Source organism: Buteo buteo, chromosome 15, assembly GCF_964188355.1.
Source record: "Buteo buteo chromosome 15, bButBut1.hap1.1, whole genome shotgun sequence".
Classification (NCBI taxonomy): domain Eukaryota; kingdom Metazoa; phylum Chordata; class Aves; order Accipitriformes; family Accipitridae; genus Buteo; species Buteo buteo.
In genome coordinates this window covers 13,899,880-14,188,237 of record NC_134185.1, presented here as the reverse complement: position 1 = coordinate 14,188,237, position 288,358 = coordinate 13,899,880, and the positions used below count along the sequence as shown (strand labels likewise).

Here is a 288,358-nt window from a genome sequence, read left to right as displayed (position 1 = left end):
CAGATTGCTAGTTACTGTGCTCCAAAATGATTGGTGATGAGAACTACATGTGAAAATTAAGAAGGATGAGAAAAAGAAATTTAGCCATTCAAATGCTACAGTAGCAATTTCTATTTTATGTAATGCCCTTAATGGGATAATTGAGACATATACCAACATAATACATTTGATATTGCAAATCCTCAGAAGAAATAGTGTTCCTCACACTATGAAGATTCATTGTACAGAAGAATAGCATGGTGTTTTGGGACTTGTGTCTTTTCCAATGCCACTTTATAGAGTGTAGTCACAAACGTTCTCTGGCGCACTTCACCCTGAAACAATAGGTAGAAAATGTACTTTTGAGAATAAACAGGAACATTTATCCAGCCACCTTCAACTAACTGAATGCCATTAACAGGTTCTCCACACTCAGGCTTCCTTTCTTGAACCTTGATTACCCAGAGAGCTTGAAAAATTTAATAGCTAGACTAAGGAGTCTTTCCAGGTGTGTTCTTACCTACAAGGTGCTGTGCATCTCCTTTCTATTCGCACTTGCCAAAGCTGGTTTTAATCTCCTGGCATTTGTGACATTTTGCATTTTTATAACTCCACTGAAAGATTCTATTTACTACACTAGAATTATTCTGGCTACTTTGAATTTACCTTGCTAACTAGGGTTCTGCATATTTGTTACTCACTCACTTATTTCTCTGAGGCTCAAGGCTGATAGCAATGTCCGTGGGTGATTGTTCCCAGCAGAGCCACAGTCACAGGGGATTCGCACAGGATGGACTGACATGCTACAATTTATGCTCTCTGGAGGAAGCCCCTCTTATTTCAGTTGCTGAATCAACACATACTGATGTTTGGTCATCAGCCACACACATTTTTTTTTACAGGAACTTCTTTTTTTGCAAGGGGAACTTCATCTCCAGCCCACCATAGGACACTGAATTTTTTTTCATTCTAAATGTATCTTATCTATAAAACAAAATTCATTTGAGACATAGCTGATGAAATCCAACATACACCTTGGTTTAATCTTGGCAGCCATCTTATAGACACTGTGTTTAGCTGATGATGCTTATTACCACTGTTACACCTTTTATCTAGCAGTAGGGGTGGTGGCATGTGTGTTGCAGGTTTCTTCCCTGACATCATCTGCATTCATGTATAATTCTTACCTTATCTTGCAGGTCGCTGCCTATATGCCATGTCTTGGGGTCTGACCATTGCTCAGTTCTCAGCAGTAGATACCAGCATGCTACCTGTGCCCTGACTTTTCTTGCCCCCTAAAGATGGCCATATCTTTACTTGGCTGCAGTAAATAGAGGCAAGGAGGGAAAAATCCACGTGGAAGGCTTTACGAGAGGCCAGTCAGAGAAGTACCTCAGCACACTGGAAGGCAGGCAGTCCTGCCTTACAGCTCCCACTGAGATCTGAAATCAGTCAATGCTGCCAGAAGTTGATATTGAGGGAAGCAACAGTTCTCCTCCCTGAGAGGCTGAATGGCAGAGCCTCCCCTCCCCTGAGCTCAGCAGCAACTACCTCTTGCAATAATGAGCTGTTTCTCTGAATCCTGAACTCGGCAAGACCCGTTAACCTCTGCCTTGCACTAAACCTGGGTGTCTGCCGAGTGGGAGCCACACCACCACCTCATGTATCTGTGGGGTGGGGGGACAGGGGCAGGAGTGGGCAGGCATGGTGACAGAGCCTACAGCAGCCTGAAGGGCATGGTCAGGAGCAAAAACAGAGGCACAGAATGCATGGCCACGCAGCCAAAATCAAGAAGCAGGTGAAGGAAAGATTAGGTGGGAGACAATACTTCTAAGAATTACTATGATAGAGAGGAACAACAAATTTGGAAAATATCTGGATCGCATCAGCTTCCTATAACAGAAAAGCTTTCTAGAAAGTTTGTGTTTTGGGTTTGTGCGGCGGGGTTTTGGTAGTGGGGAGGGGCTGCAGGGCCGGCTCCTGTGAGAAGCTGCTTGAAGCTTCCCCGGCTCCAAGTGGGACCCGCCGCTGGCCCAGGCCGAGCCCGTCAGCGACGGCGGTAGCGCCTCTGGGAGAACGGATTTAAGAAGGGGAACCTGCGGCAGGGCAGGAGGTTGGAATGTGAGAGAAACCCCTCTGCAGACAGTGAAGAAGGAGGAGGAGGAGGTGTGCCGGAGGAGGTGGATGCCCCCACAGCCCGCGGTGAGGCAGCAGGCTGTCCCCCCCCAGCCCAGGGAGGGGAGCGGGGGAGCAGATGCCCCCCTGCAGCCCGGGGAGAGAGGAGCCTGCGCCGGAGCAGGGGGATGGATGCCCCCAAGATGGCCGCCGCTCTGTGGGAAAGCCCGCGCTGGAGCAGCCTGAGCCTAAAAATCAGACCACTGAAAGGACCCACGCTGGAACAGTTTGTGGAGGACTGTCTCCCATGGGATGGACCCCACGCTGGACCAGGAGAAGAGTGTGAGGAGTCCTGCCCCTGAGGAGGAAGGAGCAGCAGAGACAACGTGTGATGGACTGACCCCAACCCCCATTCCCCGTCCCCCTGCGCTGCTGGTGGGGAGGAGGTAGAGAAAATCAGGAGTAAAGTTGTGCCCAGAAAGGAGGGAGGGGTAGGGGGAAGGTATTTTAAGTTTTGGGTTTACTTCTCATTATCCTTGTTGTGATTTGATTGGTAACAAATTCAACTGATTTTGGTTTTTTCCCCAAGTTGACTCTGTCTTTTGCCCATGACCATAACTGGTGAGTGATCCCTCCTTGTCCTTGTCTCAACCCATGAGCATTTCTTTGTATTTTCTCCTCCTCATCCCACCGGGACCAGGGCAGCAGGAGTGACCAGCAGCTTCATGGTGCTTCATTACCATCTGGGCTTAACCCATGACAGTTTGTCAACCCCATTATTCTGAAAGAGCATGGCTTATTCAGGAGATCACAGATCACTAACATTTTCTGAAACATTTCATTTGACTTCCCTTTAACAGCAGTCATAGTCCATCATCAACATTTACTCACTCTACCTGTTCATAACCAGATAATCTTCATTAGAAGCAACAAAGTCAAAGCATAAAGATAACACCTAAAAGGGACCATCAGGTGCTCTGAAGAACCATTGAGCTGCTGCATGTAATAGCCATCATATTGTTTCAACTTTTTTCCAAAAATTATATGTTGTTTCACAGTTTTAAAAAGATCAGAAGAATGAAAAGATATGATTACAAAGTTGCAGTGTCAAAATGGTATTTTCAGATCTGCATAAGGGATGTGCATTCAAAGAGTGTAATCACCAGCAATCCCTTTATCTACAAGTGGGTGTTCATATTTCCTACATACCTCTCAAACCCCAGCTCAAATATTTAAAGTGCTACTTTATTCTGAATTTGAAGCACTTGGATAAAGCATATCAATAAACAAGATTTGCCTCCCAAGTCATTCAGCACTCTTAGTTGAGCTCCACACTTAACCAGTCTGTTCCTCTGTGTTAGTTTTCCTTAAAAATAACCAGTTTATTGGCATGATAGAGAAAATCAAGAGAGGGGGAAAAAAGGCCCACAAAGCAAGGCAGATTAAACAAAATGATACTGATTTAGCATTTCATTATGGAACATGCTGTTAAGTAGGCCCCAAAGCATTAATAGTCTCTGAGGTTTTGTTTTCTCCCTGTCTGGCTTGAAGAGATTTAATGATCCCATCACAACATGTTTTTAAATGATCTTTCTCTCCCAGATAAACATCTTCAAGAAAAGATGTTGGCAAGGCAAAATATTGTGAGCTGTTTTCCCTAAAATTCAGTAGTACATGTTGAAATATGTAATACAGCAATTGCGTTAAGGATTACAGCCCCCAGAATAGCTAAAACAGTAGTTAGCTGCGATTACCGATTACCACGCAACATTTTTTTTTTTACAATTTCAGTATGTTCCTCCTGCCCCCAACGAGCACAGTTGTCCTTCTTTCCTGGTATTTGTCTGTTGTCACAAATCTGGAACACGACCTTCAGTTTTTTAATTTTTTTTTAATCCAGAATCTGCCACAATAGGCTTTGATCCTTCCGAGGGATCCTAACTTGGGAACGTAACTGCAATACAGCAAGAAACTTATAAATCTGATTTTCAGATCAGGTAAAATAGAGAAATTGCCCCTGTGTTAATAAAGCACTAGTCTGGAAATGGCTTAAAGCTTAGCTGTGCTAAAGATGTACTGTGTATTTTAGGCAGAATCATTTTCCTCAGTGTCCCGCTTCCCCATAGATAAATAGACTTCTTGGCAGTTGCTACCTTGTGATTTCAGATGGCTTCCATCTAAAAAATGAGACACACCTGGAATTATTTAGCTGTCAAAGTGAAATATGTCTGGACTGGCCAGGACACTATTCTACAATTATGCCTTTATTTAAATAAATAGATAACTCTGGTAAATGCAGCTGGAGGCTTGTGAGTGGCTGCAACCAGCTATATACTTAAGTGTCTCTGCAAGAAAGCTACTTTTTCCTCTTTTCTTTGTCCAAATACCTACAAGATGATCCTGAAGCTTAGTGGGTGCCATAGTCTTAATGAAGAATAATGATAAACCTATCTGGAATAAGAAACATATCCCTGTTAAGCTCATATACATAGTAGTCTGCACAGGCTAGGCTGATTTTCTGTAGATGAGAGAAGGAAGAGGAAGGAACTGCCTCATCTCATAGCTAACCCTCACAAGTTGTTTGCTATCATAAGTTAAATGAAGTCTTCAGTCTTGTTTTCACTGTCCTTCCCTGTTCCAAAGCCTTCTCTGCCTTCCCTAGAGCTGCCTTGTGTCCCTTCTCTTTGCTCTTTCACCTTAACAAGAAAACTCTCCGCAAGCATCAACAGCAGATGCGAAGAACTGAAGCACACTTCAAGGAACAGGAACAGCATTTGAACTATTGCTGACCCCTTATTCTTGCCTCTCCCAGATAAATGCTTCTGGCTCTGAAAAAAAAAAAAAAAAAAAAAAAGGCAGGGTTTACTGAACTGCCAGTTAGTTAGCTGTGGAGCTACAGCACAAAAATCACACAATCCTTTCTCAACCAATTGAAATAGATTTGACAAATTCCGTATGCAAGTGTGTATTATGCTTATTCAATGCAAGCACATACTTATTGCATATTTTAACATGAACACTCGTTGCATGTTAAAGAACAGAAAATAGTGAGAGAAAACTCAGTGCTATAAAAAGCTTTAATGATAAGGTTGTTGAACCTATGTTGGGTCAGGTGCCAGTAGACAGAGGAGACAGGACAACCACAGAACACCTTGATTTGGGAGAACTGACAGAAAGAGGCATGGTGAGGTGGGTAGTTTTGAATTTGGGTTTTTCTAAACCCTGATATCTGTGTGTCTGATTCCATCCTCCGTCTACATAGAGTTCGACTCATATTCATTGATTCCTCTTCTTTTATGTGTATTGGGTCTGATCCAAAACTGAAAGAAATCTAAGGAAATGCTACTTGATCCTATGGAATAAAATGTATTCTGATATGAATAGCACAGGGAAATATATATATATATAACAGAGCTGCTTTCGCTTCCACATAGGTATCTGACAAGATAAGTCCTGAGGATACAATAAGCCTGAACAAGCTCCCTGCAGTCTCCAGTGCCACTTTGGAACCTCTGTATCAGTTGTGAAGGAGAGCTATTTCCTCCTTTTACTACTTTAGATGCTTTATGTCCCATTTTACTCTCTGTTTTTCTCCTACTTCTTCAACATCACTAGTTTCCTTTATTAAAAATTTGAAAGCAGTGTTCATAAATATGTTTATCATTTGAGTAATAAACCTAATGATAAATACAGGTGGTTGATCAGATTAGTTTTTAGTTATGCTGGTGACTTTCTGACTTTTTTCAGAGAAAAATAAGACAGCTGATGTCTTTAATGTTCTGTTTTAAGTTCATACTTGTTATGAAGTTTTATAGTTATCTTAAAAGCCAGTAAATTGCTCTTACAACAGAACTATATTACAAAGAGAATTATATGACATAAAAGAGGATATACTTATGCTTAGCAAAATAAGTAATGTGTTCTCAATGGTTTATGAATAGCTTACAAAATACTAGGAAAGTATATTTAGAGAACTGATGTGCAACAAATTCTTTACACATAAGCTCTTTATACTTTCTTAATTACAGTTTCTTAAAAATACTTTCTTACTTCTTGGGCTGAAATGAGATGGAAAATAAAAGTAATGAAAAAAAGTCTGTCTTCACTAGAAGGATAAAAATGTCATCATGGTGTGGGAGTCAAATGTATATTTTAATGTGTTAGACTTAGACAGTATATAATGACAGGTATTGCTAAGAAAAAAGTCATGTTTTGTAGAATAATTGCATATATCCTTCTACAAGATATTTACATTAGTTCTACAAAGCATTCTTACTAAAAAACCCACATATGTTATGTATAAAATCAATAAAAAATATCTGAGGACTGTAAAATGGTCTACTGTGAAACACTCAGAGAGTTCCATCTCTTTTGCTCACAAACAAATAAGTTAAAAAATGATAAGGAGATAATTTGATTGTAATGAATAAGTAGCTGGATGGTAAGAAAAGACTAGATATCAAAAGCTATAGAGATCAAATCTGCATACTGGAATGAAAAACATCTTTATACAAGTTAATATTGTTGAACTCACTAGAGAACATCAGATAGCTAGGCAAAATTCTGTGTATAGAGTCATACAACAGGTGAATGTTAAGTGATCTAATATGCTACAAAATTATAACTATTCAGGTTTGTTTTCTTATTGTGTCAAAGTATGTAAATAGGCCTTCTTTTTCAGGAGATTTAAGAATGCAGTTGGTCTTCACTCAATTCCAAGGAGAAATCATGGAAGATACCACATCAGTTCTATTTACTGCTTGCAGAAGCGCTTTAAAATTAAGGGAAATAATGTTTTTTCTTTTTCTATTTTCCCATGGTATGAAACTACAGAAGAATTTGATTAAGATTGTCAGGATTTATTTGTGTACTTGTTTCCAATGTGCCTCTTTATAGAATAGTTAACTTATCACTCAAAACCAAAACAAATCAATGAACAAATCAGGCAACACATTAAAAGTTATTACTGGCTAGTTAAAAATAACAAAATCTATATGTTGATTATCAGGTAACAAATGAGGAGGTTACATAATACCAAGGGAAAACTTTAAAAAAAAAAAACCCAAACAACTGAAAATAAGTTATTGCAAGCCGTAAATAAAATGGGCATGTGAGAAATCAGCTTATGTTACTCTCTGAAATAGGATAAATGTCTTGCCAGGTCCAGATGTTTCAGAGCTTTAGGGTTTTCACCAAAAACCACAATCAAAGCCAGCAGCAAGACGGGCTAAAGGCTGGAACTGAGGTGTTAGAAATTCTCACTGGCTCAACCTTTAGAAGACAATTTTCAACATCTTGATGTGTGCCTGTGTTGCAATAATTTTGCTTGATAGTGACACCAATTAACGTGGTGCATTGTCTTTCAGAGAGAAATACTCCTATACTCCCTAGCCATGGTCCTGGCTAGCCACAGAAATGGAACATTGCTGTCATTGGGGGTACAAAGGACAAGGAAAAATACACTGTATGCCAATTCAGACATATATCCATAACCAGTAGACAGTCTCTTTTTCCCAACACTTCTAAAGCTTCGTGGCTACCTTTCTTCTAGGCTTTGCTTTAATACATAGTTAGCTGTCAAAAAATTCCTTAGAAATTTGACTAATGCAAGCAAACTAACAGCTTTTGTAGAATTTGAATGAAATGAGGACAGGTATAGCACTAAGAGATACTTGCATGTTGGTAACTTTTTATCTAAAACTGTTTTTCTGCTCCTGTACTGGCTGTATAATCATATTTGACTGGAAACATGGAGGAGGGGAGAACTCTGCCTTTGAGAAAGCTATTAGGACCTTTCTGAATAAAAAGAATAACTAAAAAGGGATTATACTATTGCTCAGCTGAGAACCTGAGACAAGATACATTCCCTCAGCAAATTCAGTTTCAACTGGAAAAGCAAATTAAGTGGACAGGACATTTCCCCATTCTGTCTCAAACTCTGTTCCTGAGTCCAAAAAGGTCATCTGCTTCTACAGACTAAGCTGACAAAATGGGATGTCCTTGCTACGAAAGTGGTATTCTCTGCCCAGTGTTTCCTCAGCCTGCAATAGCAACAGAGCAGCAGCTCAGGCAGACTGGCTTATGCTCATCACTTCTTGCACTAGAAAATGCAATCTCTTACTTCCATAAACTTCTACAAGACTGCATATTGGTTATAACAAGGAAGGAAAAAAAGGGAAAGACTTCTTATACAAGACAGAGTAACAAAAAGTAATAAACCCCAAAGGAAAGATTTTAATTCCTGTCACTTTTAATGCTAGCTCGGCATTAAAAGTAATAGCTAAGACTGGAATATAACAGGCCCTTACAAAGTTCTTTGGCAGAGACCATAAGAGCAGTCCCACTCACCTCTCCTTGCCTGGCTGGTTTCCCATTGCAGCATCCCCCTGGGGGGAGCGGGGCAGGCAGCAGCCACCACAGTCCTTCCCTGTACACACTGCCTATGACTTCCCCACAGAGTAGTGCAGATTTCCTAAGGCATAATGTGGCCCTGGAGTAGACAAACCTGAAAAAATCTGTATCTAGACCTCAGTTCAGGTATGGATATAAAAATCTGCTCAGACTCCTATAATATACAGGTTTTCTGTATCTACATTTCTGAGAAGAAGGTGCCCTGAGAACAAACCATCCCCTGATTTCTGGTATTTTGAAGGGGTTTTATTCACATGCATTGGCAATGAATGGTCGAATTCCTCCATCTAACATCAGAAGAAAAAAACTTTTCTTCTGGAAGTACAAAAGCCAAGATAGCAATCATTCTGCCCAACTCTTAAAGAAAAAGTGGGAATATTTCCTCTATTAACAGAAAATTGCTTTTTTTCCACTATCGTGAAGGCAGCAGCTGACTGTCAGGAGTGTTACTTTGTCTGTGCCTCAGCCCTAGAAAACTCGGCTTCTGTGACTACCAAGGTAGCATCAGTACCACTTGGGGAGTAGGAGGAATGCTGACCCATTTGAGAAGCAGCAGCTGGATCCCAGTCTCTTCCAGCCTCTCAGAATGAAAACCAGCCTTGTTCTGTAAAACTTGGGGACCCAACTCCCATCCTGACATTTTGGTTCCTCAACTGTGAACTGGCTCTGAGCAGGCTCTCTCCCCTCCCTCCTTCTCCCTGGCTTTGGACAACTCTGTTTTGTCTGTATTGCTGAGAAGCTTGAGCCAGGCCTTGTTTTATGCCATATGCAACCCAAGGACATTTTTCCATGGAAATCATAAACTTCAATGGTGTTTAGTTCAGCCTGAATATTTTAGATTCTGAAAATAGTTTCTGTTGGACTGTCCATGATATGAATTTGCAGAATGTTTTCTCAGTCAGTTCCATCTAATAGAAGTGCTACACAATGTAGCTACAAAACCAAGCTGCACTTTTCAGTTAATAATACAGAAAAAAACCCCAAACCAACCATAAGAGGCAAAACAGGTAAGCAGTCTGTATTGTATTTACACCAGCTCTAAGTGCAACTCTGGACAAGGTACCATTGCTAAAAATAATACCCTGCTTTGGTTTGTGTTGCTTTTATGCTTGAGCCCTGACCTTGACATTAAACATAGCTTTTTGGCATCCTGAGGAATTTTTTTTATTAATCCAGTCACACCAAAGTTTTCAATTTATAACTTCTACTGCTAGCTTCTATTCATTACAAAGGTTATTTTTATTGTTGATTCTATATAACAAGTGCTATTATTCCATACAATTGGTATTAGGATTTTAGCATGTCTTAAATTATAGTTTTCTGGAACCATAACTGCTGATGGAAAATTAGTATAAAATGCCACAGTCTTTAACAACACTCTCCCTTACAGGTCTCCATCTCTTGACATTAAAATATTTAGCAGATTGTGAATACTTCCTGCAGGTTTGGGAAAATTCAGGTTTTTGAATGTAGAAATTAAAAATCTGGTGAGAGACGAGAGACAGTAACTTAGCGAAATGTACCACAGAACATTCTAAGCAACAGCAAGAATGACGTGCAACATCAGCAATTAGAACAATTTCATAACATCAATGGCCTTTTTATGAGTAAATTGCTCCTCTGTGGATTTGTGTACTGACCAGGAAAAAGATATGACGAAAATGATCTTTTTATGTCCTTTTAAAATGATAAAAATAAGATAATCTCCAGGTGGTCTTTTTTTCATAAATCACTTTTAAGCTTAGTGGCTACCCTGTGTTGTGTTCTGACATCTTGACAATAAAACAGTGCTTATAATGCTCCTGCGGGGTTTGTTCTAAAGCCTTTCCCTACTGTTAAGCAGTAAATCAGTGACTGACAGGATTCCTAACCTGCCACCTCCTGCCAGGGTGACATTAAATTTACACTATGTACTGTGATCTCCTTCCAGCTACCTAATAAGGACAAGAGAAAAGTCACTTCTAGGTATCCCAGTTCCAAAGCCTTGGATAGTTTCTTCACAAAACTATGCAAGTGGTGTGTTAGAAGGCACCTCATCTCAAACTGTTGTGACAGTGTATTAAAATGGCCTTAAAGATGGAAAAGCGTTTAAAGTTATAAACATATAAATCACTGTACAACATAATATTCACTTTTGCGTACCTTTGGAGGAATACTCTATACCGCTGTGTCTATGCATCTATTCACCTAGCAATATAGAAAATGATGAGGGTTGCGTTGTCTCAGGACCAGTGTGGCTCACTACCCCTGCCTGGTGGGAGGGTTACCCCTAACTCTGTGGCAGTGATTGCCTTCTGAGCTTGGCTGGTTTCCTCCCCCAGCCAGCTGGCCTCTGATACAACTGAGGCATAAATAAAAGCCTGTGATAAGATGCTGACCCTCTTGCTATGCTGCTAAGCTTTTCATTAGCCTCTGGAAATCGCTGGTAAACACATTATTCACTGCAGTGCCCTTTCTGCAGCTGGGAGGGGAAGAGAAGGGGGGGTAGGGTTCAGTACCTACAGTAATGGCACTGTCATGCCACAGGAGGGGTGCAGGGAGGGCTTCCAGCAGGAGTTCCTGGACAGATGTTCATCTATTTCATAGTATCACAGGATCACAGAACAGCTGGGATGGGAAGGGACCTTTGGAGATCACCTAGTCCAAAGCCCCTTCTCAGACCAGGATCAGCCACAGCAGGTTAACCAAGACTGTGCCCATTTTCTTTACTTCCCCCCCAATCAGGTATTTATACACACTGCTAAGATCCCCCTGAGCCTCCTCTTCTCCAGGCCAAACAGTCCCAGATGTCTCCCCCTTTCCTGGTACGTCTCCTCATAACCATCCTAGTGGTCCTTCACCGGACTCGCTCCAATTTGCCGGTGTCTCTTGTACTGTGGAGCCCAGAACTGGACCCAGCACCCCAGCTGCGTCTCACCAGTGCCAGGTTAGCAGGGAGGGATCACCTCTCTTGACCTGCTCCTTCTCATGCATCCCGGGACGCCGTTGGCCTGCTTGGCTGCAGTGACACATTGTCACGGCTCACGTTCGACTTGCTGACCACCTGGACCCCAGGTCTTTTTCTGGAAAGTTGTTTTGCAGCCAGTCAGCCCCCAGCATTTAGTGCTGCGGGGGGTTATTCTCTGCAGTGGCAGGACTTTGCACTTCCCCTTGCTGAACTTCATGAGGTTCTTGTCAGCACTTCTCGTAAAATAGAACTTAGTTTATGGGTCTGTGGAAAGTTATGGGTCTAGGCTAAGTACCCCTTGCAGTTTTTGTGGGAAAACTGAAAGAATATTGCAAAGAGTGAAGCAGTCTCTGCTCTGTGCCTTTCTGTGTTATGTTACAGAACGTACTTTGGACTAGACTGGAGCAACGACAGCAGCTCCACCAATGATCAGCTTTTGTCAGGCCAGCACAGACAATTTTTTAACACATTGTAAGAACAGAGTCACAAACAGCAGTATTTTTTATTACTTTTGCTTAATGACACTGAATATAGATTCTTACACCTCAGCAGACTCCAACTGGCTCTACCCCAGCTCCACTTTGATAAATTTGTCCTCAGCCAAGTATCAAAGGTCAAAAGTCTATATCCTCATTAATAACTCATATAACAATTTTATGGTGTTATAAAAAAGAAGTGAAGAAGAATGAGGTGAATAACTACTGGTTTAGCAGCTATACAAATCCAGAAACTAAGTTACGAAAATTCATTACTTCTATTGCACAACTAAACACTATAAGAAACACAGAATTTTCTGTCATCTGTATCCAGTTTAGAATCAGCTCTTCCAAGTGTCAGTCAACACAGACATAAAGGCTTGGCCTTAAATCTAATGATCTTAATTTATTTCAACAGAATCCAACAGCAGTAACGTTAAAGTGAGAACTGGGCTTTGACTCTCCTTTTTCATGCCATGCTCAGCAGATTAATTTACAAGAACTATTTTACAAGCAGGAAGAACCTTACAGTTCTCAGTTGTGTCCAGGCTAGAGATTTCCTGGGATGAAGATGAAAGAACCTTAGATCTGTTGTGTTTTCAAGCAATTCTGTCCAAAGCCTGTCTAATCCTTTTGTTTGCCACTAGAAAAAGAAAAGAGGAAAAAACCTGATTTCACATCCAAGCCCATTTAAAAAATGATGCTGATGGCTATACTGGTTAATTACACTGGGTATGGATCCAACTTGAATTCCAAACCTTTCAAGGTTATTTGATTTATTTTTTTTTCCTTCTGGAAATGTTTCCAATTCTGATAGACATCTTCAATAAATTATAACATTGATCTATACTTTGCATTTGAACATTAAAACTGTGAATGTACAATGTGTTTATGTGTGCATACACGCATGAAGTTATTGCATGCAATCTCACTTTGGAATACAGCCAGCTCCTAAATAAGATTTTTCTTGACTTCAGTAGGGCTTAAGAAGAATGCACATACACACACACTCTCTTGTATCTACCTATACCTATTCACACATACATATATACACACTACATGTAGTGTATATATATATTTTTATAATTACACATATTTTCTACATTTATAGATATAAAGAGAGAGAGAGAGGAAAAGAAGGAGAGAGGCAGAGAACTGGGTTAGCAAGAGAATGTAGGAAGCCTTCCTGGGTCCCAAGTTTCCCAACCTTCTAAGCCTTTACAGGGTAACTTTGGTTTAGATGAGCAATATGTTGAACTATTTATTTTCCCACCAGGACAACAGCAGGCTTTTGATGGATGTTTAAATCCTATTCTTCAGCAGCAGCAGCAGCATCTGTGACACAAGATCTCTGGAGGAAGCGACTTTTGGAATTCACTCATACTTCTGTCGTCTGTTCTTGCAATCTGATACTATATTGCATTTTATCTTGAGCTGCAGTTCCCTCATGATTTTCTTCCATTTTTCCTTCATCTTCCAGCTTTCCTTCCTCCTTTGTCCTTCTGCAGTCTCCTTTCCCCCATAAACGTACAGACCACTTTTTTTTGGTCTTTTTTTTTCCACTAGGTTCTGTACTCAAGAGCTTCAAAGGGAACTAAGCTCAGCTATCAATTATGCTCATTTCCCCATTTGAAAACAGAGGGCAGAGAAAACATGAGTAGAGGTCTCCCTTGAGACAGAACTGTGAACCTGCATCATGAGACTAATGAGAATGTATGTATGTGGCCAGGAATAAAAAGTCATATCATTGAGTGAAAAACAGGGTTTTACAAGTTTAGAAAATAGAGCATAGCATAATCTCACTAGTATTTCAGGTGACTTTTTGTTAGTTTTTTCATCTTACTAAGGTGATTTTTTTTTTCTATAAACATGCAATCAGATCAAAGCAAGACAAAATGTTTCCTGATCTTTTTTTCCCATGTAATATAATTATCTGTTAACTTCGGAAATTTTTTGGAAGCTTTATCCTTTTTTTTTTTATTTTCTCAAAGAACTATACCTCAGGGGGTCATAACCTTGAATATTGATATTATTTTTTTTTTTTCTTGCGGAGTTCATGCCTCCACGATCCTGATTGATAGTAATTTAACATATTTTTATGTAGGTCTAGTGGGGCTTGTTCTCTAGAGTTCAAATCTTAGGCAACATCTTGCTGTGATCCTAATGAAAATCTGTATCTGTCACTCTGCAAAAATTACCTAAAATGGCACTTCAAAAGCTAATACTTCATCTTTCAGAAAATATGCAAATAGAGATCCTAAATATAATATGCCATAATTTTAATGGAATCAGCTGCTCAGCACTTACATTTATGGAAATAAATACATATTAAAAATGTGCACTGGGTCTCTATGCTAGTGTGTGATGTTCTTTCTGCTGCACTCCGTCACTGCAAATTCACGTCTCAGCTCTATGAGGTGGATCTGAACTTAATGAAATGAAGTGGCAGTTTTCTGCATCTTAGGTTATATAAACCTGACAGGAAAGTTTATTTGTTTACATATATGCCTGGATATTATATAAATAAAGTGAAAAGGAAAATACTAGATTAAGATAAGTATCCTCCTGACTATTGATGATAGAGACAATAACATTACATGCATACCTTTTTATTCAGTAGTATCTATCAGGAGTGGAATTATTCATGATACAGGTTAAAGAACAAAACAAAATAAATCCTTAAAAATATTAAATGCACTAAAAATGTCAACAGCAGTGTAATATCTTTCTTAGCTTATCTGACATTACACAGTGCCACTCATTTGATATTTTAAAAAAATTCAGTTTCACCTATACTTAATTAATTCAATGCAGAGCCTATGCAAATATGATACAAATCCAAAACAATACTACTATCTACCTTTATAGAAATTAAAGCTTACATAAACAAAGCAAATATATGACAGTCAAAGTATACAAACTGGGAACACTAGAGCTGACTGGGGAAAATAATATTTTTTTCTGTTATTTTTTGTCTCCTTGTGACCAAAAATATAACACATAATCCAGTCCTGTCACTCCTGAGTTATCTGGTAGGAATGCTCCTGAATTACTGTAAATAGCTTGCCATTCCCAATAGAGACAGGTGCAAAATTCAGTCTAAAATGCAGCCTTGTCCTTCTTACCCTACAAGAATTGAGTAACATATATGGCTATACTTACTGAACAATAATACTCTTTTCTCCCAGTGAAGCACTATAAAAATTATATTCATAGTGAATTTTCAAAGTACCAAAGAAAGGGTAGATTTTGTTCATTTGAGATTTAGAGATAATTAAAGCACCAAATGTTTTAGTTACAAAAATAGCTCATATTGTTATTATTATTTCTTTAAATTTTCCTAGCATTTAGAAGATCTAGTCATAGCCTAAGATGTCTTTGTGATAAGTACTGTGCAAACTGTATTGGGTTTGCATGGCAAGGTTTTGGTAGTGGGGGGGCTACAGGGGTGACTTCTGTGAGAAGCTGCTGGAAGTTTCCCCCATGTCCAACAGAGCCAATGCCAGCCGGCTCTAAGATGGACCCGCTGAGCCAATCAGTGATAGTGGTAGCACCTCTGTGATAACATATTTAAGAAGGAAAAAAAGTTGCAGGGCACACAGAAACAGCAGCTGGAGAGAGGAGCGAGTAGATGTGAGAGCACCAGCCCTGCAGCCCCCCAGGTCAGTGCAGAAGGAGGGCAGGAGGTGCTCCAGGCACCGGAGCAGAGATTCCCCTGCAGCCCGTGGTGATGAAGACCATGGTGAGGCAGGCTGTCCCCCTGCAGCCCAAGGAGGTCCACGGGGGAGCAGATCTCCACCTGCAGCCCGGGGAGAGAGGACCCCACGCCGGAGCAGGGGGATGCCCGAAGGAGGCTGTGACCCCGTGGGAAGTCCACGCTGGAGCAGGCTCCTGGCAGGACCTGTGGCCCCATGGAGAGAGGAGCCCACGCTGGAGCAGGTTTTCTGGCAGGACTTGTAACCCCACGGGGGACTCACGCTGGAGCAGTCTGTGCCTGAAGGACTGCAGCCCGGGGAAGGGACCCACGCTGGAGCAGTTCGTGAAGAACTGCAGCCTGTGGGAAGGACCCACGTTGGAGAAGTTTGTGGAGGACCATCTCCTATGGGAGGCACCCCACGTTTGAACAGGGGAAGAGCGTGAACAGTCCTCCCCTGAGGAGGAAGAAGCGGCAGAGACAACGTGTGATGAACTGACCCCAACCCCCATTCCCCATCCCCCTGTGCCACTGGGGGGAGGAGGTAGAGAAAATCAGGAGTAAAATTGTGCCCAGAAAGGAGGCAGGAGTGGAGGGAAGGTGTTTTAAGATTTGGTTTTATTTCTTATTACCCCACTCTGGTTTGATTGGCAATAAATTAAATTAATTTTCCCCAAGTTGAGTCTGTTTTGACCATGATGGTAACTGGTGAGTGATCTCTCCCTGTCCTTATCTCGACCCACGAGCCTTTCTTTATATTTTCTCTCCCCTGTCCAGCCGAGGAGGGGAGTGATAGAACAGCTTTGGTGGGCACCTGGCGTCCAGCCCGGGTCAACCCACCACACAAACAGAGATTGAAAACAGTCCTTGCTCAAAAATATTAATTTTTATGACAGAGTAAGATTAAGTGAGGAAGAAAAGAATTGTGGTTGAACATCCAGATCAGGGACCTCAGTGTGCCAGAAGCCAAGCACTTGACAAGCTTCTTATAAGCATCACAGAAAAGAGGATATTTGGTGGGGTTTTGTAAAAAGCATTGCAGATGTTTATGGGCATATTCCCTTTAAATGTGCAGGACAGCCTTGGAGGAACTATACATATGTTTGTTCAAAAATGTCTTAAGTGAACAATATGGAGTTACAGCCATGAGTAACTGTATGAGGCTGTCAGTCTGAACAGTAAATGAGAGATGAAAGGCTGTGAGCAAGATAAGTAGCATAAACTTGATTTCAGATGAAAGGTATAGCTAGTGAAGGGTTGTATAAGTCTGAACAATATAGTCAAAGTTACAGCCTGGGAAAATGAACCTGGATCACTGTTTTGAAGTGGACTCTAAGTGGGAATAATCTCCCTTTGGTAGGATCAAAAGGAAAGAAATTACCATGTTAAAGATAGAAAGGGAAAAGGAGACAAGATTGATTTCAACTAATTTTAGACATCTGCAGCATGAATATTTACATATGAGCTAGTCCTTCAAGACATACAGGAACTTTTTTTTGGGGGGGGGGGGATAAAAAATTGTTTGATTGGATGTCTATTTAAGTAAAAATTCCACTCTATAAGTAACTATTTTTCTACACTGACTAAGAAGGAATCCAAAAAAAGAACACAGATGCAGAAGTCTATACTGCATATAGGTACTTGAAATCAAATACCATCCAAGAAGATTATATTATAGGGAGTAGGGATGAATGGAAAAGCTCTGTCTTAAAGATATTGTACAAAAGGAAGACACATTATTTAAATGTATCTTATATCTGAGAACCCAGAGAGAATATCTGAGTCAGGTGTGTTGAATGAGAGACATAGGCGCTTCCCCCTGCATGGAGATTTAGGAAGCAAGAGCAAAAGCTTTTTCAATTTTCCTTAAAACATTTGTTTAGCTGTGTTGTGCTAGATGAGGTGACTAGATAATAGTGAGGAAATATTGGAGAAACAGTTCAAAATCTTGCTTTAGACAGAAAGAGATTGCTCTATTGTGAAGTGGCAGATTGGTGAATTGTGGTTGAATTAGTATTGGATAAGATTACCCACGTTTGGAAGAGGAAGACAGGACCATGGGCAGAGATACATGGGACACCCACAGAGAGGAGAAGGAATGAAGAGGAGTCTCTACAGGACATGGCAACAGAGACTTAGAACAGGGCAGAGTCACCATAGCAAAAGAGGACATTGTTTCAAGAAAGAATACATGGCAATTTTGAAGATGGATGACTGCTGACGACAGCCAGAGCAGGGAATGAGATGATTGGAACTTTGGTTCTGGTATTTGCTATTCGGAAATGAAAAAGGTAATAGGGCTTTTATAGACTGCAGCCCACAGCAGCCACACCTGAACAGGTTTTTGATGGAAATGAGAAATTAAATTGGCTTTGCACTAAAAAACCCAAAAGAAATGGTGAAGAAGACTGAAGCAAATGCAAGGCTGCATTTGAGCATTTTTGTTTCTGTTTTGGTTTTGAGGGGTTTTTTTCTAAGATTGAAAAAATATAGAGCATGTTCGTAATGTGAGACAAAAAACAGAGGTCAAAGAGGTCATAAGTGTCACACTGTGAGGTAAGGAGATAGGATAAGACTCTCTAGACCACTTTGTGGAGTTAGAGGAGAACAGAATGAAAAGCTTCCTCATCCTCGACATTGGAGAAAAATGAGAGGGTAAGAATGAAAAAAAAAAATCAAAGAAAGAGAACAGACATATTTTATCTCCTTTCTCTCAAAAGAAATTGGCAAGGTCCTCTGAGGAGAGAAAAATGGGGGCAGAAGGAGGTTGTGACGAATGAGTTGAAGAAAATAGAAGCTGTGATTTTAGATATGGAAATCAATTAATTTGAAGAAGTTGATTTATTTTAGCAAGAAAAATGTTAGTACTAACGGAAGAATGTAACAAATTTGTAAGGAAGTAAGCCTCCTCCAAGAATTCCCTAAAGCAACTTTCATTCTGAGAGTATCAGTGGAGGAACTGGTTGCTAATGGTTTTGCAGGGTGAGTAGTTCAGTAAGGCATTTGGGCAGGACACTGGGTCGTTCAGAATTTTGAGTCCATCTGGCTGTATACTCTTCACAAGTGAATACACCAAAACCATCTAATGTTCTGTGAATGCCCAAAGGAAGGTTGCATGGTTGGGGTTTTTTGTTTGGTTTTGGTTGTTTTTTTCCTTTGGTTATCTTAGAATTCAGTTGATCATGCAGCATTTTCTTTATTTGCTAAGTTTTTAATAACTTTTTTTTTTCCTCTCTCACTTTACACTCTAGAACCTCCCTGAGCTGAGCGCAGGCCTCTTCTCCAGGGGGGACTCACCTTCCTCCCCACTGGATTCAGTTTCACCTGACCCAGAGTGTAGTAGCCAGGGCAAGGAAAACAGTAGACCTTTTTGCCCAGTCACAAGCTTTTAACAAAAACCAATATGCTACACAGATTCTGCGAGCAAACAAATCAGGCAGTTATGCCATGCATTACACTGAAGAGTGGGAAAGAAAGGCAAAGAGCTGGTGTGGATGGAAGTGACAGATGGAACAATTTTGCTGAGGCAAGAGATCCTGGGGGGAGAATTCATCAACCTTTACAACAAACCAGAAGAAATCACTCATCAACTGAAAGTCACTAAAAAGTCCAAATACAGAGCACTGCAATAGATCCTGGCAGTGAAAACCAGATGATGGTCATACAAGAGGATATCAGCAACTCAAGAATCACAGATGTCCCGAATGAACACCAAGCTGATGTCCTTTTTTGCATATGAAGTGCAAAACCAAACTTGCCAGCAGAGTAGACGTCAGAGAAGAGAACCATGGAATTACAAATATCACTAGCAAGAAATCTGAATTGTTATTAATGAGAGTGAAGGGAACAGCATTAGGAGTTATGTGTAAAGGAAAGGAGACAAGTGAGAAAATCTCATTGGGTCCACTGTAAAAATGAGTAACAAAAGATAAAAAATAGGCAGATGTAAAGGAGGAGAAAGAGAGCAAAGGAAGAGGATGGAGGAGTTGAAAACATCAGTTTGGGGCATCCCAGTCCAGGAGAGATATGGGGGCTGCCAAGTGGGCCTGCCAAGCAGAGGCTGCCAAGCAGTTCACACATCACCTCTAAGGGTGGGCTGAGGGACCTATGCTTCATTATTCTGGTGGAGAGACAGACTAGGGGCAACCTAACAGCAGCCTACAACAGCTTGAAAGTCAGTTCTGAAGATGACAGAGCCAAAGTCTTTGTGGTAGTGGCAGAAGACATAACAAGGCCACAAACTCTGGCTAGGGACTTTCAGATTAGAGAGGACGAAAACTTCTCCAGAAAGCTAGTGCTGCACTGGGACATGTTACACAGCAAGGCATGAGGGTGAACTTTCTGTCTTCAGATTTTTCCAGGACTTAGCAAAAAGAAAGCCACCTGACTCGGTGGTGGTATAGTCCCTTTTCAAGTGGGAAGTCTGGACTGGACAACCTCCAGAGACTCCTTCCAATCAAAACTTCTATGATTCAATATTTCCATGAATGGAAGAAGTCCCCTGTACTTCAGTCTGCTGAGAAGAGCACGCAAGAAATGGATGGTAGAGGTATCATCAGCACTCTGTGAGAGGTAGCTGTAGGAGATGAAGTGTGAAGATGGCTGCAATCTCTTTTAGGATTGTTCCAGAAATAACAAAAGAAGGTGAAAAGGAGAGAGGTGTAAAACAGGTCATTCTGCTATTATGTAAGGTGTAGAGGTTGTGGAGTGTGTGGAAAGCATGGGATGCATGAAGAGTTGTGGTAGATGTCACTGGGTATGAGTGGCAGAAGAGAGGGAACTGTCCATTTGATTTTATTTCTTGGCCCTTTGATTCTTAAACTTGGCCATTATTGATTTTTTCTTTCCAAATTGAGGTTCAGAGTCTATCTTTTCCCTTTATATTTGTGCAGCTTAAACTACGTGGGAAACTTGATCTTCCATTTCCTCACCAGGGCTCCTTGACGTTAACATAATAACCATAACTGGCATTTAGCATAATAATAATAGCAGTAATTTCCTTTTCTGAATAATTAATAACACCTTGTTTCTTAGCTTTTAATATTTAAGACAAATACAGATAGCACATAACATTATTTTTATTTCAAGGAAGAAAGTCCTTGATAGGGAAATAGACAACAATGTGAGAAAGTCACTGAGGCTGAAAGGACGAAAAGAAGAAACCACACCGATCATGTAACTACTGCACAGTGAGGTATAATGTACTTATTCTTACAAAGGCAGTATTTTTAGGGGACTAGTTTTTCACCATCTGCTTATATAAGGGGATAAGAGTAAAGTGAAGTCCATATGACTACTGATTTGGGGAGAGGCCACAGAATCAACTGGTGCATGGACAAACAACCCAAAGGTGAGACAGATTGCTCTGGTGTTTAGGATTCCAGTTTCTCTGGAAGCATAATGCACTACTGCACAGGAATCAGATGCTAAGTTTCTATTTTGCACCTGTCCCACCATGTGCTGATTCTGCAAAACCTCACTCACAAATGTTTGTCCTGACTCTATAGGCAGCTTGTTAATGTCAGTGGAACTGTTTGAGTTACAATAATTTATACGAATAGGAGTTTGCGAGATCGATTCCAAATCACAAGGGGCAGCATCCCAAAACAGCCTCCACCTTCTCTGCAAAATACAGTAAAATTTAGGTTGGATTTAGTTGTTAGAACCAATAGGACTATATCTACACTAGCAAACTAAACAGAGCCTAGGGTTTTCTTTGACACTGAAGCCAACTGGCATATCCTTACTATTAAGTTCTCCTGCCATCAAAAACAAGCTAACAACATTCAAACTGCCTATTGGGAATGATTCCCACTCTGTTCTAATTTCCAATGCATGCCTGAGAATTATTTTAGAGCACACTAGTTGGAACAGAATGATATTGTGCCAGAGAGTGTACTAGCATTTTAACAATATGGATGATCATTTTTTCAGTGTCTGTGCCTGTGCTCTGACATGAATCTACCAGCGTAGATAAAAGGCTTGTAGGTATTTAGTAACAGGGCACAAGTGGATTTTAGGTTATCTAACTTCCAGCTCATTTCACAAGTGTTTTCCTGTTCCTCCCATCCCCTTCTTCCTAAACATCCCTGTAACAGGTAGCATCTGAATTTGTCATATGTCCATGTTTGACATTAAAGTTGTTAAATCTCTGATATTCTACACTGTAGTTATGTAAAATACTCCCCATCTGTTCTGCCTCCATCCCACTGGAATCCAGAAATGAGGGATTTCTCTATGAAAGTCATCTTCATGGACATTAGTAAGATAGAGGCTTCTAAAATCCACATCTTTCTAAAAGATCACCGAAGGAGGTGGTTGTGCTATAAACCCTTTTTCTTTAAGGGCTTGGAGAATGAACTGGATTCAGTTCTTGCTTCAGCTGGAGGGAATTCAAATCTAGTGCATCCACCTCCCAGAAGCTTTCCCTAGCTGCTGGGATACAATTTTCTGGAAGAGAAAGACACTTTCCATGTCTCCCATTGAACTTGTGCCACTTTGCAGCAAGAAATACAAGATTTAATAGGCTGGAGTCATACCACAAGAGGAAACCCACAGGTTAATTAGGACTGGAAGTACTGAGATCTCTCTCCGCTTCAGGAATTGTTTAGATGGTGTATCTAATGTAAAACGCATTTCATTACAGGGCTCAGATACTCTAAATTTTGTAAGAGGGAATGGATGAGAAGCCCATTTTTAAAATAAGCATCACTGTGTTATATTTTGAGAGAAACCAGAAGGGCTGGTTTGATCAGCTCCGTTCTGATCATCCCTCCCTACAGAATAACAATTTTACAAGTGTGGCAAAGGCCAGACTTATTTTCTTTCCCTCTTGGGAGAGCTGTGAAAAGACAGCTGAAGCAAAAGTCACTAGACAATACTAATTTGAAAAATCCCGCAGCAGTCAATCAGGCTTTGTTTCATAGGTTGATGGTGTTTTGTTGGGGGCTTTTATTATTAAAAAAAAAAAAAAGTTAATTTAGAGAGAGTATGTAACAGGGTAAAAATTATGTACAATATAATATGCAAATGTAGCTCATGCAGAGAACAAACATAGTATTCCTAATCGGTGATAATTACAAGATAGCAGTACATTGAACTCAGATTTTAAAATGAAATGCTGTCACGCTTTTATCAATTTCTGTTTATTAATGGGATAAATTCTGCTCTGTTACACTGATATCAAACCAAGAAACTTATTCGAGGTAAAACTTCTACTCATAAATAGTTTTAATTCATTTATACACACACAGTATTCACACAATCAATCCCTATGAAATATTCCTACAGAATTGAAATGGGACTATGAAACTCTATACCGCAGCTGTTTAATAGAATTCCATATCAGAAATACATTTCTACTAAATTCTCAAGAGCTGTATATGTAGGCTATATGTATACATATTGCACAAAAATTCTATGCAATATATTTTAGTAATCCAAATAAAGGATTTAATTAATTAAAAAATTGTGCATTATTTTCAAAATAATGTCTATTGAACCCCAGTATGTTGATCTCTAACACCTTTTAAATGTCATTAAAAAAAAAAAAAGGAAAGTTGTAGAATTAGGCTTTTTCAGAATTTATCAGTGAGCTAAAAGTGTGGTTTCATCTATAAATTTATTTTCACAAAGGCAACACTATTGTCCATGCTCTTTTTTTTTCTCTGAAACATATAAATAAAATAGACATTGATAATAATGTTCAGTGAGTTTTATTTTCCTATGTGCAACAGATGGGTATCAGTCATGAACTTTCAGAAGTTTCAAAAAATACAAAAATCAGGATTCTACATTTAAAAAGTGCGTATATAAGCACAGAGTAAGAATATGATCCAGCTCTATGAGAGAACAACTGAGTTTATTTTTACAAACCATGACAATATTGTATTTTTTGTATCATTGAGAACTGGCAGTTACAAAGGCCACATTTCCAGAGGTAGCTATGTGCTAACATCTTAAGTATTTATCTGCATCCATAGTCACAGTGCAGGTATTACTGCTGCATACATATGCCAGATGTGTAAAGAGATAAAGACAATGGAAGGAAAAGTGCCAATTACATGGAAAATAAGTTTTGGCAAAAAAATGCTGGTATAAAGTAACCAACACCATGAAGTAAGCTGGAAGCAAGAGATGAGCCCTGCTTGCTGGAACCCATTTGGATCCTAGAACAGCTTTTCGAGGCAATAGAGTCAAACAATCAGTTAATTCTTAGATGGTGTAAATTTAAAGTTCATTTATAGAAGAAAGTACCTGACGTAGGGTCTCTTTGTAACAGAAGAAAGGTCCTTGGTTGCTGTGTTTGCGCGTATAAGTTAGACATGGGCAGGAACACTCCTTAGCACTGCTGCTAACTGACATGAAATGCCCTGCGCCCATACTGTTAAATTCTCCTGCTCTCCAAAATACTGTAGCTGCCTCCAAATTCCCTACGGGCAGTAGCCAGTGGGCTGTCCTAATTTCCATACTGAGCCCAGGCGTTGCCTGGAAGAGTGATACCTGATGTGGGCCAAGGGCTATTGGGGGTAATTCTGGCAATCCAGCTCTGTAAGTGATCAAAATTCAGTGGTGGGGATGGCTTCCCGGCACTAAGTAATAAGTGGCTGTTCCATTAGCAAGGATGCAGATGTAGCCATTGATTCAAGCGGTCCCTTCTTCCCTTCTTTTCCTAGGGAAATCTCAGCCAACACTGTTGAGAACTGGCCCTGGCCCCACAGTGGGTTTTGAATGACTGGAAACCCACTCCCACAGGCAGCTGAATCCAACTCACTTAGAGACTCCTACAAAGTTGCAAAGGTCTCCCTGTGAGATCTTCCTCATTTAGGAATGGAGGACATAACTTCCAGTTATTCAAAGGGCACTACGAGGCATTATTTCTTAAATACTGCCTGAGGAAAATCTTGTTGCCCTGACTTGTCAACCAATATATGAATTCCAGATTGACGAAGCTGGGAATACTGGAACATAAAATTTGTTATATAGGACGCCAGTCCTTCAAGTCTATTACGCGGTATCCAGAGATCCAGAGGAAAGCACCCCCAAAAGCTCCCAGTAGGCATTCTGTACATTAAAAAGGGAATTTTTCTAACACTTCCATGCCACTGAAATATCTATGTCTGACTCCATATCTTACCACACCAGCCCCTTCAAGTACCATCAAAATCTTTACTTTTCTATTTCTCCCAATCCAATTTCTATCCTTTTTTTTTCTAGAGAACTGCTAGTAAGATACACTCTTCCACACACAGCCAGGACAAAATCTGTAGTTCATCAGAACTGTATGTATGGCTCCCCCTTTACTGTGTCTCGGGTGCTCCTGTGTTTCCCTTGGTCTGTGCAGATTGTCCTCCTGTTCCCTACAGCACCCGTTCACTGAACAGCTTGTCTCTGAGCCTTCTGTAGAAATGGAGCTTTGATCTTGCCACCTGAGACACCACTGCCTCGCACACTGTATTCTCCTTTCTCCAGGCATCCAAATAAGCTAAACAAACCTTTCCCAGAACTGCACCTTTATGACTATTCCATCTGAATACCCAAGGGCATACAACAGCCAAAATTCCTCATACAGAGATATCACACAAAAGTCTAAACCAATGTATTTTTACCTAAAACAAAAAATAATGCATTGGTAAAATACTAATTTCCACATAAATTTCCTGGACTCTTTTCTCAAAGTTCTGGGCTGCTCAGTTTAGCGTAAGGAGTCAGGTAGCCATAACTTATTATTTCTACATCTCCATATGTTGACTTCTCTTCACAGCATTACATGGTGTTAGAGCTGTTATGCAGCTTTACAGGACAGATGTGTTTTATCTTGGCTTATCTTGCAGCCAGACTGTTCTTTCAACAGCACAGTATGGCCATATCATCTTCGCTTCTGACAAAAACTTGCCATCGTTTCACTTAGCTCCATTCTCCTATGCCTATCTTTCCCCAAGAAAATTTCTCTTCTGCCAACAAATTTGTTCAAAATGGTCATCTTTCCTAGTGCAAATATTGTTCATGCAGTTGGATGATGGCTGTGATTAACCACTCCTTATCATCCTTGATCTGTGATACATGTGCCACAATACTGACAGTTGCAGCAGCTTCTATATGCACTGATGATTTTGTGCTATGAATACTCCCCCAAGAACTCATGAACTTTATGTAGATTCCCCAAACTGGCAAATACGGATGTCCCTCATTTCAATTCTTTTCTCGTACTAGAACATATTTCTTCATTTATAGAAATACCTTCCAAGAGGACCATAAAACATGAATGAGAACACTTAAAAAGAGTCACAGGAGTTCCCTTTGTGGGTAACTCTTACTCCGTTTCTGTTCTAAAGAATACCTTTTTATTTTTACAGATTAAAACACATGGTTGATAACGAAAGAGAAAATTAAGTGGAAAACAAATGTGATCTGACCACAGTCTCAAGTTTTTAAAGAGTAGATGAAATCATGTACCAAGTGAGTTTTGTGTAATGATTTCAATATGGGCAATTTACTCTGTAGTTCCACTAGTCTGGTGGCACGCTAGCAGCAAGCCACGAAAGTGCCCCACTATTCTTCGTGCTGCTTCCCATAAATTCTTTAAGGGAAGGATCATGGGAATTGGTGAAATCAAGTAAGGCAAACATTTAACTGAAAAAAGTGAGCTGTGTACAATTGACTGTATGCTCAATTATCAATATATTCAGAAACACAGAAAGAAAGCAAGCTGGGGATATCCAGCCCTGATCCCAGTGCTGCAGGTATTTTCACATGGTGTTATAAAGCCTGGGACACAGCTGGATAACGACTATCCCAGCTTTTCTTTACATTCCTTGTCAGCTTTTCACACTGAACTGCCCCGAATGAATAGGGTTGCCTGAGTGCCAAAGTAATTGGGTATCAAATGAACAACCTGAATTGTTGCTAATAACTGAAAGGATGGCTTTTGGCCCTTCTAGCAGTTTATAATAAAGGAAAAGGACACCTAAAACTCAGCATAATTCTTCAGCAATTTCTGAGTCAGACAGAATGCTTAAGAATGTGTATCAATCCCTTGCTCCATTATTCATTAGTGCCTATTTAGAGCACAGCATTTCTGCCTAAACATTTTCCTTTACTCTCACTGATGATCAAATTTGGAAGGTTTCAGAGGAAAGAACCTTTAGAAAAAACAACAGAATGAAAGCTTAGGAAGGCTTCCAAAGAGGAAATTACCTTTCATGTGTGTGCGACTGTTTAAGTGTATATGAGAGAGAAGTCTAAAAGAGGTTAGTAATGGTCAATAAGAGGCACTTATGGTTGATGGGCAGATAGGAAAGCAAGAGGATGTGCACTCATCAACGTCCAACAGCTTAGGGGAAAGAGAGGTCCTTTGCCAGTAGTAGATCTAACACTCGACTTGCTCTATGGCTAAACACAGTGCGATGATCACAGAATTAGGTGCAATCAGCATTTAATACCCTGCAGCAGTGGAAACAGTAAATTGATCCACCTGGCTCTTGTGGGATTGAGTGACATTGGTGTAACTGTTGTACCTCCAGTGGAGCTCAGCAATAACAAGGCAAGGGTGTTCAAGGGACTTTCTTGTCATCCAGCAGAACTAAGATGTTTTTCCTTCCCTTCCCTTCCCTTCCCTTCCCTTCCCTTCCCTTCCCTTCCCTTCCCTTCCCTTCCCTTCCCTTCTCTTCCCCTTTCTTTCTTTCTTTCTTTCTTTTTCTTTCTTTCTTTCTTTCTTTCTTTCTTTCTTTCTTTCTTTCTTTCTTTCTTTCTTTCTTTTCTTCAGCACCCTCTGCATTCATCATTATCAATATAACTTTTTTAAGGGTGCAATTGCATGCTTATCAATCATGCACCATACCCTGTTCTTATCAAATTTAAGAGGTATAAATCAAAGAAATGGTACATCCAACGTGTGTGCATGTGTGTGTGTTTACATGTAAGGTGTCTGAGTGGGCCAAATTTTATAGTGCGAATTAACTTTATAAGAAAATTGCTGTATGTTGTTCAGCTAGTAAATCTGCATTACCAATTAATATTTAACACACTTTTATAATATTGTTTCAATTAGTTTCAGATTCATTGAAAGTTTCATTTTTGTAAGATCAGCCTTTAGTTGCAATGTGGGGTTTTTTACATCATATAAGCTTAAAGAAAAGTTTTCTCAAAACAAAGGTAAAAAATGTTCTGCTCCAGAAATATTAAAGTGTATATTGTCTGTATTGAAATCTTTCTAAACTACTGAAAGTCATTCTCTAAAGTAGTCCTTCTCTAAAGGACTTTTAACTGTTTAGGTAAATATAAAAAAAATAGAATTAGGAATGGTGAATCAGGTCCAACTAATTTTCAGGGTTATTGTCCAGATCTTTATATAATATAGGTTCAACTCAGTGTTGTCCTGTACTAAATCAGTTATTTGCAACAGTGCAGAGAAAATATAAAGTGGCTGTAAAAGGCTGACATTTTCATGTGATAGGCTTTTATGTCCACTTTCCACCGTCTTCACATAAGTCTAAGACCCTCGGTGTTCCACCTTTATCCAGCTTTCTGCTTTCTATTATTTATTACCCAGTTTTGTGCCTTTTAACCTAAACTGTCCTTCCAGAAAACATAATTTCCATTTCAAAGACTTTATGAGCGCTTTTCAGGCAGCAGAGATATTTTTGTTCAATTTAAGGCAATTGATGCAAGGTTTTGAGATACAGGATACGGTAAAAGGGAAAATTATGTCATATTTTGAAAATTTTGTGTTGCTTTTATTTCAACATATTTTCTGTAAAACAGGTTTTTCCAGAAGCTTTGAATGAGGGTTACCTAAATTATCTTGAGTAGACTTAATACAAAGGACTAGATATGAAATACTGGGAGCTGTTCATTAGCAAATTTGTGAGTTGCTCTCCACACATTCAGCAGATTTTTTAAGACCTTTTATAAAGTCCTGGTCTAAACACTCATGATACAGGACTACTATGCTTTTCAGGATATTAAGGTGATTTTAGATAGTTATTTCAGATGAATTATGGGGGGTAGGATCTCACACACAGACATTCATTCCTTGCCTGTTGGTCACCATCAAAAACTTTAAAACATCCAGGCTTCCCTTCTTTTACTGGTTCATCAGGTCCCCCCGTATTTGAGGGAGGGATCGGTCCCTTTCCTTGGACAAAACTGGCATCATGGCCATGCTTTTTGGATGTATGCTCAACCTACACAGCCTTTGAGTATAGGCTATCCCTTAGTGCAGGCCAAAGCTTATTATTCCTAGTAGTACAGATGGGATGGTTGTCAACATCAAAAATCTTGTTTCCCTCTGGCAATGCCATATGACCAAAGTCAGGCAAACAAACTGGACACACGATCGTTCCTAGATCTCTGACCTCACATGGACTAGAGGAGTTCAAAGATCCTACAGTTTAATTTGCTCAGGTGCTAAACAGCATCTTACCACCATAAGCTGTGAGTGTTTGACAAGCCAAAGCATGGACAAAGTGAGAAAAGGGCAAAAACTTTGTAATTTATATTAAGTTTCCAGGAATATGGATTCTGAGAAAAGGTGTAGTCCATGCATGTTTCTGAAATACCTAAGCTAACTTCACCACTGCAAAAATGTGCAAAAAATAAAGTAGGTAAAAAGTAATTTGAAAAAGAAAAAAAAAACATTCCTTGGAGTCAAAACAGATCTTTTCTTTATTTCCTTGTTTTTCATCAGTAGTTACTACAAAAGTTATCAAAAGCCTTTTAATGAATAAAAATGACAGTAAAATGAGAGAGAGAGAGAGAGTATGCATGAGATCCTCAAAATATCAGCATTTTGATTTTGGAAAACGAATTTGGAAGAACATTTGATGCTTACTGATTTGTGGTGTGATTTTAAGATCTCTCTCTCTCTCTCTCTCTCTCTCTCTCACATTTCTGATATGTGTATTATAGAATAATTTTGTACTCTTTGACATAATGGGCAGTCAAATTTAGATTCTAAGCCTAATAAACACTTCTGCCTTCCTCCTTCTAAATGCCATCCTTTCTTTTCAACTTTCTTTCCAGTTTGACAGCTTATAATGGTTAATGGTAATACATCAGTGACTGGAAAATGCAGTGGCATTGGAAGTGGACATTTATACTTTTCACCATTTTCATAGACGATTCTTCAAATTTATCAATCAAAAATCCTAAAAATATGCAGATTTGCTTCACATTTCCAATAAATATAAATACATTTCATGATAATATTAATACTAGGAAAACCACACACACTCGTGTGCAAGTTTAGATTCCGAATCACATTGAACTTGGTGGATTTTAACTGCTTAAATCAGTTTGAACCTTTTTTCCCCTTTGAGTCTATATTTCCATGAACTTGCTCAGACAAACAAAATGCTTAATTTGTATTTTCAGAATTATCACGCATTTAAAAAGTGGCACTACTCTATCATAATTTATGTATTTTATAGGGGATCATTGAGAAAGTTCTTGTATGGGTACATTGCTTTAAGCACTGGGAGAGTTAGTGAGTGAAACCTGGGGATATACTACACAGAATCTGAAGAACTCTGAAATTGTGACACGCCTGAGCCATGCTTCTTAGGTTGATCTTTGGATTACTAATTCAAATCCTGATCCTCTATCCTTAATTGTATTTATTTTTTTTTCTAAAAGCTGTAGACTATTTGTTTAGTGACTTTACAGACTTATAGTAAGAAGTGTGGAAGGTAGGTCTGTTCTAGCAGTGCCTGTGTTGCACTAAGAGAACAAATTAGCAGGGGAAGTCACAGCTTCTGCTTTCTCTGATGTCTTTGAATGGATGTCTTCCTGAAAGCCAAACATAAGCTACTGGTTTCACTTGGAGCAAATAGATAATATTAATGGCCTTTTAATATGCAGGTGAATATAAAATGTGCAAACTGCGAACCCTAAGGGACAATGAATATATCTAAGCAGTCCACGAAAAAATAACTAAGAAAAAGAAGTTTATTGCCCAGAGGCTTAAATTTATTATGCAAAAAGTATCAAGGATCTGGAAACTGAAGCAGAAAGCTAGAGATATGTTTTATATCATAACAGCAAATAAAATGCAGATGTAGTTATACATTGGAAGTAGAAGAGAGACTGTGCTCTAAAGCCCATTCAAACCAACAGAAATAACACCAGCTTTAATGGGCTTTACGCTGAACACATAATGAGTAGGTACAATGAGGATAGAAAGAGATCTAAAAAGACAACAATTTTACATTTGCCTTTGACTAGAATTATCTTTTCCGGAGGAAGTGACTGTACCCTATGTAGTTTATTAAAGACTTCTTCAGTCCCTTAAGCCATGACTTCTCTGTTTAATTCTACTTTACTTAGTTAATAATTGTCTAATTTTTCATAATATATCCCAAACTGATACAATGTGATTGGAAGTAATACCTTGGAAAGCGCTATTCTTTGACTTATTGCCAATTCGCAATATCTATAAAATAGAATTGCTTGAAAGAGTTGTAAATTAAACTATTGCATAAATTGTAGCAGTGCCCGAGTTCGTAAGTGAATACTTTCTGCGTATTACAGCCCATCACAATTTTAAAAGAATGAAATCCTTGAACCAGGTCACACTGCATCTGATACGATAACCTTCTTCTAAATACACTTTGTAGACAATTTTTATATTCTTTTGCCTCTGTTTAGCTGGGGGGAAAAAAGAGCTGTAAGCCTGGCTGGTCAAATCTTGAAAATGCTCAACTGTATTTGATAACTAAAATACTAGCTATTAACCTGTAATGAACTGTTGGCCAGGAAGGATAAAATTTGGGATAAATCAAAGTCTGCACTTTTTGTCTTCTAAATGTCTCTAGGATATAGTTCTCAAAATTCTCTTGACTTAGGTAGTAAATATTTAAGTTATTTCAGTATCCAAACTGAGAGGGACACATCCGGAACATACTGCCTTGCTGTCATCTCTTGAGAGTGTGATAGTTCTGCAGGTATGGATTGCCAGCTTTGCAAGCTCTCCAAAGAAGTTAGAGGATTTGTGCAAAGCATCTAAGGGCAGAGCTCTGTGTGTTTCAGTTCTCCTGTTACTCTGAAAGCTATAGGACAATCTCTAAGGTGGAAACGTAGGAACTCAAAATGTTTTGGTCTTGGCACAAGTGATTCACTATTTGTTTTCTTGACTCCCATATTCTTAATCAGCACTTTGCCCTCAAAAACCCATTACTGGATTTCACCAAGGACTTAATTATAAGTGTATCTTTGCCCTCTTCTGTCTTCAAGCTCTTTTCTGTTTTCTTTCAGATTTAACGCACTTGTGCACATAAAACCACATAAATACACCTGCAGGTTAGTTTGTTCCTAACAACTGTGCATTTATACTGGCCTCCGGAGAAACTCAAATTAATAAAATGCCCTAGCAGCTATCTAAACTTGTAGTCCCTATTCATTATTTAAGCTATCAATAAACGAAAAGGCATGTATTTTTTCCTTACCTAGACTGAATGGAAAGCAGCCAGTTTGTTCTTTATTTTCAGACACCCACACTGAAAGCTATTAGAACAATGCAGGAAGTTACATTTTTAGGCCTGATTTACTTAAACGTGTGTCTAAGTTTAAACATATTTGTTTTCAAGAGGTTTTAAGATTATATTTAGTTGTCATTATTTTTTATTTCAAAAAATACTAATTATTAGTGATAGTGCTTGGTGACAGAAAAGGGTTAGAGCATCACCTGTGTTCTGATCAGATCCAATTCCGCCTCCACCTTGACCAAAAGTATCAAATCTATTTGTAAGAGAGCAACTCTGTCAGAATTTCCTCGCAAATGGACGTGCCTGTGCCTGTGCCTGCTGCAGCTCCCCCTCCTGGAGCCAGGTGTCCTTGCGGGAATTTCAGCTCCAGCCTGAGAACACGACCCACGCTGGCCCCACCGGCTCCAAAAGCAGCAAGTGAGGAGAATGGCCTTTTGTTTTAAACATCCGAACTTAAAAAATCACTTTCACTTCTTCTGTTACCCGACTGGCTCCCAAGTTTCACATGCTTATCGGCTTTGGCGGTATCAAAATACGATTATTTGTAGCAGGAGGTATAAATTCAGGGTACAGACTGTCTGCAGTGCAGGGGCCACAACACCCACTGATGACAGCAGAAAGTTGGCACAGAGATCCCAGGCAGACTTTTATTTAATTGTCCAAACGTTTTCTTGACACATCTGTTACTCTCTGACAAATTTCCCCCTCCTCTGCCCACTGCTGTTTTTATTCTTTGCTTCTTTTATTTTCTACCCTTTTATTACAATTTCCTCTGCTCTTTTCCACACTTTGAATCCTTAGTTTCCAAGCCAAAGTGGTTTAAATCCCATCTTTTGCCCTTATTTCATGAACAGTGACTAAATAGTAAATGTCAACAGCAACATGACATCACTGGGCTTCAAAGCTGATATTCCAATCAGCTAAATAGAAATAGGGGAATTCACTTCTCTCATTAATTGTGCCAGGATGCACACACGCTCAGGCAAATATTACTATTTAAAAATGCTTTCTAAATGGATCCTCATATTGGTGAGAATTTGCTTATGCCATTCGGGCCACATGAACGTGTTATCTCTGTGAAACACATATTTTTAAGATCTTTCAGTCTTTTCCTAAAGTGAAGAAAGAGGAATTAAGCATTTCCAGCCTTGCCACGTACAAGTCACGGTTGTTGCATGCCTTGGGGCCATTCCTGCCCCCAGCCCCCCCCATCCTGGCAGTGGCCAAGACACAACTCTCGATAGGCTGAGGTGCTTAATGAGAAAAGCTCAATACTGAGCTGGCAGCTGGGACAGTGAATTTGAGTAGCTGGGAGGTAGGATCACGTCCTAGGCTACAGGAAGGGGAGATTAGAGACCGCTGGGATGAGTGAGACATCTGCAAGTGTGTGAGACCACTGGCACAGGGCACTGGGAGAAATTGAAGAGCTGCCAGGAGTTCCTCCATAGCAGGAGAGAAGCAGTAGACATTTTGATTTTACACTCTCCATGTTGTAGTATCATTAGCAAACTAGGGGTGCATGCACTGTATGGAATTAAATTAAAATTTGTCTGGGTTACCCTGCTCAAAGAACAGCTATCAATTCATGTTGAAACAGAAGAATGTATTGAGCGAGATTGTGCAGGTTTTGTCCTCAGCCTAATGCCAATCGATGGTTTCCTTAATATTTGATTATATTTTCAGGTGACACAAACATGAGATTGCTTTGGAGGGCAAGACTAGAATTCAAAATGTTCATGATAAATAGAGGAAAAAATAAGGAGAAGTTAGTGAGGAACTGTATCGACAGGTGCAATAGACAGCAAATAGGGCAGTGGTAATCAGCTGCACAAATACGGGATAAAACAAACTTGAGGAAATAACGTAGAAAACAGTTAATCAGAAAAAAAAAGGGGGGGAGGGGGCAGTCTATAGGGGATCCTGACCTAAACATGTGCCAAAAGTATCAGTCTGTTGCAAAAAAGCAGACATCGTATGTGACTATGACGAGCAAGTAGAAGTACAAAACAGTCCTGTTTGGAGTTGGCAAGACTCCAGCTGGAATACTGAGCAGAGTATTGGGCGTTCATTTCAAGTAAAATGTTGGCCAGAGGAGACAAACAAAAACAATCATAAATCAAAAAATCACGACTACTGTGAAAGGAAATATTGCATGACTTATCTTACCTTAAGCCAAGCGTGAGGCTTAGGAAGTGAAGGAAGAAGGGAGGAGGGAAGCATATATGTTTATTTATATACAGTTATATATATTTACGTATGACCATACTTGTGTATGTGTGTGCAGATACAGGCTACTGCAAAGAGAAAGGAAAAATCAGTTTTCTGCCTCCACAGTAAAAAGGACCAAAAGTCATGCAGCAGGAAAAAATCAAGTGATACCTTAGTAAAGAAATTCTCATGTCATTAATTACAAAATAGACTGTCTGGTGATATTATTAAGCCTCCATTACTGGCCATCTTTAAAAAAAGGTAGGACAAACGTATGCCAGAATTGACATAGGCTTAATCATTTAAGTCTTGGGAAGGAAATGGAATAGTTTCTTGAGGCCCACACTTCTGTTGAGCATAGAAAACTTGTTACAACTGGAGTTAGATGTGCCTTCTATTTTTATATTGCCACCAGATATATGGTTGTTCCTAGGGAACTTTTGTCTGTAGCATTATTAATCACTTATTAGGATTAAATATTTTCAATGAAAATATGAAAAATGGTTTGCTGTTTTCTGATAATTAACAAAACAAAACCAACACAATACATATTGTTAGAGTGTCCTGTATGTCTTTCCATTAAATATATTACAAAATTTACTTGTAATAGAAAAATGAATAAAGTTCAGAAATAGAAGCAGGTTTATAGTATCTAAAGCTAAGGTTTGACCCTTAAAATATGCCTCGATACAAATTATGAAGTTAAGTAAGTTAACAATTTCTTAATAGACTGTATGTACTACAAAAAAGGGAGGGAAAACAAGGTACAAGGATACTACATTTCTACGAGTATGCTTATGTAGATGCCAAAAGCTGGAAAGTTGCAGAATTCTGGTTGTCATCTGCTACTCCAGGAGTCCTAATAAAATCAGACAAAGCTTTTTCCTTTTTCCTCAAAACCTGAATTCTGCCCCCTTTCACTCCATCCCCAACACAGTTTTTCTCCTTTCTGCTTCTTACTTTTGGCTGTAAAATTAATGTTTCTGAGATCTCTAGTTCTCTGTCAAATTCAGTTGACATTGCAATTGGTATTACAATAGTCAACTGACAGCTAGACTTTTCAGTAAAAAGTTGCTGGAAAGAGACACAAAGGTATGCAAAATGGAGCATGTTCCTCAAGTATCCTTCCATTGGGAAAGCCAGTTAAAAACATAACTGGGCTCTCAAGTTTTCAGTTTAAGAAATTCTTATGTCCCACCTACATTACTCTTGTGACATAAATAGTTAATAGCATGAAATTCAGACAGTCAGAAAATTAGATTGCAATTACTTATATTTATTTAAAGGATGAGTATAGAATACATCAGCTTTTGTGTATATCAGGTTTAATGAATCTTTGCAGCGAAGGATATTTGTACATACCACATTGTTTTTCATGCAATTCTTTGCACTGATTAAGAAGATATTACTCTTCCCTCTGTAGTGTGGTGTCTCAGTCATCCGATGAGGCTTAGCAAGGGCTTGCATTTTTTTCCATGGATGGATTCACATGAGTTAGTAGAGATTAGGCATTTTCTTTTATATGTCTTCTCCAGAAGAGAGCAAAGGGAAAGCTGTTGGGTGCATGCATCTAACTTTTGTTTCTCTAATTAGGGAACTATTACGTCACCTAAATGCTACATCTGTGACTCCTTTGAATTCCCAGTGGCTGTGTAGATCTTAAGGAGATGATCTCACTCCAGAAGCAAAGCTTTTTGCCATTTATTTGGGAGAAAGGTTCTGCTCACAAATACCACCAGCAGATGAAGCTATAAAACTTTTAACATGTAAATCACAGTGGAAGCATTTTCACAAATTTTTTCACTATTATGAAATGCTTTTCTTTAGTCATGGAAATACTGACAATGAAAACTTCAAAAATACATAAATGGATAATGGAAACCAGAAGATGATCTCCTGCCTTCACTGTTATTTATCAGATGCTCCTCTTCCCCATTTCAATCCAAAACCCACAGTTGTCACCTCTCACCCATTAAAATAAACAAAATAGTAATTGTAGAGGATACAATTTTAAATACAATTTTAAAATACAATATTAAATAGAATTTTAAAGTGAAGGTAAGCAGAGAAGACAAATTTTCCTTTGGTGCTATGAAGTAAAAATTTTCCCAGTCTCGTAAGTTATGATTTAAAATGAATCCACTCTTTATTTTTCTCTGTGATTAAAATCAGGAGATCTCAATGTGCCAGTATTGCTTACCAGTCTTAGGAAACCAGAAAGAGGGTTAAACAAGTGAACTCTTCTGTGCAAAGTCACCGAAGAGGCCAAACTCGAATACCGAAGTCAGCAATTTAGTTGCAACTGTATTAGTTAATAAAACGTCCAATGTCCATTACCTGTCCCTAAGTGCGAGTGGCATGGAACAGAGCACTTCTTCACAGCTAAGCTGTCTTATCAGCCAGTCTGTGTGACCTCCTGCGAAAGATCCATGGACCATGTTATTTCCCAGACAGCGCTCAAGCATCAGTGCTTGTTGGCGTGTAGCAGAAACTGAGCCGAGGAACATGGCCTGCTTTTAAGCAGAACTGATGATCACAGGATAGTGCTGAAGTGCCTGGGTCTGTTAATTTATTGGTGTAGTCATAGCCCTTGTGTCCCACCGCAAAGCATTAGGTACTAGGTTACCTTACCTCAAAAGTAATCCTATAAAGTAACATAAATACCTAGTTCATAGATGAGAGTTCTGGTCTGTAACTAGCATTTGCAGGTACAGAAGTATTACCTGAACTTAGATACTTCCCTGGCTTGAGGAAGTTTCTCTGAACCTGGCTTTTATGTTGGACGTAATGTAATAGGTGGAAATTTTCTTTTCACTGGAAGTTTTTCACTGGGAATTTCTTATGTGACATATGCATTCTATTCTCACAAATCAAAAGAAGTAACAATGGGGTTTTTTTTTATTTTTTTGTGGTTAAGGGAATACTTTGTATTGCTCCTGGTAAAAGAAACTAACAAATGAAGACACAACATAGTGCACCTTTATGCCAGCTTATCTTTTGAACATGTAGTAAATCTGGTGCACAATAATTACTATCAAGCTTGATTTTTATTTCAGTTCAGTGTTAGCTCAATTGTAGAAGACATTGTGAAAAAAAAATCCCAAAGATCAGATTGTGAAGCACATCTTCTAGCATCTTTTAAGACAAGTCTTCAAGCAAATTTGTCTTTGAAAGAAGAACGTGTCACTTACTGAACAAATTGACTGTTCTTCTTCACATTGCCCACTGATATTTACACTAAGGTGATCTTACTGTAGTGTTTCTTTGATGACCAATGCCCCTGTGATGATGGTCAGAGAAGCAGTGACCTTTTAACTTGAGGTTGGTTGCTGAACCTGTAAAGCCAACTTGACCTCCTCCACAGCGTTTGTCCCATTAATCTTTTGACTGTGATTCTTCTGTCTTGGCGTGTGCTTTCATTTTGTCTTGGTGTGATCTTAAGTTTGTATTTTATCTCAGACTAATTTTATACATGGCAGTCAGCAAGCAAAACAAGTCTTAAGAGATAGAGAGATCACACAGAGCATGGGTGGATGGAGGAACAGGAATGCTGCATTGGGTTGCTGGTTTGAGTTGAATCGACTATGTTATCAATCATAGCTTTCAGTGACACTGGTCCACGAAATAAATACTATCTATAACATTACTGAATTTAGTTCAACAGAAGCAAAATTCGAACAACGAAATTGAAAAAGAGCCACCATGGACAATTATAATTTTGCAGGGACCAATAGGAGAGAACTACATGGGAGATGATAGTCAGAACAAGAATTTTTGGAATGGGTGAACATAAAGTAAAATATCAGATTTAGAAATATTAACACAAAATGCACGATAGTACTGAATTTGCTGGTAAACATATAGCACTAGAGCTATTCTGGAAAGCGCTCCCAGCCAACACACAACAGAACTTTTCTTCAAAAAAAGTCAGGCATTCCTGAATAGAATGCATTAATTGGGCAAAATTATTTTTGGCTATTATATTTGCCTTATTTTACAAAAGTCTAGACTGTATAGTTTTGTGAGATGTGCAATTTTTTCCACATTTTTTAATTAAGATAGTTCAGCTGGCAAAACTTATGAGCATGGATCATGGTTAAGAGAGAGAAGGGAGACCAAACAGTCCTTCTGCTGTAGGTACCAGCTGCAGAGTGATAGTGTTGACGTCAATAAGAACAGGAAACGGCTAAACCAGAAGAACACAGATTTAGAAATTAAATCCATACGATTCAATCCATGCAGCCTTAAACAACGGGTGAGACACAGGAAGCCTTAAATATGAACTGAAAATCTTTGGGATGAAAATGGGAGGTCTTTTCTTAACATTATCGCTACCTGAGATCACCCTGCCCCCTGCGCCCCCCCCCCCCCCCCAAAAAAAAAGGCGATAAGGAAACAAGCTGGCAATGCGTAGGATGTTTGGAGAATGTAATGCATAATGAAGAAAGTAGTCCACAGAAACAAATAATAAAGAAATGCTTAGAGACAGTCAGCCAAAAGACAAATGAGTTAAAAATATCAAAAGGACAGCCAGTTTAAGGAAAGATTGAACAAGAATTTTGAAAGCCAGCAGGGAGGACAAGAAGAAAGAAAAAGTATGGGTTGCAAGATGCTGTTAGAGGCATTTCAGGCAGCAGCTTCAGTGCATGAAAATGACAGGAACTGCTTTGGAAGTAGTCCAGATCAACTTGGCAAAAAGAAATTTGAAACAACAGCTATAATCAGCATGTTAAGTGAGCTTAGAACTGAAGGGCAGGGCATTCCTAAGGTGCAGGGGTAAACCTAAAAGGGAAAAGCTCAGGGGAAAACTATTTGAATGTTAAAGGCCAAGAAACAGCAAGAAGGTCCAAATGAGCAGGAAGTGCTGTAAGACTGAACTCTGCAAGAGCAGAACTGAAGAGGTCTCAGGAAAAATTAAATATACCTTTCCGAATTAGTGTAAGCACAGAAGATTATGAACTGACTTTCATGAATTATTACTCTGTTATGTGAATGATTCATGAAGTAAAAAAGTCCTTTTTTAGCATACAGGCAGAAAAGAAGATCTGGCATAATGAAGCAACATGAGAGGAACTAAGCTGTTTTCAGGACAAAGCAGAGACTAACATAGCTGTCGTGCGAGTGTAAAACAACCTCTTCTGAGACTGAACTAACTGCTAATTTAAAGCACCCAACAGGTGGTTGCTTATTATTAAATGTATGTTCTTTTCTGTGCATCTGGGTAAATCTATTCTTTTTCTAATTGAATATCACCATTTTTTTCTATAAAAATACAGCAAGTCTACTAATAAAAAGAGCATACTCTCTTTAAGGGAGGAGAACCACTTTTACTGTGATTCGCCTACTTTTATTTGCATTTCTGTATGTTATTTCAATCGCTTTAATGGAATTAGTCAAAAGCTCTTTCTGCTGCATCGCTTGGAGGGAAATGTAGGAACACAGAGGGAAGTACTGAGGCCTTGAGAATGGCAGGAATAGGAACAGAGCTTACATAGCAGGTTACAAGGCCCCAGGAGTACCTCCCCATGAACGCAGCATGGCTGGTATTAAGCAGGTTGAGAGGCTGTCAGCTTGAAGAAGGAGTGAGCCTAGGGACAGTCACTTAAGTTAAATGCCGGAGAAGCCATTAGCAGCAAAGCTCTTGAGTTTGTGCTGCCAGGAGTAAAGGAAGGATGGGAACTAATCCTTGCACAGATACTCTACAATCAGAACTTGATTTCCCATAGATCTTCTATGCTTAGCAGGCACTGCTCCCTTGGCTTATCCATAAATATCCTCTCCCTCTTTATTTCCCCCTGCTCACTGGCATTCTTCTCTTGACCTTCACCCCATCACAAAACGTCTCTTTCAGAGCCATGTAAGATCACACTGCCTGAGGAGTATTTAGAGGAGAAAAAATACATTTGTTGCAATAGACTGTATTTCCCCCCAGAACACTAAAATATGTGTGCCGCTTCATGTTCCACAAATATCCTTGTGAATGGCATTAAAAGAGTATCTAAAGGAAGAAGGGGTTAACAGATATCTAGCTGAGATCATTGTTCTGAAATAGATTTTCCAATCAGTTAACCAGTGCAAAAAGATAAAACTGTTCATCTGCATGCACCGTTACAGAAAAAAATAGAACCCTTTTACTGTACTACACAGTGTTATGGGTCAGCTTCCAACTTTAAACACACACCTCCACGTTTCTTGAAAATTTCCAACACAACCACAAAGCCATATGTTTAGAGATTCACAGAAATACTCAGCTGGAATTAGAATGTGATCCTTAATACCTCAAGTACGTCAAACAAACTATGTTCATTGTGGCTAAATGCCATATGAAAATAAATCTGAACTGAGGTAAGACTGTATGAGTGGAGTATTTCCATATATTGTCATGTAACAAATCTCACGCTGAGAGTATGCTTATAGCATGTTTACCCTGTGTCCCTGTCTTCTGATTACAAAATAATGAGTTTTCACAAGCAGTTCTCTGATGCAGTGAGAGTGAAAACTCAGTGATCATTCACGCAAGTAATGGCTCACTTGCATGAGGGTGAGGTTTACGAACTGGCTTCTCTTCTCTCAGTTAATTTCTGATCTGTTAGCAAGAGCTATGTGTGCAAAGTATTACCAGCTTAAAATACTTTTAGTATTGGCTTAAATACATTTGCAATAAGTATAATTTCCTTCAAAAATAGTCTGAAGGCTGCATTGCATTCTAGGTATGTGCAAAATGTCATATTCTTAGAAGAAAATAAATAGGAATGCAATAATTGCTAAGCTGATCAGATGAAAAGGGTATATAACTCAAAAAGCTGTCTCAAGTAATGTCCGGTAATCCGTGTTCTGGGAAAGAGCATCAGAATTAGCCAGCCTGAGAGTGGCCATTTCCTGGTATAGCATTTTAGCTTCCATCTAGACACAATTACAGTCTCTTTTGTTTGTTCAATTACAAAACTAGAAGTCTTAATTAAAAACAATAAGAAGAAAAAACTTCCAATGTTTTTTTTAATGGAGTGTGTTTTCAGAACATAGAATTAACTAATTAGAGAAGTTTTACATCTGCTCTCCTGCAACAAAGGTGGAAATATTAATCTTTTAAAATTCTGTTTCATTTTCAAATAACTCTGACTCAAACAGACATATTGACAATGAAATGGAAGAGTGTTATTCACTGTGCTCTGCTTCCTGTCATTCAACTGGGAAAATGTATGCAGCCCAGCTAGGGTCTTCAACTTGGAGAAAATCTCAAGATGGGATACAGCAGGGAAATAGGGAGAAGTGATATTTCTAACATAAATATAAAGTCTTACCAAGAAGATGAAAACATGAGAAGATTGCCAATAATTTTTATTTTGTTTCTGTTAATTTAAATATTTAACTACTGTAAATTTGGCAGTGAAAAAAAAAAGAGCATATATTTTAAATGTTCCAATTCTATTTCCAGCATATTATACAAAAGATGTCAATCACTGCCATAAAAACAAATATTGTTCCAAAGGGCCTGGTCTTGTCAGATATGCTCTGATAGGATATCTTCACCACTCTTTTTAGTCTTTGGGCCCAGTGAGGCATAGGCAATGATAAGTACACATCTACAGGAATGAAGCATTCAGTCTGCTCAAAGAAACAGATGTCACAGAAATTTCAGATCAAATGGGGAGGCACCATGTATTAGAAAAGGATTCCTTGGCCCAGGAAAGGAGATGACCTCCAGGAACCTCCAGATCTCCTTTCCAGCCTCAACCATTCCTTGATTCTGAGGAAGGGACTGTGGGTAACAGTTACGGACTTTGGGGGTTTTTAGAAGTTTATGTTGTTTTCAATGCGTCAAGTAACTCATAGAGTCAAATTCTCTTTCAGACATCTGGCTACATATCCTTTGCTTTCCTAGCTTGGAGGTCTTTTCCATGTTCTGACGCACTCTTGAATATGCTATGACGTCACAAAAAGAGAAATAGACCTAACAACCAATACGGATGTTCTAAAGATGAATGTGGAAGCACCAGAGTCTTTAGATAATGACAGTGCTTTAAGTGAACTCCAGCACTCAAGTGTCAAATCAGAAGATCAGAAAAGGCATGCTGGATCAGAAGAAAAGTGATACAGTCCAGTAAAAGAAAAAGTCTACACTTAACTACCCTTCTGCTGGATTTAACCTGCCATATTCCCAGCTAGTGGGAATAATTTTCAGATATCAGGGAAAGAATTGTCAAGTTTAAATGTAAAGCTATGTCAATATTTTCAGCATCTACTAACAGATCTTTATTCAATTATAGTTCATCTTTTAGTGAAGGCACTACATTTCTACTTAATTATTTCAGGTTTTGGCAGACTTACAAGCAGAGGGTACTTGTTCCAAGAAAACTGTACCAGCTCTTTCAGCACTCAATATTCTCAGGGGGTTCAGGTTTTGGATGATTTTTCAGTCAATTGTTAATTATCAAAATACAGTAAAGGACAACAAGCACTACCTAAATGTAATGGTTTTTCATTTTAGAAAGGTCATCTAAGCAAAACATAATCCTGATTTCATATAGTGTAGACTTCACCTTTGTATCCCATTATGTTTGAGATTGAAGAAAGAATAAGCAGAAAATATCTATTTTGAATAAAAGGCTAATTTGCTAAAAGCAAAAAGGCAGGATATTCACACTGTCATTAATGCAGAAATAACATTCACAATGAATATTGATAACATATTTTGTTTACGAAACAGTTAAATACTAGAGTACAGAGAATTACCGTTTACATAACTTCAGACTGACATTTTAGAAGTGGATACAAAATTACTAATTAAATAACAGGATATGTTTGGAAAGCGAGAAATATAATTTGCAAAGTAAGGGCATAAGCATATAAATAGGATAGTATGGAGAAATCCCAGCTAATTTAAGAAACAGTTCTGGCTACATAATGAAGTCTACTGAGCTGAGGTAAATCTACCTTAAACCAAGAAACTTTACTTCATTTCCAGTCCAAGGGAATTCAGTCTTGAGGCAAGGTAATCTCTTCCCAGAGTAGTCCTTCATTTGCACGCTGTTGCCCTGAGGCAGTTATCTCCAGTCTTTTGTCTTGAGATTCCCTCTTTTGGGTTACTTCACTGGTGTATTCCTGCCCTCAGTCTCAATTTACAGAAATAACAATGTAAGAAATATCACTTAAAGGCACTTGATAGCAGTTGATGGAGTGTAAGTTTGGATGCCAACAAGCTGTAAAGTGTAATCTCAATTATCCCACAGATTTGACATTACATAAATCTTATGAGAAGTCCAGTGCTTCAAATTTCCCTTTTTACATGGAGCTAATGTCTCAGATAATTCCATGAAGAATAACTGGAGTGTTTGGTAGTAAGTGACTGCCAGACATCTGATTTCCTTACTGTATTACCCTGAATTCATTAAACATTACAGTTCCAATCTTTCCAAAGGTTTAAAGGAGAGGACAGAAAACTTACCAGGCTCCTCATGATTTTTCCTTTTGAAGTACCTTATTTTCATATTTGTTTGCAGTGTACCAGATAGCTGGAAAACTGACTGAGCCCCAGCTTTGTACTGCTGTACACACAGCTGAAAGGCATTTTTGAATTGTGAGATGGAGTGATGAAAGACAATTAAATAATTATGGCTTTTATGATACTACACTGATCACCTCACAACATGACAGTTGGCTGTAGAAATGGACATTGTGCATTCTGTCATGACAAAAAACATACTGGTTTCAGTGCGCTAGCTCTCTATGAGAAGGACACTTTTTCAGTGACAGTGAATGATGTGCAAATGTCTAAAAGTATAAAGCAATTTTTACATTTTCCATTACCTACAGCATTTGACAATTAACATTTTGTTAATCATCAAGTTCCTAGTTTTATCTGACTTCTAAAGCAAATAGGTTACTCATTACCTAAGTAAAATGATTTGTCAGCTGAATCCTTCGTCATTCTCCAATTTTCATATCTGGCTTACTAGTGTGGACTCCTGGCAGTTAATTCACTCACCTCAGCCAAATTACCTGACTTTTTCCTACATTGCTTGGCTTATTTGCAGACAAGGCCCCCAAGTGGTTCTGATTTCAAACATCCTTCTAATACATTTCTTTTTTTTTTTTTTTCTTTCCCATCTCAGAATTTATCTGACCTAATTTGGGCAGTTACATTGACTCTGTCCTCTTTGAATTACTTTTTTCCACTGTTACCTGCCCAGGTGCATTAGAAAGCGTTATATCCCAGTGTATCAAAGCACTGAAAATCGTGAGTTGAGTCAGCTCCTGAAATAGTAGGTATCAGGAGAAGAATTTTACAAACAAACTCCCATATCTTGTTTGACATTCACAGATCTTAGCAGAATGTTTATGCACTTCAAGCCAGATGTAGGCATCATTTTTCATAGCCATGTGGTCCACTGTAATACGAAGTCTACAGTCTCTGTTCCCTACCCAACATCTCTTGCTTCTGGAAAAGCCTAGAAATTACATTAACAGTAGCACAATCAGAAGCCTTCAGTGTTGGTAATATCCAAAAAAGCACCTTGTGGACAGTCTCCATCTTCCAGCACACCAGACCGTCTCACTCTGCTGTTCTTTAGAGTTTTCGGCACTATCCACCTACCTTCCCAACAGCTCTCTGCTCTGCCCACAGCTAACTGGCTGTCTTGTACTTAGCCCCAACCCAGAACGGGATGAATGTATGTGTAGGTGAGGAAACTGGTGACTTTCACCTGTGAGAATGATTCATCCAGGAGCTAGTTTTGTAGCCCAGACCTCATGGTTTTGTATTGCAACCAGAAGACTAATCTGCCAATTTTCACCTTCACAAAAAATGTTTATGCATTTCATAGCTGTCTGTGTGACAGATGCTGTGATTTCCCTGACTCCATCTGTTTCTGCCGCTGAGTTAGACGCCCACTAGTGATAAGAGGTGTCAGGTTTCTCATCAGAGAAGTTGTCCTTACCACAGTAGTATGCAGAAGTCAATTGGGATGAAATCATCTGAAAACTTTTTTACTCTGATGCACAGAGCAATTGTTCCAGCCATGTAACCACCGTTCCTGAAGGCAAACTTCACAATTCATTCCTTTCCTGCAGAACTGTCAGGTGGGTAGTTACGCATTTTTTCTCTCTGTAGCCTTACTATAGCAACTGGAACTGCAGGTAATACTATGTCATGTCAAGGTAACTGAGTTATTCATTGCAGATCAGGTTATCTGATGAATTTCACTATTTTTTGCAAAATAAATTATTCAAGGATGCATTAGATGAACAGATCTAATTTCAGGTACAAGTGTTCTATAAATTTTATTCTTTTCGCCCTTCTGAGAAGCTCACAGTCTAATAACTCCATACTTGAAAGATAAGAGTAAATCTACAACTCACCTTAAACATCACAATTTAAAGCACATGGGTATATACCCAAGTGAGGCAAAGGACTCCTATAAAAAGAGCAGAAGATAAACCACTTAAACTAGTATAAATATTTAACTACTTAAGCATTCTGCAGGCCTTCTGTATGCAAGACAATATATTATTTTATTAATCATTAACATTAATATGGGATTAGATACAGCAAAGGACTGAGGCACCAAATGTTGCCTAACTGCCCCTTCTTCCTCAGATGAAGTAAATTGAGTTCAAATAGGCAAGGTGCTACAACTAGCTGTGACCAGGACACAGACCACCATGCAGCCTAATCATTGTAAAAAGACAAATGTACAGAAATGAATGGAAGTTTTTCTGAAGGAGGTAGAAGTATGAGGCAAAGATAACGAGTGTGGAAATGATTTGCATTCTGAATTAACAGCACATGTTAACAGTATGTTTGCAGTTTCTTCAAGGAGGTTTAATCAGAAAAGCAAACTGTCAGCAACCTAACAAGGAATTTATTGCCATGTTTCCTCTACGATTCAAACCTTTGTGTTTGTGAAACAGGTTTTTAAAAAGAAAAAGGGGAAAATCTAATTATTAATGAAAAGAGGGACATCTGAAGTGTTGCGTGTTGAGGAACAACTAATTAAAGAGATGTAAAAAGGACCTCTGAATTGTTTTGAATTTACAAGGAAGATAACACAATCAAGTGGTCCTGGCCTAAAATTTCAGTTACGTTAATTTGTCTCTTAGTTTGGGAACATCTTAGGAATTCAAATATTTAATATTTCTCTTTCAGATTGGTTTCAGATACTCTTTGGCAAGACAAATGCTTAAATTGAATACTTTTTTATTCTACTGCCCCCATAGAAAAAACACATCACAAACATTTTAGTATTTAAAAAAATTAAGGTAATCAATATATTATAAAATTCATAAATTTTAAAGACTGTTAATTCATTACAAACAAGTTTCAATATTTATGTCATTTTTAATCAGATAAAAAATATCGTACATTTTAAGTTTTACACTTTCTGCTTCATTTTTAAGAAAGAATGAGAATGTAAACAGAAATAAGCATTTGTGCATGTGCTCACCTTTTACTTCAGTCTAAAAAGCAGCTCTTCTTATTGGACTTTTTGGTTGAACATTGTTTAAGAAGAAGGAAATAAAAACTTTATTATCAAGGGGAAAATAATGCACATTTCAAGAGTCTTTGTAGCTTAATATCTTATTTGACAATAAGATAAGGGTTATTTCATCATGTACAAAAGAATACCCTCCTTTGTTAGACTTTAAATTTGAGGTAAAGTTTTCATACACACAAATCAAAGGAATATTAAAATATAAATTTGCTACCAGTGAAAACTATTAAGCATTGGGCTCTCAATGACCTTAAATGGAAAGATGGGAGTAAAATATCACATAATACTTTTCAATTTACCTTGTGGAATAGGATTTCTGATAAATATTATGAAGTCATAAAGTTCTGTTGGTCTTCTGTCCTTGGTTGCTTTCCTGCAATGTCCTGGAAGTTAGAAATTTTGCATTTCCTTCAAACAAGTTTTAATTTATGGAGCAAAATATAGACTTAAATATCTGGTGAAAAGACTTTAACATCTAGGGGAAGGTCAAAGTGCACAAAGTGAAATACAGGAAATTCCACTTAAAAGAAAAAAAAAAAACAAAACCAAAACATTTTTATTGTAAAGGTGGTCAAACACTGGAACAGGCTGCCCAGAGATGAGGTTGTGGACTCTCCATCCTTGGAGATATATAAACTAAATTCCCCTTGCTACTCAAATCAGTTCTATACCTTTTAAGCCCTGTGGGCACAGACAACAGGCTATTTCCCTAAGCAATTTTATTACATATTTGTCTGTTGTCATTCCTCCTTTCATATCAAGACTTAATGGTTCCCTCATTTCAGATTTTTTTCCTGTATCTTATCTTTTCTAAACTTCTGATCATTTTCACAATCCTATGGATTGTGCCTAATTAAGACCATTTGTGGGCAGTGGAAGGTTTATTTTATTTCTTACATACAACTTTCCTATATATGTATCACAGAAGAATGTTGTTTTTCACAACTGTGTGACATTGATGACTGATGATCAGTTCAAGAATTAAAGTATCTCCTGGATTACATTCTGCAGAACTATCTAGACACTCAGTCCATGTGTTGCAGGTGCACATTATTCTTACTAAATGTAGTACCTTGCTCTCCTTACTAATTTTTTTTCCTATTTTTCAAGCATTTATGCAGCTTGTCATGGTCATTTTGAATTATATTCCTGCCCTCCAAAGTACTTGTAACTTTTCCAGTTTGTTATCATTAAATAAATGTACTCCCAATATTGTTAAAAAAAGAAATGGTATCAGACCCAGAACAGATATCTGCACAACCCAGCTTCATAAAGTCTTTGACAGAGAACAGCACACAACTATAGTTTCTTTTCTGGTGCTCTGTCCACCCACTTGGCAATAGTTTCATCTATACCATATTTAACCTACTTTGATTATCATGTCAACTATAACTGTATTAAAAACCTTAGAACGACCAAGAAAAAATACATATTTCACTTTTCTTTCTTCCACAAGGAATACTTGGAAATTGTATTGATTTAACATGATTGTTCTTAACAAATCTATGTTGGCTGTTACTTACTGCCTTATTATCTTCTAAATCTTTACAAATAGATTGTTTGATTTTATTCCAAAGCCTGAAATTCAGTATACACATTTCATCTTACCACCTGAGGTTAGGCACCACATATTTTTCCAGTTCTCTGATGTTTCAGTTGTCATTCTTCACTTCCCGAAGATGACTGTTAACTAGTCTGAAATTATTTCAGCCAATTCCCTAAAGGCAAAGTTGATTCAAACTCTAGTTTATCTAAGAAGACTTTAACGTAAATTTTTTCCAATTATAACTTGAATTTTCACCCTTATATTATTGGTGCCAATTGTTAGTCATATACCACAGTTAAACTTTGTAAGGGAGAAAAATGTACAAAAGACAATGGCACTTCTGGTGTTCTCAGTTCTCTTTCTTATTAGCTTTCAAACCTGCCAACTAATTGACTGATTCCTCTTACTGCTAATGTACTGACTCCAAGCTTTTTTATCTTCCTTTAAAATTCTGGTAAGCTGTAACTTGCAATTTCCAAGTGCATTTCCATTTTTTTATTTGAGCTTTTCCTCCTCTTGGATAAAAACTTTGGATTCCACAGTTCTGTGTTGCTCCATTAAATCAGTGAAAAGACGAAGATTTAGTCCATAACGTTATATTCATCTCACCTAACATTAGCTATTGAGAAGTCAGGCTACACTAGGATAGTTCCATATGTTCTTCCTATAACAAATGACTAGAAGTAGATTGAGGTGAGGAGATAATCTTGTGATACATCCTGTCCTAAATTTGGTCCCCGAGATACGGAGGATAAATTGTCCTTTGGAAATGCTCATTGCTGTTGCTAGTCACAAACTGTGCTCATCACACCCACAACATGGTTCTGAACTTCAGCAAATGGGAGGGATCCAGATCCAGTGTTTTATTTCTGTGCTAGCTGTGTAACATTCAAAATTATCTTAAACTGCCTTACAAATATTAGTTAACTTAGGTCACAATATCTCTGTGAAAGAAAGAAATAAAGCCTGAAGAGAAGAACCCATCTGTCCTCCATCATAAAACAATGCTACTCAGCACTTCAGGACAAGAGATATTTTGCATCTCACACAAAATGTAAACAGAATACAGAATCAGGAGAGATGGTCAGAAAATGACCTGAAATAAAACAAGAAAGGCCTAAAGTAAAATAGAATTATGATTTAAACCTTAAATACTTTGTTCTGAAGAAGGTAATCTGTGATTTCTAATGCAAAATATTTCACAGAAGAGGCCTCTGGCTATGTACTCAAGACATGTTCAAATTTCTTCTCCTCCAGCTACCTGCATCCAAGGACAACTGGTGGCAAGGTAGGGTAAGCATCTGATATTGTTGAGAGTACAACCCTGGCTGTAGGATGTCTTAGAAAAAGAGAGGCTTGAGGCATTATGAATGGCGACTCAGCTCAGTCCAAATCATCAAATCCACTGAAATTCGTATTGTCTTCAGGAAGATGGTGAGATTAAGGAAGAGGAAAATGGTCTTCATATAATCTCCTGGACTTCATCCTCAGTTAGGAGAAAGGGATAGAATTCTTCATACTGTCAGCCTGGGGCACGATTCAGTGGGGTGGGTATCTTTCATTATGTACAGAAGAGTCCTAGTCTTTCAATTATCCACACAAGGGGCCCTATTGGAGCTTACTTTAGCTTCCCTCACCCCTTGCCCATGTATGCCATGGTTTCTGTTGCTGCCATTTCACCCAGGCACCAGGCAGAAACAGACATAACCAATGGCCACTGGCATTCACTCTGCGCATTCACTTGTGTATTAGCACAAATCGCTGGTGAGTATCCTGAACTGCTGCAACTAAATGCGCTAGAACTCATGACTCAAAACTTTCCATTTCCACCTCTGTAAAATGAGATGATAAAACTTTAATGTTTCTGATATGTTCTACAAGGCTCAATTGGTGTTTGCAAAGTGCTTTGAGATACTATGATTTAAACAAAGATTCATATGCATTTCACTGCATGTTATTATCTCAGTGAATTTTCTTGAATTTTATGTATGGGAATATTTTCTTACAGTCCTGGCACAAAATACATAGAAAAACCCAGAGTAAATATCATAAACTTTTAAAAATATAAACTCTATTGGCTCTTCAGAACATCAAATGATGGCAGAATTTAGACTCTTCAGCCTGGAGCTGATAAACATATGTACAGATTTTTAGAAGGAGGCTTCATATTTCAGAAAGAAATGCTTAGATATCAAACCCAAACAAATGGAAAACACAGTTAACTGATCCACATGCTGCAATGGTGGATCTGAAATGGTATGTGTCTGTCCACCCACTATTGTACAGGCACTCAAGATACTAGTCATGAAACTATTTTTACCGTCATGAGCTTGGTCTTTTAACCACCTACATTTGTCTTTTAGGTTCTCACCTGTCAACGATGTAATTCACACCTTCACTTATAGCCCTGACCTAAAGCCAAGAATAATATGAAAGTAACAACATTTTTTTATTTCATTATTTCTCCTTAAGATTTATTTGCCTCTGTATTTTTTTGAGAATGTTTATGTGAAATTATTCCTGCAACAGCATTCTTAAGAAAACCAAGATTTCTGAGGAAAAAGAAAAAGTAATTTTGTTTAAAATATTCCTTAGGAAGTAAACCGAGTAAACTTTCTTTTGAGTTGCAGACTGAAAGAAAGCAGATATTTTTTTATTCCTTTTTACAGATTGGTTCCTACTTTGCACTGATTCTGTATGGGGACTCCAAGAATGAAAATAGCTGCTTCACCCTAAAGAATGTCCATCTACTTTTCAGTACATGATAACTGTCAGGATCCTTTGTTCACTTGTCCAAATTAATTTGCTTTCCAAATGATCCATTTTCCAAGTCTCTAGAGAACCTTTTATATTCTGTATGTTCAGACATCCTTTTCATAGCTGTTCATCTATCTTTCAAGTGGATCGAATCCATTAGCTCAGGGGTAGGAAATTTTGTTAACATTTACACAAAGGGATCATTAATTAGGACAGCGTTTTCTTGGAAAGAAGGTTACTTGACAACTGCCCCCTAATTATGCTCTTGAACTTTACCCTAGCCTTTCTGTCCTCAATACAGATATTCACATATTATGATATCATAAAGAACCACTGAGATTACCCAGTCTGGCCTTAAGGTAGGAGTCTTCCATGAATTAACTTTTTAACTAGGACAGCAGGTAGTAACTGTAGTCTGAAAAGTGCTAATGGTCAGCAAAGCTAAATCAGGCCATTTAAAGATGATTCTCAGACCATATATAGTATTTACAGAAAAATAAATTTCTATGTAGTAACATATTACAATAGACAAGAAACCTGTTACTTGGCTATAAAAGCTCAGTAACTTTTGAACCACAGTTTAAAAAAAAGGCCTTGCTTTTATAATTCAGTCATGCAGCATCTACCATAAAACTGAGAAAGTTAGTGTACTAGTCAGTTACTCCATTGATTATCCTGCCGCTGTCACTGTTAAAAAACTGTCTTGTTTCTAGTGTAAATGCACATAGTTTAAAGTTCTAACCATAGGCAAAAAGCCCTAGTGACTTCTAATTATGTTAAATGTAGCAATCAGCTATGAGCATGTTCTTATATCTCAAAGGAGTTAATTCAGGTGTTCCAACTGAGTATGTGCCATCTTCATTTCTGCTGAGTACATGGGTAGCTAGTGTAGAACTCTTACATTTATCTCATTAATTTCTCTTACTATAAAACATTTTTAAGAGACTCCAGATTCTTTCCAGCTACTATGAAGATACAGAATTGTGATTGCTACAAATTGCTTTAGAAAAGCACATTACAGAAGAAGTTGCTGTCTGGATTAATAGTGTGCACTGGGGGTTCACAGCCTTCACAGTAGGTTGGAGGCTCCATTGCTCAGTTAAATACATGCATAGCAGCCTTTGCATGTCTTTGCCCTCCCATCTAATGTGTGCTAGTTCTAAAGTGAATCCAAGCCATTATGACCACTTTCCACATTGTACAAGAGGTCCTGTTACCGCCCCTAGCCTGGGGTTGAGTGACATCTATGAGAAACAACTCTTAACTATATTACTTAGGGCAAAACCAACTCGGTTGCTATCCTGCAACTGCCAGGCACATCATAGCTTTAAGAGTGGACAGCAATATGTCATAATATTAATGTATTTCTGATAATGCCTGTGCAGCCGTTGAGGAGCTACATTTACTAATAGCAGCACAAGCACTTTGTCAATCACTGCACACAGAGTCATCCACAAATCTTGATGGTTCCATGTCAACAATGCTCCTTCAGAAAGAACACATAAAGATTTGCTGTCACCATAAAAACACTTTTGCATGAATTACAAGCTATATGCTTACTTACGAGTCATTCACTGTTGTCAGGTGATTTGAGAAGTCTGTCCTTTAAGGCTGACATGTGAAATATGAATACAGAAGGGAATAGCCCTAGAAAGAGTGTACAAATAGCAGGAATCTTACATGCTGCAAGTCCTCTGCACAAAGGCTTGTGGTATGGATCCGTGCATGCTTATGCATGAGAGATAATGTAGTGCAGATGAAATGCGCTATGTTGGATTCAGTGCCTCAGTGGTCTGATATTTGGGACTTTTAAAAGTAAGAAGAAAATTCAATATCCCATTGTAAAAATGAACATTTCCACCTTTTACAACCACACAACAATCCACTTCTAACACCGCAAAATGACAAGACACTGAAATGATGTGTTACTTTTTCAAAAGCCATACGTCACGTAGCACATAATCTTATTCATGTCTAAGGACAGTGCAAGTGAGCTGCAGTTAAAACTTCATGAAAACATGCCCAAATAGTATTTTAAATATGCCCACTTATGCTATAAATGGGAGCCCTAATAATATACAATTATCTAGACATACATAGTTACTTATTTTGATTTCCTCCAAGCCTATTAATTACCTCTCAGATTTCAAATGCCTCACAGCTTCCCACGAAACCTTGCAGTCTCTCTATAGCACATTGCAGCATGAATGCCTCCTTTGGCACTTTCCTCATCTTCATTCTGCAGCTCCTAGCCTGCCACTACTGAGATTTCTGCTGGAAAACACTCTTCCTTCATGGTCTGCCTCCATCAGGGACTCAGCCTAAGATTTAGTTCACTGAACTTTGACTAAAGTAACATCTACTCTAACTTAATCAGTAAGGATCCTTCTAAAGTCAATGGGTCGTCTAATCTTTCTAATTAAGACAGTGATATTAAGTCAGCTTGAACCACCTACTGGCAATACCTCTTTCTCTCTATTGAGATGAGAGAGACTCGATGAGGAGGCTAAGACTACATGTACATCAGTAAAAAAGAAAGGACATGAGCTCTTTTCTGGCCTGAGCCCAACTGGTATGGCACAGTTTTGAGTCCTCCATTCAATTACACAGAACCTCTTGCCTGCCAAAACAGGGGGGCTGCACCCCAAATGCTACTGGAATAGTACCTGGCCTGGCTGTCCCCCAGCAGTGCCTGGATATTGTCTGGGAAAGAAACAGTTGGCATGGGAAAAACTGTGCCAGGATCTGTGCTTACAGCTGGGCGCTATGGACGATTGCATGCCAGTGGTAATGCCCACATCCTAGTCTTCTGGGGTTTACCAGTACAGGTGTAACCTAAGTACACATAAGTATCTAACTGCTACACAGCTAAATATGAGTCAAGTGAATATACATTTTGGTCTTGAACATATTCTGTATTAAAAGGGTGAATTATGGTAAAGGAAACAATTTGGTTTTGACATGTAAGAAAAAGAATTATTGAAACCTCACTAACCAATTCACCCACTGCGCTAAAGACATCACTTATAGAGCATTTAGCCAAAAGCTATATATCTGAGTACTCTCTACACCAGAAGAGGCTCTGCCACTGTAATCGTGCCAGTTACAAAGGCTGGCTCTGTAATGATGCCAGATACCAAGGTTGGCACTGGTGCCACAGTAACTCCTTAATGTAGACCTGGCTTTACTGACAGGAAAGCACTAAAAATAAATTTCTATATCCCGGAAAAAAATAAGGAAGTTCCTCTTATAGATGCTTAAACAGAAGTAGACTGTTTGAAACTGCATAGGGATTCTTATTTGAAAAATAAAAATAAATTCTAATATAGATTTGCATGTGAAGGGCAATTGAAATACACCAGAAAATAAATGTTTTTATTATAAGATTGTAATTTTTCTCATACACACTTACTGTTTGAATCTTTTTTCTTTTCCTCTTGACACAGCTATAGATCCCTTTTCTGAATAACTATTATGAAAATGATAATGTCTGATTAACAGCTGTGTAGCTTCCCAATAACCTAAGAGCTCGTTCTGTAATCACAGAAATAGTCTTTCTGAGTGCAATGGGGCTATTTGCATGAATAAAGACTTGCAGCCTCAGTCCCTAAATTTGTATTTATAGTATCTTTAAGTATAATAAAATTAAATTACAAATGAGTCACTGATTAAGTGTCCTTTCAAGTGCTATAAAACCTTGCATTGAGCTAGAGCTCCCTACTGTTCCTGTGATAAATAAGTGTTGAGAAAGATAACACTGGAGGGTTTAGTAGGCATGCAGATCGTGGGATCTGCTTTATCCCAGTTTTTGATAGAAAATGGCTTTTTGGGTTTACTTATCATCTGAAAAGATATCTAGGGGGACCAAACCTTATTCTAGTTCCTCTTCAGACACTGCAACTACAGCTTTGGAAATGAGGTCTGGAAGGATTTGAGGAGATCAGTTCTACTCTGGCACAAAATAGGGGACAGCTGGCCAAGCCACAAGTCCCACAGAAACAACAGGCTCTTGTCAGGACACCTTAGTTACAACTAGTTACAAAGGAATCTGGTGAGAAAAGAAAACTCCCAGGAGATTTGGACGCTGTCGTGAAAACATCCCAACAGAAAAACGAGGTAGGCAGTGAGGACCAGGATGCTATGCTGGAAGGGCTGCTGCCAGTAGCAGACTTGGTTAAAGCACAGGTGCTCCTTAGTTTCCTCTTTCTCTCCTCTCAACTTTCTCCCTTCGAATATCTCTGTATTTCCAGCTCTGAAAACAGTCACCCATCCATCCCATGTCTGAGACACTGTGTGTCTCTCATTTCTTTTGTCCCACTCCAAAATACCTTTCTTTTCCCTCTCACCTAGTGGAAGGCACGGAGAGATGGTTATCCCAGCTACACCCTCCGTTACCACCCACCTTTTTTCCCTGGCCCCCAGCCGAAGCAGGCTTTGGGGAGGAAGCATGCTTGAAGAGAAGAAGGAATGAAGTGTGTTTCATTCTTCTTACCCCCTGCCTTCTGCTGGCTGAACGTCTGTCCCACACCCCCTAGACAGTTACCAGCTGAGAAAACACTGGTCAGTTGTTTAAGTGCTGCTTTTTTTCTGTATTTAACCAAAACCTGTAGAATTCCAATTTTTGTAACCTTAAACTATGGATCTGATTGGATCTTGTGTTCAAAATGTATCATGTTCTATATGAGCAAACAGAAAACAACCAGTTGCTGAGGGTCTCAGTTTGTCCATAATAAGAGGAAAAAAAATTACTTTTTTTCAGTGAATTATGAAAAAAAAAAATCAGAAAAGTGGTCCTATACTAACATTTCTCATATTAATTAAAAAAAAAACCCAACCTGTTTCAAAGGCTGAACGTTGAGAAAAATGTACAATATAGAAAGTATACACAATATATGTATAGGAAACATGCATAAATCAAGCTAGAATCTTCTTCCCCTTCTGCTTGGAATCTTACAGCTTAAAAAAACATACTACTAGCCTGAAATCTATAACCGGGATTTCTGTTTGGAGGGGGGCACTAGGCACAAAAATACTTATGAAGCTCTTTAGTAAGAATCTGATTCAAGGCCTGTCATTATCATTTCAGAGCCTGTCAGCAATTTTAGTGGTGTTTTGATCAAGCTACAAGAGCAGAAATTCTCTATTTACGTAGTTCACTTCAGGATGTTGTAGACAATCAGTCCTTGGATTGTACTAGCACTGCTAGACAAATATATATATAAACATCTTATCTCACAAAGGACTGTGCAAATGAATAGTCATTAGTTGCTGAAGAAGTCCCACTGCCTCAAAAATTATTTCTGTAGTAGCAGAGCCCTGAGAAGTGAAGGGGCTACTCCCTAAGGCTAGCAAGACTTAGCCCTTTGCCGTTTTTTAACTAGAAAAGGTAAGCAGGGCAGATTCAAAAAATGACTTTCCTGTGGCTGGTAAGTGCTTTGCACTCCCCAAACTCAAGCAAGGTAAAAGCTAGAGCGAAGGCTGCCCAACATCTCACGTTACATTTTACCTTGAATCTCACCTCACTCCATCTTGGGGTTGACATTTGAGCACAAGCAGATTAAAGTCGTCTGGCCGAAGCAGCTATTTCCTGCTGTTATTCACCTTGCCTCTTGCAGAGGTGGCCACTGGCAGCTGGGAAGGCTGGTCCAACTCGAATGCTATTTCTTGACCAGCTCACTGCTGGCACAGGAAGACAAAAGGCCAGTTGTAAAATGATGTTGTTGAGGAGCAGTTTCACATGGAGCCAGCTGTCCTAGCCATAGGGACAGCACCCACGGGGAAAAGGGCAAGGCAGAGCGCTCCCAGACACTCCAGTCACCTGAAGTTTAATCGTCCTGTGAGTCAACACCCTCGATCACCCTGAATATCCTTTGGACTTGTTGCTTTTATTACTTCATTTACACACTAAGCCATTTTCTACGTCCTGCTCTGAAACCCCTTGCACATGCAATTTCTCTGGTGTTTCCACTTTCAGGCTTAGCAGAGACCACAAAATTCACTCTCTGTTATTTAGCACCTCAAGCTAGACAGCAACTTGGCCATAGAAAGGAACAGTCAGTGTTTTATTCACCATTAAACACAGACACCTCTTAAACTGTTCACAGTGCATTTTTATTAAACAAAAGGCATATTATTGGCTTAGAGCCATTTCACATAAATATTTCTTGGTCAAGATCTAATAATGTAAAACATCCTGAAAAACATTAAAAGAATCATATAACAAGATCTGTATGTCAGATCACATAAAACTGAGAAATTTAAGGTTGATTAGTTGGAAATTATTGTACTGTATGAACTGAATGTTGCTGAAATCTATAAAAAATATAACATGAATATATAAGCAGAAGTTCTGATATCTATTCCAGATGTATCATTTTAGTCTGGTTTCTTGCTGTAGTAAGGCTTATGCTACCAAGCTGTCTGTCCTACGAATAACTTCTGAAGTCACTCACCAATTTCAACCAATTTAATAAAGAATTTAACTTTTCAAAGTTCATATGGTAATTGGAATCTGGATAGAGGAAAGAGCCCCAAATTATTGTCTCCCCTGAGGGAAAAGCAAATATAACTTATCCCTTTACCTCCTTTGAGAGGAATCAAACATCTGGCCATTCAGCATCTTAATATTGGCAAGAAATCGTCACAAACATAACATCAAACCACCTATAGCAAATAATAATAAAAAAAAAACACCTAAATGAAGTTGAAGAGGAGGAAAATACTGTCTTTGGGAAGAAGAAAGGATAACATTTACAGCAAATTCAAAGGAAAGAAGGCTTTGATACTTCCACTACCTGTTGAATAACCTTTTCCTTCATATTTTTTTCTTTTCTTTTTTTCGTTTGTTAAACCCATCAGCATCTCTCACATTTTTTGTAAGGAGAAGGAGTTTGCATTTACAAGCTAGTAAACAGCAACAATCAAATAAGATATACAATGTTAGGGGCTTTTTTGTGTGTGTGTGTCTTGCTGTGAGTTATGGGAAGATCTTAACATGCTAAATTGCACAATATTAGAGATGCAAACTAGAATGAGGTTCAGGATGTCATTCATGGATATACTGAAACAGGATTTTAACTTGGTTGAATCTGTCATGGTTTGTTGGATCAAAATATCAGATTGACCAAGTTAAAATATGGCATATTTTTCTCATGAAGATTAAGAATGGACCAGCCTTTTCAGTGTTTCGAGGACAGACACTGAAGGTGTTTGTTCCAGGTTTGGGATACTTCCATGAATCGCTCTTTGAAGTGACAACAGCAATCTCCATCTCCTCAGTGGCACAGATACCTAATTGCTTTCTAGGTTCACCAGAAAATATTGGGTACTTACTGGGTTTCTTATGCTTCCAGCAATAGCTGATCTCCTGCATCTCAAGTCCTAGTAAAAGACCTCAACAGAAAAGGCAGCGACATGGGCTGAAAAGCCGGGAATGAGTCATTGACCACCAAATGACCTGATTTTCCTCAAGAACTATGCTCCAAGGTAAAAATAATGCTGGAAGCTGTGCTAGAGAACAGAACCAAGTAGGTACTACATGTACCTACGCATAGACAGGGGAGTTAAGAGAAATAATTAACAGCATAGTAGGATGTGAATTTAAAACTCATCAGCAAACATTCAGTGTAGACCTTTATATCTATCATATTAAATTCAGTCATGTCTCGGAGTGGTTCCAGAAGCTGTAATACAATTGTATATATGAGTAAATGCTTAAATGTTCCTTGGTGCTAATTTGGCTCATGCCAACTAGCATGGTCCAGACCATGCCCAGAGATAGTTCATGAGCTTGTACTCATTTCCAATAAACAGTTTCCATGCAACACCTGTGCTGGAGCTAAGAGAGTTTCCTACCAGAGATGTGGGCAGCGTCACGCCAGTTGGCCTCAGCACCCAAAAGTGTTCTCATGCACAATTAATTTACTAGTATAGGCACAACATTAGTGAGAACTACGAATAATCTTGTCTGTAGTAGCTGCTACACCATCTCGAATAGTGAGTAGCTGGTCCCAGGTAGAGAAATCATTGTGTACATCCAGAGCAGGAATTAATGAAGAGCAGATATTAGTCCCATGCTTGATTCTTACTCTGTGAGCCTTCTGTGTATACAGGTCCTAAACAGTGACATCAATGTATGCAATTTAAAGCATACATTGACATGCAATTTCTCGTATTTCAGGAGAAAAGTGGTAATCAAAGATTTCTACAGGAGCTTTTAAATGAAAACTGGAATATTCATTTTAAACTTATCTTCTCACTAGCAATTAGTAAACATGAAAAAAATAAGGCTTATCCAGTAAATTAGTCAGTACAAATTTTTCTTCCACTCTGGTATTAATGACTCAACATCAGCTTGGCAGAAGATATTAAGCTGGGTCTCTCACAGATCTATTCTGGCTTCAATATCATTCAATATTTTCATTGATGACTTGGAGGCTAAAGTTGGGAATATGTTAATTGCATTTGTAGATAAATACAGTGGTGAAAGTAATCAAAACATCATGGTGGTACAAGACAGATGTAAATGGTAGAGCGTCTATCTACCTCATCAGTATAGAGTATGGCAGAAGCCTGATAACCATGGTCAGGGATTCTGGATATGACTGTCCGACCAATAATAAAAAATAACTATAATGATAAATAGTATATAATTCCCGAAAAAGAATACAGAATCCAATGAGATTACATGAAGTATTCCTGATAAGAAGAAATAACCAGATGCACACATATAAAATATGAGAATCAGTAACTTTGCAGTTAAAAAGAAGGATCTAGGTACTTTAGCAGATGATGAATTAAATGAGTCAACAACATGACATATTTCAAATACCGTGAATGCTATCTGGGTTGTATTATTAGGAGTGTCATGTTAAACAAGCTAGGCAATTATGCTGCATTGCTTAGCAGTACATCAGTGCACTTTAGAGTACTATTTTCAGTTCCAGTTACTCCTCAAAAAAGTGCAGGAGAAAAAGAGAAAAATTGGAGCAGTTTTCCTAAGCAACAATTTAATCAAATATGGAAGAATGTCTCAAATGGAGGAGTTTGAAAAACAGTAAAATATGCAGATTTAATAAAAGTTAAGTTAAATAAATTGATTCTGTAAATACTACATGGCTCAACTATCTTTGCATTAACCAGAACTAAACATAATGTTATAGGATTAAATTTAAGGATTAAGATAGAAATCTGAGCATAAATATTTTGTAAAGATTTGACTTCAAGTTGGCAATGACAACAACTGCCAGTTGAGTCAATGAAAGCAACAATCAGTATGAGAAAATGGGTGCATTACGTGGGGTTAATGGGAAAATCATTCCTTTGCTACAGACTTTGGGAATCCTGGGACCATAAGCCAGATATGTGTCTTTTGTGAAGAAGCCACAGCCGTTCCCGGCAGAAGGGCTAGAAACAGTATTACCCATGAATCTCATTGCTACTGGAAGTGTCCCTGGAGGAAGTGCATTAACTGGTATAGTGAAAGAGATTTCCAGCCAAAATGCGTAGAGAAAAGCTTTACATCACCAGCAAAGAAGGTGGAACCGGGGCAGAGCAATCCAGAAGGCTGCAAATTAAAAAAAAAAAAAAAGAATAGTTTCAGGAAATTTAATCCATAGTATAGAAGTAGATTAGTGCTTCATGTAGGATCAGAAGAAAGGGTAGATGATAAAGAGGGATAAGAGGCAGTTTGAGAGAGGTGGCTGAGTATACCAAGTCCTATGAGAAGTCTCACAGAGCTGGGTTTTGGGAGCAGGGGCTACGGGAAAGGGAAGCAACAGTGTAGCTGTGCAGGAGTGGAGATGATCACCAGTACAGGAAAAAGAGATTTTTACATAAGGAAGCATAGTTTAATGTTGTCATTTGACAAAGATACTTCAAGTCAGGATGTGGGGAAGGATTCAAACAGTGTGCCTGTGCATTATCTTCCTACAGGGTTATGTGGCCCATTGCAACTACGGATCTTTTTACCTTGCTATATAGAACAGGTTGCTCCAGAACAAATAATCATGTGGTCTATTGCAATGCAAAAGAATGGATGTAAGATCACTTCTTTTATCTTGCACCTATTTTGAACACTATTCCACTAAGACTGAAATTTATCTCATTTTTTTTAGCTGTCTACCGATTAGTTATCTATTGTTAGTCAATCGTTTGGATCCGTCTCTAGTCAGCAAAGGAAAATTACTCCCAAAGGACCTTCCCTTTCTCATTCTCTTTTTCTCTTTCTCTCTTTCCCTCCTCCCCTCTTTACCACTTTTCTCTCTTTCTTCCTTTCTACCTTTCTGTCTTTCTTATTTGGGCTAGTTTTCTGCAAACTTTTTGTGTTGAACTGGCTCCAGAGGGATCTGATGAACACCATAGCTGGGTGCAGTTGCTGAGTGAGAAGGGAAGAAAAATGGATATGTATCTGTCAGCGGTATGGAGCTGTCAAGAGTCCACTGATAGCTACCCAACAGAAAATAATGATACCACAAAGTAAAAGCTACTGTTTTTTTCTTTAAATACTTACTGAATACTTCCCCAAACCACAACATACTCCACTACGGTCTCTCCTCATTAACCAGAAAAGCCCATTCATTTTTTTTTCTAATAGCTTCATTATGTTTTCTCTTTTTTTTCCATGCTGTCCTCTGCATATAACATTCTCCCTAGACTGGAAACTTGCTATCATAGACAGTTCACTAGGTGGCACATGGGAAAGTCTTGCACACATAATTATATGTTTTAATTAGTACTAAAGGGAATTACATGTATAAATACTACATACTTTTGGAACTCTGTTTAATGCAAAGCTGGAAGGTTACTGAACTTCTCTATTAAAACAAATGAACTATTTCAAGAACAAAAGGAAGAGATATTTTCCTTTAATGTTAACAGTTTTTACCTCTTGGTTACAGTCCTTAATCCAATAGTCTGTACTAAAGTAATGGTTCTATGAGGAAGAAAGGGACTCAGCCTCTCTCAAGAACAGGTTATGGTTTTGCATTTCTTATCAAATGATGAATGATTTCATTATATCCATTTAAAAAGAGCCATGGAAAAGTCTGATTTACTAAGTGAATAAACACGTACTTGAAAAATCTTTATGGTCCTTTAGAATTTTTATGATTCTTATTTATTGCAATCAGAAACAATTTATTGCATATAGTATTTAGAGGTCATGATATGGGAGAAGGAGACAAAAGCATAGAAACATCAATATATTCCAAACACAATGGCAGTTTTGTGTACCACAGACTAACAGAAAGGATTGATTAGTTATACCATACCATTTGAAATCTTGTTCACTCTACATAGAAAAGCAAAATAATAATAGAAAGAAAAATATAATTGTAAGCAACATATGTGATGAACGATAGGGAGCAATTTAGTTCTTCAGTGATATGTGATCACTCATTTGGAAGGAAATGTTAAAATTCCCAAAGGAAAGAGAATTCTCCTATCTTTTACGGTTGTTTTTTTAAAGTTAGAAATTGAATATTAATCAGAAACATAAGTATGTTTAATAACTGTAAAGTCAGATGCTTAGCAGAGCTTTCATGAGTGATCTGAATAGAGGAAAATACTTCTATGATTTAGAAATAAAACTTACAAACCTCCTCTTACAAGTTTCTGAAAGAAAACAAGCCCTTTCATAACTGATTATACCTTGAGATCTCTTAACTAACAGCTACTGAAAGCAATTGATTTTACAATCTAACCTTTTTGTACGTATCCCATAATCTACAAAAGAAAATTCTTGGATATATCACAAAAAGATCCAATCTACCAAGCTGTAGATGCAGTGTTAACTTTAATCACAGTACTCACATACACAAATGTTTGCAAGATCAGCACTCAATTAAGTATTTAAAACAACAAGGACTGAAGCCACATGATTTTCAAATACTAATTACTTTTCCATTTACAACTGTGGAATCCACACGCAATATTTTCTCAATTAATGTGGATAGCTCATTACACTGGGAAAAAAAAAAAAAGAAGAAATTTATTTGAAATGTCTTTCTCTTGTTAAAAGAAATATGAAGGAATTCAGCCCTGGAATTTCACTGAGCTTAATAGATAAGTGACATGGTTAAATCACACCTGTCATTTTACAGATGAAAGGATTTGCCAGGATGTGAATTGCAACTATAAATCTTCTATATATGAATAGGATAGTAGACAGTCTCAGGTGCAGCTTTCTAAGCCATGATTTGTTGACAGTAATGGCCCTGATAATTAGCAGCAAGTTTTTACAATATTTAAGCAGCAAACTTCGAGGGTCACTGCTCTTAAATCAAACCTCAGGGTTATTTGAGTTACCTTGTGTTGTGGAATCAGAAGGCCGGCACCTCATAAATCCCCTTGTATTCTTAACTGGTATTGACAGGACTCTGTTGCAGCATTACATGACTTCTGATTTATTTTGTATGGGAAACGCAGTACTCACTGTGGAAGTATTGCAATACTGGAAATTCTCAGAGGGTGGCTTTATTGTATTAATAGAGCAATACAAATAGAGTTTAAATTGTCTATTGTTCCATAACCTGCAAAAGAGGAGCCTGAAACAGTACTAAATGTTTCTTTATACCAAATGTGGAAGAAAACTTATTTTTATGACTGCAGTCTGACAGCTAGGTCCTGCATTATGAAAGCTACCTTTATAGCAGACCAGCACCGGGTCAGGCAATAAGAACTTTTTTCCTTCAATGTTCGATATGCCAGGAACTGCTTCCTCCTACACGGTCTTCTCACAGGCTCATCCACCTTTGCATCAGAGAGAAAGCAGCCATTTCCAGAATTAAATAAATTGCTTTTTGAAGGTACCTCTCCCTACACTGGCTCTAAAGGGAGCCTGGACTTATTTTATAAAAGGGTAAAGTAGGGTGAGGGGACATCAAGCAAAAATATGAGGACTGCCAGGCTTAGACTGAAGCTTTATCTAACAACATCATTGTTCTCAACAGCATATGCCAATAGGACCTATAAGCTCTTTGGGGTAACCATGTTCCCTACTGCCACCAAAAAGGGGGATGCTGCTGAACTTCTGCTCCACTAACCTTACCTACGTGTGTAGGTGGCAGAGATCCTCTTGGCATACGGAAGAACGGTGGGAGACCTCCTGGACTAGTCAGCGGGTACGCGTGGGCCCATACTGCCTGCTGTCCGACACACAGCGTTTCCCACCCTCTGCTCCAGAAGATGAGGGCCGCCTTGAATCCCTCGACCCCCTCGTCCCTCAGGCAAGCCCTGTAGGAGGGTGACCTCCAGGCACGCGTGGCTCTTGCCTACGCAGGTCTCCTTATCAGGTTTCTGCCCTCATACACCTCTCCGGACAGCGCGAGCACACCACAGCCCCACACGAGCTGCCCTCAGGAGATGTAGTTGCTCAGTCTCTAAACTGCAATGTGAAAACACTTCCTCACGCACCTAATTCTTCCACTCTGTTTCCTCACTTTTGTGCCCCATCTAGACACTAATTGATAGGCTCTTCAGCTATCAGCTTGCTAAAATATGCCTGTGGGGCAGCATGCTCCACATTTCACTGTGAATGAACGGGAAATTGTCCACGCGTGGATATGTTCGTGGACATGGAACAGTTCTTGGTGTACCTTGCCTTTCCTGCAGCGAGAGGGAGACCCTGGTGCAAACATACACCACGTACACCAGCTGCAGCGTACAGCTCCTCAAGAACCCCTTCTCCATATTATCTTTTTCTCCTTTTCTTTATACCTGCAAGGCCTGAGGCCCTGCCATGCCCTGGCATCTCCTCATCCCCTTCCTGTAGGCGCTGGCCATTCCTGGCGCTGGGAAAAGGGAGTCACACAGGGAAAGGGGACAACCGCAGACTCTGTTTCCGTTGCCTTGTCCTGTCACATCTCCGCACAACACATCAGCGGGCAGTGCCCACCTGTCCTTGGATGATGCTTTCAAAGGATGACGAGTGCTTTTGGGGGACTCTGCTTGATGTCTCTGCTGTTTCCCTGCCCTTATATTTGTGACCTTTTAGTTGTTACCCTCTTCCCTTTTCTATTTGTCATTTCCCCCACACTCATTTTGCTCACTCCAGATGGTTTTTTTCCTCTATCTGTCTTCCCTTTGGGAACAGGATGTGGGTTTTGGGGGAAGACCTTTTGGCCAGGCACGAATCTGTCCATAAGAAAAAGAATGAAGAGGAGCACCAGCCGTTAATTTATGATAAGGGAAGAACATAAGAATAAGATATACTTAGTCTTTCTTCCTCTTTTCTCCATAAGTTGCCTCTTCTACCTGATACCTGGATTCTGGAACTCATCAAAATTAGAGATTTTCAGATTTAACATCTATGCTAACAGGATTAAAACTATCATTTTGACCAACCCTACACTTCAGCTCTACAACTGTATATAGCAAAAAATAATGCAGTGTAACAACATTTTGTGGGGAAAACAATTAGCCTTCCTTTTCTATGCTTTGTACTTGCTATTTGATAATTTCATTGCATTGTCCCTAACTGCTGCATTGTGAGACTTGGTGAATAACAGCTCCTGATTTACTTTTGCTATACGGTGTATGATTTTATAGGCCTCCTTTATGTACCTTTCTTTATATACCACCCTCAGTTCCTATAATTTGTCTTCCACATGACGAGTCAAAAAGTATTTAGTTTATTGCATGTTGTACTGATAGCTCAGATGAAACTTTTTTTTTTCCAGTTGGGATAATGTTAGAAATTGATGTGGTATTCATTTTGGAGTTTCATTATTCATTTTTGCAATAAATGATATTTCCTGTTTATTTTCTTCCCTTCTCTGAATAATTACCCCCTTCTCATTCTAGGATTTTCCTGAATCATCTCAATCATTGTTAACTCCTTGATTAATGTGAAGAGAGATGACCTTTGCATATAATCATTGTCCTATTGGTAGTGGTAGGCTAACTCTCCTGTGTAATTATGGTAAAATTATAAACAAAATAATTCTGTGCCAGTGTTATATACTTATTTGCCTCTCAATGCATTATCAGAAATCTTTTTTACCTTCTTGTTAGTATTTGCTCTTCTTCCATTCACTTCTTTATGTTCTTGTTTCATATATTATCTTATTTGTCTCTATTTGCTTATGGCCATATTTTGCCACATTTGTTCGTAGTGAGTACTCGTACCGAGTAAAATGTTACTTCTTAATCCTACTAATTTACCTAATTGGAGGACACACCTGAGCATTCAAATAATTATATGATTTTATCCCTACATTGTAAGTTCTTGGACTCAAAGAAAATATCTTGCTCTATTTCTGTTAAGTATTATATCAGTTTTCAGAACTGTGAGAAATAATAAACAGTATGTTTTTTTAAAAATTGCATCATTTTATAAATAGAAATAAAGACCACTAGAATCATTAGTCCTTATCCTGACAATCTAAAGAAAACAGCTTAAAACAAAACCATGATTTCTTTCTCTCACAAGCCTAAAATTCATGAAGCAGTATGCTGCACCTCCTGAAAGAGTTTAGGAAGGGTAGCTTTCCTCTGGGGCATTGCAACTTCATACCACTTTCTTCCTCTGAGCTGTGCCTAAGTGGGATAATTGAACCCATAATTTGCAGTTACACTAGTGGGAATACAATTATAAAGATTCTCACTCCTAAAACACGTCTTTTTTCATTTGATTTAGGCACTTAGGAGTCTAATTCCTATTGACTTTCAAATGTGATTTAGCCTCTTGTGCCAGATTTGTAAAGGTATTTAGGTTCCTAATTCCTGTAATCAATGGAAGATAGTAGCCTTTAAAAATCTGGCCCTGAGGTGCATAATTTCTATTGACTTTCCTAAGTGTCTAAGCCACTTTCAAACTTCTGAGTCACGCAGGTGTTTTTGAAAAGTCACTAAATAGTGTCTACCAGAACACCCTCTGCAGTCACCGGGTGAGTGGTAACTGCAGTTAGAGTGTGAATGCTCTTAGCCTTTTATGGAGGGAGCTGACACTGCCTGCAGTTGGAGACATGGCACAGAAATAAGTGATTCATTGATTGGATGCAATTACTATATAAGGCACGACTCCCAGACTTATCTTGCTCACATACCATGATCACCATTATTGCTATTGCAGCTAATGGCATTCATATAAGCAGCAACTTTCACCCTTGTCTATACGGGAAACAGAACTGGACTTTTAAGGCATCAGTCCTATTTTGCTCTGGTAAATGTAGTTCTTTGTCAGCAGTTTATTCTATGCAAAATGTTAGTTATTAGTCTCTCTGAATGCTCAGTTAAAACACGACTACATCTTTCTGGGTAGAGATCCAGATTAAAATAAAGAATATAAAAAAGATATTTGCTAATTACATTTATTACATTTTGCAGCTGGCAGAAGTACAAAGCATAAGCCTTTTGTGTGTGCGTCTTTTAAGAAAAGTGTGGGCAGAACACTTGTTTTCCACAAACTGTGGACCATATGCTAGTTTTAGTGCGTGTACTTCCACTGATGTCAAATAGGTTTTCTGATTCATATCTGAAGATGTCTGTGGCTCTTTATATGCAAATAAGAATAGACATTGTCCATTTTTTATATAAATTATGCCCAGATTGAGTCGGTATGCTTTGAAGCCATATGTGTCTTCAGGCATTGATGTACAGGCGCATATTCCATAGCAGTATGTTGTTAAGGGTCTATACAGAGAGGTGGTGTGAATGGAAGGTTAGACTATAAGACTTAATAGGCTTAAACTGATTCTGTGTTAAACATTTTAGAATAAACGTGGCTCTGAAAACTGAACAAAAATTTTGTTTCAGACACATATTTCTCTTTTCTCAAATGAATAAAAACCAACCAAATAAACAAAATCCCATGCACACATGCACCAGCAAACAGCTGTGATTTTTATACTGAAATTTTGCAGGCAATTAGCCTGGAATGTAGAATAATCAGTTTAAGTAATTTAAATTGGGCAAGATGTTGTGGTTTTAAAGCAACTACTGCGCATTCTCAGAAGCTACTTGCCATTGGGATATTTACTTTGTGTTGAGTACTGCAGGGTCATAATATGCAATCTGTACTATTATTACAACACAGTGTGTCCATGTTCAAAGGAGCCATTACCTTAATGCTACAAAGTAACAAAAGTAGTGATTGCTTTTCGTATATATAAAACATAAAAGATACTGATTTTGGAAAAGTGTTCAGTGAGCTTGCTTTGAAACTGCAGTAGGAGATGCAGTTCCCTATATCTATTTTAAACTATTGTGCATACACATTCATACTACATGCGATAATGACCTTTGGGAAGAGCATGAAAAATATAATTCCATGTTATAGAAAATACCGACACTGAAGAAGCCTGCAAAGCCAATGCATTGTAACAGAACATCCCTATGTCTTTTTTTTAATGTCCGTGATAAAAGAGATAAAATAAACAATAAAGAATTACCCTAAAATCACATTGACAGGTATGCTAAATTTCCAGCACAAGACAGAGAATACAAAATACACAATTTATTTTAATGGGCTGCTTTCATAGTTAGCTATTCTGATTGTACTAGGGCTGCCATATGTCCAGGTTTTTCCCGACATGTCCTCTTTTTCCTCCCGGAAATGGTGTCCAGGTGGAATTCAAGTATTTTGGACATTTTTTTGAGAATTCCAGATGCCTGGCAGCTCAGTTGGAGAAGCAGCACAGACATATCGGCTACATACGGGCAGGTCAATGCATCTGATTTTATGCGCACATGCAGGCCATCTGTATAGCTCAGGTGCAGCAAGCCCAGGGCTTTCTGGACATATGTCTTCTGGGAAATCCTGCAGAAAAAGAAGGTAAACTTATAAATTACTCAGACTGAAAGCATACCTCCACTTATACTAAGTTAGAGAACTTCACAATGAAGGACTCGGTCCCAAGCAATGCTCTGGACTACTGCCATACTATGGAGCTCTTCACCAAATAAAGTTGAAATTGTCATCTCCTGCAATGTTGTCTCTGCAGCCCTGTTGAGGTGCTTACAAAAAAGATGAAGAGTGTAGTGCAGGGCCAAAAAAGTTGACCTGTGTAAAGCAATGGATGGCCTTTTAAAGCCATCACATCACGAGGACACAGCTCAGATAGCACCGTACATCAGACACAACTAAGAGCGCACCCTTAACCTGTAATTCACTGTTTAGCTGCTTCACTGTACTAAGGTATTACAGCAAAGACTGATTACAATATCCTACTATTCAAGACCTCTTCCGTACTCAGTCACAACAGCGTGAGACAATTCTTTATGAAATACAGCATCTTCTGCCCCAAAGAAATCTCAGGCAGGTTGTATATAAGTTAGGAATCTATTCACCACCAACAACCTGTCCCAAATCTAGTCTGAACTTTAACATTCCTGACTGTAGTGGGTTAAGTTAACACCAGCTTAACACAACTTTTTTAGCTTAGTGATTTAATAATGCATGGGGTCTTCAGCTCCAAAATTAGTAACAGATGGTGAGGCGGGATTCATTCCCAGTCCTGAGGAGCACTTTGCTATACTTTCTTTGCTCCAAAAGTGATTGAGAATGCAGGCCAGAAATATAGGTGTGCAGATTGCTTCTCATGGGGAAAGCCTGGTTTGTGCAGAATCCCCTTAACCATTGCTGTGCCTTGCCGTTTTCTAATATGCAAATCTAAACTCGATAAATTTATGGTTAAAAATTAGGGAGATAATTTCAAGAAATGTTATATGGTCCAATATTTCTAGCTATTTCTGTGTCAGTAACATACATTCTCAGTGCATCCACAGCACTCTAACACATTGCTATGAATAAATTTTTTTTTAAGAATTACCTGGCTATGTGTTATATATAAATGAGTGGGAAGTAAAAGTTAGTAATTTTTTTTTTTCTTTTTGTAGAATTTCTCCAAAATATTTCATGGTACCATACAAGAAAATTGTTACAACTCAAGAGAATATTTTAAGGTAATCTGTGTTTGAAGAAAATAATAAACATGTATAGATAATTTTGAACCAGTACCCATACAGCATATCACCTGATAAAATACAACATGACTTCCTACCTAGCCTTCTTTCCATTATCCTGTCTCAGAAAAAGGCCCTTTATTCTGTTCACCTGAATCATAGGTACCCTCCAATCCCATAAGCCTATTGTTCATTTTTATTCCTTCCTGTTATCCACAAGCTCTCAGTTCCATTTTGTTTTTCTCCTAATGACACAAACATTAATCTTTCCACTAAAAAAAAAAATCTCACTTTCTTCTGCTTCTGAGTTAATTGATCACTGTTTATAAAATCTTTCTTAAATTTTCTCTAACCTAAAGTCTCTATTTTCCAGCTTTTCCTCTTATGTACAGTGAAACAACTCTTACTACAGTTTCTAATTACTCTTTTTTGCCCGACCCTGTTCTATCTTAATCCATCAGCTGTGTTTGATATTACTGACCTTTCCTTAAATCTTGTCTCACTTAGCTTCTCTGATGCTTTCCTGGATCCTCTCCTGCTTCTAAAAACTGCCCTTTCAGTATGTTTGTCGAAGGAGAAGCCTCATGTGGTGGATCCACATACCATGTTCTAGATTACCTTCTTCTCTTTCATTCTCTACAGGTAATTTTATCTTCAGATGCAAACTGATTTTATTCTTTCTCTGCTATGACAAATCACAGTTCTACTTTGGCCAAACCTGTCTTCTCCTGTACAAATTAAAATACTTTTTCAACTCTTATACTTTCTTGAAGATATCTGGTCATCAGCTCAGACTCCATACAGCTAAAATAGGATCTTGTTCTTCCTCTTAAAGACTTCCTCCGTTTTTTCCCTTCTGTCAAAAAAAAACAACCAAAGACCTATCTGTCAATCAGATCTATCACCTAGCCATCACAGACACTGGTATGAACAATTAAAGCTGAGCAGTCATTTAGAATTCCTTAATAGTTAATGAAGATTAATAGATACTTCTAGGCCAATTTAGACTTCTCTCTAGATCTTTGTTTCCAGGCTGTGTCTAAATCTTTTGAAATATCTCTTCGTTGCAGCCTTTTCTATCCTTTTAATCTATTTCAGCTGGTTCGTGTCATCTGGCATTTCAGTTAGCATAACATCCTTCTCCCAGGCCCTAAGACAGGTAATCTTTCTCTTTCAGTACATTCAAAATGGTTCTGTAAGGATCTTTTTGATAGCTTGGCACTTTGACCAACTCAGCCCATGCCTTTGCATCTTTCTCTTGGCTTTCTCTTCTTTCTTGCACTGAACTCTGGCTACCTGCTTTCACATTCAACAAAGGGCCTTTCATGGCTTATCTTAGCCATTTTCATTCTGTTAAATGAAGTTGTTTAATTTTTCTGTCAGGTCCTTTACAGTTTTTTCTCCCCTTTTTTTTTACTCACATTTGGAAAGGTATCCTTGTGAACATCTGCAATCCTAATTCACTATCTTCCTTTAAATCTTAAAACTCTCCTTTTCCCTGATGCCTTCAAAACAATTCCCAACTCTCCAGCTGCTAGTGCTGAGCCAGCTGCCTGCAATGCTGACCAATATGCCTTATTGTTTCCTTATTTTCCTATTGTAAAAATACAAGCTTGAACTTTTTCCCTAATGGTGAGTTCAGTTGCTTAAAGTGGTCAAAATTTCATAAAACAATATACTTACTGTTTGAGGGAAGCAGTATGAAAGTGGGGAAAAATAATTTATTCAAATGACAAGGTATTTTAATAAAGCTCAGCACCTATGTGAAGATTGGGCTTATAAATACAAAAAATTGTAAGACTGAAAAATCAATGAACCAAACCTAATATTATGAAAAAAGGGTCTAAATATTGAATAAAATAGTCTGGGATAGTAAATTCCATCTGTAACCTCACTTCTGAAAGCTTTGAGAAGAAAATCTTTTCCTGTCGAATGGACTCAGTAGTGACTCTGGGAAAAAAAAAAAAGTTACTATTACTGTTGTTGGTATTGGTATTGTTATCATCGTTGTCATCAAGACTCCTCCATTAAGCACTCATGATCAGCAGGATGTCCACACTAAGGAAACCTGACCAGTGGTCCACACAGTTACAAACACAGAAAAAAAAGAGATATTCATCCTCTTTCATTCCTTCAGCATAGCTCTGTGTTTTCTTCTGATTCTTCTTATTGCTGTCCTTCCTTCTCTCACTCTCTTCCTTTCTGCTTTTCAATACTGAGAGCAATCACAATGGCAGCAGAAGTGGAACAGCCCAGATGTTTCAGCCTTGCCTCAGCAAGAGCAATGGAGGAGATGGACGTGGCCAGATCAGTCACACAACATCCTGGAGTAGCTAATGAAAGTCTGGAGCAGAAACTGTGATACTAAAACTGACTGATCCTCTTGAAAACATGTTGTGAAGACAGACCTCTAAAAGATCTATTACACCCAACTTTTACTGTCCCATCTCTATTTTCATTTGTGTCTTTTTAAAACAGGAAAATAGGGACTATCACACTGATTAATTCAAAATTCACCAGCAGAGGTAGTACTGTGTTTTCCCCTATGAGAGAATGAGGCTACATCTAACTTGCTGAAGGTATTCACCCCAGAGAGCAATTTGTGATCTGGAGGTTGTAGCAATGTGGGCGTCGGTTTCTTCTCCCAAGTAACAAGCGATAGGACGAGAGGAAATGGCCTCAAGTTGTGCCAGGGGAGGTTTAGATTGGATATTAGGAAAAATTTCTTCACCAAAAGGGTTGTCAGGCATTGGAACAGGCTGCCCAGGGAAGTGGTGGAGTCACCATCCCTGGAGGTATTTAAAAGACGTGTAGGTGTGGTGCTCGGGGACATGGTTTAGTGGTGGACTTGGCAGTGCTAGGTTAATGGTTGGACTCAGTGATCTTACAGGTCTTTTCCAACCTAAACCATTCCATGATTCTGTGATCTGCAAGCCAAGTCGTGCAGAGTGCCTCATGTCTACCCAGCTTAAAGCTAGCTTCCTCTCGAGTAGACTAGTCTTGTTCACACAATGTAACACTTAGCCTGAATTTCCTGTGGGTCCTATTTGGTATACCTCAGAACACACAGTGAAAAAGGCCACTATTTTCTTCTTTTTTTTTGGTGTGGGGTTGGATTATTTTTTGCGGTTTGGAGGTTATAGTTTTGTTTTTGTTCTTTTCTGGCTCAAAGACCTTTAAATAATGTAAAGGCCTTATTGCACTGGTGATTTTTATAATATAAATCAAGACTGTGTTAGGTCTTTCCTAAACATTAACTGCTTGTTAGTGACCAGATTATGTTAACATACTTGATTTTTTGAGCCCATTCATTCCTTTAAAATTAAACCAGTGGGTATTCTTTGCTGTTCCTTGGTTCTAGACTATAGACTATAGGTCTTTGAGGCACAGACTTTCACTTATGTGCATGCAGTGCCTTACCGTTGAGGTCCTGCTCTACAATCATAATAATTGTTACAAATGGCAGTTAAAGCTAGTGTCTGGGCTTGTTTATTCTGCTACAGGATTAATGTTATTGGCATTGTGGGAACAACTTTCAATTACAATCAGAGCCTGTGTGTTTTGTTCTTTACAAACAGCCCCAAACCGCACCACGGAGAGCCAATGCCTTCTTCCCTGACGGAAAGGTCCCTCCATCTCTCCCCAACAGGCAGAGACATATATACAAAGCCAAGGCTACAAAGGAATGAGCTGAAATAACTCTCTTGAGCTAAGCAGCCCCAGGTTAAGGAACAGGTGTTTCCAGGAATTCGGAATTTGGGAATGGAGGAAGAGGTGAGCTCATTTCCATGAAGAGAGCTTGCCCCAGGCAGTCCTGTAACTCGCTGTTGAAGGCTTTCTCAGGGACCAGCCATCTGTCTACGGCTGACCTATACACTGAATAAGTCAGTCTGCCACAGAGCCCTGTCTGTAGCTGTTGAGGCCTTGCTCGTACAACCCAAAATATATTGCTGCATCTGACTCATCTGATTCCTTTTCCATACGAAAAGAGAAATTTGAGTTTCCAGATCACTTTGAGGCACTTTCCAGATCACTTTTCTACACAATAGTAGAAAAGACCATCATTATTTTATATGTTGCCAAAGGCAGATAAATCTATTAAGCAACTCTTGAACACATGATTATGTTGCTATGTTTATTATATAACCTTACTTTATAGCATTGGGGATAATGTTAGATAGTTTTTATAGTTAATTCAATGATAGTACAATCACATTTCAGAGACAAATAAACGCTTAGTTTGCTCTAGAAGCACAAATATTTCCTTTAGGGCACTTAGTAGTCTTCATTGTCCTAGAAAAATGTAAGTTCCTCAGTCACTTAGAGCTGTGTTTTTCTATGGCTTTTTTTTAAATTGTTGCTCATTATATAAATAATTAGCTATTCACTAGGCCACAGAGAAAAATGAAAGTAAGTCTAGGACCTGCTAGAAGAGGAGACACCCCAGCGGCGTTCATATCACCTGACCTTGGCCTACTTCCATAAAGACTAGTTTTAGGTAATAATCTAAACTTCCTTTACCATCAGCAGAGAAAGATTCACAGCTCACGCTAATCCTTAGATAGGTCTTAAGACTGCTTTTCTGACCTGACATTGACTATAGAAGGATCCTAGATGATGGTTTAAACAAAATGGCTACTGTTTAGCTGTCTAAAACTAAGCCACATAAAACTTGCTTTTAAATTTTAGCTTGTGCCTTGAGGATAATTTCAGTGCTGTACACGAAACAGAAAAGCTGTAATGTGGGAGACTGTAGGAAGAGCAATGGATTGCCAATATCTACAGGATTTGTGTTTCTGCTTGAATTCAGAGATAATACATCAAAACCTTGGCTTCCCAGGCCCCAGATTGGGCTTCAGCAGTAGGGTTACCAGAAGCAAGTATCACCACCTCTGCCATAAGGGGACTTTCTTGATTTTCTGAATGGAGGTCACACCAAAAAAATTTGTGTCAGGAGTGCTGAACTAGACTATTACAGTGTCTCTTTTTCTCCTTTTTTCTCTTTTTTTTTTTTCATTTTTTTCCTTCAGCAAAAAATATTTATTAAACTTAATCCAAGTTCAAATATTTTCCAATACCCTAAGGTTTTACTTTTTGTTAGAAAAATGATCCATTAAAATACTTTCACCTAGCTCTTAAAATAAGTTTGCCAAATATGTCTGAAAGAGGACCAAAAATACGTTCTGCCTTGGAGACTTTCCGCTGTCCAAGTGAAAAAGTGGAGATAATATCTAAGATTGTATCTCTCTTCCCCTCCCCTTAGCAAAAACTATTTCCCCTTAGTGGGATGCAAACTGGCAACATTTTGGTGGTTTGTATTCTTTCTTACCTTTTGAACCATAGGTGCTTTTAAAACCTTTTGATTCCCTTGTCTCTTGTCTGTGAAAGAGCTTGAATTACTATTCCTTATGACTTCTTCCTTGGGCAAAAGACTTACTGGTGGCATATCTGATAGATGGACTAAGACGCTGGACAGTGCTAACAGAAAGCAGAATCTGAACGCAAGTCAGTTTAATCATCCTCAGGAGAAGCAGACCATGCTTTGAGCCCTGCTCAGTGACCATTAGCTCAGCAATCCCAAGTCTGGAATACGTTCTAAACTGTAGGCCTCCGTCCTAATGTTCTCATGATCCCGCCATAATCCATCACAGCTAATTATATTAACTTTCTCTATTTCATGCCATATGCTTCACTATTTCTGTAAAAGAAGTCAAGACTTCCAAAGGACAGTCTATTATTTAAGGTTGAATGTACTCAAATAATTTTTTTATTTTTATTTTATCATGATACCCCACTTAGCTTATCCATTTAATGATATAGTCACATTACCATCAGCAGATAACAAGAAAACTATTTTTCTCTGGCTTTTTCTTTGTTCTCCTTTTGTAAAACTCAGTTAAGCAGTGTTTTCCCTTTCATAGCTGAGAACCCTGTCCAATGACACAGCTGAAGTTAAAACTAGTTGAAAGGGAGTGCAAGCTTTTGTTGGGATCTGGCTGGAAATCGTTGCTTAGTGGAAGGAAAAAGTGTTCCTACTTTTTCCACAAACACTTTACAAGGCAAGGAACTTTAAAGAGGAATGACAGCAAAAACTATTGGAAGATTAATGAGGATCCCTGCAGCCTGGTCTTTTATGGATCACCAGCTTTTCTTTCATCAGCTATATTTACTCAGCAAGTAAATCTACTGCTAAAAAATATGAAAAGCTCTTCCACAAGCCTGCTTAAAGGTAAGAGACCCTAAACAAAAGAGTTAACAGCATTCTACCAACAAAGAAAGCCCTGAGGGCGGGGAGGGGGAAAAAACCCCTTAGGGAAACCTTCATTTTGCCTGTCAATTAGCCATTTTGCTATTCACTGCCATGCAGCTCCTGAACTATCTTTTCTCACAAACGGAAAGAAAGCAACACAGGGTGGTTAATCATATTACTGCATTGATCTTTTATTAAGCAATACGCTGAACCTCTTGGATTGTTATTAAAACTAAAATGCATTTATGGCATACAGCATGTATATCTAGCCTTTTGGATCAAAGTGTCTCCTGGCACTGTCCCTGTCAACATTCCCCTCCCACGAGGGGAGTTGAGCCTAGCAAACTTCACATTTATCAGGGGAAACCAAACTGTGTGTATTATACATTTTTAATGACTTGTCTCAGTCCTGATGTTAACTTGTAATAAATAACACTTGTAACTTATTACAGCAAATGCAATTTGTAATGATACAAAATAGTCCATGGAAATAGCATTCTATTGACAGAATTTTCTCATGCGTTTTTGCTAGATTCTTGATGACATGGTGGTGATTCACACTCTATTAAAAATGATCATTCAAAACAGACCACTCCTATTCCAGGCCAAAAGCTCTTTCCTGTGCTCTGCTCATCAGCAGCGAGGCTCCCCAACACGAGAAGCTCTCTAATCACTGAGGATCGAGACCAGCAGGTAAACTAAGCTCCTAGTAAAATTTAGCAGGAAGCTAGTCCATCTGCTACACCTCTACTAAGAAGCTAAGCAGGGCCATGGCGTGGCTGTAAGGAGGAATAGGTGACCATTTCTCCCATCCACACTCCTCCTAAATGCCGGAGGGGTCAGCGATGGGGCTACCAGGGTAGCCAGAATCAGCTCAGGTGGGAGACTGGTTGCAGGACTCAGGAAGTCCACCCTCTTGTAGGAGGGAGGAGGTGCGAACCAGGTTGTGCCACTTGATTTCAGGAGTAAAGAATAGGCCATGGCCCATTTTATTTATCAGCGTGCATGTAGCTTTTGTTTGTTTTCTGCCATATCTCAAAGCTACATATGTATTTGGTCATGTTGCCTCGTGTTTTAAATGACCTTTATACCTTTTTAGCCATTCTTTTTGCAGTATTTTCCCCATAATAACGCTCAATATATAATTAGAGTTGGTTAGGGTTTGTTGTTTGGGGTTTTCTTTTGAAACAAACTTTCTTTATTAAAATTAATCAATAAGCAGATAAAGAATTTCTACCTAAGGTATTTCTCTGAAAAAAAAAAAAAAATCTGATTTTATTTTTCTCATTTCTCTTTGAAAGAAAACAAAATCCAACTGCCATAAAAACACTCAAATATAAAAATATTTTCATTTTTTCTTTTGAGTTTTCCTACAGAAAATATGAGAAAGCCAGAAATGTGGTATTTTCAGCACAAGATAAAGCTTCAATTTAATGCAGAATCATCAGCCAGGTGCCTTAGAAGACAGAAAAACCTGCAGAGTACCAGGTTCCCTGCAAATATACCACCATAAGATACAAAAGCTATGTTTGTGCTTAGGTCCCATGGTCTGTTACAGAGGACAGGCTATGATACTACCAGAAAATCAGACAATATGAGATAATCAAACCCGCAGGGTTTATATCGCAACATTTCCAGTTACATCGTGTGGCTGGTGAGACTCATGTAAAAGCTGTGGCAGTTTAAACATTTTTTGCTGCTCAAAACGTGCAACAGAAGGCACAATCAGGGAATCTTCTGTATTTTCTTCAAAGGCACATCAGAGCGTCTCTCTTCTCTAAACTGCCTTCAGCCTGCACCGTTCAGCACTGTATCCACAGACATGCACAAGTGTGCATATGGAGAAGAGTGGCAAATCGAACACAGCCTACTAGTTACGCATCAAAATCAGCTGAAACCAGACATTCTCACAAGTTGATATCATGCTTTCCTACCATCCCAAGCTACCCTATAGGGCTGGTTTCATTCTGGTTTTGCTCCTAACTTTAGCCCTATTCATAGGCAAGAAATCCTTTAACATATGTTCGTTGATGCTTTCAGTTTGAGGAAGCAAGCCTAAGAAATAATACAGGTAAAGATTCAAACAAACACAACTCAGCAGCTACTCATACAACCAGGCTGGGGGCAACACAGTTGAATGTGACCAAGTCTACTGAATTTCCAGGGTCTTGTAATTTTCTCTGTGTGTCTATAGGAAAGAAGCAATTTCTCCATCAATATTTTGGATGCGCTAATGTTTCCATCCCCAGAGACTTACTGTCACAGACACCAGGTACTGGGCCAGCCCTGACAACTCACATGCTACTACTATGTAATACACACCTTCAGTCAAGGGAGGCTAATCAAAAAAGAGTAATTCAAATGCATCATATTCAAATGAACTCTGCAGTGAAAGAATGAACTAAATGACCTTTTTGATAATGTCTGCGGTGTGAGTCATTAAGAGGCTGCTTGGGAGGAACATTGCTCAGTAATTCCTCTTCATTTCCACTGATTAGACTATTGGTTAATAATAGTCCACAAACATTTAGGTATGCTTTGACTAATGAATCCCTGACTGCTTTTGTTAAAGTTTGGATGGATCAATAGTTTTCAGGCCAGAAGTGATATGTGTGAACCTCACCCATGTTCTGAAGTTACTTCTATTAGTCAATATTGTCAGCAAGTGGCTGGTCACCTAAGTCCCACAGTATTGATTCTAGTCCATGACAGACACAGCCGAAGTAACAGAATAAAAGGAAATAATCCTCTCCTTAGGAATACTTACATGTGTTAAAATAAAATGTAACTTTTGAAATCAGTAAGGATCTGCACAAATGACCTTTACATTTTTCACATATCGTATCTTCCAGTCTTAGAAATCATCAGCAATCACAAGTTAGCATACATTTACCTGTGAATTTTTATGAAAATTTACTGTTTGACCACTCTACTTCTCGTTACCTCCCAAAAATACTGCAGACAGGCCTGTGTTCCAATTTTAACTTTTACAGATGTTCAGTAAGTTTATATTCTTATTAAAATACCACCGGTTTAATGCCTGGAAAAGAAGAGAATACTTGCTAAAGAAAATTCTATTGAATACTTACTGGACTGTTCACTCGTCCCACTTCCCCTTATTACCATTTTATTTGCTTTCACCCCTTTCCAATTTAGTTTTTATAGTCTTGAATGATAACATCCTATTTTAGATCATTTCTACTGTCTTCAGCATGGCCAATGTTGTATAAAGACAAACAGCAAATGAGAAAAAAATAACACAACATAATTACTCTCCACCTGCAGAGAAACTGAAATATTAAGTAACTTACTCCTGAATAAAATAGAAAGATATTTTTTCTGTTTGTCCACAATACCTTAAGCATCAACTGTTTAAATGAATGAAGCTATCAGCCTAGACTTTAGCTTTCACAAATGCTGTTTCCTAAATAAAGCAAAATACAAGATCATACATTTTGTTCTACACATCTTCTGCCTTCTACAAAAACAACGGGTTTGTAATTTTCAGCACGACAATAATAATAATGCCATCAATAATAATGCCATTGTATTTTTAGTATCTTCTTTCTGTGAGCATTCTTTTCTTTTCTACCTATTCAAATCTATTTTTTTTGTAATTCAGCTTGAATTTTGGCTCTAGGGTTCCTATTTCTCATCAGCCAGCCAAGCTTGCCATACAAGAGGAAATGAGGGGTGCGTTTAGTGGAAGCACGTGCCATATCATTGTACACATAAATCACACGGGCCAGCCTCTTAGTCACCGAGGGAAGCGCCAGGTTCACTTGCGGTAGTTGGTAGGTTCATTTGCAGGTTGATTTGCTAGGTAGCAGGCAGTGATCTTTAGCGTGTGCCTGTTCCAAGGCTACTATTGCGAAAAGAACACAATTTTTCAGCAGTAGTCAATGAAAGAGTATCTTATTCTTTTCTTATGAAAGCACAGCCAGGACAGCCAGACTGTATCTCTGCTGGAACACTGTCTTTGCCTGCTAATAGACCAGGAATTTGTTAGATACATGAAGTGCAGATACCAGCATATGTCTACCTACTGGTCTTTCAAGGCTACCAGCTCTAGAGGTTACATGACTTTTGTCAACTTGAAGGTCTGGGCCTTTGGAGCTGGATTCCCCCATTTGGTGCTGGCAAACTTCACCTTGATGGCAGATTTCAGTTCGGTCCAAACAACCTCTAACTGTCTTGTCAGTTTGAATGGCCTCAAAGTCTGTGCCTGTACTAGTAAATAAAACAGAACTGGGGAATGTTGCCAAACACTGATTGCTTGCGCTGTTAGAGCAGAATCTGGCCAGACCAGCTAGCACTTTCCTAAAGGATTCCTGGGCATGGGCAGGCGCAAATCCCCATGGGCAGCCTGGGTGTGGCTGCCTGATTTGGTGGTTCAGCCAGCTGAGGAGGGGGATACAGAAACTCCTCTGCCAGACAACCAGTGCCAGACAAGAATCACAGACATGGCTTACCAAGACAGACTTGGCCAAAGTGGCTAAAAACCACTGCCAGATCCCAGAAAACTGGGATCTCCTTATTGTGTTCTCCATATCATAGAATCATAGAATAGTTTGGGTCGGAAGGGACCTTTAAAGGTCTTCTAGTCCATCCCCTCTGCAATGAACAAGGACACCTTCAACTAGATCAGGCTGCTCAGCGTCCCATCCAACCTGGCCTTGACTGCTTCCAGGGATGGGGCATCTACCACCTCCCTGGGCAACCTGTCCCAGTGTTTCACCACCCTCATCGTAAAAAATGCCTTTCTTCTATCTAGTCTGAATCTACCCTTTCTTAGTTTAAAACCATTACCCCTTGTCCTATCAAAGGACACGTGTTGTGGGTAGTCCTGCCTCACAGGTAGGGAACAGTAGCAAAGAGCTACTGCATCACCTCTAACATCCCTGAGTAGTGAGTATGTACTCATGGGTCTCAAACCATGGTGCTGATCCTCTTCAAAATGCCCTTAAGGACTTCTCACCATCTCTGTCAGAGAATTCAAAAGCCTAACAGGTCGTCTACCTTCCTAAGCCGTAATACTGAAGAACCACAGCACTTCTGAGCTTTACACTGGCTGGACTTTCTAGCAATACTCATTTTGCACCCTACAGAATAGCTTCAACTTTCAAAGGGGACATAGATGAAAAAAGTTAATTTTATCAAACCATCAAGAACTGCTAACCTTAGTTCAGATCATCAGTTCTGCAGAAATAGTAGACTCTGTTTCAAAGCCCTATGCAATCCCAGTGACAGAACATGTTCTGGGCTAGCACAAATTTGGGTGAGCTGGAAAACAAGTGTCAAATCCCTAATTAGTAATGGAATTGGAAGAAATAACCCAAAGGAGTAACCCTATTAGAAGCTGAACTTACACTAAAATGGGTGATCCTTTCAAGGACAGAAGAAAAAAAAAAAAAAAGTGAGTTACTCTCTTTATGCCATTGAACCATAGTTCTCCTGATCTATTAAACTGTGTACTTTTTTAAAGTTATACAAACAAAGAAGTCATACAAAACTTCTCACTTGTCCCTTTGCAGCCATCCAACTCAAAAAGGTAAAACGGATTTTCTTAAAGTTTTGTGAGGAAAATATGATTCCATAGTGAACAGTGTGAACACCAAATTTCATCCCAGACTTCATTTTTATAGCCCATTTATAAATCTTTGAAATATAGGTTTGTAACGGAAATACTGACAGACCCTTAGCAATAGGGGTATTATAGCAATGCTATAATAAGATTTGTCACTTATGATTAATTGAGAGCAGTCTTAAAACATCTTTTCTAAAAGCATCTTCTTTCCATCTGCTTTATTTCCCATAGAGCCACATCATAAAAATAAATTCCCCAATTCCGTCAAGTGCCAGAGACATTCTGCTTATTTACCCTTAATGATAATCCAAGCTTCTGACATGTAATAATTTCCTGTGTGTCACCAATCAAACTGATTTTATTGAAAACCTACAAAAGCACGGTCTAGGAATCTGCAGTGTTTTTAATAATGTATTTCAAATTGCTATATTGTTTTTAAATCTGTGAAATACAAATGGATTTAAAATAGATGTGTGCCTAATTACAGGACTGAACTAAGAATACAAAACAAAAAAGAATGGTTAGCTGAAGACTATTTAAAAAAAATGTTTCATTCTAAATGTTTCACTTAGTGCATTAATACCACTTTGCGAATGCAGTTCGTTTACTCTAGTGTAATTGAATTTGCTTGTTAATCTGTTTCCAAAAGGTGTTTAGAGATACAGCTGTACAAGCAAATGGAATCTTACAAAAATGAATATTGATGAAGATCCAGATTTTCTTATTCCCAAAGGAATGTTAAAATTTTACTCTAAATCTTTAAAAAGATTTTTTATCTTGCTTCTTGCGTATATTAGTGATGTGGGCTGCTTATTAATCAATGTTTAACAATGTAATTACAGCTGGTTTTAGTCTTACCAGATAACGCAGATTAATAAATGACCTGCAACTAGTGAAGTGTGTAGAAAGGGTAATGAATTCCTTCCATCAGCACATTAATTTATTAGTAATAAACAAAGAGTATGATGAATTAGAAGAATTTGTTGAGTTTCTGAATATTGCAATGAAATTTCCAGATGAAAGCATTTAATCATGCAGTTTTCATTCATTTATTTCACTTTGCGTGCTATACTGTGCTGGGGTTTGCTTTTCTGAGTTGCATTAAGCAGTCCATTGAAAGCTAGGTTTCCTGAGTTTTATATCAGTTCACATTGATTCAGCTCATACTGCTACACACCAATTTTACCTGTCGCTGAAGGTGGTGTAACTTTGATGTGAACTAATTAAATTCTTTCCTTATAGCAAAACAACTTAATGCAGCTGAGCAAAGCAGTGCTGAATTAGCCCTGTCTCCACACTGGCCCTAACTGGGTGGAATTCCTTTGGAGAATGATATGCAGTTGCAGGTAGAAAGAAGCAGCTACAGAAATAGCCTGATTAATGTGACCTAACTGTCAGCTAAGGGGGGTTATCACACATATCTGCGTGCTAGAGAGACATAACAGTTAAAGCCATAAGCAAATGTCATTTAAAAATAATCTTGTTATTTTAGCCTCCTTATGAACTCTGCCAGCTTTCCAACATTGGGATACAGACAGACACCTTTTGAAATCAAAGTTCCACCTTTCTGAGAAATGGATAATTCCCTATGAAAAGCAAAACGGAAGGCGAGAAAAGAAGGTAAGGCAAGGATAATACACCATACCCAACGGCATCATCAGAAATTACATCAAACGGTAACAAAACTGTTTAGGTGACTATCACAGCATGCAGAGTGATAACCCGGTACATCCCTCTGCACAGCACAGCAGCCTCCCCTTTTTGTGGCTTTTACTCCTGCCACGCCACTTCCCTGAGCTGTCTCTCTCCTCAGTTCAGCAGGGAGGAGGTGGAGGCAAGCCGTACTCCTCGTCTTCCCTCACTCCTCTCGTTTTTCCAGCACGGTCGTGAACCAGAGCCGGAGCAGTGAGCAAGTGAAGTCACGTAGATCTGCCATGCCCTTAGGTGAGCGAGGGCGCTTCCCAGGGACCGGCAGTACTATATCTCAGTGAGGATGTGCAGAAGAAGGCAGTTCTAACATCTCCAATCCCACTGCAGGGCACATTTCCTCAGGAACAAGCCCCAGCCTCCTCGCAAAGTCAAACTGGTGGGAAGCTAATGGGAGAAGAGGCGGAGAGCGAGCTCTCCACTCCCACAAAAAACTGCAGAATTTTTGTTCCCCCCAAAATCTAATATTATCCACATACTTGATATTGTAGATTTTTTTTATAACTTTATAAAGACTGTTTGAAAGATTTAAATGGTATAACTTATCATAAGGTAGAAATCTTAGCAGGTGCATAAAGACACTAACTCCAGGGGCTCCCATCAGGTAAGGCCCCGGCTCACAGTGCTTAGTAATCAGAAGTGTGAGCAGAGGAGTATTAGAAGAGCTCAGAACCTACCGTGCTTTGACCAACATCCAGCCCTATTACCTATGTGCATCTAAATCCCCCACTGACTCCTGTGAGAACTGCATAGATGGAAGAACTGCGGCAGCGATTCTCCAAGCGACACCGTGACAGAAGCATATCCAGGGGGAACCTGAGGGCACCTCTAAAGGGAATTTGCAAGCAGAAATCACTGGGCCTGTACAAGCTATGCCTAAAAATATGCATAGATTTCAGTAGGTTAGAATATGCTGTAATGAATTACGTAACTGGCATGAATCCTTGCCAAAAAGCCCCAACTAGCATAACGTTGTTGCAATTATGTCAATTCACAGGAGATAAGGGACCAGCCCTCTGTACACAGTATTGCCTGCATGAAACTATACTATCTCTACATTCCATTTATCTATGACTCAAATTTATGAGGAAATTATGTATGTAGACACATACATATGCATATTTGACAAATAAATGTACTGAAAAGTCTCAGTCTGAACAGATACAGTACAGTACTTGTTTTGAAAGAAAAGTAACTTAAATTAATCTCTTAGTGAATCTGAATTCAGATTAAGCTCTTGCCAGCTGACAGCAGTTACTCACAGGTACAGTAGAGGCAGTGCAGACTTAAAGCTATGTACTGATTTCAGCTGGAAGGAATGTGACGAACTATGTTATTTTGCTGAGCCTGATTAAGCACCTAAAATCTAGCTTAATTATGCTACAGCTGGTTATATGCAAGGCACATTATATGGCAGGACAAAGAGGCTGGAATAGCATTAAAGCCCTACAATCACTGTTTCTGTCTGAGAGAGGAAAGCCTTTGCATAGGCATGCCAGAAAACAGCCTTCAAAGCCCTGTCTTGTAAATCATAGCAAGGGGCAAAGCTAGGGGCGAGCTGGGGGAAGGAAGAGTGGGTTGAGACAGAGCTGCAGAAATCAGACTGAAACTGGCCCTGCAGTGCGCCAGGCAGCCTTAGGAGTGTGCCATAATTTTACAGGCCCCCAGAGCACTTTTGGATACACTGAGGAGATTTTCAGCTTACCAAATCAGGACACAAAGGTGACTTAATGGTCTCTCCGCCTGCCATGCCCTTTGACTGTAAATTGTAAGAGGCACGCTATGGTTTTGTTGGGGGGGGCTGTTGTTGGTTTTGGGTTTTGGGTTTTTTTTTTTTTTTGATGTAGCAACATTCATTGAGAACTCTGTGCCCATTTTGGGGAAAAACAAACTCCCACTACCCATATGGGATGATGAGGAAGATGCATGTCAACACTGAAGGAGGAAAAAGTAGTGTGGAGTTTTTCTCCTAGAATTCAGGAAGCTGATTTCTGCTGAAATGTCCTTGGCAGATGCCCTGGTCTGGAAGACTAGCTTTTCTGGTTTTTTTCTTAACACTGGAAGTTCAATTAGGTAAGTTGATTTCTTACTGTGGGGCTTACTACTGTAATAAAGCAGTTACAGAAATTTGCCTGGTAGTTTGTGTACTAATAAAATACGTGAAGAAAACACAAACTCATGCTACCTCACAGACAGCATAAATCTGAATTCTTTGTTTTTAAGGTTCAGTCTGCCAGCTATACTAATTCTTTTCCTTTTATGTAATGTTGTTTGATTATTTGGTTATATCCGAAAATGGGATAAAGAACAAAATTAAAAAGCAAAGGGAAATATAAGATGTTGTTAATTCATTTATAACAGTTGCCTTTTATTTTAATGTTTTGGATCGCACTATTAAAAAGGGAAAAAATAAAATTTGAAATAAAATGATACAAGATAGTCTGTGGACTTTCCCCAAAGATGACTGTTAAGACCTAAATAATTACAGAGTGTGAGGTAGACATCTGTCAAGAATTACAGTCTGGCTATGAGAAGGAAAACAAAGTGCATTAACAAATAAATGGTTGATTTCATCATAAAACCAAGAAAATTATAGGATGCTCCAATATGTGCACTATGAGTAGCACAGTTTAATATATTTATTATCTATTGTAGAAGTCATAAACAGTGATGTGGCAAAAGATTTTTCAGGTTAGCCAGGATTAAGAAAGGTTATGCAGTGGATTAGAAACCCTACCTCTAAGCAACTGGGCAACGCAATGACAGATGAATTACTGCAGACAGCTGCCATGTTATTCACTAGAAAGAAGAAGAGAAGAAAAAAAAAAGAACTATTCAATCACATTGATGGGCTTTAAATTTATTGCAACCACTTAAGAAAAAAAACCTAGACAGCACTGGCAACACTACAGCTGAGTGACAACTGCTTATTGTGCCATCATTGGGAAAAAAAAACCCAAACAAACCACAAACCATAACAAACAAAACAATCCCAAACAGAAAAAAAAAACCAAACCCACACCAACAAAAAAATTGGAAAAAAAATCAAAGTTATGGTCTTAAAAAAAAAATTGATGTACAAAAAAGCACCTCCCACTGCATCAGTTAACTCTGCTTACTGCTTACATTTCAAATCACTTCCTCAAGAAAAACATGTACAAAAGGACAAATAAAAGATTTCTTGAAATGAAGTGTTTTCCATCTGAAGGAGCTTTAAAGATACTTAGTGTTTACCTAAGAGTGTCACTCTCATTCAGCTTGAGTAGCACCTAACTCTCACCTAAATCAATGGAACCGCTTACAAGAGGAAAACATTGTCTGAACAGAGGCTTTAGGCAGGAGGCAACTAAGAAATTACTTGGTAAATGTACATGAAATAATAATAATAATACTTAAAAGAAAAGAACCTACTCAGTGGTGACTGGGGTGAAATTATCCATTTTGTGGTGCACATTATCATGGGGACAGAGATAGCTAATCTGGTTGCATGAAGGACAGAAGGGGTTCAGAGGCAGTGTTGTAATATTGTGGTTTATTTCTCAGTCTGCATTTACTGATCCAGGCAGGTGTTAGCTTGCCCTTTAGGGTCGAATGTAGCAAAACCTTTTTTCTTCATTATACAGTCATGTAGCTTAATTTTACAGAGGATTTGCATCATCCCTGCATTTGTATTACAAGTTTATTACTCTAGATAAACCAGAGTTGACTGTATAAAGACAGTTTGTTAGGTACTTCTATTAACCTTTGTCACACTACAGTAAATACTAAAGAAATCACATCCTGAAACTACAGTTGGCAAATTCAAGCCAAAAGTAAATGCGTTCTGAATAAAGCATTACTTACCTGTGAAACTCACTATCACATGAACTTCTGCATCTGAAGGAGATAAAATAAAGTATGTAAGGTCTGGTGATTTAGCATATCTGCTAAGCATCAACTATCTTAGGATAAAACAAACTTCCACAAATTAGTATGTGTATTATTTGTCAGAAATCTGGTTTACTTGCAGTGGATAACAAGAGATCAGTTTTGGGGGGAGGTAAATCTACAGACCAGGATTGAAGTGGCAGTATGTGTGCATGGAAACTTGACAGAGTATGAGAATATGTGAAAGATGGCAAAGAGGGAAATCTGCAGAGGGTTATACTCCTGAGGGATGCAATTCTTAAATTATTCTACTTCAAGGAACACCTTCTCCCCTACACTTTGGCAGCTTTCCTGTCAGCAGTGATGCTCCACATCACTACGCTTCCTGGATCTAGAGGTGAAAGCACTGGAACTCCTGCCATTGCAATCTGTGGTTTATCTTTCAGAACTAAATAAGGGTTATTGCATCTGTTCTTTTACCCTTCCCCCTCCTACCACAGAAAGGAGACTGAGAGGAGAGATGCTTCCATGGTCTTTCACAGAACCATAAGGAAATTGAGAGATTGAGACTGACTGTAAGAGGAGGTAATATATGGAAACAGGAAATCTACTGGGTCTGATTTTTCACCTCAGCTGGGCTGAAAGAAGAATCCAGGACTGTCACAGATGGAAATGATCAGATGTCACTTGTGCTGAGGAAGAACAGGAAGATACTAACCTCACTGGAGCATATTGCTAGAGTTTATCTACTACTTGCAGCTAATTAACTAAAATAAGAATGAGCCACCCTTATGATCAGGCTCTTCTGTGCGCAATTTTTAGTATGACAAACATCCTAGGAAAATAGAAACTTTGCATCTTATAGAGTATTGAAGTCAGCAATGTGCTTATGTGTGCGGTTACTTCTTGTTGCACCTGGGCACAGAGGCATTCCTTTAATTCATAGGTGAGCAATGGGAATTATCTCCTTTCAGAATATATCCAGATGCTATTGCAGGATGATGGCACTGGCTTGCCTGGCTCGGGCTTCCCAGGGGAAGGTCCACAGCACAAAGAGATATACTAACGGACTCCGAGGAGTGATCAACACAGAGGCAGTATATTCTCCAAAGGCTCTTGTTCCTCAGTGAAACAGTTTTCAAATTCAGATTTGTCAGGGGAAGCAGTCTTACAGGACCCAGATGCAGCATATTTTTGGACCCCATACAACTCTGCTACCGTTCCTTGGGAAAGGCAGAGGCATTTCATGTTCACCTATATATTTAACGTGAATTTAATTTGTATTGTTCTATAGAACTTATTTAATTTCTGTTAAATGGCAAGATGACGTACCACCTTACCTCTATTTGTGGACAGTGTTTTTCAAGCGTATTGAAAATGCATAGATCTGGAAAACAGAATCTAAGTATCTATTTAGCACAGCGTATAACTTTAAATCCCCCGAGAGAAAATTTGTCAGTGAATTGTTATTACCATTCTGATGTACGTGAAGACTTTAAAATGTGAAGCTTTATAGCACTACTTTTGATTTGTGCTAACTAAAATAGTTTAGGAAAAAAACACCAAACAAAAACAAACTGAAATTTCAACTATAGGAAGGACTTTTTATATGAGCATGCTTTTCAAACAAGCCAGTCCCAATTCTCTATGATTTCTTTATGAACCAGTAATATTTATTTAATGCATTACCTTCTTTACTATAATAGAGCTACTCTGACTTATAAATCCACCAGAAGATCTGAAATTGACACTGTATGGAAACTTTATCTCTGGTCCAGATTAGGAATGTAGGTGCCATTACATCTAGAAGACTAAATGCAAAGTCTCATATAATGATTTCTTATACATCTATTACTTAAAAGTCAAATGTCATGAACTCACTGCATTGTTATATTAAAGATTCTACAAAAATGCGACAAAAATTGTACGAAAATGTGTACTGCATATTTCATAGAAAATCTTGTGTACACGTAAATGATTGCTTAGATTATGACCACAAATGATCAAATTCAGGGTTTAAAATATCTTCTGCTATTACTTAAGCCTAATTTCTACTTTTACTACTGTAAAACACAGTTCAAACGTTTTTGGTCAAAACCAGTTTTAAGGATCATTCTTGTATGGACAGAACCAAGACTCAGTATCATTTTCATTGACTATGTCTGAGGCTAACCTTCAAACTCTTCTTGTAGCTATTGGAATTTTGCTTAAGCCCTGCACAGAGTAGTCAAGAAAGAATATTTGAATCCTGCAAAAAGGGAATTTGAGAAAACAGAATTTTATAACTACTTTCAGACCATGCTATTTCCTTACATATGCTTGTATAGCCTTAGAATTCATCCCATATCCTTGTATCACAATTTCAGTTTGAGTTATGTGGTGAAAATAGACTTAGCCAATTTTAAGGAGAAAATTCTTTAAATATTTCTCCACAGTCTGCTTAGACTATTGCAATTCAGTATAGAGAAGCTCGGCTAGTATCAGTACAGGGAAGCTAGGTAATATCAAGAAAGCCATTCTAACTACGGACAACTTTAAATAAAAGGCAGAATCTGGCCTACAGATTTTGAGTAAGAAAAAAGGACAAAACAGAATAAAACAAAACAAAACAAAGCAATGTTAGTATCTTTGATAACATTGTTCTGTCGCAGTTAACCATTTACTTTGATGGTGTCTGAATTGTAATGCATTGAGTTGAATGAAGTTCCCAGTTGCTTTTTTTTCCTCTTTTTTTTTTCTTCTTCGCTCAGGGATTTTGATACCAAATCTGAGGGTTGTATTCCATGCAGCTTGAGTGTTTTGTTTCAGTTGTAATATTTCTCTTTTCTGTTTTTGTTCGAAGAAGATCCAACGCTCAGCTGGATGAGATGCAATACAGACTGTGCATCCTACAGAATATCATGAAGTGTTATAAACCACTACAAAGTAGCAGAGGAAAAGAAAAAAAATAAAATTCACTAAAAAGTATTTCAAATTCTGAATCAATTTCACAAAGATCTAATGTGTAAGAAGCACAATTAAAAAAAATACTATAATATACCCTCTCAATGTATATGGATTGTTTTGGTGTAACTGTGAATACCTCCACAACTGTTTTAAGGAAGCAGTACATATAATATGTCATCTTTAGCTACATTTACGATTATCAGGAAGACAGGCATTTAAAATGAGTTGATCAGGAAAAGAAATATACACCCTTTTTTTTCTCAAATCTCTGATTTATTTATACAGTCAGTCATGTGCACCTATATCCTTTGTGTGGTTAATACAGTTACATAATTTTAAGTATCCTTGGATGTGTACAGACCCCATACACATATTATACACATACAGTATTAGATAGTAAAATATAGCACAGTGCAGCCTGTATAAATATGAGTGATGATGAAAACAAGTGTCTGGCCTAATACTATATGCAGGACATGGATATATCTCATTACCATTTGAGCCTTTCTGTCAATTTGTTCATTTAGTAAGTTTCTGCGTTTTTATGAACATAGTAATTCAAAGTCTCAATGCAAATCACTTTTTTTCTTACACTACATTCTGTAGGTTAAAAATTGTTCTTTTGGGTTAACGATGTTGTAGTGAAATACCTGCGCTTTATGCTAGGAAATCGCAGAGGACTAACTATGTTAAGGACTTCCTACATCTGCTTTAATCACTGTTAGAACGTATGCCACAGGAAACCTCGCTTTATGAAAATTTGCAAGGAAGTTACAAAATACCTTCATGTAAGTATTTAAAACAAAATAGCCTTTTTAAAAGAAGATAAGCAAACTCACTGTTCTGTACAGCTCCCCTTTCTGCGTATGCACGTACGAGTATGGGAATGACAGATGAGAGAGGACGAGAGAATCAAGAGCGCGTACTTTGCCTACACTCACCAAGGTATCCAGAGTATCAGAAGAGCATTCTGAATAAAACGCAAATACTGACATATTTTATGCCGTATTAATTATTCAGCAAGTGAAAGGAATACAGTGCATTTTTGAGGCTACCTCCACACCGTTCTCAGAAGTCAGGAGGAGACCAGAGGGAAAGTGCTCTCAAAGCCCGGACTGTGGTGGCTGTTTACCCGACAGCGCTGAGCATATTCTCATCATTAATTCTAATTTTGCCTTACGTACCGAAAGGTCCCCCCCACGCGGCTCCCCCCCGTTTAAACTCCCGTTTATGGCACAACATTTTCTGTATCGGCGTCCCCGTTTACGCGAGGGTTGTTTCAGCTCCTCGCAGAATCTTGCCACCGAACCGCAACGACACCCCCCTGCGCTTCGCCGTCTTCTCCCGCTTCCAAGACGATCCTCCCTGAATTCCGCTCCCACCGCATTTCTAGCCCTCCGAAAGGACGCGGCGATGCACTTTTACCGGAGCTGGAAGAAGCAGCAGCCCCGGGAAGGTGCGCGGGGCAGAGTCAGAGGCAGGGACCGGGCCGGGGCGGGGGGGAGCTCCGCGGGGCAGGGCGGGGGCTGCGCGGCCCCGGCCCGGAGGGGAGCGGAGGGCAGCGCTCCCACCGAACCCGCCGGAGCAGCCCCCGCTCGGCAGCCTGCCGGAGGGAACGGTAAGTTGTTTTTTTTTTTTTTTTTGCGCCGCTCCGGTGTTTCACTCGTGGAAGGATGCGAGGGTGGGTTTGGGGAAGGGAAAACGGAGGGTTGGGGGCACAGCGGGAAAAGCCCTCCCGGCCCGCAGGCTGAGCGCTGACAAAAGAGATTTGGCAAGTTCCTCTCTCCCTCGGGTTTGGCTTTTTTTTTGTTTTTTTTTTCTTCTTCCTCCCCTTCCTATTTAAATTGCCTCATTGTTAGCGGATTACCCTCGCCTCAGGTTACACCCGACGGGGAGGGGGGAAGCAACCGCCTCCCCCCCCAGTAAGATGTGTGTTGTCATTAACCTGTTCTTCGCGCTGGGCGAAACGGGAGGCGCGGGACGGAGGACCCCGGTAACACAAAGGGAAGGGAGCCCGGGTGATGTCAGCCCCGAGGAACTTGACTTTTGGCCGAGGGCTCTCTCGGCCACCGTCCCGCAGCTCCTGCCGAAGTTTCCCCTTCGGTGGCAGCAGCCCAGGTGCGCTCTCGGCTCGGCCCGGCCTGGTGCGGTGCGGCCGCGGGCGGGCACCGCGCCGGGACGCACCGCGCCGGGACGCGCCGGATCGGTCCCCGGCCGGGACGCCCCTCGCTCCCGACCCCGGCAGCCGCAGCACGGGGAGAGCTCCTGAGCCCCGGCGGGCGACCGCTCCGCTGGCTCGGAGGAGAAGCCCTCCGGCCGCCCACCGGGCGTGCGGGGCAGCCCCCCGGCCGCCGTCCCGGCCCCGCCGCCGCGCTCGGCCCCTCCGTCCCGCCGCCGTCGCCCCGCGCACAGCCCGCGGCTCCCCGGCACGGCCGGCAACCCGACACCGCCGCACGCTCATTGGGTGGCACCGCCGACCCCGCCCCCCCGGCCGCGACGACTCAGGGGCCGGCTCGGCCCGCCGGGCGCCGAGAGTCGCTGCTGTTTGGCCGAGGGCGGCCGTCAGTCAGGTTGAGGGACGGGCCGCCCTGCCGCTGCGGTCCCGCCCCCTCGCCCTAATTGATATTATCGGAGCGCGGCGCGGGCGGCCGGGCTGCAGTCGGGGCTGGCGGGCGGCCGGCCCGGTGCGGGAGCAGGGAAGCGGCGCGGAGGAGGAGGAGGCGGAGGAGGAGAAGAAGGAGAAGAAGGAGGCGGAGGAGGAGGAGGAGGAGGAGAAGGAGAAGAAGAGGAAGAAGAAAGGCAGCCGTGAGGGAGGGAGCGCCGAGCCAGAGACTAGCAGAGCAAATTCTCCACCGTCCTCTAGCACCCACCAAGCGGCGGCAGCGGCAGTGTCTAGAAATATATAGCTAGAAATATAAAATCACCCCGCTCCTGCACCATGGTTTTCCAAAGTAGGCTCCCTTCTTGGATTATTTTGTGCTCCGTCTGGCTGTTCCGCTTTGCACACACGGGGGAAGCACAGGCTGCGAAAGAAGGTAAGGTGATGCGGAAAACAAAACTTTGGGCTTATTTATTGCTTTTGCACGCGAAGTCTGTGGGGTGGCTTAGCGGAGGACCTGCCTGCCGCTACGAGCCGCTTGTCAGCCCCCCTTAAGAAAAAAAACAAAAAAAGACTTTTTTTTTTTTTCAGTTGAGGTGGGAGGCAGGAAAGAGCAAGGCATTCACCGGGGGGGTGCGTGTGTACGTGCGAGAGACCGGGACAACTGCCTTTGCTGGCAGGAATGGGGTTGGCGAGGCATTTGCACGTGATGGAAAGGCGTGGGGCTGGGGAGGCAGCCCCCGGCCCGGGGATCCCTGCGGGAGAACCTCGCTCTCCGCTGGCAGCCTTCAGCCTCCCGGCGAGGTGCAGGGACGGCGGCTTCCCTCGCTGCTCCGCGGGCGGGGGGCTGCAGGGGCCGAGGGCCGAGTTTCGGGGCTCGGGACGGTCCGTGGGAGGCGCGGCGGGGCAGGGGCCGCGGGGCAGGTCCCCGCCGCTACCCACCGGGGGCCTTGCAGCGCTCCGTGCCCCGCGGGGCCGGGCACAGCCCGTGGGAAGGAGCCTCGGGGTGCAGTTTTGCACCTCCCGGCCACGCATATAGAGGGTACGTCCAGCCTGGCGTCGTGTGCCTGCAGCAACGTTATGTGCTCTCCCCCGGCATCGCTGGAGAGAGAGGTTTAGGGGTGGATGTTTCGTACCGTCTGCGTATCACAACGGGGCATCCCGCTTCCCATCCATCCGACACCGGTATCTGTGTGGGGCGAATCCCGGCCATTTGTTTCCCCCGCGCGAGGAGAGAAAACGGGCGGTTTTCTATCAGGGACTGATGGAGGTGTGTAAAATCAATTCACAAAGTCCGTCTGGGAATCTCTTTTCTCACGCTGAGAAAATGCGAAATGATTTAAAGGAGCGCCCATCTCGCGTTTGACAGCCAAAGGCGAAGGTCCGTCTCCATCTTCGGGCGGGGGGGGGACGGGACAGGGAAGGGGAGTCAGGGGCTTTTTCGCTGTCCCCGCATAGGTATGCGTTTGGGGGGTTTCCCCCCTCAGCTGGACACGTCCATATTTTTCATCAAACCGTTGGCATGCGGTGAAATACCATTTCGAGCTTGTAACTGGAGCTTAAAAAAAAAAAAAAAATCCCTCAATTAAAATGTCCTCTGCCCTTAAGAGAAGGCGGCGATGGCGAGGTTAGAGAGGGAAAGAGGTGAGAGCCTTCCCTTAGCTGCTGCTTTCGAAAGTTTAGGTGGAGGGGCTGTAAAGCACGGAGACCCCCACGCGGGGAGTACTAACGCGTGGCCGTGGGGAGAAGGGCCGGGCGGGGGGGGCGGGCTGCCTGCCCCGCTCTGCCCTGCGGGTTGCGCCGCGGTCGGGGCTGCGCCGGTGCCTCCCGGCGGTCGGCTGCCCCGAGTTTCTGTGTGTGATACGCGTATGGATGTGTGTGTGTATATATATATATGCATCTGTACATATAAGCGTGTGTGGGTAATGTGTGTGTGTTTGGGGAAAATGAGCCTAGCCAAAGGAGGGTCAGGAGGGGGCGAGCGGCAGACAGGGATTCATAGCGGCTACCTGCTGCAAGCGCAGAAAACTCCCGCGGAAGAAAGAGCCAAGGGAAAAAAAAAAAACAAAAACCAAAAAAACAAAAACCAAGTAACTTTGCAGCTTCACCCCCAGCCCCGCCGAAGGGCCGGTGGCGGCAGCAGCCCCGCGTGGTTTCCCCCCGCTGGGTACGGAACAGAGATGGGGGGGTGAGAGGCTGAAAAGTTTTCAGAGTTTCCTTTCGGTACCTAAATAAAAGCCGCCGTGAGATGCTGGAGAGCAGTGGGGCAGGGGCCGCCTGGCTCTCCGAGCTGGGGGCGGGGGGGGGAACCGCGTTACCTGCGGACCCCTCTGCCAGCGCCGCGGCCGGGACCCCCGGGGGGGGCAGGTCCTGTCCCTCCGCCCCGGGGCTGCGAGACCTCGGGGCTCCGTCCCGGGCGCTCCCCCGCCCCCCCCCCCCCTCAAAACAGGCGGCTGCCGGGCTGGGATGGGGGGGGTGTGTGGGGACGTGGCGGGGGGGCATCCGCGGTACCGCCGCTCGGCCGCCGAGCCCCGCGCAGCGCCCGGGCTGGGTGCGGGGCTGCGGAGCCCCTTCGCCCGCCGCTTTTCCGCCTCCTTTTCGCTCTCTGTGCCCCCCCCCCCCCCCGCCCCGCGCCGAAGCGCGGCCCGCTGCGCCCCCGCGGAGTCCCCGCGGAGGGCCGGCGGCTGGCTGTCCTCGGGGCGCGGAGAGGCTGCGCGGCTGGCGGCGGGGGGCGCGGAGCTGGCCGCCGTCCTCCCGCCTCGGGTCCCGGCGCCGCGCAGCCCCGGGGTGGGCGCCGCGCAGCAGCCGCGGAGCCGGGCGGGAGCGCTTCCCCGGCGAGTTTGGGTGCCGCGGGGGAACGGCGCCGTGTCCTCGCAGGGGGGGGGGTTGGCAGCGCGGGGTCTGGGGCCGGTTTGTTCGCTTGGTGTCTTTTTCTTCCTGGGGTGTTGCTACGGGATGGAGAACCGCTGCCAAGGAAAGAGTGTAATGAATTGCAGCCGCGGGAGCTTGCGCCGGTGCTGAAATGGTTAAGTTTCTCGTGGTACCTCTTTTTCCAGGACCATTATAAATGTTCTCGTTTAACAAACCGCCCCATACACCACCTGCTTTTCTATAGAAAGTGTTACAAAGTAAAGCCCCTTGAATCCACGCTTAACGAAATAAGCACATAATCTTTCGAGAGAGAGAGACTATCAAACTTCCTCAATGAGTAGTTCCACTTTATTACTGAAATACAGGCCTGGAAGCTACCGTTTTGTGTTCGGCTAACGTTCCAGATATTACTGTATGAACCCTTGAATAACTTTTCTAGTCACTTCATCTTTCTAGTAATTCACTGAAATTTTGTGTTACGTTCTAATAGGAGAAAAGGCTGAAGCCAGAATTATAACCGTTTCCAAAAGACCTGACAAAAAAAGTTGCTTCAAGTTACAGCCTGAAATCATGCATTGAAATATCAGTACTTAAATGCTGCGCAGAAAGTTATAAATAGCTTTATAGCTAAAAATATACTGAATAGATTTAAATCAGAAATGTTACTTTTTATTTAATCAAATACAAGTATGAAGTTAAATGTGCAGCTGCTTTGAAGAAAGAATCTTCAAAGTGTACCAAACCTAGATATATGGTTGATCACTCTACAGCTTTGGCAGTTTGAAAGAAGGTATTACAGTAAATTACTTCACTTTGGGGGTTTTTTTGGACATCTCAGGTTAACGTATGTACCGTTTGAAAGTCTTACAGAAACTTAGAATAATATGCTAAGAAAGAAGCTTATAGCTATAATTGAAATATAAGACACATATAGAAATGTATGTTTGGAGGTACCAGAACATCAGTAATATAACCTCCAATATGTACTGTAAAACATGTAAGAGTTGTTTTATTAGGTGGTGATTAACCACTTTTGGAGACGGGGTTACATTTAGCTGAAAATAATTGCAGTGCTACTAGAACTGATGTCTTTTTTGCATAGAAGTGTCACTGGGGTATAATGACATGAAGATTTTAGTAAGCCATTACCATAAAGCGAATTAGTCTGATTTTGTGTATGTAGTATTTTGTGTATGCAAAGTGTGAGGTAATTGCAGAGTCTTTATTTTCTGTATTCCTGGTTGTCATTTATTTATCAAATTACTGCTTTGTCACTGAAGGGACGTTATTTTTTTTTCAAACTCAAAAAGACCATTGCTTTTGCAGTGCAACTCCCGGTAGGGTATAGACTAGTCCTGTCTAAATCAGTTTGGAAAACTGTTGAAATGTTGGTGTGTATTTGTTTGTTTTAAAGTCATTGTAATAACCAGCATATGGGAAATGTCCTTCTTATGACAAAGGAGATGAAGGGAGCATGCATCTTAATGACTGATTAGTAACACTGTAGAACACTAAGAAAAACAGTGCACTTTGATTTAAGCAATGAAATTGTTGAGATTAATGTATATCTGCTTATATGCGGATGGTACATAACCATTTAATCATCTATTTACGAGTAAATGCATAGTTGTGGTTGCAGATAATTTTTTTTAATAATATGAAGAAAAAATATTAATTTGTACAAAAATTGTATTATTTTTATAACTTTTTTTTATTCAGACTTTGTTCTTTGGTTTTATGTTTCCACTTACCATATTTAACAAACAGTTGAAATTCTTTTTTTTTTTTTTTTTCTTTTTTAGTAATATTGCTGGACTCTAAAGCACAACAGACAGAGTTGGAATGGATTTCCTCTCCTCCCAATGGGGTAAGTACTCCAGGCAAAAATTAAGTTCCTAAAGATGAGTAGTTACTGTACCAAAGCAATTGAAAGACTTGCTTTAAACTAGCTCCCCCTCATACTCGTCTCAGTAATCGTACCAAGTGTTTACAGCTTTTTCATTTTTCGAATGGAAAGAAGAGTACCTCAGGTTACAGTGTACAAACGTACAAGCTAATTAAAAGGAAGAGTCTGTTTAGAAACTCACCTAAATGTTCTCGGTAGGTTTATGTTTTGTGGTGTAATCCTTTGTGCTGTACCAGAAAGCTCTGTATATTTATAACATGGCATTTTAAATCACTTTTTCCTTCTTCCTTTAGCAACAGCAGATTTACTTCTGTGTGGAAACTTTCTAAAAATATGTTTTTCATTTTCTGTATAATGGGTGATCATAAATTTGTTTACGATGTTTTCTTTGTAATTGAATGGAACAGATTGAAGTGCTCTAAAATAAAAACATTTATACTGCAGATGTGTTTGAAATGACATTCCAAACTTGAAACATCCCCAAGTCTTGAGGAGCTTGATATCTGGAACTAGGCATGAATTATGTGGTTAAGGCCACCTCTAGCTTGCTTACAAATTAATCCCATGGTACTCCATGAAATGTACCATTGTAAAGCACATCATTATAAAAATTGAGAAGTTTCGAAACATTGGTGTTATTGTCTTATTTATTATATATGTAACACTGAGAAATGCTGCTTTCAGTCTGAATTAAAAGTGGTGTAAACCCCCTTCGTCCTCAAGCCTCGAGGAAGATCATTTTCAGAAAGATAAAATGGGTATGTTGTCCTACCTTAGTTCAGTCCTACCTTGACTTAGTCTGACAAATCATACATTAAATGGACAGTTCTTACTCATGGAAGCAGTCTTGCTGAATCCATTGCGACTTCTTGCATGAGCAAGGACTTGGGGGATCAGGCCCTTAATCTTTAGCACATTAAGAAATCTGGAGCCAGAAGACCGTGAAATGTGAGTGGGGATATAAAAGTGTAACAAATCCTTTAAATAAGAAGAATGAAAATCTGAAAGTGTCTTTCTTTAAAAGCAAGATCGTAAAATCAATACAAGCATAAACTGGAAACGAATCTGAGGACTTCAGAAAGAATGTAATGTGAGCTCAATGCGTATGATGGCTAATAACCTCGGCATTAGCGTTTTGCACTGATTGAAGCCTTTACCAGAGGTGTTTGAAAGATTAGCTTGGTGGCAATTACATTAGGCTAACCTGTAGATAATGAAGGACGTGTCAACATGTTACACATGTCAGTATACTGAAAGATGCAAGTAGAGTCAAATTCAACAAATAGTAAAAGGCAACTTTCAGAGGCAGAAGCCACAAATAGTAAAAGGCAACTTTCAGAGGTAGAAGCCAATTTCAATGAGGATTTAAAAGTGAATCAAAACTAATGGCTAGATTCGTATGTGTGAAAATGTTCAGAAATAGTTGCCTGTAAATTAACATAAAAGTACAATTTTAATAATGTAATTTTGAAAAAAAATGTTTTTCTAGTTTTCATTACTGAATTTTCTACTATGCAATAAAGACTTCATGGGAGTAAACACAGAAAATCTTCTTCTTGAGAGAAATTACAGCATCATCACACTACGGAATATATCAGCCAGACACTCGTTAAATGCCTCATTCAACTGCAAATGTTACATCTAACAATGATCTCCAACAATGTTAAGATAACTAAGAAGTTAAACCACCATATATTGAAACCAATAGAACAGGGCGCATTGAAGTGGAATTGTATGTTTATCACCATATGTTGCAGCAGGACAAAGAAAAGTTGAATTTTCTTGCTGTAAAAGCTATCACAGAATTGATCACTTTAAAGAGACTTTAATGAAACATGACCTCAGATGGCATAGGTGAAGACATCCTGAAATACTGATGTATTTTTTTCCCTGCAGAGAAGCAGGTACACCTCCAGTGCACTACGTGAAATAATAGCTCTGTGATTACACAATTGAATCATGTCATATTTCCTTAATTTTTTAGGAAAACCATACTCCATGGCTTTGGGAAAATATGGAAAGATAGACTTCAGTGTTTAATGCTAGGGATAACATAAAGTAGGACTTCTTATATGAATTTAGTGTTTTGTATTGTTTTCCTGGACTATAGCATATGAATCTCTCTGATACTAGCTAGTCTCACGTAGTGGGCTTTTGACTCCAAGAAGGCTCATTTGTGTTGTATTATGAAAAATGGTTTGATTTTGTTAAATGTATTTTGTTTGTTTTTGTTTTTCTTTCTGTTTGGTTTTTTTGGGTGGGGAGGGGGCGGTGGGGATTTGTTTTGACAGAGCAGTCCACTTCAAAACCCGAGGAGTCAGATTCTGTTGCGTGGTGCATTAGAGTTACTTTCACTTCAAAGATACGATACGTTGTCTAACTGGAATATCTCATTGCAGAATCTGGCTTGGTGTTTTGAGGGAGGACTGCTTACGCAAGATAAAAAATAAAACAAACAAAACCACCAAACCAACTCAAAAAAACCCAAACCAACACTACCTGATGTGAAATGGAGAATATAAAAATCAGTAAAATTTTAGGCTTCATGCCTTTTTTTGTCATCCTTGTGGATTTTTTTAATTGTGTTTTCTTTTTTTTTTTTTTCTTTTTAAATGTGGCAGAGCCAAAAGCCTCAGTCCAGGGTCCTGTTTTTTTCTTTTCCTTGTTTGTACTAGTTCTTATAGAGGGGGAAAAGATCTTATTCAAATCTAATAAATCTATTATGAATATAGACTTCCTTCTGTTCTGACATTAATACAATTCCATATGCAATCAGTTCAGTTAACTCCATGAGCATTTAATAATATATTTCAATCATTTAATACCATATGCATATATAATACCATACGTACCACGTCTGTATTAACTGTAGGTCTTTGAAATGCACTTTGATATTTGCAACTTCTGTGCATTTTAGCATCTGCAGCTGTGATATATTTTGTGGTGATAACTTCTAGCATCAGTTCAGCCACATCTGCTTTTTCTTGGAGCAGTGCACCAACATTAAAATGATCTCATCTGCTGTCAAATAGGCTTGCAAAGTACTGGGTACTGCATGGCTGCTGGTCTGGGAAACCAATGCCTTCCACGCTTGGTTACCGGTGTCAGGAATGTCTGTGGGAGCTCCATCCTGCAGAGGTGCCGGGTGTGCTAGTCCCACAAAGCACTTAAGCACATGCTTACCATTAAGCTCATAAGTACTGTCATTGATCTTAAGCGTGATCTTAAGTGCATTATTGACATTGGGCCAGAGGGCGAAGCGCCATACGGAGAAGTTGTGGTTCCCTATGTCGTTGGGTGAGGATAGCTCAACCCCCTCCCCCACCTAATTTATTACAGCTGTGGTTTCTGCAGTGAATTAAATGTTACAAGAAACGTGAAAAAAGGTGAGAGGCAGATATTGTTTTGGTTACACCTGGGCGGATCTGCCTGGCTGATTTCAGTGGAAGGTTTGCCATTGCCGGAGGTGCAATTTCCCACGCCACTAAAGGCTGTTAAAGACCACGGGGCTGTTGGAGCCTTACCGGTTTGTTACATAGTTGGTATCCTAAAGAGGGAACAACAACAAAAACCAGGCTTTGAACCAGTGAACTTTCAGTCATGTGGGTTGTTCTTAATTACGTATGTAATCTCATGGTTCATTTGAACTCCCAACTAAATGAAGTTTGCTCCTTTTAACATGGATGCGGCCACTGAACCAAATGTGAGGTGAGGAGCTTCTGCTTACCTTCTTTGGTTTGTAAGTAGAACAGAAGGTGGACTGAACAAAAAGGGGACAACCAAAATGTTTTCTTGCTTTCAGATTTTTAATTCTGTCCCTCTTCTCTTGCCCTCTCTCTCTATGCCACTTCCATCATGTAGCAGTGTAAATCGTCTGACTCACAAGTTTTGGGGCCCGGTCTCATGCTTTCAGTACAACTGAAACTTCCACTGGAAGTTTTATGTACACAAGTTTTATGTACTGTAACATTAGGCAATTTCAGTTTCTAAGACTTCACTGATTTTAGGTTTCTCTGGAAGCAGAGCTCCCTCCCTCCTTCTGGTCTCTGCTTATCCAAAACTGTCATGACCTTAACGAAAAGTGGGAGAGCCTAGTGCATAATCAGAATTTGGTATGCTGAACAGCCTTCTCTGGAGCTTCCTCTTTACAACTGTGCCCATGATGAGACAATGATTTTTCGAAGTTATTTATATGTGGGAAAGACATGGAGGAAGAGAGAGCCTGCAGCTGCGTTAATGTGTATTTTCTTCATTTGGGTTCTTAAGAGTATTTTAACAATAACCTACTTTTTATGGAACCATACTGTTAAAAAGGAGGGGGACTTGAGTTGTGTGAAGCCTTCTAAAATACACAGTAGTTACATCTGGTGGCATACTTGTTTTGTATTACTAACTGTTTGTTATTGTTTTAGTGGGAAGAAATTAGTGGACTGGATGAAAACTACACTCCTATACGAACATACCAGGTATGCCAGGTGATGGAATCAAACCAAAACAACTGGCTTCGGACTAACTGGATTGCAAAAAGCAATGCACAAAGGATTTTTGTAGAACTGAAATTCACTCTGAGGGATTGTAACAGTCTTCCTGGAGTTCTGGGGACTTGTAAAGAAACTTTTAACTTGTATTATTATGAAACAGACTACGACACTGGCAGGAATATCCGAGAAAACCAATATGTAAAAATAGACACTATTGCAGCAGATGAAAGTTTTACCCAGGGTGATCTTGGGGAGAGAAAAATGAAACTTAACACAGAGGTGAGAGAAATTGGACCTTTGTCCAAAAAAGGATTCTATCTTGCATTTCAGGATGTAGGGGCCTGCATTGCTTTGGTCTCTGTCAAAGTCTACTACAAGAAGTGCTGGTCCATCATTGAGAACTTAGCTATTTTTCCTGACACAGTGACTGGCTCAGAGTTTTCCTCTTTAGTTGAAGTACGAGGAACTTGCGTCAGCAGTGCGGAGGAGGAGGCGGAGAACTCGCCGAAAATGCACTGTAGTGCGGAGGGAGAATGGTTAGTGCCTATTGGAAAATGTATCTGCAAAGCAGGATACCAGCAAAAAGGAGACACGTGTGAACGTAAGTAAACATACAACTTGCTGTAATATGTATGCTATAGGTCAGGTTCTACCAGCTTTTTTTTTTTTTTTTTTTTCCCCCAAGAGAAATACGTCATCAGTCTGCTCTCAAAGTTTTCGGATCTTCAATCTGTAAACTTCAAGCTGACTAATCTAAAGCAGTCAGCCCTTCTGGGTATGGACATCAGCGGTTGCATACTGTGTTTTTAAATTTAAACAAGAAAAGTTAAAAGTTGTATAAAGTATAAATATAGAGTCAGGACTAACATTTTAAACCAGTTAAGGTGATGTTCCTTGTACCTCTTGGTAATGCAGAGCAAATCATACCTATCACAGAACATTGTATCAATAGTCTTGGATATAAGTAGTTAACCAGTTTGTTCTTTCACATGATCTGTGACAGAATTATAAGGAAACTAAAACAGGAGGCGAACTTAGAATGAGTTGTGGTTAGTAATGGGAAGAATACACACACAAAAACTGAGTTAGACTTTTGTGTCAAGTGTATAAAATTTCAAACACTAGATAGATCTTTCAAACAGAATATCAAGTTTTCAGAAGAAAGTATGTTTTCCTTTCTACAGTATCTTTTTGCATAAAGCTAACTCTAAACTTTCGGCTTGCATTGGGATCATGGTGATTAGTTTAAAATACTAGCAAATCAGAGACTACTAAGTTGTACTTTCTAATTCAGACTGATTCAGTTATCCATATTCTTAGAATGATACCTACCCTTAGCATTGCTTTCACTGGGGCTACATGTGTAAGGTATTTCTGCTTAGCGTGAGAAAGGATATTTCATTCTTTCCTTACAGTAAAATCAAGAGAATAGGCAGTTTGTTTGAAGACATGTATTTTCATGTACATTTAACACAAGGTCTGTCATCTTTATCGTAAGATAACACAAGGAGTTACATATCACCATATTTTTGTTGTAAGATAGGCAGACATTTGTTGGTGAGAAATGTTGTAAGTCAAAAACTGGAAAAAAAGCCCACAAATCTGTGAAGAGGAGAAACCTACAGAATCTCAAAACTAAAGCTAGCATCAGTCACTGAGTCTGAGATGTCTGTGTGAGGACTTCAAAATCTGTAGAGGATTAGGGACACCCTAAAACAAAGTAAATGGGTCTCCTTATTAGTCATTTGTCCTCAGAAAAAAACACACTTTTGTTCTTGGCAAGTTTTTACGAGGAAATTCGGTACAAGGTGAAGTGAGTGGAGTTGATCTGAGGCCTTTGTAGCCTTGCACAAATCTTTCATTGTTCTGTTGGGAAGGGATGAGGGCTTATACACTGTGGAGGGTGATCTCATTAGGAGTAATTGTAATGTGAAAAACTGCCCCCCTGAAAACATTCAGTAGACTGTATCAAAGCTCTGTTAAAAATATTAAGCGCTGTGTCCCGTAGAAGCCTGTTTTGAGGTTTTCAAATGCCTTTTTGGAGCGACTGACTTTTTTTTCCTTTTCTTAGCTAACTTGCTCTTGATTACAGACCTAGTCATGGTTGGTGTAATTAATATACTAATTTTATTTGACTTTCAATAAAGGAGAGAAAGTATCCAAAAAAGAAAGCAGTGTATGTTGGGAAGTGTGTGGGGGGCAGGAGCTGAGTGAGCATGGGGGCATGGATAGAGAAGAAATTGGTGTTTGGTAACTGGAATTCAAGTAACCTGTTTATTAAACAGGCTTCTTAATTTCTAACCGCACTGATGTTGACAAAAGAATTAAATGATAACTTGTACTTGAGTATAGTAGCGTGCTCATTTGCAAGAACACTTCCCATTTTTGGCTTGCTTTCAAAGCAATCGCTAAGAGAATACGCGACTCTGGAAACAGTCCAGAGGATCATTTATGGTATTTTTCCTCTTTTCTTTCAGTGATCCTGTTAAGAGTTTCAAAACAAACTCTGGCTCCATATTGAGGCAAGTTAATGTAGTTGAGAGGGAAAAGGTGGGAGGCAGGCGCTTGCCGAATGCGCGCCGTTGGCAGCTCCGAGTCGGAGCGATCTGGGTGACTGTGGCGCACGATAGTAATTGCCGTCTGTGATACTTGTTAGCCGTGTCTGTGCTCGAGGCTGTTATTAAGTATGATCAACTTTGTAGTGACCGATAATACAGCTGGCACGCTGATACCGCGTCTGTTTTTTGTGACAGATATTGAGAGAAACTTATCTGAACATTGACACTAATGCAACCGGCTATCTGTTACTGTCAAGCTGTGTAACAGATCAAGCAGAAGCAAGTTGGCATGTGCTTCCTTAACCCAGAGCTTTTATAGCCCTGTCTGAGGGCTCACTTCTGCAAATACTTTGTACCTGGCATGCTGCGTGACTTCTTTGGGACTGCTCGTGGCAGAAGGCATTGTGCTCTGTCAGGATGGGCAGAAGTCTGTGATTCCTCTCTCACACTTGCTAAAGCTCAGCTGAATTAACTTAACACAATAGGAGGGTCTTTTAAAGATACAGAATAATACCTTATCTGGCTGCGTTGTAGCAAAGGTAGGAGTAGATGGCCACATTGTAGTTCCAAATAGATCTTCAGCCTGTAACTCAGTGGGGATTTTCATTTGTGTGACGCTAGCTTGATTGGCTGGCTGTGATTGAAGAATGTTCCTTTTGCATACAGCTTCTCTCCTGTGTGCGAAATTTATTGAATTCGGATACTAAAACAATTGAATTTTGATTTATACAGAACTCTGCACTGGATGTGTTGCCAGAAGATTTTTTTGTTGCATGAATGTAAGTAACCAGTAGTGCTGGAATGATAAGGAAGAAAACAATTGTGAGCGATGAAACACATAACCTGGAAAATGAGCTCCCATGTGTTCCTTCTTCAGTGTTCAATCTTTCAAACTGAATTAATCTTTTTTTTTTTTTTTTTTTGGATACATACTGATTACTTCTCACTATAGGTGTGTCAAGGAGTCCGTGCCACCTCAGTGATCTGTTGTGATAACACACATACACAAGAGAGCCAAATTCCAGAGGTCTCACAATTGTCATGTAAAGCAAAATCTTAAAGCTGGGTGAAACAAACATGAGAAAACTAGATGAGCCTCTGAACTTTGAATTGCAGATTCTGTTGCTTATGTGCAAGGATGCTATCTCCTCAGTGTTGATCTTATGTCTGCTGGCGTGTGGCACTAGACTTAGGTGTGGAAGCTGTACATTTTAAAGGGTTGTCTTGAAAAGTACCTAGCAAAGGTACTGGAAAGGTACTTAGAATATTCAGTTCTTCCAACATCGTGTATTGCATCTGTTCTGGAAAAAAACCACAAACCCCACCAACCACAAAAACCCAATACAGTTCTCAGTAGCTGTACTGGACTCCCAATAGGTCTAACTTCGATTTTTTTCTCACAATGGAGTTCAGTCGATATGTTTTGCGTGTAAGGAGCATGCTGCAATCAGTGATTGGTATTTGAAGGAGAAAGCAATTCTTTGAGAACTTCTAGTGTAATGTATTTTCTTTGAGAACTTCTAGTGTAATGTATTTTCTTTGAGAACTTCTAGTGTAATGTATTTTCCATCTGTTTCATGTTAGTTGGGGGTGGGGAGGGAGGGAATTAAATTTATTCAATCAGAACAGTAGAGTGATATTTCAGAAGGTGGGAAGCATCTCTTAATATGACTGTGCTGAGAAATTACATAGATGATTGGGCACCAAGTCCAAAAATTCAGATTTCTAGGGAAAGCCAAATGGATCCATTTTACCGTTAAACATTTTATAATACCGTATGAATTAACAGTTGTTTTATGGGCCCCCAAATGGGGAGGGGGTTACAGCTATTTGTACATTTTGTCTTGGTGAGGTAAAAAGGGAGCTACAGGCTTTTCTTTCCAAACTTTGTCATGTGCTGTACACTGTGCCAGACTGCAAGCTGCATCTGTTCCTTCTGTTTTTTCTTCTTGGGACAAACTTTTATCTCTTTACTTTGTGAAATATTACTTGATAACAGATCCAGAAACCAAATTTGCTTTATGCTTGGCATATTTGTGGTAAAGTATGTGTGGGTGTGGTTTTTTGTTTGGTTGGTTTTTTTGTTTTTGTTTTTTAATATTACTCCACTTAGGAGCAGATGTGCCACAAGTTTATTAGCAGAAGGCAATGAATTAAGGGGGCAATGTGAATAAGTTGTCATAAAAAAATGTTATCCTGTTTCTAAAAAGCCCAAGTTGCGCATATTGTGAGTTAGGTGTAGAGTTTAGCTCAGGTAGTGTGTCCCAAAAGCTGTAGGTGACCTGCAGCTTGAGTAACCTATGTTGACATTCCTACATTTTCAACTTGAAAATGTTTTGCTTTGTGCAGAAAGGAAAAAATTATAGGAAACTTTTTCAATGGCATTTATATCGTCAAGACTCTAAATGTTTCCTTTTTTGAAGAAGAGTTACCTTTCTTCCATTTGCCTCCAAAATTACTCTAGGGAAGAGAATGTAATTATTCTCAGCAAATTGAACCAGAGCAGAGAATGAGGATATCTCCGAGTCTTGTCATTTTCTCTGAAGCCAATGGAAGTTCATCAGGAAAGTGTCTACCTCTTTCCCTTTTTATCCCCTAATATATTAAATAATTTTTCTGTCCTTTTTAAAGAAAGGTCAGTGTGATCTGATATGAGATCACAGATACAACTGCATAGGAAGTATTGGATTTAAAAAAAAAAAAAAAAAAAAAGAAAAAGAAAAAGGTAAATATCTTTCCAAAGTATTGTAATAGGGTTCAGAAAAATATACCAGGTACTTTTAAGGTAAAAGTAAGACCTTCTAGCTAGATGGTCAAGAATACTGAAGGTGTTTCTACTATGAAATGCAGAGCTGTGATTTCTGCTTCCAGCCCCCTTTGGAGTTTCTAGAAAGTCAAATGTCCTGGCTTTCTTTCACCCTGGAGTCTTCTTGTCAGAGAGATGTGGTAGAAAAATATATTTTTTTGCTATATATTTCTTTCAGAACAGTCTAGTGTTCGTAAGGAGGAAGATTTTCACAAATTTGGCAGTCTCCCCAAGTCATTTGGGTTTCTTTGACCTACTTTGTTAATGTTCTTCAGCCTTTTGGATGTGTCAACATAGAGAAGAGAGGGGGAGAGGAGCTATGTCTACTGTTAAACACGTCCTCTTCGAAAAGTGGTTTCCAAATTAAATCGTACAAAATGGCTTGTGTTCTCACAGCATTTGTTCCAGGTTTCTCCTGGGTTACCTTTTGGCCCTAAGATCCAATTATTTTTTTTATGCTGTTCCTTTGCCTGAAATGTCTGAATTCGTTTCAGTATGATTACAGGCCATCATAGTTTTGGTGATGCAGCATCCTCTCTCAAGTGTGACATGAAGGTATGTGAGAAGTAAGGTTACGTTAACTTGAAGTGATCAAGTGGTGGAGGCGGTTGAAACCAGCTAGTTCTCATCCATAATGCCATCAGAGTGATCCCTAAAATGAATTAACTGCAGAGCTACTGACGGGTTTAGTTTCCAGTGAAATAGTTGTTTTGCTCCAGAAGAGCTGACAGGAGTGAAATAGCACATGCAGGTGGGCAATCAGGAGCCGAGATTCTACAAGGGAAATTGTTGGATGATGTAGTTGGATGTAGAGGTTTTTCCTTTCTCCACCCTCTCTTCTGCCCCAGCCCACCCCACCCCCTGACCCTCTGTTCCTCTTCCCAGATTCTGTTGTCTCCAGGAACTCCAGGAATTAATTTGATTTTTTACATTTTACTAGCTGTTTGCTGAATATAAATTTCTTAAACTAAATTTGTTGTACTTTTTTTTTTTGTCACATTCACTGCTGTGCACAGATTTTGAAATCAAAACAAAGCCAGCAATGAAACCTAACAGAATCTTAGTAATTTCTCCTTTAGTTACAGAGGAAGCACTAAAGCTGTCTTTTTACGGGTCTGGGATGCCACTGCTGAATTAGCTACGGTTGCTCAACAGCTGGGCCATTAACTCCTTAGCCATAAAGTTTGTCTTCTGTTTGTTCTAAATGAAGCTTTAGTTGGTATTTAGAAATGGAATCTCATCGTGTCAAGCCTGTTGCCCAAAACCATACATCTTGCTTCTCAGACAAACTTTTCTGCCCAGAAATGTTTTGTGAAAGTTGCAATAGGCATGTAATAGCTTTGTTATTATTTTCTATGTGTAAAAGATTTTCCTAGATGAAAAAGCAACTGGCTTGCTTGGAAATTCTGTAGGTTTTTTGGTTTGGGTTGGGTTGGGTTTTTTTGTCCAGGTTTTCTGTTAACCTCTGAGAATTAAGCCACTAAAAATAAATTTAAATATTCTTTCATTTCTGAGTACAAATGGGAGAAGCAACACATACAGTCCTTGTTAGGGGACTCTCAAGTGTACATGCATTCCATTAAATATGACTGTTAGCTTTTTAAGAAAACAAAACAAGACAAAAACCACCCCCCAGCCAGAAAACAATGTTCCAGGAACTGAGAAAAGGAGAGTTAGTAGGTTACAGAGAAACTGAAAGTAGAGATCATTTAATGGAAGAACTGATCACAGGAAAGAGGGGAACATGTTAATAAGTGTTTAACTAATCTACTTCATGTATCTGTAGGACATCTATTATATGGATGGTGAAATGCTGTTCAAAGTTGTTCAGGTAAACTGCAGTTCAAAGTGTAAGTGGTTCTCTGAAAACAAGGAGCCTTAAGCAAAGGAGTGAAGTGGAGGTTCTTATTCGAGAATTGGGACAGCCATACAGAGAGATCCATGTTTGGTACTGAAGTTGAAAGAAAATAAAAATTATGTGAACAAAATGTTTGCTTAACTGGATTACCTTTTGAATTTTGCTGCATCCCAAACTTCCTCTGTTATCATGAAAATATTTGCCCCCTGTCCCCCCAGCAGTTGATATATATTAAGCAGTATTAAATCTTTAAGAATATCTCTCTGTTTTTGCTTGGGAAACTGTGGAGATAGTTTTCTCTTTATGTGGGTTTTCACTTAGTATCATGCTTATTACCACTTGAACTACAGTGTAAAAATTAATTGTTGCTTCTTGACTTCTCGGCATTAAATATCAGTGTTTTTCCTGTACTGTGCAAGCTCTGTCTGCAATGCTAATTTAGTTATTAAAAACAATAAGCTGTACACAGCTTGTGGATTAACACTTTTTAAATTGAAAACAAGTAAAACATTTCCAAATTAGTATCTGCAAAGAGGAAATGGATCTTTCAAAGTGTACTCAGTACATATACTTTGTTTATGTCATGATTGGTTCCCTCCCCCTAGAAATACTACTTTGTTAATAAAAACTTAAGGCTGGAACCAAGTTAAGAATAAAACAATTTGTAAGGGGTTTCCTTAAAAGAATTAGAAAAGTATGTTCAGGGAGCTTATTAAAAACCAAACACAGTTCACATGACAGGAAAAATATGTAGATGTTTTCTACTGTAAGCCTTCACAGAATGTTGTGGCATCAAGCAGAAAGAAAAAAAAAAGGGGGGGAGGGAAGGCAGGTTTACTGTTTCATTCAGCATTACCATCTTTAATTTCATAAAAAGTAACCTCTCTTTAGAGGATGATGTATCTGATTTCTTCTAGAACCTTGCATTATTGAGAAAACAGCAGCAAGAGCAAATATCTTTAAGACATTTTTATGAACAGTCTTCTCCTTACTTAGAGCAGCTTTTATCCCTGCGCGCTTCCAAAACTTTCTGTTGCCTGTATCTGTCACAGTGAGTTCTTTTGTCCCTGATACTGATGAAAAATATGTTATATGTGAAAGAGAATAGTATCCTAGTTAATAGTTCACAGCACAAACTTTCTTTTCTGTGGGAAACTCATATTTCATTTCTTGTTCTCAGACGTATCAGCAGTATGTCCGGTGTCTCTGGTGAAGGAGTATTCTTGTGTACTTTTCCATTAATGACTGTTTCTGACTCCGCCATGTCTCCCTAATAAACACAACATGCCAACATACTGGAGAGTGACGGTTCAGTATTTAATGCTTTTTTCCTTACTTCTGTTTTTCTTCATTAAGAACAGATTTTCCTTTTAGGAAAAAATATCTTTTTGAAACTATATGCATTTCAGGAAATTTTGCTCAATATTAAGCTAATTTATAAGTATAATTCAGAGTAGCAAAGGCAACCAAGTACAAAACTTGTGTGAGATCAGAACTGGGCTCAATTATTGTCCTTCTAGAGTCCTGATCCTGTCAATGCATGTACCTGTATAGCTTTATTTAGCTGGGTGGCCCTGCTGCCTATCCTAAGGAGGATAAAGTTGCTCACATCTGTAAGAAACATCAGGGTTTTTTACCCCAGGTAAACTGATACTTTTAACTTCTTAATTTTTATGGTTTGGATTAGTTACATGTGTCTCTTGGCAAGACATGGCTCTCCTGCAATAATATCAAGCATTTTTCTAATAAAAGTCTAATTAACTGTAATTATTAGTATTTTCTGACACCTGGCATACCTCAAATGTGTGTGATTGATGGATAAAAAGGAATGATTAAAGAAACTAATTGGTATTATTTTGCAATGTATTTAATATACATAAATGCAAAGATTATTTCTTGCTGTAATTCTGAAATAAGTTAAGCGTTCAATTTTGAGAAGCTGGTGCAAGTGTAGAGCCCTGGCTTGCTGGCTGGCTACTGATTTTTTTTGTTCTAAACAAAAAAACTTCTGATAGTATATATTACCATAAATAAACATGCTGTAGAAAGTGTAAAAATGGAACTCCTACTTTTCAGTAAAGTTATGACTATTTTAAGGAAGTAAAGCCTAACGCAGAAAACTGTCTGTAGGACTGCGGGCTGAGGCATCATCCCTTGAACTTCATGGCAAGAATCGCATTAACTTGATGGGAGTAACATCATGTGTTAATATATTCCCACTGAGGAAAGTACTAAGGTTTTAAGTAACTAAGAATATACAAAACCCTAAAACTTTTATGTTGGTGAAACATATTTAAATGCATGTTTGATTAGATGTGCTTTTCTGAATTGTAGGTGTTGTGCTGGTATAAATGTGTACAGAGAAGTAAATATAAATGGGACTCAGAAATTCCGCTGATGGTACATGACATGTATAACCTCTAGGATAATTAGTGGCTATAACTTGTTATTATTCTTTCCTTACATGTAGTGAATGTGAAATATCACCCAGCCTAGATGACTGGTGTTCATTTTTCCAGTAAATTGAACACAGTGGATTGAACTAGGGTGGCCCTTGAAAGTGATCCTTGGAGGTCTTCTGGCAGGTGACTAATATTGTGGTCTCATGTAGCCGTATGGATGTGACCTGCTGTATGTTCCCTTCACCTTACTGGATATGTGATATGTCCTCACGATGTGACTAAATTACAAGTGTACCCCGACCCTTGATAGAGCTTATTTTTCTCAAATGACCATGTTCTCATCTCATGACATAGTGTACATGTGCATATTTATCTATAGAAGCCTAACCCCTGTGTAGGAGAGGGGCAGGATGTCAGTGTTCTCCATCCACTTCTGACGGACCATCAAGGGAAAACTCAGGGGTTGTCTGGACCTTGGATTAATGACCTGATCCACCCCACCTGAAAAGTTAGTACTGCCTGTGGCTTCCAACCCTCCAAATCCCTCAGTTTCTTAGCTTACTAGCTAGTCCTCATTTATGAGTAGTAAACATAGTATTCTTTGAACTTCCTGAATGTACCATCTTTTTTTACACTAAACTATTGTATGGGTGGAGTATAAGAACAAATGATACATTTCATGAATGTCTGTGTTGTGCCTATTTGAGTCGATCCATTTGTGACCAAGGAGGGACATAGTTGGTGTTGAGAATCTCATTAAACCTCTAATTTAAAATCTTGGACCCCTTGCTTAGCTACCATGAAAATGCTTGAAGAATATTGCCAATTGAGATTCTATAAGTAAAGTTTATTGTATTCCTAAAAGTTTGGCAGTTTGTGTGCCAAACAGCTCAGCTCTGTTATTGCTGGAACAAATTACATGTTCAAAAATTTGTCTGTGGAACATGGTCTGAGTGGGCAACATGTGGCTGTGATCACTGATCATATTTACATGATCTCATTCAACTCAAGTTTTCCAGACTTAGGTCAATTATTTTTCTTGCTGAGGAGAATTTGAACTCGGATCTCTTGCTTCAAATAGGGCACGCCTATTAACCAACATGCAGTCACTGTTAGAAGGTTTTATTAGCCCCTGCTGACACTTGCTCTTCCCATAGTCTAGCAGTTGAACCATCTTTCATATGGAGCGATGGGTTCCAAGTCTTTTAGGTTCTGAGCTTTCTTTTATATATATATATATATATATAAAAAAAAATATAAAACACACACACATGTATATATATATAAAAGGTAAAACATTTCATCTTGGATGTTTAAGCTCTCGTGTTTCAAAATGTTAACATTTTTGTCTTGATCAATTTATTTGCACTATATATATGTATATATTTCTGAGGTGAACAACAGAACTGGAGAAAATGTTCTACTGATTTTTCATTTGTTTATAAGGGTGATGTGTTTGTATGTCAAAGCAAATGGAGATGTATTGATCTTTTTTCTTGTTTCTGTTAGACCGTATACAAGTCTTAGAAGTCTTAAAATATCAAATAAGAAAATGTAACTAGAAAGAAAAAGATTGCATGAAACAGATTCTTTTTTTTTAAGATCATCTTTGGTATTTCTTTTTTATCTGCTGCGTAAAGATACTTTTGGAATGTGATTGGAATCCTGTTGAAGAGAAGGTATTCTTACTTGATTTTGTTGTATCAGGCCCATGATACAGTCCCTTAGCTGAAATCAAATATTGAATCTTAGATGTTTGATTTCTCATGTTTCAAAATGTCAACATCTTTTTTCTTAATCAATTTATTTGCACAGTAAATAAATTAGATAGATAACTCTCCATTTTCATTTTTGTCCAGCTTATTGAAAAGTTTTGTTCTGTACCAGTAGCTCTTCAGTAAAAATTAACATTGTTTTCTTTCTGGAGTATATTATAATTGTGACATTGTTTTGTGTTGATTGTGTAAGGACAATATGTTTATACAGACAAATGGACAACTTTCAAAATGTGGGCAGTTTTATTGACTTTAACTAAAAAAAAAAAAAAGTACTGATAAAGTCCTCCCAAATAATACCTAAAGGAAATGGACATTGTTTTAACTGTTAGCAAATCCCAAGGCTCCATATTGTCAACCTAATTATCTCACCTATGGTGGTCTCAGCCAGACTTAATCTGCAGTCTGCTGCTGGGTAGTGTGAAAGTATCATGTGCTTAAAATCACAAGCAGGGTTGAAAATCATGTCCCCCAGTGCAGATTGAATAGAATATTCAATCTGTGATCTGTGACTGTCTCTTCTGTTCACTTTCACTTATCATTAGTTATATATCACTTAATTTTCTGATTAAAAGGGGCAATTCTTTGGCTTTACAATGTGTATGCTTGTCTGTCTGCTTTAGTTTGTCAGTTGAAATAAGCCTCCATTTGGCTTATTATTAAAAAAGTCTTGTCAGTGGAATTGCTAGTGAATAATGCCAGTAAACAAGGGAGAGAAATAACATCTTTTTAAAACATGCTTTTTCTTTTTCCTGGGTGAGTGCAACGGGAGGAGACAATGACATGCCTACTTTTGATCTTTTATCTTAAAGATTTTCTGTCATACGTAGAGCTACACAGTCACTGTATTCTGTATTACTGTTGTAAAAATCATGTATCCAGGAACATAAGATTCAAAATTGCATGACACAAGTAGAGATGAGTGTTTTTTAGAAAATAAGGCACATGTTGATAGAACAAATGACGTGCAATCTTTAAATGAGGAATTTTATTTCTCTCCTTAACACAAGGACTAAATGAAAATACAATCCCTGTTCTCACAGAACAAACCCCATTTTTTAAATTCCACCATTTAAAGACATTTTGTGTATTTAAGCAGTGACAAGGGTATTCATTATTAATTAACATTCAGGAGATAACTGACTGTCAGTTGCCAGTCAAAGTGGAGCTTGGAAGAATGTTGACATTGATTGACGGACGTGTTCTGGGACTGTGCACAAACAGGCTGCTCAGGTCATCTGAACACATAAAAACATTACAGATCGGCTCCACATACCTAAAAAGATGTTCTGCTTGGGCTGCCCTTCTTTCTAAAGGGAGGATATCATTCCATGTATCCTAGAGGCACTTGATTTGCAAGTCAAACCTTAGCTTTCTAGCACCATGGTTGCCCGTTAAGAGTTTAGTTTGGTCTGCTAAGTATGGGTGACGTGTCATCGTGCTCTTTCTAGCTGTGAGTGGCTGAGGTGCTTAAGCATTCAGGTTGAAACAATATTTTTGGTGTTGCTTTATAAAGTGCTATACGTACTTACCTAATGGGTATACACTAATGTAATTTCTTCTTGAGGTAGAAGAAAATCCCCAAACCCTAATTTATATTACACAGAAATGCAGAGATGGAAGAGGGTTTTCAATCTTGCAATCGCTACAATCTCTTCAGAAGTGAGTTTTAAATCTCTGCGGTCATACCAGTTGCCTCCATTTCCCTGAGTCAGTGGTGTATCTATATACAGTGAAATGAAGATCCAGCTTGTGGCACCCTCCCAACTCCTTTTAGAGGAGGGTAAAACAAGCCCTTTGTCACATACAAATTACACTTGCCCTAGGCTGGGTATCTGATGCCCAGTGGGAACAGTGGCTCAGCTCCTCCTGCTTCTTGCGGTGGGCACCTGATTGTACAATGGGTAGTAGTTAAAGGAACACGGTATGGTGGTTTATGGACAGTATAGCCCATATAGAGAGATGATACTTTCCTGTATAGGTGAACAGCCTGGTCACCTTCAGCGTATGGTAAGCACCTGTTTCACAGGTACTTATTTCTCATTAATTTGTCTTCATTTTAATTTTCAGAATATGCTTACAAATATATCATGGTTGACTTGCATTTGTTAACTAAAAGAGATGGAGGGCTGTTCATTAAGGTGATGGGAAGGGAGAATATCTTCTGACTGGAGCCCTTTTCCTGTGATTATCCATGGGGGAAAAACTCCTGTGCTGTATGACATGTCTATGTGGGTTAAAAAATGGATCTGTCTTGTCCTCTTTAAAATCCCCATAGGTGGAATGCTATAGGTGGAACTATAGGTGGAACACTATAGTTCCACCCAGTCCAGATGGAAGTAGCGTGCTGCTGGGGGGGATCCCTTGCCAATCTCCATCCCTGATAGTGGTTTCTGAAGCATATTGGGGAAATCTGTTGAGAGCTGTCATCGTTTCATACTTATGTGCCAGTTCTTTCTCTCCATGTTCCTTCCGAGTACCTGCGACTGGTGTTCCTTAACACTTCCTTTGGGGCTGGCGGGGTGCGCCGAAGAGGCAGAGCTCCTCACTTTTACCCAGTGGAAAAGGGGACCACAAACGTTTTTGTTGCAAACCTGCAGATTTTCCCTTGGGTAAAATCTTGCTTGCTTTATTCATAAAAAAAAAATATAAATAATTAGTCCCTTGGGACTACTTGTGAAAGTAAGAAAAACAGGAATTGGCCCCATGTCATAACCATCTGTTATTAACACAAAGAGCAAGGGCCCAGTCTTGCAGTCCTTGCTAAAAGCAGTTTGTTTAATAGGAGTTACTACAAATATGAAAAATGTGTGTTTTCCTCATTACTGTGGCAGTATTCCCCACCAGTAGTGTAAAAAAAGGGAAAAAAAAAAAAGAAGCCATCATGAGTCTTGGTGTACAATCGCACAATTGCGTTATTTTATATTGTGGTAGGCTGTATGCAATAAACATCTCATTCCAAGAAATATATGTATTGCTGTATTTTCAAAAATCACTTCAGCTACTTTCACACATATTTTTTTCATAGTACATCTTTTCATTTTATGGCTGAATTATGACTGGGTTTTCTTTTCTACTGTTTTTATGACTGAGGTAAACTTCCTTTTTGATTGCGGCTAGTTTGAAAATGGTGCCATTTTTCCTTCTCCCCCAGCAGAAAATGTTTGCCTTTTTAGTTGATGACCCCCCACTCCCTCCAACGCCCTCCTCAATTATAACCGCAAGCATTATTGGAAAACTGAAATAATTTGATCCATCATGCCACACCACGTCATGGCACAGAGGTAGTTTTGGTGGCTGATACTTCATTCACTTTTAATTGCTGGGCTGTCAGGTTGGATTACGTTTTTTTCTCCACTCTTGTGACCTCGCCTGTATTTGGCATTTCTACCTTAATTTTTGAGACAATTACTCCATTATATTTACTACAAAACCCATAGCTCTGTAAAAAAATCAGTTTTGGTGCCCCCCCGCCCCATTTTTTTTTTCATCAGTTTTTATATGCATGGTTTTTAGATCATCCTTAGCTCTGAGACTTGTGCCAGTCCCTGCTAGATAACTTGTGCCATGGATTTCAATAGGGGCGTTTAATCCGTGCTCCTGTGCTTCTGGCTATAAACCTATGTTAGGCAAAGCAAGGGTTGTTATAATCCTGTTGATTGCAACTCAGTGGGAGACGAGTCCTCTGGCTAGCTGTAATGCCTTTAAGGGTGGCTTTGCAGAGTTAGTCTGGCACAGAGCACATGCAGTGCAGCCCACAATCTGGGAAAATATATAAATTATGATAGCAGGCTGGGTGTTTCCATGGTGTATGCAGAAAGACGGGAATTGCTGTATTGGATCAAACAAGTGGCTTGTCAAATCCATTACTCTTATGCCAGCAATGTCCAGTAGCAGATGTTTAAAAAAAAAAAAAAAGATAAAAGAGCATCAGCTTTGTTTTTCTTCAACCCCAAAGCATTCTGTACAGCTCTGTTACGTTTCCTTTATATCTTTTCTCCAGTCATTCTGTCATTCAAATGTTAGAAGATGTCTGTTTTCATTCTGTGTAATAGATATGTTCTAATCCGTTTAAGCTCCTAATGTATTTTTGTGATTTTTATTAAGTTTGTGGCCTCGGATTTAAATAGACTGGAAATTCTACAGATGTTTACATTATTAACTATTCAAGTCTTATTATTTATAAAATGTATACTTTGAACTTGACTGAAAAGCCCCTTGAGGATCTGACATAGAAGCATGCACAGTAACAACACTAAGCTGATTTCTGTGCATTTAAAGATGTGTATTTAAAGTGGTTAGATTGGAAAAAACTAATTCATCGTTTGTGAACTATGTGTAGGACAAACGCACTGGAATTTTTTTACAGCAACTTCTTTTTCTGCATTTATAGACCTTTTGAGCCACTGAAGGGTTAAGCCCCCCCCCCCCCCCCAGGCAAACAGCGTATCACTTTCCTTAAAATGCCATTGGGAAACCGAGATAAATGGTGAAGCATTTTCTGTGTTGACATGATGTTCGCCTGTCCGATTGCATCCTTCCCAACAGACAGCAGAGAAGCAATTACGAAAAAAGACATCTGTGCCAAGGTTTGGCTAGCCAGGGAGGGCAAGCTCTTGTGTTTAAGAGGTAGAGAATCCAATCGATGAAAATGTCTGGGCCTGTTAGCACCAATAAAGCTGAAGGCCACTGGAAAGCTCAGAGAGGGTCTTTTGTTGCAGAGATAGAAGAGAGGCCGAAGCTGTGACACTTGGGGAGGAATAGGGTCAGCTAGTACGATCATCCATCTTCCTCAGTGGCAGCTTTCTGTCAGTTTTTAACCCCGCTCAGCAGAGGATCTAAACCTCTATTGTTGGCACCAGCCAATTCTCAGCCAAGTGTAAATGAAGTTAATATTCACTGACCTTATGCATAGCCAATGAAGGCCCTTGATGTCATCCTGGAAATAATGTTATCTGACACTTCAAAAAGCAGATGTTGGCAGGTTGGTTGTGGGTTTTTGCTGAGGCAGTACGCAAAGACGCATTGTTTAGCCACCTCGCATTTAAACTGATTTCCATAATAACCACAAATAGGCCTTTTTGACCTTAAATTGACATAGTTATGGTTTTAGTTTGGATATCATTATACGCTGCTCACAAAGCCTGGCTAACCTGCAATAAATGATTGGGGAGAAGTAGCTCCGTTCACTTAGATAAGAAATATATGGGTCACTGAGCAAATTTTATTTATGCTGATAAAAAAGTGAGTAATTAAAATAGTTTAAATAGTTCAAAGCAGACATTTTTAGAACACAGTGAAGAATAGTGTTTATTTTGCAACATACCTTCATGAAAGGAAATATATCACAGAAGTAAAAAAAAATTATCGCTTCCATGGGTATGGTTTGTGTTTTGAAAGGCCTGTTACAAGCAATGGTTAAGGTCTTCCTTTGTCTCCAGTAATATTTTGTCACGGTGAAACATGATTATTCTAATATTGTTTTAATTACAGAAAGTTGAACAGTTTTCATAGGTTCCACTTTGCCAAAAGTTTATCTAAGACAGAAGCGTACTGATGATAACTGCATATTTATACCATGCATTTGATCCACTTAGATCTCTAAACCTTCCACAGACTTTTATGAACAGAATGCATCCGCATTCCTCTTGTGTAAAAGCCAGTGTCAAACATCTGTTGTAACTCTGGGGTGACACACCATGACTCTTTTTAAGGCACAGTGGTGTTTCTCAGGAGCCTGTGGTTCTGATCTGAGGAACCATATAAGCATGTACCACACATGGGATGTGAAAAGTAGTTTGATTTGGGTTATTTTCTTGTAAATTGGCTGTAATTCTGGCTCACGTGTGCTTACCTTATGAGAGATGAGCATAATGGCTTATGGTAATAAAGTGCAGATGCAGGATGAGTAGCCATTATTAATCAAAATTTTCAGCTGTATCCAGCAATGAACTTCGCACAACCATGCTTTTTCCTACTGTGTACAGAACACAGCAGCAGGTAACAGAAAAGAACTAGAAAACTCTCTATTATGCCGCAGCATCGGTTTTAAAAACACATTTGAATGATGAGTGTAGTATATTTTGCACCTTTCAGGCTGCAATCCATACCTGTCCTTTTGAAAAAGAACTCAAAGTGCCATGGCTTTTTCTTTTTTTTTTTTTTTTTTTTTGGTCAAAGAATGAGTTAATGGTTGAACTGAGAAAGCCTGATCACCAGAGTTGCTTGGGAAGCAATTATCTGACAAGCTGGCAAAGCTGAGAAAACCAGAACAGATCTGCATCTAATTGAAGTCACTCAGATCTGATCTTAAGATAAACAGTCCTAGGATTTTTGGAAACTATTTTATTGACTGTGTTCTTCCCATCAGTTGTGTTTGTTTGTACCTGTTAAAGACGTGAACATGTTTCCTGTAGTAACAGATTTACTTAGCAACTCATCAGCTAGGGATTTCTCTGTATGCCCTTGCTTGATACTAACTCCCATCAGATGGGATTAAAAAAAAAAAAAAAAAAGTGAGAGAGAAAAATAAATTCACTAGGTTCCTGGATGAAATTTTAAGAAATCAGTGATTGATTTTGTTTGAAGTACAGCACCATATTTCATTAGCTTCTGGATATTTGTGTGCTGGCTGTGACATGTGATGGCTGAGTCCTATAGCTCAGATGATTAAAAGGCTACTTTTCATTTGGCCCGATTTTAATGGGGTATCTGATAGGACTAATTTGTCTAGATAGATTAACTCAGATTTCACCCCCCCACCCCCTACCCCCCAAATCCTATATTCAATCCATTTTATAATCATTCTGAAAGTACCTGAAGTTAGAAGAAAATTTCTGAAATAGGGAATTACAGCCAGCTACTGAACAGTGTGGAAAGAGCAATGAGCCAGAGAGCATTGAAAGCAATGAGGCACCTTAGTGGGCCTTTAACAAGCCCTAAGTCTGCTAAGCAAGCAAATTAATTTGTTTAAGACTTTACAAAGACCCATTTCTTCTCTAAGTTATATTGAGTAATAACCAGATTGAGTCACATTTTAATTTTACTACACTGCTGTAAATCGATTCATTTCTGGCTCAGTTTTGATAGTCTGTCCCTTTGTCAGGCTTTATCCTATGAAAAGCACAGAATGCCAAAAAACCCCACCAAACTGACCCAATTATGCCCTCTCCTCCAGCAGAAATGGATACCGAAGTACAGAAGTTTATTTCCCATTTCTGGGACGAGACTGTGAAAAAGAAATTTGCCTTTGTGCATTAAGCCATGGGCAGATTGATTCATTTCATCCTGTCAGGATTGAATATTGTTCCTGTTTTAGTTGAAAGTTTGCAAAATGCTAGCTTTCCATGGGCAGGCCGCTGAGGAAGTGATCCAAAAATAATGTAAATTGAAAGTGTTTGGTTTAATGTACTTTCCTGTTTGTTTGTGGGTTGTTGGTTTTTTTTTCCTCTTTTTGTTTTTTTTTTTTTCCCTTTAAACAAAACAGAAGGTGGCAAAAGATGCTTTGGACTAAATGTCAGCAGAAGATTCGTGAGGAGGGCAGTAACACAGGTAGCCGTGAGCTGCGGGGGGTGGCTGGTGGCATCTCTCCTGGTGCCCGACGGCAGGACTGAGCCTGGCAGTACCAGCAGCGGGTCTGCTGGGTCTGGCTGCTCTGATGGAGGACACCTGGCAGGGACCGGGAGTCTGGGGTTCTTGCTCGGAGCTAGGTTGATTTGGTTCCCGATTAATCTCATCCGTAAGGGGTGAGGTCTTCAACAGCAGAAATTTTTTTGGCCGGTTCTGTTGTTTAGAATAATAGATAATTTTCACCTCTGGACTCTGGGCCTCTGCAGAAATAGTCTGTATGGATCCGAGTTCCTTCTGTATTGCGTTGTCAGCATAGCTGTGATTTTCTTTGACAGTTACATCGGTGGGAAAGAGAAGAATGGAATTAGGTATGAAAAATTGCTTTGTTCTCCAGAGTTTCTAGAGAAGGTCTTTGAAGCTGTAGTGTGAAATCTCTAGCACATCTGCAGATGATTTATACTAATAAAGACTAGCCAGCAAAACTGTGTTGGAGAAAATAATATTTGAAGAAAAAAGCTCAAAAAATCAATTGTATGAGGAGAAAGAATATTTAGTACTGAGTCATCTTCCCTAATCAGTAGAAAAATGGATTATATGACTAATAAAGAATCACCTCAAAGAGAACAGTTAAACCATGTACCATTTCGTTGGACAGATCAGAAATACTGTAAATAACTTAGCAGTAATGAAATATGTGATTTTACAACAAACAAAATTTGCCATATGGGGAAAAGAGTCTTAATTAAATGTACCACTTTATTCTTTTGTATACTAACAAGGCTATCCGTTTGTGTTTTTTTAAAATTTTTTTTTAAAGTCAGTAATATAATTTACTCCACCCACACAAAGCATTGTACTGCTTAAAGTACCTGCTGTCAAACTGAAGCCTGGGGATATATCGTGGAGGAGAGGGAAGGGGTGGTATGTTGATGAGGAGGGACTGTGGACAGGTGAGCAGATGCCATCTGAGGGCACGATTTTGGGCATGGGCTGAGCTCGAGGATGGAGACGTTTCTCAGCCTCTGCCCCATACTTTGGAGTGCCGGTGGATGTGTCAATAGGTGAATACAAGTGTAAAGCAGGCGTTTTCATCGCTGCGGTAGGCGTATCATTTAATGGTTCGCATACCGGAGCCGAGCGGCATCTGAATGCTGTGCAAACAGCCAGTGTCTCAGCCCGTGTGGGGCTGAGAGCTGCCATCGCTAATGACACAGGATCATGCAGGCATCCTCGGTTTGCACGACGAGTTCTTTACTTAGGGCTTTGCCTTTGTTTCATAAAGTCAATAATGCAAATGCGTGAGAATAAAGGTGAGGCCTGACCTTGTCCCCTTGAAGTGACTGGGAGATTGTCTTTGTCTTCCATAAGACTAAGGTCTACTTCCTGCTTCTGGTTTGTTTTTTTCATAACAGGTTTCAAAGTGCCTTTCACACACGCACAAATAACCATTTCAATAGATGAAATATCAATGGTAAACGTTGTGGAAATACCTTTCATAAATAATAAAAAAAGAAGGGCTTGTTTGGAAGTGTGGCCATGTTCTTAGTGGAGGAGAATAAGGGGCGTTCTTCTTCTTCCCTGCTGCAGGCTGCTCCTCTTTCTCCTCAAATGGCAGAGGGTGTGACAAAGGTTAGATTTTTGTATTACCCGTACAAAAGGCTTCACTGTGTTTTATCCACATGGCAAGAGAGGCAGGAACTGTGTAATATCACTTTAGGAAAAAAAAAAAAAAAAGATACACTTTAAATTTATGATCTGGACCTAAGGCGATTGAGCTCTGTGCTTCTCATTAAGCAAGTTGGAATGTCTCTCTTCTCTCTCCACTGTCCCTAAGCGCCTGCAAAACTGGAAATTAAAAGATGAGTTCAGTAGAAAAAGAAGGGTTCTGAATCTGAAAATTTACTGGGGTTTTGTGTTTTTTTTTCTTTTAACTTCTTTATCTTTAAACAGACTTGCATAGCTCATGTCGCTGAAATTAATTGGGTCCCCACAAAATCAGGAATGTCTGAGATCACCATTATTCTTTAATCTCTGTGTATGCATTTGTTCAGTCTCTGAAATGTAGTTGGGTCATCTTTTCAAATGGTTTTCCACAACTGCAAGGACTAGAAGCCATTTTTTCCTCAAGCTAGAGTTTAGATGGTTGTTTGGAAACAACGATAACAACGAACCCATGTGATTCTTAGAACTGGAATTTAAAATAGATTATCAATTGCTTTAGGATTAAGAATTAAGAAGAACAAAAAAAAAGGAACTGGCAACTTTATGTGCTCAAGAATACTTTGATTCTAAAGCACATGTTCAAACCCGCAGTTAAAACAACTGCAAAGTTCTTTTTTCATATCCAGTCAGATCAGTTTGTGATTCTTTTGCTGTTTTTTTAAAACATGCTTTTAGTTCTGATGAATCAGTGTATCTCGAAAGAGTAAGCCAAGGACCCTCGTTCATCTCACACGCCAGTGACAGGACTGCTTCGGAAGTTGTGACAGCATCATCGTAATGGCTTCAAGTAGCTTTTAACCTATATAAAACCATCGTAGGGAAAGTGTCTCAAAGTGTGGGAGAATACGTGTTTGTTGCATAGGTGTAAGAGAGGCCATAATTTAACTTGTGGAAAAACTGTTACCACTGATGAGGAATGGGAAGGAGAGAAGCCCCTCGGGGCTTTGAAAGTCCCTGAGTAAAGACTGAGTTTGTATGGCTGGTGAATAGCAAAACCATCCTTTTTCTTGCAAACTAGGGATATTTGCTGCAGAATTCACCAAGCAGACCATAAGCATGGACAGTTGTCTCTCTCCCAGATGACTGTAGAGGCCCTTTTGGAGTGAAATCTGGCTGCAGCCTGCATGTGTAAAACACCCTCAATGCCCAGACTGGAGAGGAGGGTGAGCGCCTGAGGTCTGGCTCCTCCACAGCTCCTTGCATGCAGCACATCAGGCAGCACGGGACGTGCATTCCAACGGCTGTGTAATTGGAGTCTCCCTATGGGCAAAGTTTAAGTTAAGAGCGAGGAAATATCCTACACTGAGCAGGAGCAGGTTTCTTGTCGGGGCACACCTGTTCCTCCTGCACATCCTTTTTAGTGCAGGATAAAACAGGAATTGGGGGAGAACGAGCATGTCAAGGGGAATCTAGGTTTAAAAGCGATTTAAACTAAACAGGAACAAGTCTTATTCTGTTTGCATGGATTTAATCAGGAACAACTGTGTGTGAAGTCTGCAGCGATCCTCAGCTTGCCAATCAGGTGTTTAGCTATGAGTTGCAATGTCTGGTCTCTTTACCACTGACTGCTAAATGGGAATAAATTGTTGTATATGCAATACCAATCTCATTATTTCGGAACTGTATTCCTCTGCATTTTCTACTTTGCATGTAATTTTTTCTTCCACTTAAGTAATGCACAGTGCTCTCGGTATACAGCCCTAGAAGTTTACAGCCTTGCTGCTGCTGCTCATTCATGTTATGACATCTAACATTCCTGAAATGATCAGCTCCTGCTCTGCTATATTAACTAAAATGCTCTATCCTGGTGATGCCCCATCATTCACTGAATTTCTTTGCACCACTGGGGAGAAATAGAGAGGGTAACTTTTAATTCTGTGCTAAAAATGAAGTGCGGGAATTCAGTAAAGTTGCTGGACAATTAAATAAGTCTGAATTTGCCTAATTGTGTGAAGTGCCTCTTGCCAGCTCTTGTAGTGATATCATGAGCTTTATGCCTACTTGCTTCTGTACAGTATCAGCTCCTGCAGAAATATATTTCTGTTTTCTTCTCTTGAATTTTTTAAAGGGTAACTGTCAAACAGTTCTGAAGTTTGACAAATGCTATGTAGTTAAAGATACTGAAAGAAGATAATAAGTGATAAGGGATAATCAAAAAAGGAAAATGGAAATGGTCGTATTTTAAAGTCTCCAGTGCAAGTAAGTAGAGATCGACCTCCTGTTGTTAACCTTTCTGTATGCCCATCGTTCATTAGGCAGGGAGTTTAAAGTTTTTTGTTGAGATGGGTTTTTCAGACGTGGGCTATTTGTTTTGGGCTATATGAGTCCAAAGTAATCTGCTTGCTCCGGAGGAAGAAAGTAGTGTCTTCTAAGGAGTATTCTTTTAGGAGTAAAAGAACGTCTTTCCATTTTTGTCACAGAGCTATCACCTATGGTGCATGTCAGGCCTGAAGGGAATCATCTCGATGGAGGAAAAAATGTTGTTCTTTTATTAATAAAACACAGTGTATTATGTTTGTTCCTGTCCTTGCTGCTGCACAGAGGCATCCCATTTACAGTCATTAAAAACTCATTGAAACATTTATTCTCACCACAATGCATTAATAGCATTCAAAGCCATTAGTAGCTGGCTATTGTGCATTTGCAAAAAGTTGTAGTGCTAGATCAGCACACATGCTACTTTTTCTGTGATAAATGAGCAATATTAACATATCAGGCCAGAAACAGATTAAAAATATTTATAGCGTCAGCTTTCTGTCTTACATTTCACTTATTTTTTTTTTCGCTTGCTACACTTCTGAGGTAGGTGCTAATTAGTGTATCATATGGGTATAGTCATTTTACATTATTATTTTCAATTTGAAATAATGATTAAACGTCATGTGAGAAACTTACAAAATGAAATGCTGTAGTAAAAGATAGCCCTCTAACATGATCAAAAGTCTCAGACTCCTGCTTGCTGCCTCAGTAAGCACAAAGAGTTAATATAATCTCACAGCACATTGTTAGGAATTCAGAACAAAACAAAATTATGTGTAACTCAGGGACAAATGAAATAATTTTCTGCCTGTATGTAGAATAACCCCTTTTACTTTGGCCACTGGGACAACTAATAAGTTCTTAAAATCATAAGCTTTGTGTAGAAAACATCACTTTTTACAAAATATTCCAATGTATGCATGTTTTTCTGGCCCCACAGCTTATTTGCGTGAGATGGGTTAGTCCATGTTTCCATGAAAACGAATGCCAAACCTCCTGCTGAATTTATTTATCAAACGTTGCATAAAAACTGGATGCCACGTTCTGCTCAGCTATTCCCACTGGGTTTTCATTGGCGGAAGTTAAAAGGTGAAATTTTGGCCTTGCTGAAGTGAATGGCATGAATCTTAGTTTAATTGGACCAGGAGTTGACCCAAAGTATTCTGCTTATTATCGCATATTCATTTCCCTGACAGCTAATTGTGATGTCACAGAGCAGAAGCATCGTGGGTAAGACAGACATCAAGAGGAGGTACATTTCTAAGCAACGTAGATAATGATTTATTTTAAATGTGTCCTGCAATAAAAGAAAATAAGTGGTGGAAAATCAGTGATGTTTAAAGGTATTTCACAACTTGCTATTAGAAAGAGTTGGTATCTTTATTAGGTAGTGGTGAAAATGAAAAGGAGAATTATAAATTTCTTCATGATTTTTAGCATAATTGCAATGAATATCTACTGGGCCACTTTGCTATGCTAATTTTTGATCTGAACAATGTGCAGGGGACTGACCAATACAGGACCAAGGTTTCTCTTTCTATTTTGATTCCAAAAGTGTTATCCACTGTCACAGCAGAAGTGAACTTAATCAGACGTGACTTGACTTTACATCTGTGCAGAAGGTTATCTCTTGTAAAAGGGTAGAGTTGTGAATGAAACCTTTGTCTTCAGCTTCCTTGTCATCCTGCGGTACAGTTGAGCATGTTAGCTCAGTTGGAATAATGTGCTGATTTTCTAAAGATGAAAAAGATTTTTAACCCTTTCCTCTTTTTAAGTTCTCCATTCTGTACTTCCTTGGATTTCACACTACCTGCCTTGGTTTTAGCAACTCTGATTTCAGTCTGTCACCTTCCCTGGCTAAATATAAAAAATGGTACGCTCGTCTCCTTGAAGGAGACTATTCAAGAAATGCAATCCCGGTGAGAGTGCAGTTTTGTAGCAGCAGGGATTCTTTTTTCCTGTCATTCTCTTAATTCAGTCTCTGTTTCAAATCTTTATCAGCACCTGTCCTTTTAAGGCAACAGATTAAAATGTCTGAGGGTAAATGGAGGATTGATTTGGTGTGAACATACAGTTTCTGTGCTTTTAAAATACAGGCAGTTATGAACAGAGATACCACATGCTTTAACATTCTTACTAACTGCTTTGCTTCCTTGCCTTTGTGCATGCTGATTTCCAAGTTCTCCTTGCACCGTATTAGGCATAAATTAAATGTATATTTGAAAAGAATTTTGGTTGTTATTTTTTTTTTTAGGAAAGGGAGCATGTGAGGCTGTTGTATGAAATGTTGGATCATCCAGACAGTGCTGGAGAGGGGTTATCTGTTAGGAAACTATGGAGGTATACAAGGAGTAAATACTAAAGATATTGGTTTAATAAAATGATAACAATATTCTGAAATATTACAGAATATATTGCTGTAGCTCAAATATATTGATGACTGTCTGACTAGGTTAGAGATAAAAGCAGTAGACATGCATTTGCTCTGTTTGCTCTCATTTAATTTCATCATAGTGAGTCACATAGGCATCAAGATTTATATGTGTCTGATAAGTAGTTGGGATAGAGAGTGCTAATGATGGTTGTAATGCTTTCTAGAATTCTATTTCTTCTGACTTTGGTTGACATTGTGACTCTAAATACTGCAGACTCTGTAAATTAGAAAGTGGAAGACAGAGGAGGGGAGAACCTGCCTCAGAATTCACACCATATTCATCAATATTTAGTCATCCATAGGTTGATTTTTTTTTTTTTTCTTTTTCCCCCCCCTGTGTGTCTGGACAGGCAGAATGCATGATGCTCCTCCGGGAATATTTATCAGATTGGAGTGTGCATTTATCAGGAGAAATTCAGGGAAAGTAAGTCATAAAACATGCTGAGTTTTTTTGTACGTACAAGGAACTTATAATATTTATCCTTCAATTCAAAGAAAATCCTTTTCATCAGTGATCAGCGCAGAATGGTGAGAATTGGCCAAGTCTTACTGATCCACATGGGACAACTGTCTCTAGCACAATCTGTTTACGCTGATGGCCCTAGCACTGACACGACAGATGCTTGGAAAGCTGCTGTCTCTACTGCCACTGTTGTTGACACCATTGCAAATTCTTAAAGAAGAGTTGCAATGAGTCTTACTCTGGTTGAAAAAAAGACCCACAGTTAAAAACAAGGCAGTCTTTTACAGCCTGATCCTGTGGGATCTCTCTTGCGTTCATGTGCTTTTGGATGGTCTTCAGCAGAGGCATTGTGGGTTGGAGGTCTTCACCTCCTTAAGTGGCTGTGGTGTTGATTAATAGGAGAATTCAGAATATTGCAAAGTGTTTACACATCTCTTACCATCTTCATTTATATGACTTGGGCGTCTGCTGCTGTTGTAGCACTAGTCCTTGGAGGAACTGCTTTTCCAGGACATGAACAAAGACAGAAGCGACAGTATTGCAGCCAGAAAAAACATGGAAAAAGATAGCTATGGGCAATTTCCACAGCTCTTAATAAGTAGCAAGTGCAAGTATAGCACACAAAATCAATAAAAGCCCCTTGTCTATCTACCCTCTTACCTCCGCAACCCTCTCCTGAAATCCACAAGAAAAAAGATGCAGGAATAAAACGTTTATCATCGATGTGCCTGTCTGTTAGGTATATCCTATGGCTGACAATTTCCCCTTTATCATTTCATGCTTGTTTTGGTAGAGGCGTAGAGAACAGAGTCAGTTCATCCATTTAATTCTATCAGCTCTTAGAAAGTATTCTCTCTCCTAGTGATATTTTCCTTTGAGCAGGTTAAATTCTTCTGAAATTGCAGATTTTACTGAAGGCTGTTGTTGCTGTTTAGTGCATTAATGCCTACATGTTTCAACCAGACTCAAGAAGAGGAATCAGTAGATTCTGAGGTGCTACTGTCTGTACACTGAATGGGAATGTATCCCCCTTAGTTCCTATTGTTCATTATTTAATCAGAGAAGATAGAGGAAACAAGAGAAGTTAAGCGAGTTGGCTATGGTCACAAAGCTCTTAAGTGCCAAAGTGAGGAATAGATCCCAAATACAAATTTTGACTTAGTACCTTTGTTACTGAGCAATGCTACTTCTAAATAATTTTCTTTTATGAAGAAGACTGATTAGCCTGCAAAACTGGCCACATACCTTTTGTAGTTAACAGAGTAGTGGAATGAAATCCCAAAATGAAATAAAATCAGGTATGGATTTGGTCCACTTCCACTTCTGCTTTATACCTCTGCTTAGAACAGAACAGAGGCCATAAAAACTAAATTTTCAGGCTGTACCGTACATCATCATGACTAATGAAAGTTGAAACAGAGTAGGGTATCCACCTTTCTGCAGCTCTTCCTGTGAAATCTACTTTTAATTTGATGGTTATTGTCGCAAAGAGAAGGGTACAAAAAATAGACATTAGGCTTACAGACATTTGAATAAATTAATTTTGAGGAAAAGCCAATAGTTTGAGTTTTGCTTATATTTAAACATATGCAACCAGCTGGAACAATATATGAAAAGAACGACTAAACTTCTCTTTTAAACACTTTGCATCACGTGACATAAGGACATTGTACATATATTGTTGTCGACTCAGTCACTTCAGACTAAGGGCCTATGAAGACAGACCCAGTGAAAAAGTATGTTATGTTCCCTAGTGAGGGAATAGTCATTTAAAATTGGCAGGCGGGGGTGGTGTACTCAGTGCCAGAAAGTCAGGCTGAAGAAGATGAGGCAGTAAGATGCTGGAAAGCCTGGAAGAACAGTTTACAGATTCTCTGATATAAAAATGAGAAGCTAGAGGGGGTAAGATGAAATACCATGACGATGAGTTACTGTGGTCATCTTCTTTCAAGGAATAGGTACTTCAGTGGCAAATTTACCCAAGTTTGTTGAAAATGTAAAATATTGTTATTTAAAGAAATGGAGAATAAAGAAAATGACTGCAATTTTAATCTGTGTTCGATGCAAAGAGAAAGTTGAGGAGATAATGCAGATGTTTGGATTGCCAAATGTTACGTTATTCTTTTATGCAGAAAAATTGCCTTTTCCCATCCCACTGAGGTACTTAAGCATGGCAACAACTGTAATACAGTAAACCCAAACCCCACAGAATTAAGGTAACTCTCCAGAAATTTAGGAACTGAAAGCAGCAGAAGTTTGCATCACCTGTTTGACCTTCGTGAGAACAGCAGTGCAATCAATCTTCTCAGTTTAGCAGAACTGGTATAAAATTTGAACAGGAGACATAAATTTTGCTACATATGCAAAGAGCTGCATGTAAATGGACTATATACCTGTTGAATCTTTAGCTGAACAACATAGCCTGAGATAATACCAAAAGTCAATCCCTTCCTCAAGTTTTGTGTTATTGGATTTGATTTACTAGTAAAACCACATAAACCCTACCTAATCTTCTTTCATTCTGAGTCTGTCTGAGGTTTTTCTTTGTCCCCTGTTCTCTTCTGATTTTCTCATCTGAAAGAGGTGCTTCACTTTTTTATATTGGTGGGAGCTGCTCATCTAACAGCATGACCTGGCATTTGTTGTCTTCATTCTTAAGGTTGTGAGATTTGGGTTTTTTGGGGGGGTTGTTTTGGTTTTAAGCAGGGCAGAACACATGAACTCTTTTATTTCTGCACAAAATCTTAAGTCTGCCAACCTGTTACAGAGTGTTACAAAGAGAAAAGGAGTATTTTATTTTCGTATGTCAGTGGACGTAAATAAAAATGCTATGTGCTTAAGCACTGTCAGGAACAATTTATATTAAGTTTTAGGACAATTACTATACGATCGATTAGACTATGGGCTTTGCTGCCGAAGGATGTTGTAGAAACATCATCATGGAAAAGGTCAAGAATCTGTATTTCTAAATTCTACAGCAGTAGCCTTTAATTCTGCAAACCAGCTATGGCTGACGGAAAATTTTATAGCAGCTTCACCGCAAATAAAAAGCAGAGGCTGTAAGTGAATTCAGTATTAAAAAAAAAAAGAAGAAAAAATAAAAAAGCAATCAGTACAGCAACCCTAGCATTACCTATTTTCACATTAAATTCCATTTCTTTTTCCACTAGCTCCCATTTTCAGACTTTGATGAAACAGTTTTTTTGATTGCTAATCCACAGTACGTGCTATGTTCAGGATTGAAGAAGGATGAGTGAAAATCCAGCACTAAGTATGAGCTGTTTGAAACCTCTGGTACTACTGGAAAAACATAAGTGCAGAGGACAGATAGGAGGATATATTGGTTTAAGTCCATCCAGAGGTACTTGCTGGGAACCTTGCTGGTTGAAAACCAGTATGCCTGCAGTGATGAAACACATTTGGGCTCATTCTTGAAAAGATGTGCAATAAAGTCGCCCTGTGTGACACTGACGTCAAATGTGTGGGTACACATTGTCAAAACCTCTCCCTGCATTTGAGGAAGATTCCAGTGAGCTTTGCGTTCCTTTTACATCTTAGAGCTCCTTGCTCTGAACAGCGTTTTGTTTCATTTTGACAAAGTTATCAGTAGTTATCAAATATCTTAAAAGCTGCAAGTTAAATGCAGACTAGAGTTTCGACTGCTTATGGGCCTTATAGGACAAGGAAAGCAAAAGGGCACAAAAATGCACAAAAGTGCCTTATTAATTCAACATAAGAATTAGCGTCTGGGCAAAGGGGTTGGCATCCTTTGCAGTGTGGGAAGTAAAATGTTAATTAAGGATTCCCAGATCCCCCAGAAGTGTCCATAATTAATGCTTGTTGTAGCTTCATGCATATAGTGGCAAAAAGCCCAATATATGGCTTTTGCATCTGCTATTTCAATGATGTCATACATTAGTTTGTTCCAAAGTTTGAGGAAAGATGAGACACGGAGAGACAAATAGAGGGTTTTTTTCCTTCTTTTAAGAATCATTGTGTACTTGATAAAGTCTTTAACAACTCAGCTTTCTGCAGTCACTAATAACTGAGAATGTTCACTTGTTCTTGACTTCACCCAAACTGTTTGCTACTCCTACCATTCATTTTTGGACACATAATAGGCCAGCAGAGAGGGTTATATCATTGAAATATGAATGCTCGTGAAGCATGCACATATGTACACACATGCCCACAAACATAGACATGCTCACGTTGTTCGTGTAGAATTAAGATTCTTCAAATGTGTGTTCTTTCTATACTGCTGCTGTAATGCAGTAAATTGCCAGTTAACATTTGCATTCATATCAAATTAATTTTCATCATCTTCCACATAAATGTCATAATAGCCTAACATAATCATCAACTACTTAACTTCACCAGTATTTTATTTTGAATTTAGAGAACTAGTTACAGTACACCAGTTCTCTACTCAGAGGCTCAGATATGCCAACCTCAGCTTGATATCTGAGTCCCTGTAGGCATACATTACTCATTTCAGTTCAGTCACTGAGACTTTGTGTGACAAGCTATAAAAAGCTCTACAACGCTATGTGTATGGATCTATTTGGTGCTTGATAGAGGCAGACCTGATAGAGATTGTGGATAATCTACTGTTCTCATTTCTCATCACTACCCAGCTATCACAGGATGCTAGATAAACTGCTTGCATGTGAAAACAGGAGATATTTTATGAGGCTGTGCAGTTGGGTTCCATTTGAGGATTACTGGTAATTCTTATGGCTGGATGCTTATATGTTGGCATGCCAGGACAAGTAACTGAGAGCAGGATTTATTCTGAAGCTGTCTCCTGGAGAGCCATTCCACTGACCATTTGCAAGAGGCTGGGGTTGGGTTCATAAACATTGTTTGTCTGGTCTTGTTTGAGGTGGTGTCTAGTATCCAAGACATCCGTGTGGGCTGGCAGACGTGATACAGGAGTCACAGAAGACCTATACTCCTTTGGACCATTAGGTGGGGACGTGGCAGGATAGCCTTTCTCAGACTGGCCTGGGCAATTGTGGTTAGGCAGCTCAGAATTGAGCCCGGGGTCTCCATAGGCGCCGGTGAGAATGTAGCTACTCATTACACGTGTAAGCACTGATCTATTGACACTGAAATTTAGGTGTTGTGATCTTGAGAGCCATCACATCCTGAATATTTAATCTGTGGCCTGTTGTCAGCTAGGCAGTGGAGATCAAGGGATAAATTTAGAATCATAGAATCATAGAATTTGAATGACTTCTCTAAAAATATTCCTGCTCTGCATCACATTGCTGCAGTTTCTGTTGATGTTTCCCTCCCAACGGCCCCTTTTTTCCTGCTGAAGTCCTCAAGGCAGACTCAGGATGCCCAGGTCCCAGTCTGTCTTTGTATTTAAATCCAGCGTCAGGGTTGGCCAACCTTTTTTCTTTGTGTAGCTTTCCTGTCACCGTCTCAGAGGAGACCCATTTGAGATCAGTAGGTCTGCTGGACTAGTGTGCTTGCCGGTGATAAGGAGCTGGGCTGTGTAATGGAAATTCATCTGGCTGAGCAATTAGAAAAAGTTGGGAAGAGAAGGGGAGGAACTGAGCCCCGAGTGAGGACTGTATGCCTGTTTTGTGTCCCATTGCTCAGCCCCATTCCTTGACTCCTAGTGGACCTCCACAGCCACTCTACTCTCTGAATTTGTTCCATCTTTGTTTTTCTTATAAAACTAACTTGAATTAAAGTTTAATTATATTTGTGTTTTTATCATTCAGAAAAAACGTTAATATTTAATGCAGAAAATTGCAAGAATGGGGAAGAAGGATGGTGGTACTAGAGGACCAGTATGCTTTTGGGTAATGTAGCAGAACTGAAGATAGAAATGTATTAGAGGTCGGGGAGATATCAGGGAATGCTTTCTATCAGTGTCAATATCTGCTGTCCCCTGGGCCATTGCCATGACTTTCACGCCTTCTTAGAGATATGTTTTATTTCTTCCTTGGCAGTCCATCCTTTTGAGAATGAATGAGTGATTTTTGAATAGAGCTGCCTAATTGAAAGCCTTAAATTCCACCCCAAGTGGAAAACTGAATTCTGCCATGGGCTGTGAGGACAGTTCCCTAACATGGACAGTATTTCTTCTGGGAGCTGCATACATGTTATGTGAGGACAAATTCGTCCCTATTGCCTGTTATTGAACTTTATAATAAATTTGCTTTTTCTCCCCCGACTTCTGTAAACCAGCTTTTATTTTCTTTGTTTTTCTTTTTTTTACTGTTTTCTTTTTTTTGTTTGTGACTGTAACAACTTGCTCCTTCATTGTTTCTCTTTCAGTATCTTGCTCTTTTTCAAAGAATTTTGCAGTTTCCTGAGCACCGAGGAACCAACATCTATAAATTTGTCTTTCTAACAAACTATGCAGAGCTGTTTGAAGAATATCTTGCACATAAAAAAAATCATTTGAGTTACAAATTGTTCACAATTAGGACGCTGAGTCAGTTCTACGTCTGTTAGATAATTTATGTACTGATTTGTCAATCAAAGCCAACAATTAAAGCTTCTCCAAATAAAGAATTCATGTTTTCCCCTCATGATGGTGTCACTAGCAAAGAGCATGGAACAATAAAAGTTTATCTGTAACGCAAAACAGTTACTGCTGAGGACTTGATGTCCACACTAAATAAATTTTGGGGGGGGGGTATTTGGGGTAGGTCTAGTCTGATCCAATTGTTGTTGAAGTGCATTACTTTCACTCTTGGAGCACATCTTCTGGTTATTTTCCTCTGAAAGCAAACCAGTTCATGTGCTCTGAGATTACTCTGATGTGAACCAAAACATGGTCAGCAGGGATGACCGGGAAATCACTTCAAAAGTGCACTCTGGATCCAAACAGAAGGGCTAATGTGGATGCATTCATGTTATATTAGCATTCTTTCTATTCCCTTTCAGTTTTTAAAAGTTGAAACCAAGACATGAATAAATAATGATAATAAAAATCACAAACAGGAATTCTAAGTTTCCAAATCCGTAGAAGTGTTGTAAATGCCTTGGAATATCGGTATTCTTGGAAATGTACCTGCCAGCTGGTGAGATGCAGTGGGGATGGTTGGTGTGCCTGTACTGCGGTCTCTGCTCTGACATACCTGAGCTGGCTCCGTAGTCAGGGACACCTGCGCACAGCCCCTCTAACAGTCGGTGTTTGGAACGTGCTATTTACTCAGCTTCTTGGGCTTTTGAAAGCTACACAGAGTTGGCTGCTGCTGTTGTGTTACTGTCAGGATTACTCAGATTCAGTGTTGGTGTGGCTGTATCTGTACAAGCTTCAGTTATGTTAGGAATTGCATGGAAACATGCACTATGTGTACTTTCTTATAAGAAATAAAACATGGTTTAACGTTCAGGTAGATAGTCACTTGGATGAACTCTCAGTTTATGAAAATAATTTGACCAATTCATGAAAGAAAAGTTTGTCAGGGTATATTAGGCAAAGAGATGGCTGATCGCTCACGATTTCTAGCGCCTGGTTGTTGGATGCGGGTCCCCTCTGCCCTGCTCTTTCTTCCCTTTTGTGAGCATCGGGCATAGGTCATGGCAGAAACAAGCCAGTGGTCTAGGTGGACCTTTGATCTTCCTCATTTGCCTTGTCTTTATCGCATGATTCAGGTCATCCATTGTCCAAGACACCTACTACTTCATTGGATTTGAATCAAGCCCTCAGGACTGTAATTGCTCAGCTGGCTAATGCCACTAAGTTTTTGGAAATTTGCAGAGAACTCTGATTGCACACAGTTCCAGTGAACCTGGGCATTATACATGCAGAGAGCTGTTCTCTTAGGGGTTTTAAAGGATTAAATGTAATAGTAGTGTACACTGAAACAGAAAATGTGATAATCTTAGTTAAAGAGCTTGATTAGGTGGCAGAAGGAGTGTGGAAGTTCCCAGTGCTTTCAGTGAAAAAAATCTTTTGTATGGTTAGATGAATATCCTCTTGTCTTCTCTAACAAAAAGAAAGTTCATGTTTTAAGATTACTCCATGCTGGCTCCATAAAACTTCCTTGGGTATCTAGGTTCTTTGTTTTGCAGTGGCGTTTAATCACTTGCAGTATCATACACTCTTCAACCATGCACATTATCCCTTAATTATATACGACTAAGCCCCTCTTGACTATAAGACATGTTGTTTGTTCAAACGCACTTACAAATCCATTTTCTTATCAGTTCTTTGCTGAACATTTACACAACGGGGTACTGTTTAAATATGAAAATAAACCTTTTTAAAAAAAATTGTTTGACCCACCCACCTGGCCTCCATCTGTGATTGTTCTGTCTCTGCAATCTGTTGTCTGCTTTTCCTCAGCGTGTTCTTTATCTTTTTGGATGGCTGCTATCTTTGAGCGGCTTTATTGCCCCTCCCTATTTTCTGTGTGCTTAGTAGAAAGTGACATTTCCAAATCATAAGGATCAGCCAGGCAGATTTGATACGCTCTCAGCTATAAGACACACTTCTGCTCAGAGTATGCAATTAGTAAAGACAACTTCATTTCACAGTATCACAACTCATGCTGTACTATTTGGAATTAAAGCATTGTGTGAATCTGGGAAGATTTCTCATAAAAACTTGTAGCAGATAAATCTGTCAGTTAGCAATGTTCTTTCTTAGCACAGACTTAGTGAAGCAAACCCAGAATAAGTTTCTTCATGTTTTATTCCAGTTCAGTTTTGTATCAGTGAATTAGTATGGTAATGCTTTTCCTTTATATTTTTATTTTTATTTTTTCATTAAAGGGGAGTTGTGTGTTTGTAATCTCTTAATAAACTGATACTCTAATCTTTAGATAAAGAGGTTAAGCCCTTTTTTATTTTGAAAGTTTATAGTTAAGTACTTAGACAGACAGTTTAGATTTCCAATCTGTGCATTCATAAAAATTTTGTTGGCTTCAGTGAACCTGGAAGGGAATCCTCTCTTAAAGAAATTGGAGTGTATATTTTGTTAATTTTCCGGAAGTGTTTCTGTTTCTTCCTGTTCCAAGCTAAATGTAACTGTGGAGAACAGTTGCTTTTTTGCATTAAAGTTCCTCCAAAAGCACCATGATGGATTGATAGACATGAGCATATTTCTTCTGAGTAATTAGCACAATCAACTTTAAATGTAGGAATATCTGAGACCAGGATATGCAGCTAAAGTAATTTTTAGATTCTGTAGCACCATTGTGCAGAAGTGGAGTCATTTCTCTCTTGTGGGTTCTTAGAAGCTGGTCTTTTGTTTGGATGAATTTGCCTGCTGTATAATGATGGCCTTGAGGAATGTGTTACAGAAACCTGTGAAAAATTTCCTCTGGACTGAAGCCTGGAATGGTAATGGTAGGTCATTGTCCAAAGGAAACAAAAATGTGTTATTAAGTTATTTTAATTTCATTTCAATTGGAAAGCTTATAGAGATGCCTGCTTCTGTTCTATTTTATGAGTAAGCCCTCCAGATTTATTTCTTGCCAGCCAATTATTAAGCACCATTACAGTTAAATTAAATTAAACATCCACATCAAGTAGATTGTCTCAAAGCTTCAGGAGCTCTACAGCAACAGATCTATTTGCACCACTTCCTTTACAGAGAACTTTATCCCTGAAACATATGATCTAAGACTCCCCCAAAAGACCTCTGTCATTTCACAGGAGACAAAATGATTTTGTGAAAGGATTTCAGGTTATCTGAGGCCTTCATAGAAAAAACTTGTGTTATATTTGTATCCGAACAGTTGTTGTAAGGCAGAATTTTGTGGCATCAGGGGGGAGTCATCTGCGTGAAGAGGGAATCTATGGCATAAAGATAGACAGAATGAGTAAACCCAGTACTGTTCTCTCCACAGAAGTACAGGAAGTTACTCAGGTTATATTTTTACTCACTTTACATTTTATTAAGGCGTCGATTAAGCATTGCTGCTGAAAGAAGTGTTTCCACCATTTCTCAGCCCCCTGCTCCTGTGTTGTGCCTTCACAGACATTTAGTGGCTGTAGAGTGAACTGGATTGAGGAACCAATAAAACTAACAGCTCAAAGTTAGTTTTACAGTAGTATGTCAGAAAATTTTGTAAATAAGGCTTTAGTGACATGTGAATGATCGTGCCTGTATAATAAAGTAATTTTTATGTCTTGCAGAAGTAGATTGCTGTTGGGGAACCCCTTTTTCAGCATAGGTGCATCTACATTGTATTTTGGACATCAGTGTTGAGCCTTTCAGCAAAACCAGACTGGCTGAGTGTCCAGGCTTTTAGAGACAAGTGTTAGGTGAATGTCATGGCATCCTGGGAAGGAAAACTTGGCCTGGCATCCTCCAGCTGGCCTGAACTAACACTGTCCCACCCATGCCTGCCCACGGTTGGGGTCAGGCACGCAGGTCAATGTACGGAATCTCCTGGAAAGTCGTACAGGGACATCCAGTCTGTAGGCAGCCTGAGAAGTGCCTAGCTGCAGGCATCTGATCTTCCTGGGGCAGCGTAAGCTGTCTGTCCCCCCCAGCCGTGGGACTTGTCTGTGGAGGAACGGCTCTGGAGGATGAGACACAAGTTGGAAACTTTGATCTCTGCATATGCAGATCTCTGGCTGGCAGATCTGGCTGACGTGTCTGTGATAGACCAAAACTTACACCTGTTTCCACTATCCCTCTGATGGTAATTTAGAAGCAACTTCACCAGACAAGCTATCAACACAAGTCTTCCCTTCACCAGTTCGTGCTGCTTCTCCTGGAAGTCTCTCGGTGTTGCTCCCAGAAGGGAGAACAGGGGTAGCCAGGGAGTGAGAGGGTTTTTGCAGATATTTGGAAACTGCTTTTGTGGGGTTTGGTGAAAAACACAGTGACTACCTGCTTAGAGGACTCTGACAGCCAAACTGTCAAGACTGTGGCTGTTCATTTGGCAGGGGAGATGAGAGCCTTTGGGGGGCTTAATAGGCATTAGAGGTGCTCATGTCAGGGGACGTGTCCACCGCTCTGTATAAAAGGTCGTCATATCATAGTTGTGTTGCAGTGGTGCTGCATAGTGATGTTGCTATTTAGAGCGAGACAGTCTTTTTTTGATGGTTTGATTTGAGGTAATGAGGCTAAAAGATTCTAAAATAATGGAGTTGTTTAAAAGAATCAGTAAAAGAGGAAAAAATAACAGATCCTACCAAGTAACCAGTACTTTCAGATTCCACTGTATTTTTCTACCCTTAATATCATAGAATCATTTAGGTTGGAAAAGATCTTTAAGATCACTGAGTCCAACCATAAGCCTAACACTGCCAAGTCCACCACTAAACCATGTCCCTAATCACCATGTCTTTTAAATACCTCCAGGGATGGTGACTCCACCACTTCCCTGGGCAGCCTGTTCCAATGCCTGACAACCCTTTCAGTGAAGAAATTTTTCCTAATATCCAATCTAAACCTCCCCTGCCACAACTTGAGGCCATTTCCTCTCATCCTATCACTTGTTACTTGACAGAAGAGACCAGCACCCACCTCGCTACACCCCCCTTTCAGGTAGTTGTCGGGAGCGATCAGGTCTCCCCTCAGCCTCCTTTTCTCCAGACTAAACAGCCCCAGCTCCCTCAGCCGCTCCTCACAGGACTTGTGCTCCAGGCCCCTCACCAGCTCGGTTGCCCGTCTCTGGACACGCTCCAGCACCTCCATGTCTTTCCTGTAGTGAGGGGCCCAAAACTGAACACAGGATTCAAGGTTAAAGATATTTTCATTAGATCCAAAGGTCTTTGCTACATTTGAAGGTCACGTAAGAAGATCATGGGAATCTCTCTGGATTTAAATTAAAAGATATTTTTTTAGATTATTTTTATATTTTCCAAATGATTTATCAACAGTCAGATTCTACTGCATTTTTATTAGAAAACGAGCAAACCCAAAATACATGCCCCCCTCAAATTACATTGTTTTCATTACTCCTTGGAGCTTTTTTGATGTATTTTGTTCTCTTTAGAAAACAACAGGAAACCTTCCCTAAGACATGTTGGCAATCACAAAGCCCGAATGTGCTTTAAAACACCTCACAGGGTTCATTTGTGTATGGACAAAGTATGACTGTACAGAACCTGTATGACATCAGAGGAGTTCAGTCATAGCATTGCCACTGTCAGAGTCACTACTGAATTCAGTAAGCTCAGTTTATTAAGTGACAACCCTGTATAAGACAAGCTAGCTACACTGTAGACTATAAGGAATTTTTTGGTGCTTCATGTTTGAGCTACATCCCAACAATTAATTTCATTACGAGTATTTTTTTTCTTACAGCTGTTAGAGTTGAATTTTGTACAAGTTAAAAAAAAAAAGACAGACAAAAACATTAATACAGGAATGTGACAAATTTAGCATAAATTTTTCATACATCTGTTTAGAAAAAAAGCACCACTTACACTGTAGTTTGTATAGCCAGTTTCTTTTTGTTGCTGCAATGCCTGTTGTCTGCTGATGCATCTAAGGGAAGTGTTATTCCACTCAGTTAGATAATCATACAACTTTCCTATCAGACCATCATAACTTCCATAATGTAAGTTAATTGGTGGTCTTAGATCTGCTAAATTCTTAGCCACTGTATTTTTAACAGATTTTTTTAGTAAAAATTTAAAAAAAGTTCATAATTAAATATTACCAAGTCAGTAAAAGAGGAAAAAACAAAAAAAAATATCCAAAGATACAGAAGCTATGAGCAAATCAAGTGCATTTTTCCTTTAGTTCTCCAACTGGTTGAGAACCATCTGAGGAAGACAGATAAAATTTCTACTGCTGACAAAACTTCAGGCATGGATTAATTTTTTTGTGATGAAACTACACCACGTCCTGCAAAGTGTGGAGTGTTTGCTCCCAATCTGGCTCATCAGTTGAGCTGTCACTCAAGTCTGCGCAGAAGCTACTTGAGCACCTTGCAAACTTAATCTTGAGGGAAGGCCATGGTGGAAGAAAAGGGAAAAAAAAAAAAAAAAAAAGGAAAAGAATGAACAGGAAAGCCAGAATATCTTTCCTCCTTTCATTTCACTTTTGAACTCTGTTCAGTAATAGAGTTGCATCTGTCTTCTTTTTTGTGTCTTTGCATCTCTAACATGTTAATTTTCCCCAAAACTTTCATGGTGGCTTTATATTTGTGGTTCCCAAGAAAGTTAATGAGAGGCACATGCCCAAGTCCTTGCAAACTCTGAAAATTTAGAGAAACATTATGTTATAGCCTCAGTGCACAGCTTTTAACTTACCCAGTTAATCAATTCTGCTCAGACGATGCTAGAGTTTCTTTAATTGCCATTTAAATGTAATCTTTTATGTACTTATTCAGAATCATTAGATTCAAAGTAATTTTGCTGTTACAGGATAGTGACATTGGGTATTCTTTGATTTGTGGGATATGTTCTTCAACCTGATTACCTTGTCCTTGTGTATAAATTAGCCAGGAAAACACCAGAGTATTTCTTTGTGTCTATGTTTCATTGCAACTAGGTAAGTTAAAAAGGCACACACAATGACATACTCATTTATTTTTTTTAAGCAGATTTGTACATAGGTAAAGGTTTCACTTCATTTGGTAGAAAAATTGGAATAAGTTACTATTACTTAGCAAGCATTCTATTTCTGAATCTATTTGTGTGAACAGCAGTATGTGAACATCTCTCAAAAGACATTCGCAGGACTTTGGACAGCAAGGACATATTAGGCTTGGGAAATGAATGTGAGGTCTGAGAGATTCCTGACAGGCAACAGCAAACATTTGGTGGATGATGGTATGCAGCCACGGGACAGCCCTATTTAGAGATATCATTCACACTGTAGCTAAGGCACAATTAAGAGTCTTGAGTTTACTCTGGCTAAGCCATACAACATAATTCCTGGGTTGAAACATGAATATTCTTTAGATGCTATTGCAGTTTAAAAATCAAGCAAAAATAAACATCTTTTTCAGCTAGACATTTATCATTGCATAGTAGTTAGACAAATAAAATACTACAGTCTAAGCTCCTTATAAAACAATATATATTAGGTGCCAGAGAAGGCATAACACATGCCATCTCTCACTATAAAAGTAATTTACAGTTTCAAACATAGTCATGACTTGAAAGTACACAAATTATTGGAAAAGGGGATCAGAGGTTATAAAGTCTCCTTTTGTTAGTGGATTTCTTATGTCTGATATTTCACATTGAAATCCACATTTGGGAATTATTTTATAATGGTCTGCTTTCAGTTTATCTAAACTTTTCAGATACATTGCCTAAAAAGTGCCTGTGGCTGATGTTGTGATCTACCAGCCATGTATCTCGTAGGAGAGCAACGCCCCCCAAGTTATTTTCAAAATTTTATTTTTGATGCTGTGGAAGATTAAACATTTTGTATTTCTGGTGTCTCCCATGCCAAACTGTCATATGTTTGTAGCAGGTTAATACAGAAGGGGGTTGACAAATCTTGCTATAATCACTACCCCATGTTGTTTTCATCCTCCTTGTCTGCTGCTCATTTTTGTTGTGAAAAACCCTAATATATCAGTGACAGGAGGTCTGGATTTGTGGCCGACTGTTATAATTACTCCCACTGAGGCACTGTCAATAGGATTAAAATAAAGATTCTGGACCTGTCCATCGCAGATGAGGTCAGCAACACTAGCAGTGGGAGTACTGTTTCTGCAAGCTGTGCTTTCAGTCCTGAGTTATGGAACCATAGACATTAATATGAAGCAAATATTTGAAAGCTCCAGTGGAGAAAGACCAGCCTTCTTTCTGCATTAGCTAAAATATCCATCTGTAATAAATAATCTAACAGCATCCATCTATGTCCTGACCATACATATATGTATGTTAATTTTCAAATGTATCAGAGCCCCAGAGAGTTTCAATTACAGAACAATCCATTTTGCATTTTATAATTAATAAAGTCTTTGCAGCTGCATATCTTCATCCAGGAAACATCTGCACAAACTCCTTGTGTATACATAATTTCTGTGAAAAGGGGCTTAGCTGAGTTGTCTTTAATGTTCACAGGCTTGGGAAGGGTAGAAAGGTAGAGAGTTGATTAAGATAACACAAAACAAATCGCAAGAATAGAGCCTTATGTCCACACAGCTATAAAACAAATTCTAGCCACTGCCTGTAGGACAAAACACAATGTATGGGATCACTTTAACATATAGTCAACTTTATTCAACTGAAGAGGCGGGAGGAACCCAGGGGAAAACCTGAGCTCGCAGGAGGTGGTCAGTCCTTTTGCCGTGGTTCTCAGCGGGACCAGGCTGTCACCTCAAGTCCGTAAGTAATACTGCTGTTGTTGAAACTCTGTGATTACTCCTTTGCCATCCTTTGATGCTGACTTTGAAAAAGTATTCGTTTTTAAACATTAGTTTCATCTTCTTCAGTGTGCATGAAACTATGTCATGTACACCACTAAAACTTAATCGTGATGGCAAACTCAGGGAATGGTGAGCAAACGAGCAAACAGGCAAGCTCTCTTGCTCTGCTAGCACAGTATGTCATCTTTATTCTTCTCCCCTCACACCAGTCTACTTATTATAATGGGATCAAACAGTAATTAGTGCGGTCACCTCCTTGCAGCTCATTATGTTTCATTATTTTCATATAAACTCAAAAATTATTATCAAAAGCCATGTTCAATCAAGTGTCTAACATGCTGAAACAATTGCGTGCCCTTTAAGTCTTAAGTTGATACGCCACCTGGAAGCCTTGCACTTCTACAAATGGAGATTTCTTCTTTTAATTTGTTTGTATTATTGTAGTAGCAAATACTTTTCTTGATTAATGTGTCACTGCCCTACAACTGTTTACTCTTTCTCCTTTGCTTATATAAACATCAGTTGTTACATGTCACTCATAGTCCTCACCATATTTCCATCATCCCTCCCAATTTAAGTTCCCTAGCTCTCCTACAAGCAAAATGAATCTCCTTATTGTTTATAGTGAAAAGGTTACATAAAAATGAACAGTACTTAACACGTCCCTTTTTTCCTTTTTCCTGTCCCACAAGTGGGACTCCAGACTGCTGTTTTCTGCTCTCTACATCTGCCTTCATTCCCCCTTCCAGAGTTTCTGGGAATTTTTTTTTTATAATTATGAAACGAAAAATATACATTATTTGATCTCTACCAGGCCGCTAAGGCATGTGATGAGCTCACAGCAGAGAAGCTGCTATTTTTCTACATGAGCTGCAGTCAGCATCTCTAGTTACAACAGCCAATGCCTTGTTGTGCCACAGATGTGGCATCGTAGTTCTTAGTAGTGTGTGTTAATTCCTCAGTATTTACTTGTGGCATTGCAGTATTCCATTATTTACAGTATTTGCATAGGCCCTTAAATGATACCGAACACATTGGCTCAAAATGTTTGTGATTGCACTGACTGCAGTGGCGTATGCTAAACGTGTATTTGAGTGAGTACTGTGCACAAAACAATGTATTTAAATTACTTGTAATACAAAAAAATTCACCATGGTAATTCGGCAAGATAGGACAAAAGGGAGGAAAAAAAGGAGTCAAAAAAAGTGGTTTTGAATGAATCTTTCCCATCTGTGATCTGTAATGGCTCACTGGCAAGTTATCACACCTTCGTAACTGGTCCGTGCAACACTTTCTTGGTAGAGTTTTCAGTTGTAAGTTTCTTGGCAAGGACAGTGATATACGTTAAAAACAGATAAAGATTTATAGCACCTCAGTTTTTAAGCAATAGAAGTATTCCACCGCTAGGCTGAAAAAACAAATTTTTGTGACAAATTTAAATTTATGAAGAAAAAAGGGAAAATAATGTAGTTGTCTTCCTCCAATGAGTACTTCTAATTATGATTTGTACCCCTGTGTATCTTCATTTCTAAAGAACTAGAAAGTTTTTAAAAATCCTTTTTGAAGGCACTATTTTCGTACTATTAAAAATTTCAATGCTGGAATATTCTGACCCTTACATTTATGGGGTGTATATGTTGAAGGGGTGGTTATTAAATGTTGTCACAAGCCTCTTACTGGAAAAAAAGCTAATGGAATGGTAGCATGGTACAAGTGCCTGAACCTGCTGCCTGTGGTATGCTGTGTGGAAGAATAAATGGCTTTCAGTCATGTAAACTAGTCACAGACATTCAGATCCTTTGAACTCTAATAAGAAACGCACACTTACTTTAAATAGTAAGTGACTAAGCATATAAATATCTTGATCAAGTCATTGGAAAAAAAATGAAAAGGGGTTTTCTGTTTACGTTTTGTTATTTCTGTCTGAAATCTCTATTTTACCCTCTGCGTCTTTGCTTTGTAATGTTCCCTGCTGAGAAGGACAGACTGGAAACACAGTAGGGATCTTTGCCTTTTAAGTTGCTCTTTGCTTTGCAGAGGGCTACGTGCTGGAAGACCTGGTGTATTTGTCCAGTGTTTTTCTCGGTATGAGAGGAACATGACTATTTAAGAAAGGCAGGAAACTATTATTTGGTAATTTTAGCTACATTTCAATTGCAAGCACTGAAAGAGCAGACAGAAGTTTAAATATATGTCTTAAGGTACATGCATACAAATCAGTTCAGCTTTTGTGCTCTTTGTCTTTGGTGAGGAAGTTCTGAAACAACCTTGAGTGAAGGTGTAAAAGGACGATTCTGAGTTAAATTTGCCACAACTACGAATTCACAGGTCATGTTTATCCGAAGTGTTTCTCCAAAATTCTTTCTGTCGTCTTTTCTAAATAGCATATGTAACAGCTACTGTGGTAGAATCAAACTATAGCATGTTTTACAAGCAGGGCTAGATTTTCTTCTAATGCAAACTCGTGCCCCTTTGTCAAAGTCGAAGGATACATGCTTTGCATGCTAATTTTCTCTGCCAGGTAATTGAGCATCCATCCACTTTTTTTCAGCATAACAAACACTAAATGTTACGGTGATTTCTGTCCTTTAGGCATATTTTTCTTTACAAAGTTAGTATATTGATAGAGAGTAATAGAGGGCCAGAATTTCCTATCATTTTATACTGGTATGATCCACTGTTGATTTACTTAATTCATCAACTTTAATCTACTGTTATCTTTTACCATCATTATTTTTCTCTCAGTTGCCTAAAATTCATCAGATTAATAAGAGTCATCTGTGGGCTCAGTCCAAAGGCCATTAAAGTCAAAGACACTCCTCCTTGACTTCAGTGAGATTTGGGTAAAGCTCGTTGTTTTCATGCTCTTTCCATCACTGCAGTACCAGACAACTGAAATAACTGTTCCAAATATCAGTGTCTTTGGATACTTTGCACTTCTGTTCTGAGAAAATATTCAAGCAAATATGAATATAACCAAAGTAAATTTTCTTTCTCCGAATTCAGAATGACTATTTAACTAGCTTTAATATTTTGATACCCAATACTAAGTTTCAACTGCTGTCCCTGTTCTTTGCATACAGGTGATGGCTTAAGAAGGTTAGACTGTCTGTTAGGGCTGGAAAAAAGAATAAAATAGTGTGGTTGAAAAAGCCTCTGCTTTATTAGGAAGATCTGGATGGCTTTTGTGTTCTGTTTTTCATGTTGACAGTGTTTGTAAGTTTGCCCATAACCTCAGTGCTGAAATGGAGCCTTAATCTGTTTCCAGTTTTAGGTTGTCTGATCCCCACTTCCTTCTTCCTCATCCCCTACAGCTCTCATAGTTTATCCATTCTTAAGCTGGCTGTCTAGGTTGCAGTTCTCTGCTTCTGAGTGTCATTATAGGTGTGTTTTATGGGTGTTTCTGCTTTGGGAACTGTGGCAGTAGCTGAAAGAAGTATTTCTAAACATCAGTTTTGGAACACAACACATTTTTTACTTCCATGGGTTCACAGCGGGGAAACCACAGTATGAAATTATCTTCTATGAGTATTTCCAATTATCTACCTTTTGACTTTCCCTTGAAAGTTTTAGTAAATTCATTTCAGCCTGGTTGTCTCTCTCTGTGAAACTGGAAAAAACAATTGTGCAGCTTACGTTGTCAGCCCTCCTTCTCTTTCTGCTTGTTCCTCGCAGCATCGTCTGTCCAACAAGTGTTCACGCCTCATTTTTCCCCCGGGATCAGGCTTCACTGGTGGGTTTCAGCTTCTTTGGGTTTCTCAGATCAGTGGAGTAACTTTTGCTCCATTAATTCCAAATCAACTAGTTCAGATTCCAGAAACACTTCAGTGGCATTAGAGCAGAGCTTCTCCAGACTGTTTTTCCCTTGTTTAGGCCTATTGCAGGCATCCAGCTGTTTCACACCATTACTGTACTCCCCTTTGGTGAAAAACAGATGCTTGTTACATTTCTGTGGCCCTCTGTGTTAAAATATTGTGCTGCCAACTGCTGAGGTATTTGTAGTGTATGCCTGAACTCATAAAAATGCCACAAAATCATTAACAGCATCAACAGAAGAAAAAGACATTGTGAGCATAGTATCTTGCTTGCGCCAGCATAACAGAATGGGTAGTTCAGACATTTACAGGAACGTGTACCTCGTGACAGAGGCAAAAAAGATCAGAATAATAGTCCGTGCAAATCTAAACCTTAATTTGTTCTGTTCTGTCTTAGCTTGTGGCCGCGGGTTCTACAAATCCTCCTCACAAGATCTGCAGTGCTCTCGCTGCCCTACTCACAGCTTCTCTGACAAGGACGGATCTTCAAGATGCGATTGTGAAGATAGCTATTATAGAGCACCTTCTGATCCACCATATGTCGCATGCACAAGTGAGTCAGTCATGAATTTAATGGTAAAGGACATTGCTTAACCAACCAGGTGCAGCCACTTGTAGCTAGTAGTTTCGGTTGGCTTTTTCTATATTTGAAAAGTACATTTACAACAGTAAACGAAGTCGAAAGGCAGAGGGGAAAAAAGGTTGGCAGTGAATATAGAATCAGCATAAATAATTTGCATGTTTGCTTGATATAACATTGGAAAACATTGCATGGTGGGTAAGTGTGTAACTCATTGTAATAGATAGAATACAGGCATAGTTTTCCCATGGCTGTAAAGTTGTTGTAGACAATGTGCTTTATGTGATATAATACCAAAATGAGTAAAATGAAAAATGAAAAGTAACCTGTGTGGATCTGAGCTTTGATTGAACTGTAATTGGATCTGGCTTAACCTCCTAACTGCAAATAGACTAGCCTACACAGATTGGTGGTTCAAATAGTGGAAGTCTCCTAAATCCAAAGCAGCACCAAATATCGCTGTAAATCATATCAGAGCTGATAACAAAGGACTAGAAGCAGTTCGTGCCGTATGTTTAGAAGAGACGAACAAATCCCATACTTGGGAAAACTATAAAAGAAAACCTTTAAAGTACGTTAACCAATCCTTTTAATTGCACAGAAGAGAAACGGCAAAAGTCAGTTGCAGTAAGTACACAGACAATTGTTATTCTGATGCCTTAATGGAAAATAAATAAAGATCTTGCTAAGTGAGTTCAAGGAAGCTTTTATGCAGCTTGTACTAAAAATAATGAAATGTTTATGTGAAGAAAAATGCTTCAACTATCTTCTGTCTTAGTAATTAAAACGCTAGCTACATGTCCCACCGTGGTTCTATGCAGTTACGCTGGACTTTTTTGTGTGTTACGTAGGACCTCCATCGGCACCACAGAACCTCATTTTCAATATCAACCAGACTACCGTGAGTTTGGAGTGGAGTCCTCCTGCTGACAACGGGGGAAGAAATGATGTGACCTACCGCATTTTGTGCAAGAGGTGCAGCTGGGAGCAGGGTGAATGTGTTCCCTGTGGGAGTAACATTGGATATATGCCCCAGCAAACTGGATTAGTAGATAACTATGTCACTGTCATGGACCTGCTAGCTCATGCTAACTACACGTTTGAAGTTGAAGCTGTGAACGGGGTTTCTGACTTGAGTCGTTCCCAGAGGCTTTTTGCAGCTGTCAGTATTACCACTGGTCAAGCAGGTAAGTTTTCATCACTTATGAATCTCAACACTGTGAGACTGAGGGAAATTGGGAACATGCAAACTACAGATGCAGTAAATCAAGAGCATGTTTGGTGTGTTGTGGCTCATTAATCTTTTCACCTTGCCAACTAGTTAATTTGAGCTTATACTATTTCATGATAACCTGTCCTGTTTCTTGGCCTCAGGATTGCTTTCAGAAAGTATTCATGAAAGACTTAAAGAAGACGTACAGCTTTATTATTAAATAGATTTTCTTAACTCTGCAACATTTTTTTTCTTCTTACATCATTGTAGGTCATTCCCTGGTATTTGAAGATTAAAAAAAAGTAGATGTGACAGTCCTATGCAGGCTTCCTTGCTGAATTTTTTAAACCTGTATGGGAGTCCTAGGTCACTGGAAGATGATTTGGATATCTGATGGTGTTTTCAGTGTTAATGTTTTCCCTCAGGATAATGTTTCTAATTTATCTTATATTTCCAGGTATTTGATTATGAGATTCAGTGAGAATGTGATGATTATTCTTTGTTTCTTCTACTTATCATAATCTGACAGGTGAAATGTCAGGGAAAATAAAATCAAACTAGCATATCACCCTGGGGAAAAAAGGGCTTTAGTTGTCTGCATGCTGAGTGAAAAAAAAAGAATTCTCTGATTTAGGTTTCTGAAATGACGAGTTGCTTGTTGGTAAAAATTACAGACCTCTGAATCTACAATAGTGCAGTGTGGGCTTTAAGAGAGGATAGTAAAACTAACCTTTTATACATTGAACAAAAAATCTTAAACCGAGCATTAATTGCAAGATCTGGCTTCCGAAGAAAAGCTTTAAAAGAAAATATGAAGTGAAAGACTGATGCTTGCTGTAAGAACAGCTAACCAATGTTTTAAAGGATACTTCCTACATCTTGGAGGAAATTTTAATGACTGTGATCAAGCTATTCTTTTTTAGTGCAGTAGAAATGATCCCCTACAGTAACACTTTGAACTGAGGACAAACTCACTGTACAGGGGCAATGAACAAATAGGAGCAACTGTAGTTATTTTGCACTATAAAGATGGTCATCTGAAAAAAAAAAAAAAAAAAGACAAGAAATGTGCTTCAAAACCTTCCCTACCTCCCCCCAAACCTAGGACAGTTTGTATAGTTGTTGAAGTTAGGCTGGAATATTTATGGGATATTTAATTTCCCCATAGTGCTTTCCTGGATGCCAAATGCACATTTTATATTATTTTGGAACTGTCCTTGTGACTAAAAGGATTGGTCTCTGTGCTCGTTCAGTTCTTGGAGTTTATGATGAGATTTTGAGCACAGAGAACTTACCCTGAAACTATTTTTGCACCACAGATTGTATTATTTTGACACCTTGATTTTTCATCTTTAAAATAATTCTCTGTAATTCTTCAAACGTGCACAGGTGGACAGTGTTCTGCTCTCTGTAGAAGTCTGTAGAGAACTACCACATGAAGAAGAGGATTTGGACTTTTTCCTATTTAGCTAAATCGAATTGGCTTTACTGTATGTGCTTTGATGGTTCAGTGGCACAGAGGGTAAAGGAAAAGACAGTGCAATTTGGTGGCTAGTATCACGTCTCAGGAAGATGAAAAAGCCTTAATGAGAAGTTTGTTGTGTTACCCCCAAGATAATTCATTATAGTTAATTCTCTTGTGTTCTCAGAGTCATAGATTTATAGGGGTTTTCAGGCCAGAAGACATAATATGGTTATCCTGTGCTATAAGTAATACAAGCTATATGATTTTATAAAATGATCCTCACATCAAGCCCAGAGATATTAGTGAAACTATAGCTTGCATATATATTGGAGACGACATCTAGACTTTACCTGGTGATTTCAAGTAATGGAAAAACCTACACCCTCCTAGATAAGTTTTGTAAGAGCATGGAGCAGGAAGCAGGAGACCTGACTCTGATCCTTCCCTGCTCTCCAGTTTGCTGTGGGATTATATACTGGAGAGCCTTTCCCAGTGCTACAGAATCTGGCACTGTCACTGCTGAGAGAAAGGGTGTTCATATAACTGAAGCTTCGTCTGTTTAGCATTTCTGAATATCAGGATTTAAAGGCTTCCAGTTGGACATCTAAAAGGAATATACATAGGAATTTTGGGGCAGTAGGAAAAAAGGCTTTAAGCTCTCTTTGTTGCAGTTTTCCCTGTCTGTAAAATGAAGGTAACCCTTACCTTTCTTTACCAAGCTCTTCAAGATTTTCTGATTAAAAGCACCCTATAAATGCTGCAATTTTTTTTTCACCCAAATTACAAAATTCATGTTAAAGAAAATACAGTCTTTCAGAACAAATGCATTCACCAAAAGGAAAGACCTCTTTTACATTATTTTTGCAACAGCATGTTTTGGATCCTAATACTGATTTCTTTGGTTTCTCAAGGAGGAAAATATTTTAGGTGGAACAGATTGACGACTATAATTGAACAGAAAGAGACTGGTTGCTCAAAGGAGACTGTTATGCTTCTGTGCTCCTATTTTATTTTACCATGGAGAGAAAGAAAATGTTGGATTTATTTATAGCCAAGTAAACTAGAATTCATGCAGCTCTCATTTGTTACTGTGTGACTGTTCTATCCTTTTGGCAAAAATGACTTTTTCTATGCCCATATTGCTTTTTATGTGTGTAAATGTGTCTAACTAAACCTTCTTCACATGTTATTATGCTAGCACAATAGGTGGCTATATATAATTACTGGGTTCACCAGTTGCACAGAGGCTTGCAGTGAGATTTTCCCTTTGTAGTTCTGGTTTAATTGAATTGATCCTTTGTGACCATATTCACAAAATTCAAATCATTGTGTAATGATAACAGGAAATTATTAATAAAAGAATGGGGTTATGGAATACATTCAGTGTTTCTTCACCCACATATAACAAGCTACTGATGAGTCAAAGAGAGCATGTCACAGAAAAGAACCAGGTGGTTGATAAAAAACTATTTATATTTGTGGAAATAACACAATAAAATGACTGCAAGTGGGTAGGTAGCATTTCACATTGCTCACGTATATACATATGACACATTGCTATTCATTCCTTGTGTTAAAAAGACTTTGTGACTAGGCTATCAGTTGTCATATGGCATATTTTTTATGCTGCAGCCAAGAACTGTGAGGCTTTTTGTTTTGCTTTGTTTTGTTTTTTGACAAAAGCATGAAAGAACTGAGCTGGAATCAGAGTTAAAAGATTAAGTGCACTAAGTCCCCCAGGAATAAACCATCTTGTTTCATATCTTGCCTATCCAGCATCTTATAAGGAATACAGGATGTCATCCCAGTATTGCAAGCTGATCTATGTGAACCCCTGCATCCTTGTAGAATTCAGATTTAAATGTGACTAAGCCCCAGTTACAATAGGTGACTGTATTGAAGAGCTGCAGCTAGCAAAGAGCTGACAAACACTACCTTTGCAAGCTTATTGAATGGTTGTTTACCAAAGATAAATTTACCACTTTCCTAATAAGATATTTACCTTTCAGTGGTACTGGTAGTTCCTTCTGATCCATCAAATTCATTTCCAAATCTTACATTTTTTCCATATAACAGTCAAAAGGTTGATGGAATCGGGTAGGTTTCACAGGAGAAGAATATTTGTCAGGTTTTGGCATTTATGCACTTTCAAACCTTTAAAAAAAAAAGTTTCAGTAACAATTGTATAATTTTTCTGTTGACACTTTTGCAAAGACAGCGTGTGTTAAAAATTTTCTTTCTACATTCTTTCCTCTGGAATTCATCTGAATGGACAATGGACTGGTCTCTTATAAAGGGTGATATTCACCCAACCTAGCCTGACTGAGAAAATTTAACATAGGTTGGATGAATCCCAACATATGTCACGGTTTGAGAAGATATAAGTATCTGTCCTGAGCCAGTTTGAGTTATCTTTATAATCATTGGAAAGGAAAAATCATATCCAAGGGGACACTCATCATGTCTTATTACCGTAACCAAACATGACAAACAAAAGTTAAAATGTAATGCCAATACCTGTTCCTAAATGTACTCCCTGTTCTTATGCAGGGAGCACTTGCTAATGCTCACTGCTTCTTCACTCTTAGGTCATGCTGCACCTTCGATGCACTTAATGCTGACAACATGAAGTGGTTAAAAAACCCCGATTCAGTTCCATAATCAAGGCTTACTCTTGAAAAAAGTTTTTTAGTAACAGTTTATTTTGTATATGTTGATTTGCTTTTCCTTTTTTTTACATCTCAGAGTTCAATTTTCAGACCTTTTCCTACAAAAACCAGGTCCCTAAATTCACAGCTTAAAAAAAAAGGGGGGGGGGGGAACTGAATATTTGAAAGTTGCATTATCACAGCAACCTGAGCAGAAAACACATTATATGCTATAAAATCAAGACTATTAGCAGCAGTGTGGTTGATTTACATGGCAAGAAGAAATGATTGAATGCATAAAGGAAACCAGCTATCCCTTACGTAAAGCTATGTGATGGGTTCTGCCTTTCTTACATACTTCTGAGGTCTTTCTGAAGAGGGGATTCACTTTGCATTCTCCCCTACTCTACATTCTCCTTTCGTTGTTGCTGCTCATCATTTTTCTCTTCTTTGCTTCTCTTCGCAGTTTCCCCAGCTCTCAATTATCTCTACTCATTTTTTAAAGTCTCCTCTTTCATAGTCTCTGCGCTATTGACCATCTATTTGTTTCCTGTTCCCTGTCAGTCTCACTTAAGCCCGACTTTTCTTCAGCAATGAGCTGTCCCCCAGCAGAGGCAGCAATCAAGAAGATTTATGCCTATGGCTTTCCCAGTTGCTTTGACCTCACCGTTCTAGTCCTATTCTCACTTTTCTCCTTTCCCCAGACCATTTTGGTGTCTTCCCATTCTGCCGCCAAGTTGTGTTAATCTACCTTCATCTACTCCTTCCATCCAGTGTTCACTTCTGGCAATACATGACAGCTTATTACAAATAGCTTCAGTGTTCAACTTAACATTGCTTCTATGTTTTCCCATTTCACTGGACTTCCCTTAGCTTCAGGTTTCATTTGGTATTTCCTACTAATGACTTTACTTTTTGAGCTATGCTTCATCTTCTAGCCTTCAGCTATAGATCAGCTTTCCCACGTTGATATGGCTCCATCATCTGCATATATATTTAAAAAAGATGCTTCGTATGAAAAGAATTCTGATTATAAAAATGTCTTTCTTTTCTTTTTACCAAACGCATTCTACCTGTTGAGCTGGCAGAATTATTTTATAGAAGAAGTCACTTTTCAAAACTAATATTCCCTAACTGATTTCATTAAGCTGTGGTTTTCAGAAGCATGTATGTTATGATGATTGTATTTTGGGTTACCCTTTTGCTTAGTTTATTTGATGGGAGCTACAAAGATGTTAGTGGTTATTCTTAATAATATTTAAGGTATATTTTAATCTGTTTTAACTTTTTTCTAGAACAGTAGGCAGACAGCATAGTTTCATAAATATTCTGCACTCCATGGCCACCAGCTGAAAAGGGTAAAACTAGAAATTAATTACATGTAGTAGTTACTATTCATCCAGTTTTTTACATGTCTTTTCAGTACATTTAAAAAATGGATTGGGTTATTTCTGTGGAGCTCAGACTGCCTATTGATCTGCAGTCACATTAACCTGGACTAGTATCACAGATATTTTGATAGGAGGAGGTAACTGAATTTATGCCTGAATTAAACTGATGGATAAAAACTTGATTAGAATCCCAAGCTCTGTATAGCAAATGCCATCAGATCAGGGAAAGCAGTTTGTTCATTCACTGATTGTATCGGGTCATATTTAATGTAGTGAAATCCACAAGGTTATAGAGATATTGTAGAATTGCTAGGTTGGGGCATTGTTGTAAGCTTGCTAAATGCTAAATTTTTTTTAGGATTGTCACAAAGAAGGAATCATCTATATAGGATATAACATGGTATGGCATATATGATATTTGACAGTTTTGATAATATTTTATATACATATACAGAATATATATGTACATTTGAAATGAAAAGCAATATGTTTTATAAGAAAACTTACCACAGATTAGCCAATTGATAGTAATTAATGAATTTTTTCTAATATTTAGTTCTAATTTGTTCTAATATTTTTCACTGAAAGATAAAAGAGAAAGCAAGAAAGCAGATGTTAACTGTGTTGCTTAGGGTCTGATCCTGCACCGCTGAAGTCAATGGAAGTTTTGTCATTGACTTCAATAGGAGCAGGATTTGAACCTTATGCTCTATCAGAACACACAGGAACCAAAGCAATGGGCACTCTGTCATCCTGAAAGAAAACTTTAACTTCTTATCACATTTTGAGTCTGACTGTAGCAGGTTTTTGCACATCAGTCTGTGGCTGAGTGTAATTTGAAATTATTTTTTTAGTATACTAAAAAAAAAAGATTTTTTTTTTCCAAATGGGTATCAGAACTCTTGCCCGTCCAGCTTTACCATAAAAGCTTTTTAGAAATAGATGTATGTAATAGTTTTTGCTAAGAAACTAAGTAAGTTTTTCTAGTAGAGACTATGTGAATTTTACATTATTTAGAAGTAAAAATAGGGGGAAGCTACACTCTAGTGTAGCTACACAAAGACAAAGTAAAGCTTCAGCTTCACAGAACCAAAGCTCTGAATTAGAAATGGTCAGATTAAGCTTCTGTGTATGTTAAATGTTTGGTAGCAACCTGCTAGGAGAAGCATGACAGCCACAGGGCTGTTAACTTTCCCATGCACTGAGCTATTGAAGTAGCAGGGTATGTCACCACAGTCAAATGCACACTACTAAAGCATAATTTCACCAGCTACGCAATAAATAACTATGTACTCGAGGGAGAAAACGAGGGATATGAAGTACAATTTAGCCAAAGAAAGGAGAGATTGGTTTGCTAATGTGACACAAAGGACTCGGGGCCACTTTTTCTTCTAATGTTACAAACACGAGCCAGACATCTCCTCGATGTTTATGAGTTAACACCAATTGTCATCTTAAAAGTAGTGACGAAAAATTAATCCTGACCTTGAAAAGAAAATATGTGTGTTAACATCACATTTTCTATGACCAATTGCAGAAGGCTTTGTAGAATAAAAGAGCACTGTGACATGTGAGATGTGACACCTGCTGGCTGGGTTTTTAGCCCCTCATAAATATGCCTGGCTTCTTCTTTCACTTCATCCATAGTTAGATTATTTCTCATGGCCATAAGTCCTTTTGAACAGAGTAGAAACTGAATAGTAGTGCTCTCTGAGCTTTATTATACTCTTTGGGGACACTTATACATAATTCTGCGAAGACCTGGCCGGTCTCAAAGACTTTCAAGATACCTGCAGTACAAAGACAATAAATGACTTGATACTTTTATACATGGTGATACACAGCCTAGTGTAGCTAATTAACTCATGTGCAAAGAAAAATACAATTCCATAGACCTTTGATTTTGGCAGCAGAACTGTACCTCCAGATCTTCCTTTTTTGGCTTCCTGTGAACTGTAGTATGGTAACTGGATGCAGGATCTAGAACAGTGCTGAACTCCATCAGTAGGATCTCAGGAACTCAGTGTTGTTTCTTTGATATATTGGCCACATGTATCGTTCTCTTACCAAAATAATGTCATGATGATTATGAAATGTAGGCAATTATTTGTCTGGAAGCTTCAGAATTTCCATAGGAAATTGTTTTATGTGAAACACTGTCATGGCTATATTGCGACCTAACAGTAAAAGAGAAACACAGCAGGGAAATTGGCAAAAAGGGTCTGTTCTGATTCAGTCGCAAAATTTCTCAATCATATATTACATTTGTTTGGTTAAGCTTCCTGTTTCTTATTTGTAGCTAATAACAACACATAGCTGGCCTCATAAAAGCACAAGGAAGATTTGGGTTTCAGTATTTACAAAACAGTTTTGAACTCCTTCAATAAACAAAACTTTGAAATATTGGTATCGGTAGGACAGAATAATACATAGGGTTAGAATTAATCTAGCCAAAACCCACTGTGCTCATGAGTTCTGAGATCTTACTTCAGTACAGTTTAATTTAATATTAAGGTGTTTCATTTCTTTGTTATTTTGCCTAGAAAGAACAAAATTCAAAGAAAAAGAGTATGTTCACATTTGTAGCAAAATAAGACATTAGAAATTTTGTCCCTGAATGTGATGGTTTGTTTGAGACCTTTTGAAGAATTCATGTACCGTTGTTATTAGAACAAATAAAAGCCTCTAAGTGCACAGATGCTTTTTTGATGAGAAACGAGCATCACTACTGAAAGGCACTACTGCAAGTGCGTAAGTACCACCAAATGTGAAATCCTTATTGAGGCTGTATGTAGTAAATGAAAAAATTCTTTAACTGTAACATCTTTATAGAGTGAAGCATTTGATGACAGTATGGCATGGAGCCAGCCTACTGTAATGACTCCTGTGGAAATCTTTAAAAGAGAGAAGAGAGCTTATACAAGAGAGCTGAAGAAGTTTCTCCATTGAGCTTAAACAATGGAGTAGCTAAACATGCAGCTTCTTGATGGGAGACATTGCTCACACTAGTGCCTGTTTAATAGCTGGAATTATTATTATTATTTGTGGTGAGTCTGTCCCAGCTAGTGTAGTTAGTATGCCAAAAATGCACTGCAGGAAGGAACGAAGAATGTCTTGAATCAAGAACTTTCTTAAAGCAAGGTTTGAGTCCACCACTTAGGGATGAAGTTCAGTCTCATAATTAACCGTCTAGAAAGAGGTGCCATGTAGATTTGTCCAGCATTCTAAGATAGTGTGGTTCCAGTTTGCTTTATATATATATTCTCATTAGAAATGGAGTCAGAGATTCTGCTGCTGCTCTTTTGTAACAGATCATATTTTATTCAGTTACTTATTTTTTGTTTGTTGCATGTGCCAGCAAGCCTGCTTTTTTTGAAGGAAAAATGGAGTTTTGGCTAAACGGGCCCTCAGGTGAAAAATACAAATCTTCCCCTTCTGCCCTGTGGCCTTCTGGCAGTGTTAATGGCCCAAGAATGAAGTTCCTTTCTGGCAGGTAAGGGTGAGAATAGCCAAGATGGGTTGGAAAGTCAGGGCAAAATAAAGGTCTATGAAGAGCTGGGCTTGATCTTTCTGATGCTACTGGGGTAATAAGGGGAGACATCTTCCCTAATAGCAGTAGCCATTGCTAACTTACCCACTCTGACAGCTCCGTGGGTGACAGCAGATTTTTCAGGTGCTGGAATAGTTTGAGTAATTAGTAAGTCTGGCCAATGTTTGCCATCTCTGACGTTGCTGCCCTATGTAGTTTCCTCTGCTTTGCATGTGATAGAACCAGCCCTGACTCCATAGGGCATATTCCTAACTGAACAGTTGTATCTACTACTCTTTAGTGTATGAATTGTTTTGCACAGTTTTATACAGCATTTCTGTAGTCTTTCTCTGTTATAGTCAAAATATATAATTGGATCTATTTCTAGAGGAAATTCTCAGGGCAATTTACTGAGGAAGCCGTGGTTGAAGGCTGCAAATTGACAACAATAAAAGTGTTATCCTGAGTTCAATAGTTAATGTTAAGATAGGAGATGCTGATTATCTTTTTCTTTGCTTCGTTAGTGATGAATGGAAGCAAATTTGATGCAGACAGCAATCTGGTGGAATGATGCAGAGCTATCTATGAAAACATCTGTACTAATCCACCAATGCAGTAAATTATAGCTACAAGCAAAAGACATTGATCCAAGAGGATCATTAACAGCTTTAACCAAGTGATCCAAGTAATAGGGTAAATGAGAGAACATTATCAAGATCTGATTTTTACAGCTGTCAACTACAATTGCTAAAACATGATTACCACTTTCTCTCAATTTCAACCATTTCATGACTTAAGTTTAGTATATTCTATTGTGGGCAGCCAACAAGGATCAATTAAGTGGTAAAATACGCAGGAAAAAATTGCCCAGCTATCATGCACTCCATTTACCAGGAGGTCAGTCACAAAGGGAGGGATAATTGCTGCAAGCCAGCAAAATTAATCGGGGATGCGCCAGAAAGGGTGATGTATGTTCTGTGACAAAGTACGTGACAGAGATGTACGCATAAACCTGTAGCTGCTTGCCTTGTTGAGGGCACAAGGACGAGAGAAGGAGACCTGTGGAAAACAATTAGCATGGCTTCAGAGTGAGCAATTCTTAATTATCCATAACGTGTCGACATCAGATAATTAGTGTCCCAATTTTTAACAATATTTGATCATTAACTACAGTCGAATAGGGAAGATCAAGAACAGAGCCATTTGTCTGAGCTAAGTGTTACGTAACGGTGTCTGCATGTGAACATAAGTCAACTAAATCATGCTCACAATAATGACACAGAAATCTTCTTATTGTGGGACCAATATAAATGTCCTAAATTTGAGCTTATAACAAGCTGTGGTTTATGTTTCCGTAAGGTAGGTTGTTTGTGAGAGCAACCCACAAAATAAAGCAGGCTTTAATGACAGCTGTAGTTTCAAGTCCCTAATGTGCTGCTTTTTCATCTGTACATTTACATTTTCACAGCAAGCAGCGTAAGTCATATGACTCAGGCCATTTTAGTATTAATGCTAATTAAAGAAAGGTTATTTTTAGCTCAATTTCTAAATGTACAAGGCTACGTGAGTCTGCTAAATGAGTATCTCTTTGGACAATTTTCTTTCAGCTCCTTTGTCCTCTGTCAACAGTTTTTGGCCAGTTTTAAATAAGTTTGACAAAGAGGTGGAAATCTTAAGCTCCTGCATGACATCAACAGGCCAATGAAGACCTGTCGTTACTGAATGAGCTAAATCATGTATCAGACATAAGAGAATCCATGTACACAGAAAGACAGAAAACTTTTAAGAAAAATTATTCACAGAACTGCTGATATTTTTCTAATCTTAATGAATGAAATCGTAGAAGTGCAGAATGGGATGTTTCATATCTTATTCCATCTGGTTTCTGCCATATACAGGCACAGAGAAACAAAAAGAGAGGAAGAGATGTGCACACACATGCATACACACACATGCTTACCTGTAGCTTAATCTCTTTTTAATCTCTCTTTCTTCTAGCCCGTTAGTGTATTTTTCAGAATATTTAAGCTAAATCTCACTTCTTCTGAAGTGAGCTTAAAACTTGAGGGATGAGGTCCTGTCACTGTGATTCTTAGCTTTTCTTTTTGAGGATGACCCTCCTAAACTTTTACCTACATTTCAACAGCTTGTTGTACAGAATTATCCATTGAATCTGGGTTTACCTCTCACATGTATGCGTCCGCAGCAGCAAACCCTTCAGTTTCTGTATCTCCCATCTCATACCTGCTGATGGATCTATTTACCATCCGTCCTTTTGACCTTTTCTGTCTGTCTGTCATCTAAGCATTTCTCTTTTTTGAGTTCCCCGTTTCCTAATGCATTCCGGAGCGCTCATTTTTTTTTTCCCAAGCTCCTTTCAGGCAGTAGTGGCTGAGTCAGCAGGCTGGATTCAGAGCTAGTAAACCCTGATGCTTATGTGGAGAAATGCCATTTACTTCGCTAAAGAGTCTATTTAAGTTCATAGAGCCTCTAATCATGGCTGTGAAATGAGGAATTGGATGTTAATATTTCAGAGCCAATACTCTAATGATCTGTCTCTGTGGACCTCCTGTGGAATTATTCCAAATATTCCCTTGTGTAGCTGAGATCAAAATTTCATCCTTAGTTCTAATTTTTTGTGTTGCAGCTTAACTGGTAATGAAGAGGGAAAAGTGTCATTGTTCTTTATACTGTGTAGAGTTAATCACATGAAACATTTTAGGGCTAAACGTTCTGCTCTTTGATGTTGGCATTAAACATTAGCATTAAATCTTTGGTGGATATTTACATTGTTGTAGTCAGTGGAGATTGATAGGTTTCTTTAGGGAGTGATTTGCAACAGGAGCCAAATTTAGGAATTGTGCATTGACTTGTCCTTAATTACAGAGGAAGCTTTAGATTACCTTCCTTATTTAGCCACCTAAATTAACTGCCAAAAGTTGATGACATGAATGCCCATCTTCCTCCCACCGCCACATATGCAAATGTTAATTTCTGCCACAATGTTAACATTAAATATTTACATGCTTCTATTTATTTTCAAGAAAATACTAAACAAGCAAGCAAATTTAAAAATAATTTCTTGTCCTCAGGATTTTAAAACTCCTTAAAAATGATTTGCTAGTCCTATTAGTAATTCATGTTGTTAAGACTCTCTGAAGCTTTTTACCATTGACTGAATTAACTAAGGTGCTTAGTGAGGATATGCACATACAGATGTCTTAAAAATAGGGGTATTTCACTTGATTGCAGTTTATAGCATTAATGTTAAAAATGTTTTAAAAATGTAAAATACTTATTCTATGGTTTCTTTTTATTTTAGTGCCAGTTAAGAGTCCCCACTAGGAGGGCCGCAGGTGCCTTACAGTTTGTCTTGCCTACAATAATGCAGTGATGACCACTCATCAGTGTTATGTACTTTTGTGTAAGCAATACATTAACTCAGCCATGCAGTGGCACAGAACAATTACTAACAGATAACCTTTAATGAGCAATAAATAGAGCAAGTGAACTCCTTCACCTTCCTCCTGGGAGCCGTTTCTCAACCTTTGCCCTAGCAGGTACCCCAGGCTCTCAGAATATTATCACATTCATGGTGCTTTGGAGAGTAATTTCTGGATGCCAAAGAGGAAACTGCCTTTCACACCTCTGCTGACTACAGCAGGGGTAAGGGATGGTGGTGATCTCTCAGGCAGACAAGTCTCATCCCATTTAGCAATCTATAGACCTAAATCAATAGCTCAAACTCCACTAAGATACTAGCAGACAGGCAGTGGGAGTCTAAAGAAGCTAATGTGTGTTCCCTGTTTACCAAAGCTATGGCTACGTGAAAGGGATAAGGGTCCCTCCTCTGTTCCTGGTATGTCAGGGCTCACGCTTGTGAAGTTAAACTTCTTTATCTCCCAAAACAGCATCCCACATTGAGATTGCCACAGCTATGCCCAACTAGCTAACCAAGCTAATGAATTAATGGTACAGACAGGCATCTCCATCCTCAACTCTACCACAGTTTACTTTACTAGATTAAGTTTACTAAGTTTACGGAGCTATATTTACAGATTAGGAGGTCTATAAAATTTGACCTCTTGGAAAATACTATAATAGGCTAATCTCAAAGTGATAAAACTATGCACAAAATCAGCACAGCTCCTTTTCTGGGGGAAATGGCACAGCTGCCAACTGCAGTGAAGTTGGTAAACTAGTACCATGCCTCTTTTTGTCAAATGATCATATAAACTTCTGTGAATATAGAATACTCCCCAGGACTGGGAACAGTCACGGCTGGTGTCATAAATTCTGTTTTAAAAAAGGGTTATGCTTCCCATTGGGCACAGAGAAAGGGCTTCAGTTTGTAGTTCACATTTTTGAAGTTTGCTTCACTTTTCGGTATTCACTTAAATCTGCATTTCCTGTACACACTATGAAGCCTAGGGAAGGGAAAAACATTCAGAGGATGCAGAAAACAGTTTTGAAGTTAATTATAAAACATGCAGAACTGTTTTTTCAAAATGTGGGAAAATCTTAAGTATATTTTGGGGAGAAGAAATTAAGTGAATGATTTAAAAAAAATTATCTTCTTGCCTATTTATGTTCTGATTCAAAGTCAGTGGTTAAGTTTTCCTTTAACCCTAGTAAGTATCTAAGCCCTTGAAAATGCCTATTTACTATTATTAAAGACAAAAAGGGTGGCACAAAGTTGCTTTCCATTTAACTTCCACTGAACAGTCAGAATTATCCTAATATCACAACCTAAAGAGTTAGCACACATAAAAAAAAAAACCATAGAGACAAGGTGGTAATTATTCAACTACCCATTTTCATACATTTTAATAATCAGATGTTCCATCCAAAATAAGGTCATTTTGAAATTTTCTGTAAAAATCTGGGATCTGGGAAATGCTTACCCATGTAAATAGCTCCATTTTTTTCAAGTAGGTAATAAATACTTAGGAATTTGCATAAGCTAGCTGTAAAAAATGACTTGATCCTGGTTTTTTTTCCTGCATTAGGAAATGCATTTAGCCCAATGTTTTGAACTTAATCAGTACATCTCAAGGGGAGCTTTGGTGTAAAAGGAGTGCAGTTTGACCCCTGTAGCTGTAGAAAGTAAGAGTCAGTGATCTCCATTAGATTGTATATCCCGCTGGGCGGTATCAGTTGCCCTTTTGTTATTGTAAGCTCTTTCTCTTACTTTTACTGTTTAAATAAATATATTGAAGCTAAAGAGTTAATGACAAATTCAGGAAGTCTTGACTTAACGGTGATGAAGTGAGACGCATTTTGTGCCATTCACTGTACACAATTTATAACCCCGTTTGATTACCGCAGCATGTCCTCCGCCTATAAGGATTGCACCCGGGGGACTAGTCAACTTATTAATTCATCACTTGCCGCCTTTTACGGCTGCAATACCCCTTTCTGGCATTCAAGCAGGCAGATGTAGTAATCCGAAGGCTACCAGCCGACTGGTTCCACTCTAGCTGCCCCTTTGTCTGCAGGCACAACGCTGATCACTTTTCTCCGGGTTCTGCTTTCTCGGAGGCTGCGTTACCCTCCCGCCCTTCGTCTTGGGATCGGAACAAGCAGATGTGGTTACGGCGACTTCCAGGGAGGAACGGCCTTCCACAAGTTAACCTGTAGCTTTTTTAAGTGCCTTTGATTTATCTGTCACCTGATCCATCAGCAATGAATAATTTTCATGGAAGGTGCACTTTAATTACCTTCCCATTTGACTAGCATTATCATGCCCTATCTTGGTAATTAATCTCACGAAGTATCCAATTTCAGTCTTTATTGCTGGCAGGCAGGCCTTCTGAATTATATGTGCTTGAATGGACATTGGGTCTGTTGTTAAACTAAATAGGCCATGAAACAAATTTTGGGTCCCTCTTTTTTTCCTTTTTTTTTTTTTTTTCTTGTTGTGTCTGTAAGGATGTTGTGGTCTAGTTGCTTTGGTTGACATAGTTGAATTTTGTACAATGTAAAGCAGGAAAAGGCAATGGTAGAAAATGGTGGCTGATACAAAAATAATTAAAATAGCATAGATCATAAAAGTCAAGCGGTCTCTGAAGAATAGTTACCAGGTTGTGAATCTAGGTACAGAAAATAATCATTTTTTGCTCTTGAATAACTTATAGCTTTTACAGCATGAACTCTGTATGCCAAAGAGTTACTCTGTAAAGCTGGTGTATGCAGAGGATAAATTAGAAGTCCTTCTCCTGATATCAGATTAGGGATTTGCAGTTGTATTCAGTTTTGAGTTTCATTGCTCTGTGGGTGAAAGATAGACCTTTAAAAAATGTACTGTTCAACCAGCTGATTAAATAACACAGTAATAAATTTGTAGGAGAGATTATTCTTTTTTCTTATACCTGTCTCATTAAAAATGGTGAAGACTTAAGGTATTTGGAAAGTTGAACAAAAATGCTGTCTCAGTGGGTAAAAATAAATAATAGCATAGTGCGAATCTTTCATTCAGTTGCCTACGCTTAAGCACACTATGTCCATTTTGGAAATTCCTTTGTAATTTTTCTGGAGGTGCTTTTTCTTCTCTGTTTCCTCTCAATTTCCTTCCTATTCCCCAAAGAAAAATTTTAACAGGTTAAATTTTACAAAGGTTTTGACAGAAACATCTTACCTCAGATACAGCTGACAATTCCTTGAGACAAGTCCATTTCCTGGAAAAAAATTTACTCACTTTGTCACTGAAGCTGACAAGAATACATGTGTTAGTTAAGTTTAATGTTTTGAGTACAGAACAGAATGGTTGGATTAGAAAAAACTTTTTTAAAGGAATTATGAAATCTTAAGATCATAGGATTTTTCTTTGCTGTCATAATTTTTAAGTTAAGTTAGCCAAAGCCGACTGTTTGATACTGTTAACTAAATACCCTTGAAATAAGCAGACAGTTTTACAAAGGCACAACTGAACTTGTAACACTGTTTTTTCTTTACTGTTTGCCTGACTTCTTAATATCAAAATTTAATTAACTGCCAGAAGATTATTTTCTTATTTAATGAAGGTACTTTTTTTTTAATCAGAAGTTCTCCATACACAAGAAAATTTGGTATAACTGTGGTTTATGCTTAGAATAATTTTAAGGGAAAAAAATCTGAAAATGTTTAACTGGATGAAAAGTGGAGGCAACAGTGTTTCACCATGTAACTCTCACTTCTACCACTTTGAACTTCAGAAAATGGGAACAATGAGCAGCATGGAGATTGATCCTGGAATGCAGAATCTTTCACCTTTAGGTCACCAATTCAAATTCAGTCAACCCAAGCAGTGACCAAAAATTGTTACCATATGAAAGTTGTTTGTGAACTGTGTGGAATTTAAATGATGATCTCAGTTCATTTTCTTTTTCATAAACATCATCATAAGCAGTGCTTTTGGCAGTCACCCAAAAGAGAAGGTAAGATTAAAGGAGCATGACCTAGTAAACTTTTCACTCCCGGTCATGCTCCCTTCAGGTGAATATAGTGGCTGGAGAATTTTAGGTTGCTGATGTGAATTGTACTTATTCTCTGGATAAAGACAGAACTTTGGTAGTTTTTTCTTTAAATATCGTATTTTAATTAATTTGAATCTTTAGAGGCATATACTGACCCAGTGCGTTAGACTGCTGGTCTCATGGGTGCTCCTGCAGCTTGAATTCTATTCAAACTGAAACCATTAGTTGAATATAAAAAGAAAATAATTGACTTCCTTTTGTTTTTAAGCAGCTTTACCAAATGATAAACTGATCTCTTCAGTTTTATTTGCAATTTTTCAGGAAAGAACATATTTTGGTGCTTACCAAATGGCTCCTGCCACATATTCAGACTTATATATTGCTCATATAGTAGCTGTTTTCAGTCACAGGAATATAAAAAGCCTTGAAAAAAGCCTGTAAAGGACTTCATTAAAGTATGGCCATTTGCAGAGCAGGAAGGATCTTTGCCAACTGCCAAGCTGCTGAGCTTTAGCTTTGCTGCTGACTCTGAAGAGAAATGTAATATTTGGTCTGAAAAGTATTTGTGTCCCAGGTGTCACAGCTGATGTTAAGACAAGATACAGGGTGCTTAATTCTGTTGCTTTAACAACTTTCTTTAGAATGGTGATAGAGCAAAAAACATATTAAAAATGGCCATTTTGAAAGGTCATTTAAGGTCCTGTACAGCAGCTCTTGTGTGTTAAGAGGAGAATGGTCTACTGGTTCAGGCACTGGACTGGGGCTCTGGAGATCCATGATAAATTACATAGTCATTCCCATAGGCATCTTGTGTTACTTTGGATAAATGACTTAATCTCTCCATGATGCTGTTCTTCATGAGAAGAATGAGAATAATAGAACTTCTTTGCATCAAAGGATCATTGTGAAGAAAAATCCATTAGTGACTGTGAGGCGTTTAGACACTATTTTGCTAGTGGCTATATAAATACTAAGATAGGTTAAAGTTATCTATTTTCCTGTGGTTTTTTTTTTCTTTCCTTGTTAAAATGTGTGATAGAATTAAGCCCTTGTTTTCATGTTAATCTAGAGCTGTTGATCTTCTTTGTTCAGTAACAGCCAAATTCTTCTTGACTGGAATTCCTGTAAACCTCCCTTAACAGACTTTTTTATCCCTCTATGTTTTCCCTGAGAACTGTAATGCAAGAGAGATTGTAAACAGGACTAGTTCAGTATATCACCAGCTTTTTAAGAAAGCTTGGGTCTCCTGCAGTTCTGCTGGATGCACTGGGTAGCTGCCAGTGTTGCATATGAAAGAGAAACAAATCTCACCAGGAATCTCCAAGTTCTCAGACAGTGAGCAGGTAGCAGGGTTAGCCCTTAAGGATGTTTTAATAATACATTTGCTTATTAAAAAACCCTGAGATTGTGACCTTTCTGAAATAGTTTGTTGTTCTGGAACTTTGCTTTTAATCACTAATCATTGTGACATTTTTTTGGCAACCTAACCCTTGTGAATCTTTCTGCAGTGTTCTAGGTAAGTCTCCTATGGGACAAAAGCAGGTCTTTAATACAGCAGTTTTTAAACTGTAACACTGATGCATTCCTCCATCCCCTAATTGCACCTGGGAGGATCTGGTTCTTGTTGCAGTTAATAAGCTGTTCACCCAGTACTCAAAAATAACAAGATTGGTCACATTAAAGTGCTTTTTCATGGCTTGTGTTTTTTCTCACCCCACTACTCCAAATGAGAGGAATAATTTTACGGAGACTAGCACCATTACTCTATCTTTCGTGTGGAAAGATCTTAGCTGTGTTTTATATTGGAAGTGTTCTAAAACGTAGGTGTCACCTTTCTGTCACATTACAACATCATTAAAGCTCAAGAGGTTGTTCAGACATACAGGCATAAGATTTTTTTAGCTTCTGTTCTAATGGCTTCAGGGCAGGCAATTTTAAATCTGATGGTCTTCCAAGATCATAGAAAAGTAGGTGTAAAGAACAAGAGAGGATACTAAACTTTGGGGACAAATTTTGTTATTTTTATTTTGATTTAAAATATAGTTTAAGTCATTTATAGTCAGTAAACTCAAACCATTAATAAGGAGATAATCACAGAGTAAGTTTTAGGTACAAACACTGAGGACAATTTGCCACAGTTCCAGCTAATGGTGAGCAAAGGCAGAACCATCAAGCCTTGGCCTCCTGGTTCCTCTTCAGCACTTTCTCAAAGCCACTGTCCTGCCTCATACATTTGCAGTGGGATGCTGTGATTGCTTTGCCACCTTCTTGCTCCCCATTACATTTTGTTGACCCAACCATTAGGGAAGAGAGAAGCTTGAATGCTCAGCTGGAGCTTTGAGAGTGCAACCTTTTTGGGTCCTGTGATGAAAGGACTCCCAGTCAGTGGTATATTCCCCTGTTCTGGCCAAGGACTACCATTTTGCTTTTCTTCGTGATCGAGTAACTTAAATGATTCTCACTATGGGAAACGGGGATCTTCAGAAAGCCATTTCTTTATTCATAGAATCATAGAATCATAAAATGGTTTGGGTTGGAAGGAACCTTAAAGATCACCTAGTTCCAACCCCCTGCCATGGGCAGGGACGCCTTCCACTAGACCAGGTTGCTCCAAGCCCCATCCAACCTGGCCTTGGACACTGCCAGGGATGGGGCAGCCACAGCCCCTCTGGGCAACCTGTTCCAGTGCCTCACCACCCTCACAGGGAAGAACTTCTTCCTTACAGCTAATCTAAATCGACCCTCTTTCAGTTTAAAGCCATTACCCCTTGTCCTAGCACTACATGCCCTGGTAAAAAGTCCCTCTCTGACTTTCTTGTAGGCCCCCTGATCTTGATTTTGAAAACTTTGGGTGAAAGACTGATGTAAAATGTGTACTACTGAAGACAAAAGTCAACTGATAAACTATTTTAAAAGCATCTTCTAGGTTCTTGTTGAGGTGAAGGAAATTTCACGCATTTGGACAATGGGCTAATAACTTCTATGATATAGCTGGATTTGTAATGGTACAACCCCACAGTTGTATTAAGAATAGATAAACCTCTTAAATGAATGCCTTGTCTACATTCCAGAGGTTTACAGACAACTTTGCCTTGTCCTGTCACCATGGGAATAAGGAGTCCTTGCACCTGTATGTCCTAACCTGAAGTTTCACTGGTGTTTTTCTAGTCCTCTTTCCCTTCCCTTCTCAAGCCCCTCTTCTTGCTCCTTCTCTTTGCCTTCTTTCTTGCCTCAGTGACAGCGCTGTTGTGTGAAATAACAGTGCATCACCAGTGTTGCTGGCATTTTGCAATTACTTAAGTCATTAATATCACTCAGAAGTTGAAACATCACAGTCCACTTACAGGTCAAATTCCAAAGGTTTTCAAAATTACTGTTATTGCAGTTGTAAATGAGGGTTTTAGCTGACACCTCTATCAATTAATATAGTTCATATTCCTGTAAAGCAGTTAGGATTTATATGAAATAGAGAGTTATATCTTCCTCATGGTCTTTGAAACACAGAGAATAGAACTTACCAGTCCAGTAAATACCACATTTTCTAAAATTTTTACTACTGTAATGAGAAAAGCTATTATTTTTTAAAAAGAAGACAGGAATTGTGGCCTCTTTATCTTTTCCTGTGCAGTACAAAAACGTATTCAGTTTAATGGAATGCCATAATGCACTCCTAAACTGTCAGATTTCTAAATACGAGCCATACATCATGACAGTGCAGAACAATGTATTTTGTACCAAAGCAGTTCTATTAGAGAAGGTGAAAATATGTTAATCCTACCTCGACCATCAGGGACCCATATGAATTTGCATTATTCTTTTAACCTTGAAGTGAGTAGGTGATATAATTTTTTAATTTTTTAAGAAAAATCTCATCAACTACAAACAATATTTTTTGTTTGACAATATTATTAATGACTTCATAGACATCAGTAATTATTTGCACATATGCAAAATATTAAAAATCTCACAGAATCTTTTGTTACATCTGGGGGTTTTCATTTTTTTGCTTGTAATTTGTATCCATTTTGAGTTAGAATACTAATCGTTTTATTGTACTCTACAAAGTCTGGACAAAACTGCTCACAGTTTCTGTTGCCCACAGATTGCACTGACATGCAGGCTAGTGTTGGAAAATCTGACCACAGATCTGTTATAGAGATTTATAGATTATCGCATTGAGTTATCTCAAATGTAATTTCATAGTAGGAACACCTGAAATTACCATTCTAAGATATATTTTAACCGGTCAGGAAATGATCCTGTTAGGTGACCAGCGCTAATTGTATTATTAAATTTGTTTTGGGGGAGGGGTGTGAAGAAAAAAAAAAAAAGTAGTAAGGTAAGGTGATTACAAGAGTTACAGTGGATAAAATACTTTTTTTGTTGTTGTTGGAGTTTATAAATTTGAAGTACTACCAGACAGATCTCGTACTGCAAAATATGAAAGTAGTTAAATTTTGGAAACTGGTTGTAAATTAAATGAAATCCACTCTTATGTCCTCATCACATGAAACATCTTGGGGAGTTTTGATTTGTTTTTTTGTTTGTTTGTTTTTGTCATGAACGTACATGTAACAGAAAAGCTCAAGATAAATATGGCTGTGGTACAGATTTAATATAGTGTAATATCTGAAGAGATTAACTGTGATAAAAAATGAAACAGAAGAGGCTCAGACTCCTATAAAAGTTGAAAGCAAATTCTTCACTTTTGTGGCATTAGGTGCTGTATTGTTGTTATTGCTTTGTTGTCTTCAACTGATCTTAAAAAAAAAGCAGTTTGAAACTAGAAGCTTGGTTATGGCTGTATGATTAATGACAATGAACTGCAGATCAGTTTTTAAAAATAAGCATGAAGCCATTTATACTTTAGATTTAGTTTCAAAAATTAGATTTGTTTTCTTTTTAATAAGTATGAAGTCATCTATATTTTAGAGTTTAACAAAATTATTTGCTTCTGAAAAGTCCAAGAGTGGCCACTTGGAAAATAAAACTTAATCTTCAGTATGAGTACAATGTGGACTCCATCAAAGACAACCCTCGTATTGCTTCAGCACCATGATCACGTGTGAGCCTGGAGAAACCTCAAACAGGTAGTTTAGTTCTAATTAAAAAGTGCTAATTAGCTCCATTTTACAGTTAAAAGAAAAGATACAAAGTACTTGAGAGGATCTGGGTGCTGGGTCCTGCATTCATAATCCAGACTTCAGTGTTAAGAAAGAAGAGAACAGTTTTTCCTCTTACTCTCAACTGTGGTTCCACAGATCTCATGTAAAGGAAATGGTGGAATAGCGTGGTTTGAAGCACAGAGGAGAATAGGAATGTTTTATCAGTAGCCCATTATTAGGAGGTATGAAGAATAGCGTGAAATTTCACCCTCTGCTTGTAGGAAGTCAGGTGCCTCAGAAGGGTTCAGGAGAAACGGGCTGGAAGAAAAGCTGTTGGACCTGGTTAGCTGAAAACACAGCTCCTTCTCTTCTGCCTTTAATTTGGCACTGGAGTGTATGTGGGATTGAGAGCCAGAAAACCTGTCCAGAGGTCAGCATGCCAGTATTCATGATTTTTTTGAGCAAAGAACAGGTTCAGCCTTCTGTTAAAATGGGGTGCTATGGCTCAGAAATGCTGCTCCAGCATTATGCTGTAGCCAGGGAAATGGGAGAGTAAGGTGTAGTTTCCTTCTTTAACCGGTGAGTTTAACTGTGCTTCTTCCACTTCTCTAAGAATATCCTAATTTTTAGGCCACAGAGCCATGTTTATGTGCAGTGCCTAATTTTCTTCCTCTCCTGTTGCCTTTCTTCCACGTGACAGAGATTCAACAGGAGTGACGGAGACTCCTTACTGCTGCAGATTTCACTAGTATTCAGAAGTATACTGGGAGGGAACGTGGGGCAAAAATCACGAATGAAATGCCAACTTAATGGAATGACTAGTACTGATGTGAAAACAAATGGTTGATTTTGTAACATGAGATATTTAGGCTGGAAATTACAAGTTTTCTAGCCATCAGACCAGTGAGATTCTGGGGCAGCCTTTTGATGGGAGTAGTGGGACACATAATCTCATTTTAAGATGGAGCTTGGTCATTCTTTTGGAAGGAATGACATCACATGGTTGCCTGAGACAGCAGGTGACTTGACATAGTGATCCCAAAGTACCCTTCCACTCCTACCTTCTTAGCTAGGAAAATACTTTCTATTTTGTTATGTTCTCCAGTTTCTCAGAAATGCTTCACCTGTAATTTGATGGTGGTATTTTTTATTGCTTAAGAGAGGTTGAACATAGAAAAGAAAAATCTTTGTTGAGATTGTAGAAGTCTGGTAATTGATATGTGAACTGGAGATGATGAAATAGCTGGATATAGGGTAAGAAACAAGGAGGACACTGTTCACATTGAAACGGCTGGAAGGGATGTATAAACAATTATGGCAGTTTGTATAGCTGTTTTAATATTGATGTCAAGACTGATAAAGCATAGAGTAAGTGTTTTTTCATTGGATAGCGTAAATTTAGAAGGCAAGCAAAGGCTTATCCCCAGTTTGTTTACTTTTAAATGAATGTTGCATTTGTTAACCTTTTAGGAACTGTAAGTTCTGCATCATTGATTCTAAAAATACATTCAACTGTACACTGACTTCACCGTTTTTTAATCAAAACACTTATTTTGTAATTTGTGGGAGGACAAATCATGTTGTGGTCGGTAAAAGCAGTACTCCAAAATATTGCTTTACATTGGTACTACAGTTAAATGAGTTCAAATTAGATTTTTTTTTTTTTTTTAGTTTTTATGTTATGCCATCAGTGGTTCAAACCCAGAAGACAATTGTATGATCCTTAATAGTAGCTGATTCTTATGACACATTTTAAACAAGCTTTGCCTTACTTTGTGTTGCACAAAAACTAGATGCTAAAAGGCTTTTCTGCTACAGCTAATAATAGTATAGTCTTATGTAGCGCCTTAAGTTTAAGGCACTCTTTGGAAGATTGTGTTTATCCCAGCTTTGTTAATGTTAAAGCTTCTTCTTTCATAAGTTGTGCTGCTAATGACTCAGCACCTCACTGGCAGTGAAACAAGAAGCATGTCATTCATAATCAAGGTGCTAAAATGAAGTTTTGAATCCCATTATAAGGAGGTGCTTTGCAACGGGTCATTAGCTTGCTCTATGGCATGAAACCCCTGGAGGACAGTCTTTAAGGTTACAGATTATAAGTAATGACATAATTGCCTGATGATGTAGAAATATGACCAAGGTTTTAAACTGTGGTTTCTCTGAATGCTTCGGGTAGCGGCTGCCCACTGACTAATGCCCGTAGCCTGATTTTCAGCAGCGATTGCTGTGGGGAACTGTTCCTTTCAAAGGCTCGGGAAGGAAGCTGTGGCGATAGGACACAAGTTCACCTTGCACCGAGTTGCTCGGTCAGGCCTCAGGGACACAACAAAGCAGACACCTGCCAGACTCTTGGGCAGGACCATTTACTGCATACCTGAAGTGCCAGTGGACTTGTAGGCAATTAGCATCTCTGAAAATCACGATATGAGTTACAAAAACAAAGGAATTGAAAAGTAAAGGCTACTTCTGAAAAATTTGGGCATTGGTATGAATTGCTTATGTACATCTTTTTTTTATTACGTGTCATTATTTGAAGCTTAGATAGAAAAGAAAATGGATTTCTCCATTGCTGATCATAGTTAATTTATCAAAAAAGTAGAGCTCTGAAAGGAATTGCTTTTTAAAACATTGTGGGTTTTCAATCCATTTTTCTTCCTTTAACAAATTGATCTGTCATTCTTGAAAGATCAGCAAAATCCCGCAAAGACATAGTAGTTTTTGTATAGCTTTTGAACATCAAAAAATGGATTCTTTTATATGTGTGAGTGTGTACTTTTATAGGGGCTTTAATAACCTGCATTCATCTACTTACCACTCTTGTTTAACCTTAAAGTAACAACCTAGAGATTTTCCAGGATATAGTCTCCATTGTTTAGTTCACTGTGTGTTGTTATTTAGTTTGTTAGTTTGTTGGCAAGGTTAAATTACATGAGTTTTGACTCATGGTCACTGTAGCTATACTCCCTTAAGCTGTTTCTCTTCACCTATCAGACTGAGTAGGTTTATAATGGGGAGGAGTATCCCTTGAATGGGATACCTGCAGTGAGAATCCAGATCTTGAAAGAAGTGCGAAGGACAATTCAGAAGACAGTTCTTTCTCACTGTATTATGTTGAACCCATTGTCCCTTGTGAGAAAAAGAATTTTGCAATTGGATTTGTTGCTTTCCTAATGACATAAAAAACCTGAAGTTCTGTCAGCTGTAGCCTTGGCACAATTTGCGAGAGGAGAGGTGTTAACCTTTGTGTCCTGAGCAAATTCCAGTTTAAATAATTATGTCTCACATCCCTGTCATTCCCTCTGTAGCTTCAGTTGGATTAGCTATTCATTTCCTGTCCCAAACCTTTGTGTAACATTTCCATGTGCTCTGTAACAGTTTCCACATTTCACCCTAGAGCTAACTGTAATCATCTTTCTTTGTCTGTCCCCACATACAGACACAGAATAATTGTGAAACTCTTTGCAGGCTCATAGAGAAGCTAGCCAAAGGCCAACTGCATTAACTAAATTAAGGTAAAATTCTAGATCCAGCACAATCTGAATTTAAAGCAGGACATGAAATGGCCTTAGTGGCATGTGTAATAGGTAATCTGCTCCTGTCAGTGGAGGGAGAACAGACATCTATTCTCATCACTTTAGACATATCTGAATCATTTAACACGGTTGATCATGAGACAGTACTTTCTTGCTTGAGAGAGGTAGCAGGATCCAAAGTAATACACTAAAATGGTTGGCATTCTTCCCAGACAAACACATCCAACAAGTAGTCAGGGCAGACCTCCTTTCTGTTCTTCATTCTGGTGTCCTTCAAGAATCAGTTTTATTGCTAGCTCTTTTTGGCATCTACACTCAGCTACTGTATGAACAGGTCAGATGGTATGCTCGAGAAATATGCAGATCATATTCATTTCCTTCTGTACTTTGAGACCTGTAACCATTCTGGTTTCACTGTAGTGGCAACTGATTGCAAGAAAACAGCACAGAAATGAAGAATACTTGGTTGAAACTGAACCCAAATAAGGCAGAGATGGTACTGGCAAGAAGAAAATGACAAGTCAGTGAGTTTCCAGGCCCAGTGTAGTAGCTTCTGGTGAAAGTTATACATCATTTTTTGATGAGTGCATTTCATAATTTAGGAGTACTTCTGTATTCTGTGTCGACGCTAAAGCCGCCACAGAGTGACATCTGGTAAATAAAACTGTCCATCTTTCCTCTTTGGGTAAGAGAGTCTACCTCACCCTGCTGGATGTTGAACTGGCTGCAGTTTTTCATGCATTTACTGCTTCTCCCTTGCACGATAGCAACACAGGATACCTGAGCATAAAGCTCTTACTGCGTAGGGGAAGTTATCTAATACACAGGGTTGCAGCACCTCAGACTACCATGAGCACATCAGACTGCCTTACATTGGCTTTTCAGAGAATTAGGCTTAACTTCAGTCTCCACTCTTATCTTCAAGACTCCCTGGCCTGGGCCCAGATATCTAAAGGCTATCTGAAGCTCCAGTGCTTGATACCTTCCCTCTTGGAAGTTCTCCAGTAGATTTCTTTGCAGTAAATATAAGGCTTATCTGTAGGAAGGAGCATACAGCAGTACAGTTTGCATCAAAGTCTCTCAGTTAATTCCCAAGGAATCTGGTGACTATCGAAATATTGCCTTATTTCTCTGTGTGATGCAAATTTCTTGGACTTCCTTCTATCTTGATAGTTACACAGAAACAGCCATAGCAGAACAAAAAGGCACTTTCCAGCTTAGATGTTCAGTTACTCCTTCCTCTACGCCTTGAGAAAGGATGAGAAATATATATTTATATGCTTCTGTGTTTGTAAAGATCCCTGGCTTTATAAACTAGTACAGCTCAAAGGAGTACAGTGAAAATATGCCAAATTATAACAGAGGAATATATGGATGGGAAATCACTCTTACAAGAACTTGCTGGATTATATGGCTCATAAGCTTTTCTTCTAAAGAAGCTGCCAGACCACTTTTTGTTCTGTTGTAAATCACAGACGTAAATAACTGCAATATCTACACTGAAGCCAAATACTAAAATAATTAAATAAATGTTATGTCATGACTTTTTTTTTTTTTTTATATTATTCCTTATGGTTAGCCAGTAGCCAGAGGTGCTGGCTACTGAACAATAGAAACCCCAATTTATTTGTGTGCAAAGCCGGATATTGATCTTTTTTTTTAAATTCCTCATAATTTTGTTTATTTTACAAAAACATGCTCCACTCTTCATTATTCTCTGACTGATGCTAATAGTACTTCTTTTGGAGAACTTCAAAATACAGAAGGTAGTAAAGTGGGTTATGTACATGTGCCTCTGCACATAAATTCATAATATTTGGCTTATTTATGGAACTCATTTCTCTCACAATTTAGGTTTATTACTGAGATTCTTTGTAATGTTTCTTGAGTCAAAAATGTGAAGGGAAAGAAAGACAGATACTTATTTTTCACGGTTTAATTGTATTAACTAAGTATTAGATTGTGATGTATTCATTAGTAAGAACTGTTAGGTGATAAATTTATTCAATATAATACATTTTTCTAGCCCAAACTCATTTTCTACTGATACATTTGTATTCATGCAGATAGACAAGACGTTGCTAAGTGAACAAGAAGGGATAAAATGTACAAAGCTAAATCTTTATGCAGAATTGGGATACCTTTCTCAGGACTGCTTTAATTTGTGTTACTTAATTTCAGCAGTTAGAAAAACTTTCTGGGTTTCCTATGTACTAGACTTTGGTAGTAAGAATAAACTCACAATGAGATCATGAGAAAGCTGTATCAAAAAGGCTCAGAAGTCTCTGATGTGGAGTCTAAACTGTTAATTGCTTGCCACGTCTACTTAAAGTACATTCCTGGGTGACATTTTTTTAATTAGAAGAAATTACTAGATGTAGCAAGATTTTTTTCTTTCATTTTTATAAGGGACATATGTAACAGAGTAGAAGGTGTAATATCCCAAATAAAATTTAACTTTCTAAACCAGAAATGTATTCAGTTGTCAAGGAGTACTTCAGAGCTAAATGGGTCTGATGTCTCTTTAGTATGAAAATTTTGGCATTACTCCATTCACTTCAATAAAATTACTCTTGGCTTTCAGTAGCAACAATTACAGAAGCATCACACCTTTTCATCCCTCTTCAGTTTCCACTAGGGTGTCTTTGAATTTTAAAACACCGTATAGTCTATTCATCCATTATTTTGGAAGTTTTCTTACTTCTTATGTTACTGCAACCTAGCTGGGGTGGGGAATTGTTCTGGTTTTGCCTTTAGGATGACACTATACAAAACAGATGTCTGCCTGAATCAGCTGGTCTTTCGAGTTAACTAGACTTGTATCCATTATTTTCAAACTGTTGTTCATGAAGGTGCAAGATTATCTCAGGGCTCTGGCATGTGCAGTCAGGGACTCTCAGAAGGAGCAATGTACAGGCCCTAGCAGGTACGGCAGGAAAAACATACTTGAGCTTCTTGTGGCTGGGATTAGTCTTCTCCCCCCGCTCAGCCGTGGTGCTCTCCCTGTTTCACAACCGCCGCTCAGGCTCTCCTGGTGCCAGAACCGGGGCCGTCCCACACCTACTGTCGGGTTCCCAGCAGGGAGTGGAAAGTGGAAAGCACTCGCTTGGTGCAATGTAAACCTGGGTCCTTGTTCGGACTTGGTATAGGAGGGTTATCGCCCTGGCACAGTGGCAGGTGCTGTTCCTAGTGCCCTCTCACTACCGTGCTGAGCTTTCTGACATGGTTTTGAGAGTTCAAGCAAGAGTCACGTTCACAGTGTCGCTCTGCCTTTTCTTGAGGACTTGTGTTTCTTTGCTCAAGAAGACCTGAACGTTCAAATGCAAAAAGAGGAGATTAACGGTAGTGGGCTAGACCTCTATCTGATACAAAGAGGTGTACGCAGCCGTCACTCCGGAGGGTGCCGTACGTGTGGAGGTCGGTTCAGGCTTGGTGGCGCATCTCGGATTCCGGCAGGAGGTCGGCTTCACTGCTCCTACGGGTACCCCTGCTCACAAAAAAGGGACCTCTCTTGTCTTCAGAAAGGCTCTGAAGCACTGCGGCTCTCATGCCAGTTTGCTGAAGTACCAGTCGCAGCTCTGGGTTTGCAGCCGGGGGCTCTGGGGGCAGACTGACAAACACCCCCGCCTCGCCGGCCGCCGGGCTGGGGCAGGGGGACCCGGAGCTGCCGCCGCGCATCCGTCAGGCCGGGCGGTCACATAGGTGTCCGCGGGAGACAAAGCAAAGGTTTATCAGCTCTGGATTTCTGCTTTATTTATCTGTTCTTTTTGCACCAAATTCCTTCCGCTGGATTTTGTGGGTTTGAGGCAGGCTATAAATAGGTGGGTTTGTGTCTTCTAAATATATTCATCAGAGGAATAGAAAAGTGAAGGGCCACCTGGAGTTAAGATTTTAATATTTCAGTTGTTACAAACCAACTCCAAAAACAATATTTTTTTTCCCCGGCAGATTTGGTGTGAAAATGTTTAGTTGAGCAGATGGAGCCACAGCTGGTAGTGTACATGTTTATCGGGATAGTTGGCATTTAGCTGCATCCAAAACTGATGTCAGGCTCAAAGATGCTAAAAAGCAGGAATGACTGGAAGCGGAGATGGTACTTCATCAGATCAGCTAGGAGCAAATTTCTTTATTTTTTAGTACTTTGGCCTCGTAAGAATAATTTTAATCCAGCAGGAAGTTAAACATTTAAAACTAAAATTAAAAAACATGTCAAAATAGGTAAACATTTGCTATTACTATGCTTTAATAACTAGCCTGAGGAGTGCAGAACATAACCCAGAACGTATTGATGTTTAAGGCCTAGTTAGCAAATAACACACATCTGCTGATGTTTAATTATCATGCATGCTTTGCTGGCACATTTCAGGATCTGCATCGTTCTTATTTACCAGCGGAGTCTCTTGTTTCACACACGAGAACATTCAGCTGGAAGTTTGAGAAAGGAGAGGGCACATGAATCATAGTGAGGAACCAAAGAAACAGAGCAGATATGTGTAGACGATAATGATTTTACAGTTGTGTCTAATGAACACAATGAGGTTTGATGTCCCGTTGTGCGAGGCACTGTACAAACAGTGGGGGAGAGTCCCTCTGCCAGGGAGTCTAAAGGAAGAAGATAGAGTCAGACACTGAAAACTTCTTTTCAAACAAGGATTTCAGCTTGGAGCTCCTTAGGACAATTTTAAATGGAGCAAGTGACAGAAGTGTACTCTTGCTGTGGCCAAGGCCATGCCACAGTCTTATGACCATGTGGGATATTACTCTGTTTAGGTTAATAATATTGCATACATATATATCCAGGATGAATTTAGACCCCTGATTTCAATGGTGTTTCTGGAATTATTTTTTTAAAAGGATAAACAGTTTCATAATTGTTTTTTCTTCCCCATGTGATTATTTTTCCCTGTACAATTGTTCTTCCTGTGCAACATTTTCCCAAATATCATTGATGAACCTTGAACTCTGAATTAAAATGGAGTGTGTTTCTCTCATCTCCATAGTACATGGCATTTGATAGCACTGGCTCAGCAGAGATCTGTTCCAGTGGCATTCCCGTACAGATGGAGTACCCTACAGAAAGTGAGATTTATTCACATATATTTCTATTCTGTAGGTGGCAAAGAATTTTGGCCTAGTTTTTGGCACGTGATATTCTGAAGCAGACTCCTTCATTTGTTGTCATTGCACAGGTAACAGAGAAAAGTATCTCTCCGAGCATATAAAATGGCTGCATTATAAATGACAATCTAAGGGGAACCAAACTGTTTTCCTAGATGACCAGTGACGCCTGTCACCTCTTTGCCGGTGGGTTGTGAATGCACAATGTTCTAAAATGTAACGGTGCCTTCAGTAACAAAATAACAGCATGTGGCATTGTGCAAACTCTGAGCAATTCCAGTTACTTCAGGGCATCCTTGGAGTCTGCTATAATACAGAAAGCCCCCCTCAGCTGTCATCTCCTGGGGCCCGTTCCAATTTCCATCATAGGCCAGCCTGGGAAACATGAAAAAGTGCCAGAAAGGCATCCTAATCCTATGTCTTACTGAAGTGGCCTTCCTAAAAATATAAGCTTGTACAGAATTCAAGTGCCATGTTTCTTCCTTGTTGGAAGTTGTGTAATAGTTATGTAGCAGCCTTTAAAGATGTTTCACTCGTAGACTGTACCTGAAAAAAAATTAGTCAAACATTCAAGTTGGTGATGTCCATTTTTAAAGCAGATGTGCACTCATGCATTCCAGTGCACTCACCCAACGGCAGGGCAGTAGCATAAAATGAAGTTATAATTATGCAAGCTTAATGATGGTGAAACAAAAGTACTTCATGAGATAAACACCCATGGTGTTTTATATGGCAATAGGTTTGTTACACATATTTGACTCGCGCTAATGCCACAGGATGAAGAATACAGTTTCTGTAATACAGTGCGCAGAGACATGTGGAACCCCTTACAAACGGGATTATCTCCTAGCTATGTCCAGATTCTTTTGGGGACCTATGAGTCAGTAATCTTATTCTTATCTCACCTTTTAGCTTTTTAATGCTGTCTCAGGGCTTTGCTAATTGTGTTGGACCATAACGTCTCCAGAGCACTAAGCATTAGCACAAGTATGCAGGCTTTGGTCAAAAAATATTTTTAGACTGACATTTATAGAGTTTAATATATTATAGATAAATCTGATAACTGGAAAGGATATGCCACTTTTTTCTTTCTATTATTTTTTTTAATTTGAGCTTTATGTTGATTTTTCAAGAACATATAGTCATCGTAGCACCTAATTATGAAAATTAAATTATGTGACATCTAATTATAATGAAAATTTAGGGGATGTGTTCTTACCTTCTGTAATGAACTTGGATGAAAATGCTTGATACGCTAATGCCTGCACTCTTTTTAAAAAAGCTAATATAACTGGTCTTCATCCCCAGGGTATAGCATAGAAATATAAAGCTCATCTTTTGGAACTGCTTTTTTAATGGGGAAAATGATAACATACACACATTTTCACTAAAATTAATATATAACTTTACTAAAATTTCACTATATTGGAAATGCACTTGCTCTTAATTTCTAGTAAAACCCAGCATTTAATAAACCAATATTTTTCAAGGGCAGGTGTGAAAAAAGGAATTTTCTAATCTCGACTGCACCTCTTTATTTTTGTGGCAGATCATGGCATACATCAAACTGAAATTTAGCAGATGGACTTCACGTTAAATCCAGATGCAGTTTTCACTAACAACTGCTGGTGAATATTAAAGTATAAATAGTTAAGAAAATACCTATATGAAATTTAGGACCATATCTTTCGTCATGCAAGTTTTTGTATACAATATGCCAGCAGGATTTAGCCTTTTCAGTAAGGTATCAAAATCAGAAGTATATTTCAAAGTAGTGGATAACAGAGACAATAAGAATTATCTAAATTAGGAAAATGGTCATATTTCATTTGTGTTCTAGAAATAGGTGGAAATATTGGTCTGCTAGTGAGAAAAACAGACTAGGGTGGTGGCAGGTTCAGCTGCTATAGACAGAGAAACAATAAAAGTCCTTGCATAATGTTTGTTATGATTAGGAGTTGAAAATTAAAATTTAATATAGCAATGCATAAAGAAATTAATATGAATGTGTTCTGAGGAAGAAAATGCTTTACTTAAAAAATATTATTGCAAGGAATGTTGTAGTCCTGGCGAGGACATAGCAATTTATTTTACTTTTACAAACTTATACTGATACACTTGACTTACCATTCCTATGGGGACATTAATGATACAACAATGGGCTATATATAATGGAAAAAAACCCAGTGAAAGTTAGTGGATAAAGGAAACCAGTCTGCTAATTAAAAGTCTTAATGTCTATCTGAACATGTTGCCAATAAAACAGAGACTGCACATTTCCCTCCTGTTGCTTGAACCTTGAGACACTATTGTCCCCATATCCTTTGCTTCTTTCAAAGCACCCAGAGTTTGAGTGTACTTCTTTTGAATGCAGGAGATACAGGGAAGTGCAGATCAGAGTTAGTGTCCTGCTGCCTTCACATTTTGACTCACCTGTAAAGGCAAACCTGTGGCTAGTTTGCAGTGTGTTTGCTTGTGTTTTGGGAAGCCAAAGTCATAGATAGTTTTAGTAAAATTGATCTTTCATATTACCATTTTGTTTGTTTATTATAGTTTTTTCATTCTTCATCACTTCTCTCTGTTTACCAAATCAAAACAACTTGTTTATCTCCTTTTATATATTGTGAAGGAGAAATAGGCATCAATAACGTAAAAATGGAAAGTCTTTGCTGTGTTTATTTTTGTTGTACAAAAAAGAAAAAGTAATTTTAAAGATACTTTAAGCTGGTGTTCCTATGTCTTGTTTCTTCATTCCTAGTCCTGGTCATTCACTTCAGACTAATGAATGTTGATTTTCCCATAGAGATTTTATTGGACTGAATTTCAAACACAGTATCTCTTGCTGTTGTTGTACATGTTCAGCATACTCAATTGTAATGTAAAATATATCCATCTACATAAAATGAAAGTGTCACGGTTGTTTGAGGAAGTTGGGACAAAATTGAAGGAAGCTTGTTCTGCATCCTAGTTAGCATAGTTTTCTTTGTTTTGGTAAACAAAGATTTTTATAATAGTAAACAGCCTTTTCACAACCTACCAATCATGGCATGATGGATTCATTCATTTGTAGATTCTGGAACCAGCTGCTCCTATCTACTGCTGCAGCAATTAGAAAATCAGTCTGTTAAAATATAATGAATTTAATAAATCTCACACTTTCAGATTTATGTATTTATTCTCTACTAGTCATGGTATAACCTATAGCTAATACAGTTTTTTCAAAAGCTAAATAATAATAATAAATAAATCAGAAGGATGCCTTGTATTACAAAGCGAGTCTTTTTCATGGTTGTCATCTCTGGGAGAAGAAAAATTGCTGGTGGGTGTAGAGAGGCACGGGTAATCTCACTGCCTCACACACTGTTGCTAAATACAAATAGCAGTAATAGCCTTATCTTTGCAGAAATGTTCTTATTAAATAGACACAGTTGGGTCACAGAATGACCTTTTTGTTTAATGCAATAATTACATTATGTTTTCACAGAGATATGCCTTGTAGGGTTCATGTCCTAAGTATAGGAAAATCCCCAGGAAAATGCAATCTACTGACTATTTTCTAATCTTCATATGCATCATAAATAAGGGTAAGAATTATTATCTGACATTGCAGTAGAATTTTCTGATGGGGTGATATCAAGTATTACTGAAGATATGAAAGGAAATCATTGGCAGAGTGTAGAAAAGAATCCAAACATCTCAATTCCCAAGTTTTGTTCCTTAATCATTTAATCATACTGATTACTTAATGTGAGCTCTGTGGCTAATTCATTATGTAATTACTTTTTCTTATGTCATTGTCTGGTTAAACAACACACCTAGGCTGCATTCACGTGAACTGTTAGAAATGGGAAGGCAATCTGGCTGATACATGGTTCATATTTTGTGTAGACACCTGGAAATGCCGTACATTTTCTTTCAGCAAGAATCCCTTCATCTTTATTCCTATTTTCCATTCTTAATTTTATTCTCTATCTTTTTTTCTCACCTGCCCTGAATTGTCTATCTATTTTATCCTTCAAGTAGTGGATCAAGAGCCACCTGGCAGCCAAGATCAGGAAGGAAAAAGTTACATGCACAGCCAAAGCAGCATTATCCTCTCTATTGCTGCACTAATGTTGGCAGATGTTTGTTCTACTCATAGGGGAGATTCTCCAAGGGAAACTCTCAGAGCTTGAACAGACTTCAGGAGCATCCTGGCCACTTCTGCTCTGCAGCTGGCATGCTGTGCAGAAAAAGGGAATTGTAATTTGCCTGGATATATTCCACCTTTCTGCACCATTGGAACAGTCTGTGTTGCAATAACCCAAGGCAGTAAGAAGAGAAGAGGAGTGAGACTGCATTCATTTTTGGGTTGTGTTACTTCAAACTTGCCTTCAGCAGAGCTATGTCTGTAAGTGGGGTTGTCTAGAAAGCAGCTTTGTAAGAATACTTATGCTTGGGCTATATCACATACCCCAGGGGTTTGGGTCTCATAAAGGAGAGAGTGTTGAGATTTTGCATTACACTGCTGCCTTTGCTTCCTTCCCCTCCCATTGTCACTTCCACATCCTACCCCTCCAAGACAGCACTTTTAGTGTTAGGCTACCTAGGCAACAGCTCTCTCCCACTCCAATTTCTCTCCTACCTAAAAGATTGTTTAGTCACTCCTCCCTAAACATTTCAGAGGGTATTAGATATGTGCATTTTGCTTCACCTAAGTGAGGAGAAATGAAAATACCTAGCTTGTTTAGCAAGAAAAAGGCAGATAGGAAATGCTCGTAAGTTAACAATGCATGCATCTCATTCTGGAACAATCTTACAGTCAAAAAAGCAGCAACCCCCCTCATATTTTGCATCTTGATATCCTGACCTCATAATGTTATCTACAATGTAGTTAGCAGAGCATTAAGTTTAGTGACCCACAGATCTCTTTCCAGTCACAGAAGTCCAATGATTTGTCAGATAGGATTTATTAGCTGTCTCCAAGAAATTCAAAAAATTGGGCAACATATTACCAAATAGAGGAAGGACAGAAAGGATCTAGGAAGTGTGTCAGGCAAACAGACATTTCTCCAGGTTATCTTAGCCTATTCCATTAGAGATGGAGAACTTCCCAAATCAGAATATGTAAATCAGGCTGTGACTCTCAGTGGAAGTGGCATTTCTTGAAATGTTTATCCATTGTGATCAGAAATGTCAATATTGCATGGATTTTAGAGGACATAAAAAAAGGAGTAAAATAAATCTATTTTTAATTCAGATGTTCAGCATTTCAAAGGAAATAGTTTATGATGAAGAATTAAACAAAGATTGGTAAGTATGTTATTGGTCAGGCTATATGACCATGATAGCAAGAAAGGCAAATTCATACCTTCTGTCAAAAAGGATGTAAAATGCTCACTCTGTAGAAACTATATGGTTGCAATAGAAGCTTCTGAGACTTGTTTTTGAACGACTCCTCATCTAAAGGAAGGTTTCTCAAGAAGTAAAAGAAAGGGCGGAGAAACTCAGAAGTCCTGGTGTGTTAAAGTCTTGTCTCAGCAGCAGTCAGGAGACAATACAGTTTTGGTTGTTTTGAAGCAGTATCTTTTGAGCAGGCATTTTAGCTGCTCAGGAGTTCCAGCCTCTATAAGAAATTTAACTTGGATATCCAATTTTTCATTTGTTTTTTTTGATGCACTGTTTCAGCCCTTGCACTTGAGCTTTGTCCCATAAGTAACCATAATTGCTGTTGTCTTCTTCTGTCTGAGTTAATTTTAGCAGAGTATACAAGTGTTGTCACTGTTTTGGGGCTCTGAGGTATGATCTCAGCTACTCCTTAATCTAAGGTCCCCAGATAAAATTCTCGCACCTTCCAAAGTGGCAGACAAGTTCCATCCCAGAGATGCAAAAACATTATTTGACATGAGCTTCCTCATTTTTATTTCCTTTATTCCTATTTAGTTTTAGGATGGAGAGAGAATCTCTGTCAGTTTAAGAGAGAAGACTAAAGAAAGGAAAAATGAAATTAGTGATAATAATGAGAAATAAACAAAGCCCTGGAATTAATGTCAAATAAGTATTTTTACCAAATAGTTTGCAAGAGAATAAAGAAGGGAATCTGAGCAGAATGGACGGTCCTTAGCTCACAGAGGAAACCAGGGCTTGCCTGGAAATAGATGCGCAGAGGGAAAATGGTACATAAACCTCAAGGGTTATTTTCACATAGAATTAAACTTCACATAACACCATCAATTTACATTTGGTATGACATAATAGAAAAGACAAGTTTAAGGAATACCTCTGTTAAAGAATTCTATTTCCTCTAACCCCAAATTAAAATAAACTCAGTATATCTATATCCTTATAAGGCGGATCTTAAATGTTCCTTGGGTATTTTTCCCCATTCCCAGCATCAGAGTAATGTATTTAATAGTCTTTTTCTGTGCTCTCTAATTCTTTTCTTCATTTAAAGTCTATTTACTCCATAGATAATTTTTATTGGCCATCACAGCAAAATAACTTTATTCCCAACAATAATCCTAAGAACATTATGCTCAAATATCAGAGGGCTGCAGTCATAATAAAGAAGTTTTTTTCTGATACTCAACCATCCATCCTTCCTTTACAAATGTAGCAATTTAAGAGATGGAACAACATGATTACTTCTTCAAATGTTTGCATTATGTGCAGCTTTTTGAACTAATAGTGCAGAAATTTTTAACAATTTTGGTTTTGGTATAGTATCTGAACCTGCATTATGAGAAGGGAGGCTGAGCGGCCTTCATTTGTAGAAAAACTTGGTGGAGTAAGACAAGGAGCATGCACTTTGTGCTGTAAAGGAGTTATGCATTTCCTGGAGTGGCACAGAGAGCTGACATACGGGTGTCACTTTATCTATTTGATAATCTGAACTTTTTAAATGCCTTTGTGGCTCTTCTTTGTCCCATTCACATTTCTTGTTGCACCTATGACCAATCCCTGTTTCCTGAGGCTAAAGTGGGAATGATAGAGTCAAGAGAAGTTTAGTGAATTTTTATTTCATTCCTCATAACATTCTGGGGACATTGAGGAGGAAGGGTGAGGAACAATTAATTAGAAGTGAGTAACCAGATCTGTGTAAGTGTTTAGTTAGTTCAGCTTGTGACTCATGTCTGCTGTGTGCAAACAACTGAAGACTCATCTTGTGAGAGGCGACCTGGTATTTTAATAGTTGAGCTATTTCCTGTGAGAAGCACAGAACAAAGGATTTTGACAACTGAATTCCTTCTTGAATATATTCTATTCCCCTCAAGAAGAAAGATGAGAGAATCTAAAGATTGGTCTGAATCTTTAAGTGAACTCAGTCAAGCAGTTCTCGGGGGTGGTAGCCCTGTTAACTCTAGACAGGGTCTTCTTACATGCCATGTATACTGAATTAATAAAATGATAGCCTGCTACTTCAGGAATGTTCCTGTATCTGTACTTATTCCCTTCTGAATCTGAATGTCAGTTACGACGTTTGGTTTCTTTAGGTTACTCAGGATAAAAACCTGTGAGACGATGACTGCGGAAGGGTAATTTCACATTATAAAAATTCATAGTGTTGATTTAATAAAACTAGCTGGGTACAATATTTTAACTATGGAATTCAACTCAAAACATTACTGACAGTAACAATCATGGGGCCTTATTATGATCTCCGGACTTTGTTGCATATCTTGTCGGGGACAGACCATGTCATGGTCCTGGAATCTATTGGCTACACCATGGCACAGAGGTCAGCCCCTGCAGGTTTGATTAGAGATTAAAAAAAAGCTAAAAGCCTCTAAATTACCAGTCATATCCTCTGGGAGTTTCTCACGAGAACTTAGACAACACATTCCACATTTTCTTAAAGGATATTTTCAAACCATATTTAAAGTATTGTGCTTGATGCAATTTCACATCTAAAAAAATCTTCATAGTCAAGGAAAAGGTAATGAAGAAGAAAATTCATTTGATCACACATTTGTGGAGTGTAAACCCAGGAATCCCAAAGGTATGCTTAAGATACAAGACTAACCCATAACATTTTCATGGCATGGATCTGTTCTTATAACTAATACTTATGTTGATGAGCGTTTATACATATGTATACATTCCCTTTGTGGCTATTATAAAAGAAGATTTCTTAGTGTAACTTCAACTGAATAGAATCAAAATAGGTCTGATTTAAACCAAGACAACTCTTCGTAAGCCTCAGTGGTTTAAGACCAGTTTTGGTTTGTTTTGGTTTTTTCTTTAGTAGTGGTGGTTTTGTGTCTTTAAATTTACTGAGACACCCTGAGAACATGTATAGATGAAGTTTTCAAAATAATTAAAAAGCTGACTGTGAGAGCAGGAACAGTCCACTAATCTGCCATGTATAATTTGAAGCATCTAATGTCATACAGACACATACTAAGACCTGAAATGGATAAAATGTGCCTTAACTATAAATCCTTGATAATATATAGGATTCTTCTAGAATTGACTGTCTTTGTCTACAGAATAGATCTTGCCAAAATAAGAGTAGTTATATAGGAAATTACACAGAATCTCTCATTTCTTAGGTAGGATTTATAAATGTGAAACTATTTAATGAAAAGTTAATAGTCATCTTTGTAGGATTTCTGGTTTGGCCTAATCCTTTCTCCCCAAGAACTTGTGTGTAAAAATGCCTCCAAGACTCCACTTTTCTTCCTTCCGAGGCCTGAGGCTTGAAAGGGAGAGCTAGGGAAGGACAAACCACATGAAAATTCACCTTGAAGTTAATGTGGCAACAGGTGTATTCATTTCTAGATGGATTCCCTCTATACTGTTCCCTCTGCAGCATGTATGAGACTGATGAGATGTGAAGCAAACTGCAAGAAATGGACTCTGAAAGGAAGAATGCAGCAGAGCCCAGAAATGCCAAGCAGAGATCTTTCCACCAAGTGCTCTGGCATCCATGCATAAACCCGGAGTAACTTAACTGAGAATTTGCCTGCGCACAGTTTGCCTCATGTTTATTACACATAGTTGAAATACAGTTTTTAATCCTTTATCTGCAAAGGATTAAAATATAAAGCACAAATGGATCTGCTTTCTGTTCATTCATCTTAAATGTAGTGAGATTATAGGAATGTAGTGGAATAGATTTTAAGCAAGCAATTTGCTATGGGTGGGTTATTTAATTTGAACTTGATCCCACAAAATACCCATTTGTAACAAAAACATAAGCAAAAGCATATTCTTAAACTTCCTTGACTTTAATTGGCTGAATGTTTAAGCACAGGCTTTCAGAATTTGCAGAACTGAAGCTTGTCAAGGTATTCACTGACAGATGGGCTGGTTAAAAGTATGTTTACCTCTTCTACCTATTTCTTGCATCAGATTAAATAATTTGAGAATCAGAGAATGAAAGTACTTGTTTGGAATGGGATAACTTCTAAATATATGATTTATTTTCTATCAGTGCTATCATTCAGGAAGAAAATAGCAACAAAGGAAAAAAAAATCAAAAGCAGAAACCCCTTTCTCCGCCTTTGTGACTCATTTCAGGTAGATGATTGATTCATGGTAGCTCAGAATCAAATCTAGTATAACCCAGAGTTGTATCAGGGTGAATTTGGCTATAAAGTATCGCTCATTCCTGGAAGCATGAGCAGCAAAGCACTGATTCAACAAACAATCTCTGTGATAGTTTGTATTAGAATTAGCATTTCAGCAAAGTAACAAGGTTTATGTAGAAAAAGGGTGGTTTGGAGTTTATTTATTTATTTGTTCATTTATTTTTTGCCCACACTAATCTGGGAGAGACGGTGAGTGTAAATCATCTTTCTCTTTGTGTATTCACTCTCAATTCGTCTGTTGAAATACAGAGCTAAAGCTGTTTTTTTGGAGCAGCCCATACTTTAGCATATTGAAGACTTTCAGAAATTAGAGATTTTCAAAATGTAATCTCTTCCAGGAGGCAGGGAGGGAAAGAATCTTGCCAGACATTCATCTTGTTAAAGAATGACTGAATGATTTATAAAGTAGCATTCAAACTGATTTCATTGTTGAGGCTGGAGCAGATCACATCCTGAATTTATTGCAGATTGGGCTAGATTAATCTGCAGGCCAGCATTTCCCAGCTACGAGCTTTGCTGAATCTACCTCTCTCTTCTTTCATCTCTCTTGCCCCTCTTCCATTGCCCCTTTCCCCTTCCTCCTTCCCTTTCCCCCTATATATATTTTTTTTCTTTTCAGCTTCAAAACAAAGTGGATAAATTTTGGTTTAGTTCGAAGGGGTAATGGAAGTCACATTTTTCTTTCTAAAGCTTCCTGCTAATAAAAGGCAGTGCTTGGATAGGTCTTTCTTTGGGTTTATTCAAAGCTCTCACACTTGCCAGAGCAGGTTATGAAGAGTGTATGTGAGTTCAGTTCAGTGAGCCACTGAGAAATATGTTGTATTTTTCAGGAGCAATAAAGGTTTGGTGTGGGTAGATCCTGAGATGGAGCTTTCAGTTATCATATGGCACATCACTCATTAGTGATTAAGCCTCAAAGGCTTCAGAACAGTGACCATTTCATGGAAGATAAAGAATATATTGTGTACTTGCACCCCTTCAACGTTCTTTGTGCCTTCAATCCTGTTTTCTTGTCTGTCTTTTAAAACAGTATCTTTAGAAAGCTTCTCTCTCACTTTGTCTGTTTATGCTGTCTGAAATGAGATCCTACCACCCCCCCCCCCAAATCCTCTTCAACTTTCATATGGAAAAATGCTGAAATTTTAGAACTACAAAAAGGGTTTCAACATTTTTATATGAATACAAAGAATCTTCATCCTCTTAAAAAAAAGTGTTCTCCTTCCCATCTGTCAAAGTGCATAAACCTGCTTTCCAGAAAGCATCTCTTTGATGGTAGACACCAGAAAACTATGTGTATCTTTTTATAGCAGTAATTGTACAGTGTTTGCTAAAGTTGACTAGAGTGATGTTTCATTTGCACTTATGATCTGGACGTGCCTAGCAAAACTTTATAAAGTTTACTGCAGATATTTTAATTTTGATACCTTGACATACACAGATATCCTTCTCTTAGAGTCTTGGTTGGAATATTGGAAACTCAGAGAAATCCTGAAAATTTATCGTATTTGAAGCGTCGAAGTAAAGTGAGGGTGCAGTAATGCATTTGTATTTCCATTTGTATTGTAAAAACCTCTTTCTTTTTCTTTTCTCAATGTTACGCTGTACCCTATAAGTCATCTTGAGGTAAGGAGTACGGAGGGATCATTTAATCCCCTCTGCGTTCCCATGCAAACAGCTGTATTCTGGTCTAAAGAGCACACATACATTCGGTAAGTGTACTACCAGAAGAAGCCAGGGAGCAGGAGCGTGGCCCACTTGCCAGCCCAGGATCTGGGGCTCCCGTTCCTGCCCCCCTGTTTGCACGTGGAGGCGGTCGGACCCCTGAACTGCAGCATGCTCAAAAGGCTGATTAAGCATTCCCCTTCTTCTTTGTGCTCCTCTCTTCCACCCGTCTTATGCTGCGGAATCAAAACAAAGCGTTTGTGCAGAAGTTTTGGCAGATGTGAAAATCCAAATCTTTCAACCTGGCCTCAAAGCATGGAAGGAGAGAGAGAGATGTTGATCCACAGAGAGATCTCGGAGCCACGGTGCTTCTCAGGAGGACTGCTGGGGCATTTCCAGATTCCTCTTTGTTTAAAACTATGTCAGCATTTGAAATCTAGCTAATGTGAAGAGAATTCATAAACCGATAGCACGCAGTGCTTCTCTTGTTAAGGGTTAATTATTATGCGTCTTTCCTTGCACCATATGGTGGACTTTTGTTTGCTCTAAAATACCTCTGCTTTCAACAGCTCTGCAGATTAGAAAGTAAAGCTCATTAGCTAACAAACGCTATCATTTTTACTTGCAATTTACATTGTTTTATATAATTTTACATACACTTGACTCGTTGTCAAGTATAGCTAGATGTGGTTAATGAAAACTGGTGTTTATTTTTAATATTCCTTTTTTAAAAAATTACTTTTTTATTTCTATTTCTATACTGTCTGTACTCAGAAGAAAGATTTTCCTTCTGTACCTAATCACTGTGTTTACAATTAAGTATGACCATGGATGTATATACTCCTCAGATGAGAAAAGTTCAAATCACTTGTTGCTGCAGGATCAATGCCAAGCATCTGCAAGTAAAACTGTTTTTATGAAGCCAAAGCTGCCTTAAACATAATTAGTTTCATGATAATCCTAGCCTAGATGTGGGTACAGATAGAACCATGATAGAGCAAAGTCAATTAGGCTTATAGTTGCTTAAGCATTTCCATTCCAGCGCTTAATTTTTGGCTAAATTTTTTCAGACTGATGGGATTTCTGTTTTTTTCCTGGAAGTAGTTTGTGGAAGAAGAAAACTGGGCTTTTGGAATAAAATATTAATCTTTTGTATTAAGTGAAAAGTGAAAGGTTGGAATGTTTTTTTATGACTTACTTACATATGCATATTTATTTGAACCACACTTGCAGCAAAATTACCAAGAATAGTGAGTTGAAATTTTGGCAAGAAAATGGTGATTATTGATTATTATTCTTTCTTTTTAATATTCTGATGAAATTCAGTTTTGATCTGGTATAGTCACAAGTCTTTGGACAGTACACATCTTGCATGCACCTTTTATGGAGGTGTGCCTTATTGAGTGTTACGTAGGTGTTCATGAACATTCATGTTGATGAATGCTGGCAAACACAGGATAATGGAAAATTTTAAATATTGCACATATGTTACCATGCCCTTTTAGGAGCTACTGGAAACAATCATTACTGTAATATTAAAATATTTATTCCATTGCTATTGCCATTACCATGCATTACTGGTAATATTGCTGTCTGGATATACCACTGACATTATTGATTATTAATGGTAGAATAAGAAGGGGAATTCTGCCAGTATATTATAAATATTCAGAGAAGTGGAATGTGAATTCTTGTAGCATACTTGTGTTACACAGCTTTGGAAAGGATGCCTTTATTGGAACTAGCTTTAAATGATTCTTTATCCCATTTGCTACTCCATTGTCTTATTTTTCTAGATATTTTTACACTTTATCTGCTTGTGACCCATCTTTTCCTGGCTTATTGTTCAAAGAATCCTTACTCCAAAATCTGTGAAAAGACCTGTAACACTGAACATTATTTGTGATGTCACAAATCAACTTTCTGATTTTTCTTCAAGACTGAGTCTTGCTAACCAAGGTGGAAATAGAAGTAGCCTATCTTATTTCATACAGCTATTTCTGATAAAGGAAGAAAATGGCAAGGAATATTGTATAAAGCAATGGAAAGTAGATATAATTCTGTTATTTTTCTGCTATGAATGTGCCTTATTAAATCCATGGAATCACTGGATTTTTCACCTTATTTTTGGAAGTATACTTAAAATTATCTAGCATCTGCAGGGCCATATAAAACGTTGCTACCAAACTAGCTGAAAGAGAGTGTCATTATCAGGGTTTTTTTGCCTACTGTTTTTGCTTTCCTTTTAGAATAGCGTTGAAAGGCTCCCATCAGACTTCAGACTGACTACATTAGTCATTAGATACACATATAAAAATGCGTTCTCCAACCCAAAAAGCTTTTACTCTAAGTAACAATGGCATGCTTTGCCAAGGACAAGGTGAAATGCTAATGTCCTGTTTACTGCTCATTCCAACGTACTGCATGGTGAAGTAGACAAATGTCCTTACTCTGAAGGACAGCTTTATGATTCTAATTTCTGCAACTTCCTGAGTAATTAGGACATGCTCATTTATTATGCCAATTTACAATGGTTCTGTCTGGAAAACAATACGGATTCTTCAAATTTCTTTCCACCGTTTTAGATGAAAATCTTTATCTTCTGGTTCAACACACATTTCCCATGTCTTCTTTCCTAAATCTCTGCCATAGACAATTTTTTTTATTTTTATTAAGCATGACAGAGAAAACATTACACAGCTTTTGAACTTAGGAAATGCAGTCAAAAATTCGTTGAGAGCCTGCAGGTTTGTTTGTGGTGGATTTGATGTATGTCTTATGTGAAATTTCTGGGACTTGGAAAAGTTTAATCCAACACATTTTTGTGATCTAGAGTAGTTAAAATATCACTTCTCTGGAAGACTGAAGAAATACACACTTAACCAGGCTTAAGGTTAAAAACCTTAAAGTAAAACCCAGAAAAATGTATTTGTGCTTTCTAAACAAGTCATTATACTAGTCATTTTTGATTGTTGTTGTTTTAGAAAAGGAACAGTTCTAATATTAGGAATAGTTCTAATATTAAAATAGTAGAAATAATTACTGGGGAAATATTCTCATGACAATAAGAATTTTGCTGAAAACAGATACATTGCAAAGCATTGAATGGTATTCTTGCTTTGTTTTTTTTGTGGGGGGAACGATGGACACCTAAACCCAAATAAATAAATAAATAAATAAATAAATAATAGAGATTTTTGTCAATGTGTTTGTAACTAAGTTATTCATTCCTGTATTTTAAAGATATATTATTCCTTACATATTTTATATATGCATTATATATTCCAAATTATATTTTATAGATACAATAATATATTATATATTAAAATAGTTATTCATTGCTATATGGTTATCTTCTATTGTGCTAATTTTTAATCTTAGTATTATAGAATCATAGAATCATTTAGGTTGGAAAAGACCTTCAAGATCATCGAGTCCAGCCATCAACCATGCCCACTAAACCATGTTATGGAGTAAATTTATGAATCTTTATTATGAATCATTTGACTTTTACATTAGTGCAGAATTTTCTTTTCAAAGAATATCCTAGTTTTTCAGTGTATACATATGTAACAGATGTGTGCCTTATTAACCAAATACACTGAGTTACTTCTAAAGAGGTTTAAGTTATATTACTCTTTGTTTGTTGGGTTTTTTTTTAAATTTTTATTTATATTGTAATGAAGAATAACAAATCTTACATGTAACATCAGAACATGTGAACTTAAATTCTGGTCTGAATTAGTCATTCAAGGAAGTTGTATAACAGTGGGCTTAATTTTGTTCACTGTGCAGAAAATCAAAACAATTTACAGATGTCATACATAAATAGAAATTAAGATGTAGCATTCCCTGGCACTCTCTACTGATTTGTGCCAGCTAAAAAACTAACTTTATATCCCCAAGGCAAAGGTCTCTATTGAAAAAAAGAGCAGAAAAAGTGTCCCTTAGGTCATCACTTTTAAAATAAAAATATGGCAGCCACTTTTCCTTCTGCCTCGGAAAGTCTCTTCTGTATCAAGCAGCTGGATCTCAAGAGCAAGATTCATTTTTCATGAATAAAGAGAGTTGTAATGACTGTAACCAAGGGAAGGTATTTCATACACAGCTGTGATATGGAAGTGTCAGGGCATCTCACCCACCCACTCGCTGATTCCTGAGCTACTCCGGCTCCTCATGCTCAGTGTCCACTCGTCCTTTCCTTTACAGAGCAAATCTCACAAGCAGTACTAGTAGTTGCTAAAACATGTCATACGTTTTCTCTACAATGCAGGACTTGTAGCAATTTTACTATGAATTGGCTTTAACCTGTAATAGGAAGTAGCCATAGTAAGTGGGTGTAATTAATAAGTAAAAGCCAAGCGTTTAATTTTAAGCATTGTGTAAGCTAAAATCATACAAGCAGTAAATGTTAGAATGAATTTCTGAGACAGCTTCCTTTGAGTGGCAGGAGCATTTTCTCCTTGAGCTGTGGCCAAGCCCTAGATAAACAGAGGAGAAACCTATTTGGAAGAGATATACAGCAAGCTCACGATCTTGTTTTCCTGCATTTTGTTAGCATATATCACTAGACTGACGTTTACACTTGAACAGACCCAGCTTTTAGCAGGAACAGCACTGTGAATTCAGTGCCCTGAATTCTCCTCTCACCTTGTTTTAGAAAGGGATGCCACCATTTCCACAGTTAAGAATGAAGGAGTAAGGAAATAAAAAAATTGAGGAAGTAAACACTATTAATTCCAGTCTGAAATATCTTTTTATTCGGCTGTTGTTCAGTGGTTTGTTTTGCTTTGTTTTATCCCATATGCTAGCTTTGCTGACTCACCTTTGTGGCAAGCTTTGGCCAACTGAGATTGGAATTGCACAGTAGATCATATTTTGATCAAAAACCTGCTTTTCTGGACTCCCCTGGGACAATAGATCTGTGTAAGTTCAGTCACATACACTTTCTAGATAAGGACCCAGGCCTAGTTTTAATCCTTTTCAGTTTAGCACCTAACCAGAAGTCTGTATGCTAGTGATAAAGGTTTTTTTTAAACTCTCCTAAATCCAACAGCAACACATAAGGATGTTAGATCGGAATGTGTCTTTACACTAAGGAGTCTTGGAGACTCTCTTTTTAACTTCAGTGTGCCACTTAGTGCCTAAAGTTGCAAGGCGATGAGCCTGGGTTTTGTGGTCCGAGGTCGCCGTTGGAGAATGAGGCACCCAGTCACCTTCCAGTCGCTGGTGCAGATGCTGGTGCTTACGGTACCTCAGTTCCTCAGCTGCATTTTAGATGGAAATCTCTAACATCTGAGAAGGCTGTATTTCTGTTAGTACTGAAGTTTCTTGCTTCCTGTACTTTTTTTAATCAACATGCTTCAAAAGTAATATTTCACAGAACATTTTAATAAATGTTTATAAACAATACGTATTTTAAGAGGAATTATGACTAAGAAAATTTAGATCATTAAATGAGAGAACCTATTCAAATATATTAATATTTGCTGTGGTAGCACCTGGATACTATAAAACATATATTGAAAAACTCAGGCTTGCCTTCACATGGGCATGTTACCATTTTTTTTCAGGGAGACATAATGTAGTGATTTATTTTATTATTGGCATCACTTGGGTGGATTTTGTTTGTTTGTTTGTTTGTTTTGTGATATTTAATTTTGGTGGGTTTGGGGATGATAATTATTCCAGCAAATTCAGTTCACTATTTCTCACAAATAAAAGAACATTAAACTGAAAAATTACAGTGTTTTCCCAAGAACATCTCTGTGTAATCAGAGGTCTGTTATCTAGCTCAAGAAAGAATAGTATTCTCTCAGGATACAAAGATTCATTAATTGGCAAAAATCAATGTCCTGGCAATATAAAATTCCAACAGCATTTATAAATATGCTGCCATTGCCTCAATAAAGATGTGATAATTAGAGGGTCATCAGTTTAATACTTTCTTATTTCTTTTATGTCATTAATGCACAAGTCATTTGTAGCATCGATTGTTTCTGGTGAGCAGAATTATTTAACTGGTGAGCAGTTAAAACAAAGCAGGTGTATTAGCTTCTATTGATGGCTGATGTTCTGTTGAATCAGATAGGCCAGAAAAAAAATAAACCAACTAAACAAAAAAAGTGCCAGGTGATACGTCTTGAATGAAAGCCCGTAGAACAGCCTTTATTGTGCAGAGAGTTTGAGTTAAAAAGCCCTTTCCTGATACACATAGGTGAGGTTGTTTTTTATCTCAGGGCTGTGAAAGAATGCAAATAGTGAAATAAACTTAGAAAGTTAAAAAGAAAGATGGAAACACCAAGTCAGTAAATAAAAGTATATGTCTAAGAGAGAAATAGTTTTACAGAGTGCATTAAATAAACTATTGTTAAGGCTGGCAATTTCAAAAGAGCTACCTTGAAAAAAAAATCTTTTGAGAATTTGAAAAAAAGTGAAAAAAGACACATAAGTTTTATTTAGAAGAAAACTGTGTTTGAATACTATGTCAAAAGACTCAGGAGGAAAAAGAATGAGGACAAAAATGAATTTCATTAAGATCTCTTTTATTCTAGTCACATTTTTATTTTTTTTTTAATTTCTATCTGTGATTTAACACAAGGCTAGATGATTTCAGTAATTAAAAGGCATAATTTGTTTTTCCAGCCCTTGGCAGCATTCTACCCTTGGGGCTTCTCTCTCAAGTGGTACACACCATCTACCTTCCAGTCCCTTGGGGGATACAGGCTAGTAGTATAGATGCTACCTACTGGCTAGATATAGATCATTGTTCCAAAACTGAGTGGAATGGAGAGTGGTACCATGTCCTATTTACTATTTTAAAGTGAATTTACCATTTGCAATTGAAAGGATGAAAGATAATTGTAGGATGTAAAAAAGAACCCAGTTTGGACAATCTCTGTTCAAACATAGTTGTCTCTTAAACAAAACACTCAACACCAGTATATCCCTGTTTCACTTACGTAACTTTTAATCATCTTCTTCATCTGCCATGGGCAAACATCACAGAGAAAAGTCTTCTGTAGTAAGTAAAAGTTTATGTTAGGTAAGTTTCAGTTAAGTTATAGTTAAGTAAAAGTTTTCTGTAGTAATATTAGAGGAGACCTAGAAGTATAATTTCCTGAGGTTGCTCTAAACTGTATGTAAATGTGGGTCGCCTCTCATACCCATCCTTTTAGTGGCTTATCATAGCCTTCCTTGAAATGCCTCTGTTTTGCTATATTTAAGAAGTTTGTCTTTTCCATGCTCTTTGGTTCTTCTACAGTAGAGACACTTAAAGTCTTTGTCCCTTTTTCATATTGTAAATTCTGTGGAATTTAGGTTTCATTAAGCGCTACCATTTTGTTATTCAAACTCTGCAACTTTATTTTAAAACTTTGAGTGCATTTAAGTGCATGAAACATGACATAAATGATAGTTGAGTCAATGCTAGAAACACTTTGTCGTTGTTTGTACTTTTCAATACAGACAAAACAAGAGAAGGTGGAATGAAGACAGGAAGTCTATGGAGAAGAAAATTCAGATCAGTCTCATCAGGCATTCATAGCAAAGATATAATAGGATAACAGATATATGGAAGGAAGGCTGACCTTTCTTCTTCTCTTGTCTGCTTTGTTCTGGAAAGAGAAAGAAAGGCTTGCCCATGTCAACTTCCATGACTGTGGCTCTATCCAGGAAGAGTTGGTGCAGGCCAGGGGACATTTCTGAACCTCAAATTCATAATACCAAATGATTCTCTTCCAAAGTCCTAATTCCTGGCAAAAGGACTTTGCTGTGGAGACAAAGAAAAGAGGGGAGATTTACCCTCAGTCCCAGAATGACTGGGGCAAAGGGTGCTGTTTAAGCAAAAATAGTATTCCTGCAAAACTGCCACTATCTGGCTAACCAGTGACAATCTGGAAATCTGTATCTGGAGCAAGTGGTGGTTGATCCACCTTTCACTCTGCTGATTAATAGCCTAATTAAAAGGGCAGTGTGTTCCATTTGTTATAACCTGAGTGTTGCAGTGCCATGTTAGCGATTAGACTATTCTTCATTTCAGCTTTAAAATAATACCACTGGATTTTTAAAAAACATTAAGTGCTCCTATCTCCATTTTATTTTTATTTGATTTTCTGCCTCTGAGCTTTATTCTTTTAGATGTACCGTTAAAAATTAGTCACCTGTTAATGTGCTGAAGGCTTTAGGTATGTAGATGATTCTTTGAAAAGGACTAAAGAACACCTGCAATGTCTTAAGGTAATAACCGTCAAACTGTCAGAGGCAAAAGTAACAAGCAAAAATATTTGCAACAAAGGAAAGTAGAAGACAGCCGTTGGAAAGAGAAACAAAATATATTTATAAAGCAGGTTTTAAAAGCGGTTAATGCTAAACATGTGATGTTTATGCCAATAGAATGAGTCAGATATGCTTCAAGTGAAATATTGTATTTTGAGCTGCCTAATGTCATCAGCACCTGCAGGGACAGTTTGCTAACTCTCCATGAACACACAGCCAGCTCTTCAAAGTAATTTCCATTATGCAACAGTGGAGCTTTAAAGACATCCTCCCTTATTGATCTTGTTTTTACATGATTCAACTTGTTAAGAACAAGATAAAGTTCCTCTGATAAACATTGATATTCTATAGGTAAGGAGAATTTCTTTAGTCTAACATTTTTATTGTCATTGTTTGTGTCTATGCAGACAGCTTAACCTGCTCTGAGAGTCTGGTAAGTCATTAAAATGGCTTTTTTTTTTTTTTTTAACAGTTAAGCTTCCTTTAAACTCTAGCCAACTGCTTGCATTCCTGACCTTCTGAAAGTACTGAGCCAGTACTCAACACCAGTCATGGCACTTCACTTGCTGTTACACAGTCAGGAATTTTTCCAGGTTTTGCTTTCTTCATGTTAAAGTCAGTGAGGCAGATACAGGCATCTGATTTCTCAAACAGAAGGCACTGATTGAAAAAAACCTCATCCCTTCCCTTCCCTTCCCTTCCCTTCCCTTCCCTCTTCCTTCTTTTGCCATATTCCCTGAGCTATGAACTAGTATGAAAACTAAAGGAAAGGAGCAACCAGGATAGTTTCACGCTAATTGAATCCATCTTGTGCAAAAATGCTGCAGATTTGGATTTTCTTTTTTGATTGGGGGTTTTTTTTTTGGGGGGTGGTGAGGAGTTTTGAGACCTAACTTGTTACTAAATATATATATTAAATATATACACAAATAAAATCTATTCTAATTATTTTAAAATACCATATTGATGATCTCTTATTTTTTAAAATCTGGCAGCAGCTTACCACAGAGTTGAAAAGGGGAGAAGTACATACTTAACACTAGAGTATGTAATCTGGATAGATTTGCTGTACAGTAAAATGTAGGACTTAAGGACAATTTGGGGTGATCCTGTAACTTCAGTCCAAGCTCAGTCACTTAAGACACTGTTAAGTCACTTATATGGCTGTTGTGCTGTAGGTCAGCTGGCTAGCTGTTCGCAAGTCACACCTCACAAACCTGCATTAGTCACAATCCTAATTTATCATGTATATCTACATATCTTTTATGTGTGTTTCACAGAATACAATCTTGTGGAAATTAATTGCAGAAACTCAAAAGTCTATTTGTATCTCAGGGGCGAGAGCGGTTTCTAGGGATCCTGGAGAAAAGTTAGTGACTGCAGCAGAAAGGTGGGTAGGTGGTGCACTCCTTCTGCCAAACTTTGCTTTGTATCACGTATCGACACAGATTTTAAGCTCTGAGTAAGCCATGCTCCTTAAAGGGCATGCCTCTTTTACCTCTTAAAGGGTGGCAGATGCTTCTGAGGTCCCTCAGAGGGAAGTCCTGCCTCCCTAGCTGGGTGCCTGAGCTGCACCAGACAGGGTGTCTCCCCAGAGGCCTTTTGGGGCAGCCCCTTTCCTTGGTTAGATTTCTTCTTGGGAGGGTTTTTCATTAGGCATCTACTGCATAGACTCAAGAGTTTAACTTAGGGAGGCTAGTTCTCACCTATGGGTAATAAATTGATACAAATACCAGAAATTAGCATCTTTGTATTTTTAGCACAGAAAACAAGTATTAGACTAACCATTTCAAACTGAATAATGATAATAAGATAATACAAAAAAACCCCAAACCCTGCGAAAGATGTAGCATGAACAAACAGTCCTACCAGTCAAGTGATGTAGGTTCCATCTCAGGACACACATGGAGCAACAAAAATCTAACTTAAAGGTACACCTAAGACTTGCTTACCGTAAGATCTAAATGATGAGCAGGATCTCTTTCTCCACAAACTGAAAGGACCTTAAGGAGACTAGACTTGTATTTTAATATCTCAGGTGCAATATTAGGTGGGATCAGTCCAGGCAGGTATTGCACACTTGGGAAAAGGGTGAAATTTGTGTTCAGATAAGGAGAATTGTATTTATTGATAAATGGTACACTACCTTAAACATTGCAACGTATGCAGCCCAGTGTATGGTAAATGCTCTTTTAATAAAGATAAGCCTGTTAGGTGCTCCACTCTAAAATCAGTTTGCAGTCATTTCCATTTGAAGGTATCTATCCTATCTAATCTGCACACATACTGCATGTATGAAGTTCTGATTGGTTCCTGTGGGATACGGATGTTATTATAAAAGTGCCATGAGTCTTTATATTATTTGACTTTATATGCGTATTTCATAAACCTTTAATTTAGTTTGGATTAGAGAAATTACAAGGTTAAAAAAAGAAAAAATCTTCAAGGAGAGATTTAAAATAAGACATGCCCTTATCATTGCCAGCTTTATTTTATGACTAATTCAACCACTGTTAGCTAATCAGAACAAAGGGGAAATTTTTTTTGCTTTTTTTTATTATCCTTGAGCATGTGCACAGTATAGCTTTGATTAGTTAAGTAGCTTCTCTACTATTCCACCTTTTTCTGTGGGGCTCACATAAAGAGCTCCAGAAACTCATATCTAGGTAATGAGTAGATTGAGTATTTTTATCATTGAATGATCATGAGAGGAGTTTCTAAGTGTTTTAGCATAGTTATTTTCTAAGGCAGGGTTTTTATATGCACATTTAAGGGAGAGTAATGAACATTCAGTATATTTATTATCAGGGGAAATTCCAGTACCAATAATTTATTTTTTTTTCATTTCATAGAGTAAGCAGTGCTGAGACCATATTCATTAAGGAAAGAAGCTATAGATGTTCATGATTCTGATGTATATCCATCTTAATATGTATATTATAATATATTCATGAGTATAAATAATTACACTGGAGCTTTTTCAAATGAATAAGGCAATAGACTGATATTCAGAGGATATAGTCCTATTTCTGTTTCTGTTTACATACTATGCAACCTTGCACATTCTGGTATTTAATACACTGTTGGTCTAAATGATGTCATATTGTTTGGCTAATCTAAATACGAACCATATTGTATACTCTGCTCACTCATGTAAATTGAGTTGCTCTACTGGTGATGTGCCTTGGAATCACTAAATTTAAGTCTTTTGATGTTGGTGGTGAATACAACTTTTGTGCTATATATACATGTAGGTAGCAATAATTTCTACTGTAGACTTGCAGCCTCTCAAAGAAAAATAGTAATTGAAAAATGATCTATACAGTCAGTGTAGGAAAATAGTAATTTTCTTTAAAACACAGGGTAGTGCTGTGGTTGTGACTCAAGTTTAATTTCTTTTGTGACATGCCAGTTTTACTGTCTTTTTGCTGTATCCTTTATAACCTGGAAGGACTGGTAAGATGTGTAGACACCATTTTTCCATATTTTATTTAACAGGACAGCATGTGTTGCATGCAGGCTGAAAGAGAGAGCAACCCTGCACTCTCCTAATACCTTCACTATGAGTGAGGGAATGGAGAATCAGATCTCAAGTTTATTGTTTAGGATAAATAGAACCATAATAAACAGTTCAAGGATGCTTATGCAATTTTGCTTATTTTTCCAATATATTGAGTAATTCTGCAATAAAACAGAACCAGCTTTGTATCTTTTTTTTTAAGTTTGACCTTTCTGACTAAACGTTGCATGGTTTTCTGTTACTGCAAAGAGCTCCATTTTCATCTCCTTCATTCTGGATATTGATTAAAGTTCAACATCCAGGATGAAAGGAGTCAGTGCAGTCGCTAGTTATTCACATCATTAAAAATTGAAAAAGAATCAGACCCAGAAGCTGTTGTTCTGGTTTTGTTGTTCTGTGCTCTTTTTTTCTTACAAAACTTTCAGTTCACGCTTGAATTCTACTTAGGAATATTTTCTGCATTAAATTGATTCCCTGCAATTGTGAAGTTGAAGTTACGTAAGTAGTTACAATATTTAGCTAGCAGCTTGCTAAAATACCTCTAAGGTCATCAAGAATTAGACTTATGCTATTGTAAGTAGAAACCTGGATCCTACAAGATTTGCATGAGAGGTAAGTCAGAGCAGACTCCAGACTAATTACCTTAAGGTGCTATAAGGATCAAGGAATACACCTCCTTAAATTCACAAGGAAAATTTAGGAGATAGGAAGAAATTCTAGATAGTGTGTGAGGAAGATGGCATCTACGTCATCTAAAAAGTATGTAAATGTTATGTGTCGGGTTTATTTGGTGTACCAGGTCATCCGTTGCTCCTAAAATCAGTGCCTAAATACACTCTGTAGCCACTGGAGAAAGTTTTTCAAAGGCCTTAAAATGAAGATGTTTTCAGATTTATGGGTCTTAGTTTAAACAGGCAGGATCTCTTTCTGGATCTTGCAGTGCACTTACCTCTCTGTCACAAGGAGCAAAGCCATTTGGGGGAGCTTAACCACTTAATTTAGGAGAGCTGTAGTCACCTACAGGGTAGGTGCACCCAGGTGCCTAAGTTAGATTGTCTGGATCCCATCCAGAACTATTTCTGAAATAAAACAGTAAAAACCTATATCTGTAAAATTGGCAAAGAAATTTAATATTTTTGTTAAAAAACATTGTAATCAATTAATGATGTAGCTACATTGCATAATCAGTTGGGGTAATAACATCTTTAATTACTTTACCCTTAGGACCTGATTCTGATCTTAGTTCCATTGGTATAAAGCAAGGATAACTTAGATAAAATCAATGCAGCTAAACTAAAATATAATTGATGAGAGGTCAGAATTGAGCCCTAAATGATATGCTAAAAGTGGAACTAATCAGAAAGCTAAATGGGTTTATAATTTGTGCAACTGACATTTTCATAATCTAAATCTCCAAGAAGTTAACCTTTGGATATAGAACTTGGGTTTCCCTTAAAGCCTCATAGCATTCAGGGAAGTGAAGCCACTAGAAAGTCTGTAAGAAGATGATGATTCTGTACAGCCTTTAAAACCACGTAGTAAATTCTTGCATTAAATGATTGATGTCTTTCCAGTTTAATAAGTTTCTGCATCAGACAAGTCTTTGTGCAAAGTTTTCCAGTGAGCAGAAGCTGGAGAAGCGTTGAACCATAGCATGTTCTCAAATAACAAAAAAAATTCCCCCCAAATCAAAGGTTATTTTAAGCAGTAAGGAGATTTAGAAACCAATGTCTACTCAAAGTGAAGAATATTTAAGGTCTTTTGGAAATTATGTTTAGAGTTTGCTGTTTGTGTTATAGAAGGTAGGGTTACAGTTTTTTAAAAATCATGCCAATTTATCATATATAGTTGCATAAGTCCTAGAAATGTGTTATTCCTGTTACAAGTTTTAATACTGTTAGTTACAAAAAAGAGAAAATGTAAACAAACTGAAGATATTTTCATACAAATTTTGTCTGTTTTATTATTAAGTAAATATGTGCATTGTCTCTAAAGTAATTATTGCTGTTTAATAGGCAGACATTAATTTATATTGTATATTCAAATCAATCAACTAGCTTCACTTTACAAAATACGTTCCCCCTAAGATAAGAGGTTTTCCTTCTGCTTTTGCATGACAGTATTTTTTGAACGGCTCGTGCATACTTCCAAAATTATTTCATTTGGGACAATCAACATTGTATCAAATGGATTTTTTCTCAGTTGTTGGAATGTACATGGATTTTTATACTTCAAGGGGAATTTTGAATATTGTATTTATGTCCGTGGCAGTTCTCCACAGTGGTGACTTCACTCTGGTCAGCGAAACTGCTCCTTCCACAAGCCCTGACCGAGGGAGCCGTAGGGTGCTGCTGTGCCTGACCTTCCTCTCACGGCCATGACTTTCACTCCTGTGCATAGTCACTAACTTCAGGCTTCTTACTTCTGTATTTATCACTGTAGCAGAGATTCCCAGACAGATATTTATCTATCTCCTTAAATTATAGAGATTTAATGCTCTGTGGGAGAAGAAGTACAGGCTCATAACATGAGAAGAAAATACAAGCCATTTTTGCAAGGAATTCTTCCTACGTTCCCTGTGAATACCACCCATGCTGCTTTCAGAGATATGCCTGTCGTTAGCAGTGCCATTATAATGCATTTCACAGGAATTTGGAAGGCTGGAGCAGAAGTTGTACACATTTTAGGAATGTTAGTAGAGTAATATTTTTTTTCCCCACTGAACAATTTGAAAACGTCAGTTTGATCAAACCTCTGGCACAGTGATAATTATTGTTTTGTGCTGACATCTTTATAGAATATTTATATGCTTTTCTGTTAATATTTGATCAACTGTTTTTATTTTTTTGGCATGACACTTTGTTTCCAGATTTTGGTTGGCTATGTCTGAAACAAAATGCTTTGTTATGGGGCTGGAATTCATTCAGTTGTGTCTTGGACATCATATACTAAATAAACATAATCGTACTAGTCCATAGGCCTCCAAAGCCACATTCTATTCACCTCAAACTCTCCAGCAAAAGCAACTTCAGAGAAGTCAAACTAGGGTGGCAATATTAGCTATACAGTAGCAATGAGAATGTATTAAGGGGTTTTGGTTTGGTTTTGTTGGGGTTTTTTTCCCCCATGAGTAGCATCCTTGAAGCTGACATCTTTTTGTGACTGAATAGATGACAGCATGAAATTCAATTACAGCAAACAGTCTCAGTCATTACACCTGTCTGCTTCCAGAGGAAAGTGTTTGTAAATTGTGCTTTATCCTTCCGTTCCCTAAAACCTGTGTCTGTAATTGACACTTGCCAGCAGAGATGACTGGAGACAGAAGGAGAACATAATGTGTCTGAGTAGCCCACCAGGGAAAAGAGTATCCTCATCTTTGGGGAGTTTTGTGGTGTTTTGTTTTCTTTAATGAAGAATAATACCTGTGTGCCAAGGATTTACTGCAAGGCTGGTGGCAGATGTTTCTGCTAAAAAAAAAGAGTTATGAAAGATGAATCGCAAAAGAAGGCAGGACAAAAGAAAAATCTAATTAACATAGAAATATTTCTTCTGCAAAGGAAAACAAATGCTTCAGGAGAACAAAAGCCCCTCTCTGTTATTTGTAAGGCTGGTTTGTTACTCTAACACATTTGTAATAATCAGGTTTGTGCCTGACATGTCAAAACTTATTCGCAAAGCAAGAGTTGTGGATACCTTGGGAGTCGATGTTGTCACTTGTTACGCAACTCAGCATCCGTTCAGCACTGATTGATGCCCAAGTCACCAGTTTTGGAAGAAATGGGATACAGACATGACAATAATATTTGTACCAAATGTCAGGCAGGAGAAACAGAGGAGTTCATAGAATGGGTCTAGATGTAGACTCTGACCAGAAAAAAAACCCAAAACGTGATAGACAAACTGTCAGCCCTGATCTTTGTAAACTGTTTAATTTCTTTCTGGTAAGTTCTTTTTCTCTCTTTTTATTCATTTCCCTCCCCAGAATTTTGCGAGAGTAGACAACACATAAAATTCCAGCTGGTGAGTTTTGAGCTTGGTGAAGGAATTACCGAACCATTAACTATTTTAAATGCATCAGATAAAGAACAGATAGGGACAAGTAGTAAATGACTACATATTTGGTAAGAACACTATTTGAGCGTAAACTTTCTTCAAACTTTGCTAATAATATTGGGGGAGATTGGAATGTATTTATTGTTTTCCCCCATTTTTTGACTTACATTTATTAATTGATTTGCAAAAGTATTCAGGTAACTACTGCTTCTGATCCTCTCTGTAAATCAGCAGGTAATTTGAGAGTTTCTCAAGCACAAAAGCAATGGCAAAAAATGTAATGGAGTAACGCAGTCCAGTATGACTTAACTTCATTGCCTGTTACATGTACTCAGGACATCCCCAAGTGGCCCGGAGAGCTGTGTGTACCTCTGCTCGTGGCTTACAGAGCATTGTAAGCACACTGTGTTATATTTATGAGCCGGAAAGTAAAGTATGTCAGAGAGGAAGTTAAAATGGCTTCTCTGTAGGATATTGTTAGTGTAAAATATCTGATTTATTTGGGTCTCTTTTTGAATGCTGCAGCTTGTAAACACAGTGGGGAATTTCTCTGTCATTGATCCAAAGCAATGGGTACTAATGGCATAATACAGTGGTACTCAATAACCTTTTATCATGGGCTGCTTTGTCATGTGGAGACTTAACTGAGGGGAGAGAAATACACTGTAACAAAAAAGAAAATCTTAGGAATTTCCTTCTATCCATTTACTAATGTTCAGTTTAAGAGCTATCGTATTCTTTTCTGTTATCTTTTTTGCATGAACTGTCATATAAAATGCCATGAAAATTATTGTACATATTAGCGTAAACATGAAGAGAAATGTAAGCATTTTTTCCCAAGCGTTCAAAGGACAAGCTGTGGCAGCTTTCTATCATGGCTTGAGTAGCACGACCGTATTATGGTGCTCTGAAATTTGTAATAATTTTAATATTATAATAAATAGAATAAACAATTGATAGAGATACATTTACATATATATAACTTTATATGTAATTCTTTTTCACACAAAGCCTTTGTATCCTTATAGGAAACAGAACAAACAAGTAAGGAACATATCTACACAGTAAAGTCTTCAAATTTGCCCCATACCTACAAACCCTTGTCAGACAGCCCCTCAGAAGCGAGCGAGGGCGGGTACGCTGAGGCGCGCTGCGTCAGACCAGCAGAAAACCCCGTGTGGGGCCACACGCTTACCCCAGGCCCCTCACAGCGGCAGCTGCAATTCCTCAGGGTGGATAATCTGTTTGCCTACCACTCTTATTTAGTAATTTCGGCAATTCCGATGCCGAAGTTTCCCCTCAGAGCAAGCCAGAGCATGGTGGGAGGCCAGGTTATGACTTCATTTACATGCTCTCTCTTGGGAGCAAATTAGTACGCAATCCAGTGCAGAAGGGTGCCATTTGGGTAATCTTGGGGCAGGACTGTTAATAGAATATAGGGAGTTTTGTATTCTCTTCCTGAACAACCGTTTAAGAGCTAACAACAGTATATTTTCTGCTACTATTTTCATATATACATGGGTTCATTTTGCATTTGTTGTTGGTAAGACGCCAGATTCCAGTCGCACTTAAAATAGATGTAGAGTCAAAGCAACTCTGTTATCTAAAGATTTCTGCCAAGAAAGGAGACAGCAAAGACATTTTAAAAAGAAATAATAGAGTAGGTTATAACCACTGGGATGCCAATATCTCTGTTTTTCCATGGTTTGCGCCTGTTAGCAATGTCCCCTTCAGGCTGAATACTCGAAACAGCCCCCAACTGCTGTAGAACACTGTTGTAGAAAAATGGTATTAATGCTTCATGTAATGTAAAACTTACATTGGGCCCTAAGATACAGTTTTACAGGGATGTAAAAATTGATGTCTTTGCTGCTGTATGAAAAGCCAGTGGTTTTGAGCAATTGCTGCATATCTTCATAGTATGAAAAGGAAAGAGGCCAAAAGCCAAGAGTTTTTGTCCTTTGGGAAGGGCTGTAAGGGTCCCGTGCTATGAAAATGAAAGTGTTACTGTTGATTTCAGCAAGTAAAGACGAAGCTCAGATATCCTTAAGCACATCATTGCTATTATAAGATAAAGAAAAACAAAAAAATGGTTAAGGAAGTCTGATAGCCCATTCATTCATTAGTCTTTGTATAACAAATCATGAAGCTGGAGTTGCAAACGTGGATTTGGTAGCATTTGTTAATATAGGGTTTGGTCTTGCACTGGGACCATTTACTCATGTTCATTTGTGAAACTGCATGAAGTGGGACTACAGAATTGAAACCCTTACTTCTGAGGATTTTTAATAGTCTGTTTTATACACGTGAACTACTAAACACCCGGGATGCTGCTTCTAGAAACACTTTTTAAAAAGTATCAAATTAAAAGTCTTCATGACTGATACTGTTGATGGAATTGAGACACATTCAAGATGCAGAATTTTAGGAAATCTCAAAGAAATGGCTAGGCATGTTTCTTTTGCCGAGTTATGTTTTTTCAGTAGAAAGGTGTTACAGCTGATTTTTTGCTAGCAATTCGTGCATTATGCCTAGTTCCTCTTATATGTGAAAGTCCAGCTTCACCTGTTTTCATTTTTCAGTTTTTATTGTTTTGGTTTAGTATTTTGTATGGGGGTTTTGGAGGTTTTTTCTGATACAAAGTGCAAAAGATTTAATTTTGCATCTCACTTTGTCTTTTGGAAAGTGTACACTGTGGATCAAGGGAAATGTTAGGCATGAGAACCAGAGAGTAGCTAAGGATAGAGATTAAAGGCATGAGCAATATTATATTATAATATTTTCAGAGGAGTCTGGACTAAAAGCGATGCTTTCCAAAACAATCACCACAGTTTTCTATACCTAAATATTTGCACATATTAATAATATACCATATGCTTGGCTTAGCAGTATGGATGTAACACATCAGTCTACCAGATGCAGTATTCTCTCTGGAACAGAATATTTTGCTGGAATATCCTGCTCTTTTTGACACCTCAGTTTTAACTTTTTCTATAACTTGATCTGAAAATGATGACCAGCTTGAAATCTATATAACTTGAAGGCTTTATCAGTAAAGCCCAGCAGAGTTATATTTCTCTGTGGCTGTGATGTTGAAACCTGGTGAAAATCAATTTTTCCTTTTGCTGAATGGTATATTTGAAGCATTTAAAAAAGGTGAATGAGTGTGCTGAGGGCCTGTCATTCTCGAAGTACTTTCTTATGCAGCATGTGTAGGTACATCTGCCTGTTAGCCCTGAGAGGCTGTGTGTGTTTGATGCATTGGATGTTGTGTCAGCAGGAAGGAGAAAAAGAAGAGATGAAGTATATCAGAAAGAAAGTTGATAGCAAATGGTGTTTTGAACAGCCTGTATCCCCCAGTGTAATATATTATGGAAATAATGATTTTGGCAAGTGATGCTTCTTTGTAACCTGAAGTGATACAGCAGGGATTATGCATGCTCAAGTCATTCAGGACTGGGTACTTAGTTGTCTAGAAATGCTGTTAAGAAGTGTCTTTATCATGAACAACTTCGCTATGGATGCAGTGGCAAGAACTAGACTACTAAAAGAAAAAAATACCTGAAATAGTTATGGGGTATTATTATTATTATTATTATTATTATTATTATTATTATTATTATTATTACATTGATTTAGCTAGCAATGGGAACAAAAATGGTATTTTTAATTCTGGCTTTTGTGTGTGTGTGTGATTTAATACCATATTTTATCTTGTATTTAGGGATGAATTGTATGTTTTAACTCATTTTAAAGCTTCCTCAAACATAGTTGTTTCAAAACCATAAATAGGTTCTTAATTAATTAACATGGATAGGCAAAGAGAAGTGGGCTAAAGGTTTAAAAGGAAGTGTGAGGAAGCCAGAACAAATAAAACATGAATACATAACAGTCTGTAAGAAAAGCACAGTGAGAATACGGAGGAAATTATTATACTAGAATAAAGAACAAAATGCTTCTGACCTGTATACCCTCATTAAGCACAGATCAAGAAATGCAACCCAAAAGGCAGGATAAAGATAGCATATACATCTAGCCTCTCACATCAATAGATTGGCTTACGTGATTGCTCTAGTTCACAGATTTTCTTGCAGTAACAACAGAGTGGTGTACCTTGCCAGAGGAGGAAACTCTGGCTTCCACCAATTTGATGATTCCCTTCTTCCCCCAACAAATGTGGGGACACAAAATAAACTTATGTAACTTACTGGATTTTAGGACTATCATGTGTTATGAGAATTATATACGACATCATTGTCTTCAGAGCTACCAACATATACAGTCTGCAGGGTTGGACTTTCTCTTCTTCCTCATGTGGTTCTTCCACCAATGAAAAGTAGCACGTTTTTAGTTGGGGGAGGGGGGGAGCCAAAACACAATGAAAAAAAAACCCCAAACCAAAACCAGCTTTTAATCTGACCATTCTTGAATGAAAAGAATATTAATTGACAAGAAATATATTTTAGAGTGCATTTATGTAAGAGTTTTGAATGCTGTCTTGCAATGTTGATAAATCACTGAGATTTTGTTTTGAATGGAAATTCCTTGAGAATGGAATATGCCTGTTTGTGGTATACTTTGTACAGATGTTAAGTAGGAATCTCACATAGTATATTTAATTTCATGATTAAAATCTTCCCCCTTCTGTGTTCCTCCTTCTCTGCATTGCTATTGCTTCCCCACATATGCAGAGTTAACTAATACCAGAGGATGTGAGTTCATTTTGCTTCACTGCTTTAAAAAAATGAATGCTATGACCAACAGAATGCAAAAATTTGATAAGCTAAAACAAAAGGCAGCAAATGTTGAGAACAAACTCCAGTGACCTAGGTAATATAAAATTGTTTCATGATAAGTATGAACATTAACAATTTTAGACATCTAAAAATGTAAAATAAGCAATTTGAAAACATTTATCTGGATGAGATAGAACATTATACATGAAATATAATGACCTCGCTGAAATTCAGCCAGGATGCTGTGGTACTCATTTAGACAAAGAAGACAACTAGTTAATCACGGCAAAGAAAACTAGACAGAGTAAATTAGTTTGCTGCATTCCAGACTCTTAGCTACAAAAAAGAATATATCTCACTAATTAGAGAGTGAAAATGCTCTAAGCTTTTAGAAAGAGAATGCAAGAAGAGTGAAAGACAGTGATCCTGGCTTTGGAATGGTGTATCAACCCATGGTGTTTGCATGATACAATTTTATGATTTTATCAGCTAGGCAGCCTACATTAAGAGGTCTTCAACTTTGATTATATTGGTTATATACAACATAATAGTTCATGATGAAGATTATCATGCAGGGCTTCAATCCTTAATTTTCATGGATTCTTGGAGCCTCTAATGAAATGTAAATAAATTTAATTTAAAAACCTACATGAATATACATGTTACAATAAAAAAGGCTAGAAACTTCACAATTAAAATAAGAAGTTAACAATGAAATTTTAAGGTTTTTAGATGATTATTGTCTTGATTGTGCTGTAGATATTTTTACTTTATCATTAGAATTTTATCCTTAATGCTACAGGAGAGCACATTCTAGATGTTTTATTTCTATGATCTTTAAATTAAATAAAGTGAAGTTCACCTGCTTATTGCATGGGATAAGAATGTGGTTTTATCTGAAGACTGTACATCATTTTACATAGTGAAAGCTTCATATACAGTTCTGAAATAAGATTGTTCTTTTTTTTTACCTAGAAAAAGATTTAAAATTTTCAGAATTTTTGTTCAAACAAACAAGCATAGAATCAGTACTAGATTCTATACTTGAAAAAGATATAAATAAATTTATCTCAAGTTTTAATTTCCTTTCCTGTGTCTGAATCTGCTCTCCAAATATGACCCAGTTCCTGTACACATAAATGTCATTTTGCTTTTAACTGCAGGGGGCTGAGGATCAGGTCCTTTCTTTATTTATCTTTTGCATGAGCAGCATTACACCCTTCAGTTATTTCCATTGAATTGAAAGAGAACAAAATTGAGTTCTGCATGGTTCCAATGCCATAGTTGTTTTTTAAAGAGCTATGGTTTTACAGGACTTCTGTGCTACATTCCTATAGGCAGTATGTATGTTTGAGGAAAAGTGTGATGTTTGGCCTCCTTTGGAACTGCACATCAGCAGTCTTTCTCTTTTGTAAACATGAGATAAGCTGATAAAGCAAGTTACTTTTTCAGTGTCTCATATTTTATTACATTCTCTCTTAAACATTTTTAAATAAGAGTCAATGGCTCTATAATGCTTGTACATTGTTGGGTTGGGTTTTTTTTATTTCAAAAGGTGCTTGTTTGTGGGTGATGTTTATTAGGAAAATCTGTGTGTACGTGTGCATACATGCAAGTGTGCATGTATGTACGTCTCTGTAGAGCGAGGAGGAGGAAGACAGTGTCCCCTGTATTTCATAAGATCTACTTCTTAAATTGTCTCACACTTTACAAAAAATGCCAAGACCAAATATGGAAAGTTCAGCTCTAGAGAACGAATATCCTGGAAAGGTTTCAACTACTGAAAAAGAGGGGGTTTAGTCTCTTAACAAAGCTGTTTTCATCACCCAGTCATGTCGTAATCAGATAGTGTGACAGATTATTTTTTAAGCAGAATTGGAATCAGTTATAGGAAATCAGCCTAAAATGTGATTTTGTTTCTAAAACATTATTTTTCTTTTTATGCGCATTTCAGAAACATGTGCAATAAATATTTAGACTCTTAATTTACTACACATCAATCTAAAAATCTACTTTGCTATCTTAATCAGAATTAATTTGCTTAATTGTTATTCCTATCCCATCAATCTCAGTTTTGCACTAACTTGAACAATGCCACTTTTTGCTGTTTGCACTTTAATTCGATTTCCATTCTAAGTTTATGAACAGTAATAGGGTCCTGCTTGAATATTCATTAACTTTGAATTGTGAGCTATGAAAAGGTGCTTTCTTTTACCTTAATGAAAGTGGCTCAGCATGGGGTGGATCAGTAATGACATTTGATTTTAGGCATCCAACAAATTTGCTTTTTATTTATTGACACATCTTGTCCAAACAGCTCCCTCGCAAGTTAGTGGAGTAATGAAAGAGAGAGTGCTGCAGAGGAGCGTGGAGCTTTCCTGGCAGGAACCAGAACATCCCAACGGAGTCATTACTGAATATGAAATCAAGTATTATGAGAAAGTAAGTGCTAAGATTATCTGTAATGTTCAACAATGTTCTGTTTGCTTCATGTTCGCTTGCTGTGTTGTGGAACAATGTTAACGCCATCAGCTATCAACTATCCTGTCTCTTCAAAGTCACAGTGATTTTGCTCATTTTTAATAACTAGCAAATCACTGCAATTATTATTGCTATCCTATGTCTCATATATTGTATTTTGGTATTCTAAAAATGAAATATCCGCTTTAAATCTGCCTTTTTTTCCACTTTTTTTTTTTTATTGTTAAGTTGGACTTGGATGTTTTACCATGATAGTTGTCATTTTCCTGTCTCTTCTACATTGTGTTTAAAGCTTGTTTCATTTCCTTCGGTGTCACTGTAATTCCAGTCTTGAGATGATATATCAAATAATACAACTTTTGACTGCATTTGGTATTTCCGTATGAGCTGGCCAGCTTCAACTCGATGTCTGAAAACTTCCCAAGCACTTCCTACAGTTTCAGCTGATAAATATTCCTTATTTGTCCTTTTAAAAAGTCCCAGCATTGTGGAATTTATTTTTCACTTGTTCTCTCAACACAATAATGAATTGAGGGCTGCTTTTCAATAGTAGATGAAGTGATCTCTGTTTCTGGTAGAGTGAAATTGCAGTCTTATTGATGTCAGTCCGAGTTTTGCCATTCATTTCAGCGTGTCTAGGCCCACATTCATGATAACTTTGAAGTACTCCAGAATAAAAAAATTCTGACAAGCATATAAGTAGGGCCACATGCAACCGTAAGCTGGATGAAAGCAGAGTGAAGGCAGGTTGTGCAGCTATATATTTGTCATGGGACTCAGACCAAGTGTGACTCCTCCAGATTCCCTGGGAAATTTACTGCAACACGTAACATATTCCTAATTTTTATAAAACATGCTGGGAGAAAAAAGAAAGAATTAAAATGCAAAGAAATGAACAAAGGAGCTCCTTTGTGATCACTTGTGAAGACATTTCATCTCTGCAAACAAGGTAATAGTACCTCTGTATCAAAAAGAGCATGTCAGCTTATTGGGTAGCATAGAATTAGGTAAATTCAGACCAGATTGGATATAATATCAAGTGTCACATCTAATTTTCAGTGCTGAATTACACAAATATACTTACCAAAAGATCTTTATATGATCTGGGAAGGGTATAACATGTTTATTTGTTGATGCTAGCTCCCAGTTTAAGTTGTTCACTTTAGTGACATAATAAAATTTACCAGATATGTACAGATAGCTAAACAATTTTTTAAAGATATTTTACTAATTTTAGCAGGTAATTTTTATTCCCCAAGCATATCTGTGTGCGCACACACACAAATAAAGCCCATACATTAAAAAAAAAAAAAAAAAAGCTTACGTATTCACCAAAGGCAAAACTGTTCACTGCACAAAAAAAAAACCTTAAAAAAACAAATTACAAATTAAAACTTGGGTTTTAATCTGCAGAGTAGTTTCTAACCTGTTAAAATAAACTAATTTATTTAAATAGGTAGTGGAAAATGACAGAAAAATGATCAAGATACTAGACTTTTCATATAATGATAGCTTTTAGAATGTGGCTTTTATTATTTTCCCTATATATTCATGTTACTTTAAATAAGCACCAGAATTTAATTGCCAGTTTCCTATGTTTGCAAAGACAAGAACTGATGTTAAAGGTCTTTAGTAAAGGAGGGAAACCTACCAGTATTATACTTATTAGTGTGAAATGAATAAGAGAGAGTAAGCAGCTCATCCTACGAACAGTCACAGATAAACTGGACTATATACCTTTAATTCAGTGAGACAATATTAACACAAATGCTCAAATGCTTGTCTTCCTTCCAAAATAATGCAGTTCAGCTTGAGAAGTACTTCATAAGCTTCTTGCTCAGAACAACAGAGGCAGTTTAAGTTTTGTTCCATTAGTTTAAAAGAAAAAAAAAAGATCTAAACTTTCAGCTCTTTTCAGAGCCAAATTGAATCAAACATTTTTGTGGTTCTGAAATATTCTGATAAGTGTTTTTTTTCACCTCTCACTTCTGGCTAGAGCTGGAATGGAAACTGCCTGAAATCTCCCAAGTAAGCCTGTCCTGTGAGATTTCTGGTGCAGGTTATTTTAATTTCTTTGTTACTTACTTATTTTGAATACAAGAACTGTTGGCAATTCAAATAAGCCTCATTTATGCATCAAAACCCAAACTCTGAAATTCCACTGTGGCTTACAGTCCCGAACCTGACTGTTTATGTTTCTTTACACTTGTTTCTCATCTCCCAAGCATTCCTGTTCTTTCTCACATACCAACATACATTCCACCATGGTCCTCACTTACAGATGATTTAAACCCTCTTGGAGAAGATATGAAAAATTGTTGCTAGCCGAGCCAGCGGGCTTGCTTAAATGACAGACTGGGCAAGACCCAGGAGAAGTGATTACTGAATCTCAGAAAAGAAATCATGTATGTTGTATTTAACCCTCTGTCTCAGCAAAAAGCCTTTGCTGCTTTACTGACTGCAAGGGGGAAGTTCTCCATCATTTTTAGCTGGTGAAATACTATTGAAATGAGTTACAGATTTATTCCTTCCCTCTGTATCCGTCTCATTAGCGCTGCCTCATACGGCTCATGCTTCTCTGGTCATGTGGTGCGTTCAGATGGTTGGTTAATTCATCTCTTCTGCCCTTCAAATCAGGGTTGCATCTGCCACTGAAAATCAACAGGGCTGCACATATCTATGCTGAAAGATAATCTGGATCAGTAAATGTGATGAATAAGTAGAGCTTTTTGAATACTGTAATGATCTGTGATACAGCTTTTGTGGTGGTTGAAAGTGAGTTATTACTCATAGGGTTTGTAATCTTACAGCTTCAAATTTGAGAGGTGTCATACTGAGCTTCTTTCCCTGGGTTCTTCTTGATGTCATAGAGTCAAAACCTGAGAAAAGACTAAAAGCTGGAGATAAAATGCTAAGTGAAAACTGAGTTAAGGACCTCGGAATTTGGTGCAAAATCCAGCCAGTTATACATTGGTAGTACTGGAATTTTTAAAGGTATTGGAAGGTAAAAAGGAATGGTGTTCTTACCATGAAAGAACAGATTTCCCTGTCCTTGAACTGTTCAGACCCCACAGATCCACCTGGAAAGCTGCGGTCAAGCTATTTTCTCATCAAAATTTCATAAAATGTAATCAAAGCCAAAGAAGCAATCATTTTATGTCTGGATGTTTTATGAGTAACAACATGAGCATCCCATTTGAATTTTATGTTTCACTTAGAGCTCCTCATTGCATTGACAGTGTTTTGTAGTACTCCACAGAGTATGCTTTATTTTTTATGTTAGGGAAAAAAGCATTCGACAAATTGAAATAAACTACCCAGGCTGGCAGTCAATTGCTGATGTGCAACTATGATAAAATCTGACCTGTAAATGTCATTTAATCTTTCGTCTTATTGTTTTCAGGATCAAAGGGAGAGGACCTATTCAACAGTGAAAACCAAGTCCACTTCAGCTTCCATTAATAACCTAAAGCCAGGAACAGTGTATGTTTTCCAGATTCGTGCTTTTACTGCTGCTGGTTATGGAAATTACAGCCCCAGACTGGATGTTGCCACACTAGAAGAAGCCACAGGTAAACAATTAGATTTACACTAAATTAATACTCTCAATAGAAGTAGTAAGTAAAGCAAGAAAGGAAAGACTCATAGGTAATATTATTAAAACTAGAAAGAATGAAGCTCTACATGAAGGTGGATTTTTGTCACTGTATTTTGAAGGATGAGCTTCAATTAGTTGTTTTACCATAGAGCTACAAATTACACTTTTATAATTAGCTGGAGAAGATTTGTAACATATCAGGTTCTTCTCCTCTGATGTCCTTCTAACGCAAAGAAAAATAGGTTTTTTTCATTCAAATACAAACCTCTTGCCCCCTCCAAGAGAAGTGAGTAGTGATGAGCTGAGTAACTCTACTAGATTCTTCTGTAACTGGGGAGAGGAAGGAAGAGGAGATTTCAGCCCACAGAGGGTTCTCCAGGTCATTTTTTCCCTGTTCGATTTCCTGAGAAAACTCTTTATAATTTGGTTTATGTGTGTGTCTTGGTTAAGCTGTATAACCATCTTCAGTGTCTTTTGAGTTCTTTGGCTAGTTTCAACTTGATTTAGTAAAGAAACAGAGGTCTCAAAGACACTAGGTTTCTTCAAGGCTCATGTACTAAGTTTTAAGCTGTGTAAAGAAAAAACAACCTCTCAAAAACACTCACAAAGAAACTGCGAAGCTGAAGTACAAGATCTCTCAGTAGAGTACACCAGAGAATCTGGCTGTGACATCCCAGCAGAGGGATAACATTTTGGGAGAGCTTGATCTTTCCTTGATGCTGAAACCAATCTTGTGCCCTTATTTGTCTAAAAATCACACTGATGCCTTTTTTCCTCGGCAATGTAGATATGTGCGTGCATGCTTAGAGAAAATCTTTCACGTTTTGGGTCTTCAGAAAGAAATTCTTCCATCACTGAGACCTGGCAGCCGTGAGCCCGTTCACGGGAACTGCCTGTGTCCCTGGCAGCTTCACCACTCTGTCGCAGACCCAAATTTGGTGACTCTATTTTGGGTCATTTGCTTCAGGTCGACCTGCCTGACAGCAGGTCAGCCAGATTTGGAGCTGAGAATACATAGCCTACAGGTTCAAAGGGTATGGATGCCATCTCTGCTCACTGCACTCTCTGCAGCCTGTCTTCTAAAGGTGCAGACACACACTATTGCATCTTATTAATTGCAGCCAGGTGTCACCTGAAGAATTTGTGGGTATTCTTAAAACACAGTAGTTAGGTCTTGATTCCACCTTGGTTCCACAAAGAATATGAGAACTATCAGTAATGAATAATACCACATATCTAATAGACATAATTGAAATAGTAATTATCATAATAACAGTAATAAACTGTCATTACTAATGTTATTAGCTCTGTGTCTGGTAGCATACTTTCCATCCATAGAGTTCTGCTTTAGAAAGAGTCAGTAGCACAATGCCCATTTTGCAGAATGGGAGCCTGAGGTACAGCCAGAAGTAATTTCTTATTTTGAGTAGATTTCTGGAAAACAAATTAAAAGTCTGTCATAAGTTTCTGCTAATTAGCTAATTTATTGTCCATAGTGGTTTAAATTTAGTAGAACAAAATGTTTCCCCAGTATTTCCTTAATTACCTGAGTAATTTTTATCTACTGAATGTAAGCATACTGGTAGCTGCAAAGATTAGCAAAGGCAATTTCAGAGGTGAACAGTCTTGACTGGAGTTTGGTCAACATATGGAAGATTAGGAAATCCTAGAATAAATGCATCACTGACCGCGCTCATGTACCCTCTGACTCAGGTGATGAAAAACTGCAAATAAACCAGCAACGTACTTGGCCAGTATGCACAGCAGATTTTTCTCTTGTCACAGGCCAGCTTTGTGTTTTGACATGCCGTGTAAAATGTTCTGTGCTTTCATTAAAGAAAATTTTAAAAGCGGTATCTTTTCCATTATCTTGAGAGGACATTGTAGAATATAATTCCCATCAAGGATAAGCTTCCACAATTTTCCATATATGGTTTTCAGAAATAATTACAATGTTGGTAAAAAGATAGTAAATTCCATTAAATTCTTCTAGAATGGTTTTACACAAAAATATTTGTTTCTCATATTTTATTTGTAGTTCTATCAGAACTTGCAGGCTAATCAAATTAGTCTGTTGTTAACATTTTAAAGGAAGACCTTTACTGCATCATTTTTAGGAAATATACCTCAAGTGAAGTACTGTACAGGCAAGCAGTAAACCAGTGCTATGTTACAGTTTAGGGGCATTGGCTTCTCGTTATTCCAGTGGATTTTTGAATGCAGCTTTTAAATGTGTCAAAGTATTTTAAGAATATATATATAGTAAGAAAATATACACACACACATATATTTATGTATGTAAGAATATAGATAGTGACCATCACAGTCAGCTAGTCATGTTGCCTACCTGCATTTCTCCTCGCACTTCAACTGGTTGGCACCTTTTGGTTGGTGCTGTTGATTAAGTAGAGTTTTGTATTATGCTCCAGTTTATGAATTGTGATAGAAACTGCATGGCCACTTTTCAATATTTGAGGAACTACGTCCATTATATTAATATTATCTGATATGTAAAATATACATATTTTATACCTGTATTTGCACATATCATACATGTTGGGCATTGCATACATATTTATGTAAAAATTTCAAAATTATGAAGTCAAAATGCTTTATAAAGGCAGGATATTTCTATTCTATACTGTGTTTGCCATGGGTCAAAGTACTTTAATCATTATATTTTTTTGTTGAAATCATTGCTGGTTATTAGAGACAGAAGTCCCTCAGGGAGAAAATACAAATACATAAAATATCACTTAAGTGATAATTTTATCTTTTGATTCACTGAGGTATTTAAAAGTTATGTTACATGACTTTTAGCCAGTGATCTAAAGATGATCCTGTGCTTTTTGTAGCTAAAGGGGATTTTGCCACTTGTTACAGCTCTCACTGTTAAAGTAAAAGGACTCAGCACAACCTGGAATCAAGAAGACTTTGCTTTTTCCTTTTGCCATGAATCAGTTTAAATCAAGTGAGGCTGAAGTAATAAGCAGATGTAAAATTTATTCCTAATATCTCAAATAACAGTACTACAAATTTTTATAGAAGAAATAAAGAAGACTACTTAAGAAAGTAATATTTGGCCTACATGAATCCAGTTTATTTTTGAAGTTTTCATGGTGGACTTCATCAGGAATTCTTTTCTGGAGATCATACATTTCAGGTTGCTTGCATGAGAAAATGCTGCTGGAGGAGCAGCACAGCTTTTACAGCTGATCTGCCTTTTTAAATCCCCTGGAGTGTTCGGATATCCACCCCCTTCCCTACGACTATGTACTTAAAAGGTGGTTTTAACTCTTTTAAATTAAGCATTGCCTCATTCGTTTGGATATGCAACTACCGTAACGTCAGATTAGGTGTCAGCTGTAGCTGACTGTCGCAGCACCAGGTCCCCGTCTCGCACTCTGAGGGTGAGCACGGTTTAAGCAGAGGCCAGGGCAGGCTTCCCTGTCCTGCTGGGGGTTCCCTGCCATCTCCACTGTGGCAGCACCAGTGACAGGTAACCGTGCCGTGCACCCCCTGAAAGGATTATCTGCACCCCAAAATCATTCCTCTAAGGACACTCTAGCATCTTTATTTCTGCCCAACCGCAGTGATCATTCCAGTAGCTGGGCTCTGATTGACCCTTACACTAACAGACTGAGTTCATCACACAGAAGAGAGAAGCAGCACAGAGTACCTGAAAAGAGGCAGATGTCTTAGACTGCTGAATTCATACCAGACCATGCCTACAACCAGACCTTTATTTTTTCTTAAAGATGTAAAAATAAATCATACATTGCATCCCACCTATCTTACCAGTTGGCCAGTGTTCCATGTCCCCACCATTTTCCAGAGCCCAAATAACACCCTCAGTTTGCTTCCAGCATGTGCCAGTACCCAAGATCTGTGAGGCAGTTATGCAGAGCAACCCACTCACATATGTCAACCTCCATGCACTCAACTTGGCTGCTAGATTAGGTGACAGGCTGCGCTGGGTGTTTTTCCAAACTGTTAGATGGATGCAGCTCCGCACCCTGGCCATTGTGACAGGATGCTGCCTCTTCTTGACTTCCAAGTGAGGTTTGCACTCCAGTTCAAAGAGAGAAGGGAACAGTTTTAGGAAATGCTGTATTTATTTTACATGAATTTGACATTGTTTGGGATTGTCCGCTTTGATGGCCTGGTGATGTTACAGGAACTGAGTTGTATTACTTATGCCCCTACACTCTTGCACGAGATAGTCACCACTGATTTCCTAAAAGTTCCACAATTGGGATATATGCAGGCATGCAGTAGTGTCCTACTGACCTGGGTATCTCAGAAAGTTATAGTAACTCAAAGATAAGCATTTGTTCTTTTCAGTTAAAGACTGATATGAATAATGAGATCTTCCTCATCTGCATTAGGTAGAACATACAAAAATTACAAAGTTTCTTTAGGAAATAAAACTGAAGAGGAGGGATGGGGGGACTTCCCCCCAGTGCAGATTATTCTGTATCTGTGTAGTGTAACAAGGGGTTTATTATTTTGGGGGAGAAGCAGTTGGTACAGGTCAGTGTCAGAGACAAAATATATCACGTTGATTGGCTCACTTCTCCCAAGACAGAGCAAAGAAAAGACTGGTTTATTTGTTTCTGTGGGAACCTCTGAAGTCTGCAACAGGACCTTGATTCTGTGGAATTCATAAAATCCTCATGGAGACATTCCTGTTCAGTTACCACTACCAGCAGTTAACTATATTAACATACCATCTACAATTTAGTTAATCAGCTATCAGTTGGGTTTCCTTTTTTTTTTTTCTCTTTTATCTCTCTGCTGCTTCCAGATGACTCACACTTTCACAGTCCCTTGCTCAGCATCACTGCCTGATGTCTCGTCCTTTGTTCTTAGTCCCTTGGGCTAGATCCTCACTGTTACAAACCAGCATAGCTCCACAGAGTTCAGTAGAGCTGTGCTCATTTAATGCAACTGAGTACATGGCCACCCTCATTAGATGTCAGGCAAGCAATGTATTTAACAAACCTTGAGGTTTCTCACACTAAGTATTGACATCCTTAGTTTACGATAATGTGACATGCATACATTTGCATATATTAATAGCATTGGCATATCTGAATAAAAAGAACTATAATTTTAGCATGTAAATCTCTGAAGCATGGAAAATTCCGCTTTGTATATGTGGAAGTACCTTTTTGTTGCTAACAGAAACAAATCAGAAGTAATAATAGCAATTTACAATGATTAATAGCAGTAAAAGATAGAAACATGCTAACCAGGACATCTGTCTTAATAGATAGTGTTTCATCTCAAACATTCTTCTTATAGTTAAGACACTATTTCCTTGGGTATCATCAAAGTCGTATCAACCAGTTTTAGAGGGGAGGCTAGAAGCAGAGCTCTTCAGGGATTATTCTCCTACCGTCCGCCCTTACAGGGATATCCAGCTCTTCCCTTTTAGGAACGGGTCAACCACTGAGCAAAACCAGAAGGCAGTGCAGCAGTAGGATGGAGTGGAAGTGGCTGGTGCTGGTGCTGGCTTTTGGCTAATGGCTGCATCACTTTGGCCAAGTCAATTCCAGCATAGCTCCTTTTTATTCCCTGCAGACGATCGTTAACTCATCCAGCATTTGGATGAATTTCCAATGGAGGCCCTTATTTAGAGTAACTTTGTCAATGTAATGGTTTCAGGCAAAGGTAAACTAACAGTCTGCAACTCATGATGGTTGTCTTAATTTTTTGCAGTTCCTTTGTAGGGAATAATTTTAAACTAATCTCTTCTCTGTGCTCCGTCTGTAGCCACGGCTGTTTCCAGTGAACAGAATCCTGTTATTATCATAGCTGTGGTTGCTGTGGCAGGAACCATCATTTTGGTCTTCATGGTGTTTGGATTCATCATCGGGCGAAGGTATTGCACCTTGCATAGGCATAAGCACATCTGACCCTGCTCTTGTGAACTCTTGAGACATAGTCTAATCTGGGATAGTAATTTGCAAACCTGAAACAGAAGTCATTTTTAGTAAGGACAATTTTCATTTAAATCCTGTTATCAATTATACAGTTTGTCCTCTTACTTTGGCAAGACACACTTTAATCAAGATGTTCCTTTTTTCCTATGTAAATGTGCTGTAAAAGGAACCCCTAGCAGGTTCTTTAGCTGTACCCCTCAAAGTCCATCTTTCTGTTCAGTTTTCTCACGTGGAGAAGTCTGACACTTTATCTGATCAGCCTTTAAATGACTTTATATTCAAGAAAAAGAGGCACAGCAGTAAGTTTAAGAATAACCTCATGTAAAACAGTGTTCTACTTTGAAGTTCTTTAATCCTCTGTTTTATCCATAGAAGCTTTTCACCAGAACTAGAATTTTCTCTTTAGGACCTGTCCCAACTGGTATTTGATACAAAAGCCTTTTGATTGCAACTGTTCGTGATTTATTTAAAACTCTGCTGTCAAGAGAATTATAGCTGAAACTTTCAAAGGGCCTACACGAGTTAGGTGCTCAGCGCCTGAAAATCCCAGCCTGCAGAACTGATGTTGTCAGGACTTTAGATGTGAGGAAGTAAATCATAATTTACGAGTAAAACTGGTGTCTTTCTTTTCAGGCATTGCGGCTATAGTAAAGCTGATCAAGAAGGGGATGAAGAACTTTACTTTCACTGTAAGTGTTTTGCTTTTTTTTCCCCCTTCCAAAAATTCCCAACTGCAATAGTGTAGACAATACTAAAACAACACTCCATGAAAGACAAAGCCATAAGAAATTAAAAAATGCTGTGTAAATAGCAAGTAGGAAGTTAAACACTCTAAAAATGTGACCTACACAAAAGGAATGCAGATTAAAGTCAACATTGCTCACACAGATGGTTTTATTTCTATACATGTGTATGATATACTGTTGTTTTCATTCTGCTTTTTTTTTTCTTTTGGTTGCTTTGAATACATGTTTCACACCATCCTAATGATCCCTCTGAGGTGCAGTATTTGAGAGACTTTTGGCTAAGTGACTATATGATCTTTAACTCAGGCAAACTTCAGATTAAGAAAGTGTGGGTCACTGCATCACCCTAACAATGAAGCTGTTTTCTGTTGCTGTGAATATGGTAGCATCAATATTTACAAAACAATGTCCTTAAAAATAAAATATTTAATATGAAAAGAAAGGTCAGCTACTTCATTACTGTTCTGTGTTCTAGAATCACTTGCCTAGCGAAGAATAGCACCTAAAGCCTCACGTTAAAATCACAGCTACCATCTGAACTTACGCTAGAACACGGGGAAAATTAAATAAAATACATCTTTCTTGGGTTAATGACAACTGAAAATTTCAGAGGAGAGGAAGGCTTATGCAAGAATAGTTTCATTTTTATCAAAATATTGTTTAAAAATCTTTATTATATTAGCCCTTTCTCATTTCAGTTGTAATTTCATTTTGACATGAGAAAAAAAAATGTTTTCCTTTCTTTTAGAATCAGTCTTTAACTCAGGAAGTATGGTAAAACTAAGTTGCAAAATGATTTTGAGCATGCAAAATTGCAAAATCACATAATAGAATTAAACTGAATATAAGTTCTGACACAGAACAATGTCTGGGTTTCCAGTCTTCTCTCATACCTGATAACTCTCATATCAGTAGAACTTGCCATTTAGCCATGCTATGCTGTATGTAGCCTTTGTTGTCTACCAATAATTGCAGCTGTAGCTTAAATCCATCAGATTTTTTTTTTATGAAAGCAATATGGTTTATCTTATTTTACATATGTTAAAATCATGAGCTATTATGAAAATGTAATGTCACTTGGAGAATGAAGTAGCCACGAGTCACAACTTTGCAGCAGCTTCTCAATGTATGCCTCTTTAAATGGGTAGTTCTAGCCAAAGCTCCACTCAAAATCAGATCAAGGTTTCTATTTCACCTTTCTGCCCTGAAAAAATCAGACCAGCTGGAATTTGTTCATACTTCCTGAGTTTGGGTGTGTTGCTACCTAAATAATTTCATTTAAATGCAGTCAGTATTAAACTAAACTGTAACATCACTGCAGCTTTAGTCAATCAATTCATAATCTGCGCAAGAAAGGTAGGAAATAATAATAGGATAAGAATTATTTATCATGCACTTTGCAGTGCAGCTGATTTTAAAGAATTCATCAAAAATCTAATGTTACTTAAACGTTACTATTCTGGGAGTGATGGATTTGAAATTTGCCTCTCATAGATGCATTATAAGCTTTTCACGTCTTCAGAAGAGCTACTGCTTTCACTTTTAAAATCCCCATTATGTCCTTGAAGGAAAAGATCAACTATGTATTCTTGTATGTCAGTATATAAACAAAAGGAATATGCTAGCTAAATAATTCCTTTCTTCATCTCCATTATTTGTGACATTTTTTGTTTCAGTAAAAGTGTAAGCAAATTAATATGAAAGCTGCCACTTAATGATTAATAGCTGATCCAGAAATGGTGAGACTAAATAAGTGTTCACTTCCCTCATTTTACTCTCAAGAAATCTGGTTATCCAGCAAATCAGTCGGAACAGTCAGTATACACAGTCTTTTAAAAATCATAGCACGAAATAGAAGTCACTTTTTACCAAGCTAGTTTTTCATCATCTGTTGATTGAAGGTTTAGTGATTAAATGTGTTTGGTAACAGAAGGAGATGGAACCCAGTGCTGTGGTCACCAGCTTGGTCGCAGGGCTGTGAACACCAGTTTGGTGTCCTTTTGCTCCATAACATCTAGACAACCTTTTTCTGTGCTGAGGTACCAGACTGGATTTTCAAAAAAGTAATTTACAACAAACACTTACTTAACATAAAAACTTGCAAGTAACCATTTTTTAAAAGCAGGTTTTAAAGCACTTTATTTAATAGAGTATCATATATTTCGTTTCAGTCCCCCTCAACTCTCTGTGACCTCAAGTGCTACACTTGAAGATACAAGTACAATGGAGGAGTTTAGTTAAGCAATTCAGATTTATATTTGGTTTCCTCCTACCATTTTCATCTAACAATGTCTTCAAAGCCAGGCCAGCATTATTTCACATTGGTATGCCAGGATGGCCTTGGCCTGTCAAAATGTTTTATGACAGCTTGAATAAAGAACCATCAGAGGCCCACTTGAGATTCGCAAGGTTACCTCCACTCCGGGACCCTTATCACAAACACCAGAGGATGGCTCCTTCTCCATCTCCCTGCCTGAAAGCACTATTATAGGTCGTTAACCTATTGCTTTCTTCTCATTTTTTCTAGTCATTTTTGGTTTTAAGAAAGAAATATTTATCATTTTAAAAATCTGTAGCATTATCGATACAATTGGAAGAACATCTATTTAAATACATAATATGGTAGATAATAACATCTGGGCAACATTTCAAATAATTTCTCTGCATGTAAATTCATTAGATTACTCAAACAATTTCTCTAGCTTTTTCCTTGTTATGAGGGTCTGGGGGTTTTTTGGTCAGTAATAGCATCTAAAACATAAATACATGATTATTAAGCTATTTTTCAATATATTTTCAAATTTAAAATATTTTATATTCAATTAAAAGATTACAAAGCAACCATAAATTATTTATGTTTTGTATTGACTTTTGATCCTATTCTTGTATATCAGTGTATCAATTAGTAGAGGAACATTCTTACATTTTCATATTGAGTTTTAGTTCACTGATTTAATTAAAGTTCAGGACTGTAATCCTTGTGAGCCAAATTTATTTCATAAAAATAGCTTCGTTAATAGATTCCAAGGGGTGCTCTACTTTCACCAGAAGTTTCTACTTTCACCAGAGGGGTAAAAAATAATCTTCCTGAATCAGCATCAAACCAAGGGAAAAAACTATATGCTGGCCAGAGCACTATGCTGCCTGAGTTCTACTAAGTGCTATATACTGGAGAAAGAGAGAGCAAAAACCAAGTTGCTGCATATTATTCACTTAGGTCCTTGAGAAAGGGAATAATTGTGCCACAGAGCCCGCTTTCCCTTCCTATGCCTTCACAAGTTGGCTACAAGTGTTTCTCATGTTCATGTTCTACCGCAAGAAACGTACCTCAGGATATAAATTCTAAGTGCTGTGAATAGTTTAGCTTGGCTTTTGCCACAGTCTGTAAATAATATTATATTCAATAATTTAAGCAAATTGAAGTAGGTGGAGGAGCCTTTCAAATCCCACTAGAAGACAGAGATAACATAAAGAAATGCTGTTTACACAACCTGGGAAAAGAAGATAAGCTGTCCTTGCACAAAAAAGAAAGTTTAACCTCCTCTGCTGCTCTTACACCCCTTCCCCTGCTTTATTTTTGCTCCCACTCAACCCTTGCATTTTATTCCATTGAACGCTATTTAATATTTATTACTTCTTTCACTTCAAGGTGGAGATGCAAATGCTAATGTTAGTCATTTTTAGAGATGGGATTGTGTACTTGTGTCAACATGCTTGCAGATGATGCCTAAAACTAAGGTTGCCTCTCGGAGCGGCTCTGACTCAGGCAGTGTGGAAGCAGGTTTGCTCTTCCAAGGAGCACTCTGCATAATGAAATTCCTGGGCTGACTGCACAATAAGTGCCTTTGCTTCATCACAGTCATGCTTTCTTACATCATTACAGTTAAATTTCCAGGCACCAAAACCTACATTGACCCTGAAACCTACGAGGACCCAAATAGAGCTGTCCATCAATTCGCCAAGGAGCTAGATGCCTCTTGTATTAAAATTGAGCGTGTGATTGGTGCAGGTAAGGCTGCCGTGGCTTCCTGATTCAACTGTTCCATTTAGCTGGGATCGAAACTCATACATCATAATGACAGGCAAATAATTATACCTCAGGTATAGAAGAACTTTTTGCATTTGCTGGAGTGGTTAAGAGCAACGAAGCTGCACTCGCTTCTAAAATGTAAAAACAAATGGGGGGGGAAACAACAAAAAACAAATAAATAAGTAAATGAAGAGTCTTGCTTGACATTGAAAGCTTGTGGGTTTCTAATTCTGTATCTGCTGTTAAAAATGTAATTGGGGGAAGGGGGGCAGTTTTGCTGCCTATTATTTACTGTCAGAGTAAAGGTGTTAGGCACGAGTGCAAATTCTGCTCGCTTTCCTTTTGCAAGAGGGCTTCTTGACCTCTGAATTTTTGTTCTTGTGAGTAAGGAAAACTGGCTGCAGCACAAAATCTTAAATAGAGACTAGGAAGGTCTCATTTCTGTATAACAAAATCTTCCCCAAGGCTGTTTTTTGTTCTACCATTTTTCTTTTTGATATTTTATGAATACAAAAAGTTATTGTTTAACTTCTCATGACTGATTGTAATTGCACCAGCATTACATTGCTTTTCTTCCTCTTGAACTGTCTACCACCTACTTAAGCCATGGTGTTCATGCTCTAAAAAGGCAGTTTCATTTGTTTGCATTAATAAGATACGTGACATTTTTATTGCACTACTCCATGTAGTGAAATTAAGTTTCCACGGGTAAGAAAAATATCAAATACTTTGGATTCCTGGAGGAAATGTTCTTTTGCTTTCCTGTTGTTTCATAAAAGTATTAGCAGAATACTTTTAAAATCACCCTGTAGTTTGGCATGCACTGTAAATTACATACTGTGGTATTATTTAAAAAGAGAAGAAGAAATATCTCTAAAATAAGCTGGTCTACCAGTAAAAAATTCTTTACGCTTTGAATTCACAATGCCTCTTTAAAGTAACCTCACTCATGTTGAATCATGTCTTAATCAAGGAGTAGTACCGTTGAAATTAACAGCACTACTTGAGCAAATTATTCCTTCAGATGAGTAAGAGCATAAGAATCCAGCCCTTGCTAACTAGTAATTTTTGTGATGCTAGACTGGCAGCATGTCTTCTAATAAATACACAATATACAAGATTTAAATTCAAGATTAGCATAGAAAAATTACTGAGCTTTATCTTTTGCTTTAAGTTAAAAACCAGCATAGCAACAGTTCAGAGCACAAAGATATATTCAGTCAGACTTTGACGATGCCTTCTGAGCAAAATGCTGAAAATGCTTCAGTTGCAAATACAGCTTAAAACATATTTTCACTGTTATGACAGAGTAATTCCAGAATGTTAATTTTGTTGACTGCAGATGAATTTATTCTTGATTTTAATGAGTATAACTGATAGCAAAAAACCTAACGTGTGTCGGTAGTCATTCAGAAGAAAGTTAATTAGAAGCGCTATGGTGAAAGCATATTGTGTATGGGGTTTAGCTATGGCTTTGACCTGTTGATGTAGATAGCAAATAGGAGTGAAATGAAATGCAGTCCAGGAACAACAGAATGTTAAAGACCCAAAGAAGCAGCTGAAACTCATACATCAAAGAAGAATATAGAATTTCTACTAGGGACAGCACCAGAAAAGCCACTTAGCAGTCTCAATATGCATCAGCAATGCTGGCCACATCAGCTATTGAGTGGTGCCATGTCTCTCTCAGACAAACAGGGTGCAAGTATGCTTGTGCTCAATTTGCATGAGGGATATGTGCTTTCCTTGCCAACATTTTCATTACCATCCCGCTGCGGCCACCTGTCAGATACAGAAAATGGTGTCCACTATGTTGAGTCCTTGTTCATACCACACATGCTTTGTTTTAGCTTCTTCCTTGTTGACATGCTGAGCTAGTGGCTGTGCGGCTGTGCAGTATTCCCACTCTTGTTGTCACATTTTCTGGATCATTTTGGGGCATCTTTTCAGCTGAATATACTATTTTCTGGGGAATAAAAGTAGTTTGTTGGCTAGCATCCTGGCCTGAAACGCATAACATACAAGTTCAAGTTTCTGGTTTGCCTGAGAGTGAGTGATCTGCTTTTGGAAATCAATCAAAATCAGATTACAGAGAGCTGGAAAGGAGTTAAGCCTTAGTGTCTCCCGTGCCAAGTATCCTAATTACCTGGCTCTGAAGTATCACACACACACACACACACACTGATACTCGCGTCTTGTTTTCGGCGTGGAACAAAAGCAATTTTGGAAGGTACTGCTAGAGAAAATTGTTATCCTTTTGGAAGTTCTTGTGGCTAGGAGCTGTGAGTGAGGTGAGCGGTGAATTCAATAATAGTTATCCATATTGCTGATGAATTGCAGGAGGGAGGCTAAGGCACCAAGCTAAGGGCATGAGCAGCTAGTTGGTATGTCTGTAACAGCTGTGCCTCACGGTACTCATAGCTATGACATGGATATTCAGACCGTGACTCCAGTGCCCAAGGACGGCTGGGGCTCATGCCTCACCGGTGCAGGCAGGAACACTGGTACTCTGGCCGGTTAGCTCGGGTACAGCACGGTGTTAGCGGAGGTGTATGGAGTTGATTGGAGCTGACCTTAATTCAGCTCGCGTAGAACGGGAGGGAGAGGAATTCGATTCTGTATGCAGCCATCTCCTATAAGATTTGTAAAACGAGCTGTGCTGAGTGGAGATTTGCCCAAACAAGTTGGTTGGAAATATTAAGGTCTGGTCAAAGCTCTACCCTTCTGGCTGGAGAACTGTGAAGCTGAGGCCCAGGTACTGGGTTTTTTTCCTTCTGAAAGCTCTGCTGTTGGGAGTGACAGGAGAACAGTAGTGTTGGAACAGTGACAGTGTCCTAAACAAGATTTCTCAGAACTCATCCATTAGGACAATTTAACATCTACCTCTTCAGGCATTCCACCCCATTTTCAAGCATACTTCTCTCCACTGCCAGCCAGACACCTTGCCAGTGTGTATGTGCACTTAAGTCCTGATCCCACCAGGTTTCTCAGGACCTCGGTCTATATCCCAAAGGGTTTCTCTAATCAAACTCTCTGTGTTAGTCTTTCCTAATGCAGTAATTTTTTTCATCACTCACCCTAAAACATGTCTTGGATGTAGGTGTGTCTGCATACTTGTGCATACTCAATAGTTTAATGTTAAGGCACTCCGCAGGTATGCAGGAGATAAATTTCAGGCTTGATTTGATTTGGAGGAGGGACTTGGATCTGTATCTCCCGTACCCCACATAAATTTGCAAAGTACCAGATTATTAAATATTTTTGCAATGAATCTTTCTCTTTTTAAAGAGATGTTCCCCCTTATGTTGCTACCCTTTTCTCCTGTATATCCCAAGAGATTTTTCCTCCTGGCTATGGAATAAGGGATCTCTCTTTCTCTCTCTGCTGACACAGCTGTGATGAAAGGGACAATCCTTAAATCTTTCACAATCTCAATAATAGTGAGGTAGATGTATTGCCATTCAGCTTCACATCTCGCATGCTTCCATGCTATTTCCTGTCCAATGGAGTCCAATTACGCCTCTCCCAAATTATGGTTGTTGAGGCTTTTTTTTTTTTTTTTTTGTATTCTTGCTGGCTGTTTGGCCATTTTTTTCACATGCTTCTTCAAATTCCAATTGTCTGTCAGTTTAGAACCTTTTACAAACTTCCAGCATTTGCTTGTGTTTGTTTAATGTAACAAAATTATTATAAGTCACACCTTTCATTTCATAATCTGCAAAGTAAATTATCCTGCTTGAAGGTAATAATGTAGTGCTTCATTTAACACCATAACGATGTTGAATTAAAAGCAGCTCTGAAAGAGCTGCCTTTTGAAAGAAAAAAAACCATTGGATCTAAACATAGCAAGGAAACCATGTAGAACAGAATGACATTTTCACTTAGAAATGGTATTACTATTTCTGTAATAGTATTTTCTTATGAAAGCCACTTCATTTTTATTTCCTGTTTTTGAAAAAATGCAACAAATTACTAACAAGTCTTTTAAAAGACTCAAATAACAGTCCTGTAGATTGGCTTAATGTGAAGTGTTTACTCTGTAAGGTACTTAGTCAGCACATCATTTAAAGCACATGCCTGTCTTTGTGTTCCCAAGTAATCCATTTCAAATATAAACATTCACATGTTAAATTTAAATGCACACTTAGGCGTCTAGTCGAATCAAGGCCTAAAAAGAATATTGATATTATAGTCGGAGTAATTCAGCATTGATCTACTTCATTTTAGGAGAGTTTGGTGAAGTGTGCAGTGGGCGTCTAAAGCTTCCTGGCAAGAGAGATGTTGCAGTAGCCATAAAAACCCTGAAAGTTGGCTACACTGAAAAGCAAAGGAGAGATTTCCTGTGTGAAGCAAGCATCATGGGACAGTTTGACCACCCCAACGTTGTTCACTTAGAAGGGGTCGTTACCAGAGGTAAGCAGTGGCTCGATCTGTCAGTCAAATAACAACATAATGGCAGAAATTACTTTAGCTTTTTCATGGTCAAAGATTCAAATTATAAACAGGCTGCACACTCCTAATGGATTTTCTCCTGATGTGTAACTAACTAAAACAATACTTACTTTATGCTACAACCTGAGGAAAAAAATTAAGATGCATGCATGATTAAAAGATGAAGTACTTTGAAATATATTATTTTTCTAGTTTCATTTAGCCTCAAAGACCATGCAGAGAGATAAGGTTTCTTATGTCCTTTCATATTATCTGAAGTGTCATTATTCCGGAGTCCTGTTCACACAGCAGGAGTTAGGAGAACACACTGACATTTTGATTTGTATGGTTTAATTTTGTGAATCATGACCACGTTCCATGCAGACATTTAAGAACTTATTAGAACTCAGTAACAGTGCTGGAGGCCTCAGAAATGTTCGTTGTCTCAATGATTCAGTCCTTCAAAGGAATAACATGTGTTTTATCGAAAAAAGGCACTCCATTTGTGTAACAGATTCTCAAACAAAACCTGTCTTTTCTTTCAGGGAAACCAGTCATGATTGTAATAGAATACATGGAGAATGGGGCCTTAGATGCATTTCTTAGGGTGAGTACCGAAATGAAAACATATATTAACATATTTTAAGTCACATATATAATAAATTATATATCGTCACTTTTAGAAATATGGTTTTATATACGTGCATATATATACATATACATGCATGATATTCATATAATTAAATTATTATAATTATTCCTATAATTCTTCATATATAATGAATGTATAATTATTCATTCATTCACTGTAATTATTCATATAATCTGGTTTTCAGACTGAAATGGAGCTTGACAAATACTAGCAGTTCTCTACGTTATTTCAACAAAACCAGATCAGAAATGAGAGGATCAGACAGGATCACATGGGAACATTCTAGGAATTTGAGTGATTTAATGTGGCATAGACATGGTGGATTTTATTATTGCCACCAGATGAAGTTAACACCACTGATACCTGAAGCCAATCTTCTGCCTTTTGGGAGCAGAATTTTATTGTGTCAGCATGGTGGAAATCAGCGTACAAGAATCCCTAAATGCACTATGGTTGTGTTTAAGAGAAGAACAAAGGAAAAAGAAATGCAAGTCCACAACAATTTAGCATTTTTTGAGTGTGTGTTCTGAACTGGCCAGTTCTGATCCTTACCAGGTGTACAAGACAGCGTGAGATGATGTATAAACACTCCATAGAGAACAGAAAGATTTTGTTTGATAAACTCCAAGCTATGAATAAAATTACCAGTAGCTAGGCTTCCAAAAGGAGATAGTTTTTATTTTCTTGATACAAATAATTATGCTGAGAGATGAAGAGCATAAAGGCAAACTATAAAGCGCTGTGCATCAGGTAATGTCTCTTAGAAAAGACTTTCCCTGACTTAGGCAGAAATTTATAGTGATTAGCGAGTTTTGTTAACTTCTAGTACATTAACTTCTCACACATTTCTTAACTGGATGTACTACTTTATCTCTGAAGAAAATAAAACTTGTGTTTGAAGTGAGTGTCTTTGCCCCAGGTTGAATTGCCACAGAAGTAGTAAATAAGTAGAAAGCTAAAGTTGTAAAACTAATTCTTATTTCTCTTCTCAGCTATACTAACAAGAATTGCTGCTCCTTTCTTCCCTCCAGAAACATGATGGGCAATTTACAGTCATTCAGCTAGTGGGAATGTTGAGAGGAATTGCTGCTGGAATGAGATATTTGGCCGATATGGGATATGTACACAGGGATCTTGCAGCACGCAATATTCTTGTCAACAGCAACCTTGTTTGTAAAGTGTCAGACTTTGGCCTTTCCAGAGTTATAGAAGATGATCCAGAGGCCGTCTACACTACTACCGTAAGAGAAATCAATGGGTTTTAGTAGTTTTGAGATACGGTTATTAAGAAGAAGCACATCTTCTAGAGAGTATAGATAAAAGAAATACGTTAATTGCTTGAGAAATGTTAACCAGTCAAAATGAAAAGAGTCTCTGCAGAAATCTGGCTCTAATAAGGGATTGATATTTTTGTAAGAACATACATTTTTATTTGTTAAAGTTCTAAAAATTTTGCACAGTATCTTCATTATTCCCTTCCTCATGATTTTCTGTTTGAACAAATATGGAAGTTTTACCCATAAAAATTTTAATCATTTCATTTACTATGAGTCAATTAAAATATTTGTAGGCTATTACTATTTTTCAGACTAGATTTTATCTCGCCAAAAAGTTGACTAGCTTGAGGCTAGACTGTGACAAAGCTCAACTCCTGTATTTTCCCTTGCTTTTGGGTGGGACGCTTTTCTTAAATAAGCATTCATTGGGCACACTATGCTCTTTATTCTTTTGTTGAGCCAGCTCCACTTTCCCACCCGTGGGGCCTCACTGTACCTATTTTCTCATGCTGAGGGAAGGAGGGGCCCCTGGAATCTGCTCCGACAGGCGCAGGGATCTGGGAAACTGCACCGGCGTTTGCGGCCGACACTTCTCCCGCTGGGCTCTAAGTGGGATCCTGGTTTAAAAATGTCAGACCGAGATTTCAGAGGAGCCGTATGACAAGTCAAGGGGATTTGTATGCACAGGATGAGATTCCCCTCACCTAGCTTCAGCCAGCCAGGAGTCAAATGACTAGTGTAAAGCAGACATCTAAGCAGCCCCTTAAAATGAATGGCGCGATAAGCACTTCCAGAGACATGCATCCCCCTTAGCTTACACAGGTATCTAAGTTTCTATGGTCCAGGTATTTTAAGAGCCTAAACTTCCTTAGACTCCTTTGAAAATTCTTCAATCGGTCAACTATAGTAGATGATATAAGTGCTGCTTTTGATGTTGATGGAAATAAATGCCCTCTATGGAAGATGATACGGAAATTCTGTGGAGGAAAAAGAAAACTTTCTTCTTTTCTTCTTTTTCATAGGGTGGAAAAATTCCAGTGAGATGGACAGCTCCAGAGGCCATCCAGTACCGCAAATTTACATCAGCCAGCGATGTGTGGAGTTATGGAATAGTTATGTGGGAAGTAATGTCTTATGGAGAACGGCCTTACTGGGACATGTCAAATCAAGATGTAGGTTATACTTTGTCTGTTTGTGAGCGTGTATGTGCGTATGTGTTTGTAAGAAAAACAAAAATTACATATTGTAAACACATACATATGTGTTTCACTATACATGCATAAAGTGTTGGCTTAGAAATAACATTTATCAAAATACTGTAGGTTTCTCACAAAATGAAAAAGTTACAGAGCTTTCACTTTTTACCTAAATCTCTAAATTGTTCTTCTGCCATGTGGATGTTGTAGGTTTCTGTCCTGAGTATCAAGTAAAATTGGAACATCAGAAATAGTAATATGTGCTCTTTATTACACTTAAGCATCGAAGGAATTAATTTTTTTCCAATAAAAAATAATTCTGAGGTTTCTGACCTCAGAGCAATGACTAATCAGTTGAAAAAACTTGTTAGAAATCTGAGTGGCAGTTAATGACCCACTTTGGCTTTTTCAAGTTAATTATGCTGATTTAACAATACCCTTGTTTGCATAAAATATGACCCAGAGCAACAGGTCAGCAGTAATAGAACAGATGGGTGTTAATCTTGATTTCTGACAAGACTATATATTAATATAGAAAGTACACAGGAAAAAGCCATACAGGTGAGAAAGATGTCAGAAAGAGTCTCATTTAAAGTTCTTCAGGTCAGGGGCTTGAGTGTTTTTTTTTCATTATTATTTTATTTTTTGATTGAATGATCGACATCAAAGTTGAAAAAAAAAGATAAAAGTGTAAATGATGAGTCAGTTTGGCACAGTGCAAAGTTGTTAATATTTGACAGGTCTCAGTGTCAAAGATTTCATGGACTGTCAAAATATGGGCAAACAAGTCCTTGGGGCAGAGAAAGAGAAATATTTACATTCCCTAGACACCCAGTAGAGTTTCATTTCTTTTGACACCTTCCTTCTGTACTAGATTCAAACATAAAAGAAGTCTGACAGGAATATAAGATGCCTCAAAGGCAAAGCTTACCTATCCTTCAGGGAACAATAAGGAAAAACTTTTAAATAGGGGAGAAATTTTGGTATCTTCATGCTTTTTGTAGGATTTTTGAAAAGCATTCCCTCTACTGAAAACTTCAGGTAAAGTGCATGAATGAACCTTTTTCATAAAACAGCTAATTACCACTTCTTGCAGTTTCATCTCTTTTTTAGGATCTTACATAATAATCTTCAATAGCACATAGTTAAAAGATGCATCAATTGCTTGGCAAAATAATTTCAAACGTTCTTGTATGCTGTCATCTTCAAGCATGTCCTCCCGAAACATATACACATCCCACCAATCCCATAGATAAATCTATGATGCAAAAATTTAGAATCATCTTATGATTAGTTATTTATTCTCCTTCACAGTTACCAATGGGATTATTTAACTGGAATAAAAAATTGGTAAATGTGTCTCTTCTAATTTTGCATATACACTCAGGCAGTTTATATATCTTAAGTGTGTCATTTTGCCTAAAAGTGGATGTGGGTGTAGTCAGATGGCATTTCTTTAATTCTGGAGTCCCCCCAACATCTCTGAGCAGTGGGCTCCCCTCAGCTTAATCCTTGCTGGTAAGAGTAGCCCTGAAACCACTGCACTTGACCCTATTCCCCTATTAGACTGCTGGTGTTTGCTAGTTCTTGCTCTCATTCCATTACTGACCATAGCGCAGTTTTGTTCTTCAGAAAAGGGCAAGAGCTTAGACTTACATATCTTTTCTTTGCTGTACTCCTGGATGTATTACCATTATTATGATTATTAATCTGTATTATTATTACTATATACCCAGAAGCAGAGTGGTAACGTCATGTTGTCCAGTTACCCTTATTTAATACTTCTTTGTTGGCAGCCAGTATATACAGTGAACAGACCTGGCCCTCTTCTAATCTAGTTTACATCTTCAGCCTGATTATGATAAAAGCATACTTGACTTTTAGCAGTATTCCCTTTTTCTCTTTCTGCAGCAAAAGCAGAATTTGAAAAACAAATTGTGGAAAGTGTAAATAATATAAATCAATTCTATTACTAGGAACTCCAGCTGTGTTCTCTTTGTAGCTTTGCTTATTTAAAAAAAAAATAAAAATCCTGCATCTATTTCATTATCTCTGAGTACTGATTTTTGGAACCCCACCTTTCTTAGCAGAGTAGATACTTGTAGTACCCGTCAAAGTGCCCAAGTTTTGTATAAAGTTCTTTTTTTTTTTCGTTTTATAAAAAGAAACTTTACTTATCAATAGTTTAGAATGTTATTTTCAGTGTTTTGGATATTCCCAGCAATTTCATCCATCTCTAGCTTACTTATTATTTTATATTTCCCACTTTCATCCTTCTTGCTCAGAATACACATCAAAGAAGCTGATTCTGCAGTATCCTCAAAGCCTTTTAAAAATAATGTCATCATCTTGATTCACACCTCTCTTCAGGTTTCTCTGCGGGTCATAGTGAACGTGGAAGAGTCCTGTTCATGAACCTTTCATTCATGTTTTCACTATTCCTTACACTCTTGGATATAGGTTTATCTAGATGGTTTGCCAGTTCTAAGGGTCTTAGAAGTTTTGGTGGTTGTGTTGCTGTTGCTGTTACCTACTTTTTCATTCCTCATTAGTTGTCTCTGTGTTCTGACCTCTTAAGCAACTGCTTCATTTGTAGTAAATCATATGTAGTATGCACAACGGGTTTAATACCTTTCACCTTTTAGAAGGTCAGAAATTTCTGCATTACTTTTCATAGCACACTAGTTGTTCTATACCCACTGTAGCTTATTTTTCACTTTTATTCCAGTGCTACTTCTAAGCGTAAGGAGCTGTTCTTTTGTTTTTTCTCTTAATACTGCTCTAACAGAGCTTACATTTTACTTTTAATGTTTTCTTTCCTATACAGTACTGTTCTTCCAGTTTCCCTGTTCTTCTGCAGAAATCCTCTCTCCCCACCCTGCCTGACAGATAACTTCACTGTCTCTGAAAGGTCGCTGCACTCATTCTTCAAGGTGTGCATGTTACTGCAGGAAATGAATATTTCTCAGTCATTTTTGAGTTGTAGGACAGTACTGTCTAAACATTCTAAATGTTCAGATAGAAAGCTGAGGCCCAGGGAGATGAGGCAACTTCCCGGAGGTCGGAAGGACGTTCTGTGACACAAACCTGCAGTAAGTGCCCTACCACTGGGCTATGCCTCCTCTTTTCACAAAACTTCTTTTCTGCAAAAGGTTTTGATACAATCATGGATTTCAGCCAGCTTTTTGAAGGTCATTTTGTATTCTTTGCAGTTCTGTCTACTTTGCAGTCCACTGCTTTTGCTTTTTCTCACACAACCTATAGAATATTTTCTATCTGAGGTTATTATTTTTCACTAAACCTTGGATATTCACCAACTTTATTTATCATACCAGATCTACTTCCTAGGGCTGCATCCAGAACAGCTTCTGATCTTGCTTTCTGTACAAACCGAGGAAGAAGACAGTCCTGTGCACTACCCTTCAGGAACAAGCACCCTTCCTTAGCAATTCTAACACTGCTATGTCAGTCAATGTCAGTATACTTGAAATCCCCCATGAACGGTGTTTTAGCCCTTTTTCACAAGCCTTTCTTATCTGCCTTGTTTCCTGATGTGCTTTCTTATCCTGCCCTCAAGGTTTACAGCAGTTTCCTGTGATTTTACTTTATCCATTTTTATTTTTTACTTAAATCCAAATGGACTTGGCTAAGGAAGTCAACGGGCGGGTGTAATTCTTGGTTCAGACGTTTATTCTCTCCTTCAATCATATAATCATCTAGCAGCATCTCTTATTAAATCTAACTCTCTGTTTAGGTGATATATTAAAATACCATTCAGCCAGGTCTTCCTCTCTCACGTGGCACATTTCTGCTACTTTATCATTAATATAACATGGCTAGACACAGAATACAACTTTTCCCTAACTATTTCTGTCTGCTAAACATTTTTCTTGGATCCTTTTATAATATCTTCAGGCTTTTTGTATTTTATATGTGCATTCACAGATCCCTATCCATTTACAAGTCAGTTGCTTCTACCACACACTCTTTCATAAAAGCCTTGGGGCAAGTAATAATGCTTTCTGAAATAACTCCATTTATCAATCTATCTGTTGCTCCCCTGGTGAATTTAATTGTTGCTCCCCGCTGCTCACTTGACTAGGTAATATAGCTGTGTTCTGCACATATAGAACAATATGCTTAATAAGCCCAAAGATAAAGTCGTGGAAATTATTTGAAAACATGAAGGCTAGTGTCAAAACAACAGTCTCATATTTTTGCAACACTGATGGCAAGTTTTAGTTTATTGATTTTTTTTCTTTATTTCTTTTTCTTTTATTTCTTGATCTGGGTAGCAAGATATATTCCTTAAATATCTCTTGATGAAAAATTATTAACTATGTTGGTTACTAGGTTATAAAAGCAATCGAAGAAGGCTATCGTTTGCCAGCACCCATGGATTGCCCAGCAGGACTGCACCAGCTGATGCTAGATTGTTGGCAGAAGGAGCGCGGTGAAAGGCCGAAGTTTGAGCAGATAGTTGGTATTCTGGACAAAATGATTAGAAACCCAAATAGCTTGAAAACCCCACTGGGAACCTGTAGCAGGTAAGAAAAGCTTTAGTGTGTGCTCTTACAATGGTGCACGTGGCTGGGTTATGGATGTTCTGCTTGGTGGCTGGTTCCAGTTCACACTTAGTCCATGTGTCTCTCAGTTCCTCCTGCCTTCTGTTCCCTGTTCTTCCCTTCCCTCATTTGCCCGTCTTTTTTACCATGCTGAACAAAGCCAAAAAGGACTTTCTTAAAAAAATAACCAAAATAAAGAAAGTAAATACCATGGAACTAACACCTTTCTCGGTAAACTACTGCCCACTCGTCACTCTTTCCACACTCTCACCACTAGCAGTCTTTGTTTTCCTTGTTTCTTAAAATTGTGAAGTCTGGAGGGCAAGGATCATCATCTATTGTAGTTTTATATGATGCATCCCTTGCCCTAGCAACTGCTACTGTAGAAATAGTTATTAATAATACTCATGCTTGGCCAATGTACTTTGACATGCTACACTCTAGATTTTTACCTTTCATTTTCTGGCTTTAACTCCTTTCAGCAATTGCATCGCATTGTATTTCATGGTGTAGCTTTTAATGGCTTCTTCATAAATTTCAGGTGAATTATTTAATCGTGCTAATCTTTTGATCTGCTAGCTAGATCACTGCACTAGGGAATCAACTGGCCTGTGTTCTGCTCCCAGTTCTTCTACTGACTGATTTGCTGTGTGACCTTAAGCAACTTACTTTGTGTCTCTGCTCTTTCCTTGTCTTTGTTTTGTCCCATCCGATTGAAAAATGGGAATAGCTACTACTATATTTTCTAAGATGCTTAGAAGAATAGCATCTCTATTTTACTCAGCAACTGTAGTTGCAGCAGCTGTCACGCTAGGTAATAAGGTTGATTTTCTGTTGGTAACAATAGTCCGTTAGGCTGATTTTGCTCACTCTGACCTTTCATCTTTTACATGAATAAACTTAGGAAGTACATATTGTGAGCTACAGAGTAGTCAAGAGCTATTCACAGAATAATCTAAACTGTGTAAAAGGCCTATTACTTTCTACTCTTGACCTTTTTAATACCCCAAACTTATTTGACTCTCACCTTGCTAAATACTCCCTGATGTTTTACTCTCTTTGGAAACAACTTACTTTCCTTTTTCCTTCTCCGTAGACCAATTAGCCCTCTTCTGGACCAGAACACTCCCGATTTTACCACTTTCTGCTCCGTAGGCGAATGGTTACAAGCTATTAAGATGGAAAGATATAAGGATAATTTCACAGCAGCAGGCTACAACTCTCTTGAATCAGTTGCCAGGATGACTATTGAGTAAGTTAGTACTGGGCATGTTTAACTTGCATTTAGGGAATTTCTAGGTAAAGTAATACACAATGTTCAACTCCAAAACTTTGCCCTGAGTACAAACATGGTACTTGGGGTTAAGCCAGCCGGTTTAGCAGCTGATGATGTTATATTAGAGCATCCCATGAAAGGGCAAATACCCTGCTACCTATGTGTGGCATCACTTTTTTCCTTGCTTTTGAGACCAATTGAAATAAAACCAAGGGGCTAGAATTTGAGGGAGAATGTGGCCCATTTCAAAGTATGTATGTATAGGAAAAGAACCACTTTCCCTCCACTACCTAATTGGTACCTTTTTCCAGATGCGTACTAGGAAGGTGTGGAATTTTCTTCTAATTGGCTGGGGTCTGTCTGTGTCCTGCAAGAAATGGCTTTGCATCAGGATAAAAGTCTATAGAAGCAAAACAATTTTCTGAAGGCAAGCATGGCCTGTATTGGTACTGCCATCTTAAAACAGGTCTTCTTGGCACCCTGCAAACAACATTCTTGTCCTGGTGGTTGCCAAACACATGCAATTCCTCTCACAGAGAGCAGTGGTTTTCTAAACAAGTTTTTTAACAATATTCTCAAGTTTGCAACCCTACTCTTATCTGCCTGGTATCACTAGGGGTCTAAACCAATAGCTTGGGAGCTGTCATCAGAGCCCACAAGCTTCTACTAGGTCAGTACCACTGGTAGCGGTGGAATTGAAACAGCTGCTCCTCTTCCATTTGCATGATGGGTATGGGTCAATATGCAAAGGGTTTCTCTAGGCATCTCTTTAGGAAGCAGAATGTGATCCCCAAAATCTTGTATTTATACATAACTTTGTCCTGAAAGCCACCTGAAGTATTTTACAGGAGAGGTGTCTCTTGCTTTGGGTGTCCTTAAAGGCCACAATAAAAGATTATCATAGTGCAAAACACACTGGCCTCGTTCTCAGATGTGGAGACACAGGCAGTGTAATTACATGACACCCGCCATGTAATTGCACTCCTCGATGAGAAGTTGCACAGTGCCTATATGAGCTTCACAGTACTGAGCTGAGGTTCCAGTGTAGCTTCAATGTTAGAAACCTGTAGCCCAGACCACTACGTAGCTTTGACTCACAGTTGAATACCATACAATAGCAGTCTAAGTTGAAAAATTAACAATGTACGCATTTATCTTCCCCAGGGATGTGATGAGTTTAGGGATCACGTTGGTTGGTCATCAAAAGAAAATCATGAGCAGCATTCAGACTATGAGAGCACAAATGCTACATTTACACGGCACTGGCATCCAAGTGTGATAGACATTTCTCCCTTATGAGGGAGGTGACAGACTGAGAGAACAGCACTGGCCTTCAGTATATATGAAGTGCTGCTAGAAGACACTTGATTTCCTGGGTCCTTCCTGCAGTGAATAGAAGAGCTACAAGAAGCACCTACAGACTTGAACTCCTAAGTGCCACCAGAATTTATGAAAAGGGAATTAGGATCCACCAGTGGTGGCAAGGAAAAAACAGCAGTGACAATAAACAAAGTACTACCTGAATAAACATACAAACACCTTGAGCTCTCTAACCTCCTTTTTATCTAATAGACTTTTTAAATGTACATAAAAATTTAAAAAAGAATATATTTGTCAGATAAAATCATGATATTATTGTTGAATTCAACAAAATATTTTCCTTAAATCTGTGATTTCTGAATCTTTTTTTAATCATTTGTGTTTATTCTTCATAAAGACTTTCTTTTAGTATGATGTTTATATCTTTGGACCTTTTTAGTGCTAATTCTATGACACATTACTACACTGGGTACCTCTGAAGGATTATTTGAGTTCCTAGAGATTTAAGAAGCATGACCAAGCAATGTATATCTGTCCGAACTTTGGTATCCTTTTGTGCCATTTGCTTTTGTTAAATCAGCACCGTATTGACATGGCTAGCTAATTGGCAGGGAGTCAGGAAAATGCAAGTTGCCAAGAGCTCTGATATTTTTTAAAGAATTTTTTAATGTTACACATATACTATCTTTTAAAAGAAAATAAAAGAGAAAAAAAAAAAAAAAAAAAGAAAAGAAAAAAGAAAAGCAATAATGACCCCTAAGTAGTTCTAGGCACTTTTAGCAAATTGTTTGCAACATGATTTTAATGGACTAGAGTTAAAGTGAGATATATTCTAAGATGTAGATTACAACTGTAAACCTGCTGAGACACTGCATTGAATGGACAAGTGATTGTAGGAGTGTCTCAGAACACGGGTGCAGTTCTCCAGTGTTACCTAAACCATTTAATCTGAGCACATCACATTTTTTTTCAATACTCTGCATTAGCAAATCTGAGAGAAATAGCTGGCGTATATTTTATATGAGTTCAAGCCGTATGCAGTCCAGCTGTCAGAATAAGGACATAGATTTTATATGAGAACTGTAGAGCATGAGGCAAGGGGCAGTTCAAAATTTTCAATTTTTTTTACAAGCTTTTGCTGCTCTGAACAAACATGCGTGTGCATGCTCACACAGACACAACAGTCATTCATCAGGAACACAGATGCAAGAGTAGTTCCTCAATGGAATATCTTTTTACACCATTTACTTCTATATCAATTTTGTTTGATTAAAATATTTAACTACCATAAGCAATAATGAACGGTGTCTTTACAGATATTGCAGGAATGTATATGAACCAGAGAGAATTGCTTTAAAAAAAAATCTGAAAATTGTGAACTACCCCAGCAATGAAATGCTGTACTTCCAAAGAGAATTGGGCTGCTTCTATTGATTTTGATAGAGAAAGATCCCAGGGATCAGTCATAAATTGGTCTTGTTTGATAATGTGGGCATCCACACAAAAAAAATAAAAACAAAAGAAAAACCCTGTAAATGTTCCTTTGTAAAACTTGTAAATTTTATTTATACTGTCTTGTTTTGTACACACGTTTATGTGTAGTGAGCTCTGAATACATTGAAAATGCACTATATTTTTCTATTTTAATTGCAGAGCATCACAAACAAACATGTATATTCAGTGCGACATAATGTGTTTTCCCACATTTAGGACCAAAGATAGTTATCAAAAACTTAAATGCATCATTTCCCCCCTCCTTTTTTTCCCCTCCTTTTTAGATCACTGTACAGTGTTATATTTGTCATTTTATTTATTTGTTTCATTAGAAAAATCAGTTTGGTTATACTAATTTTTTGTCCCCCCTGCCTTTGTTGAAGAAAATCTGTAAAAAGCTTTTAACTAGCATAATCCCGTTACATAGACACTTCCATTTGTAATCTTTGTAATAGACTGTAAATATATTTTTGGAACTATAATGCAATGTGCATAAGGGTTATTTTTCAGTGTCCATATATGATTGTTTATACAATTCACAGCACTTTACAGTCATGCTGAGAAGCCTAATTTATTGCCTGGATTTGGGCAGAGTAAGAAAAAAAGGTGAATATTCTTATTTCGTATTAGATTGTCATTCAGTAGAAATGAAGTTATTTTCATGTATGCAGCTCAAGATGGTTTTTTAACTATTAAAATTAATTTTCTAGAAATGCTGTAGAAGTAAGACGCAGAGTAGACTGCATGCCCAATATTGAAATTAGTGCACACAAGCACTCGGCCAAGGCACTTCGAGTAGCCATTGGAACACGCTTAATTAATAAACATCCATTTTGTGTTATAACAAATGCTAAGTGCCTCACTACTGGGGTGAGCATCTGTGGGCAACTGCACAGGGTGCTTGTCAGTTTTGCTGCTGCTTTAGGCACCCAGCTATGAATTTAGGAGTCTTTAAGTTCAGACACCTGCTTCCTTACAAATCTCGGCTATTGTTTCTAAGGGCTCGGTGATTAAAGGTGCGATGCAGCAATGCTGGTATTGCTGAGAACCCACAAACCCTAAATGCAAGAGAGTTGAGGCCAGGCTTCACCTTTAGGACTCATTCAATATTGTGAAGCACAGCGGCCTCGAGGCATGGGTGGTGACCTGGGCTCACACGTGGAAAAGTGAGGGCCCTAATGGTATTTCTTCCTGATTTTTCCTTGTTTGATTTAAGCCATCTTCTTTGAATAGTAAATATATTTTAGCATTCATCTATATACCTTGACTGCCTTAATGTTGCCACAGATTTTTACACATTTGAAAGTGGTAGAGTAGACCCAGAAAGCACAATCGCTATCAATACTCCTATTGTATCTATCTGTTCAGAACACTACTGCAATTTAGAGCACATGCATGTAAATGGATTTGTAACTGGTAGAGCGGCAACATATTGATGTTGGTTGCAGTTCCCCAGGTTCCAGGAAAACATAGTCCAGTGTAAAAAAAAATAAAGTGCCAGAGAAAGTTGATGTTCGTGGGAGGAACTGAAGAAAAATTTGGGTCAGAGGGAGAATTAAAGGCTAAACGACGAAATAAAGAAATTATCTTCGTTCTGGCTTAATTTCATTGAATTTGGAAATTGTGCATCGCTAAAGACAGGTTATCAGGCTGTCAGTGAGGCTGATCTTTCTTGACTTTATCCACCTACAAGCATCTAAAAGAGAGATGCCTAAGACAAGCAGGATGAATCTCCCTCTGGGAATGCTTATCTCCATTACCTGTAGAGGGAACCCAGATGATTAGCTTAAATTAGGCGTCTAATATCTAGATAGTTAAAGTTAGGTGAGGTGATTCCTACCCTATATGTCCCTGGCTGCTACAGTTTCCCCTGCAAGCTGAGTGTTGTAGAAAGGCAGCTCCTCCACTACTAGTATGTCCCCAAATGTATTTAAATTGGGCTTTATCACAGAGAGAGGTGATTTTTTTTTTTTTAGTTCAGAGATTTGTAACAGATCATCTAAATGCTTTTTGTATATGGGTATTAATTCTTGAAAAAAATTGTGATTGTTCTGAGGAAGACCTGCCTAGTAAATTACAGTTATTTAATATTTTAAATAATCAGAAATATTTGCTGACATACTGCTTCAGTCCAGAGGTTATGTGATCAGATATGATAGTTGCTGTTTGCAAAACCATGTTTATCTAAAGCCTTGTCATGTACAAATCTCCAGGAGGCAAAGATGCTTAAATGTATCTCACATTGAATGTTGCCCTTAATATCTCAATAATTGAGCTCTGTCTGTATTATTCTCCATTTAAAATGAGTTTTTTATATTTGTTTAAGCTGGAGTTATCTGGCATCCACTGAGGGAGTTTGAAAAAATGATTTTAAATTAAATTTGCTTTTCTCCACTAATAGTTATATACGGTAAATAGTTTCCACTGTTCTGAATGTTACAAAAATTATTGCTTTAATGTGGGGGATGAATGGGTTTATTTTTGTTTTGTTGTTGGTATTTTTTTACATTTATTTGTTAGTAGTTGAAATAAAAAAAAAATAATAATTTGTCCTTAACTTTCTAAATAATTGATATATAGCAATTTTGAGAATTATTTAAATTCCACGACTTTGGGGTTACTACTGAGATGGTGATCATGTCACTACAGCCATATTACCAAGCAGTGCCAAGACACCCTGCCACAAGGGCGGGTTCAGCCGGCATTCGGTTGCCCTGTAATGGGATAAAGCAGTCCACTGGCTGTGTGCGAGGAGTGAAGGCCAACTCAGCCAAAAAAGGGTCATTTCACCTTTTAAAAAATATTTATGTGACATGTTAGAGCTAACACATCCTTAATGCACCACTTCCCTGCATGCAGTTAGAAACTGGTATGCTCGTGATATGCATTTGATTTTTGGTGGGGTTTGTTTGTTGGTTTGTTTGTTTGGTTTTTTTTAAACAAGTGACATTTGGGGTGCTTGTGGAAGAGAGCAGTTCCCAGACAAGATGACAAGCCCGGTTTAAGAAAAGTACAGTACAAATTCTTGCCTAACTAATTCTGGCAGCAGGTCCTGCAGGGATATACAGGCAGTTGGTGTTATGATTTGCTGAGCAACTAGCACAGCAGGGTTTCTGCATGTTCGGGACCTGTTAGGATTGTCCTTCTGATGAATTAACTGATACGTAGGAATGGGAGAATTTTTTCCCCCACTAACTTGGAATGGGCTTACAGACGGTAGATTTGGGATTCGTAAGACTACTCAAAACTCTTAGCCTCAAACTAATTTCTAGTAAAACAAGAAATTCTGGGCAGCAGCCTATATTTTCTCTCATATTCCCTTAAGGGCTGTCAAACAGAGCCAACAATTACTTTTAAACAGAGATCTTTATTGTTTGCATAGTGCAGCCTTCTATTAACTTGGGAATAGGCAGTTCTGTAATTAAATTTCCTGCAAAAAAGATTGGGGAGGGATGGGGGAGGAGGAAGGGAATACAAAGGTTTGGAAAAAAAACCCACAAAAACAAAGAAAGAAAACCCCAATCCAACAAATAACCTGTGAAACCCAAAGTATGACTGGGCTCACCATTTTTTTAACACATTCCATATAAGAATTTGAAAAATATAAGAGATTAAACCATAGGCATAAAATCTGCAATATCCTGACAAAGAGTAGTGGCAGAATGCAAGCTACATTTGTGGGAGTTTTTCCCCTCTGGATTTGGTTTTGTGAGATTTTTAAGTTAGCATAATTAACACATGCTTTTAGAGTAAAATCTATTGGGACAGGCTAAAGGACAAAATTAGTGTGTCTATAATATCCGTGAATTTCTCAGTGCACTTTCAGGGTGGGCAAGGGTTAGGCAGTTTGAAAGTGAAAAGAGTCATGTGGAGTTTATATGGTGTACAGACCGTGTAGGTTACGTCCAGCGAGATTATGAAAGGTTAAAAGTTAAAGAGGAAAACCCTCACTTTTGTACCTGGTGAAAAGTCAGAAGATGGTCGAAAATGAAAAGAGAGGGGGGTGAAGCCATTCAGAATATGGGAGTCTAAGTCGTAGGTAGGGCTCCGCAAGACATTGCTGGCAGGGGAGTTAAGGAGTGTCAGGATTTTTTGTTTAAGTAAAGAGACACTGTTAATAAAATATACCTAATAATCTAATGTGGAGTGGTTTCAGTACTCTGATTTTTCCTCAGGCCAGATTGGAATTTGTCAAAGAGACTAAATTGAGACAGATGGGAAAGCAACTGGTAAAACACAGCTCATTCAAGCAGACTTGAAAGAGACATGAAAGGAGAATTTTACATTAAAAGCCTGAAAATAAAACATGAACTCTGATATTTACTCTCAGAAGGTTTTAGAGTAGTTTTCTTTAAGTCTAGGGTAATGATAGCACATTTTAGCCCTGATACTATACAAATTGGGTGAAATTAATGTCTAATTAGAGTGACCAAAAAAGAACCACAAGTCAAAAAATAGTTGATGTCTTGATAGCCTGTGAAAAAAAAGATGTGATACAGCCATGCGAAACTTGTGTAGCCAGCCAAATGAATCTTGGACAAAACAAGACATAATGCCTAATGCCAGAAGAGCTAAATCAGGAACAGAAAATCTATTCATCCATGGACCAAGGCTTCTGTATTTAATTGAACCAAATAACCAATTGTACATCTGTGCTGCTAATAATAATAAATACTAATAATGAAAAACTACAACTTAGAGGTCATCTGATGAATCATAATATGGCTAACACTGAAAAACACACTTGGTGCTTAAGCCATAGCTGTGCCCAAAGACTTATGTGTGCTACCAGTATTAGAGTTCCATGTCTCTGAGTATTTCAAGTTATTTATAAACTGGAGACATTATAGCCCGAAGTCCATAACTAAAGCATTCCTCTTTTGTGCCAAAAACAAAACAAAAAAAAAAACAAAAAAAAGAAGGAATGCTGAGGAGTCTGCAAGGTCTATCAGGTGCAATAGAAATTGTCTCCTGGTTATTTCCTTAGAATTACCAAGAAAACCATGAGTTTATCTCTTAAATTAAGAAACAAACTTCCTGCTCCAAAGATGCCATCTGACTGAGAAGAAAAATCATCCAATAGTTTTGCTAGGATATCCAAATCTGGCTTGAAAGAGGCTAGACTGAAGAATGATAGAATGAATGTATCCATGTTGATCCCGCACATTTCGTGTCTGTAGAAACATTACTCAGGCAATTTCTTGACTATCATTCAACCTGTCTTGCTATGCCAGCTTCCACTGGCTTCCTGAAGGGCTGCATGTCCATTTTTAAGATGTCTGCTGGAAAACATGTTTCAGTTTCTTTTCCTCAGGGACCAACCAGCCTATGCCAAGAATGCATGTGTAGCTTAAAAGTAAGAAGGTGCAGGAATCTCAGATTAGTTCTCTCCAGTGTGTTATTTTCAGTCATAGTCGTAAATTAAATGTGTTCTCCCACTGAGGTTACACATAGTAAATTCAATGAGAAATCTGATTTGCCTGGAATAAACTTAGTAAAACCATCCAGATACCTCCCGAAGGCCACTCAGGAATGGCAGTTTTTAAGTGGTGGTTAGGATTTTGTTCAGAAAGTAAAAGAAGTGGGTCGATGGGAAGTCTGCGTGTGCAGCTTTCACACTCTGTAAAACATTCCTCTTACCAAAGTATGGAGCTTTCTGGGCAGCAGATACCCTCTGTCACTGTCACTGAAACTAGACCACAAATGCAAAACCTGTGAGTCCATAAGAATAAACAAATAAAAAATTAATTCTGTAACAGAATTAGACCAAGTCTTCACTATTTATTTTTTCATCTTGGCAGCACTGCTACTTCCATGGGCGGGTCAGTGGAAGAGTAAAATGGGTCCAGACAATAGAAGAGGAGAATGGAATTGGGTGGAGTGAGGGGACTCGCTGGGTGGGAAAAGAGAGGCTGAGAGGAGGTGCTGGACCTGTGGGTGACTTTGGGCAGTTTTTGTATTTCCGTTTCAGGATTGTTATGGTGCAGAGCGCTTGCCCTCAGCCCATTTCATCCCAGGTGTCTCTCCTGGCTCTTTTACACAAGTAACCCCTGAGTCCTCCCTTATATTACTTTATACAAAATAGGTGTCCTCTTCCCCAGTAGCCAGTGTTCATACCCACATGGACTGCTGGAGAGGAAGGCAGGGTTAGATTCAAATCCAGGCCATTATGCCTACAGGAAGAAATTGGGCCAACGAGGCACTGAGAGGGATTCCTAATGAGGATTTTCCTTTAATATTACTGGGCCTTGATACTATGGACACGTGATTGATTGCTATTGTGGAGAGAAAGGCTGCACCTTACTATATAGCTTCCCTACAAAGTTCATCCACGGCCAAGAGCAGAAAGGCAGGTGGGGAAGAGAAAAAAAAAAAAGCTTTCAGGCATTTCTTTGTAGTGTTCTTTTCAAGAGAAATAATTGTCTCAATGCCTACATTACCTAAACTTGTGCAAGAGTCAAATCCCTTTTGATGCTTCCTGCTTGCTGGCAAAATCATCCCAGACAGACTGTGTACTGTCTATTGAAAATCTCAGTCACAAACTGCCTCCTATCTCATGAAACTACTTGCCTAACATCGAGCTGTCTCCCAGACAGTACCTTTCTTGCAGTATTTACTTGAGTATCACAACACCAAAGTCCCTCTGCAGACGTGCACGTTTGTTTCCTTATGTAGAGGTACCTCCGGCTTTTGAGGGGTATTTCCCCAGCTGTGAAGAGGGAAACTATTTTTTGCACTATGCTCTACTTCCATTTCTCCCCAGCTGGCATTAGGCTTTAATACTTACCTAGCAGCCCCCATGCTTCACTGGGGGGTAAGTAGACGATGACAGTGAGGAAGTAACATTTAGTACCCCAGCAACAACAAATGCAACATCTATCTACAACCAGCAAACCATGGGTCAGGGAGATCACTCCAGGTGATCTGCCTTTAAGTGCAGGAATCATTAGTGTTGGTCAAAACAAAACAAAACACAAAAAAAGGTGTGTATGCGGGAGGGGGGCTGTTGATACAGAAGGTCTGAATCAGCCAGGCTTACATGTGAACTGCCCAGTAACACTAATGATACAAGCTAATGGAGTATGTTTAAAATAGTATCAAAATCTTTCTATTGGCAGTACAATCTAAGAGGGACCTGAATGGCAGAAATCAAAACACCTGGTGAGGGGACTATTTCAGGGCAGTGAGAGGAAAGAGTTACCTTCTGTCATTTTGTACTCCCCATAATGAATGGAGGAAAAGTCTCTTCTCATGCTTTTATACTATTATAAACCTATTTCTTATGGATTTTGTGAAATGAATATAGCTGGATTAATGAAAATCATATGGAAACTAATGCTTTACCTGTGTTATCTGCTTCTGAATTATTTGCTGAAAAAGAATGAAGATATTCCCTAGAAATATTACCTGCTTTCAGTATAGCAAAGTATCTTAGTAATTATGGAAAAGGAAAAAAAAAATCCTTATAAAGTAAGCCTTCAAAGCAGCTAATACCATTTTTACACATATATTTTGAAATAGGATTGTGTAAAGGTGAATTTATCTTTTTTTTTTTTTTTTTAACGATGGGATGCTGTCAAATTATTTAAATTTAAAATCCTAGAGGAATGGATATTATATATTTCATAATGCCTTTACAAGTGGTTGCATGATATTTAAGGTTGAATTTTCAGGTCTAAATTAACAGTGCTTCACTGTAGATACCAGAGAAACAGAAACCACTTATCTTAGCTTACAGTTATGCATCTGCACGTCTGTCATTGAGCCATCACAGCATACTTTTGCAAAACAGAATATTGTATTTGGCGGTGCTTAGACCATAAATTCTATTGTGTTGCTGCTATTATTTTTGTATTTAAGGCCTTTTGGTGATGTAAGCCCTTGTTAGCTAAGGTCAGTAGTGTTAGTAAGCAGATGAATATCATGTAAATTGGTAGAAGCCATTTGCTGAAAGTATGGAGATATCTCACAGAGGTGTCGTCCAGCTGTTACTGAGCTCGTTTTCTCTCCTTGTCTAGTTTAATGCCAGAACAAGCCAACAGACTGACTCCACTCATGCTTATTGACAGCTGAATTGTGGCTAGCCGTAGTTCAGGATACATAGCTGGTGGAAATGTAACACCTGTCTGGGATCCTTTTACCTCTGTTTCCAGGAAAGATCACCTTATTTTTTTGTGATTTGATGAATGGCCTACTTCTTTTCTGAGAACACATGGAAATTTTACATATCTCTTGGGTGAGAAAGGCGTAGAAGGAGTAAGGCTGACTCCACAGCTTTGGGCTGTGGGAAGGTATTACAAGGCCAACATGATACTTTCAGCCTCTATGTGGGAAGGGAGAGACTCTGTATGTATTCATATATTGCCAAACACTTTGAAATGCAGCTGCTTGCCTGGGAAAAGGTTGGTTAGGCTAAGCCTAATCCAAAATTACCTCTGAAATTCAGTCCTGCACTGTACAATCTTTTCCATTCCTGAAGCACCTTTCCCTTCCAAAAATCCCTTCCCTCTTACTCTGAAATTGGTGTTTAGGCCACTTCTCTGGGAATGAGGAGACTGTTGTTCTGAGTGAAATGGAGTTTTTTCACGGGAGAGGTTGAGTGAGTGGCCTGTCATGTCCCAGGAGAGCCAATATCTTGGTCTGCAGGCACCACACTTCCCCATATCATTCTGCCATTGCTCAAATATTAGCCAAAATGCCTATGATCTCTTTGATCCTTTTTTATTACATGTGTTTCCTGTTGAAAGGATGAATTTAGGCATGTGCTTTCAGAGAAGGTTTGGGGCTGTGAATCCCTGAAAATATTTTCCTCAGGACACATCCAGATTTACTGCTGGGATACACGATGGCATACCCAGGACCCTCTGAGAACTAATTCTCGTTGGGTTTCCTTTCTGGGGAGGTTACGGTGTGGGGGGTAACAGGTATGTCCTTGGCACGCATCAGAGACTGGGTGAATGAGTACTAAATCTGACTAAACAGATATCCCAACCAAGAACTGAAGCCCTATCCTCACCTCATCAGGGCTTGTCAGGCCTGTCTTTGGCCTTCAGTTTCTCCAAACCATTTTAAGTTTCTGTCTCTTTGCAGGGAGATGGAGTGTCTAGTTCAGGCCTGGAATGACATTGGACAGCAGGACAGCTAGAAATGAAGCATTATGATAATGAGTAGCTAAGTCATACAGATGCAAGGAAATTATCAGATTGATTTGCCATATGTCACACAGGGATCCTCATCTCCCGTTTGTTGATGTTTCATACCTGTTAGCTTGCACCTGGTCTCTGCTCTGGTGAAAGCAGAACTTGGCAGTGAGAACCAAGTGCAGCCCAGAGTAAAGCCATGCCACAGTCCAGGGCCTACATGCACTATCTCTTGAATCTCTTGATCCAGAGAGCTTCATCTTGGTGCTGACCAAGAAGTGTCAGTAGAGACAGAGCCAATATAAATGTAACCTGAGGTTTTAAATACCTATGCATCCAAGTGCTATTTGTGACTACCATTTGCCTTTAGCTTTGAATAAATTCACATGTCAATCATTTTAACTAATTCAAAGACTTACTTGCCTTCAAAATAGTAAAAAGAAACTATCAGAGTCAAAAAAGCCTTCCTTTTGGAAAGGATTCCTCCTCAGAGTTCCTTTTTGCTGTGTTCTTTTCTCACACATTCTTTGCATTACTAGGGTTTCAAAGGGCAGGTGCAAAAAAACCTAATAGAAGTGAGATTTAGCTTGGTTAATACCTTCCCTTCATGTAAAATTAGTCCCTAGGACACTACACTAGAGACAGAAAAAAACCACTCTGTCCCTCCATCAGATTGCTTTCTCTAGCTTTTCTTTTTTTTTTTTTTTTTTTTTTTTTTTACTAAGCCTCAGACATTATGGCCATTAATATTGTCAGATCCTCTTCTCAGCTTATCATAAAACATCTGCTCCCATTTTGTCCAGTTTGGTGACAGAGATGTATGGCATGTTACAATGTATTACTAATGCTCTTCTCTTGAATGAGTATCTTCACTTTGATTCACACTGTTAAATAATCTAATCCATGTGCTGGAATGACAGATACTACTTTGGAAACAACTGTAAGAATTTTGGTTGGTATGGCAGGGGGACATTCCTCTGCTGGTTTATTTTTCTTTAGTATTAATGTTACATTGGCTTGTCTCAACGTCTGTAACAAATTGCTTTTCTCTCAGGAATTTTCAAATAATTTTGTTAAGAGATTGCTAACCATATGTAAAATAATTTCTATTCAGTCCTGGCCTACATCCATTAGTCCTAAAGGTATATTGTTTTAGAGATTTCATATGGCTAGCCTGTCACTAAATGTCCAGTAAAATCCACATCGTTTTCTTTCCTTTTCTTTTTTAAGCTCTGAGGGGTTTTTTGGCAACACAAGTAACATAAACATTGTCTTGGGGTGCCTCATATGTAATGACTGAGACAAGTCAGTTAAAATGTTTTATAAGATTCTTCAGCAATACTGAGAGCTTCTGATAATATCAGTTAGGCTAAAGGAGAGTCTACTTTATTAGTTTACATGCTAGAAGCTACCATGTGTATGCTTTTTTAATTAAGCAGAGTTTAAACTGAACACACCCATTCCACCCTTTTCCTGCTTCTCTGTTTTGAAGAGTTATCTACATCTTCTCCCGGTTCTTAATTTTATACCCAAACACCCATCTGAAAAACTGCACCTCATTCATTTATTTCCTTTATTTCCAATACTGAAATTGTCAAGTATAACCCTGTGGCTCATTGAGATCCGGCGTGAAACACAACAGCATTTCCTTCATGTTAGAGGTGTTTGCCTGGGCATCTTTGGGTTATTGATGTTTACCTAGCTAGTCGATGAGAATTTTTGTCAAGTAGTGGTGTATACATGGCAATGACAATGATAGTGTAATTTGCCTCTATTACTTCCTGATATCAGGATTCTGCTGCACTGCCAATTTCATATCTGTTGTTATTATTTGTTTGACAGAATCAAAAACATGCCAGGTGCTTTGCAAAACAGAGAACAAGAAAAATCCCTTTCCAGAAGAGATGACAGCCTGAATAGAAATGACATAATGGCAGGAGACAAAGGAAGCAGAAAGGGGAAGCAAAACAAGAGTTATAACCATAAGATCATGAGATTGGTTTGGAGGCACAGTGAACGCTATGAGGCATTTTTTTAAAGCGCATAAGGACTGTAGTTGGGATTAGACAATGGAAATGTAGAAAAGAAGCATGGAAAGGAATGGAGAAGAAGGGAGGAACAGACTGGCAACAGGAGGAAGAGTAAACAGAGGTGTATGGGAGAGGCCAGAACACACACCTGACAAACTGAGGATTATGACTAATGCCAAGAATGAAAGACCACATCTGAAGAGCATGATGATTTCAGGAGGATGGCGAAGCAGGACATGGCGATGCTGCTAGGGAGAGAAGAGCCAGCAAAGCTGCCCTGGAAGCCTGCCCTGGAAGCTCCTCACACTAATATAACCCTGCTTCCCCATCTTCTTTCTAGCTCCCCTCTTATACACAAAATATGTATATAGAAGAGCAAAGGAGAAGGAGAAGCAGCTAAATCAAACATTCCAGAGATCCTGCTGGGGAAGAAGTTTAAGCTGGGATGGTACAGATTTACTCCTACTGCTGCTGCTGCTGGTAGCAAGCGGCAGAGAGCATCCTGTTAGCCTTTCTCATGCAGACAAATCAATGGGAGTCTTTACCACTACTTACAAATAGGCCTTGCTGAGAAATACTCAGCAAAATTATAATACTCCAGGCAATCCAGGACATTTTAAAATGTCCTTTCATTCTAGATCAGAAAGAAGCAGAAATGATAACATTCACAGTGAATGAACAGGGAAGAAAAAATATTTAAGCAGTTTCTTTTAAAGCTCAAAATAATCATTTCAGTATCAGAGAAAAATATAAGGGCGATTTTGCTGACTGAAAAAAAAATACGGTTTATAACTTTTCATTAAAATTTCTGATAAAATTGGGAATTATTTTAATTATGTTGGACTGGCTTTTTTTTCCCCTAGAAAATTGGTGTTGTTTTTAGAAGGAAACTGGAAAATTGCCATTTTCCGTCTGTCAGACATTTTAAACTACCCTGATTTCCAAGGTAAGAATTGTTCAGGAGTAAGAAAGCTGCAGAGTGGCCAGTCTAATCTCTTCCTCACTTCCTTCTCCTCTGCTTCGGTGATCAGACATGTCTAATGATTAGGCTGCAAAGAGCAAAACCAGTTTCTATGTCTCTCTGAGAAAAGGCATTTTGCAAACTTCTTTAAGAATTATTAACTAGATCTGCTTACAGGAAGCCACTTTTTTTGTTGCAGACTATGTCTCCATTTAAATCCTCCGCACAGCTCTTCCATTTTGCCTGGGAAAGTTTATCAGAAAGCACACTGGAAAGGCTCAGATCTTTCTCTTTCCAGTGAAACTCTTTTTAGACATATTTATAGCTTGGCAGATGTACTGGTATGACAGTTGAGAGACTACTGTGGGTAATGGAGTATTCTATTATTTTGGCATATATAGGCACTTTTTGCTTGGTACTTCTGACCACAAAATATTGATGTTTAGGGTACTATAGGTACTTAACCATTGTATTTTTTTCTTAAAAGTTTTAGAGGACAGCACTGGATAAATTTTTCTTCTCCTTCAGTGTAACACAGCTTTGCATGGGTCATTCGTCTTGAATGCACACCAGAGTGATATCAAGTTGGTTCTTGTGACACCTTATCAATATGATTCCCATTTTTAGTCTCTTCTAGCAGTGGAATGATTTAAGTATTGTCTAGTGGAGGCAACAGCCTTGTTTAAGAATATCTTGGTGACTCTGGATAGGATTCAAATAATTCATCTAGGTGAGGAGGAGACAGTTGGAAGTCATAGCTGAAATACTACAAAAAATCCTTAACTGGTTGGGTTTGTTGATCATTTACTTGAAGATTTTGGTAAATGGTGGCTTACTGGATTCTCAAATGGCAGCAATGGCCAAATACATTTTTTTAAATTGTCTTCAATTTGAACTTTGCTTAAGTTATTTAAACTCTTGTCACCTCGGATACCATTTTAGCAATGAGGTTTACAGGACCTACTCTGTCAATGTAGAAACTTCAGCTACTAAAGAACATACCAGGTATAGAGAGTTAACACAATGCTCAGCAGTGCTTGAAGAATCAGGCCCACTTCAGTAATTTATCTCCACCATTACTGAAAACATACTGGGTTTATATCATATAACCATGGTGTCAACTTACAAAATACACCCTGCTTAAATTCCTCTTACAATCAAATGTAGCTCAAAGTTTCATAACAGTCCATGTATCATTAAAAAAAGATTGGAAAGCAGTGTCATAGTATCTCCCCATAATACAGAATTTTTACATATCATTTTTACATATCTAAAAGAACCGCATTAACTCATTGCATAGAACTCTTTGCAATAATAGACTCAACATAAAGCAATATCAAAATATAGTTGATATTTCTACTAATTACATTTAGCCAAGCTCCAGATTTTGCATAGTTTTGCCCCTGCTTCTGGCATGGTATGGTAGCAGATACGGAAGATATGTGTACCTGTCTTTGGCCCTGAGAGAGGATTCCACTGTGTGAAACCTTCCCACCCTCTGCTACCAAAAAAAAAGATTATTTCAATCAGGAAAGGTGGCATAACCTCTGAAAACTGCAGTTTGACCTACCTTCTGAGTTCAGACACTGAACTGGATGCATGATTTGGGAAAGGATTTAATACCAGCTACCTCAGTAGCCACGTGGTGTTAACGGAAAAAGGCTGGGAAAAAAAGGAGGATTATAAAGTATCCTGAGAGTAAAGAACAGCATGGCTATTTTGCCTATAATTTTATTAATTATTTTTTAACCTTGCCAGTACTTCTCCTGCCAATCCTTTCCTATTGTCATCTATCAGCTTTTCCAAGAAGAGACTTGGTTGTGCATAAAGTAAGAATAGCTGCACTGACTCGAACCACAAGTCCACGTAGCCCTGTGTACCTGGCAGGTGTCCTGCCTTGGTAGGGGTACAGTCCTGTTGTTATAAGGCCTCCGCTGTCCCCTACAGATTAGGGACACCTTCAGCTGTTGACTTCCAGACATCTTCAGGGCTCTGTATCCAATATGTACAGTTCAAATGCTTCCTAAATCAGGGGGTGTGCTATGTTTAATAGTCTGAATTTGTCCTAGATCCTGTGAATTTACTTCCTCCTTCTGTCTCTCTTTCTCTCTCTGTCTTGCCCTTCTTTCTTCTGAAATAGAATGACCAGGGCTGCATGAATTATTCAACATAAGAGTTGTATGATGTATTTATACAGTGATATAGCGATACAGTGTATTTATACAGTGAGATATATATATATATGTTTTCTATTTTGTTTACAGTTTCATTCGTAATCATCCAGATATCCTGTTTCACATTTTTACTTGATACTGAGTGCTTGACTTGATGTTTTCAGAGAGCTGTCTAATATTAATTCATTATTTTTTTCTTCTCAAGCAATAGTTAATTTGTAGTCCCTGCCTGTGTATGTATAGTTAGACTTTTTTTCCCTTGTGCATTTCTTTCTGCTTTATCCAATTTCATCACCACTTTATTGCCAATGGCATTCAAAATTGTGAAATTATTTTGCAGTTCCTTACAGGCATCTTCTGATTTAACTTTTAAAAATCATTTTGTATCAAACTTTCTCATCTGACAGTTCTTAGATATCACATTTCCCTTTACTACTAATAAAAGTACTTTTGCTTAAACCCTTTGTTTTAATTCATGCCTTAGTCCAGGAATCTTTGCACACACTTAAGTGCCCCGTTGCTATAATCCACTTCTACATTTTTTTCACGATGGGGGAGGGAGGCCTTCAAGCTATTGTCATTTATGTTTTATTAATTGGGACCCTTAAAAGTAGAATTTAGACCTTCTTATTTCCTACTGGTTCTGACAGAGTGGTTATACAACCTTCAGAGTGAAAAATTGCTTAAGGGCTAGATCCATGAAGTGCATTTAGGAATAGCCTCTAGCCTCTTAGCTGTCCTGCCTTCTCGCAGAAGCTATAAACCCAGATTAGGCACATCCCTCTACAGTGAAAGAGGACAGCTGGGTGTTTAGCAACAGCTTCCACCAACGCTGGCATACTGAACAGGGAACAGTCTGAGTGAACTGGAGAAACAGCCAGACGGGGGAAATAAAACAAGTGAATGGTGTATTGATACTGGTATATTTTTCAACACTGCCTTACTCATGGGACTATGGGGTGTTGTGAGGTGAGACTTTCTGCCTCTCTCCCCCAGTAGCTCTTCCTCTTGTTTGTCCCACTATTCCCTGCAGTGAGCTCTAGCATCAAACTATGATGCCGAGGTGCCGATCCCTCTCTTTCTCTCTAGCCAGTAAATATTGAACTTTCCGGGTTAGGCAACAACTGAGTGGACTTTGAGGAACTACCCTGTCAGTGTGAGCACCCAAAGCTGCATTTAGCCACTTCTGTTTCATGGCAGATCTAAGCTGGGGTCTGTGTTACAATACAGAAAGCAGTGAGAATAATTTGAACCCTGATTTAACAAATCTGTTAAGCTTGTTTGTGTAAAAAGGAATCACTTCTGTTTGTCCCGTATCTTAACTTCACTGAAACGGCATTTTAGTAATTCTCCAAAACCTACTCTGTCTACACAAGAATTATGCCATGACCCATGTTACCTTATGTGAACACTGAGAGTAGGTAGTTGTAGCGAGATGAGTAGACCCTATGAGTTATTAGTATTCATAACATACCAGAAATCTTACATAATGGGGGAAATAAATGGGGAGTATAAGTGGGCAATGACTGACATTTAGTGTTTCTCAAGCTGAGCTGCATCTTGGATATTTTGAGAGGAGGCATGAAGAGCTTATTTATTTATTTGTTTTTTTAGAAACATCTCCACTTGCATATATTAAAAAAAAATACAGAAATATGTAGTACTGTGTTTCTTTTTCTGTAATTATAAAAGTAATTCTTTCAAAAGCTATAGCTATACTCAGCTGGCCAGTGACAAAAGAGAACTAGCTGTCAGAGGAGATTTGTGATGTTCCTAGAGAAAGTGTTATGAATTTCCATCTGTTCCATTACAGTGTAGATGCCTGTAAATCTTTCTCTGAATCAGTAGAATTTTGGGAACTAATAAGCCCAAAATTAAGAGACTCCACAAACTTATCAAATGAAACTGCCATATAATATTTTAAAAATTAATAAGTCCTGAATGACTGCTATCTCTCTCTCTATCATTTACATCTAAGTATCTATATCAATATAGGTTAGTTCCCACATTTATAATTAATTTCTTACTTTCTCAGTTTATTAGACATATATGTTGGCCCAGTCCCTCCACTGCTTCAGCAGTTTTTTGTATTGCTGACGTTAACTTTAATGGGTTCTGCTTTTTAATTGACAGATATTGAGTAACAATGGCAGGCAGCAATAAAATAAAAGCAAGTGAACAGAAATCTGGGATTAGAGGAAACTTCATAACAAATCCCAGGTCAGCCAGTCTTTTCTGGTATGTACTGGGCAGGTACAGCTCTTTTTATATACAATGCCAAAATGGCAAAGAAAGTGGATTTTTATGCACTGATGCCAAATAACAGTCAAACTATTTCTAGGAGATCTAATATACTCAGTGACACAAAGGAAGGAACTGGTAGAAAGTCCATGGCTTTAAACTTGGTCAAAAAATTCTAAGTAATAACTTTAAGTTGATGAAGTTTTTTGCCAGTTCTACCATTGTATGTTCACACCAGGTCCTTTAGGAATGCTCACTCCTTGTTCACAGCCCATCTCACCAGCCCTTTCTAGCTCTTTTCTTTCTATGTAGACTGGGATCAAAGACTAGATGTCCACACCCTTTTTCAGTGCAGTCTCTAGCCCTTCTTTTATCTTCACTTGGACTTGTTCTTGCATCACTTAGTTGTTTGTTGGCCTCATGTTTATTTAAGATTTTTCTGTCTTTTTGGTTGTGTTTTGACTGCAAATTATACTTACATTATTGAAAGATGGATTTGGTTCAATCTTTTGTTCTAATCCAAACCCCAAGAATTTAGGAAGTGAGAAATGATTGATTCTTTGGGGGGGGGGGGGGGGAGAATAATCTTCTCTAGTTCTGTAAAAGCAAAACTTTTCCTGTAACATAACTTTGCACTAAGGTTTCCAAAATTTTGGGAACTTAACTTGAAACCATTTATGGGAATCTTTTATTTTTTAAGTACTGATTTCCAAACCTCTGAAATACAGGAATCCTCAGTTTATTACAAACTGCAGAAATATAAAAAAGACATCTTTAAAATAAAAGGAACAGCCTAAGTTAGTGACTTTTCTTTGACATTTAGGGCCTTGATTTATTTCATGCTCAAGCTCTCTCTTTCTTATAAATGCATACACATATGTCTGCACTTTCATAGAATAGAATCATAGAATCATTTAGTTTGGAAAATACCTTTAAAATCATCGAGGCCAACTGTGAACCTAACACTGCCAAGTCCACCACTAAAGCATATCCCTAAACACCACATCTACACGTCTTTTAAATACCTCCAGGGATGGTGACTCCACCACTTCCCTGGGCCATTTCCTTTTGTCTTATTGCTTGTTGCCTGGGAGAAGAGACCGACCCCCACCTCACTACAGCCTCCTTTCAGGTGGTTGTAGAGAGCGATAAGGTCTCCCCTCAGCCTCCTTTTCTCCAGACTAACCAACCCCAGTTCCCTCAGCCGCTCCTCACAGGACTTGTGCTCCAGGCCCCTCACCAGCTCGGTTGCCCTTCTCTGGACACGCTCCAGCCCCTCCATGTCTTTCCTGTAGTGAGGGGCCCAAAACTGAACACAGGACTCGAGGGGCGGCCTCACCGGTGCCCAGCACAGGGGAACAACCACCTCCCTGCTCCTGCTGGCCACACTATTTCTGATGCAGGCCAGGATGCTGTTGGCCTTCTTGGCCACCTGGGCACACTGCTGGCTCATATTCAGCCGGCTGTCAACCAGCACCCCCAGGTCCTTTTCCAGCCACTCTTCCCCAAGCCTGTAGTGTTGCATGGGTTTGTTGTGACCCAAGTGCAGGACCCGGCACTTGGCCTTGTTGAACCTCATACAGTTGGCCTCAGACCATCGATCCGGCCTGTCCAGGTCCTTCTGTAGAGCCTTCCTACCCTCAAGCAGTTCAACACTCCTGCCCAACTTGGTGTCACCTGCAAACTTACTGAAGGTGCACTCAATCCCCTCGTCCAGATCATTGATAAAGGTATTAAACAGAATTGTCCCCAATATTGAGCCTTGGGGAACACCACTTGTGACCAGCCGCAAGCTGGATTTAACTCCATTCACCATCACTCTTTGGGCCCAGCAATCCAGCCAGTTTTTTACCCAGCGAATAAACCCATCCAAGCCATGAGCAGCCAGTTTCTCCAGGAATGTTGTGGGAAATGTTGCCAAAGGCTTTACTAAAATCTAGGTAGACAACTTCCACAGCCTTTCCCTCATCCACTAGGTCACCTTGTCACAGAAGGAGATCAGGTTGGTCAAGCAGGACCTGCCTTTCATAAACCCATGCTGGCTGGGCCTGATCACCTGGTTGTCCTCTACATGCCACTTAATGGTGCTCAAGATGATCTGCTCCACAGCCTTCCCCAGCACTGAGGTCAGGCTGACAGGCCTGTAGTTCCCTGGATCCTCCTTCTGGCCCTTCTTGCAGATGGGCGTCACATTTGCTAACTTCCAGTCAATTGGGACCTCCCCAGTTAGCCAGGACTGCTGATAAATGATGGAAAGTGGCTTGGTGAGCACTTCTGCCAGCTCCCTCCGCACTCTTGGGTGGATCCCATCCAGCCCCATAGACTTGTCTGTGTCTAAGCGGTGTAGCAGGTCATTAAACATTTCCCCTTGGATTATGGGGGCTTCATTCTGCTCCCCATCTGTGTCTTCCAGCTCAGGGGCCTGGGTACCTGGAGAACAACTATTAAAGACTGAGGCAAAGAAGACATTAAATACCTCAGCCTTTTCCTCTGTCACTGTGTTTCCCCCCACATCCAATAAAGGATGGAGACTCTCCTTAACCCTCCTTTTGTTGCTAATGTATTTACAGAAACATTTTTAATTGTCTTTTACAGGAGTAGCCAGATTAAGTTCTAGTTGAGCTTTGGCCCTTCTAGTTTTCTCCCTGCATAACCTCACAACATCCTTGTAGTCCTCCTGAGTTGACTGCCCCTTCTTCCAAAGGTCATAAACTCTCCTTTTTGTCCCTGAGTTCCAGACAAAGCTCTCTGTTCAGCCAGGCTGGTCTTCTTCCCCACTGGCTCATCTTCAATACATGGGAACGGCCTGCTCCTGCACCTTTAAGATTTCCTTCTTGAAGAATGTCCAGCCTTCCTGGACTCCTTTGCCCTTCAGGACTGCCTCCCAAGGGATGGACTCTGTCAACCAGTCTCCTAAACAGCCCAAAGTCTGCCCTCCAGAAGTCCAAGGTGGCAGTTCTGCTAACCTCCCTCCTTACTTGTCCGAGAATCAAACCCTCTATCATTTCGTGATTGCTGTGCCCAAGACGGCCTCCAACCATCACATCTCCCACAAGTCCTTCTCTGTTCACAAACAACAGATCCAGCAGGGTGCCTTCCCTAGTTGGCTCACCACCAACTGTGTCAGGAAGTTATTGTCCACAGGAACATCCTAGACTGTTTCCTCTCTGCTATATTGTATTTCCAGCAGACATCTGGTAAGTTGAAGTTCCCCATGAGAACAATGGCTAGCGATTGTGAGACTTCTCCCAGCTGTTTGTAGAATATTTCGTCTGCATCTTCATCCTGGTTGGGTGGTCTATAACAGACTCCCACCATGATATCTGCCCTGTTGGCCTTCCCGTGATTCTTACCCATAAACACTCAACCCTATCATCACCATCATTGAGCTCTAGACAGTCAAAACACACAGGGCTACCCCACTGCCTCTCCTTCCTTGCCTATCCCTTCTGAAGAGTTTATAGCTATCCACTGCAGCACTCCAGTTGTGTGAGTCTTCCCACTGTGTTTCCATGATGGCAACGATATCTTAGTTTTCCAGCTGCACAATGGCTTCCAGCTCCTACTGTTTGTTGCCCATGCTGCGTGCATTGGTGTAGATGAGTAGCCAGGGAAGTCTCTCTACTTTAATATTACAAATGAACTTTTAACCAGTGGACAGAAATTCTTATCAAAGCTGAAATATCAAGGAAAACAAATTGAGATGGTCAGTTTGTAGGCAGGGTTTCTAATAAGTACAAGGAGTTGGTTATATGCTTCATTAAATATTTCAGCTAAGTGAAACTTAAAAGAAGATGCACTGTTGTCAACCATAATTAATACTAATTTGGACAAGACTATTTCAAACCCTGCTGTAGTCCGCTGTTGAAATAACTATCTCCAGAACAATAACACCGTTTCAAAATTGTATCTCAGTAACTAGAGGCAGCAGAAGTTTCTTTAGGCGATTTAAGATCTACAATTCTCTTACTGTAAAGTATTTATATTGTCAAGAATTTGCCAATTAATCTGTAAAAATATATGGAGCACATTCATTCTGAAAACTTTGTGCTGTAGTGTTTTTTAATGTCTGTTGAAAACACAGTTTAAGCATAACTTATAGAAACAATAGGCAAGGCTTACAGCAAAAGAAAAGAGCAGACTTCTGTAGATGAATCAAATTAAGTCTAAAGCTAGTACAACATATTGATATTATCCCTCTCTGCCAAATAAAAATGTAAGAATTGTCACACTAATCCACTGAATATAATATTTTATCTGTACAGTGATCAACAACTGTACATCCATTTTGATGGCTGAATAGAAAAAAGAAAATGAAAGATTTAGATAGTTGTGTCATCATATCCTAATTATCACCAAAGCTGTGCATAAATCTTTAGGTAGATCTAGACCAAATTCTTGGGCAAAAGCTAAAAAGGTCTTGCTCTAATTTTACCAGAAATTTTCTCTACCTACCCATGGGTGCACACAGATTTTCAAGCACACATGCACAAACAGACGTACAGAGGCCAGTCAAAAGGTCTTATCTTTGTTTCTATACTCAGGAACTATAGGCATGTTCAGAATTAAACAACTTTTTAAGGAAAACTTTGCCTTTGCATGATATCTAAATTGAAATTGCACAGAAACCTTCATGTGTATAAAGATGTAATTTTCTGAAATCCAACCAAAAAAACCACTCAGAGATGTAATCTGCATTCTTGCTTGCCTATCTGTGTGTCCATCTTTTGCTTTTACTTTGAGAATATCTTTATTTTCCACCCCCTCACTCTTATGCTTTTGGAGAAGATTAACAGAATTGCTGACTAACTGCATTGCTGCAAGGGATGCAGGAAAAAAAAACCCTCAAAATTATGTAATGTGTACTTTAAAGTAATGAAATAGTCCCTCTGTCACCCTTGAAAATAGGGGGCACTACTTTCCCCACTTCCTTCCCTCCAGGCTGCCCTCATATGCATTTTTATACTGAAGTATTCCCAAGGGAGAAAACAGTGCAGAAGTTCTGAAACTCATATTTATCTTTTTTTTATTTTTAATCATGATTGCCAGTGGGAATGGATTTGGTAAGGAGAATGTAACCAGGATTAAAAATATCAGGTGCTATTAGGTGACATTAAATGTAATGAAATCTCAAGGTCAACTTAATTTCTTGCCTCTCCTTATCTCTCTGACACATAGTACTGTATCTCAGTAGCTGCCACCAACAGCTACCATCAGAACACTTGGCTAATTAGTAATCAGTCATGTCAGTTGGTGTGATCTCTTCCAGTCTGACTATTGAACCCGAGCACAACGAAAAAGGAAATTGGAAACTCTTAGCAACTATGTGTTTAGTCCACTTATTTTCAGCAGCATTGTGTGCCTGCAGTTTAAGCTTTCATTATGCTACACTAATAGGCATGTTTGAATTTGATGGGTTTGGTGGTTATTCATTTAGGAATATTCTGTAGCACTAAGAAGCACGACATTTAACTATCAGCCAAATAACCCCATCAAATGCTAAAAGATAAGATTTCTTAGCAGTTCAACAGCATTAAGATAGGGAAAAAGCTTTATAATAAAATTCCTAATCATATATCCTTTCTCATCAGTAACCATTTCAGCATGAAAAGTACCCATCATAGCTAACTGAAACCAGAGAGCATCTCATTACTGGGGCCTGATCCAGCAAAGCGCTTAAGCACACCTGGAATACAAGTACAAGAATATCCCATCAAAGTTACTATGATCAGACACATGATTAAAATTACACAGAAATGTAGCTGCTTTTCTGGATTAGGGTCTAAGGAATGAGGCATTTAAGACCAGCCTTTCATGTAGTAAAAATATTTACACATCTTTTTAAGAGATGACATATAAATAAAAATTACTATCTTGCCTTTTGACTGCTAGACTCAGGACAGCTTCATATGTGAAAATCCTGCACATTAAATGATCACTTTATTCTCAAACTAAGCAGCTGTCTGAAATGGCAATCATAAAGCGCTAATCTCTGCTACCAATAAACAAAAGTAAATCGCGGCAGAAAACTCGTTTATGTGCAGTAATCTCCAGAGGATTAGCATTTCAAGTGATCAGATTCCGTAAAACTCCTCTTTCGTGATAACAGCCTCTGCTGTGAGGTGACACACCAATAGGCATAAATTATCTAGAGCTGCAGATAAGCAGAGGCCATTTGGGGGTTCGGAGTGCAATATAAATAGATGCAAAACAGTAGGGGAACTGGTGCTCATCAGAAACCTCAAAAGGATTAGCAGTTCAAGCTCTGATTTCCTTGCTGTTGTTAGCTGCGATTTATCATCAGACAGTGACTGAGAGTCTGTCTTATCTGTGATAATTTAATGGCTTAATGGCAGTCCCTTTATCTGGGGGTCATAATTAAGCTTGTTTGATCAGTTTCCTAACAAGCACCTCGCCTGTATTTTTAGCTATGCCTATTTTTTCTCTGGGTGTAGGAGCATTTTTGCTAATTAGTATTAACAATATTATTGTTAACAATTACTGGTAATGATAACAATCTCGTAAAAGGTTAGCATTTATCTGGAGGAAAAATGCAAGCCAAAAAAAGATGCAAGACTCTGACTCTGAATCTAAATACATTTATGGGAGATTTTAACTGCGGTGTCTCAGCAACCTTGTCAGCTTCAAATCTAACTCAAATACTTAACTGAAAATGAAAAAACACTGCATAAATAATTTTCAATTGAATAATTTTCTCTGGTACAAAATTAATATCAATTTGAAAGTAAAGATGACTGCTCTCTTACAGTGCATTTACTGTCCCTCTCTATCCCTAATGAGCTGTTTCTTCCACTGTCATAAGAATTTTCTCATCAAAAGATGAACTTTAAGACCTTATTACGGCTGTTTAAGAACACAGGTGTGATCAAAATGAATTTAGTGAAACTTCATCTGTTAACATCACTACAAAAAGAGGCAAATATTTTTTTTTTTCAATGTACTGAATATTAGATATTTGAAAAGAAAACTTTCCAAGATTTTTTTTTTTTGATACAATACAGTGACAAGCAAACAGACAACTAGATAAAATGTGAGGATTTGGGGTTTTTTTAAGGACACTTAAAACATTACTTTCTTAATCATTGATGTAATTTTCTTAATGAAATACCTAGGAGTCCACAAGGAGAGGTGAATAGGTTACTTACTGATATTTAGGGAAACAGAATGACTGGCTATAGAAAGACATCTAACAAACTTGGTAACACATATATAGACACAGGAGGTATGGGTGTAATATGTGTGTGTATATGTATAGAAATCTATGTATATGTGCATTTATATGTATTTGCACATCTATGTACATGTTTATGTATTATGTATGTTATGATTATGTATACTTTTAGTCATATACATAAATTTATGCATTCACAGATTTATTGAAGTTTGTCTTTAGAATAGGTCTTATTTCTCTTTTGAAGAAAAAAAAAATAGTGGGACAGGGAATCTATGTGCCTAGCCTAAATTAATTATTTAGGTACCATAATTAATGCAGAAAGACAAGGTTCATTAGAGGGTGAGTCATTCCACTTACCTGACCTGCTTGAATTGGATGTGTTGCTTTTCTCTCTCGTGGCTATAGATAAACCCCAGGTGACATGGCTAAGGTTGTAGATGGCTGAAGGATAGATGAGATGAATTCCACCCACACGAATGAAAGAGACAGTAAATTTCAGAATGAAATTCCCAATACTTTCTTATAAAGTAAGTTACCTCCCTGTTCTTTGCAAATGGAAGGACTGTCACAGAAGAAGTATTATATATGTGTGTGTATATAAATAAATTTCCTGCCTCATGTAGAGCAAGGCTCACCTGAAATGCTGGAACATACCAACCTTTCCCTCTGGATATTATCAAATAACCTACAGTAAGAAGTAGTTGATCAAATAGACAAAGACTTGCAGGTAGCAGCAAAGAAAACCAAAACCCAAATCAACACATCTGTTCATTCCCCTATCCTAGTAAAGTAATGTTACTGACTTTTGCTGAGTTTTGCAGGTGGATCAGAAATGGCTTGTGTTCAGCTGCTTGGATCTGGCAAGCAGGAATGTGATTTTAAGCTTGCTATCTGACCAAGAGTGTGGCAGAGGAATTTACTGGGAGTATTACAGAAGACAGTCTCGAATGAGCTTTGTTCCACACAAAACCCTTGATCCAGATCTTGATGAAATCAATGAGAATCTTTACATCGACTGTGGTGGGATCAGGGTTCAGGTTCCAGCCATATTGCAGGAGCAGCTGGCAGTTGCCCGGGAAGCTGAAATTTTACTGAGACATGAAACAAGCAAAATGTGTGAAAGATAGAAATGACAAGGTGTAAGGGAGATTGCAATATAACACCCTGAAATCCTTACCCAGTATCTGCAGCTAAGGCCATTGACACTTGGGTGCTCAGCTGACTCCGGGAGGCCTCGATGAGATAAGCCCACACAATCACCAAGACTTCTGCTTTACACATCTGACTTCTCAGATAACTTTCCAAAACTAACAAGACGGAAACATTTCTTGACGAATATTATTTTTGTTGTTGTCAGTGTGTGACAAGTTTAGTAGACTTTTTCCACCACTAGAAAAAATTGTTAAGGATACATAAAACAGGAATCTTTGCCCAGCTCACAGTGAGAACAGAGACAGCATCGTGCAGTCACCACTGTGCTATGTTGTTAGTTGTTTACCAGCTAGTGCCAGATATAATATAGCCAAGTAAATCTCCGAGAACAAAAACATCACGAACCTTGCGAAATGCTGAAACCTTAGTTTTAAGTTCACCAAAGGTTTCAGTGGATCTTGCTGTTGTCAGTATAGAAAACAATAAATATCCTAAACAGATCTCATTGTTTTAATTTTGGCCATTATTTGCAGTTACTTGCAGAAATAATGCTTTTTCTAAAAAGAAATCATAGCTATTACAAAACAAGTGGTCACATATCTGAAAACTAAAATAAGTATTCAGTGGAAATAATGCAGCTTATTGGTTTCTGTCTCTGGTTCATGGTCAGGATTACAGCTGGATTAAATTTGCCGTTTTGATTTTGTGTAGTTTTGCATGAAAATTGTCATTGTCTGGTAACATTTTCAGTCCCATTGTTCTTCCTGTATTTGTAGCTTTAATAACATGATTTTATTGGCTAGATGTATATATAAATATAAATATATTGGTATACACATACGTAGATACAGATATATAAACCCATAAATTCTCACTTGTTCTTTGATGTATGAACAATTTTCAAGAATCTATTTTCACCCACAAACAGGCATGTTATTACTGGAAAACAGTCCCAAATGTGATTTGAATACTCCCATCACAAAGATAAATTTTGTTCCCACTAGCATGTAAATGTTGTTTTCACTAGATTGGATCCACTTATATATCTATAACAAGCAATCTCCCTGATATTTAAGACATTTTTTATTTCGTTATGAAAATCTTGCATAATATGGTCTTCTCATCCAATCTCTTGAATTCTATTTTCAGCTCTTCCACTGATGTACTATTTTATTATAGAGAAACCCTTTAATCTCGCTGAGCTTCAGTTTACTCATTTGAAGTAGACGAGGAGACAAACATGATTTAATTGATGGTTATTAAGCACTTTGAGACCTTGTAATGAAAAATAAGACAGAAGTGATGAATATTCTTAAAGGTACACTCTTTTTCTTTGCTCCAGTTTTTGCCAAAAATCTATGTATTATGGCTAACTTTAGGATTATCTGTTCAACTCATACTCTTTAGACAGTAAGAATTGCTCAAATTGTTACAGCATGATGTATTTTCATACTCAAATCACCATTTTCACAGAAATGTAAAATATTGTGGGCATGGTATGGTTCTTAAAAAGTGAGTCTTTTTAATGAAATATTTACTGTAATTTCATGATGCTCTTATTAAATTCCCAAATTTGCAATTCACTGTGCATTGGCAGACTGCTGTATATATATGCAATCCCAGTAGTATATGGCTCAAAATGTTCAGCAGAGAAATCTACTGAAAATTCAGTTGTGGGGCAGGCAATGCAACAAGGATGAGCCTGATGATAACATAAACCAGCATCCTATGATCTATATACACATGAATAAATATTTATATATAAACCCCAATACATATAACAATCTTTCTCTATATATATATGTACAACAAAGGCTTTTTTTCTTTAAAAAAGTAATAATCACGTTGCAATGGTCAAATGTGCTTACATCTATTTATGAAGAATAATCATGCAATGTCACAAGGTATTTAGTAGTGAACTAGCAATACAAACTCAAACTTTCCTTTGTATTTGGTGGTCTCCAGAAAAGCAGGAAAGGCAGTGACATATGTGCAGTTTTGATCTTACCGTTCCAGAGGGAAAGGATGTGTTTGGTCTATTCTGGGCCTATTTTATATTCTGGAATAGATTTTGCCCCCCGATGACCTAGTTGCATAGTTGCAGGATACCACAGCCATTGGTGCTGAGGACCAATATCTAATACAGCAACTTAAGAATGGACAGATCAATGAGGCAGATCACAACCTGGTCTCTCATTCTTATAAGTGGCCCACAAAACCTGTTTCCCTGGGAAAAAATATGTTGAGTTTTCTTCTATAATAGCTCTTCAGACCCAATGGGGGTTATAACAAGATGGAGGGGAGGACACATTAACCCATTTTATGGTCAGAGGTTTTTCTTAGACTTCAAGCAATAACTTGCTGTTAGGGAACACCACAGAAAAGATAATACCATCCACAACTGTATGGTTATTTCCTTACAATTTCTATTGTGCTGATGGGGGAAGCAATATCTCTCTCAGGGATTGAGGGAGATGACAAGTTGGAGAGGGTTATTAATTACTAGTTACTATTCATGGGTTTTCTGTTTAAATGGGCAGGAATATGAGATTGGGATGTGAAATCAAGCTCATATCTCCCAGGCAGCTGTGCAGAGCAGTATCACTGGAAATACATAATTTAGAGCACTTCTAACTTCAAGCTCTTGCATGTCATTTTAATGGCTCATTTGACAAAATGATGCAGGGGGAAGAACAAAAATATTAACTCCTCCCAGATGAGAATCAGAAAGAGAGACGATTCTTCTTTTCATAAAGTTTTGCAGCGATACTGTTCTGACAAAAAATGAAGAAAGAGAGTACAAGTTGTAGGTAGTAAGTAAAAAACAAGTCACTATAGTTACCTTGGTAAGTGTCAGCTACTCTGTGTAGCAGATAAACCCATGCTGACCTTTAAGTTCCAGAGCAGATTAGGGAAGGCCAGCAGCATTTACTCACACACTTACAAATCTCAACCTACCACTGTCAAAGAGATTCTCTCTATGTGATTTTTGTGACAAGTGAAATATTTTTCATGTCTTCACCATGCAATTTCAATAGGTGGGAAACTGTTTTCTTATTGCAAATCTTGACATTTTGCTTAGAAAATGTCCTGCCAGGGACAACGTGTGAAGCATTATAACTTATATTTTGAAAAAAGCCAGATCCTCAGGGAGAAGTGATGAAACTTTGCTCTCATCAAGGTTCTCCCGCAAACACAAGAAAACTGATACACTGCTCTGAAGAGCCATGGTTACAAGTTAAAAGCAGGCCACCACAAAGGGTGAAAAAAACAATGCACAGAGGCCAAATGCTTGCTGTTCTTGAAAGTAGTTAAGGCTTTATCAAACCTTAGTACAAGGTATCAGTAGAGCTGGCATAAAAATAAAAGATACCTCGTATTGTGAAAAGATGATAAAGATTAGCCTTTACTGAGAAGCCTCCCTCTGTAGTACCGGAAAAAAGCCAAACAACTCCCTTATAATTCAGCTTATCTCATTAACCCTTTTGTTATTGCTGTTATGTCAGTGAGTTTACCTTTTTCAAATTTGACAAGAATCTCTAGCGTAACACTATTATTTAATTAGGGATAACAGCTTCAGAATGCTCAGCTAGACCTCTTATCCACCTCCTTTGATTTATTATTGGTTCTTGCAAGTAGGTAAGTCAGTGTTAGTGGCATAGCATGCTCATCTCGGTCTAAATTTACCCTTTTCCATGGCCAAAATAACTCACAAGGAATATCAGAATTCATATACACATGCAGTTTCTCTTGCATTCATTGACCGAAAAGCATAATTACCTCTTCCTTCTGTGCAAAGCGAGATGATGATAATTTTTTTTCACAAAACCTATAGGTCTCCTGAAAGAAACAAAATAACCTATTGCTTGGCCATATTGGTTCATTGCCTTTACTACATGCATGTAAGGTTGGAGATGTGTTTTCAGAGGCTTTTTTGCACATTCTTAACAGAGTGGAGAAAGATCTAAAGTTATGGAAAGCTGGTGACAATAACTGGTGATAGTTTGTGTTTTGGTGTAAAGGGGAAATACTGAGATCTACAAGCTCCTTTCATTCTCTTGGAGCTTAGATTTTTAATCCAATGTAGGCAAGTAGTTCATTCCTACAGAATTAGAACAAAACCTAATCTTATTGACAGCACTTTCCTCCCCTGTGCTAGAAAGGAATGGTAGTATAGGTGTGAGTTGGCTGTGAAGTTCTCTGCAGTTGTTTCTCAGGCAGTGTACTTCAGTGGTGATTCTCTCATAGAGAGAGAATTCTCTGCATAGAGACCATAGTATCATACATAAGAGAACAAGACTTCTGGTCAGTTCTTAAAGTTAATATTGCATTGGAAGGGAAGAGGGAAGAGGGAAGAGGGAAGAGGGAAGGGAAGGAAAGGAAAGGGAAGGAAATAGTGATACTCTGAGCATTTAAAATACCATAGCAGAATCAAATACCATCAAAATAAAAAGACACAGATGACTTGTAGAATAGCCCTTTTTTTTTGTAATTACATGATTAGATTCATTCAGTGCCACTGATCTCTTCAGATACATGTGTAGGTCTATTGATCACAAATCTGCCTCACTGTTATACTAACAGATGCACAGTTATTAATCTTGGAAAGAATCCACATCCCCTTTTCAGAAAGATCAGAGATGCCAATTAAGGATGACATGGCATCTTGTGTGGAGGAACTGCTCTGCCCTTCCTATAAATGGGCAAAAATGATGCCAGAATGTGTGAAAAAAATGCCAAGAAAAAATAATTGTGCCATACATCATAATCTTTTCGTTCTTCTTTGCCATTTTAAGCCAATATCTTTCTCAGATTACATGTTCAGTGTAGCAAGCGCAGCTCTGCAAATGGATGACACCTGCTAACTGTTCTTCTTCCCTTCTCAAACTTCTCATTTACCAACCTTTGTTAAGTGCCCCAGTCGGCTGACACAGAAAAATAAATGCCAAAAACATGCTCTCTACAAGAGCACTAATAGCTCAACAGTATGAGCCAGGGTTATTAAACCACATCCTAAGCAGTGTCTGGGCTATTTGAAAATATAAATAAATAATGAGGAAAATACAGGAAAACTGTGCTCAGAAGAGATTAGTATTCAGATTGTTGGGATTCCATTAGTGCCAGGAGCTGCATGATGTAGAAAACATATTATTTGTATATTCATTTTGTAAGGTAAAATTTTAGATCTATAGGAGAATTGCCTTGGTGAAGAATACTGAAATGACATACTTTATAAATAAATCAAAAAAAGATCATACCGCCTTTCTTGTCTACTTTGAGATTTTGGCCTATCTTATTCAAACAGGTTAATTTTTTTACCATATTTATACCTGTCAAAACTGTTTTCATGTGTGGTTCATGTACTTTCTTGGAGATGACTCCTTCAGACACGTAAATAGCAAAACAAGTCACTGACAACAAAATAACTAGATCTGCACTGAGTGAACAACAAAATCCCCTATGAAAGGAACATAGGGGCAGTTTTTACCATGACTTTGGTCATTTAAATGTTGGTAATATTCACATTTTTTTTCTTTCCCTTTTTCTCTGATAACTAGGACAAACCTTAAGAATGTGGAGGTAAGTGATTTCTTGGACTTCCAAACATCCAAGGATGCTCTTTCCCTGAACGTCCTTTTTATCTGTAGGATATCTGAAGGAGCTTACTCCTCCTTCCTGAAAGGGTAAGGATTTCAAATCATCTGGCATGTGCCACAAGGTCAAAGAGATGCTACACAAATTATTCTCATGTCACAACTGCTGTAGTAACATTTTTAGGATGACAGCAGTGCCCTACATTGGTTTTTCAATGACTGAGCTTATGAAATTCCTAGGGGAGATCAATTATATTTGTATGGTAGAGTCTTTAAGACATCTGGATATGTGGTTAAGGAGGTAGGTAGATGAAGTGTAGAACCTACAAGGTTCAAGTCCTGAACTGGGGAGGTAAAAAGTACAGTAGGATGGCAAAGATATAGTCACAATATTGGAGATCAGGATTGTAAAATGAGTTCTTGGAAAGAAGAACAGAGGAATTGCAAACATTACAGAGTAAATTAGGGCTTGGCTTCTCAGTTTTACTTGAAGTCTTCATTTGACTAAGGCTGATAATGTTAAACTTAAGTCACAACAACCTAAAAAAAAAATAGAGAGGAATGAGGAACTATGGCTACAGTGGAATACCAGCTTGGGTGCAGGTGCCAGCTCTGAAGTGTTTGTTTCAATACTCAGCCCTGAAGAGGACGGTAAGTGATTTTGCCCATAGAATCCATGTTCCTAATTCATCTGTTTTACTTAGCTCAAAAGATTATAAATTCTCACAGCAGTTTGTTTTGTTTTGCTGGGAAGTAGAAGGAAAAGAGGAAGATGTAAAGTGTGGAGGAACATGTAAGGCAAGATTGATTTTGGAGTCTGTAATGGCAGGTTTATTGATTCTGACTCATGAAGTATGAAGTTATAGATTTCTGTGATGTTACAAAGCTAGCTAAAACAGCTACATAATATCACACACTACCCAAGTATTGGTCAATTAGATTCTTGCTTTATACCTTTTGCCTGTTTATGATACATTGTAGACATGATTTAACAGCTGGATCAACCATCCAGCTTTTCTTTTTTAGTACCAAATGATATTGTGTACTCTACAAAAATAGGGGCAAAAGAACTATATGATTCTCCTAAAGATAAGATTTTAACATCAAAATTAAGAAGAGAGATGGCAGTGGTATTTACACATTTTTAAGCATTTTTAGTTAAATGCAAATAATTCTGTATCGAATAAAATTTTTACTTCACTATAAATAAAAAAATAAAGGTGCTTTTATTTGTTGTGCATACCACTGATTTGCCTGGGAAGATTAAACCTCAGGAACTGGGCATTTGTCAGTGTGCCAGCTAATATGAGTCACCCCATAACCAGATTATTAAGAAATAAGTTGGAAAAAAACCACCACAAAAAGCCCGTATGCAGGAAGAAAAGGTGTCATAGGTGGTATTTAGTCTTCCACAGGTGCTTCAGTTAAGCATCATGATGACAGATTTCCATGAAAAAAGTCTTTCAGCTTGGCTTATCTACTGACTCTAGAGTCAATGGAGAGAACAAGAGTGATAGTTAAGTTAGAGTCCCAAAGTAAGCTGTTTGCTGTTTGCTTAATTTAGGTTTTGAATGTTTTTCTTTCCACTGATAGTAGAGCTGGCCAGGTATGCAAAATTTAGCCAAGGTGATCCAAAATTCTCATTCTTAATTTGACTTGGGGTGCAAAACTATCTAAAATGCTTATACTTGACACCTCTAGAAGGTGGTATGAATACAGTCATTTACTATTTTTGTAACTGTGATGGCTGTAGGGAAAATTGTTTTCAAAGACAAGATAATAAACAGTTTCCAAAAGATCTAATATTTTTTCCTGCTATTTTTGTCTAAAGCAAAGACAGTGCCATTAGGAGAGTATATGGTTGCACAGACATGTAGGGATGAATCTTTACAAGGCCTTTAAGAAATCTATATGCATAATTGAGCATCAGTGCACAAGTCTGTTCCATGTTCACCTTGCTGACATGGACCTAGCTAATGTGACCAGAGTAGCAACAGTCAGTACATAAGCACTTTTTACAACTGGACAAAAATTATTTATTTCTCATACTGATAAATATTTCTATTTCTATTTCTAAAAATGTGTGCTGCAGCACTATTGTCCTAGCTCTATGCATGCACACATGCACGCATACGCATGCGCACACACACACACTCTTCTAGATACAAAAAACTTAAGGTAACAGTTTAAATACAGAGAAAACACAAAAGTGAAAGCTACTACTGCTATTCCTATTTCTGGATTGAACTTGGAGATCTGAAGGGGTTACAATTACTCCATTGGTGTTTCACAGCAAATCTGAACAATTAGAACTAAGTATTCTATGTCCCTGTCTGGTGGATTTGAGATTTTAATTCATCTCCAAATTACAGGAACAATCACGGAAACTTTCCTGGTGGGTCAGGCTGACTGTCTCCATGAGGACCTGCTTAGAACATACCAAGGCCTGTGTGTGTGACATAGCCAGAACATGCACCATGAGCTCAGGTGCACTTGTGGATCCCCCAGTTCCCTTACAGTCTAAAAATCATCCTTTCTGGGCGCTGCATCTGTTCTGTTCATGGTCTAGCAGAATAAAAATTATATTTCAGGGAAATGAAACTCCAGAGGTAGCAATCAGGATAATTACATTCAAACTACTACTTGACATACAGGTCATAAGAAAATTGTTTTTGTTTACAAATACATTCCAGAAGTATTTCATTTAGCTGTGTGAACTCCACAGCTCTCAATGTGAAAATATACATGCAAATTGTTCTCTATTCCAACAGATTTAAGTGAAGATTCATACCCAAACATATTGATTTCCTTGCCCAGTGCAATCCCCTTTTTTAGAGTAAAACTAATAAGAAGTCCTTCTCAGCAGAGTTTTCCCACAATAATAAAATGAAAAAATGCTAAGATTTTGTAGGGTGATCATGTGGACATGTTGACTAATTTGGAACAACAGATTTTTCTAGTTGTCTTAATTCAAATATGGTAGAGTAAGTGGAACACATAAGAAGCCCCAGAAACTTAAAAAATGTATTTTCTAAATGAGGTCTGCCCAGATACCTGTCTAATTTTCTCAATTTGTCTCAAGAAAACATGGATTAGAATTTATAGACTCCTATCTCTGCATCTTGTACTTGTTTCATTAGGCTTCACTGCTCCTGAGCTATAAGTATCTGCTTCTGTAAGTGTTCCTTTTAAATGGATCCAAAGAACAGTGAGTAGTTTCTGAGTAAATTTTATACATTCAGTTCTTCAGTTAGTAGATTTTGGTCCCCTCCTGCTTTTCACTGCCATCTGATGAACAAAGTGCATGCTACTTACTGCAATTCAATAAAGGAGTTATTGCCACATGACTTTTATGCAGAAGCAAAGCAAGAACAATACATGATGTTCCACAAAATAAAATTTGCTCACACCAGCTGCTGAACTTGTCTTCAGCTCTTAGCTACAACAACATAGACTAATGTAGAGAAAGAGATGCCTCACAGAAAAGAAAAAAAGAGAAGAGAAGGGACGAGAAGAGAAGAGAAGAGAAGAGAAGAGAAGAGAAGAGAAGAGAAGAGAAGAGAAGAGAAAAGAGAAAAGAGAAAAGAAGAAAAGAAAAAGTAAAACCAGGAAATGTTTGGATGACAAACATTTTATTAAAAGTGATTTTTGATAATTAAGATGTCCCACTGGAGGTGGTTTGCATAAGGTAAAAATACATACATCTAATGAAGAATTTATTCACTTTCCAGAAACCAAAATGTGATTTTTTGCTATGTCAGTAACCCACCTAACTAGTATGGATCTCCCTGTTCCATTAAATTATGATAATTAAAGTCACAGTAATTATGAAAGCATTTGGAAATGGAATTAAAATTCTAGGAACATGTAGGGAACTTTACCCTACTTTGCTATTTCCCTCCAAAATCTCTAGGACAATGATCCTTCAATTTCAGTAGAATCTGAAGACAACAAGAAAACCCATAGGAGCTGAAGAACTGTCAGGATCAAATTCTCTTTTTCCAACTGATTTTTATACACTATGCCTGGGCCTGGTTCTCAACTAGTGATATATGATGAAAGCATGGCAAAATTGAGGAAATTACCATGCCTTACTTATTCATTTACTGCTGCTGGGGTTCCAAAGCATACAGATTGCATCGTTATCTATATTGCTCTTTCCTGCTGGACCTGATAGGCCTTCTATGAGGCCAGGCTACTCTATGTGAAATGGAAGAACAATCACAGCAGTGGTTCACTTCCCCTTTTCCCTAGCCAAAATCACCGAGCCAACTCACGGTGGGAGCATAGGTACTCGGTGTTCAGCCTCATCAGTAATAAGTTATTAACTCCCAGGATGTAAAAGGAAACAGGGGAGGAATTGGATCTGTGAGGTACAATGCCTCCTGTGGTTGCGGTGGGAGTGGGCACATTCTGAGTGAAGAGGTGTGCCTAAAGTTAAACTCCAGCCCTGTGTAGTTTTGCATCGATCTCATCAGTTTAATGTTGCTTACCATGAACCACAGCTATAATCTTACTCTGAAGGGGAAAAAGAAAAAAGGTTACATTGAAGGAAAGTTCTCTCTCTTTTTTTTTTTTTTTTGGACATCTGAATAAGTTAAATAAATGTCATGGATCAAACCCGCAGCTTGTGTAAATCGGCTCCACTCCATTGATTTCAGTTCAGCTGAGAATCTGGCCCAGTAATTTTTAAGTCAAACAACATAATCTGATTTGCATGAAATGTTACATGCAAGAATGAACTGGGAAACATGATGTGGGATCCTTATATTCAGCTTTTTAATTACTTTTCCATAATTCTACAAGGCAGAGATTATTACATTCAGAGGACAACGTTTGATCCCCTTTGGTTAATTTAAATCTCATTTAAAAGTTCCTGTGGGAGGGTTTTGGATCAGAAAGTCTGAAACCACAACTGTGTTTACACCAACTGCAGTAAAAACATTCAAGACATATAAGACAAAATAAACAAATCCTGTTTAAAAATCAAAATACTTTTCAACATCAAGCTACACACATATATTTACTAATTTTCCTCATACAACTCTTATGAGGTGAATAAATACTTATCTCCAAATTGCATATGGGAACCTTAGAGAGGTAAAGTGAATTGCCCACTGCTGCAGAAAAGTCATTTTCAGATGCAGGTTTGGAACTTGGGAGTTTCGGGCTATTAGATGTTGTGCCTCTCTTCTAATTAACTAGAGATTGGGGTTTTTTTTCAGTTAGCAAAAGAGAAGAAAAAAATTTCCTCTGTTCTTTCACTTTCTCAGCATTTCTACGTTACTCTCTCCACACATCATTCTCTATCTGTATCTCTGTTTCTGGTAGATTCGTCTTCCTCACCTGTATATCTTCTCCCTTTTCTACTGCACACAAAAGGTGATTGCTTATGATCTATTTTCAAAAAATAAATGAGATCATTTCCTTCCTATTTGCACATACACAACAACAAAGATAAGAAGGCTTTATGTCTGTGTGAAGACTAATAAGATGATTAGGGATATATTTAAAAATGTTTAAGTCTTCTTTAGATAGTCAGTGTCTTGCTATCACACATAACTTTTTTAAAAATTATTTTTTAAAAAGAGTTTATATACTGGAGTAGGAGTGTGGGCACCTCAGAATGAATTTGTTTGTTCTAAAGTATGTGCAGTCATATTCCTAACTACTCAACTTTTGTCAGAAATCCAGACTCTGCCTTCTCTTGCACTTCACATCCACTTCAGCTTATTTATCTTTTGTTGTAGTTCCTTTGATTACAAATTTTTATGGCCAGGTTATGGGTTTTTTTAATGTTGGAGGATGGCCAGGAGAGTCCTTTATAACATGAGTGAACAATACAGGACTTACCAATTCTGGCAGCTGCATCCTCCCAAATAGTTTTAGACATATAGTCTTATAATTAGCCAAAGATTGCCATCATGCTCAGGCATGTCTTGAGAAGAATCATTAGAAGGCAGACTTCTATAAAATATTGTCAGAATAGTGGAAGCGTATAGGTACTTTGAAAGCAGCCCCAATAAGAAAGTCAAAGCTCAGAAGAGCTGACAAAATAACAGTGGACAAAAAGAGGAAAATGGAACCTCTGGAAATATTCTTAGTACCTGTAAGAATACTATAAGAATATGGCAGCATTTTTGTGTGCAACTTGACTCTTACTAAAGGTTGCTACAGCTGATAATTTTCTACAAAGAATAAAAAAAAATACATTGAACAGATAAGCTAGCATGGCTGGTGCCCAGGAACCCATTGTGAGATCCTTTGACTTCATGCGTGTCCTGGTGTTAAGCCAAGAAAAGATTCACACAGGGCAGCCAAGAACTATATTACCCAGCAGATTTGGAGATTACACAGAAACCTTAGGCGGTCAGCTAAACAGAATATGCTGTGACAGACAGCTCTGCCAGCAGCCAGCAGGAAAAAGCTGCATGGGGGATCTCTATTAATAACACTTATTGTTTTATCACGATTCAACAACAAAGATGAGACAAACAATCTGTATTTGTGTATCTGTGTACTGGATATCCAATGGCATCATTTAGTCACGGAAGAAACTCATTGGGCGGGATTCAGTTTGAGACGAAGACATCTAAATCTAGGTGTCTATCTGAAGGTCTCGGTATCACCTGTAGACCACAAGACTGGATTACACTCAATGGAAATCCTGTCAGCACACTTAATGTTGCTGAACGAGTCTGCTAAATTTAGATTTGATTCCTAGGTATTGCTAAAACACAGGTGTCTGAAGGCACTTTAGGAGCACTGGAATCCAGGGAGATGATAATCCCTAGGTCTTGTGTTGGATCTGCCAGCCGACGCAAATGCATTGATCCCATAGTACACTGTTACTTTCCTATAGCTGAGACATTTACATGTGCTGGCAGATCTAATACAGGGTCCATGGGAGACACGTGCTTTCTTGCAGCAGTGGGTGGAAGCCAGGTAGGAGCAAAAATATGACTTCTCAAATGGTTCTGGATGCTTATCTGCAGGAAAGTGCCCTGGACTCTTTCAGCTGGCTGTCGTAGCATTTGCCCATTCTGCAGCTGTCACCATGCGCAGCAGCATTCCCACCAATGATGGTGGGAGTGCAGGGAGAGGGGACATGGAAACGTGTGTCGTTATTCTGAGGAACAGCTCCATGATTTTGTCCTTCTTTGTCTCCATCACAATGCCTTCCCTGGCTATGCATTCCTTTTGGGGGGTATGTCATCCTTCCCAGTCCATTAAAAATGTGTCAGAAAACCATTCTTCTATAGGTCTACCTTCCAGTCTCTCTGCTAGGATAGATAGCAGATTCATTAATAAATCTTTCACTTTTTTTTTTTTTAAACCAAAAATTCATCAGGCTCTCTATGACTAGGAATAATTAGATAACACTCAACAATTGTATAGAGCTTTACAACCATCAGCTAACTAATCTTCCTGATACCCCTGTGCAGACAATTTAAAAGTCTACAACCTACGTACAAGAGTATTTCTTATTCTAAATTTAAACAACACCTTCTAGTTACTGCAAGTAATTTTTTTTTGTTGTTGTTATTTTTATGTTCTATTTCATTATTCCTGTTTTTAAAGGTGAAGATAGGCAAGGAGACAACAAAGGATATAAAACTGGTTTCTATGTTAGTGGGAACACATCATTCAAGTCAAAGCTTTTCTTTTTTATTTCCTTTTGGTTTTGGTGTTCACAGGTTACCCTGTCACTGATTTACTGGAAGATCAACATATCTGAAAAATAATTTAGATTTCACAAGAGGCATTGAAAAATTGAAGAATCTAAATTTGAAGACTGTTGTTATTGTGTTTCTTTTAGTATTTCTCCCCACAATACAAATCTAGTTAACTGAAAATATATTAAAAAAAAAAAAAAGCTTAGCTCCAGTCAAAAAGCATATGGTCACATGGTAAAAAAATGTGAGCTCTAAATAAAGCTTTTTCCTTTAGGATCACATAAGATAACTCTAGTCTTAATATTGGAATTAATTTACTTCTTCTCTTATTCAAATATGAAAAAAGATAATTAAAGTGAAAATTAGGCAATAAATACTGAGCAAAGGATGAAAATACAGTAAAATTACCTATTTAGACTTAAATGGAGCACAATTTTACCTCTTCACTCAGCAAAGGATATCAAAAGCTCATAAGTGAAAGAAAAGCATATTAAGAATGAAGACAATTTTTCTACCTAAAATCAGCAGCTAGAGAGTTAGAACTTGGCTTAATATTAGCAAATTGTTTATTGGTCTTAACACTAGTGATAGTCCCAGAGCATCAACTGTAATCAGAGATCTTTTTGCAAAGATAAGTCGTTCAATTTATTCTTTTCTTCCCCTTCACATAAAAAATAAAAGCTTTCTCTATCACCACTCCTATACTTACTTTTATAAAAAAGTGACTGGGGAGAAAAAAAATAAAAAAAGAAGAAGAACATAACTTTTAGACTGGTTAAATTTCAATTAAAAACTTCACAACTGACAATTACTTCCAAGTCTGAAAGGACTTAAGAAAATTATTCCATTATAAGTTCACCACAGAATTATTTGGAAAAAAACATGTAAAAAGCAATTTCATAACACCAAAACAAGCAGGTAGCATTGTGGGAATGTATATTCCCATGTTCTGTCCTGATTCTCTGCCTTTATCACACTTTTAACTGATTGTGTAGTCAGGGATTCCTAAGCTCACCATTAAAATGAACTGCAAGAGCTAGTATGCCATCAGAAGACATTATCTGAAAATATCTGTCCAACAGTCAGGAAGGGAAAAGAAGGTTAACAGCAGGGAACTGGATTAAGGCCAATGGTACAACTAATGAAAAAAGAGTATCCCATATACAGGTATCAGACAGTTTTTAACTTCTCAAGCAAGCTGTGAAGGCATGTTTACAAATGTGTGACATGCTTATCACATAAGGTCCAAAGTGCACAGCTGTATCATGGCTTGCAGTGAAATAAGAAACCACAGTGCTTTTCCCCACAGACTTCCCAAATTTGACTGCTCCCAGGCTGGAAAGCAGAAGCTGTACATCTAGAACTTCCCTCCGTCCCCAGCCTGTGGCACAAAAGCTAGCAAAGCCGAGGGCAGAGTGATGATGCCCCATGGATTGATGAGGGAGGCATGACTAGGAAGCTGTGGACCAGTGCCTATACACTGTCTGGTGGCTGATTTGCTTGAAACATTGGCTTCAACATCACCTCACTTGGTTGACAGCAAAGACCAAGTTTTGTCTGAGAGTACCAGGCCCGTGGCTTAGTGGGCTTTCCGTTCATGTATTTGGTAAATCTGTTCCCTTTGTTCCTTTGTATTTGCAGAAAGATGTTCAAGAAAGCACATAGCAGTGTTGGAGTTCACCAAAATCTAGCTCAGTACCTAAGGTGAGGCAGGCAGAGGGGCAGTTCAGTGTGAAAACTGACTCAACTTCCATGTATATATATATACACACACACACACACACACACACACATAATATGTATGTATATATGTAACTTTCAAAGGTAAGGGTGCAGCTTTCTGTTATTTTTCAGATCCATTTCTGCATTCTATGTCCAAGACAAGCCTGTCAGATAAAATGAAGAATAATTCTCAGCCTTTTAGCTGGTCTTACAGGGGATTTCTTTCTTCCATTTGAATGTCTAGTGATTGGTGAACAAGCCTCTGCAGCTCAGCAGAGAATCCTCGAGTGGCTTCTGGTGTTATTTTGATGGCATTAAGACAATGGTGCATTATAGCATGATATGTCGGGCTTTTTCTGTGAGCTCTTCCTTTTCTTCTGAAGGAATGCTTATGTTTTCTAAATTGGAATAAGTCTTTTAACTTAGAATAGAACCTGTCGAAAGGAATCTCTTTCACTTTTTTCAGCTTTGAAACTAAGTGCCTTAAATGGAATTGTAATTTTCAGTGATTGCAGATCTGGGATTATGCATTTTTCTTTCAGAGAAAGCAAAACACTTTTCATCAAAGACATTTGCACAGTAGTATATTAAACACTAAATTGGACTATTTGTTTCAAGTAATTCGACTATATTCAGATTTGACTTCATAATAATGTTCAGTAACAAAACTGGAGATGGTCAGCAGTATCTTCTTGTAAACAAATATATGACAACATGTTATTTATCTAAGAAACATTATATGACTTGAAAGAAAAAGGGTAAATTTGTTTAATTAATTAAAAGAAAGGGTTTAAAATTCAAGCTAGACAATCACTTTAATCAACATTCCTAATAATACAGTGATATAAATGTCAGGGAAAGATATATATTTTTTCCTTACAGCTGTGAGCAACATTTTCACAAGACATTTTACATTAAGATGTGAAAAAGGCTATAAAATGGGAATGGTGTGTCTAGGTCCAAATTTATGATCCTGAAAACCTACATTCAACTGATAACTGACTGTCAGAGTGCCAAAGCATATAGACACGTTAGCGCTTGAAATGAACATTCCTCAGGTGGCTCTGCATTCCCAGCATAGGTTCTATTTTTATGTGCCAGGGCAGCTTTATGTCTTAAACCCAATCAAAATCTAGAAAACAAATTTTTTTCTCCACTTGAGTCTACTGTACACCTGTTTTAGGAAACTGCACTACAGAGAATGCAGAAGTGGCTGCCATTTTCTTTTAAATCCTAGATGCGAGAGAAGAAAACCAAGGAGGTAATCCTTTTACAATAACTTTCTTCTGTACAGTAGCCAAAGCATAAATCTGAACATGACTGTGAAAACATTAGAAAGACCACTTTAGTGGGGTAAGGATGGAAAGTAGTGACTTAAATTTTAACATCTATTTAAGGAGTCATTATTTTCTTACATTACAGACTCATTCTTTAAAATATATAAGTGTTCTTTGGAAATGGATTGGAGTCCAGGTGTCTCTAACCTGGAGCAAGTGCCTTAAGGATTAGAGTACCAGCCACACTCTTTGCCTTGGCCTCTGAGTCACTAATTCTTGCAGTCTTTTCCCCAGAGTAGCTCAGGTTCCACAGTGAGATGTAGATGAAGCTGGTCCTGCCTAGCCTGTTATTTGGTGCCTAAGTCCCTCTCCTGGTTGCAGGAGCTGTAGCTCTGACACCCCCCCCAGTGCTGAAGCTCTAGTATCCACATCCATATCTTTCTGGGTAAGCATTTGAATTATCAGAATTAATTGCAGTCAGGTTCTTCATCTGGCTGTAGCTTTTAATTAAAACTCTAGACTGTCTGAGTGTATTGTCTTGCTAAGATCATATCTTACATATTGGGAATTCCAAATGAGTAGCTGCTTCCCAGCCCATCTGTGAATCATAAAGGGGGTTACGTGGGAACCAGGTGCTACTTTCAAACATATGTTAGAGCTTAGATTTAAGCACATTATGAACTTCATCTTCCAAACCAATGGTGTCCAGATTTTCATGCCACCAGCTCAGGTGGAATGGATCAGTCTTAGACATAAATGCTTTAAATTCTATCTGAGTAGCAGGTTAGAGGGAATTAGGCAGTCTGAGTGCTAACCTGCATGATAAAAGACATTTTTTTAAGCTTTAAATTTCACCACACAAGAGAAATATTTTTCCTTTTGGATCACTTTCAGACTTTTTTTTTTCAATTTTGTATCAGCCAGCAATTAAAATAAATAAATAAGTACTTATTACTGATCTATTCCTAAATCAATTAAATATTTCTCTAATCAGCTGCACTTTTAATGAAAGAGGTGAGAATTGTACTGAGAGGTTAGACGGTAGTGAAAATTCTGCAGTCCCCTTCACCTGTAAACTTGCAAACTTCTACAAATCTGTAAAAACCTTTCCCCTATGTGAGAGAAAAAGAAAAGATAGTGAAGAAGAATCTATGTTAATTTGTGAATGACCACACATATTCCACTCATGAGTGGGTGTTGGTTAAGTCTAGAAAGAGCATCAACTTAGCCCTGATCCAGCCCCATGCTTGGGAGGCTACTTTCAGGTGTATTACTTTGCTTTTTGTGTTTAACACTGGCTTTATGGAGGGCTTAATACATTCCTTCTTCTAAAAAAGATTAACTTTCTTTGTTAGAGGTGACACAATTCATACTTACTGGCAATACTTTAACTGTAGAATTATGATATTTATATGACCCGGTTGCATACAAAGGAGGCATAATACAATCTAAATAAATGACCAGAGAATGTTTCTTTTGTATAGTAAGCTGCAGCTCACTCTCATGGCAGAGCAAATGAATATACAAATGAAGGTTTTGTCTCTGTTTCACAGTGACTATACAATAAATACTTCTCTGGAAATGTTAAGTGTCAACAGACGTATATTTTCTATCAAATTATTGTTTCATTTTTATGGAAGACAGACCCTCCTCTAAGTTTTTATAAAAATTGTCACAGTGTGTCTGCTTGCTTTCTTTCTTACTGCTTTCCCTTTTTAATTTTTTTTAATTTTTTTTTTTTAATTTTTGTATACAACTGCATTTGGGAAAGATGCAAGTGATGAGACATCAATAAAAGACTATGAGGCTTCACTGTAACTGTGTAACCTTAGAGCATGTTCTTTCTCTCTTCCTCTCTGTATACATACCACACACATACATATATATACAAAGATAAAGGCATTATAAATAGCAGATAAAAGCTAGATAAAAGCACATATGAACAGTGTTCTGGTGATGATTCCTAGAAGCACTGGTTATATCTATATAGATATGCCATAAAACTGTGAGCCTGCTTTCAGGTTTCAAGTGCACTAAATTTATGTCCACACCATATATCTTACTGTGGAAAGGCTAGATGTTTTTCTATTGATCACAACAATTTTGTGTCTAGTTAAAATGCACAGTGATACACCTAACCTATTAAGTCAACTCTGTCTCCACCATGAAGAGGCAAAAGAAATTCCCAAGCCTATTAAATTGCATTCTCTTTTGTAACCCCTTCGAGAAGAAGACAGAACAAGTTTTTGACAAAGGTCACATAAGGTACAACTTTTCCTCCTCTTTGTTGTTACACTCATTATTTTTGTATTATATTCTTGGATATGATTGGTAATATCTAGATATGGGAAAGTAAGCTGTCTTTCTAGCAGACACTTGGAAAGTTTATGAGGACAGGAAGCTCCAGTTCTCCCTGGCCACTGTCAGCAGATGTACTTGCCAATGAAACGAGAATGAATAATGAGTTGCTATTGCATGTCAGAGGTTTGGAGATATGTCCAAAGAGAGAAGTTTTAGGAAAGGGATAGCTTTTGCATTGTTAAGACTGAGCAAAGTTGATGGGGACAAATGGCGAAACAATTTGTTTATTAAAATTTGGCTTCTAAAAATGAGTGCTGTGCAAGCACGTAATTGACTGGGAGATACTTCTGGTCTGGTCTGACTCTTGGCAACTTTTTACCTGCATATGGTATGATTAGCAAATAAGGACTGTCTGCCAGTATTCCTGGAGTGTTTGAAGTGAGCCTGAGGCTTTTGTGTTTGGACACAGATCGTATATAGGTCTTTAGGATGGGTTAAGTTGTCTCCAGGCAACCTGCTGAAATCGATAGAGACAATCGGGAACTCATTATATGGGTGCACTACTACTACTACTACTACTACAAATAATAATAATAATAGGAAATACCTTGCAAACCAGATTCCCTTCCTCTCCTCCTCCCCCCAGTCTTCATTCATTCGGTTTGTAATCTCAAAATCTACCAACAAGATGTTATTCAACTTGCTCTCACTTTTTTATTCAGACTTTATTATCCTGGGCCTCACCTTGTTCTTAAAAGACCAATAACATTAACCAAAACCCAAGCAATAAAAATGCATTCACTCTTCAATGTAAATGTTATTCTGCTAACTTTATACATATATCCATATTTTTGGATGTTTCCTTAGGAA

At 38.3% G+C, this 288,358-nt stretch overlaps 1 protein-coding gene across 5 annotated transcripts; it reads left to right on the top strand.

The window, feature by feature from the left end:
• Positions 1–93,110: 93,110 nt before the first annotated feature.
• Positions 93,111–255,465, top strand: EPHA7 (EPH receptor A7). 5 transcript variants are annotated; one of them, XM_075046635.1, is made up of 17 exons: positions 93,111–93,400; positions 97,638–97,702; positions 102,154–102,823; positions 147,553–147,708; positions 148,587–148,922; positions 213,329–213,453; positions 216,896–217,064; positions 222,869–222,977; positions 223,672–223,727; positions 227,668–227,793; positions 232,042–232,227; positions 232,791–232,852; positions 233,929–234,138; positions 235,197–235,346; positions 239,724–239,917; positions 241,032–241,187; positions 255,008–255,465. In XM_075046635.1, exons 1-17 carry the CDS (start codon positions 93,304–93,306, stop codon positions 255,201–255,203), a joined length of 3,063 nt encoding a protein of 1,020 aa, XP_074902736.1. In that variant the 5' UTR covers positions 93,111–93,303; the 3' UTR covers positions 255,204–255,465. The 5 variants fall into 5 exon arrangements, with proteins under 5 accessions (XP_074902736.1, XP_074902733.1, XP_074902732.1 ...); XM_075046632.1 differs by lacking the exon at positions 255,008–255,465 and adding an exon at positions 242,376–243,953 and having other exon boundaries at positions 227,680–227,793; XM_075046631.1 differs by lacking the exon at positions 255,008–255,465 and adding an exon at positions 242,376–243,953.
• The last annotated feature ends 32,893 nt before the right edge of the window (positions 255,466–288,358 follow it).

What these genes read in the sequence shown, in the direction of transcription:
- EPHA7 (XM_075046635.1), top strand. Translation starts at nt 93,304, where the DNA reads ATGGTTTTCCAAAGTAGGCTCCCTTCTTGGATTATTTTGTGCTCCGTC. An exon ending in AAAAGGAGACACGTGTGAAC is followed by an intron (nt 102,824 to 147,552) that starts GTAAGTAAACAT and finishes GTTCTGTCTTAG; the next exon opens with CTTGTGGCCGCGGGTTCTAC. An exon ending in AGGCCGTCTACACTACTACC is followed by an intron (nt 234,139 to 235,196) that starts GTAAGAGAAATC and finishes TCTTTTTCATAG; the next exon opens with GGTGGAAAAATTCCAGTGAG.